The following is a 288,358-nucleotide window of genomic DNA, read 5'->3' on the forward strand; positions in this document are numbered from 1 at the left end:
AAAGTTGAGACTATGTTTTTTATACAAAAATATGGTAAGTTTTAGGGAATAATCAAAGTCACAGATAGAAGAAGGGAAAAGGGAACTATGGTAAGCTGCTTATAAGAAGTTGGGTTATCCCTAGGTGTGGTCTACATTTGTAATGCTGTCACCATGATGTCTTCCATTTGCAAATCTGTATGTTTCAGACACACTTGTGCAGACATCCCATATTGCTGTCATGCTTTTCCGTCATATGTCATAATGTGCACTGCATGTATCGCTGCTGCAGTATGACACACATTACCAAATGACACGTTGCCATTATTTACATAATAATCGTATGCTGTCATTACTGCATACATTACTCCATATCGGCAGGACGGCCACTCCTTCATTCTGCATGTGTGCAGACCTCTATGCACGTAGTGCAGCATAATATTGTTATATCCGTTACACTCTTGCCATATGTGTGACAGATAACTATTGCAGTTAGCATAATGTGAGTGGAGCACAATTGTTCCACTTGTGCTGTTTCTGTCTATACTTATTGGGGATGACAGCAACTCACAAGCTACATTATTCCCATTTTTATCACATAAGACAGTGAAGTCAGTCAAGTATGTTTATTTGCACATTATCCATGTGCATGTATTGCACACATTTGTGTATTGATATTTGCTGCCTTATGTCTTCTCAGCAATATGACATGTCCTTGATTTTGTAACTTCATTTTTGTGTCATGCTATCCCACTGTCACAAACACCTTGTGTGTGCCTTGTACTGGCAATTATTGTGCTCTATTGTTGTATAGTACTGTGACTGCTACAGATTAACATGTATCCCTTCACATATTGCATTGACATTCACTGATGTCTCAGTGAATATAAAGAGGTGATACTTTGCTTACCATTGTTCACGATTCCTTTTTTGTTCACATCTTGCTTATAACACCAGCCAATCTTTTTTAAACTAACCTATGTTAGGACATGTATATACTGCTTAGCATACATGTCAGTGTGTACACCTTTGTAGTACTTATGCAGCGATTTAAATGGATGTACATGTGTATGGCCATAATATGACTGACACTTATCCACCCTTGCAGAAGAGTTGGCATACTGTTTAAGGTGTTTACCTTATAGACTCAAGGTGCAGGGTTTGATTTTTACATGCAGTAATTGTCTAGACATCAAATGGCCCACATGGGCAGTTAACCTAGTACTGATCTATGAATATGTAACTTGTTAGATGCACTTATTCTAGTCTGTTGTGTTGTACTTTATAAACAAGACTGCCCTTTGATCAGTCCTACACATGTATGATGATATTTATATCAGTAACACTGATTGTGCCACGCATTATTTTATCTTTCCAAGGCAGTATATATGAGTATGTGATATTGTGTACCCATGTTATTTTCTGTTTAATTGTTTTACTTACTGTGTTGTTTGTGCCATTTGCACACATACATGTTTATAGCCATTCCCAATGCACTATACCCATGTGTCAGACATTGGCTATTTGCTTTAGCATCCCTTGTGAGGACTTGTAGTCCAACTTGATTGTGGACACTTGCATGTTCACTTGTGTCACCTTAGCTATGGTTGTTCTGCTTTATTCTGTGCCTACTTTCTCTTGCTGGCATTTCTTCACTACTGTGGGCATATGCTGCCCATCTCCCTTCGACCTTATAGCTTTGCCCTACTTGTTTCACAGGTACATGGTACATGTTATATGTATGTTTACCTGCCTGTTTTAATGTAGGTGTGCAGGCACAATATGACCTTGTGCCACCATGATGGGTATCATACACATGCAATGCATGTGTACACAAGGTGGTGGCAATTGAGTAGATTCCCTCAGGATTTATGCTGTACATTTGTGCTGTGGATTACCCAGATATTTCTATGCTTCCTGCCCATACACAGGCTTGCATTCCTTACCTTTCATCAATCATATGTGTATCACTATTTACTTAATATTCTATGTCAGTGGCATGGGTTTGTGTGGTGAGCCTTCTTTCAGTTTGGTTTATGTAATGCCATTGGCTGTCACACATCTGCACTGTATACCTGAGGACCCATATGTGTTGCTTTTGGCATGGGATGTGTCTTTTCTCCTGTGTTTGTGGTGTGTATACTTATTTATTTATTTATTTGTTTGTTTATTATACTTTTTCATTAATCTTTGTATGTTTGGCACTGTGTTTAGTTGTATACCTTTTGCATGCAGGAATGAAGGTCCTAGTCTACCATCGACTTGTCTACTCCACCATTTTCTGGACTACATTTAGCCATCCTTGCTGTTGCTTGGTTTATTTTTACACTGTTGATAGCCTAGAGGGTGAGTGGATTCAATATCAATTGTGTACTGCAATGAAAGGAATCCTCATTTAGTGTCCTCCAGCAAAGATCTACCATTGGTCAAAATCATTCTGTTATGACTGTCGCACAGTTTGCAACATCTCAGCAATGCCTTTTGCTTTTGCAGATATGTATTTTTGCATTACATCATGTCCAGTATGCATCCTACCCTTGTTTGTCATTTTTCCTTTGCCATATGTGGTCTTCATGTGTGCTGTCTGTGTACCTTACCTGTCCTATGTGTGTATTTCCCACCTTGGTCTTTTATGTCTTGTGATACTTGTATGTTTGCTCCTGCTCTTTTGCCTACTTCCTCATTCCATGTCTTATCCATCTCTTCTATTCTCCAAAAAACATGGGTCCTCTTACCACCCCAAAAATATTGTCCATGTCCCTCTGACTCTCTGTCTCTCTCTCTCTAACCTTCCTATTTCATCATACCTCTTGTGTGCACTTGTTTTTCAGCCTCAACCCACATCTGTTTTTCCATTAGCCTATTTCCTTGGCTACTAATGTTAGCCGTGGAAAAGTAGTCGTGGTTTCCCTTCTCATTATGTAATTAAATTTTTATTAGAAATTTCGTAGATTACTTCCAATTCTGTAAATTGTGAGTGGTGCATTTATATATGACCATCTACGGATTACAGCAATATCTGTAAGTGATCATGGATATTTGTCATTTTTTTCAAATATAACTGCTGTTGCACATTTGTCTTCTTGTATTACTTTTCACTTTAATGTAGCCTCTACTGGGCTTGTACAAATTCCATAGATATGCATTGGTGATGGACTTACATATATTACTTCATGAACAAATTTTCCTGGAATACATCTTGACATGACTGATTGTGATTGTGCCAACATCACTAGTTATGTCTGACTTGCACTGAGGTGTTCTCTATAGACTTGGGCACATTTGCATCTAACTAGGTTATCTACAATTTATGCTTGGAACTTGGTGGATTATACCAAGTTCTGCAATGGAATCCAACCACACTACAGTTTAATAAGTTATAACAACAGATGAGTGCTTCCGAACTTGTCAGAGCTTCATCGGCTCTGTCAGATTTTCATCAGATATGTACATATACACACACACACACACACACACATATATATATATATATATATATATATATATATATATATATATATATCATCCCCTATGGAGGAGCTTTTAGATAATACAAGATAAAGACTTGTATACAATTTTGATAATATGATTTACTTTCTGTAATCAGCTCTGTGGGAAATCAGAAAAAGAATATACTGAAAGGCATAGTAGTATCAAGGCTACATTAAGGTGCCTAACTGCACTGAAGGTTTTTAGTTCCTCACACTGTAAGACTGACTTTATTTATGCTTTGATGAACTTTATTAAACAAGGAGGGGGGAGTAGTAGGAGGAAATAAAAGGGGCAGACAGGTTTGGTCACCGTGCTCCTTTTGTATGCTTGATACTGGTTCAAAGTCAGAGAAGTACATTGGTGTAGTGCATTGTCTTGGCTGCTAGGTGGACAACAGTGCAGATTTGGTGTTGGGACCTAGCCAGGTTTATATAGCTTCTTGCCATATGTCGTTTGTCTGTAGTGTCTGACATTAGGTAAACTTAACGACAGATTACTCATTGTATAGCTGAGTAGCTCTGGCTTCTGTGGGCACAGTGGTCCATACTGTGTTTTTGCAAAGATTATTTCCTATGATGTTTCAAGGCTGAAATTGTCATTTCACACAGATGTGATTGTTTTTGGTATGTGTGGAGCTTTTCTGTTTTTGTATTACATTTTCTGTTCTTCAGCAAGTGGCAGGTTGTTTTCCTGTATAACATGGTATATTTCCCTGGCTATTATTAAGGGACCACAGTGTCAAGATTGGCTGGTGCTATTAGCTTCCTGCTGGGACTGAGTGCATCATCATTCCAATGTTAATTTGCATATAATATGACATTGGATAGGCAGATCATCAGAAGGGGGTTAGCTCACTACAGAGCCAGACGCTGCATATTGTTTCAGTTCACATCACTCTGTCTCTAGTACTGGTTTGCGCTCCTTGTCATATGTGGGGGTAGGATTCAAGTGCTGCTGAATTCTAGACTCACTGCATCATTAGTTTATTTCCCTATCAGTTAAATTAATTTTATAAAAGAAGAGAGGGGGAACATAGGCACAATCAGGATTTTATCACTAGTGGCCTCAGACACTGACAGTGGGTATTTTATTCTGGTAATACCAGGCAAGTTGACAGAAAACTCTGCTAAAAAAATAGAGAAGGGAGGTATATGGCATATAATTAAGCCATTATACTTTTCCCTACATTTCCTTTATCCTTTTCGAGCAGCTGAGCAGTTATACCATCTTTTTCATAAGTAGACCCCCAGTAATAACGCGAACAACAAGGGATAAGATTTATTATTTCTAACAATGTAATTGAAGAATAGTAATACATGTTTAGAAGCAAAAGGGAATAAAATCATGTTAAATATTTTGTGCACTTTTGTTTAACTACATGTAGTTTCATCTATCAATCTTTGATTAATTTGCAGTGATTTGTTTGCAACAAAAAACTTCTTTTTTTTAATTCCTTCTTTCTCTCTTTTCAAGGTTATGGCATTCCTAGTTGAACAAAAAAGGCCTTACAGGAAGGCAAAGCTTTGTAGACCAGTTCCTTTTTTTAAGAGCCAGTGAATGATGTTATGGTTGTGACTGTTAATTTCTCCAGAACTAAAAGGAGGTTAGCAAGGTGTCCAGAGTCATCCAGTTCATACGACATCAGCAGTGCAAAAAGGCCTCAGAGGAGAAATTGTGAAAGCTTGCAGGATACATCCACTGTACAGTCCCTCCACTTGTGGCAGAGATGGATCGTGCTGGGCCAGACCATCAAGGTAATCAAATTCAAGGGGGAATAACAGAGGAAAGTGTTACACAAGGTCAAATGGAAGAGGAATCAAGTCAGAGGGTTTAGAAGCAAGGTTGAAAGATGGTAGGGCTAGCTGCATTATTTGGTTATTTTGAAGAGCATTTCCCATCCCAATAGGCAAATACCACTGTGAGGGAGGCTGAGCCACTGAAAGTCGAGGTTACATCATTGCAAGTTACACATTCTGCAGTACCCATACCACCAACAGTAACCATCACAGTTTTGGGTCACTCAAATGTCCCAGTTTCTTCTAGATTAGTTTTAATGACACACATTCCCTCAGTAGTAAAAGAAAAACATTTTAAAAGGTGATTTTGCTGAGGTTCTTCATCAAATTGATCCTGAAGGGGTTCAGCATATTTTGAAAATTGATGGTGGAGGGGCTAAAGTTCTTTTGGCAGCTCTTACTGCTGTTGTTGTTGTTGTATCTTTCGACTTTTCCCGGTTAGGGGTCGCCACAGTGGAACTCTGATCCACTAATGATTGGCAGTAGATTTTTACATACCGAGTTGCCAGCCCTGACATACAACCTTCAACGAAGGTACACCCATTCACGCATGTCTCCACACAGAAGACGCTTTAGCTGAGAATCGAACAGGACGTCTTACTGTGAGGCGACAATGCTACCGCAGCACCACCGTTGGCAGTTCTTACTGCTATTGTCCATAAATAGTCTGGTAAGATAATGGTTCACAGCTGGGACAGCTGAATTTTGGTTTCATATATTTTATGGCAGCTTTGGTCAAAAAGGATTCTTCACAAGCTTTGCCACTACTGAGATATGTTTTACTATTATGGAAGTGTTTTGCTTTAGGGAAGGTTATTGTATGATTAGAAATTCAGAATGTTAAAACCTATCAACAAAGAATTAATCTGGAAAGAACAGCATTCACATACATGGCTGGCAGTGATGATTGGCAGGCCCAGACCAAGTGGCGTTGGGCAAAAACAGATGAAAACAGAGTTTGTTAGGTTTTCAACAAGAGTTTGTGTTCTTGGCCTTCCACTCAGTTTGTTTATCTTTGTGGATATCAATGAAAAAACATCCTATGATTAAATACTGGGCTAAGGAGGGGTAAGGGTCCTAATACGTCTGGAGGCAAAACAGAGGAACTGGCAATGATAAACCTGAATCCTTTACCGAAGGGTAATGTTCCCAGCAAAGTGGAAAGACAGGGCCAGGCTTTTCTGAGCTTTTAGCATAGGTGGTGTTACTCATTCCCCTGTCATGTTTAGCCTCTTTACCCACTTGTTACAATGCTACTCAGTGGTTTCAACAAAACAAGAGATATTGAGAAGATTTTTCCTTGGCATTTCTAATGAAATCATCGGCATCCCTATCATCTACACTATGTAGAATTTTAAATTCTGCTAAAGGTAAGGAATTTTTGGTTAAAAAAGCTTTTGTGTAAAGAGATCATCACAGACATAGTGATGGGCATTTTTGATGAGCCACCCTTTCTTTCCTTTGGGGTGTCCCCTCTGGGCAAGGTGTCCAAAAAGATGGACAGGTAGTTTTGTTTGATCCATCACCTATCCTTTGCATGAGGGAGCTCCATTAATGAAGGCATTGAGAAGGCTGAAACTGCAGTCCAGTGTGCTTTTCTTGATGATGTTATTAGGAGGTTTGTGGAGCCATGACTTGAGAAGTTAGCCATTGAGACAGCTTTCCAACTTTTGCCACTCTGGAAGGAAGATTGGCACCTATTAGAGATGATTTTGAGGCCAATTTCTTTTTCTACATTGCAATGTCAAACTGGGATGTTTTTGCCTTTACTTAGTTTGAGAAGTACAGCACAATCCTGAAAGAGTAGTGGCAGGAAAGGGCCCCACATCATCAGATGTTCACTACTTAGATGACTTCTTGATAGCTGGCTCTGGGTTTGAAGGGGCCAAAGAAGAATTAGACCTTTTCATTTTGCTGTGTCAGGACTTATGTGTTCCATTGCTGGGAGAAAATCTGTTGGGCCTGATAGTGTCCCTCATTTTTTGGGGGTTAGACATAGACTCAGAGCTTTCTTATCTTCAGCTGCCCCATGAGAAGCTTACAAAGATTAGTGTCAGAATAAAGAAATTTCTCATGTCCAGGAAGGTCAGGATCAAGGAAGGTGAGGAACTGCTGGCTCTCCTCATGTTTGCTTGCAAGGTCATATCTCCTTTTAGAGCTCTTACTAAAGCATTATAAAATCACCTTAAGGGTACAAAGCAGAAATGCCATTGGGTCAGGGTGACCACCAGGGTTAAATATGACCTTTTCATTTTGCTGTCCATTTATGGCAGACTTTGATTGGGTCTCTTTATAGCAAGGCAGGTGCATCACTTTTCAGGGTTTTTGTCTTTTTATGGATGTCTTACATGGTTTAGTAATGGGGACTTTTTGTGGGAACCATTGGTTTTCAGTCCTCTGGCCATACTCTTGGTATGCAGAAATCATGACAGATATCACCTTTCTTTAGCTAATGCACATATGGGTTTCTTCTGTGGGTGTTGTTATTAAAGGGCTGGCATGGTATTTAGGGACTCCAAGATCCTAGCAGTGTGGGTAACACTGTTTTGCAGACTATATCAGAGAGCTTTTTAATATCAGTAAACTTTTGTCCCTTTTGTTATGGCATGATATATCCATCGCAGATTATTCATTGAGGATCTGGGTCTGTAGCTCCAAGACAGATAAGTGTGGTAAGCATCAAGAAATTATTTTGGCCAACTGTTCTTTGTTTACCTTATGACCAGTATATTGTTTGCCCATTCTGAAGAACTTTTACCTTTTTCCCATTTCAAAGAAATCAGTGTTTAGCCTCCCTGGTGGCCATATAATTTTGACACAGGTACTTGGCAAAATGCTTGAGCCTTCCTACTATTGGATACTCATTACGCTTCTTTTGTATGGGCAGGGCTTCTGTCTTCTCTCATGAAGGGCAGTCTATTGAAGTTATTAACAGATCCAGGTACTGGTCTCTATCTTTAGTTCTGAGGTATGTTTGCTAATCAGGCATTTTCAAAAGCCCTGATAATTTTTTTTTTCATATATCTGTGGAAGATTTCAATTCTGGGCCACTCTTTTGTTAATCATGCAGCCACCAGGGCTAAGGTGCAGCCAAATGGTCTCATCTTGGGTTTGGAGCCTTTGCTTTTTGAAGTTGTGTGGAAAGGCTTATCAAGGTTTATTGCTGGTAAACTTTTCCCACAGTTTTGCTCAATGTTTAAAGGCTGCTGAATCAGGCTGACACTTGATTGTTGACACATGTTGATACCATTCCCCACTCAGGAATCATAGAAAAAACTCACTAAGCTAGACATCAACACTTATATTACTAGGTGTGTTTCAAGCTGGCTCACAGATAGAAGCCACAGTGTTAAAGTAGCTGACTCCAAGTCAAACTGCTGACCAGTCATGAGTGGAGTCCCACAGGGTTCTGTCTTGGGTCCTCTCCTGTTTGGTATCTAGTTCTCTGAAGTCCAGGCCAACACGAAGGGACTCTGGCTGACAAAGTTCACAGACAATCGCAAGTTGGGAGCTATTATTAACTCCCCAAGTAATGTTGACATCCTACAGAAAGGCCTCAATGAGACCTGTGACTGGTGTCAGAACCATGGGCTTAGGCTCAATGCCATGAACTGCCTTGCTCTGATCCACATCTCTGGTGACTGACTCAGAGAAGTCAACCATGTTGAGCAGGCATGATCTACCTTTCACAAAACAAAATTGAATGGGATCTAGAGTTTGGAGATTCCCTATGTCCTTGTTAATTAGGTCCATGATGATGCGCTCCATAGCTTTACATATCAGACTCATCAGGCTAATGGGGCAATAATTCCCAGGGTCTGTAGTTGCTCCCCCTTTATGGAGAGGGATGACTGTAGCAGTGCACCATTCGGTAGGGACAAAGTCTTAGGTGAGGCTGTGATTGAACAGGGTATGCAGATATGGTGCCAGTTCACTTTGTAGTTCATGTAGAACACATCCAGGGATATTGTCAGGTCCCATGTAAGCTGTATTCCTGGCCTTGGACAATTCAGCTTTAACCTGTGCTGCAGTAATGCTGGTTGCCTGGCATTCCTCCAATATTGTGATTGGTCCTTTAGGGGTCAAAGAGGGGTAAAGTTCATAGGTTCATAGGTTCATAGGTTGGTACTAGGCTATCAGCCCTAGGGCCTATATAAGCCTAGCCATAACAATTCCCTGGCTATTTCTTCCCACATTATTTACTTTCCTGGACCCCTGTCTAGCAGGGTGACTGACGTGATCCCTGGGGTGAATTTCCTTTCTCCCATCCAATTGTCAAGGTTCCTCTTGAAGAGGTCCAAAGAGGCACTCTGCTTGACGTGTATGGGCAATCTATTCCAGAGTCTGAGGAGTCTCTGGGTCAGGAACCTATCCCTCCAGCATGTTTTGTTTATTGTGATGACAAGGTTTAGATCCCTGGAGCGTGTAGCTCTGAGGGATTGGGATTTCTTTAAGTGTAGCATGTCCAACAGCTCTGGGTTTGACATGGCCTTGTATGTTAAGCAGAGATCGCCTCTGAGTAGGCGATATGCGACAGAGTATAGCTGGAGTTTTTTAAGGTGGTCAGTGTAGGGCATCTGCTTTAGGCCTGTGATTCTTTTAGTGAGGTATTTCTGAGGCCTTTCCAGTTGTTGCAGATGTCTTGAGAGGTACATACCAAATGGGGCGTTGTATTCTATAATGGGTCTAATGAGGGATGAGTACAGTGGGACAATGACCTCCTTCTTTCTGGATGAAAAGCCCTTCGTGATGAGGTGTGCCACATAGAAGGATTTCCTGACTGTTGTGGCGATGTGGTTATCGAAGGTGAGGCCACTGTCCACCTGTGTCCCTAAGTCTCTTATCACACTTTCTGTGTTTAGTGTACTGCCACCTGTATGGTAATTCATGGATACATGTTTTTTCCCAAAGGGGATAACAATACATTTCTCGGCATTGAGCTTGAGCCCATGGCTCTGGCACCAAGCATCTGTTTCTGTGAGGCCCTTTTGTAGAGTATCCACATCATTTGGGGATTCAGTAATGGCTCCCAGTTTGCAGTCATCTGCAAACTTTGTTAGCCAGAGTCCCTTAGTGTTGACCTGTACTTCAGAGAAGTAGATGCCAAACAAGAGTGGCCCCAGGACTGAACCCTGAGGAAATCCACTTGTCACTTGTCTGGAGCTGGATTTGGAGTCGGCTACTTTTACAGTGTGAGTTCTATCAGTAAGCCATTTAGCAACCCATTGGGTGACATAGGGATTAATGCCCAACTTAGTAAGTTTATCTGTGATTCCAGAGTGGGGGATGGTGTCAAAGGCCTTGGCAAGGTCTAGATAGGCTGTGTGGACCACCTTACCCTTGTCCATGGCTCTGGAGACTGATTCAAAGAAGTCAATCAGGTTCAGGAGACAAGATCGGCCCTTCACAAACCCAAACTGGGTGGGGTCCAGTGTTTGAAGGTTGCCAATGTCTTTGTTTATAAGTTCCATGATAATACGCTCCATGGCCTTGCAGATAAGGCTTGTCAGACTGATGGGACGGTAGTTTCGGGATCCAAGGTGGATCCCCCCTTGTGGATTGGGATAACTGTAGCTCTGCGCCACTCAGTGGGCACGAAACCTGAGGTGAGGCTATGATTAAACATGACACTTAGGTGAGGTGCCAGTTCATATTGTAGTTCATGTAGTACACAGCCCGGGATGTCATCTGGTCCCATGGATGCTGTATTCTTGGCTTTAGAGAGTGCGTTTTGTACCTGTGTGGCCGTTATTACTGGAATTTGGCAATCCTCCGGTATTGAGATGGGCCATTTAGGGGAGAGGGGGGTGAAGTTGGCACTGAATCGATCTGTCAGGATATTGGCAATATCCTTTGGATCAGTATATTTAATGCCATTCTGTTTTAGCTCAGAGCAGATCTGAGCATTGCTATTTAGATTCTTGACATAGTTATAGAATGCTTTGTGGTTGTCTTTGGAATCTTTGGCAATTTTATTTTCGTAACTAGCTTTGGAGGATTTTATGAGGCATCTCAGTTTCTTACTGAGGCTAGTAAGGGAGTTTTTTGCATCCTGGGATTTTCCTCTTTTCTGCAAAAAAACTCTAGATCCCATTCAATTTCGTATATGGCACTGAATATGTTGGCCAGTATGTTGGCAATATCTGTTGGCTCAGTATAGGAGGTACCATTGTGCAGTAACTCAGAGCAAACCTAGATATTTCTCTGGAGATTCTTGATATAACTGTAGAAGGCTTTGTTGATATTTTTAGTGTCTGCCGCAATTCTGCTTTCATAGCTGGCTTTAGTGGTTTTGATGTGGGATCTCAACTTTGTGTTGAGGCTAATAAGGAAGTTTTTCCAGTCTTGGGACTTCACCTTTTTTTGCAACAACTTCTTCCTTTTTTTGTAGAGTTTATTAATGGCAGGGGACCACCATATTGGCTTCCTTTTTTTTGGAGGAGAGCGTTTTGGTTCTGTTGGGTATGGCTAGTTCTGTGCATTTATGTATGTGCTCGTACAGTGCATTGGTGTATGATTCAGCAGTCATGCATCTATTTTCCATTGACATGGGTACTGTGACATTAGCCACTTCTGTTTTTAGGATCCCAATGTCAGCTTTGGAGAAGTTTTTCATGGTGGTTACCTTTGCAGGGGATGTGGGTGAGATGTGGGTTTCCATGGTGATTAGTTTGCAGTCAGATCTAACCAGGGAGGAATTGTCTATTGGTGTAGAGAAACAGTTGTCCATGTTAGTAATAACCAGGTTAAAGATGTTGCTTCCTCTAGTGGTGGTAAGAATGAGCTGGTCCAGGGCATTGAAAATGATGAATTCCAGGAAGCGTTGGGCCAGTGTATTGTTGCATGAGTAGTTTTCCCAGTTGATGGAGAGGTAGTTGAAGTCACCTATTATGAGAATGGTGGGATGAACCCTAATAGTTTCAAGGGTGCTAAGGAATGTGGAGTAAGAGTCTTGGGACATGGTTGGGGACCTATGACCTGAATAGCCATCTTACCCAATGTTAGTCGCACCTGAAGTATCTCAGATGTGTTATGCTGGGTTACTAGTCTGGAGGTGTGCATATCCTTTATGAATATAGAGACACCATCGCCTTTGGAGCTTCAGTCCATGTTCTGGGGCTGAAAGGTGTGGAATGAGTCATTGCCTGGTTGTGCAGGGATGCTTTCTGCTGCTTTAAACCAGGTCTCCATTACAGCACAAATGTCGATGTTTTCCATTTTGAGAAGTTCTTCAAGCAAGTGCATCTTGAGATTTAGACTTCTATCATTGAACAGCATGACCCTTAGAATGCATTTATTTATTGCTGTTACGTGGTAATTTGGTCTTTGGAACATCGCCTAAAAAAGCCACTATAGGGATGGCAAGAGCCTTAGCCAGTATCCAGAAACCTAGAGGTGGCAGATGCAGGCCATCTCTGGCAAAGCATCCAAGTCTGTCAATCATGTCATCCCAAGCAGACAGGTACTGGATCTCCTTAGAATGACACCAGAAATTTAGCCAATTGTTAAAGTCAATAATTTTCTGCTTGTACTGCGATATCATTCTGGGAGATGGCAGGATGCTGCTTAGGGATAGGGTCATACCTGCCTGGGCTACATAATCTGAGAGCTCCTCCTTGTCTCTTTTCATGTAGTCCAGGGAGGTGCATCTCAAGTCATTCACACCCGCATAAACAGTGACAGAGTCATACTTGTACTTGTTGTGGAGTGACCTGAGTGCGTGTGTTATGTGTCGGATTCTGGCACCTGATAGACAGCTGACTGTTACCTTCTCCTTATTCAACCTAATTTGTGGGACCTCAGTGTGCTTCTCTATCGAGTTACATATGATTAGTGTATTGGGAAAGCTGTTTTGCCTTAGGGGCTTAGGTTGAGGTGCACACTGTAGAGGTGAGCTATGTGTCTTGTGATTTGTGCTGTGTTGTGGTGGTTGAGTGTGTTTCTGCCTTGGAAGTCTCTGCTGTTTGGGTAGATTTCTATTGAGAGCCTCCACAAAGGTGGGTGTGTGGTTTGTGTTTTTATGTGAGAGCTGTTTTGGTGGGTGTTCTGGAGGGATACGTGTTGCATCTGGTATGGTGCAGGGGTTGACCTTCTCCTCTTCACCAGCTCTTCTGGTCTTGGCTTGAGAGTGCATGGCTTCCAGTTTGGATAGATAAGGGCATCTCTCACATCTGAGTGTTAGGGGAGGAAGAGGAGAGGGTTGTCTGTGTACATGAGGCGGTTGCTACACTGCCTCAGAATGCCCAAGTTCACCAGGTTAATAGGAGAAAGCACAGGGAACTGACCTTTAGACATGCCAGGAAGGATGGTCATTATTACTAAGTACTGGAGCTGTTTCCTTTTATATTCCTTTTACAGGAAAAATGTCACTCAAGGTGTCTGAGTCTGTACAGAGCACTACCAAACACTTGAGGAGAAACTAATACATAGACCCTGATAATTTAAGGATGAAGTATTTAGGCAGCTATTCTGAAGTTAGAAAGAAATTGAAAAGTACTTACGGCAAAATAAATAATTATCTTGTCAAGAATGAAGAAAAGAGGGGAGTCGCATGAATGGCTACTGCTGGCTACTACTAATGCTGGTCTCACTACAGCTTCACTCTGTTGGGATACAATACTCCTTTGCTTCTTCTATCATCAGAAGCAAAATGTTACCACCAATCCCAAGAAGAGAAGCAGGCCACAGCCTGTTTGGTGATCCACAGTCTTGTCCCAGATGATGCAAGGGTCTGCAGGCTTTTAGCATTTTTCTGGTAGATGCCTCGAGTAGCAACCAGACCAATCAGGTATGTTAAGCACAGACACTCACTCTCCAACCAGAAAGAGTCAGGAATCAATCCAGTCTGCTCCTACTCTCACCAGGATCAGAATATAAGCACAGATTCCAAGCTGTCAAGTATAAAGCAGTTATTAAGCTTTTTGGTGATCAGCAGCCTCCAGGAAATGATGTAACTGCACTCCTTCTCTCACCAGGAGAAAACAGAAGCACTAATAACAAGATGACTACTGAGTGGCAGAATGTGGTCTCTCCAATAGGACTTGCAATAGATGCTTAAAAGTAAGATAAAAAAATGGTTTATCCTAAACACTGCAGTGTGCATTAGAGTAGTTAGATGTGAAAGTAGGTAACTTAAGTTTTACCTGTCTAAAAAGTTAAGTTTTAGTGGAGAGTCACTATTTTTAAACCAGCAAGATAGATTGAAAGGGAGTGGTTACTTTTGTATTCTGGTACTATGGAATACAGTAGGATAAGATATTATGATGTCAATAAACCAGTAATTCTTTCCTGTGATGCTTCAAAATGTGGTCTTGGTGCAGTTATTCTATAAGAGGGCAGACCAGTAGCCTATGCATCTGGACGTCGTACACAAAGCGAAATGCAATATGCTCAAATTGAGAAAGAACTTTTGGCAATAGTATTTGCATGTTCATAGTTTCATGATTATATTTATGGTCGAACTATTCAGATTGAAACTGATCAACATACTCTAGTCACTATTTTAAAGAAGCCTATGCATTCAGTTCCAATGAGATTACAAAGAATGATGCTCAAACTGCAAAAATACAACTTCAAAATGTTTTTTACAAAAGGCAAACTTCTTTATCTCACTGATACCTTATCCAGATCTCCAAAAAATACAATGGAACAGCTTAATGCAGATAATTTTGAATGTGATGTCATGGAAGTATGTAATTTTTCTACCACAAGACTTGATGAGCTGAGAGACCATACAAAGACTGATCCAATTTTGCAAAAGCTCAACCACTTTATTAATCTTTGATGGCCATCAAAACAAATTAATCTACCCACCAGAAGTGCAAACTTATTTTCCTTACAGAGATGAGATGTTGATGAAAGATGGCATTATTTTCAAAGGTCCTAAAATTGTTGTTCCTGCTTCCTTACAACATGAATATATCCAGAATTTGCATTGTGATCACCCAGGTTACGAATCTACCAAAAGAAGGGTGAAAGGACTAGTATTTTGGCCTTCTCTAGCAAAAGATATTGATAAAGGACTTTCTTCTTGTCCAGTATGCAATAGTACCTCATTTGCAAAAAGAACTGCTAAGTCAGATTCCTGAACTACCTTGGTTAACAGTAGCAACTGACATATTTGAGTGGAACAATCAGCATTACTTAGTGTTTGAGATTGATTTGCTATTTAAACTAAAATCCAGTGCTGTTATCACCAAGTTGAAATGTCATTTCTCAGTCCATGGGAGTCCACAGAAACATATCTCTGACAATGGTACCCAATTTACCACTCAGTTGATTCAGAAATTTGCAAGAGAATGGGACTTTGTACATGTTACTAGTAGTCCATAATGGGACTTTGTACATGTTACTAGTAGTCCAGAATGCGACTTTGTACACGTTACTAGTAGTCCAGAATGCGACTTTGTACACGTTACTAGTAGTCCAGAATGGGACTTTGTACACGTTACTAGTAGTCCAGAATGGGACTTTGTACATGTTACCAGTAGTCCAGAATGGGACTTTGTACATGTTACTAGTAGTCCAGAATGGGACTTTGTACATGTTACTAGTAGTCCAGAATGGGACTTTGTACATGTTACTAGTAGTCCAGAATGGGACTTTGTACATGTTACTAGTAGTCCAGAATGGGACTTTGTACATGTTACTAGTAGTCCATAATGGGACTTTGTACGTTACTAGTAGTCCATAATGGGACTTTGTACATGTTACTAGTAGTCCATAATGGGACTTTGTACATGTTACTAGTAGTCCATAATGGGACTTTGTACATGTTACTAGTAGTCCATAATGGGACTTTGTACATGTTACTAGTAGTCCAGAATACCCACAGTCAAATGGATTAGCTGAACATGCAGTACAGAGTGCAAAACAATTACTAGAGAAGTCAAAGTGTGACAATACCAATGTCTTTTAGAATTTACTCAATCTCTGAAACATACCTTGTGATGATGTACTTGGCTCGCCTGCTCAGAGGCTTCTGTCAAGGCAGACTAGAACAACCTTGCCTATCAGTTCCAGTTTATTAAGGCATAAAGTTAAATACAACATAGCAATCAAAACCCAGCTATTCAGGAAGCGTTCTTTCCTGAAGTCCACCTATGATAAATTAAGCAGATTTCTTCATCTATTGAAAGAAGGAGAGACAGTGAGGATACAAACAGTTTAAGGTTTTGATGGGATTGGTCAAGTAACAGGTATATGTGCTGAGCTGAGAACCTACTTCGTAGAATCTGACGGAGTGGTGTGCAGGAGAAATTGCAGACATCTTCTTCCTGTACCAGAATCATTATCGCAGCATTGTTCCTGTGATACCAACTCTAGATCTCAAAGCAATCCAGACAATGTTCCTGTTGCAGAATGTTTCTTAACCCCTACTTCCATTCCTGATGATGTTCCTGATATCCCTAAAGCAGAGACAGTCCCAGTTGCTAGACCTAGTTCTAATTTCTATGTCACATGAATTGGTTGTATTTCCAGACCTAGTCTAAAATGCACAGCAAGCTGGACATAATTGTCCATATGTATTTGGTTTTGTATAATTGCATGTCAAAGAATTATTTGTATCAATTGCATGTCAATTAATGTTGTCAATAATGCATGACTCATTTCTCAAAGAGGGAGGATGTAGAATAGTGTGTGTGTTGCACCTTTAAGAAGCATTTCCAAGGACAGCACATGCATATAAATAGCAAGCACATGCTAGCTTCAGTGCCATTTTAAGAGTGAAGCAAGAGAGTGAGCATGTATGAGTGTGATAGCTAGTTGTTTATAAGTTTATCTAAGTTAAAGTTACTAAGCCTCAATCATGATGTGTTTGTACATAATAAAACTGCTTGAACAAAACCCACAGATGTTTGTCTGTTTTATCCTGACCAGATGAGTGATATTACCCATTTGTTACAATGCTACTCAGCGGTTTCAACAAAACAAGAGATATTGAGAGGATTTTCCTTGACATTTCCAATGAAATTATCAGCATCCCTATTATCTACACTATGTAGAAATCTAAATTCTGTTAAAGGTAAGGGATTTTTGGTTAAAAAGATTTTGTGTAAAGAGATCAGCACAGACATAGTGTTGGGCACTTTTGATGAGCCACCCTTTCTTTTCTTTGCGGTGTCCCCTCTGGGCATGGTGTCCAAAAAGATGGACAGGGAGTTTAGTTTGATACATCATCTATCCTTCCCATGAGGGATCTCCATTAATGAAAACATTCAGAAGGCTTAAGCTGCAGTCCAGTGTGCTTCTCTTGATGAAGTTATTAGGAGGTTTATGGAGCCATGATTTGGGAAGTTAGCCATTGAAACAGCTTTCCAACTTTTGCCAATCTGGAAGAAGGAAGACTGGCACCTATTAGAGATGGTTTTGAGGGCATTTTTTTCTATATTGCAATGTCAATTTGGTGTGTTTCGGCCTTTACCTGGTTTGAGAAGTACAGCAGAACCCTGAAATAGTAGTGGCAGGAAAGGGACATTCATCAAGCAGATGTTCACTACTTGGATAACTTCTTGAGAGCTGGTTCTGGGTTTGAAGGGGCCAAAGAAGAATTAGACCTTTTCATTCAGCTGTGTCAAGAGCTGTGTTCCATTGGTGGGAGAAAGGTGGTGGACCTGACAGTGTCCCTTATTTTTGGGGTTAGACATAGACTCAGAGTTTTATCTTCAGCTGCCCCATGAGAAGCTTAAAAGATTAGTTCCAGAATAAAGACGTTTCTCATGTCCAGAAAGGTCAGGATCAAGGAAGGTGTAGAACTGCTGGTTCTCCTCAACTTTGCTTGCAAGGTCATATCTTCTTTTAGGCCTCTTACTAGAGCATTAAAAAAACTCCTTAAGGGTAGAAAGCAGAAATGCCATTGGGTCAGGATGACCTCCAGGGTTAAAGATGATCTTTCTGTTTGCTATCAGTTTATGTCAGGCTTTCTGGCAAGGCAAGTGCATCACTTCTCAGGCTTTGTGTCTTTTTATGGATGTTTCACATGGTTTAGTAATGGGGACTTTTGTGGGAACCATTGGTTTTCAGTCCTCTGGCCAGACTCTTGGTCTGCAGAAATCACGAACGATATCAGTTTTCTTGAGCTAATGTACATCTGGGTTTCTTCTCTGCATGTTGTTATTAAAGGGCTCACATGGTGTTTAGAGACCCCAAGATCCTAGCAGTGTGGGTAGCACTATTTTGCAGACTATATTGAAGAGCTTTTTATATCTGCGGTGGTGCAGCAGTAGCGTTGTTGCCTCACAGCAAGAGGCTCTCCCGTTCGATTCTCGGTTGGAGTGTGGGGAGTGCCTTCTGTGTGGAGTCTGCATGTCCTCCCCACGGTTGAGTGGTGTTCCGAAAGACATGTGTGAATGGATGTGCCTTCGTTGAAGGTTGGGCGTCAAGCTGGCAACTCGGCACCGTACAAACCTACTGTCAATCATTAGCGGACCAGAGTTCTGCTGTGGTGACCCCTAACCAGGAAAAGCCAAAAGACAAACAACAGCAACAACATTGAAGAGCTTTTTATATCAGTAAACTTTTGTTTCCTTTGTTATGGCATGATGTATCCATCACAGAGTATTCATTGAGGTTCTGGATCTGTAGATCCAAGACAGATCAGTGTGGTAAGGATCAAGTAATTGTTTTGGCCAAGTTTTCTTTGTCTGCCGTATGACCAGTATATTGGTTGCCCATTCTACAGAACTTTTACCTTTTTCCCATTTCAAAGAACTCAGTGTTCAGCCTCCCTGGTGGCCATATAATTTTGACACAGGTACTTGACAAAATGCTTGAGTTGTTATTGAGAAGTCAAGGCCTTCTTACTAGGGGATACTCATTACGCTTGTCTCATGAAGGGAAGTCCATTGAAGTTATTAACAGATCCAGGCACTGGTGTCTATCTTCATTTCTGAGGTATGTTTGTTAATCAGGAATTTTCAAAGCCCTGCTAATTTCTTTTCTTTTTTTTTTTTTTTTTTTTACACATCTGTGGAAGATTTAAGTTCTGGGCCACTCTTTTGTGAATCGTGCAGCCATCAAGACTAAGGTGGAGCCAAATGGTCTCATCTTGGGTTTAGAGCCTTCGCTGGTTAAAGTTGTGCAGAAAGGCTTTTCAGGTTAATTGCTGGTAGATTTTCCCACAGTTTTACTCAATGTTTAAAAACTGCTGAATCAGGCTGCCATGTTGATTATCCATTTAAAAGGAAATTACACTGGTAGTATCACAAAAAGGAGGTTGTTGTCCAGTATTTTGTGTGAATTGTCCAGGGCAAATCCATGTTTCCTGACTGATACCTCATGCTCTAGATTATTTTGCAGCCAGACCATATCTCACTCAGCTCTGGAATCTTCAAGCAAGTTCATTAAACACTGAGTATTGTGGGTAGCTCCTAGGCTGGGATTTTCAGTCATTGAGTATTGGGAATGTATGGACAAGGACCCTTGTTAGTTTGAACTTGACTGGGTGCACTTGTCAGTCATTGACCTGTATGTGTTTAACTCTTTCCCACCGATGGAGTTCTGGAAGTTTGCACTACAACTTCCAATGGGTGGAGCCTAAGCTTTTTGAGAGAATCAAATTATGTCCTCACATTACAAACAAATATTCATATCTCTGGAACCATAGACATTACTAAAGAAGTGCAAATGGCAAACTCTTCCGCACAGACGATTTTGTAGTGGTAGTATTCTTTAGTTTCTTGGTGTTAACCTGAATTTTATACGTTACAGTATACATAAAGATTATCAGTTTGCAATAATTTGTAAACAACTTAAAATATCTCTACAACCATTCATGATACACACATACTATCGGAAGCATTTTCTTCATCCCATCTGAATGCTTTAATATGAAGCTAAGCAGTTCCATATATGCTACTTTCCAGTCAAGATATTTAGAAAAATTGACATGCATATCAGTATAGATAAATATTATAGGAACAACAATTAATATCTCTTTACCTGCACTAGACAAGAGGTCAGATAGCAATACAGTTCCATTTGTCATTGTGTAATTAAGATAAAATGTTTTAATACTTTCCATGTAGCATGGTTTGGAATTATTAATGTAAATATGAATCAATATTTGATGCCTAGAGGTGTAAGGAGAATATAACTGTAGAAACACCTGGAGGCATCACCCGGCTGTAATGAGTTAACTTGAACTTGTCTTTTTGTAAACAGCAAACATACAAACAAGCATCTTAGTGCAGTTTATTGATTTCTACAACTTTCCAGATGTTATATTTGTTTTATGCATCTTTAGAGTTCCATGGGGTCATTATTTCCATGTCTGGAGGACTAGTGGTGGGAATTCTAAATATTATTCAGTCAGGAAAGGGGGGCAGGCAATGCGCAGCCTGGTTGACAGGCATTAGCCAGGCCCTTCCCTTTTATTTCTAACCGACTTTGCTGAGCTAGTTTGGTTTATGTGAAGGACTTGAGTGAGCAATGCTATGTGCTGCTAAGTTACCTTGAGGAAGGTGTGGATCATCACTTGGGGGTCGAGCTGTTCAGGGATAAGGGGTGGCAAGTCACACTACCCAGCTATATCCTGTTTTGTTGGAAATTATATTACTGTGGCATGGTGAACAGAAGCAGAATTATTTATTTATTTATTTATTTGTCTTTATTTACTGGTAAAGTCCAACTGGATAACTCCCATTTTTTATCAGAGGCCCGGTTAGAAAAGCTCCATTTGTTTACATTGCCTTATACTTAGTTCCAGTCAAACACAGAATGGGTACATTTCTATTTACATTTATATGCAAACAGTAGTTACGTTTATGCATATGCATTCTAAAAATTTTACAAAGGTGGAAGTTATTTATTTATTTATTTGCATTTGTTAAGAGAAAGCACTTGTGCAACTTAGTCGACTGTACAGGCAGCAGTTATGTCTAAAAATTATTTTGTCATTTCAGTGAGAAGTTGAGAGTATTCTGTTTAAGGAGAGTATTTGGATATTATTGTAGCATGTACAGGACCAGGACTAGTTAAGAAGTTGTTTAAGCAGTAGTTTAAAACTACTGAGTTTGTCAGAGAGTTTTATTTGTCTGGAGATACTATTCCAGAGTTTTGCAATGCATTGGGAGTAGAGTGAGTCTCCTGCAACATCATGTGACTTACTTGTAAATAATAAGAATATGTTACTAGAACAGAGGCTCCTTGCTGGACAGTAGAGTAGTAATATGTTTTGTAGTGCAGAACATTTTTCTGAATAATGAATGAGTTTGTGTGCTCTAGTCAGTTGTGAATATGTTAGACAATTGTGCAGTTCAAGTCAGTTTAATTGCTGTAAACTAAGATAATGATGGGTCCTATGAGGGAGACTAGTAGCAAATTTAGCTATTTCTGATTTGATGAAAGTACAGTTTATGGCTTTATTGTGAATAACCATGGTTATATCGTGCATGGTGTATTCATTGGGGGAGTGGGGAGGGTGTGTGTCAGTAGCCTTGCAGTTATTTATACCCTCCAGCAGGTGGACGTGTGTCACTTTTGGTATGACGGTAGCTTCACCCCCCCCCCCCCCACCCACAGAATGTATCTCTATGCAGAGAGGGCATGTAGTGGGCGTCATCTAGTCTCCCTCCTTTTTATTTCAGCATTGCTTTGCTGGGCCAGTTTGGTTTATGTACAAGGCTTTAGCAAGTGGTGCTACATGATACTCAATTACCTCGGGGACGGTGATACTCAGCACATGGCTGGACAAGCTGACTGCGGGTAGGTCAGCCATACCACCAGGTTACGGACGTCCTCTTTTGTTGAAATTTATATTATTGTGGCATGGTGAATCAAACCAGAACTTGTTTGTTGATTTGATAAAAGTACAGTTCATGTTTTGACGCAAATAAACAAAGTTACACTGGCTATACTATGTATGGAATATTCACTGGTAGGATGCTTAGGAATTTAAATGTGCACTGGTACATGCCATGTACCTTAATGAATTCAGAGACAAATTATATTTCAATCTGAGAGCAGTCAGTTCCATTGGATGTATAATTTTTTTACTCTAGCTATGTAATTCCTTAAACGTTAATATAGCAGGTGCTATTTCAAAGAGACAGCGCAACATGTTAAAATAGGAGTCAGTATTAAGTACAGCAGCAGGCATTGTAAAGTAACATAGTTCGAAGTTCAAAACCTGAATCTGGGATGTACAGAAGTTTGTGGAGTGTGCATTTTTATTGGATAATTCAATTACATAAGTTAGCTTCTGTAGTGTTCTAAATGGGTTAAAACCAAAAAAAGGTCCTCAAAGCTCTGTGTCCACTTACTATGTTATTGTATAAGGATAAGATAAGCCTCCCCCTCGTAACCCTGCATAACTAATTTTGGTGGTTGTAAACAGATGATGGCATTTGTTGTGATTTTCTAAGATGAAAGCCAACAAAAAACAAGTAGAAATAACCCAAAACTAAGACACCAAATAAATAAACCTGATTAATTGGGTGTGTGAATCTATCTGATGAAGTATTTTATTTAATTGTGTATTTATGTATTTGTTTATTTGCTTCTTTGTTTTTTGGTATTAACTTAAGTGCTTTAGCCATGGTGACGTGAACCAGTACATATTTAAATTCCTAAGCATTCAAAATATATTTGTAGTTAAATAAGAATAAATGGAAGGCAACAAAATGATGATTATCTGCTCAGGCTTTACCATTGCTGACTGTATAACCTAAGCACATGGTAAAATTAGTTAACAAAACAGTACGTTTGGGTGCTGCTATTCAAGATTTGACCTAAAATCCAAATTAACTGAAAGAGGCAATACATAGTTACTTTCTGCAGAAGAAACATTTAATTCTACACTATTTCAAAAACCTGGGAAGGTGTTTCAAAATATAGAGTAAAATAAAAATAAACCATGAAAAAATACACTCCTGTATTTTGTATCTAGTGGAGAATGTTGCAAATAAGTTTTTAACCACTCGACTTCTGGTCTAGAAACAGAATAAATAATACAGTATACATTATTTGGGGTAGAAAGCTAAATTTCACTGATGTTGTCAGTTGAAAATGCCATCAAACATTGTCAAAGGCTTTCACAATGAGTAAATATAATTATGATTTTTATTGCTTTTTGAATAAAAAACAAAGTGCTCTTTTATGTTGTCCTGATTCATGTTTGCAAGTATGAAGTCATATTGATTAGTTCTTACTAAGTTTTGTAACACAAATAGCTGTATTCATGAAAGGTACATGGCATGTACATGGTGGTGTACATGTTGCAGTACCTTTCTCTGATTCAGCAACCATACCCTTACACAGTGTTGCGCGGTTTTCCAACATGAACATCTGCAGCACCGCTAAGGACCGGCTCCTTGGCCATGCTGCAGCATTCCAGGGGGAGAGGAATATGGCAATTAACCATGTGCTGTCTCCGTAGAACCACCACCAGGAAGGCATCTGCATGGCTGAGTCATTCAAGAAAGCCCTAAGCCATATAGATTAGCACAGCCATTGACACAGCATTGTGGTTGTTGACCATAGTTAACCACTGAAATGAACATGGTGGTGGGAAACTACTAGAGACCAAGGATTACTTTTAAAGTGCCATAATGACACCAACAGCAAATTTGGCAGCAGGGGTGGGGGATACACTGCACCACTATGGATTCATCTTTAAAGTGCCATACCAGTACTAACATTACTACTGAGACCAGAGGGTGGTGGGATGCATTGACCACCAGGGCCTTAATACATACATGCCATAATGTCACTAAAGTATTACATGTTTGGGGAACCACATGAGGGTAGTTAGAATAGATACAGGGGACTAGGGTGTGTGTGTGTGTGTGTGTGTGTGTGTGTGTGTGTGTGTGTGTGTGTGTGTGTGTGTGTGTGTGTGTGTGTGTGTGTGTGTGTGTGTGTGTGTGTGTGTGTGTCTCTTTAAACAGCAGATACTACTACTATGTGAAGGTCAACCATGATCTGTACATCTGCCATACCTCTCAACTGTCCAGATTTTCCTAGATTGTCCAGATTTTTTGCCTCATATTTTTGGTCTGTTCCTCAAAAAATATGTGCTTTTCTGACAAATAACTGAGATGATCTGAGGATTGAAGTCACTAAATAATGACATACCTGTGAGCTTCAGACTTCAAATCCTTCAAAAAAATTATGTTAACACAGATGTTATTAGTCTAGCAACTTTGTAAATTTATAAGAGCAAAATGTAAGCTCTGCCCCTATTTTTGGACCTTTGTCCACATAATTTGATAGGCTTTGTCCATATTTCTTGCACTAAGAGGTTGAGAGGGATGGCCATAATCTCTACATCACAGCAGTAACTGCAATTCAAGAAATATGCATATTAGCTGATAATAAGGTAATACCTTGTAACTGCTAGCATGCTTCTGAATTGCAAAGGGATATGTCACTGCAGAAGGACCTTTTTAGCATGAGCTGTACAACTGATGCCAAGACATTTAATGAATTCCCAGGTGTATCTTTTTCTTCAGCCCATCATTTTGTAATTAGAGTTTATGGTGAGAATTGGTCCATTAAGTGACGATATGGCAGATTTTAAAATAGCATGAGATCTGTCAGGTTTCTGCACTGCTTCTTTAAAATGAAAATTCTGAGGTTAAAAAATTAGCTCTGAGGTTAAAAAATTAGCTCTTCAGCTTCTTCTTCTTTGAACCATCACCAGGAAGAAGATGATGTACTCTAGTTAGGACCGTTTCTAATCCTGTAATCAGTGAAAGGAGCTTTCACAAAATTGTTCCCACCACCTGGACCAAGTTCTCAGAAGATTAGAGACTTTATAGATTATAAATTCTTCCATGTCAAATGTACTAATAGATAATAGATCATTCCAAGCAAAATTTTACAAACACCTGGAGTACTCCTCCAAAGCCTGTTGTTTATTAGATAAAGCCTAAGCCTTCTGTCATATAACTCTAACCAGCAACTTTTCTAATTGGCCTGACGCTTAATATAACAAATTATGTAAATATTACAAATAAAAACCAATTGCGCATGAAGATCTTCTACTCCTCCTTTTCTTTTCCTCCACTACCTCCATTCCCTCCTCTTCCTGCTCACTTGGTAAAACAGAACCCCTTTCCCTTTAATACCTGAATCATATGTTTCTGTTCTGAGAAGGGTGTTGTACTGGCATGTAAACAAAGCAGTTGTGCATGTTGAACACTGTATTATAACATAAAAACTTGATCTTATGTAGGCTGTAGTAATGCGATGTTGAACTATATAATGTGTTACTAGTAATCTAAATACCATACATTAGGTTTGCTATCAGATGTCCGAACGGCAGGCGATCAAACATGGGTTAGTCAAAAGGCAGTTTTCCAGAAGACAGAATGCTGAAACAGGTAACATTGAACACGATACAGGGAATGGGTAGTGTACTCCAATTATATGAGTTCGGCATTCTGAGCAGAGATTGCGGTAAAGGGAAGAACAGGGAATTAATCCATTTCCTCAATATAGTGCAATCTCAGAGCTGATATTTATAATTAGCAGGGGGTGTTGGCAGCACAGGCCCCCCACATGAGGGGAAGCAGGGGGGGGGTTGACCCCCCCTGCAAAATATTGAAGTAAATGTACCATTCACTGTAGAGTGTAACGGTATGATACGATGCATAGCATGGGTGAGTGACGTCACCTTCTGCTATATTGAATACATTGAACTACAGGTGTTGATGTATTTAGTTTCAATTTGGCTGCTCTATCGATGATCCATATTCGGCATTTCAGTCTGACATTTTGATCAGTCGACCAATGCAGTTTCAGACATACAATAGTAAACCACTCATTGTATTATGAGTCTGTAAATCATGTTAACTTTATAATTTTCTGTGTTTTTGCAACCAGATTTTGACAGAAAGGAGTCTCGGGGCAAGCCCATCTACCCATCTAACAAACACAACATATAAGTAAATAAATAAATAAATTTTAAAAGTGCCATTAAAAAACTTTACTGAAATTAAAACACTTGCCAATAAATTGGGCTTCCAAAAAAAAAGAAAAAAAGAAAAGAAAACAAGATGACATTTCCAAAAGGCACCCTAGTAGTGACTAGAAAATAACTTGCTTCAGAATTGAAAATTATTAAACTATCTTCTAACTAACAGAATGAGGAACCGAAAACTTTATTAACATAGTTCAAACATAGCTAAACAAGTAAGAGTATCACTGTGTGATGCTCTTGACAGGGTACAAGACAAGTCAGAACTTTTTTAAAGAACTCTTTTTAACAAAATAAAAATCAGTATTTAATGTAGCAACTAGATGGTCTGGATCGGGGTGTCATATAATATCGGCTGCTGGGCTGCAGTCCCCCAACTTTGTATTTCACTCATGTTATTTTCAGACATGATAAATTACAAATAAAAGAAAACAAATGGAAAATGGCATACTTACTTCAGTTTAGCTGCAGAACTTGATGTCAGTTGCTATCATGCATGCAAACAGTACTGAGTTCCATGGTTATGAAGAGTTGCTTGTTATTTGTTTTTTGGGCTGATACCTGCAAGCATCGCAGAGGACAGGAGTGTGTATTATTTTGGTAGAACACCTGTGTGGTCTCATACCATTTTTATTTAGATGGGAGCTGGCTGGAGACAGGTAGCAGCATGTGAGGTGAAGTGCTACATGTGTGGTACGAGTGATGACGGCGACACAGGCTGACACTAAGACAAAGATAGCAGAGCATAGTCAGCAGCTTTCTCCCCTCCATTTAGCATTCAGAGTTGGACAGAACAAAAGCAAGATGGAGAAGTAAAGGAATGACAGACTCAGCTGAAGCTAATTTAATGTTTTTACTAGCTGGCACTGCAGATTGCAAGGGAGGTCAAGGCATTTCTTTTTATTACTGAGTGCTACTTTCGACTGAGACCCAGTGAAAATTCAAGTTGTTATTATTAGTTCATCGTCATGCTGCCAGGCTGCCAGCCACCCATCGCAGTAAGCAGAATGGATGTTGTCCTGCTCGGTCTGTTTATTGGATGATAGCACTATCTTAGGAAAAATCCTAAAGCACCTTCTAGTTTTACGATTGTTTTCTAAGGGTATCTTGTCACCCTGTTAGGGTTGGGCACAGTCTTCTTTTCTTTGCTGGAATTCTTTTTGCACAGGTACATGTCCAAAAGGGAGAACTTTTTTTTTGTAATTATATGAAACTGAGACCAACATTTCAGACAATGTTGTTATACTAACATAAGCAACTTTTTAAATATGACTAATATGTACCAGCCCAGTAATAATTTAAATTTAATTTAAAATGTTCAATGTTGCTGAATTTGGATGTTTGTAGTGGGATTCTGATTCTTGAAAGACAGGTTATAATCATATTATTTCCATCTTATTTATTTACAGTTTGCATACTTACTTCTGGCTGAAGCTAGCAAACTGTGCTGCATTTATTTTCTGGGCCTATTTATTTATTAACATTAGTCATTCTTTTAGTCAGGTAAACTTTTAAAATGTGCAATGATATTGGATAGGGTGGGGTTGCCTGTAAGAAAAGTTGAGAGGGCACAGTTTTATGGACTGTGGGATAAGATATGCATTCCTAGGTCTTTTGTATTTAGTCATTCATTTGGTCTCATACAAGCATTGTAGGTATGCACAGTCATATAGGAGCTATAATTGAAGCTCACACCTGTCTGTGTGTTTGTGTAGAGGGCTTGGCTCTCAAATGTCCTCCTTTTGCCTAATATTTTCATTATGTTCTCATCATAAAATCAATGCATCTTTTTGTCAAATTGTTGTGGACTGCAGTGTTTTTCTGACAGACTTGCAAATTTCAGACATCATATCCTTTGGTAAATGTTTGCCCATGCTAAGTGAGTTATTTTCAGTAACAGCCTAAGTATATGCCACTGCCAGCAATATTTTAAAATGTGTTCCTGATTTTGGTGGTCTGTCTGTGATTTTTAATCTGGAGAAGTCACGGTTATCATGGATTGCAATCTATTCTTCTGAGGGCACTGAGCTGAAATGCAGTTCTAAACCTTTATTTATGTATTTATTCATTCATTCTCATGATGTCATACGACCATTGTTTGTAGATGTGCAGAATCATACAAGAGGCTATAATTGATGGTTGCACGTGTTTGCATCCCTACTGCGGTGGTGGTGCTGCGGTAGCGTTGTCTCCTCACAGTAAGACGTTGTCCTGTTCGATTCTCAGCTAAAGCATCTTCTGTAAGGAGATATGCATGAATGGGTGTACCTTCGTTGAAGGCTGTGCATCAGAGCTGTCAACTCGGTATGTAAAAACCTACTGCCAATCATTAGCAGACCGGAGTTCCGCTGTGGCGACCCCTAACCGGGAAAAGCCAAAAGACACAACAACAACGTGTGTGCATCCCTGCACGGATGGCATAGCATTCAACTGTCCCCTTTTGCCTCATATTTCCAGTATGTTTCTTATAAAATTGGTGCTTCTTTTGGCAAATTTATGTAGATTATTGTTTTCTAACGGACATGCAATTTTCAGACATCATATCCTTCAGGAAATGCCTGTTTCTGCTGACTTTTTAGGGTAGCAACTTTCTAAGTATAAACAAGCAATATTAAAAAATGTGTTCTTGATTTCCGTTGTTTTTCTGTGTTTCTTGAGTTAAAATCCTTAAAATGTGAGGGCATTAATACATTGCAATGTGTACTTCTGACAGCAGTGAGCTGGGATGAGTTTCTGGACCTGTATTTACCAATTCATCTGATGTCACACAACCATCATTGATATGCATAGTCATCAGATAATAAAGTAATTGTCTCCTATGTTTTGAGTTGTCTCTCTCATATGCAGAAATGCAGCTTAGTTTGGATCTTCTCACCGAAGAACTATATAAAAACATCAATAATGTAAACAGAACTGTTGTTTTATATTATTATATGATAATAGAACTGTAGCTTTAAGACAGTAGATAATTTTTTGTATTAGTCAGGCAACCAGTTATGTAATAAATGGTATGTAAGGGATGGCTGTAGTGAACCAGTACATATCTGTTGGTGGGAGACTGGGTGCCTGGAACAATAGTGCCGTGTGTTATGTGCTGTAACAATGAAGAATCACTCTGGACTGTTTTAGCATGGATATCCCCTGCGAGGGAATTCAGAGAGGATGGACTCTACAAGGCTTCTACTTCTGTGCATTGAACAACAAACACCTAAATATTGTAAACACTGAAATCTAATGACTAAAGCACAAAATTACAAATTTTTGGGGACATACCACCACCCAAACATATGTCAATGGTTGTACCAACCCAAAGGGAGAAATTTCTCAAAAGGAAAATCACTGCTGGTACATTATTAGAAATATTACCAACAGTGGTTGGTATATTGAAAACAATTTTCAGTAATCTGAGATTTAGGCAATTGAAACATAGCAAATTTCATCCATCTATAATGTAACCTTCTACAGATGAGCATCTATATGCTGCTGATTTTCATTGTTATTTTTTGCCAATGCAGAAAGATTTTAGAGGACTGTTTTGGAAGTAACTGTTGCCCTGTTTTTAGGGACTGTACAACCTGTGGGGAAATGTACACTACGTGGTTTGTTTGTTTGTTAGTTTGTTCAGAAAGTTTCTTTGGTGTATCTACAGTTGTCCATACCCTTATATAACCAAGGTTTTCAATCTCTGGATTTTCAGATAATTAATATATACATTTTACATATATTATGCGCATGTATTTTATATGTAATGTATGTATATCGACATGTGTATATGTGTGTATACTTCTACACAATGCATCTAATCCCTTAAGTGGTTAATATTGGATTTCTCAATCCATGCATCATCAATGGAAACTTATTGGCATTTAATTCAGTGAAGGGAACAGAATGGTAAATCCCTCCCGAACCCATGGTAAATCCTGCACTAGATCTTTAGTGAACTGAATAAACAAGATAGTGATGAACTTGCTACACTGCAGGACCTATGGTGAAGCTTGTTTTGCTGGGTAGTTGGCTTCACTGTACTGCAGATCAGTGAATAGTGATACAGTGCAATTGTGTGTGTGTGTGTGTGTGTATGTGTGTGCGTGTGTGTGTGTGTGTGTGTGTGTGTGTGTGTGTGTGTGTGTGTGTGTTTGAGAGAGAGAGAGAGAGAGAGACAAAGAGAGAGAGTGTGTGTGTGTGTGTGTGTGTGTGTGTGTGTGTGTGTGTGTGTGTGTGTGTGTGTGTGTGTGTGTGTTCTAAAGTGTATATATGTATTCTAAAGTCAGCATAACAAGCAAATGTCTGACAGCACAGAGGATTAAGGGTGTCTATTAATAAGCAGCTTTGGGTACCCAACAGGTGCAGGGTTTGACTCCTTCTAGTACTGTATGAATCTAAGTAATCTGTTTAACTAGATAGTGCTGCCAGGCTGCCCCTGAAAAGGGAAACCTTTATTCATATAAAGTTAATAAACATATTTAACACAGAAGACAGAGGTTAATTGGAAACATATTTTTTCTGTCTGTAATTAGTTGTAATACTGTAAAAATACCCTGCAGATTACTCTGTCAGAAATACTGAGTGATCAAATTGTTGTAACTAAGGAAATGATTTTTTTGAATTGTGATACAGAATAGGAATAATTCTGATGGCTGCCAAAAAAGCAATTACTTGAAAATGGAACTCCAAGTCTAAACCAATCATACTAGAAGTAGTGAATATTGCAACAAAGATAAAATAACTGGAATTGGAATCTTTAGAAATGTATAGGAGCAAATTATATAAAAAATGGCAATTGTGAGAACAATATATGCATAATAATAGTTTGGGGAGGAATGAGGTTTAAGGGAAGGCAGGAATTGAATAAGCTATGCAATGTTCAATTAATGATCACTGTAGATTATAAGTGATGTACAATGTTTGCAACTGAAAATATGACAATGTGGTTTATTTTCATTTGTATAAATGTATGATTGCCTATGTCATAAGTGGTAATTCATTAAAGATGTTTCTTGTTTAAAAAAAAGTCTACACACAGCTTCAGCAGCACAGTCTGTGAGAAGCACAAATAGATCTGCTTTCCTTTCATACTCTTTGGAGGAGAGGATGACTGGACTTCCAAAGGTGTGAATGACTTAAAATGAATGGCAGAAAAGGGGAGGAAATATGGACATTCTACAAAACATCTTGACAACCAAGTAAGTCTAGAAATACTGGAAACTGTAAATAGTGTGTCTGAGTTAAGCAGTGGATACTAGTTGCTTGTAGAAAGGCACAACAAAAAGTTAAGTAAAACTGCTATGTTCTATTCCTTATAATTTACTGCATAAAGCTGTGTGCTGAAGGAGAGATACATTTAAGAGGTTGTGCTGTATTTCAAGATTCACTGACTTCTGGAATGTTTCATAAAATGATAGATTTCACATGCAATATAGATCATCAGTTGGCAGAACACATACAGACTTCAACTGTTTTTGAAGAAACATCAAAAACCATCTAAAATAAACTCCTGGACTGCATGTTGACAGTATGCAGAAATGAAAAAAGAAAAAAAAAAAACAAGAAGTGCTGCAAGATATGTAGCAGTAATTGCAAATGAAACAACTGATCTTTCAGGGATATGACAGATTGCCATTATGTTCAACTACATTGCATATGATGAGGTACAGAAACAGTTTTGGGGATTTTTTGTACCACATGGACAGACTGCGGAGCATATTGCTGGTGTTATATGGGAACAGTTTCAAGATGTAGTGGGAAACCATAATGTGGAAGAAATTGTACAGAGTTACAATGTAGCATCTGTCATGAGTGAAACATGGAGTCCAGACAATTATAAGGCAGGACTTTAAATATTTAAATATTCTTACTGTATACATTGCTATGCCTACTAACTTAATCTTGTAATGCAAAGAGCCACATTACAAAATACCAACGCAAGTCTTGGTGGAATTCCAGCCTTTTTCTCATGATCGAATCAGCTTCAAGTTGGTTTGGATAATATAGTTAAATGGCGCTTGCCACAAGTATCTGGGAGAAGGTGAAATGTTGATATCTGGACTATAAATGCAGTGCATAAAAGCAACTTGGATTTACTGCTTGAATGTTTTGATTATTTGTACAAGTGTCCTACATCTCCATCTACATCTCCTACAGCAACAGCTGCACAAGAATCATGTGGATTAATTGAAAGTGCTCAAAAACAAACAAAAAAAAATTTTGGATGACTGTTTCCATGATATAATGCCCCATGTTGATGTTCTATGCTGATAACTTCAATTATCCTAGTACTGATACAACAAAAGCTGCCGTGGATGTATGCACATTCTTACATGCAGCAGACACTGTCAGATCAGATAGTGATAGAATAGCTAGAGAGGAATTACAGAGGAAATTCTAGCAAAGCTTGCATGAAGATCATTAGGATACCACCAGCTGAATCAGGCAGTGTCTGTTGCTGTAAAGGACATCTGTGATGTTATTCAGTGCCAGGATGCATCACAATTTTAGCAAACTGGCCATCTTCAGCCATTTCAGCTGTTACTACTTGGAAACTTTTAAAAAAAGATGAAAAGCACATCTCAGACAACCTATTCACAGCAACCACAGAAAGGTATCCATTCCTCTGAAGGATGAACATAGGAATGAAGTTGGAGTAGTCTACTGCCATCAAGACTTTGCACAAATTGGCAATGTTTTTGAGATCTTAAAATTCTTGGTTGACAATTCACTAACTACTGAATTTCCAGAGACTTTCACATTCTTGCTGTTGATTATAGTCTTCATACCAATGTCAACAGGTGAGGAAGAAAGTTGTTTCTGAACTATGAAGAGAATTAAAACATTTCTTCTAACTACTATGGGGCAGGAAAGACTGAATGCATTGGGCATGAGCTCTATAGAAAAGGAGTTCATAAGTTCATAGTTTATTACTAAGCTAATAAACACTAGGGCCTTTACAAGCCTAGCCACGCACTCCAAATCATATGGGTCCCTAGTATCATACAGGAGGAAATGTTAGTAGGCAGGATTTGTAGGGGAAGGTGTTAGTTAGGATAATACTTTCTTATTGACAGCCTCTGTCCATAAGAGACATGGGGGCTAGACAAGGGTAAATTTAAAACATCCCACCCAGTTGTGAAGATTTGTTTGAATAGGGTTAGGGATGAACTCTATTTTACATGGATGGGAAACCTATTCCATAGTGTGAGGATCCTTTGAGACATATATCTGTATCTACAGCACATTCTGTTTATGGCACAAACAAAGTTGACTCAGAGTATATACAACTTCAACCAGAGAGTTTTTGATTTATTTGCACAGAAGGACAAACAAATAATCTTTGTCTTTAAATAAGAAACCATAACAAAATCTCCAGAAGATCAGAGGCACTTGGACAGACTGCATCCTCTTTGTCATGGCAAGCTGCTCTGCATGATACAGTAGTGTGATGTATATCACAAGTGTATGGACTACGGCAGAATTTCAATACCTGGATTGTAGATGCAGTGTATGAAAATTAGACCTACTAAATGATTTATTCCAATGTCCTACATTGAACTGGCAATTGTACAAGAAGTATGTGGACTAAAGAAACTGCTTGAAGGCAAGGAGTTTAAGATTTTGACTTATTATATGATGGAAACCATCCACTGCGGTGTTTCTGATGCAACCAGCATTGTAAATGCATGTACACACAATGTCAGATCAAATATTTACAGAATTACAGAAGGGGAAGTAAAGACAGTGGCCATTTTGACAAAATGTAGTCAAGGGATATCAGGATAACAGCTGCAGTAGCTTGCATTGTGTATAGTTGCAAAAGAAGTATGGAATTGTGATAAAAGTCCATGCGGCATCATGATTCCAACAAACTGACAATTTCAACTGCTGCTGCTACCTAGAAATGACAATGAGTCATAAGACATAAGAATCAAAGAAACTGAGACAAAACTAAACGATTTCTAACCGAGAAATCTCATGTCCAGATGCAGTACCTACCTTCTAGTTAAAGGGTTTAAGACCTTTGCACAATGTTTTATCCCTGAGTAGAGATTATTTATATCTTCTTCTTCTTTTGGCTACTCCTATTAGGGGTCGCCACAGCGGATCATCTGTTTTCATTTCTTCCTGTCCTCTGCATCTTGCTCTGTCACACCAACCACCTGCATGTCCTCTCTCACCACATCCGTAAACCTTATCTTAGGCCCTCTTCTTTTCCTTTTACCTGGCAGCTTCATCCTTAGCATCTTTTTCCCAATATACTCAGCATCTCTCCTCAGCACATGTCCAAACCAATGTAATCGTGCCTCTCTGGTGTTGTCTCCAAACCTTCCAACCTGGGCTGACCCTCTAATATACTTATTCCTAATTCTGCCCATCATCGTCACACCCAGTGTAAATCTTAACATCTTTAAGTCTGCCACGTCCAGCTCTGACTCCTGCCTTTTTGTCAATGCCACTGTCTCCAACCCATATAATATAGCTGGTCTCACTACCCTCTTGTAGACCTTCCCTTTCACTCTTACTGGTATTTGTCTGCCACAAATCACTCCTGACACACTTCTCCACCCACTCCATCCTGCCTGTACTCTCTTCTTCACCTGTCTTCCGCATTCACCATTACTCTGAACTGTTGATCCCAAGTATTTAAACTCATCCACCTTCACCACCTCTACTCCCTGCATCCTCACCATTCCTCTATCCTCCCTCTCATTCACACACATATATTCTGTCATAGTCCTGCTGACCTTCATTCCTCTACTCTCTAGAGCATATCTCCACCACTCCAGGGTCTCCTCCACCTGTTCCCCACTCTCACTACAGATCACAATGTCATCTGCAAACATCATAGTCCACGGGGACTCCTGTCTGATCTCATCTGTCAAGCTGTCTATCACCATAGCAAATAAGAAAGGGATCAGAGCTGATCCTTGATGTAATCCCACCTCCACCTTAAACGCATCCATCACTCCCACTGCAGACCTCACAGCTGTCACACTACCCTCGTACATATTCTGTACCACTCTTACATACTTCTCTGACACTCCTGACTTCCTCATACAATACCACAACTCCTCTCTAGGCACCCTGTCATATGCTTTCTCTAAGTCCACAAAAACACAATGCAACTCCTTCTCACCTTCTCTGTACTCCTCCATCAACACTCTCAGAACAAACATCGCATCTGTAGTGCTCTTTCCTGGCATGAAACCATACTGCTGATCACTAATCATCACTTCCCTTCTTAACCTAGTTTCCACTACTCTTTCCCATAACTTCATGCTGTATCTGATCAGTTTAATCCCTCTGTAGTTACTACAGCTCTGCATATCACCCTTATTCTTAAAAATCGGTACCAAAACACTTTTTTTCCATTCCTCAGGCATCCTCTCACTTTCCAAGATTTCATTAAGCAATCTAGTTAAAAACTCCACTGCCATTTCACCTAAACACCTCCATGCTTCCACAGGTATGTCATCTGGACCAACAGCCTTTCCATTCTTCATCCTCTTCATAGCTATCCTTACTTCCTCCTTGCTAATCCACTGCACTTCATGATTCACTATCCGCACATCATCCAACCTTCTCTCCCTCTCATTCTCTTCATTCATCAGCTTCTCAAAGTACTCTTTCCATCTGCTCAACACACTCTCCTCACTTGTGAGTACATTTCCCTCATTATCCTCTATCACCTTTACCTGCTGCACATTTTCCTAGCTTGGTCCTTCTGTCTAGCCAATCGGTACAGGTCTTTTTCTCCCTCCTTAGTGTCCAACCTTTCATATAACTCTTCATACGCCTTATCCTTAGCCTTCGCCACCTCTCTCTTTGCCACGCACCTCATCTCTTTATACTCCTGTCTACTTTATTCATCTCTCTGACAATCCCACTTCTTCTTCACCAACCTCTTTCTCTGTATACTCTCCTGTACTTCCTCATTCCACCACCAGGTCTCCTTGTCCTCCTTCCTCTTTCCACCAAGCACCTTTCTAGCCATTTCCCTTACTAGCTCTGCTGTAGTTACCCAGCTATTCGGTAACTCTTCACTGGCACCCAGTGCCTGTCTTAACTCTTCCCTGAACTCCACCTCACAATTACCCTTTTTCAATTTCCACCATTTAATCCTTGGTGCTGGCCTCACACTCCTCCTCCTCTTCTTGATCACCAATGTCATCCTACAAACCACCACCCTATGCTGCCTAACTACACTTTCCCCTGCCACCACTTTATAGTCTCCAATCTCCTTCAGACTGGCCCTTCTACACAAGATATAATCCACCTGTGTGCATCTTCCTCCACTCTTTTATGTCACCCTATGCTCCTCCCTCTTGTTAAAATATGTATTCACCACAGCCATGTCCATCCTTTTCACAAAATCCACTACCATCTGACCTCCTGCATTCCTTTGCTTAACACCATACCTACCCATCACTTCCTCATCCCCTCTGTTCCCTTCAGCAACATGCCCATTGAAATCTGCTCCAATCACCACTCTCTCACCCTTGGGTACAGTCTTCGGGTTCCTATGAGCACAACGAAAGTGCATTATGTCGAATGCATTTTCGTCTACACATGTAGAGCGAACAGGCAAAACAGTGAATCGGCTGTTCAGCGAATTCTTTCCCTGGGAAAGAAGTCGCTTGACTGCTTCGTTGTTGTGCCATGTTCTGAAGTGTAGTGTGGTTCCTTGTCCAGTATAGCTCCTGAGTGTGATTGTGCAAGTTACTGACCTTAGGGTTAGGGTGCGGGTTAAGGTAAGTGCATATGTATGAAAGTGTTTACTGTTTTATATTTTGTGTTAAATGTATGGTTGAGTTACATGTGTATGTGTTTTCAGTTGTTTACTTTTGTTTTAGGGGCGTAGAATAAGGGTTAAGGTAAGTGTGTATGTGTTTGGAGCTGTTTATGTAAATGTGCGAGAGTTACTGACCTTAGGGTTAGGGTGCGGGTTAAGGTAAGTGCATATAGTTTAAAATGTTTACTGTTTTTTTTTTTTTCATTAAATGTATGTTTGGGTCATGTGCATATGTGTATTTAGTTGTTTACTGTTTTTTTTGGGAGGGGTATAATTAGGATCTGGTATGTGTGTATGTGTTTGGAAGTGTGTAATGTGTTTTTTTTTGGGGGGGTTGGAACAGCGATTTCTTTCCCTAGGAAAGAAATCGCTGTTCTTTGGATTCGACATTTTCAGCTTTTGCTGAAAATGTGTCGATGTAACATCGTTCGCTGTTTTAAGCATTCAATGTTGCAATATAGACCCACAGTCTTCACCACTTCATCCAATTATTTATATGCACATACCAAAAAGGCACCAACCTGGTTAACAGAAACATATTCTTCTTTAAGAGTGAACCAGCAAGCAAGCCAAAGTGCAATAGACCAATAACTTGAATTCCCATACTGTATCAATTATATACAGGAATTGGCATAGGCAGACTATATAATCAGTTAGAAAAAATTCAGTCATGACAATAGAATAAGGTAATTAGTCATATGGAGCAAATGATCATCTGTTAATCAAAGCCATAATGAGCAGCTGTCCAAAGAGATCATAATAGAGAACTGTCCAAAGGTGGCAGAATATTAAAATGACATGGTTAGATTAAAAAAAAAAAAAAGACATCATCCCACATCTGTAGATGATAGAAAGCTTACAAGTGTCTCAGACGCAGCCTACACTGAACAATTTACATTGGGGTGACTATGGAACAGTAGCAGATCTCTTTACAGCTGAGTCATGATACAGGACAAATTATTACCCCATGGATAAAATTCCAAAGGGGGAGGATATTCCCTGACGGTAGTCACCACTGATGTTTTGTTGTACTTATCCCATTGAGCTGCATACTTAGACTAGACAATTGTTACAACTTAACTTCTAAAACCCAGCCTTGGTGAAAGATATCTTACTTTTATGAATGAGTTAGAATTACACAGCTCATCACATGAGCACTGAAACCTGCAAATGGTTAAAATGCTATAGAAATGACATTTGATCTACGTAAATGTATAAAATATATCAGGAGAAATGTAACAGCACAAAATTATTAATCTGGGGCAAAAGGTAGGGAAGTTGGACAGGATGTTGTGCATAATATGTTTGTGAAAAAATGAAGGGTCAGCAATTAAATTAGAACAAAGCTTAGTAAGTAATAATTCAGAACACTAATGCCAATACTGAAACATTTCCTGACATCTACAAACTCCCTGTTTGGACTTACACCTTTGTGACTGACAGGCCCCAAACAACACTAAATCACTTGGACAGTGCATACCAAGATTATATATATGTATATGGGCCTCCTCAAAATAGATATTTTATATGCACAGGTTTGCATTTATTTGACTGTATAGTGTATACACATTTGAGATCATCAGATCTAAACACAAAGAAAGTTGTAAAGCATAAAGAAAACAAGCTTAAGAATACATCTTTTCTCAGATTAGCAGAAGTATTTTGGAAAGTAGTGAGGATGTAACTCAAACCAAAAATAGACAAAACTGGGAAGCAACAAAAAGTCCAAAAAACCCAAAGAATATTAAGAGTAAGACCAGAAGAAAAGGAAAGAAAATGAAACAGCCACAATTGTGATATCACTTATACAAAACTTCTGGGACAACCACATGTTGTTCAACATTTCATACATGACTGGTTAAGGATAGTAGAATTTAAGCCATAAGATAAACATCTAACGAAGTCAGCTAAAATACCCCACTACATGTGCAGTCTCACTGGTTTTCAAAGCCTGCAGAAAAAGTGGGAGAAATGGATAAGTACACATTCTGTAATATAGAATTATAAACAGCAGCACATAGTGCTGTGGTTGTGGGGATGAGGGTCTGTGTACTAAAAAAACACAAACATGTCAGAAGACTAATGCATTGGGAACAGGACAAGTAGGTGAGAAGCACTAGAAAAATGGACCACAAAGTATTGCTGAAAAATGAAGATCAGATACATGAAATCATCTAGTATCAACAGCTAAAGTGGAAGCAAGAAATGTTAATAAAGTAGTTGTCACGGTCCTAATAAAAACTACACAGACACCCACAGCCTTTTGACGACCTTTATTGTAACTGAAATGGAAGAATGAACATAAAACTTTATCGAAGCACACAAAATCAACTCATTGCAACAAATAAGATAACTAAACATAAGGGCATCATACCCACTCACCCTTGGATAAGCAGCATCCCCCACTTGCTCACTTATCATTGTAATCATAAAGGCAGCGTTCCCGCTCACCTTAATATCACCAATTCCATTTTTCCATTCCTAGTCATCCACCATCAAATATCATCACCTCAAATTCCAATTATCCTGCTGAGGGGGAACAGAAGAGGGTCAGGCCTGACCCTCTTCTCCGCCCATCAAACCATCACCAAATTTGATCGGACTGGGAGGGCAACAAGACCATACCAAAATGTGCTTACTCACACTAGTTTCCTCTTCAAAACCCCTAAGACCCATGCCCTATCCTTACCTCACTTCCTTTCTCAGATCCCAACTTAATTAACCCTTTCCTAGCTGCTCCCTACCTACAGAAACCTAAATAAACTATCTCCCTGCATCCCAACTCCCCCCACCCCTCCCACCTAAAGCTGTCCCGTGACAAATTTGTCTGTTACAAACTTCACTTGTCATGATATTAATAAAAACTACACAGACACCCACAGCCTTTTGACGACCTTTTTTGTAATGAAAATGGAATAATAAACATAAAACTTATTGAAACACACAAAATCAACTCATTACAACAAATAAGATAACTAAACATAAAGGTAGCGTACCTGCTCACCCTTGGAAAAGCAGCATCCCCCACTTGCTCACTTATCATTGTAATCATAAAGTCAGCATTCCTGCTCACCTTAATATCACCAATTCCATCCTTCCATTCCAAGTCGTCCACCATCAAATATCACCACCTCAAATTCCAATTATCTTGCTGAAGGGGAACAGAAGTGGGTCAGGCCTGAGCCTTTTCTCCGCCCACCAGCTTAAAAGGGCTGTTTCCTCTCAGACAATACCACTTTTCAGTAGATCCTCCATCATCAAACCCAGGTTAAGGTTAAATAAATCAAGCTTAAATTCATTGAGATGAACTCCATCCGATCTATACCATACAGGATCCATGCTGTCAAACTCCACATGCCATATATTATGCACCCCAATTTCTTTCAAATATTTAGCCAATGTAAAATTGACATACTTCTGAGCCCTCTCCCCCACCACAAAATTCCTTGCATCCCTCCACACCAACTGGGGAATAATCTCAAACCAAATTAAAACCAATGACAGATACATCCTTCTCAACACTAACACATCCTCACAAATGTGATAAACCAACTGCCTTTTTGGAACACTACCTAAATCATTCCCCCCCTAAATGCATCAACAAAATCTGCAGCTACCCCCATTAACTCTGTAACCCAGTAAATACCTGCAATATCCTGCTCCACATTAACTCTCTAACACCATGCCAGATGACCTTCAATCCAAAATGGTCCAGCCCCAAATTAATTCCGTTGCGTCTAATTGTCGCATGCCTAGCTGCCCAGTATAAGAAAGAATAACCCAAGATGATAATCCTTCTACTACCTAAAAAAATAAATAAATAAACTTTAAACAAAGCCTCACACAAAGCTACTTAATATAAGTTAAAAAGGCATTGGAAGACCACCTTCCCACCCTCTTGATTACTTCAACTGAACTTCCTTCCTTTGCTAAATCCGATGCCCTGCCCATCCTGAAAGAATGAGAAGAAAACTTATCCCCTTCTAAACCAACACTACAAATGCACACTGTATGGTGTTTCTTGTTGTAGTGTGTGTTCTACTGTAGGCCTCATCTGTGGGGTTGGAAGTTTCTCTGTATGGGGTCATTAGCCACTGCTCAATTGGATAAATACTATCACCTGTTGTGGGGAGGGGAACACATATGCTGTAATCATGCATAATGTTGACAGGGATGTTTTTAGCTTACATCATAGCTGCACTCCTGTATTTACACAGCAGTAGTTCCTCTGGTATTTTATCATGTTGGACTGCATCCCCCAGACCACTTTCCCTCCGTAAGGTAACATCATGGACATTCCCAGGTGTGTGTGTTGCAATGATATTTGTTATGCTGCCATCTGCTGTGCACCTACCTGACAGTTCAGGGCTAACCACCCCTTTCTGTTGCTGTATTTTTCTGCTTCTTGCTGTTGTTGATTTGAATTCAGAAATAATCCTACAATATTTTATGGAAAACACTCTGCTACTGGAAGGTATGGGGAGGTCTTAATAGTGATGTTGGTGCAGTCTATTGCATGAAGAACAAAAGAGAAGTTGGTCATGTTATAGAAATGGTGCATTATGTTTCACTGCTCCATAGCTGTATGTGTTCATCTGCCAGGAACTTGCAAGGATTTGAAGCAGCTGTCTGTGACACAAGTACTCCTGGACTCAGACAAACTTTTGTTTCAGGAGTTATGGGGATGCCAAATAATGCATGTACAGACATGTGTGGGGTGCACATGCTGCATACACCATGCACCAGCTGTCTGTCTAAGTGGTACCTGTCAATGACTTCTTGATGTGACAGTTGGTTAAGTTGTAGCCTGGTTCCCTGTCAAGCTGGCTGCCTTCTAGGATGAACAGCCAGATCCTTCTCCATGCCTTGCTGTACTGCAGCCTGTTGTAGTTCATTCACTGCATTACAATTATTATTACAATTAGAAAACTGAAGAGACTACAAACTCAAAGGCAGCACTTTGAAGTTTGCATACACCGGAGGATTATACCGAGGGGCTTGAGAGTTCTGAAGATGCCGACGACTAGGACATTGTTTCCTGAACTATTGTATAAGAGGCAACAATTGAAAATAGAGGTAAGCCTCAAGTATATGACTTTGCTCATTGAGTTTTTTTCTACCAGAGGAGGACTGTTTACGTAATGATAATAAAAATCACCAGAGGCTTTTATATGAATGTTTCCCTAGAGGAATAGTGCATGGAGCAATTGAGATGCTGCTAGAGAGTGTGTTGTTATTTGAGAAATGGCTGCTTATACAGAAGTGAAATAAACTGAAATGAGACATTGAAGATTTTCAGCTGGGCCATGTCTTCACATGGCCCAGAACAGACTTTTCTAATCGTAATAGTAATGACAATGTAAATAGACAAACTGGGTCTAGTGTGTCACAGCATTCTAATGCTGTAGGAGTGGGGAAGTTGCATAATTATAACAATGTGGTTGTTGTTAATGAATTTGAAGAGGTTAGGAATGGCCTTCCCACTGACATGGTGTATAGTGGCACTGGGGCAAGGATGAGTGAACCCTGTGCTGACATAAGTGGCTAACTGTGATGACAGAACAAGATGGTAATGTGAAGACTGGGACTGATAAGGATGCTAATGTGAATATTGTTGATAAACATGCAGAACTGGTTGTTAGGAGAAAGGTAACCAATAATATTGTTGACTCACAATCTGGTGAGTCATCTGGGAATGATGGTGGTACTATCCAGCGCCCTTTCCCCATCTCCGCTGTGTCCAGGGGAGGAGGGAGAATGAGATCGCTAAGCAGAGGCACGCATAAAAGGAAACGATTGGCCGAGTCTCAAACCAACCACAATCTCAAGAGAATGTGGGAGAGGACCATGACACATTAGTATATAATATCTCCTCTCGTGAATTAATGCTAAAAGAAGTAGGAGTCCTCTCAAAGGGGTTGACTTTTGTACCGACTTGCCCAGTGATCTTACAGATACTCTGGTGGATTTTAAATTATTTTTAAGGAATTTATGTCTTAAATTGGAGTTTAGGGACAATGTTGATATGCTCAGTAGTAAACGGTTTAAGAAACCCAGTGTTTATGTCCCAGGTGTTCCACCCTTAGTGGCTGCCTTTAGTAAATTAGTTGAGAACGATCTATACATGATGAAACTGAATGGTAAACAGTCTAGGACTAAAGGAAATTTAACCTTTGGACAGAGGAGAGCCCTGGCAGGGTTAAGGGATGATCCCTCCATAGTCATCACACCTGCTGACAAGGGAGGGAGTCTAGTAGTGATGGACTTTGAGTTTTATGATCAGCCAATGAAACGTATGTTGGGAAATGAGAAATTTTACTGTGCCATAGAGTATGACACAGTAAAGTCACATATATATATATAGGATATGTGAGATGTTGGAAGATCTTTTTAAGAGTCATATCATCACTGAAGAACTTTTTGAGTATTTGTTAGTCAGTGACCCTCTTATACCCGTGATTCAGGGCCTCCCTAAGATTCACAAGGATGGCAGGGCCCCTCCTATGAGGCCTATAGTTGCGGGTAGGGGCGGTCTACTGAATTGTTCTCCATTTATGTTGAGAGGTTTCTACGCCCGGTTGTAGATGCCAACATATACATATTAAAGGATACCAAGCAGTTTTTATTGGACTTATATGGGTGTATGAAGGCAATATCTGCTGATCTTCCCTTCTTAATGGTCACTATGGATGTTCACATGTTGTTTACTGTGATTCAGAATGAGGAAGGAGTCCAGAAGGTTCATTATTAATTGAAATGTAACACTGAGCTTAGCAGCTCCATTATCGACCTGTTGGTCTTGTTTTTGGAGGTTGTGTTAGAAAATAAGATATTTTGTTTTGACTACAGTGTTATTTGCAGAGGGATGGCGTGGCTATGGGAACATCTTGTGTCAATAGCTACGCCAACCTTTTCATGGCTGAGTGGGAGGTGGAATTTCTGTTTAAATTGGACAAGTTCTCCCCCCATGTCCTTTTCTACAGACATTTTGTAGATGACCTTTTCTTCATTTGGAAAGGCACTGTTCATGAACTGGTCTTGTTCTTTGACAAAGTCAATGGGCTGTCATCATATTTGAAGTTCAGTCATGAATTTTTGGATTAATGGATTTCGTTCCTTGATGTTTACATAGAGAGGATGGGGAACGGAATATTAAATACAGGGGTGTATAGGAAATCATGCCACCGGAATGCCCTTCTAAATAGGCATAGTATGCACCCGGGATATATTTTTAGGAATATTGTGAGGAGTCAAGTCATGAGGGTCTCTCATTACAACCCCTCACAGGAAGGTTTTGATACTGAACTAAATGACCTATGTAGTAAATTTAGGGCCAGAGCCTGTAGGAATGACGACATTGAGAAGGGTATGTCTGACCTTTCTGCTCTAAGAGTTGGCAGAGCTACCACTTCTTTTTCAGACTTAGTGGGTGCCAAGACTGAGAGAGTCTTTAGTCGAGCTCGATCAAGCTAGTAAGATCAGGATAAACCAGGATGTGAGGAGTATTAAAGATGTGATTAGATTACACTGGGAGGTACTAACAGTGGATGCCAGTATTAAAGAAGTCATAGGAGATGTACCGCAATTTGTCTATAAGAAAAAAACTGATTTTAAGAAACTACTATGTCATCCTATGCATAGGTATGGTGGACATGATACATTTGGGACTTTCCCTTGTAACCAATGCAATTTTTGTGGGAATATTGATTCTACTTCCCCCTTTATACACCCTACTAGTGGCATTAGATATGAATTTAAGGTTTTTGCCAATTGCATGTCAGAACATATTTATTTATTTACTGACATTTGTTAAACGGGTTAGTCCAACTGGGCTTGTGACCCATTTTCAGTGGATACCCGAGAAGAAAAGCTCCAGTGATACATTTCTAATACAAAGTATAATATTACACAAAAGTATTGAGGTGAGAAGCAATTTTACATTTTAACAAATAAATTTCTATTCCAAAGTATTATTACACAAGAATATTGAGGTGGGAGGCAATAATACAGAGCTAGAGTCTTACATTTGTTGAGTACATGCAAATAAATTAAAGGTCCAAGTATGGAGAAGGAGAAAAAATGAAAAACATGAAACAAAGTTTTATTGTGAGATAATGCAATAGGCTGAGAGTAAAACAAAGTATCTATATATTACTGCTATATGTGTGGAGTTATTCACATACCTTATGTGAGGTGTATAGGGGGACTAATTAGTTATGCAAATACCTTATGTGAGGTGTATAGGGGGACTAAGTAGGAATCTTAATAAGGGCAAGTGGGGGGGTGACTAAGTGGGGTCATTGCAAGGGTAGGTCCTGGAATTGAGAAAATATGTTTTTTTTAGTTCATTTTTAAAGTGGGAGGTATGTGAAATTGAATACAAGTCTAGAGGAAATCTATTCCATGCATGGGCGACTGAGTGTTTATAGAATAGTTTGCCAACAGACTTTGTAGGCTGGTAAATGTTAAGTAGTTGTTGATTAGTAGTGTGGAGGGTTCAGGATGGAGTGTAGATAGAGACTAAGGAGGAGAGAGATGGACAGAAGGAGGGTTTATAAAGGATAGAGTGAAGCATGTGAAATTGATAAAGTAGCAGTAGTTGGGGAAGTTCAAGCCATTGGAGATAGTTTAAAGCAATGCAGTGGTGTGAGTTGTATGGGGAGTTAGTAATGAATCTGGCTATTTTATGGTATGTTTGTTGAAGTTTGTTAAGAATGGTGACCTGAATGTTGGTAAGTACTGGGGTGGCATACAGAAGGGTAGGGAGGAGGAGGGCTTGTCCCAGGGTAAGTCTAGCATCAGGAGTCAGGAATTTTTTGTTTTGATAAAGTAGGCCTAATTTATGGTGTGTTCTTTTTATACATTGGTGTATGTGTAGGTTAAACTTTAGTTCATCATCGATGATGACCCCTAGGAGTTTTGTGTGGTTATCAGGTTGGATAGTTGTATTATTAGAAGATGTAATAACAAAGGAGCTTTTATGGTGAGAATGAGAACGGGAAAGGAAAAGTAGGAGTTTGGTCTTTTTGGGATTTAGGATCAGTAGGTTGTGAGAAAGCCATTGTTCTGTGGATAGTAGGGCTTGTTGGGTTAGGGAGTGTAGTTCAGAAATGTTATTAGAGATAGAGATACATGTGGAGTCATCGGCATATTGAATGAGAGAAGAATCTTTACAAGAGCAGAAAAGATCATTGGTGAAGATGTTAAACAAAAGGGGCCCTAAGATAGAGCCTTGAGGAACACCAGTAGAAATGGGAAGAAAGGGAGAGGAGGCCGAGTGCCATTTGACAGATTGTTATCTAGTAGATAGGTAACTATTGAACCAAGCAAGTGAGGAGGGAGATAGTTGTAGGCTAGCAAGTTTGGATAATAGTAGAGGATGAGAGACAGTATCAAAAGCTTTGGAGAGATCTAAGAAGAGACAGGAAATGAGTTTATTGTTGTCTAGGGCCTCGGCAATGGTGTGTATGAAGGAGAGGAGAGCTGTAGTGGTGCTATGGTGGGGACGAAATCTGTGCTGGGTAGGGGTAAGCAAATGGTGGCTAAGGAGGTGATTGAGAAGCTGAGAGTGGATACATTTTTCTAGTATCTTAGAGAGGGGGGACAAAATGGCAATGGGTCGGTAGTTTGAAGGTTCTGTGGAGTTTCCACCTTTATAAAGAGGGATAGTAAAGAAAGATTTCCAGAGGGTAGGGACAGTTGATTCAAGAATATATCTGTTTATTAGTATTAGGAGGTAATTTGTCAGTAGAAGGAGAGCATGGTTTTAGTTTGAGCAGTACAGATTTGATATAAGTAGTTGGAACAGGCTGAAAGGAAAACAAAGTTGAGTTAGACTAGGAGGGGTAGGTATAGAAGTACAGTTAGGACTGGTGGTTATGAGATTTTGGATGGAAGAGATAAAGTGTTTGTTTAAGAGGGTGGCAGTTTCTTGAGGGGAAGAGTTTGGGTATGGGGAGGGATTAGAGGGACTTCCAGGATAAGAATGTTGTTGAGAGGAGACCAAAATATCCAGGGATTGGATTTGTTATTAAGCTGGGCAGAACTGTAGTATGACTTTTTGTCATTAGTGTAGTCTGTATTGCATCTTGTACTGTATGCAGGGCATTCTATGTTGGCAAAGCGGACAGGAAGCTAAGGGATAGAGTAAGGGAACATCTTTACCAGATAAGGATTGGATCTATGGTCAATGCCTTGTCTGAACATGTTCAATGTACTGATGATACCCATATTTTCAGTTTCAGAGTCATTGAAGTGGTTCCCGTTAATCCTAGAGGTGGGAACATAAGGAACTGGACTGAGACACAAGAAGCAAAATGGATTATCAGATTGAGGGCAGATGTCCCCCCAGGACTCGATGATAAGACACCACTGAAGCCCTTCTTTAAGTCCAGAGGGCTTAGGTAGGATCCTTGATAGTTACATCTATAACTGCATATTTGGGTTCTGGGGAGATTATGGACAATCTTCTGAGGAGAACGTACTTGTAACTATCTGAAGGGACTATGTTGGGGGCAGTATGTAGATATTAGATCTATGTACATGTTTTTTCCTATATATATGTTTATGTACCTTCATTTATCATTATAACACATATGAGGTTCTATTCATATATATTTATTGTTATAAGGTTATATCTATAATTGTTATATGAAGTCATGATTTTATAATATTAGAAATTATATTTTTATATTTTTTTATATTCATACATTTGTATTTAAAATGTTTTTGTTAGCAGAGATGTTGTTACTTTATCAGTCTTAAATGTCATAATTGGTTTTGTTTTGGAGCTCTTTTTTCTTTATAACAGTGAACAGCTGATAGTATTTTTGTATGGTCTGAGGAAGCCCTAACTGGGTGAAAGTGCTTACCACTGTTCTCGTTTTTGAATAAACCCATTTGTTGTGGATATCATTGCTTTATTCCAGCATTGGATGATTTTACAGCTTTGCAGCCTTTGTTCGCTCCAGCACCTTTCTTTCTTTTTTATATTTATTATTGGATTGTCCGTGGTGCATGGGGCATTTACTCCCTGGGAGACTACGTTTCTTGGACTTATATTTATATCATTCATTTTATGCATCAAGGAAGGTACATTCCCTTCCAGTAGCAGAGTGTTTTCCATAAAATATTGTAGGATTATTTCTGAATTCAAATCAACAACAGCAAGTGCCGATGCTTTACTATTTTCTTGATAATTGCAAAGAAACAGGTTCCATTACTGTGACCTAAAAAAAGAACCGTATACTTGCATTTTAAACACTTTATCCAGGAATGTTTGAAGTATGTATACTAACTGGAGAAATTTTCAATATAATAAGCAGAAGATCATCTGCGTATATTTAAAATTTCTGTGCATTAATCCTGGAAAAAATATTAAAAATTATTACACAAAAGTTGTGGGGCTGGATTCCAAAACAAAAGTTGCAGACAGCACCGCGCATAGAAGGAAGACTTCAATGCACCAGCTGCGGACTCCATTAAAACACTCCAGAATCAGTTTGAGTAATTATCTATTCAGTGCAGGATAATTATGGAGTCTGTGCATGCCTACCAGATTCCAAAACCCAAAGTGCACACCCATCACAAGTTAAATATGGCAAAGTGCTTTGCTGACTACATTTCCAAAAACCCTTGGCAATACCATATTGCACCCAATGAAAGGATGTTACTTCCAATGGAAATCTGTGGAATCTGTAATCTTACTGACAAATAAAAACAGGATGCAAACACCAATGAAAGAAATACAACAAGTTATGGTAGTGCAGGCCATAAAGGAAGATATGGCAATGAGCCCCAGAAGGCAGCCAGTCAGATACTGAGCCAAATTACAACTAAGCTAACGGTCAATGAAAAAATAATTGACATGTACCACTTAGGCAGGTGGCTGGTGTAGGCTGTGCGTACCATGTGCACCCCACACATGTCTGTGTATACTTGTCTGAGCTTATGTATTCCAGCGCCTGGGACATTATAGCAGCATATGGGAGATGCTGTAGGAGTGTCACAGACAACTGCCAGTCACATCTGCTCACAATTCCTTGCAGCAATGTGTAGCAAAGTAGATCAATATATCTACTTCCTGTCTACAGTCATAGAGCATTGAAATGTCATGCACAATTCTACATCGCCAACTTCCCATGTTCTTGGTGTAACATTCTGTACAAACATTGCTAGAAAAAACCCACGGAACCTGAAGAAAGGTGCATAAATAGAAAATGGTGGCCATTGCTGAACTGTCAGCTGGTGTGCTCAACAGATGGCAGCATAACGAATATCATGGCAACACACCCTGATGTCAACGATGCTGCTATATGGAGGGAAACTGGCAAAATATCAGAGGGAATCCACTAGGTAAATACAGGAATACAGCTAGCATGTAAGCAGAATACACCCCATCAGTAGTATGCATGACAACATATGTTTTATTGCCCCCTACCAAAAGGTGACTTCAGTTATCCACTTGAGTCTTGGCTAATGACACCATATAGAATACTATCCAACCCTGCACAGGAGGCATACAATAGAGCACATGCTGCAACAAAAAACACCACTGAGAGTGTGTCTGGCATGCTGAAAGCCAGATTCTGATGTGTGGACACATCCAGAGATGCACTGCAATATACACCTGAAAAGGTGGCAAAGATGATTACTGTGTGCGCTATGCTTCACAGCATGTTAACAACCACAAACATGAACCCAAGCTATCTGAAGATGAAAAGTAACATCTGTAAGGTCAGGATCAGGAGGAGGTGGGGGGAGAAGAAGCAGGCGTGGATGATTGAGGATGTGACCACAAGACCTAGCTCAGGCAATATGGCAACATTTAGCATATACCTTGAATCAAGACAAATCACATGTACATAAGTACATAGACTAAACAGTGATGTTCATGTGCTGCACTACAACAGCAGCACAAATCGCATCTAATGGAAGTGACTCTCTAAATATATTGGGCATCATATATAACATAAATGTAACATATAATACTATGAAGATATACAAACCATTAATGAGAGGAACCATCAAACAGGGCCACTTGTGACATGGGTATGCATAAAGAGTCATAGTGGTGCATGTATGAATGGCAGACAACAAGCGAAATGATAATGTAAAGCCCATTCCTACCAGTTCACTATCAAATCATGCAAACATCAAAGCAAGTCATGACATATTGCATTACTGTCATTAATATCACTATTAACATATGTCAATGTAAACGAGGGAATAATTATTGAAAGGGAGTGTAGTCACTTAGTTCAGTGAAAATAATAGAGTCCCATGACATCAGACCTCACAACAATCACATACAGATGAAATTGTCGGTGGTACACACTCTGTTCATGAGTGCCACAGGGTCAGAATGACACTACAGGACACACATTGGATCAACTTTCAGTGTTACTCTAACACAGCCTAGGTCACACACTCTGGTGGCTCATGCTGTAGTCCTGGCTGCCCCTGCCATATCCAGAAAACATGCAGCCAATGTCGCTATACTGAGGAGCTTGATGTGGTGACACCAGCATATGGAGACACATTGTGGGAAGGAACATGACTGTGACTTAATTGGCTGGTCATGACTGCTGGGCTCTCAGTGGAATGGCCAACAATAGATGTGAGTGCACATTGCAGCAGAGACAGCGATGTCCAATGGACAATTGTGGATCTAATGAGAGGCAGCCTGCCTCTCCCATGCAATAATTGCCAAAGCACAGTCAGGGCACGTAACACTCCGTTCATCCAATCACATGTCTGTAGCACTGCCATAACCTGGCTTTCAATGGACCATGCCACATGTAACATACTGTCATGCTGTGCACACAATGCTGCCATGACCTTTTTGTGTCTGCACTCCTGATCTTCTTGCAACACACATAGCTAGAGTGCAACACAATTTCTGGCATGAGCAAGTGCACAGATGTCAGATCCATGATATCACTGTGAATATCCATTCACCTGTAGGAGTAGCAGGACATTCTCTGACAAGTGCCCATGCAACCAGCTACACACTAATCCTTACTGCACTGGGCAGTGTTGTAGAGAAGAGTCAATATCACCAACAAACTCAACATGAGACAGTGGTGCAGAGGCATTATCCTGTCCAACAGCTGATGTTCCCACATCATCAAAATATTTGGACATGTTTTCCTCCATGTCAGGGGCTGCAGTCTGATTCATAAGAAAATCATTATCTGGGCCAGACAATGTCACCAAATATATGTCCTGTGTGCCACAGGCCAATGCTAGCACAGCGAGGCATATTACATCTGACCTCAGGATCAAAAAATCTGGACAAAGCCTAAAATGATCGGAAGACAAATCGGGACAGAATTTAAATATTGCTCTTACAAACTTAGAAAGTTGAAAGAATGATAGGTTTTGCATTAGCATGAATTTTCTGAAGGATGTGGAGTCTTACACTCAAATGTTTGTCATTATTTAATGACTTCAATCCTCAGCTATTTTCCAGAAAGGTACAGAAGTTAGGAGGAACACACCAAAAATATGAGCCAAAAATCTGGCCATTCAGTGAAAATCTGTACAGTTGAGAGGTATGAGAGACAGACTAAAGTAGGAGGCAGGGATTGGATGTGCTACAAGAGGAGACAGAGGAAATAGGTCAGTTACACTGACACAAACTTCATGGTGTAACTCAGTACGAAGATATGGGACAACTATATGACTATAACATTAGAGAAGATAAGGACTTACCAGGAGGTCATGTCCAGGCATGGGTCACGGTACTTATATAACAGGGAGAAGAGATTTACATTTGCAACATATATGACATATGTGAGTAAGAGCAAAATAAGTCACACCTGACATATCTTCATGAAAATCCACCATCAGCGGTGAAGGTTAAAATGCACCAGTTGTAAGGAAACAAAGGTAACCAGACAGTACTAGTAAGCACATACCTGACCTCATTTCCCATTCCAACAGAGATATAGCACACAGTAGGTAATATACACAAATACTGGTTTTCTGAGGCTGATGTACAGATAGCAGTTGTCCTATGCAGGTTTAGAAGGACAAGTATTAATGGAGGGGACCAACAGGAGTTTCAAGACTGACAAGACTGACATGTAAGAAACAGAGAAAATTTCATACCAGTTACATCTTCCTTGTCTGGTGAGTTTTTTATCTGTCATAATGTGATCCTTTAGTAGAACAACAAACAAAGCACAACATGTGGGTATGCAACACAGTCATGAATGCAGGCAAAGGTACATGATGACCTATTGACCACATTCACAGGATGTACAGGCACTCATGTGACATGTGGTCCATATGTTGTGCAGCTGTACTTGTATATGGAAAACAGCAAAATGAATATCATGCATCACAATGCTGCAGCCTATAAATATAATGAAAAACCTTGTATGTCTGTAGCTGCACCTGCATGGCTCACGTGTCATGATGATGTATCTGTAGGTAACAATGGCAGGGATAGATCAACATTTCAGTGTACACCACTGTCATGACAGTCAGCAGAGGCAGTAACAGCTATTGGTCACGGTAACTGTATATGGAGACACACACTTGACATGTGTTGCTGATGTGCAGACATGCATGGAACTGTGCAATTGTATAAAGGCAACCTTACACATGTTGCAGGAAGTGTTATGAATGTACTGTATTTGTACAGTAACATGCCATTAGACTTGTATGCATTATCATCAGCATGTATGCTTCCACATTTGTGCCATAGTTCTGCTCCTGTAACACAAAAATAACACTACATGGATATCTATGAAAAAATTATATATAATGAAGTAGTGTATATACAAATGCTTAGAAAAGTAAGACATATATGTATATTCTGGAACACCTGTTGCTATACCTCCATTGGGTATACATCAATCACAACTGATGCTATGAAGAGACACCAGGAACACTACTATCTATCAGGGGGAGTCAGAGGCAGGCCACCAAGAGTGGCATTCCCTGATTTCTCACACTGGCATATATTGTTGGCAGTGTCTCCCACAGGCTTCCCAGGATATATTTTGACCCCTCACAGCATTTATCTTGTTGGTCAGGCCTGTTTACACTTCATTCCTCCATATAGCATTTCCCAACAATCCACGGAGACTGCATCTATGCTGTTGCAGAGCATCAGTGATGATATTGTTTTCTCATAGAGACAAATTGTCACCTCTACTTTGTTGTGTCATCTGGAAGAGAGTGATATGCACATGGTATATTTTATATGGGTGCTCACATATGGACATGATGATGTTGCAAGCATATGTCAATTGACCTGCTCAACACTCAAGTGCAATGGGAAGCTAGATTATGCAGGCCATCTCATGCATAGTATTGTTACATACATAAGAACATGAGTGATATGAAAACTTCTGTATACATAACACATAGAACAAAATTATCATTTGTGATATCTGCAGAGGTCATATGTGGGATTTGAACCATTGCAATGGAAATCACAACAATTACAACCGCACATACAATGTGCCACATGATCAGTAGGATATAAATGCACTTCACACGTTAACATGCACATCATAACATAGTGGTATGTGTAAACCAATAATGTTGGTTGGATGTCATACACAACTGCAGTCAGTGAACTATATCATACTATTGAAAGTTACTGTGAAAATACGGTATGTAACATGATACTGTAAATAAAACCTGTAGAAAATAAGCAGTCATAGTAACATGAACTGTTATGCAGGAATACCTACATATCAACACAATAAACAGTGAACAGGCAATGCCATCCCCATTGTGTGTGTATAGGATGAAATGCACTAACAATCACTGCTGTGTTACTATTATAAAAAACTATCTGTGCAGTAGTGATTATACAATTTACGTAAACCCTTGGAATGTCACATTATCTGTAGGCATAACAAAGACAGTACAGGGCACCCAGACGTAAACACAGATATATTTTAAATCTGGCACTATCTATAGTACATGTATAACTAACCATCAATGAATACCATATCAGTATATCAATACTGATATCAATGAAAATAATTAACATGCAATGTAAGGATACACTCATAATATGTCTTTTTCCGTAACTGTACCACAAAATGTACATGGTCACCAGCAGTACATACAGATGTATTGTCAGTGCACCTGTATGCATTGTACACTGGGGTTATCTGTACAAATGCATATGTGGAAGACTTGCTTGTCAGTAATGCAGATATACCCACCTGTATGCATATGGGTCAATCCTACACCCCCCACCAAAAAATGTCACAGATATTTTGTATGGCAGATGATTTTGCCAATGTGACTGTCAACATGTATAAATAGATTTATAAGAAGTAATAATAACATAGCTCTGTAATAATCCCAATATATCCCACCACAGTAATGCCAGCAGGTGTCACATTACCATTGAATATACCTGTAAGTCAAGTATACCTTAAAGTAAGACCAGCTATGTGCACGCAGCTTTTAAGTACCATTGCACCACACATAATTAATGCGGTTAATTATCATTCGAGATTTTGGAATCTCATTTGCACACATCCACTTAAGTTCTCAAAATTCTTTGCATTAGCCAATAGCTCAGCATAATGGGAAGGTGCTCCTTGCAACTACACAACAGGCATCATTAAATGGAACCATGTGTAGCACGTACCTGTTACTCTCCAATGATCTGATAAAATCTTGTAAGTTCCACTTTTAAAATGTAATTTTGATACATTTACTGCTCATACCATTTCTACCTGCAAATGGAGTGTGACCTCAGTGAGCAATTTTCTGACATCTTTTTTCCTGATCTGCATCAGTGCTATGGCTACTGCAAGGAGGCTTCACTGTGTCCAAGTGTCAAACTGGACCAAGGAAGAGATGACTCAGATACTCACTATCTATGCTGGACTTGAGCCTATAATGAGTCTCATAATACTCACTTTAACTGTACACTTCTATTGACATCACACCTATATATCTGTGACCCATCATCATCATCATCATCAAGCCCCTTTTTCCCATTTCCTTCATGGGGTTGGGATGTCATGCTAACTGTCACCATATCTCTTGATTCAGTGCCATACTCATGCCTTCTTTGACACTCATGCCTGACTCTTGCAGATCTTTGCTGGACACTATCATTTCCTCTTGCCTTCTTCCTGTCTGTCCCAAATCTTTTTCGCCAGATTGTCTTCTGCTTTTCTGCACATGTGCTCGAACTTCCATAATCTGTTCTTGTGGTTCTTTTTTAAAAGTGGATCTACTTTGGCTTTTGCACTGATGTCCTCATTTCTTCCTCTGTCCCACAGTGTGCATCCTACCACCCATCTCAGGCACTTAATTTCCATTACATCTAGCTTCCTCATCTGCTCTGCCTTTACTGCCCAGGTGTTTGTAGCATTCAGTGGTACTGATCCACCACTGCTTTGTATTCCTTACTTATTAGTATCTTTGGCATTCTTCTGTCATACACTGCATGTGATACTCTATGCTACTTGGCTGCAGCCCCTCTGATTTTAGCTTTGACCTCTACTTTCAGACTTCCCTTCTCCTCAACTATCCCTCCCAGATACTTGAAGCTATTAACTTGTTCCACTCTTTTCCCCTCTGTCTCAATTCTCAGCTTCTTCTGATTTCGTCAGTTTGCTGCCATAAACACTGTCTTATTTGTACTTAGTTTCATCCCATGTGCCTTCAGTTTTGCATTCATTTCCCCTGTCCTTTGCTGAAGGTCTTGCTCAGAATCTGCCTGTAATGCCACATTGTCTGCATACAGCAACTTTGTTGATCTGTTCTCTCTGACCAATTTGCTAATGTAATCCATCACCAGAATTAACACCAGTGGGCTCAGAGACATACCCTGATGCACACCCACTCTCACTGGAACAACTCTGTGAGACTGGAGTATTTGGGTGCTTGTACATAGCCTGTACTGATTACCAGTGTTTCAGGGACTTTGAACCACCACAAAGCTGCCCAGATCAGCTTTCTTGGGACCTTGTCTCATGCTTTCTCCAAGTCTAGAAATGCCCAATTGGATTGTTTCTTCATCTCTATCTTCTTCTCAACTATTTTTCCTTCTGAAAACATTCGGCCAGTTGTGCTGCATCCTGATCAGAATCCAAACTGCTCATCTCCCATCATACTTTTTGCTACTCAGCGAATTCATTTATCAGTCAGCCTTTCTAGAACTTTCATGCACTGTGACAGGAGTTTGATACTTCTATACTGCCTACAGTTGTGAATGTCCCATTTGTTCTTGTACACTGGCATGAGTATGCTTATTCTCCAGTCATTTGGTATATACTTTTCTCTCCGTATTGCTATGAGTATACTCAGAAGCCATTTCTCCTCTAGCTCACCTAGCATCTTTATCATACCTGCTGTGACCTCATCTGAGCCTGCTGCTTTCCCTAATTTCATTTTCTTTAGTGCTGTTCTTCTGTGGCGGGCTCCTGTTCATCTCTCAGCGTAGGCTGTGTATGGGGTAGTACAGCTTCTGTGGGGTTTTCTTCATTCAGAACCTGCTGGAAATATTCCTCCTATCTGCCTTTGATGTCCTGTGGATTGGTGAGTAGGTTGTTGCTGGTATCCCTTATGTCCTAAGTATTGCTTTTAGAGTCATTACTTAGCTGTTCTGTCACTAATCTCAATAAAGCAAGCTGAGTGTTCCTCCCCTATGCATGGGTTCAATTCCCATTGTGTTTTTTTTTTATTTAATAGTGCTTGTTATGTATATACTATTGAACATAAGACCAATGTTTGGTTGGCAACTTATACAGTGCATCATTTACATATCCAACATGGCTGTGTTTCACGGATGCCTATAGTGCCTAGGCTGCATATGACTATGCATTTCTCCATTATCTGCAATAGTCCAAGACCATCTCATATTATACTTCTGTATGTGTGAATACTAAGTCATGCAGACCTATATTATTCCCGTCTGCTTTAGAAAATGCACAACATTGTTAAATGTGTTTGCTGTATACATTAAAATGAAGGCACTACAGGTTGGCATGCCTACCAAATACTGGACTTTGTAAAACTTAATGTAACCCGGCTGTTACACATTTCAATCCTGTGTGAAGCATAAATGTCTATAGTGCTTAGGTGTTGGATGGGTGTGTATTCATCCGTTACTTGAAAGAATACAGACACTTCCAACAGTAGTTTGTTATTGGAAAAGGTAATGCACTGTTTCTTAGCTCAAACCAGTGGCGGCTGGTGACTTCAAATCAAAGGGGGGCTGCAGGGGACAGTTGAATGGGTGGGGCCAATGGTAGGGGGTGTGACCAACTAATAAGGGGTGGGGCTATGCTCAAAACCACAAAAACTGGGACTTTAAATACACTGCCCTGGGTGCCAAACCGACATTATGAGAGTCCAATCAAGACTAAATGAAGTGTAGAAGAAAAAAAAACACATTTCAATGAATTGGCTACATTACAGCTTCCTTAATATCTAGATGGAAACAAAAAGGTTGTGAGGCATGAAAAAATAAATTACTTTTAAAATATATTACTGGAATGCCAGTCAAAATCAAGTATAAAAAACAAGCAGATCTCAACCCAAACCACTTCTCCTTGCACTGAATTTCTAATTATAATTTATATTCAGCTTTATAAAAGTACCAAGTAACATGCTGAAAGTAGCAATCTCTGTGATACCCCCTCTTGTAAAAAAGTTTCTTATCCAAAAAAGACCTGCTGCCTGACAACTATCTACTTATTTCATGGGGTAAATGTGATCAAAGTAAAAAATGAACAAACAAGAATCAAACTCTAGATAAATTGCTTAAAGGATTACTGCACAGGTTATAGACCACACATGATAGATTGGCATTCTGTTTAGTTTATGGGTAAAGCCTGCAAATATGACTGCAATTCTCCAACAAATGTCATGAGCTTCTGAAAATACTGTAATCCTATCCTTTATTACAAATGCTGTCATATGCATTTCAATACCTAAGGCTTATATGTTATCTAGTTATGTAAATATTCTCTGCATGGCACTAAGAAAAGGCTTTCAATGTTGGCAATTCTTTAACAGTAAGCTTATTAATGCTTTCTTGCATCTTACAATCTCAGACAAGCTTACCTTATGGTCATTAAAGCATTGCTACTTAAACACAGAGCAGCAGACACTGCAACAACAACATGCATTTTCTGAATAATAAGAAACATAAATCAACAGTATAAAAATATGACAGAAAACCAGAACATTCTGCAAAATCAAGCACAGCTAAAAAGCCATTGGGTGTTTGGCAGATTGTGTTATTAGGACCAACTATTTTAATGATACAATGACTTCAGTCAAATAGAAATTGATTCTGGGCATGACACAATTTCTATGATTTTTAAGATGTACAGTATTATAGTCATTAAAATAAGTAGGAAATCCAATCTCCCCACCAACCCCAAGAGGAAAACTAAATTCCACAATTATTTATAGATTATTTGTCATTTACTGCTTTGTCTCATCTAACTAACTTCAGTTTCAGCTATTGAATTAGCGTTCACATAAGCAACCAAGCAGAGTCTTGCAAAACGCTATTATATCAGAGGAAATATTTGTTTAGCACTTGAAATGAACAACTTGTGCACCCAGCTAATCTGCTGAGATACTTGAGAAGCCTTTGAAGAGAATCGCTCAATAACCAAGTTTGATTTTTCGGATTTTTGATGTCCTAGTGGCAATAAGTACATTTTACATAGTTACTCAACATTCAACAAGCACATATATGGGATGTGGAGGGAAAGACTGCAATAGAAAGCACATAAACACACACAATCAAGTGTGGGTGGGACTTCACGGAGTGGTCTGTTTGCAGTTTGCAGTTTGGTGAGAACTTCTTAGGGCCTTTGTGTAGCTTAGCTGTCTGTTGCATCAAGATGCTGTAGGTTCTTTCCAGGGCATTTAGTAAGAAAATACTCCCGCAAGTGTACTTAAACCCAAAGTCTGGGTTAATGCTACACTGCAGGAAGCAGCTTGGGATAAATGCCAGTCTTTTGCTGCTGGGGAAAGAATGAGTAAAGGATCATAGATTCCTAGCTGTAAGCAGCTGTGTTGAGACCAGCATTATCTCCACTACCAGACTGATAGCACCTCCAGCTCTCTTAAGGCATTACTCCCCTTTTAGCCAATATCATTAAGCATATAGAACCATTGATTTGCACTTTCCAAATATATCTTTAGCCAGCTTGCTTGAAATAGGCATCCTGAGACAATGTAGCCATTATCTCATGTTTAATAGTCACCTACTGATTAAAGAAACTAACTTAACTGTGTGAGAGATGCAGAGCACATAGGGCAAGTTGGACTGTAGTTTACCAATCTTGCAATGTGGCCCTGCCCATTTTTTTTTTTTTTACTATGTTTCTGCGCAGTCATACCTGTGAGTTGTTGAACTGCAGTTACTCTATGCAATTCCAGCTAAAATGGTTTAGCTAGGCAGGTGATAGGGTTATAGTATGAACATAGTTGAGTGCCGCAGGTTTGAATTCCATGTACTCCAATTTGTGTTCAGTGCTCTTCCACTGTGTAAGGTATTGTGTGTGACACAGCAATAATGAATAGGCAGAATCTGTAATAGTATTCCATGTCAAGGCTATAAAATGCACTGCTCACTGCATTTCACACCGATTGTATACATACCTAGTCTGTGCCATTTATACATGCATTGTACCTCTTCCAAGTGAAGACAAGCGTTACAGGAATTGGGCATTTTACATCAAGCAGATGCACAAGCTAGAGGAATAGTGGAAAGAGAGAGGTATATGTTACACATTTGCACGTTATTTTATCTAGAATATATTACAACATTTATAAGTGCTATTTGGTTTGCAACTCCATGCATGTTACTATTAATGCAAGACTACCCAGATGCATCTGCAAGGTAATCGCAATTGTCACATGTTTCTTTTGCTTACCAGTATATATTTCATCAAAAAGTATACATTTGAGTTAACAGCAGGGCATATTTGCTGAGGGTGCTGTTTTTGATTGTACATCAAAACCCAGATGACAGACAGTTATGTGTAACTCTCCCAGTCCTTAATTGTGCTGTTACTGCTGTTTGCACAGTAGCTTGTGGCAAACTTGGTCCAATCGTGTTGCTCACTGATTGTTTTGTTGTCTACTTCCATGTTTATTTCTGACCTTTTTCTGTCATGTCTTGTGACATTTGTTATAAGTGTATACCTGCTGTTTTACCCTTCTCTTTCCCTGTCTTTTCCTTTAATTCTATTTGACAAAAAAAGTGCTATATTCCCACCAAAACAAAAAAATTGCCCATGCCCCTCTGAAAGTCCTTCTGTTTTTTTTTTTCTATTACAACAGACCATTTGTGTGTCCTTCTTCTTTACCCGTACCCCACATTTGCTTTTCTGTCTCCCTCTTTCCTTGGCTGTGTGAGTTACTTGTGTTCCCCACACATGTATAGCACCCATTGTTAGCCCTGATAAAGTGGCCACTTTTATTCATTTTATTTCATTAGAAATTTTATGGATATCATCGGATTCCATATTTTCTAGTAAATGTATTTTGTTAGTGCATGGCTTATGGAGACATCTGTAGTTGTTTCTGCCTTACTGGATGGATTACTACAGATATGTATTCCTTTAAATGTCCTGCAGCTTGCATTGGGGTTTTATAATTTCTGTAGCTTTCGTACTGCACATCATAATTTATGATTACCTTTTCTAGAATTGCAGATGTGCTGTGACTGCTAGGCAGAGTGCTGTCTGTTTTGTGCTGAGATATTCTAGGTTTATTGAGACATATTTGCATATCATGTGCTTATCTGCAACTTTTGCACAGATATTGGAAAAAATAAAGAAAGAATAATGCCATTTTTAATGGACAGTATTAATGAAAGGGAATGGTATATCTTTTAACTGTTGCTATTGAGATAAAGTAAGGAAAACTCTTAGTGGAAGAGAAGACAGAGGCCAGAAGGTAGAAAAAATATTAAGAGAGATAGTGTATAACAGAGATATGTGAAAGCAATGGCTAGGATATACTCAAAACTGGAGTCAAGTGAGATGCACAAGAGAAAGAGAGGGTTGAAAAGAAGGAATGTAGATGAAAGAATGAGGTTAGGGAGACAGATAAGAGGTATAAAGAGTAGAATGGGGGAAGTAACATAAAATTGGGGGGTTGTGGTGTAAACAAGGAATGATGGAAGGAAAGTAGGACATGTGGAAGGTGGAGTAAGGAAAAACAAAAGGAATGAGGGGAAGTAGGCTGTAAAAATAAGGGTCAGTATGTCAGTTAACCTATGAGGACACTGCAAGCAACGGAATTTTTATGGGAATTATATGTAATAAAAATTCACTTCATACTGTGACATGACTTTTTATCAAGTAAACACTACTTTAATTTTAATATTAAAAGTTATTATAGTTAGGTTCACATTGAAGTTCTACAGGGATGGAGTTCCAGAATTTAGCTACATGTACTGAGTACCGAGAGTCCTCATAACAGCTATGGGATTTAGAAGATCTAATTAAGGTGCAGAGACATAAACTCCCTTTTTGAATTGTATTTTGTAAGAAAATCTGTATGAGAAATGGACATTTAATGGGTTTGTTTAAGATAGCATGTACAATTTTAAGTTAGGAATAACTTAATATATTATGCTGTTTAAGCCATTTGGACTTGATGAAGGGCACTACAGTAGTATGATCCATTTGGCAGTTTTACCTTTTTACTGTACATCTTTTTATAGCTATTTAGTTGATTATTTGAAGATTTGAGAGAATGGGTGATTGATGTCTGTAGTCATCTTTGGGAACAGAAGAGATAGGATTGCTCTTAGTTGTGTATCTTTTGTTAGGTGGGTTACAGACTATCATTTTGTAAAAAAAACATGTTTCTAATTAGTTGTGGTGATGAAGTAGTTAATATGCTGGTGAGTTCAAATCTAATTACCCTGTTCAGAATAACTATATCCCAGGCTTCCCTAAAAATGAATTAGTAGGCTGATGAAACTAGCCTGGTGAATGAATAATTAAAGGAGTGAATCAATAAAAACAATTGTGTTATATATAGTAGTTTTAAGTTACATGCATTTCTTATGTTGCATGGAAAACTTAAATGGAATTAAAATCCTTAGATTGGGACATGGAGATGTTGAGCAAGCTTGTTTACATTAAGAAGAGTATATACAATTATCTCATGAAAGTTATAATCTGCCTACATCTTCACCATATAATAAGGGAAAATATGTGTTACTATTTATCTATATAAATTTGTTCCTATATTCTTCAGGTCCTACACTAGAAGAAAGTTATTTAATACATTTACAAATTGTGTTTCTCTTTATCTTCATCCTGACATGCAATTTTCTAAAAATGAAAACAAATAATAACACTGAGCATGTAATGAGAGAAGGTTTGTTGGCAGTATATCAGTTAGCAAACCTGCCAAATCAGATTATCTGAAGTAGCATAAATTCTGCATTACAAAGCATCTAAATATCTTTATTCGCAATTGTATAATCTCATATCTAGGAAATGCACTATTTATAGCATTCTAACAATACACCTTTGTTAGTGACTAATAGCTTGAGCAACAATTATTTGGTGGCAATATTAATTTCAGACGTGACTGATAGCCAGGATACTACAGGACTTTGCAGTCAAACCTCTCTATCAGTACCATTTTTTTAAGTCTGTAATGATAATGTTCTGTGAATTGTTTCACTCTGCTAATGGGCAACAACTTTAAAATAATTTCAGCAGCATTGCAGTGGTGTTTGTGCTATATTCCAGCTCAGTAACTTTGATTCTGATGACCTTACTTGTGTCATTGTAACAGTGCATGATTTCTCCTTAACCAGAAACTTAAGCTGAACATTGGGGTGAAGTCATTCTTTGTATCAGTCGACGTGGACCTTGTGGATTGTCAGGTGGTTTGATATCACTGGTAGAATCTGTCATTATAGTGGCATGCATCCTATGATTTTGTTATGATTTGGACAGATGTTTTTGTAATCACAGTGAAATCGTGAGTTTTTTTTTTCTCGAGTCTTGTATTGTAGGCTCTGTTTGTGCCATTCTTTTTTCTTATTTCACAAACTCAATTTATAAATGATAAATAAGAAAGTGTTCTTGCTTTTCTGTGTTTAAATGTTAGGAAGAGAGGAGATGTTCTTCATGTTTTACTGTTGCAGTCCTGGCTTGTGGGATCTCCTGCCATGAAAGCCCTTGGCTGGCCTGACTACCAGAGAAAAAAAATCCCCCTCCTCCAACAGCTGGTGGATGCCCTGACCAATGTCAGTATGCTTGGGTATAAAAGGAGCCAGCTGATGCCATGATTTTAGTCTTTTCTTGCCATTGGAGCTCGAAGCAGAGTTTCAGTTAGTGTGTCAGTTGGGCCACACCTGAGAAAAATCTTCAGAAAGCTAAGAATCCCATTGGGGAACCATATATACATTTTTTGACTCATATCAGTGAAGGTCAATAATTGTCTACGTTGTGGTAAACAGATTCCACACTGAGACTTCCATTCCTTTTTTGTCACCTGTTTAGGCCAGATCATGACAAGCCTAATTGCCATTTCTCTGCTAATTTCAACTCTAGGACTATTAGATATAGGGACGAGATTTTAGCTAGGCACCTTACCATAGCATTGGATTCCCAATGTCCAATGGCATCCTCTAGTCGATCTGTGGCTGAGTTCCCTAAGCATAAAAGAGAAAAGGAAAAATTCCCAGGCTTAGGGCCCGGACAACAATCACTCTCTGTCAGCTAGTTCTCCCAGGGTCATAATTGCTGAAGAAAGCAAGGCACTTTTACAGCTCCCTTCAGTGACCAAGGTGGTGGTGCAGACCTCTACCAAGACCCTTTCAGAGTCCGATATGTTGTCAGCTCCCTCAACTTCTGCACAAGCCTTAGGACTTAGTTCGTCGATCAGGTCTGTGGCCTCTCTGCAGGCCTCAGCTTCCAGTGAATGCAGTTTAGCCAGTGACGCCTCGTTGCAGCATCAGCCCATGCCAGCTGCACATTCCTCCAGTTGTTGACATACGTAGACACAAACTGAGAGCTACCCCAAAGATGGGTACATCTTCCATGACTATGCCTAGGCCTACCAGCTCCTACACACAGGATTATCAGCAGGATTTAGTTAGACTAGCTGAAGATTTAATTTCAGGTCTGTGGCCTCTCTGCAGGCCTCAGCTTCCAGTGAATGCACTTTAGCCAGTGACGCCTCGTTGCAGCATCAGCCCATGCCAGCTGCACATTCCTCCAGTTGCTGACATACGTAGACACAAACTGAGAGCTACCCCAAGATGGGTACATCTTCCATGACTATGCCTAGGCCTACCAGCTCCTATACACAGGATTATCAGCAGGATTTAGTTAGACTAGCTGAAGATTTAATTTCCCTGGTTAGATCCAGGCAACCCCCTATATATCCTAGTCCCAGGGAAAAGGAAAATGGAGCCTACTCCAGAAGTCCTTTCTGACTCTTTTGACCCTTTTGAATCAGCTGAAGATTCTGACCAGGAGGAATCTGTTTTTCATTTGGGACCCTCCTTGACTTCCTTTGAAGAGTCAGATTCTAAGGAAAACCTGGCTTCTGCTTCCCCTCGAAGAATTTTCCTTTGGGGAAATTCTTTATGCTATGAGAGAGCATTTCTAGTGGGAAGCCCAGAATTAATCACAGTCCAAGAATAGGACTAATGAATTTCTTAATCTGCCAGAGCACAAACCTCTGTACATTCTTCCTGTTTTAGAGGTTATAGATGATGTTTTCCTGGATTACTCTTTGAAAATGGACTTCCTCCAGCCTCTCAACAACCAGACAGGTTTTATGGGGTTCTGGACACTAATAAACATCCCTTCATAAACCCCTCTGCTGATCCAGTAGTTGTGACCCCAGCACCCAAAGACACAAGAGCTAGCTCCTCCAAAAACGTCTGCCCACAGATAAAGAGAGTAGGGCTCTTTTCAAGAAAGAAAGTGTTCCAGCTTTTCTGTGTTTAAATGTTAGGAAGAGAGAAGATGTTCTTCATTTTCACTGTTGCAGTCCTGACTTGTGGGATCTCCTGCCATGAAAGCCCTCGGCTGGCCTGACTAATAGAGAAAAAAATTCCCCTTCCTCCAACACAAAAATGTTTACACCTCAGTCACCTTAGCTATGAGAGCCTTTAACTGTCAGTTCTACATAAGTAAATACCAGCAGACCATTCTCGATCAATTGAATCAAAAAAATTGAAACTATTGAGAACAAAAATCATTCCAAAGAATTAATGAACCTATGTAACTCCAGCTCGCAAGTTGCTAGGCATTTTCTACACTGTGGCTATGATTCTATGGAAGTTTCTATCCAGGCTGCAACTACCGGTTTTATTATTAGAAGACATGCATAGCTAAGGGAACAATCCCCCTAAAAAAGTATTTCCTTTTTGGGCCCAAAGCTGAGGCTGTAACAAAGATAGAGGACAAAGCTAAATCTATGCAAACTATTAAAGACTCCCTCCAGGTTCAGCCTCCTACGTTTAGTAAAAGGTATCCCTCTAAACACTGGTCCTTTCCTTCACAATCCAAAACCAGGTAGAGAAAGTCACACAGGGAAAGGATACAAAGTCAACAACAAAGACCCAGGCAGTGGATTTCAGACACTTCCAGACAAGGGAGTTCTAGCCCACAGCCCCCTGGCAGAGAACAATGATTCATCCATGCCTTCTCTCTGACCTCCCTTCCCTCCTCTCCCTCACAATACTAGGATGAAGACTATTCCTTTTCAAAGAAAATTAGTCTGTCATCACTTCAGACAGGTAGGTTCTAAACATTATTTCAAATGGCTACAGACTCAGTTTCAAAGAACCACTAAAGAGCTCAGGCTATCCAGACATTCGCCCAAAGCAAAGGACAGAGGCCCTTTCTCAAGTACAGAATTTGTGCTCCCAGGGCTCAGTGGAACCAGTTCCAGAACATCAAAAAGAAGGGGTTTCTACTCCAGGCTATTCCTGGTTCCCAGGAAGTAAGGCTCTTGACATCCCATAGTAGGACTGTCTGCCCTCAATCAATTCCTTCTGATTCCAAAATTCAAAATGTTAACTCTTCAAAAGGTTTTATCCATGATATCCCCACAGGCCTTCATGGTCACCCTTGATCTAAAAGACACCTACTTGCACATTACCGTAGAGGAATCACACAGAATCTTCTTATGCTTCAGAGCAGGTGCCAGTCACTATCAATTTTGTGCTCTGCCTTTTGGCTTCTCTACCACTCCGAGGGTCTTCTCATAGTGCTTAGCTCCTGTAATCACATTTTGCAGAATCAAAGTAGTCTAAATTTACCCCTACCTGGACGATTGCCTCATATAGACCACAAGTCTTTCAAAACTCCACTTAGATTTGGTATTCACCCAGGATCTCTTGACCTCCCTGGGTTTCAACATAAATCATCACAAATCAAACACAGATCCTTCAACCAAGATTACTTTCCTGGGGGGCTTCTAGATTCCTCCATACAAAACCTATTCTTACCTCTGGACAAAGTCTCTTTCCTAACACACTACTTCCTAAAGATCATAGAGAGAGGATGCCTCACAGCAAGACAGAGTTCATCAGAGCATTGGGCTATATGGCATCCTGCATCCTCACAGTTCCCTTGGCTAGGCAACACATGAGGAAATTCCAGAGGTACATCAAAAGTGTGCAGTGCCTGCATGCACAGTCCATCTCAACCAGGATACAGCTGATTCCTTGCCTCAAGGAGGAATTTGCACAGTGGGCACAAACTTGTGTTCAGAACCAGGGCCTTCCTTTCAGGTTCACCCCCCCTCCAAGGGCAAACCCTCACCACAGATCCCTCAGAGACAGCCTGGGGAGACCACTTCAATCACTTCCAGACCCAGAAGATGTAGGAAAATCAGTTCAGAGAGAGACGCATAAACTTGAAAGAATTTATGGCAGTTCAAAAAGGATTGGTAGCATTTAGAAAAAATGAAAACCAAGAGTCCTGTTAGTAAAAACAGACAACAACACCACAGTCATGTGGTACATAAAGAACCAGAGGGGTACTCACTCCTACCCTCTCTGTCATCTAGCAATGCAAGTTTGGGGGACTGCTCACTCTCTGGGGTTACACACTTTGGCACAATACCTGTCAAAACATTCCAGTGGATCACCTCAGCAGAAACTTGATGGACCCCCATGAATGGCATCTGCATCAGGAAAAATTTCTCAGCATAGCCAAGAAATGGGGAGTTACCCATATAAACCTTTTCACCACCAGAGAAAATACTTAACTGAAAACAAATTCTGCTCCAGAACCATCCTACCCTAAGCCTGGAAGACAGATGCATTCTCTTTCCATTGGACTCACATTTTCATCTCCGCATTCCCCCCTTAGCTCTGCTCCCCCGAGTGATTCTAAAAATAAGGGAAGAGGGACCAAGGGCAATATTTATAGCCCCAGACTGGCTCAGACAACACTGATATACTCTGCTACTCAGCTTAACCAATGAGAAACCATGGCAGATACCTCAGAGAGTGGAGCTTCTGACTCAGGACAAGAGAAAGATTATGCATCCCAACCTGCAGACACTCAAACGTTTAGCATGGATAATTCCAAGGAATCCCAAATGAATCCTACCCTAAGTAAGCAGATTCAAGACATTCTTAAAGAGGCCAGAAGGCCCAGGACTAGGACATCTTACTCAGCTAAGTAGAGAAGATTTTCCATTTGGTGTAAAAAATAGGGCCACTATCCTCTCTTAGCCAAGATCCCTATCATCCTAGGTTATCTGGCTAATCTGGTTTTTCAAAGACTTATCTTATTCCTCCATTTTAATTCCTGCCTCTGCTATTTCAGCCCATATCCCTGTTCCACCTCCTTTCTCATTCATGTCCTTGTTAGGAAGTTTCTTAGCGGAGTGATTCAAATCAGACCACCCAGGAGACAACCACCTCCTTCATGAGACCTAATTTTTTTTTCTGGAAAAACTGATCCTCTCTCCTTTTGAACCAGTGGCTTCTGCTAACTTAACATTTTTAACTTCAAAATTGCCCTTTTGTTAGCAAACACTTATGCTAGATGTCTGTGAGTGGCAGACTCCCATGGTGGTGGAACTTTTCCTCATCTTCCTTCCAGACAGAGTCTCCCTCAGGACTAACCCTTCCTATATGCCCAAAGTGACGACAAACACCTCATTAAATTAAGCCATTCACCTGCCTACCTTCTTTCCCAATCCACAAAACCAGGGCAAAAGAATTATTCATTCCTTGGACTTATATAGGCAGCTCCATTACTATCTTGACAGAACTAAGACTTTGAGAAAATTAGACCAGCTGTTTGTGGCCTCTGCCACCAGTTCTGAAGGAAAACCAGTTTCCAAACAGACCATCTCCAAATGGATCTCCCACTGTATCTCCTTTTGTTACAGCTATCATGGTAAGAAGCCACCTGATGCAGTCAGGACTCACCCTACCAGGGCTGCTACTAACCCTGCTGACTTTTTTAAAAGGGGTCCCTACGAAGGACATTCTGGAAGCTGCTACCTGGTCATCCGTGCATACCTTCACCAAACACTACCACTTATCAGCTTTTTCCAAGTACAGAGCAGGATTTGCCACTGCCATTCTGCAGGGCATCCCGTCCTGTCCTTAATCTATCTTCCACCTTCCTTTTCAGCTTTGGGAATCATTTCACAAGTCAAGACTGCAACAGTAAAACATGAAGAACATAGAACAGTTGTGTGCACTTACCATGAATGTAGACATTCAAGTGTATTTACTGGTGCAGTCTTCTTTCCCTCCCTCCTTCCTTCTACCTTAACCTACAGGGTATGCTAGAACAAGGTTCTTCTCAAGCCAAAGGGTCCCTCCTCTTGTGCCTTCCCTTGCTTAGGTTCTCTGTCTAAGGGTCTTTATTTTAAGACCCATATTGGGGGGTCCTACCTTTGGGTGGGGAAAGAAAAAGCTGAAATCATGACATTGGCTGACTCCCTTTATACCCAAGCATACTGATGTCAGTCAGGGCATCTGCTAGTTGTTAGAGGAGGGAGATTTTTTCTCTGGTAGTCAGTCCAGCCAAGGGATCTCATGGCAGGAAATCCCCACAAGTCAGGACTGCAACAATAAATACACTCAAACATCTACATTTATAGTAAGTGTACACGACTGTACTTTATCAGACATTTTCTCAAAATACTTTTAGTAGCTTCATTTTTAATTGTTTTTTTAGTGTTTCATATTTATTGCTAAATTAGTCTTAGTGTTTGTTTTCTTGTCACTGCATATTTTACCCTGCATTTCATTTGTTTCTTTTAGTTATAGAATCGTTGATATGTATTGCATTTACTGTATCTATCTTATTATATTTTATAATGTACAAAAGCAGCGAAAAAAGCGGGTCCCAGCAGCTACAGAGAGCACGGAGACAAGCGAAAATAAATCCACTTCTTTATTCACGTACACGTAGACACGTAAAGCGCTTTTCGTCTCACTAATACTGAGACTTCCTCAGGCAAAAACTCAGACATAGTTCGCTCTATTTAACGGAGCTTAATTGCCAGTTAAAAATTCATTAATTAATTAATTGATGGCAAAGGATTCACTATAAGAAACTTCCACAAACTAATGCCCAACCTTTAACATCAGAAATGCATTAATTTAATCAATATTAAAAAACTGGAAACTACTAATAATTACCCCAACCACCGTTCCCTGAAAGCATAAAACACGTATATTACATGTTCCTCCAATATGTTAAAGTGTTATTTAATACTTAAAAAGGTTTTTTAAAACTAATGTAAACATGCATCCAAACTCATTACAACTTATACATAAGGTAGAGTTGATGTTTTGTGTTTTATATTTTATATTTTATATGCCCTCTACCCTCACTTCTCATGAATTCATCCCTAATAAATCTTTGGTTAATAAAGATAAAAACATAGCTGTGAAAATAGTTTAAAAGTATGTGAAGAATTAGTTAAGTTCTTGTTAAGCATATTTCCCACTTGTCAAACTTCCATAAAGATCACCAAACTACACTATACAACCACCATCTGAAGAACTTAAATATACAACTGTAAATGAACTCCTCGAAAATAAAATTCTTATCAATAAATAAAAATGAAAAATAATAAAAGATAAATATGAATATAAATTAATATAACCAAGGTGTTCATGAGGCACAATCAGAATATTTATATTTGTAATTATAGTTATTAAGCATGTGAAATACCAAGTCAATTATAAATATATATATATATATATATATATATATATATATATATATATATATATATATTGAATATAATCATCAAATACTATACAATGTTAAAACATACCTATATAAAACTATCTACCTGTCATCTTGACAAACTTTTTAATTTCAATATACACTTGATTGAATAAAATTCATTCAATCCTGGGTACTGGCAGGCCCTAGACCATATTTGCCACATTAATTCAAGTCTTTCTAGCATCAGAGAACTTGCCCCCCCCCCCCATCTCATCTACCCGAACGGAGTCTATAGCTCTGAATTTAAAGGAGTGTGTTGAAAGTTTAAAAATATGCTTGGCCAATGCACTGTCCTCTTTCAAGGTTCGGATGCTGTAGAGATGTTCATACACCCTTTCCTTGAATTTCAGGTTGGTCTTCCCGATATAAAATACAGGGCAGTTCTGACAACATATATTTTATAATGCTTTGGTCTTTAAGTACTCAGATAAATATATTGACTTAAAACTATTGAACGTCATAATTTACTCTACATGACAGAAAAATTCCATTTTTCTTTCTCTTTAATCATTACTGTTTCTTTGATAATAACTACACTAATCTTAGTATCAGATCAGGAAGGGATATCATAGAATGCCATTTCAAACAGTAACAGAAACCATTCTTTGAGAGTAAACTAATATTCTACTTATTTTACTTCTTTGTCTGCTTTTAAGGCCTGGTTAAAAATGCATACCAAGGAAGTCTTGTAAACACATACCAATTGCCACTTCACACATCAGACATTCTAGGAACGCTAAAAACGTTTTAGTCAATCTGATTCATATATTGAACTACTATGTGGTGAGGTTAGGCAGAAAAAAATGAGTATTTCACAGGATCATAGGATCATCAGAGGTAACTAGGCTAATGGTCCTGGGGCCCTTACAAGCCTAGCCAAGAATTTATCCCCAAAAAAAGAAACCTCAGTTAGCACCTGTCACCCCTGTCAATGAGGAACACAGGTGGAACCCCTGGGACAAATTTGTGGTTTCCCATCCACTCATTAAGGTTTTGTTGATTTCACATATTAGATTCAGACCTTTTGAGTGGATAATGGGTGAGAAGTTAGATTTATGGATATTGAGCATCTCTAGTAGGGCAGGGTCTGAGATTGCCTTCTAAGTGAGACACAGATCACCCCTGAGCAATCTGTACAATACTGAGTAGAGTGATAATGATTTGAGCCTGTCAACATAGGAGAGGTATTGGAGGCCATGGGTTCTCTTTGTGAGATATTTCTGTGGCCTTTCCATTTTGTGCAGATGTTTGGAGAGGTACATACCAAATGGGGCATTATACTCAATTACTGGTCTAATCAGGGTGGAGTATAGAGAAGTAATAAACTCTTTTTTTCTGGATGCAATCCCTTTACTTTATGAGATGAACAAGTAAAAGGCTTTTCTGACCACTGGCGCTACATGATGGTCGAATGTGAGATTGTTGTCAACCTGATTACCCAGGCCTCTCACCACAGGTTGTGTACTTAGGGGCTTGCCATTGGTGTGGTAATCAGTAGGGGCCATGTTTTTGATGAATGTATGATGATACATTTTTTTTGCATTTAACTTGAGGCCAAGACTTTGGCACCTGTCATTAGTTGCTGTGAGATCCTTCTTCATAGATCTTATTACCAGTAAGGCTTATATAAATAAACATACTTATTTCTGTTACTTTTAAAAGTTTCCTTTCAAGAAATGTATAAGAGAGCTACGACTTCAAAAAGTTGAAAATACAGTACCATTCAATGTCACCATCTGCTGTGGAATCTTTTTCTAGAAATGTTAAGCTAAAGGCTAAATTTCAAATAATTAAGTCTTTACAATGCCGTTTGCATGATAAACATAACAATGAAATACTGCCCCAAACTTTTTAATACTTGTTTATGCATCTTCATACTCATCTTTATTAGTAGTGAATAATAATCTTTTGTTAATTGGCATTGCTGCGTAAAAGTTATTTTACTTACCTTCTGTAGATAGTTGGCTAGGGTTTTATACATGCTTTTCTATAAGGTACAAAATTTAAAAAATGTTGTAACAGCTGTAATAATCACAGTCTTGTAGACATGTGTCCTTTCCTACTGTATCTTTGAAATGTTGTATTATACAATGAATATTCATATGTTATTAATATCTGTTACCAACCTCAGTCTTGAAACATATGCTTGTTTCTCAGTTTAAAACATGCAGTGGTGAAATGCAGTACCCAATGATGTTATCAAAAGAAAGCGTGTAGAAAAGACTGGGAGATAAAAGTCAGACCAAGCTAAGAAGGAATACTGAATGACTAAAAAAGAGACTAGGAGAACATCCACAGTAGCAAAGAACAACACATCAGAGAAATGGGATTGCAAGGCAAAACAAGAAAGATAAAAAAGACAGTGATACGGTCTGATGAAGTTATGGTTCATATAATCAAGCTGTTGGGTGAGTTACGGAAGAAATTGCTCTGAGGGTAGTCATAGCAGTAGAGAGAGAAAGGTGTATCCCAGATGACTTGGGAATAACCATTCTAGTGCTAGTGTATAGGAACAAGGGGAACATTCACAACACAGGGCAGTAGAGAGGTATCACACTCCAGTCATATAGCATGAAAGTGCTGTAGATGGTGACTGATAAACAAATATACAGAGTAGCAGAAAGTAAGATGGGAGATGAGCAGTTTCAGATTCAGAATAGGATGCAGCACAACTGACCTGATGTTTGCAGTGAGACAGATAGCGGAGAAGAAGCTAGAGATGAGGAAGGAGTCCAACTGGGCATTCCTAGACTTGGAGAGAGTACCACTTGGCATTCTCTTCAACCACAGCCTAAGTACTGGCTTTGTCCCAGCAGGGTAGAAAACAGCAACAGTAATTCTCTTGCACAAAGGGGGTCCATCAACTGACCCTGGGAATTATAGACCCATAAGCCTAACCAGCTTTATCCACAAGGCCATGAAGAGAATCTTCGTGGACCTTAACAAATACATGGGTGACCTTCAAACTCTTAATGCAACACAATTATTCTTCATTAAGGGTAGATCATGCTTATTAAACTTGGTGGACTTCTTTAAGAATGTCACCAAAGCCCTGGATGAATGTAAAACAGTACATATAGCCTATCCTGGCTTAGCTAAGGCTTTTGACACAATTCCCCTCTCAGGCATCATTGAGAAACTTTCCCAGCTAGGAGTGAACCCATATGTCACTAGTTGGGTAGCCAGCTGGCTCACCAAAAGAATACATACAGTCAAAGTTCAGGATTCCACCTCTAACAGCAGACCAGTTAACAGTGGCGTACCACAAGGATCTGTTATAGGCCCCTACTGTTTGGAATTTATTTCTCAAAAGCCCAGGTGAAAACAGATGACCTATGGCTTACCAAGTTTGCAGATGACTGCAAATTGGGTGCAATCATTGAGTCCCCCAACAATGTTGACATACTACAAAAAGGGCTTACACAGACAAATAATTGGTGCCAAAGTCACAGACTTAAACTAAACCCCCCAAAAATGCGTTATCATCCCTTTCGGCAAAGGGGAAGTACCTACAAATTACAATATTAACAGTATCCCCTTAGCTCAAACCCTGTAGTAAGAGATTTGGGAACACAGGTTAATAGCAATCTTAACTTTGATCACCATATGTCCACAGTAGTAAAGGAGGCCTTCTATGTTGCACATCTCATAAGTAAGGGCATTGCATCCAGAGCTAAGGATGTTATAACTCCCCTCTACTCATCCCTCATCAGACCACTAATAGAGTACAATGCTCCCTTCTATATGTACCTCACCAGACACCTGCAGCAGCTTGGGAGACCTCAGAGGTTTCTCACCAAGAAAATTCAGGGCCTTCAACACATAACCTACATGGAAAGACTGAAGGCCCTGTCACTGTACTCTGTATCTTATAGGCTGCTGAGAGGTGACTTCTGCCTGGCCTACAAAGCAGTCTCGGACCCTGCCCTAATGGAAATGCTGCACATCCACAAGTCAAATGGGACAAGATTTGCGTTCTCTAAGAATTTTAAACTAATAGGTGACATTAACAGGACATGCTGGAGAAACAGCTATGTCTCCCAGAGATTGCCACTCCTCTTGAACAAACTCCCAATTCACATAAAACAGAGCTCCTCAATGACCCTATTTAAGTGCAACTCAGACAACTGGATGGGAGACCATAAATTTACCCAGGGGGTGTCACCTATGTCCCACTTGGATAAGGGCAGTCGGTGCTGATCACAGACTTGCGCTGCAAATATAGACTATACAACTTGGTCAATAAGGGAACAAGGGTATAACATGGCTTGGCTTATAAAGGCTCTAGGGTCAGTAGACTAGTAACCTCCTATGAACCTATAAGGTCTCTAGAAAACTGATTTAGGCAGCCCTGAAGTCGTTCAAAGTCCTGAAAACAATGATACAGTTAGTGCAGGCTATGTAGAAGGAACTAACAACACAAGTTTGAACAGTGCTCAGGTACACAGAATGATTCCCAGTAGTAGGTGGAGGTGCATCAGGGTTTGGCTTTCAATCCACTGTTGTTCATACTGGTCCTACTGGAAATGGAGGGTACAGATCAATGAAGCATACCAACAATGTGGCATTACAAACAGACTCTGTACAAGACCTTCAACAAATGATATGATAATAGAGCGTAAAACTTAATGCACATGGAATGAATCTTAATAAGACATAGCTGTCAAGGCAGCAAATATGAGAAATCGGAATAATCTGAAATTAGGATAGAAGGAAAAATAGTGGAACAGGTTAACAACTTCAAGTACCTGGGAGTGGGTAGAAAAGATAATAGAAGTCTGAATGAGGCATTCCAAGCAAGAATCAGAGGGGCTACAGCCAAATAGTACAGACTGTGAGGGGCAGTGAGTGACAGAAGAATGCCAAAGAAGAGAAAAAGTAATGTGTACAAAACAGTGGTGTGACCCATACTGCTGCATGACACAGAAACCTGGGAAGTAAAAGCAGAGCATATGAGGAAACTAGATGTGATGGAGATGAAGTCCCTGAGATGGGTAGTAGGGTGTCCTGTGTGGGACAGATGAAGAAATGATGTCATCAGAGCAGAAACCAAAGAGCTCCAATTGCAGAAAAGCTCAAAGAGAACAGGATATGTTTGTTCAGGCACACATGTGGGAAAGCAGAAGAGGATTTGGAAGAAACAGGAAGAAGGCATGAGGAAATATGGATGTGTAGGGAAGTGGTGGCTAGACTGTGTGAGAGAAGACATATGACAACAGGGCATGATGTTGAGGAAGGTAGAAGAGTGGCACTGATTCAAGAGGTGGTGAAGGTCAATAAGACAAACTGACCAATTTAGAAAATGGGGAAAAGTGGGGGTAATGATGAAGATGATGATATCAGTTTAATACCCAAAATGGACCAATTGGTGTATGATACATATTGCCACTTTAGTATTAAATATGAATTATAATTTATGTATATCGATGTGGTAAGACAGCATCAAAATAATAAAAATGCCTTTTTTCATCCACTGAGACTTGCTCAGTGGTCTCCTTTCCCTTAAGCAATCAGCCCATTAATTCCTCTCATGAGGACACAAGACAAGCAGTCTGTACAGATAGGATGATAGCACTTTGGTCCATTCATTCCCTAGCTGAAGGTTCTAATCAGTCCACTCACTGCCCTTGAAGAGGTGATAGGCAGTAGGAAGTGGTCTAGCCTACTAGCCTTGGAGGACCCACCTGAATGTTGGAGTTCCTATTCTTGACTTTGTCTCACTGCAGCTTCACTAATGTTTCTGACTGTGATGCTCATACATACCATTGCATGCATGTGCAATCAGGTCCATCAGCAGGTCATGTTTTGAAGGCTGTAATTCCATGAGTGAAATACCCACTGCTCCTTTGAGGTGTCACCATAGTGGTAAGAACCACCTCCTGCTCTTACCTATAGATGTGCAAGACTGCAATGGTTGTTCACTGCCATCCTTGCTAATTAACTCCTACAGGTTCCCAATTTGTTAGTTGAACATGGGTCACCTGCACTATAAGCAGGGCTTCTGGCTACAATATTACCTATTTTAATAAATATTTGTTCAAGCATGTTTATAGAATGAGCCAGGATAGACCACACACAATGCCTTTAATGAAACTGGATAGGACCAACAGACAAAACAGTACTAAGCGCTTTCTCCCTTTACAATGTAGGGCATCTTCAGAGTAGAAGTGAACTGTTGTAACATTCAAATACTTATATCATAGATAGTACACACCTCCAATGTAATTACCCAATCACCCTTTTACATCTCATTGATGGCACTGAGAAGTATAAACATCTACTACGCCATACAGTTTTGAATAATAAATATTAAATATAAATAACAAATACAAATAACTGACCCATAATACCATAAAAAACCTTAAAAACAAACACACACACACACACATATATATATATATATATATATATATATATATATATATATATATAATTGTATATCTAAAAACAGCTTAGATAAAAAACAAAACAAAACATGCATGCTATAAAAACTCTAAACTTGCCAATGAAGTATTACCAAAACACAACTAATATAAACTGATATGAAGCTACTAAAGATAGCAAATGTGAGCCATTATCGCTATAGGGCCCATTCTAGAAATATAATTAATATTATTGTTAGAATAAATATAACTTACAAAACAATATAAAGTATGTATATTTGATTGCAAGATATATATATAAATAATCATAATAGTGTATACCTTCATGATTTTGAAAAACATTATATGTTAATGGACCTATATTTTAATATACTGGAAATTGAAATATGTTCATTAATGCCTGGAAATTTAAAGGCATCAAGTCTTAAGTGCCAAAGGCACTCTTTAACTTCCAGAAGTGTCTTTGCATCCCCACCCTTGTCATTGTAAGGAATTCTGTCAATGACAAAGAATATAAACTTTTTAAAATTAGTACATTCCAGGCTATGCATATAAAGTGCATTTGTAGTTTTTTTATTTCTTATGTCTCTAACATGTTCCAATATCCTCAGTCTCAATTTTCTAATAGTCTTACCTACATAGAAGATAGGACAACTAAGGCAAGTCGCTAGGTATATCACCATTTTTGTGTTGCAATTGCAAAACCCTGGACACCTTATAATCCTACCAAAATTGTTTCAGCTAGAGGTTCTAAGACTGAAGCTATGGCATCCTTCATCGATTACCACTGTAAAAGTGTGCTTAAGAACGTATCACATGTTCTCAGCGACTCATGGCATTGTTTAGAAATTATCAGAAACACACCAGTAGAGGGTGAATTTTTGATGGTGACCATCGATGTGGTCAGCCTATTTTCTATTATACCCAATGATATAGGACTAGAAATGTTCAACAACAGTTTGGACAGACATAGTTCCTTAAATACAGCTAAAAGAAATTTAATTGTTGAGTTGACTGAGATGGTATTAAACAATAATTTTGTTTTATTTGAATCAGAGTATTTTAAACAAATTACTGGCGTTGCGATGGGGGCTGTGTGTGCCCCATCCTACGCCAATTTAGTTTTGGTTGACTGGGAAACTAAAAGTATATTAACTACACCCTATCACCAGAAAATTGCACTATATGTGCGATTTCTGGATGACATATTAATTTTTTGGAAGGGCACAGTTGAAGAAATACATGAATTTATACATTACATGGAAGAAGGATCTACTTTTTTAAAATTTACCTACAAAATTCATGGGGATCAATGTGACTGTTTGGACATATCACTGATTAAAGATACTAAAAAAGGGAGTTTGATATCTAATATTCATCGCAAACAAACATTTTCTAACTCATTCCTGCATTTCAAGAGTTGTCATCCATTTTTTCAAAAGAAAAACATTATGAAAGGCCAAATGGTGAGGCTTTCTAGGCTTATTAGTGATGAGTACCTCTATGATGTGGAAATCACGAAGTTAATAAACATGTTTATAGAGAGAGGTTATCCATATGACATTCTTCATAATATTAAATGTGAGGTTAAGGAGAAAAGAAATACAGTTTATAAACCGATTCTTAATGGCGGTTTATTAAAGGATAGAGAAACCATTACATTGAACACCATGAGACATGTTATGGTGTTACCATTTAATGAGGACAGTGGTGATATTAAAAACATTATTGATGAGTCTTGGCGGACAGTACTCACTAATGATATTACCAAAATAGTGGGTAGCCAAGCAGTCTTTACATACAGTAGAGGGATGAATATAAAAGAAATAATGGAAAAAGCTTGAAAGCAAGATGTATATACTAATTCTAAGATGAATAAATGTGGATGTTGCAGTATTTGCAAATACATCAATAATGGTCCATATGTTACAGTACACAATTTTGGTAGGACTATATGGTGTCCAGGGCTTTGCAATTGCAACACAAAAATGGTGATATACCTAGCGACTTGCCTTAGTTGTCTTACCTTCTATGTAGGTAAGACTATTAGAAAATTGATACTGAGGATATTGGAACATGTTAGAGACATAAGAAATAAAAAAACTACAAATGCACTTTATATGCATAGCCTGGATTGTACTAATTTTAAAAAGTTTATATTCTTTGTCATTGACAGAATTCCTTACAATGACAAGGATGGGGATGCAAAGACACTTCTGGAAGTTAAGGAGTGCCTTTGGCAATTAAGACTTGATGCCTCTAAATTTCCTTGCATTAATGAACATATTTCAATTTCCAGTATATTAAAATATAGGTCCATTAACATATAATGTTTTTCAAAATCATGAAGGTATCAAAAATTTTTGTAAGGTACTAAAACTTTAAAATTCGAAAAAATGTTAAAATTTATTATAATTTATTATAACTATACACTATTATGATTATTTTTATATATATTACAATCAAATATACATACTTTATATTGTTTTGTAGGTTATATTTATTCTAACAATAATATTAATTGTATTTCTAGAATGGGCCCTATAGCGGTAATGGCTCACATTTGCTATCTTTAGTAGCTTCATATCAGTTTATATTAGTTGTGTTTTGATAATACTTCATTGGCAAGTTTAGAGTTTTTATAGCATGCATGTTTTGTTTTGTTTTTTATCTAAGCTGTTTTTAGATATACAATTATATATATATATATATATATATATATATATATATATATATATATACACGTGTGTGTTTGTTTTTAAGGTTTTTTATGGTATTATGGGTCAGTTATTTGTATTTGTTATTTATATTTAATATTTATTATTCAAAACAGTATGGCGTAGTAGATGTTTATACTTCTCAGTGCCATCAATGAGATGTAAAAGGGTGATTGGGTAATTACATTGGAGGCATGTACTATCTATGATATAAGTATTTGAATGTTACAACAGTTCACTTCTACTCTGAAGATGCCCTACATTGTAAAGGGAGAAAGCGCTTAGTACTGTTTTGTCTGTTGGTCCTATCCAGTTTCATTAAAGGCATTGTGTGCGGTCTATCCTGGCTCAGTTTATCTTTACTGGTTTACCACAACTTTGTTGTTTTCGTTTGATGTTTATAGAATGATTGCAAACCAAATATTAAATGCTTAGAAGTTGACTAAATGAAATGTTGCTAATATAAGAAGGACCCCCATTATTAATTTTGGGGATTGATCACAAAGAACATCAAAGCAACCATGCTGTTATAAAAGCACAATCAGAATTGAGCAATGAGGTCCAATAAGAATTAGCTATTACAAAAGAGTTAACATAAAGTGTATATATCTAGTCATCTGAGACATACACATGCAAAGCAGCTATAATTTCATGGACTGTCAGAGTGGAAAATGACTAGCTGCTGTTTGCTCTGAATTATGGCTTTGTGGTTTGTGTAAAGCAACTTAAAATAATCTGATGTTTGGCAAGTATTCTAGTGGAGCAAAGTTGAAATACATTTTCTGTTATCACAGTAAAGCACCTAAATTTTATAAAGAAGTGGCTATAACTGTTGGATGGAGGTTGGCATTGTCTGGATAAAAGTAACTGACCATTTTATTTTCTCAGTTTAAACAGTCAGTATTTGGCTTTGCAGGACTTGACTCCGATTGTGTGATATAAGATGGACTACTTAACTAGACAGGTATAGGTAATTACAATGGCTGGGGGTGTCTGTTGAAGAACATGACTAGCTGCTTTCTGTCTGCTCACTGGTTTGGCTCTGCAGGACTACTGTAATTTGTGTGAAAGAACTTGGAATACTTTAATATGTGAAAACTGGTTGTGTGGTGCAAAGGTAAAATATATTACACTGACATTCCCTTTTATCACAGTCTGATGTCTGAATTTATACAGACTCGTTGGTTCATAAGGTAGTACTAAGCTATCTGCCCTTGTGAGCCATTTTAAGTCTAGCCAAATTTCCCAACCAAAAGGTAAGAATCAAAATGTGTACCTTGTGTCTATGAGGTAAACACCTTAACTATTAGCAACAACAAAAAATACCACAACTGGTAACAGACCAGACCTCACAGGTGATATATTAAGAAGCCAGATTTAATAATAAATGTAAGCACTTGTGTTGTATACCATAAGAACTTCATCAGAACTGTAGAATGCTATTAAAAGATGGTATCCAATTACACTCCAGTAATATTCTCTCTTTCTCACTGCTGCCTCAGAGGTTTAAAATGCTTCTTTGCACTCCATTCCTAATACTACTTTTTGTACTGTTCCAGTAAATATTCCATGATTTTTGGCTACATCTGCTACTTAAAATCCACTTTGTAACTGGATACCATCTTTTAACAGCAATCTAGAGTTCTGATGAAGTCTTTATGGTATAGGGTGAAAGCACATAACTGAGATTATTAAATTTGGCTTCTTGATATTTTACCCATATGGTTTGTTTTTTTACCTGTCATGTCTTTTGTTCTTGGTTTCATTTTCAGTTAGTGCTCCTTGGTTTGGTTATACCTTAACCATTATGCCAAACCCAACCAGACAGTCAGTATCCAGACTATTACACACTTAACCAATAGCCAGGCAGTGACCAAAAGGGGGAATTAAACCCTGTACCTTAGGTCTATGAGGTAAACAGCTTAACCAGTATGCTAACCTTCCAAGTTGCTGTAAATCAAAATTAAACCCTGTACATTGAATTTGTGAGGTGAAGACCTTTACTAATATGTGAATCCTCCTCTATATGAAGTGGCTATAACTCTTTGGTGGGAATTGTCTGGATAAAAGCAACTGACAATGTTGTCAGTTTAAATAGTCATCTCTCAAAAATAACAAGGCATAAGCAGTGTGAAGACACAACACTACACCTACAAAAAGATAACAAATCTGGTTGATAATCAAAGTAAATAAAAACAACTATATACATAGTGCCATAAAACTCAGAATGTTCAAATATGGATCATAAAGCTGCTTATCTATAAATTAGAAAGGGAAAGGAAGAGTATAAGCTTGTTCTAAAAATTCTTATTATTTTGGTATGGCTCAGTCAACTCATATCTAGTAGTGAAAAAATGAAGTTCCATAAGTGCTTAAATTCCAATTTTTTACGAGGGCTGACAATTATTAATTTTTGAGAAGTTATGTACGTAACTGCCATCTTTCTGAAACCCTCCCAAGATAATTTGGAGCGGTCTATCCAGTGTTTGGTAATATAGAATTTAATCAAAAGGCATATAATAATCAGACTTTTACGTCTAAGGGGTGGCATACTGATCCTGGTAATATGGAGTAAAGCCATTTCCCAAGATAGTGTTGACTTGTGATAACCCATTTTATCTAGCCTAACCTTGAGGGAACACCATAAATTATGAGCATATTTGCAGTACCATAGTATATGTATAATATCTGCATGTGAGTGTGAGCAACAAGGGCATGAGGTGGAGATAGAAGCATTAAATTTATTTAGGTGGGTTGGGGTAAGGTAAAGGTAATTTATAATCATGAATTGGGTATAGGTAAATTTCTTGAAGGGGGAGTATTTAAGCGTAAGAGTTATCGATTCTTTCTTCTGTTGCAGAGATATATTGGATCCTTGTCTATTCCAATATTCAGCAAAGGTAACTTCATCTCCATAAAGGTATGAGGAGAATGCTTTATACGATATGGAGAGCATGTGTTTCTTGATATTTAAATTTAGAAGCAATTGAATGACTATATTGATCTCAGGTTACATATATCGTATCAACTTCTGGTTATTTTGGTTTTGTCTGTTGTTTTATATTAAAAATAACAAGGCATAAAAATGTGTTAGAGAGCATCCAGACCTTCAGAGGTACTGGAGGCCTGGCATCCCCAGTCGTCAAGGACTGTCTAAGCGGATTTTGGCAGAGAAAAGTAGAGTGCTCTGCCTTGAACCTACCTCGTCTAAAATCATCCCTAGTCAAGGTCAGCGTAGCTTGTGCAAAGGAATGGGGTGAGGATAGTGTCATTATTTCTTTACTTTCCTCCAGATCTCATAGGTCACTACATAATTGTTGGGCTGGGAATGCTAAGAGCAATATTTTTTTAATTTTCCTCACAAACCTCAGTGGTGTGCACAAGGGAGAATTGTACTGCCACTGTATAGAAGCAGTATACTGTCCTGGAGTAACAAGTTGGCAATATTATTATGATCGTTAGTTTTCTTTTCACTTTCCTCACAATCAGACATCAGATACCTATACAGATGGCTATCTTTGAGGGGAGGGTAAGGAAGCCTACTGTTTATATATGTCTGACAACATCGGGTTGAAATGGGTTATGTTCCTTTTTTTTTTTTTTCTAGTTTTTTAACAGTCTGATATCAGATCTGCAGGCAATGGCTGACTTTTAGGGGTATGAGAGGGTGTGGGGAGGCTTGCGATAGATAATGATACTCTGTTAAAGGCATTGACCGAGGCGCTAGAGAGAAGAATTGTTCGTGTTTTAAAGTTATTTTAGTGCAATAAATTGCGTTTTGGATTTACTGGCTGAGTTGTTTTTGAACTGTTTCTTTTCAATAGTGGTTGTTCATTATCGATATCTATCTGTCTATCTATGTATCAATGTGTATATGTGTGTCAGCAGCAACTTGAAATATATGACTGTGGCCATTTGTACCTTAATTTTTATCCCAATCTAGCATCAGAGATAATCTTTCAACAGGTGACTTTTTTGAGAATGGTAAGGAGGCAAGCACTCTTCACATATATGATTTTTGTATCCCCATAAGCATTTGTATTCTCAGTTTATTGTGAACTGTTGTTTTGTCAGCTTTGAGCATTAAGCCTCAGGCAGAAGTTATTTCTAGCTTGAAATAAAAAAAGTAAGACTTAATTTCTTTTCCTAACCATTATTTTTGTTCAGGCCATCATTGGATTAAAAGGTTGGGGTAAAGCTCAAAAAATACATCTCAGAGCATTAATAAACCCAAGACACCTGGATTAATAAAGTTATTTGCTCCACATTTATTACAGTGTAGTCTTGGTAATTTGGGATATTTTAATAGGATGGAGGAAAAACCAACACTGAATTACTTTTCTTTATCATGATTTTGTTCAATCAATTTTAGGATGAAAATGTCTAAAAATAAGAGTAAAATGTAACTCAGACTATCTAGAACCTTCATGCCTTCTGGTGACCTAGCAGTGCTCAGTCCCTTACATAATGCAATTAATTTCTCCATAGTTTTTAGAATACAGTATTGTCTATGTAGGATATATTGAATGAGTGAATGAATGAATGAATGAATGAATGAATGAATGAATGAATGAATGAATGTGGGAAGAAAACTGAAGAATAAAAGAAATCATAAGAAAAAGTAATCTGGATGGATTGTATAGGCCAGGAGCACTTGTGTTGTTTGGGGTGGGAAGTGGGCAGTGCATGAGAAAGGGCACCGAGCCCTTTACCTAGGCTGCCAGTTCACCTAAGGCTAGCCCTATTCACATAGTCTTACCACTCTTAAGGCCACAGTTTACCAACCAGTTCAATGCCTCTGTTGCGACAACTTCACTTGTAGGTCAGTTGTCATATGGCAGGTATCGAACCTGCCTGCAGCATGAGTGTTGACATACAGGAGGAGCTGCAAGTCCCTGAAACTGTGTGACAGTGCACTACCACCTGTGTGATTGATGTGAGAATGTACTCATCATGGGTGACAAATTTGTCATGCATACATTTTTATGCCCAAACAATAGAGGAGTATGTCAGAGGTCTTCTGCAACAATACACAATCTAGATATTTAAAACACTGATAACTTTGTGTCATGCCCATTTTCAATGGGACAACTTATAAAACACACTACAGTGCACGTCTGCAGTTAGTGGCCACCCCCCCCACACTTCTCACAATGTATAGCCTACAATACTACTTTCCACATAGAGGTGGGCTATGGCAATGCCACAACAGCCCAATGACTTCAGTGGATTACACCACTGATTTGGATTGTTAGACTGGCATCCACAATCAATTCAAATTGACTAGCATTGCAAGCCTAATTCCCAGTTTGGGAATGGGTGTAGGAATCTACCACTCCTCATTAACATATACAGCTTGTAGACCTTTTTTCACAAAATGCATCATGGTCTAACCATTTGGAGTAGAATATTACATCAACTGCAAAATGTTATGGAATCCCACAGATAGCGTAATACAGGTATAATGGTAGCCTAATATCTATGCCAAATATTCAACTTTACTCTGAGTGTCCATTTAAGAAAGTCAATAGTTATTAATGTCAGAAAACTGGGGCATGAGAAAATCTGTATTATTTGTAGAAACCTTCCACTCCTGGCACTTATATCATTTAAGAGTAGAAGAAGTTGAAGATTACTCTTTAATCGTTAGTTTTCTAAAGAAAAAGGTAACATCCCACATATACCATGAATACGATCCTATTAGTAATTACCTTTACAACATTATTCTTTTCTACTATTTTTGTCATCCTGAGGGAGCTGCCATGGCCACTGTAGATAGAACTATTATATGCTACTGTCTGACCTAAGGCCTCATAACCTGTCTTTTATACATTATTTGTTATAAGAAAAAAATCATCCATCTGCTGCCTATATACTTCTTTCTTCTCCTCTATTTACCTGATTTTAGGTGTCACAAATGCCTCCGACATGCTCCACTTCAAGTTCTTGGCAAAACAAATATTACAAAGACGAAAAGAAAATGTTGCTTCAAAAATGATAAGCATAAGTGCACTGGTGTTCAGCAAAGAATGCCCATGTCCACTACTCTTTATATAAAATGTCAGCCTTTTCAACAAGATTAAGGGAACGACCCAGTATCGTCCAAAATATTATATACCCATACCCTACAAAGAATCACTGTCAACAAGAAGATACTCCTCCAAAACACAAAATCATGGGTAACCAGTCTTTGTTAGCCAGACTCATTTTTCATACTAGTCTGTTTCTATAGCTACCAGTTTACTGTCAAAGTGAGCATATCCAACCCATTTCCACTTATTGTTCCACTCTTCCTGCTTATTAAATGTTTCTCTTAAAATCTTTCCACCATTTTTCTTAAATAATGCAGTCATTCTATGAACAACACTGATCCCACGCCTTATCCTTGTCAAAAGCCATAACGCCATTACTTCCTTATCTTCATACTGTCTACAAATTAGAAAAAAACAGCTTCAGTGTCCAACTTGTTTCTCAAAAACACCCATGCTGTGTGGTTACCCACTCTAATATTGCAAAAATAAATAGTAATTTACAAAACTAGGCATGCCTGTCTGGTACCCAATTGATAGAACAAGGTGACCTAAATTGTCATGTATCATCTCCATGCCTCTCTCAACTATACTGAAAAATGTATATTTCCCAGGCCATGCCACAGTGTCATAAGGCATAACCAGCAAAGGCCTGCCTTTCTAAAAGAATAATGATAGATTCTTTCAGAATGCTAGATTTTCCTTTTTAAAAATGCCGATAACATTAAGCAAGCAATTATGTCTACATCTGTCCTTTACCAAACAATCATTAATTTATAATCTTTTCTTAGCAAGTATATTAACTCCCCAACTTTTAGAAACCTGCTACATTATTTTTTGATACATTCAAGACTTCTGTTTGAGTTTCTGTCTCACATCACTGTTCCTCCTGCTAACCTAACATTTTTACAGTTTGTCAATAATAACATAAAATAACCATGTGAAAGTCATACGTTAAACCAGTTGTGCATGGATTGTTTTCTCCCTGTTTTCCTCTGGCTTCTGCTTTAATTTTCTTTATTGTAATTTATTTGTTGTTCTTCAAGAACATGTTATGCTCCAGCCATTCTCTTGGCCTGCATCACTGTTCAAGTAACTATGTCAATCATGTAATTACTTACTGCAGGAATCATGTACCTGACCCTTACAATCACAAATTATTAACTCACTTTAAAGCAAGACCTGATACCAAAGTATAAAAAAAATATCATTTCACCACTCAAAATTATGTTGCTACAGAATTAGCATCCCTAGCTTTGTGTGCAAAAAGCTACCACTGGTATTCATAAAAAAAAAATCATCTCTATCAAATATAGGCGTAGACTCCTTCAAAACATTTCATCATAGAAATGACCCAATACATGTCATCAGAGAATAAGACAAATTCCAGCTCCATTTAAATACAACAAAAATTGAAAACAAAAACACTGCCTTGTACATTCTGCTGTGTATAATCATGCATTCAAATGAAGCAGTAATGTCCTGCAAATGTAGGCCATCAAAGCAGGGTCATGGGTCATTATTGGATGTGCAGTAACTTGTGAATCTCACTGAGTGACTCTTCAGAGAAATTTTGAGAGTTACATATCAACCAAATCCCAGCAGTGGGAGCAGGGTCTGCTCTGCACTTTTGCTTATTGCAGCTGACCCTGGCTAGGTTACAATATGGTGGCAGGCCATGGTAATGACGAAGACTAAACAATGGATATCATTCCATAATATGATTTACCAGCAGATAATTGACCACACCTGTGCAGATCATGACATAATAAAGAGCCTGGTGGACATATATAACCTACATACTGAATCTAGAAGAATGCGTGGTGTACCTGTCCCTCTGGAATTATCAGTAACCAACTGGGAACACAGCAGGTATATTGCAGACATCTACTTCATGAATACTTAAGACATTTCTTAACATTAGGCTTATGCTTTGGAAAAGTAAGATGGTTCCTTAGGACAGCGGAGGAGACAGCCACCATTATCTCTGGAAGTTGATGAGAAGGAAGACCCACAATCCCTCCCCATATCAGGCATACTTGTCAATTGTCCAGATTTTAACAGAATGTCCTGATGTTTCCTCATATTTTCGGTCTGCTCTTCATATTTTTTTTCTGGCAATCCACTAAGGATTAAAGTCACTAAATGATGACATACATTTGAGTTTCAGATTTTATATCCTTTGATAAATGCATGCTAACACAAATCCTTTTATTTGAGTAACTATCTTAGTTTATTTAAAATGTGTCCCTATTTTAGGCCTTTCTCCCTCCCCCACCATTATTTTAGGCTGTGTCTAGATCTAATGTGCTAAGAGAATGATAGATATGCTCTGAGGTACTGGGGTGCCATAGAATGAATGTATGTAGCAAAAATAGTCCCACTTGATCCATACTGACAGATGTTTGAACACAGAAAGAGCTACCATTCCCTGAGTGCCAGGTGGTCTACAATGCACAGGGGATGATTTACAATGTGTTTACACAATATCCTGGCACTTCCTATAAATCACACATTTAGCTCATCTGACCTGTATTTTCACAAGCAATGAGATGACCTCCCACAGGGCTACTTGGCTCATAAGTGCAGGATCATTATGCAAAAAAATAAATGTTTAGTGATACAGAAACTATTCGTGTAGTCATTACACTCACCCAAACATCTCATTTTGAGATGATGGATATCCATTGAAACCCTGGATCATGACTCTTTTGTGCAATTCTAAAACTGTGTCTGAAATGCACACATCACCACTCATGAGGAGACCTATGATGTTATTGAATGTCTCTTTAATGCACTGAAAGCATGCTTATCCTGACTTTTCGTATCTGCTAGGGCACTGTAGAATTCTTCTCCTGACATTGTAAGCAAGCTTGCTGTTGTACATCATGCTACCCAGTACAATCATGTGGAAACAAACTGGTCAGTCTCCATGATGTGGGTTTCCTAGGACTTGCCCCACACACCACAGCAGCAGAATCAGGAGAAGACAGTGAAATGGATTAGGATAATGCATGTGCAGCTAGACTCCCCCAGGTCGAGTTGATAGCAGGCGATGGTGGGACAGGCAAAGTGGTGAAATTTGGTTGACAGCTGTGTGCCATGGCTGTTATAAAGTGACAAAAGACAAAATATGATGCATGCAGTTTTCCCATTACGCTACTCTGATCAGCTTATAGACTAGTCATACTATGCATCTGACATAATCTCCATACAATACATGATACAGGGTGCTATGAAGCCATATTACCATTATTTCCAACATGGCAGGGAGCAGAATAGTACAAAACTTTCACAGACTGGGTGAGATAGAGGGGGTGCACACACACAGACACACACACACACACACACACACACACACACACACACACACACACACACACACACACACACACACACACACACACACACACACACACACACACATGCACACGGATACACCTGGTTGGGAGGAATACATCATGAGAGTGAAGGTGGGGACCACAGAGGCCTAGATGTGGGGATATCCAAGTGAACAGACATTGTATGTAGGTGAGGGCTGCTAGGATTTTTAACTTCCTGTAACATGGATGAGGTACCACAGTGTGAAAGGGACCTGGATGTAATTTGCTGGCAAAGGTGGCCAAAGCGCATAACCTACTGTGACAGCATGCCTTGGGTGTGGATGCAGTGCTGCGGTGAGGGTTATCAGTATTTGTGATCTCCTGTGGCAGGGATGATGTGCTACTACATGACCTGGACCTAGATGTAGTGTGCTGGTGAGGGTTGCCAGTGTTTGTAACCTCATTTGTTAAGAGGTGGAATTCCACTACTTGACCTGGACCTGGGTACTCATCCTCGGGTATAGCCACAACAAGGCATACCAGGACTTCTGACAGCTTCTGATGATAACGCTTTAATTGCACCCTGTAAAGCTGCTAGTATACACCCAAAGAAACTGATACTTTGCCCTACCCATGTACAAAGCTAGCAGTGATGCTACCCATGATGGCACTTGCAATCATTTTAATTGAAAAGTGCATGCCACTAGAGCCCACCTTGTGCCCAATATGCCATCACCTGGAGCCTATGAAGGCCACAGTGGTGCATGTCAGCACCTTTATGAATGTTATGTAGCATTCTTACCAGATCCAGTGCAGACTGCATAGCAACTGACTGTGGCTGGATAACATTCACATATATCTGTTGATTCACCCTATTGCTATCTGCATCTCAGTGACCAAATGAGAGGTATGATATAAATCACGTGACCCTACAGGCATTACATACATTATGTCCACATCAGGAGTGTACAGTAGGGAACTTACCTGTAACTCGGGGGTGGGGGGCATGTATGATGATGTCATTCATGTTTTTATTCCATTTTTGTTGATACCGAGTGCTTACCCTATACTGTACCTCCACCATATGTGGAAGATGCTTCGTCACCCTGGAGGAGGGAGAGAATTCATTGAGACATCTGCCCCCAAGTACTTTGACATCATCATTGCCAGATGCACTTCTGTCAATTACATTTGCTGTTTCTGTAGCTTCAGGCATTTCTGTATCATTCCCTCCAGTTCTGATACCTGTAAATGCAGAACATACTGGTGAAATGAGAGTGTCTGTGCAGCAAATGAGGTAGTACTTAACTTCAGTGGCAGCAAGATGTTATTGCAGGCCTGAGGGGCTTATGAAAACAACATGAATCCTGCAAACTTGTTTTCCAATTATCCTCTTCCTATGTGCGCTCCATCCATTGTTGATCTAACTTCATTTGTGAATAACAAATCATTTCTCTGCACTGCTTAATGCTTGGCTCTCACCCCAAAATTGCTCCCTCCTTCTTTTCCCATACCCTGTTTTCCCTTTACTCGGCTGCCATATCCCTCACACCTAAAAAACTATTATCCCACCTTTCTATCCCTCATCTTATAATCTGTCATGTGTGCTGTCTGGCTCCCTGTGTATATTGTCTTCACCCTTTTTTTACTCTCTTATGCACCGTTGTGGGTGGTGGTAGCCACGTGGGTGCCCACCCATTAGAAAGTACACATTTACTGTTTTTTTATTTCTTTTTCAGTTTTTTGAGTCACTGTGATGCAAAACATGCTACAAGGCACACTTCAGTCAAATCCCATTTCTGATTAATGCACTTGCTCTGCTCCACACAGCTGAGTGGTTTAATGTGAAATCAGCATTGCTTGGTGTGTCACAGGTGAATACTGAGGACTGTTTGGCAATACACTCAGCCTCACTGTTGCATCCATAATTGTTTCTGAGGTACTGCACTTTACAACCAATTCAGATGCACATGACGCAGTTGCACAGTGTGTCTTTATGAATCCCAGACACAGTCAACAAAAAAGACACAGTTATAAGAGCCATGTGAGTCCTTACATAAATTTAACTTTATAATTATTGGAAAACTAAGCCGAGAAGCATAATGTAACACTCTGGACAACATTGTAGTAAACATCATGGTAGATTATCTTAATAAAATCTCAGCAATAATATTGTAAGATAAACTCACCAAATGATAAAAAGTTCCAGGATGCACGAAAAAATACTAGTAACCAAAAGTAATGCACCCAGTAGCCATCAAGGAAAACTCCACTTTATTTGAATCAAACACCAGCAAAATCCATTGTAAGATAAAACATCGGAGCAGAATAATGTCTTGAATCTGGACTGAATTCTTTATGGAAAAAATAGCACTTTTATAAGGTAACATAAATGAATTATTTTATTTATTTTTTATTTGGCATTTGTTGACCGGGAGTGCCTGACTGAGCAAAAGCCCTTTTTCAGAGGAGAAAAGCTTCACATTATCACTATTGTTTAACAGGATACAGATAGTCATGTAAACTACATAAAGAGAGTAGGATACAGTAAGTAACACAGTAAGTGGCAGTAGGCCTATGAGCTCTTGACAAAAGTAGTACAGTGAGAAGAAGCAATATGCATGATATTATAAGACAAGCTATGTCACAAAATAGCTGTTAGAAACCGTAGATCAGTTACTTGCATATTTACACAAAATCAGCATTAAATACAAAATAAACAAAAACAGTTAAGCAGATAGAGAGATTTTTATGTGATACTTAGTACAGAGCCAGCATCAAAAACAGTTGCAGTAGAGCTGACAATGAGCAGCATTAGTGCAGTACATGTAAGCCCTGTTTGTGTTCTTGGCAATTAGCTATGAGTAGCAGTTACAAGTCAAGGTATTGAGAAGATATTGTTTTTGAATTCATGTGTGGTTGTTATTTTACTGATGCCAGGGAGTAAGTTATTCCAATTTTGGGCAGCTATATAAATTTTAGCCATTTTTTGGGGCGGCTTAATGATTTCAAGGAGGTAGGTGAGAGCTCCTGAGGGATCTAGCTGGAGTATGGCGGTTCACCAGGGAGTCGATACTAGGGCAGGCAGTGGGTTTGTAGAGAATGGAATGAATGGTAGATAGTTGAGTGTTGAAGTTGATGGGGTAATTCAAGCCAGTTTAAGTGAGAGATAGAGGGAGACAGTGATGTGATTTTGGGGATTGGTTAGAAGCAAAGCATGCAACTTTGTCATAGGTGCTTTCATGTTTGGCTTGTAGAGATGACTGTAGATTAGTTAAGATTTGTGAGCCATAAAGGTGGCTGGGGAGAAGGTAAGCAATAGCAAGTGTTACTCTAGAATCTTTTGTGAGGAATGTTTTATTTCTGTAAAGTAGTCCAAGTTGTAAGTGGCTTTTCTTAATGAAATGGTGAACATGGAGGTCAAATTTAAGTTGGTTATCAATGATGGCCCCTAGGAGTTTTGTACAGAATTCCAATTTGATTGTGGCGTTGTTAGACGAGATGATAGAGAAGGAGGTTTTAGAGTGGGATAGAGATTTGGGTAGGAATAGCAGAAGTTTGGTCTTTTTGGGATAGAGAATGAGTTGACTGTTAGTGAGCCAGGTTTCAATGGAGCTGAAGGAATTTGGGGTGAGATTGAATAGATCAGAGATAGTATCAGCAGTTAAGATGATGGTAGCAGGTTCAGGCACCTAGGCAGCGAGATATTTCCCCTGTGGTACATTTGACTGGGGACAAATGGCTGAAATTACATTCAGCTGCAGAGAAATATGGCTGTTTGCAAATTCCCTGTGGGCAAAGAGAAGAATGTGTTGCCATACCTACAACTTCAATAACCAAATGCACAGGGGGAAAACAATGTCCATGGTCCCCAAGGGAACATAAGACAGCAGGCAACATGTCAGGCATAAGCAGCAGGCTGGCCAGAGGACATGTCAGTGGCAGTAAAAATGCAGTGCACAATGGGCAATGCCTTTATAATCAGTGTGTGTGGACCACTACCCTCTTCACAGTGTCTAGGGAACATTACCTAAAATGCATACTGGAGCATAAATGTGACTACAGAACCAGGCAGGATTTTCTGCATGCTGTAGCACACTTCTACATGACTTAGTCACACAAGTATGTACTATACACTAAGCACAACAATCATTACTTCTTCTGCCGCCATGCATTTGGTTATTAAAGCTGTGGGCATGGAAGTATGTGCTTCTCTTTGCCCACAGGGAATTTACAAACAGCCACATTTCTCTGCAGCTGAATGTCACTTCAGCCATGTGTCCCCAGCCAAAATGTACCACAGAGAAATGTCTCGCTGCCTAGGCGCCTGAACCTGATGGTAGCATATTGTATAAGAGTAGAAAGGGGACAGGATGTAGAGAAGTGAAGGGTTAGTGAAGATGTTGAAGAGCAGGTGGCCAAGGATAGATCCCTGTGGGACTCCCATTTGGATGGGTAGGAAGGAAGATAAAGTGTACAACCATTTTACAGACTATTATCAGTTGGAGAGGTAGTTGGAGAACCAGGAGATGGTTAAGGTAGAGAGGTTAAGGTCAGCAAGTTTGGAGAGAAGAATTGAGTGACAGACAGTGTCAGAGGCATTAGAGAGGTCAAGGAAGAGGCAGGAGACCAATGTGTTGTTATTTCTGGAGAGGGAGAGGGAGATGGAGATGGATATTAGGCTGTAGATGTCTGTGGCTGAGTCAAAATCCATGTTGGGTAGGGGTCACTAAGGCTTTGATTAGCAGATGGTCCATAATTTATTTATTTATTTATTTATTATTTATTTGCAGTTGGATTACCAGGATAGTCCATTGTGCCAAAAAGAACCCGTTTTCAATGGAGTCCTGGGGAGAAAAGCTCCAAAATCAGGCAAATTAGGTACTTACAAGATTACTACTAAAATTATACAAAGTAAAAAGATAAAACATTAACGTCAAAATTTACAAGCATTCAAAACAATACAATACAATGAAGGTAAACATGATTAGATAGTCATGATATATTACAATATGGAGTGGTTTTTCAGTAGGCACATAAGATTTGTTAGGTAAAGTGAGGTAATCTTATGTTTAAGAGGGGTGAGAGCAAGAGCATTCCCATTGGGATTTTAGATGTGTATGAAGAGATTTTTTGAACATGTGCTGGTTGGAGGTGGTGCGTATGGATGGTGGGAGTGAGTTCCAAAGGCGGGCTAGGTTAAAGGATAGTAGATGTTTGCCTGGGGGATGGGAAGGGTTATGAACTTCTAGTAGGTTTTGATTGTTAGATCTTAAGATTCTGTTTGGTAAGTGCATTTTAAAGACTGAAGACAGGGAGGGACAAAGAGAGGGGCTGAGAATGAGCTTATGAGCTAAAGTCAGTTGTATATAAGTGAGGTGATTGGGTAGTTCAAGCCAATTTAGTTTTAGGAGAGAGGAACAGTGATGGGTGGATGATCTGTGGCTGTTAGCGAATTTGGCGATTTTATTATAGCAGGAAGCAAGCTGTTTTTTTTGAGAGGTCTGCAGATTAGTTAACAATGGAGCTCCATAGAGGAGGGAGGGGATAAGAAAGGAGGAAGCGAGAGTGATTTTGGAGGAGCTTGTAAGGAACTGATTCTGCCGGTAGAGCATACCTAGTTTTTGATGTTTTTTTTTAATATTCAGTTGTAGATGGGAATTGAATTTGAACCGACTGTCAATTTGTTCACCAAGTAACTTGGTTTCAGACACCAGTTCCAAGGGTGTGTTATCTTGGCTTGTGATAGAGAAGGTGTTTGTGTCGAAGTAAGTGTATTTAGAAGGGGTAGATACCATTAGCTTTGTTGTGGAGGCATTGAGGGCTAAGTGATTTATTTTCATCCAATGTTCTGTGATTGAAAAAGCTTCTTGAGTAAGTTTTTGAAGCAGGGAGGAAGAGGTGGCAGAGCAGATAATGGTAGAATTGTCTGCATATTGGATGATGTTAGCGAGTGGAATGGATTTGTGGAAATCATTTATAAATATATTAAACAGAAGGGGACCAAGAATTGATCCTTGGGGAACTCCAGTGGGGGTATTAAGGAAAGAGGAAGTGGCCTTTTTCCATTTAATGGCTTGGTATCTATTAGATAAATAGCTGGAGAACCAATTTATGGTGGAGGGAGAGAGGTTAAGTTCTGAAAGTTTGGTTAAGAGCAGGCTGTGTGATATAGTATCGAAGGCCTTAGAGAGGTCAAGTAGTAAGGTAGAGACAGTGTGGCCTGAGTCGCGAGCTATATTAACAGTCTCAAGGAAGGACAGGAGGGCTGTCATAGTGCTATGGTTTGGCCTAAAACCATGTTGTGTAGGTGTTAGAAGGTTATTATCTAAGAGATGTGGTAAGAGTTGGATTTGGATACATTTTTCTAGAAGTTTGGAAATGGGGGACAGGATAGCAATAGGACGGAAGTTGTTGACATTACAATTGCTGCTTCCTTTATGCAGGGGGATGATGAAAGCTTTCTTCCAGAGTTCGGGCACTGTGCATTAATTGATGGAGCGGTTGATTAGGATGCTAATAGGATAGGCGATTGCTTCTGCAGCTATACTTAGGAAGTAGGAGGGAATGTTATCAGGAGCGTTAGTACATGGCTTTAGTTTCTGAAGGAGTTTCTTTATAGTGGAAGTGGGTATAGGTTTTAAAGAGAAAAGAGTAGAGAGGGGAGAGAGAGAGTGTGAGGATGATGTGGGTGATGTGGGGGTTAGAGAAGTGGATGAGGAGGAAGAGGGAAAGTAGGTAGATGAGAATGTGGGGGAAGAGGTAATGAGGGAAGGGATGTTTGTGGTAGAGGGTGGGGGTGAATTACATGTAGAGGTGGAGCATGAGAAGGAGGAGGTGAGTTTGCTAATAGATTCGATGAAAAAGGAGTTGAACTGTATGGCTAAATCTGTGTCAGAGGTATTTGGGTCCGAGTTTGGGGTGTGTGGTTTGCTGGGGTTAAGGAGGGTAGAGATCCCCTTCCAGAATCTTTGAGGATTAGTTTTATTATTGTTTTGGAGTGTATAGAAGTGTTGTTTTCTGTCAGAGATTATAAGCTTTTTTACTTTGTTACGTAGGTTTTTATAAGCAATGTGGAGTTCTTGGGTCTTATTTCTCAGATAGAGTCCCCATGCTTTGTTTCTAAGGAGCATGGTTGATAGTGTGGTTTTGGTTAGCCAGGGGGCAGAATTAGTTTTATTCTTTTAGTTCTCAGAGGGGCTTGGGAGTCAAGTATATCTAAGAATGTTCGGTTAAAGTGGGCAACTGCATCATCTAATGGTAGTATCCTTAGATTGTTCCAGTTAATTGCTTTTAAAGATTGTAAGAAGGTTGATGGGTTAAAGTTTTTGTCATTGCGGGTGGTGATGTAGTTATGGGTGCGGTAGGAAATGCATGGGAGTCGGTGGGTGAAGATAGGCATATGATCACTAAGAGGGTCAGGAAGAATACCACTATCAGAATAATAGTGGGGATGTGACCCTAGAATCCAGTCAAGAATGGTGCCAGAAGAGGGTTTTTTTGATGGGTGTGTTATAGAGTTGATTAGCTGTGAAAAGTTATATAGGTTGATATTAAGAGGGTTGGCTGGAGACTGGATGGAGGCCCAGTTGATATTAACATCACCTAGGATTATGGTTTCGTTGCTGATGTTATTAGAGAGCCATGAGAGGATATTTTCAAGTGTGGAAATATTATCCCCTGGGGGGATATAGAGGGATGCTAGACATATGTGTTTGTGCTTGTTAACCTGTAGGAGAGTGAGGAGTAGTTTGGCGTTATTAAATTTAGGAATAGGTTTGTTGTAAGGAGTAATTAGCAAGGAAGAAGAATATAAGAGAGCTACTCCACCACCTTTTTTCTGGGTCCTGTCTTTTCTAATGATAGAATAGCTGGGTGGAGTTATTTCAGAGTCTTTTATAGATGGTTTTAGCCATGTTTCTGAAGTGGATAGGATGTCGGGATTGTTATGCTTGAGCCATGCATGGAGGGTAGGGACTTTATTGACTATACTTTGTGAGTTTAGAGAAGTAAATATTAAAGGTTTGTGAGCAGAAGAGGAGGGACCTGGGTTGGGATGGATATCTCCGGATAAAAGATTGGTAATGAGATGGAAGACTGGGTTAGAGAGGTAGTTAAGAAGAATATGAAAGGGACTTGGATATGTTGTGTAGGTAAATGGATTTTTATTTGCTATGGGAATATGGTTCTTCTGTGAGAAGAACACTTTGAATGAGAAGGTTAGGAGCTGAGTAATAGGATATAGATGGGGAGAGATATGATGGTGTGAGTGTGAGTGAGTGGGGTTCAGATGGTTTGTTGTATGATAAAGTAGTGAATGATTGGAAGTGCAGGGTTGGGTAAGGTAATAAAGATATATCAGTTTATGAGATAGTAATAGTAATATAGTGAAGGATGAAGGTTTTAAAGGCATCTTAAAGAGGATTGTGTGGTGTTAAGGTATTGTAGTTGACTGATATATGTACTATGTTTGCTGTATAGATAGCCTGGAAGGTAGTGTGGGGTGTTGAGTTTGGGGTGTTGAAGCTGGATGGATTGAATTATGTGGGTGGGAGTGTTGAATTAAAGTGTGATAATTTGGAGTAACTGTAGGTGTGGTAATAGCTAGGTAATAGGCCAGTAGGGGGAGTGTCTAAGTGTTGGAGGTTGATTGGTGTAGGGAGGAAGTAGGTGTGGTTCCAAGAGGGATATAGCTAGAGGTGCTGGGGGCGGGTGAGATTTGGGGGCAGGGTAGGGGAGCGGAGTGAGCCCGAAGGGCGAACGGAGCGGGAAGACACCAGGAGAGGATCGAGAGCCAATCAGTGGAGCATAGGTTACAGGAGAGTAAGTAGTAGCAGGGTAAATAAGGAATTCTATATGTAATATGGATGGGAAAGTAGGAATGAAGATATTGGCAGAGTAAAAGCAAGAAATAAGTGAGGAAAAAGTAGTGACAATGGGGAGGGGACGCCCTCTAGTGGTCAATGCAGAGAATGCACTAGGCCAACTAGGTAGGTCTAGGGGCTGAGTATGATAAAATAAGGAAGAGCTGGTGAAACCCAGGGAAGAGATGGGAGAGAAGTGGATGGGAGAAAAAGAGAAGTGTCTAGGCTGCTGGCTGTCCTGGCAGGGAGATAGCTTTCAAAACTAACAAACAGAGTTAGAAGCAGTGGAGGCCCAAGTAGTATCACACACACATACTTTCTTAGTATCCTCTGGGAGACTCTGTTCCAATGTCCAAAGTGGGGATTTGAGGCAGCAGAGCAGTATATTGCCTAAGCAAAATGTATGGATGAGGTAGGTGACCTTAGTCCAATAAATGTGTCCACCCAGGCAAGGTCCCAAGGGAAAACAGGGCAAAACAACTGGAGACAGGAGGAAAGATAAGTAAGAGTTAGTAACAGAGTAACAGAGACACACTGCAATACTTAAAATTGGTACTAAGCAAGTAAAATAATATGCTAAAAGTATAATCAAACTGTAATACAAAGAGTAATGCTATGTTCAGAATACAACTGACTCAGTTAAACTGGGTTTAAAACATTTAAAGCCCAGCGGAGCTACTCGCAGACAAGTGCACAACTGGCTAAGTCAATAACTAGTAAAACTGTTCCAAGCAATATAGAAGAGAGTAGTGTCGTCTGGAGATAATAATTCACTCCGAAGACACTAAGTCAAATCAGAAAATCTATTGCAAAATACAAGGTAAAACTAAGCAGATTTCAAACTATTAATACTGCAGAAAGCAGAATAACATTGTGATCATAGAGCACCATACGGTAGCGACTGGCAAGGCAATGAGAAGCTAGCACAGACACGTGCAGTTGGCGTATTACACCAGCGTTTGTTAGGGCTAAAGCGAGGTGCAAACAGCTACAGAACAGTTCAAGAAGTAACCAAGAACAGTTCCCTTTGACTAATTGTCGCAAACACGTTTTCCTAGTATCTTAGATGGGAAGATAATACAGCTAAGGGGCGGTAGTTAGCAAAGTCAGATGTGTTACCACCTTTGTGAATGGGTATAATAAAGAACTGTTTCCATAGTGAAGGAACAGTGGATTCAGATAGAGGCCAGTTAAAAAGGATGGATATTGGGTAAGCAATGGAGTTGGCAGCATGTCTCAGAAAGAGAGGAGGTAGGTTGTCCACCAAAGGAGAGCAATGTTTGAGTTTTCAGAAGAGGTGCTTGATGTAGTTTGTAGATACAGGTTTGAGTGAAAAGGAGTTATAATTGGGACTGGGGAGTGGGGTGGTATTGTTAGAGGAGTTAGCAGTGGTGATAAGTTTACTAATTGTGTCAATAAAGTAGGTGTTTAGTAAGTTTGTGGTATTAAGAGGAGTGTTATCTGGACAGGGGTTGTGAATCTTGGGTTTTCTGGGTGGAGGATATGATTGATAATATTCCAGAATTGTTGGGGGTTATTTTGGTAAGATGTTTGTGGTTTAAGGTAACACTTAGTTTTTGTCAAGGTAGACATGCTTTTTGCAGAGGTTGCAAAGTTCTCTGTAGGTTTGTAGGTAGGTGGGGGATTTGGTCTTCATCCAGAGTTTTTAGGCTTTGTCCCTTTTGTGCATGAGAATTCTAGTGGCCTGGGAAAGCCATGGGGAGCAGTTTGATTTTACTCTTACTTTTCGTAGTGGGGCCAGTGAGTTGAGTATGTTCAGAAATACAGAACTAAATTTAAATACTACTTAATCTAGGGAAAGGTGAGATAGGAAAGACCAGTTAATAGAAGAGAGCCTGTTATTGAAAACATCATGTAGCATTCCCTAATTTTATGAGGTCTTTGGAGGTGGGGGGAGTAGCTCTACACTCAAATTGGGGAATGGTCACTGATGGAGCCAGGTAGAGTTTTTGGGAAGTGGTAGAGGTCGGGACTGGAGACTATTATCCAGTCAAAGATAGAGGATGAGTTGGTAGGCTTGTTAAGGTGAGTGGGGATAGTGATGAGTTGAGTAAAACCATGCAGATTAATGAAAAAGCACGGTGATTTGGATGATAGGGGTAACCAATTAATGTTAACGTCACCTAGGAGTGTGTGTGTGTGTGTGTGTGTGTGTGTGTGTGTGTGTGTGTGTGTGTGTGTGTGTGTGTGTGTGTGTGTGTGTGTCTGAGTGTGTGACTGTATATATTTGCATATGCATTGCATTTGAATTACTTAATATATTAAAACAGTTTAAATGATCATACGCACGTACAAGGTTTGTTTATAACAGATCAAACAATAGATGCCTACATATATTTCAGTTGTTTTATTTATTATTTATTTTTTCAAAGCAGTCTGGCTTGCAAAACAGGTCTTAGAATACATTTCTGTACATGTAATGTCCAGTGAAAGGTATTTATTTATTTTTCTATGATGCGTTACTACTAATTATAACACTGATATAGCATTGCTTGCTTACTTCAGGAAATGCATTTCTTGGAACTGACATTCTGATACTTCTGTGGCTAAAGCTAGAAATTATTCTGAGCATCAGGTATGGGGTGTTGATGGGTGTGGGAATAGCCATGTCCTGGAAGAAGCTGTTTTCACAAGAATTCAGTACACGCACATACTAGATGATGTATGTAATTCTTTTTTGGAAAAAAAGAAGAATTGATGCCAAGAACTTCAAAATAGCTTTCTAAAAAGATCACAACACTCAGATGAGACCCAGTTAGCAAACTAAAAGTCACATTTGGCCGTATCACATATTAACATGAAACACCCTGTATCAGTTAAATTGCATTTTAATTTATGTGTGTGTATATTTCTTTGGGTAATTTGCTTTATTTCTAGCTTAGGAAAACCAAAGGTTAATATCAGTCTTGCTATTTAGGGTGAAAAAACTGGAACTTTATTTCACACAGCCATATGAAAAAATGTTTTTAGGCTGTGCAATAGTATCACAGGTATAATGATATTAACCTACAAATATAAAGCACAATTGATTCGTAGCTACTATTAAAAAGTAAAAGAAAACTTTGCAAGAATGCAAAATGAAACTATAAGTCTTTCCATGACTTGAGAATTCATTTTATAAAGACAGCAATAACTTTAACAATATGTGTGATAATTAGTTTGGGAAAGTCATCAAAGGACTTTAATCTATCTTTTGTTTCTTAAGTAGCTTATCCAACTTCCCTGTTCAAGTCAGATAGTGAACATTGTCATACTGAATTGCAAAAAAATATTAATTGATTAAAAGCAGCTTTAAAAATAATAAAGGTGGATAACAGTAACAGTTTAAGCAGAAAACAGAAATTGATTTATGTCTTGCAATATATAGAATAAACCTTCCCAAATGAAATGAGAGGTAGATAAAAAGAAGTTGCAGTCTAGGTAATAGAATCTTTTAAGGGCAGCATTTATTTAAAGATACTTAAATTAAAGTAAATACTAACCACCATGGAAGCCACCAAAACGTTTTTAAATCTAATCCCAATATGTAGACCCTGCAGCTTATTGGTAAGAATAGCTTTATGACAAATAAAACTGGTACAGATCAGATAGGAAGTGGCAAAGATGAGGGCCAGGACAGATGAGAGAAAAAGGGGTAATCAATATCAGTCTGCTATTCACATTCACTAACAGTTATGGTCACATTGCACGTCGGAGCACAGGCAGGTATATGCAGAGGCCTACTCAATTGTGCCTCAATGTCTTATAACATTAGGTTTTAGTGATCCTCAATGCAGGCCACTGGCCTTCACCTGGCACCATGTGACAGTGATAGCAGTCAACACAGCCCCAAATGGAAATTGCCAACCTTTTGTCTTTTTCTTCTTAGTTGGCACTCTTTTGTCTCTAAAGCCAGTTAGAGGAAAACTGGATAAATGTTCTCCAAGATTATCAGCAAAAAAAAGGTTTATTTTAAAAGATGTTTTCTTTTTTGTCTGCTTTTGTTAATATTTACATACTAGACTTCCAAAATAAAATGTTGCAAAGTTACATTTCTTTAAAACGAAAACATAAAAGCCATCAGAGGAAAGTTTACAAACCAATGATCTGAAGTAGTTTGTGGGTTTCGGATCTGATATGGATCTGAGCCGGCAGCTTTCCAAGCTAAGATCCGAGCTCCAAGCTCCTCCACCTTACCCATACTACACTGCAACCTCCTTCCAGCCCTCAGATCTCATTTGCTGCAGCTTCGCCAAGACATGATCTCTGAGCTCCAGGCAGGTAGAGTAGGGTTTTCCTTCTTTAACTGTGCAAAAGTTAGTTTAGTGTGTGTGGGTTGCATTTACCTTCCCTTTCTTCCTCCCCCACGGGTTTTCCGTTCAAAAAAAAAAAAAGTAGAAAAATTTTGTGTTGTTTAGATAGTGTAGGCTTCCCTTTCCTGCCTTTGCTGTGTGTGTTTTAGGTAGGGCTTTAGTAAGCCTTATTTGTTGCTGTGGGGGTTGAGATGTCAGACCCTCAAAAGCCGACTTTCTCCAAATGCACAGAGAGTGGCCATAGGTTGACTACGGCTGATGGACACACTCTGTGCATCATGTGTTTGGGGGTTCCCCACCTTTCTTCAGGATGCAAAATTTGTGCAGCCTTTAATCCATGGGCCCTGCAGGATCGCAGGGCCATGTTAAATTTGGCTGGGCTTCTCCCTGCAGAAACCGCTTCTTCTTCTTTCTCTATGGCCATGGCTGTGGCTGTATCAGTGTCAGGTCCTCCTCCCCTGTCCAGGACTCACACTCCCATTTCTAAACAGGGTGACAAAGAGGCCAGGAAGGAGAAGCATAGAGAGAGAGAGATATAGAAAAAGAGAGCGAGAGAGAGAGAGAGACAAAGATAGGGGTCGTAAGAGACCAGTGGATCCGTCTGACCTTTTGAGTCCTCCTGTTAAAGTGGTCACTACCATAGACAAGTCTCCTAAGCAGTCTTCCCCTCAGCTCTGTTCCCCTAGATTTTCTCCGGAGCTGAAGGAGGAGGTTTGGCCTGTTTCGAGGTCGTCCTCACATCAGCCCTGTTGGTTGGTGTCGGTGGCGTCCTCCAGATTGACAAGAAGCCTCTCGGACGCTGACATGGACCAGATGATGAGAAGGTTTATACAGACTCAGTTACAGATGGGAGTGTTGCTGGGTCACCCTCCCGCCGTGAGCAGGGAATTCAGCTCCGATGTTTGCCCTGATAGCTCCTTCTCTGACCCATCCCCAGGTTTCGAAGTCCCTGGATCTGAGGATCCCCACAGTAAGCGGGTCAGCACTGATTGTTCCTCCAACCTTGAAGCCGGCCATGCCCTCAAGTTTGTTGAATCCTATGTCAGATCTGAGCTCTCGGAGCCGTGATTTGGGTGCTGGATTGGGGGGGGGAGTGAGTGTGTCATCGGCTCCATTATCATCGGCACATACCATTCCTCTGGGTCTATCTGTTCCAGATTTGGCTCCAATCCCTTCGTTGGATCCAAGGGGCATGGTTACTTGTCCTGCTAGTTTCAGAGAAGCCAGTTCCCCTTTGGCCTTCGACGTTGTGGAGAGGGTTCTCTCAGAAGGATTGAAACCCCTTACTCTTTCCTTGGAGTCCATCCCTGCTCCCTCGCTGCTGAGTGTGTCTTCTGTCACTCCATCCTCCCAGGGACAGCCTGTGTCTGATATGCCCCAGACGGTACCCCTTGAGGAATATGAAGCTGTTTTCAAGCCCTCCCTGGAGAGCCCCCCGAGGAGGTTCCTCACGAATGCAAGTGCAAGAGGAGGCACATGGACTCCCCCGAGTCCCTCACAAAGGATACCGACTTGGAGGAAGGGGAAGGCTCCCCCAGGTCACCTCCCGAAGATGTCTCATTTGAAGACATAATGGAAATCCTCCATCAGAGGGGAGGTTGGTTCGACCAAAAGCCTTCCTCGGACGAGTCGGTATTCCTGAAGGAGTTTGATGCAGGCCCATCTGCCTCTTAGGTGTCACCCCGGCTGATCCTCTGGTGGACCTCATTACCACCAGAGCTTGGAAGGAGCTAGATACTATAGAACCTATACCTAAATGGCCAGACAAGATTTTAAGCCCTCCTACAGACAAGCCTGCATTTAGTAAGGGTTCCCCAGTTGATGCCATGGTGGTGGCGGCAGCCACTAAAAAGGAACTGGAGCAGGAGAGTTCTTCGGTCCATCCCCCAGACAAGGAGTTTAGGGCAATAGGTCAACTCGGAAAGCAGACGTAGGCTTCAGCTACCTTTGCTATAAGGGCACTGAACATGGCCCATGTAATCAGACGTCAGCACGACCTCATGAAAGAGTATGCTGAGTCTCCCCCAGAGAGACCAAGGATAAACGCTCATTCTCAGCATGTATGGCCACTCTTAAGTTGGTGACTAACACATCCATGCGCCTACTCTCTCATGCCACCGAGGGAGCCGCTAGGGCGGCCAGGTCCAGCATTGCCATAAGGCGTCACGCTTGATTCCGGCTTTGCAATTTTTCAGAACCTTTCAAGGTGTCCTTCTTGAATGCCCCTTTTGATGGTTTGACCCTGTTCGGGAAGACAGTCTGAGATATGTTAGTTCAGAGTGAGAAGGATGAGAAGATGCTGTTGGCCATTGGGATCCGCATCGCTAACCCTCAAAGGTCCTTTTCCAGGAATCAGTGAGGGCAAAAGAAGTTATGGTTCTGGAAGTTTCAGCATTCCTTGGACACACTGGAATCCTTTTCCCCTAGAGGCAGAGGGGGATAAGGTGGATGCCGGTCCAGAGGCAGGTGGATACCAAAGAATTTTGGGTCATAGGAACTGTTCTCGGATCAACCCGCACAGTAGTCCTGAGAGGTTGTCTGACTGCTCCACTCTGAAGGCAGTCGGGGGGTGATTTTCAAAGCACCTAACTTAATGGGAGTCCATAACGTCAGACTGCTGGGTGCTTCGGATAGTATCCAGAGGTTATTCCATTCCCTTTCTAACCAGTCTCTTACCGCCAAAGCACCTCCCAGACATTCCACCCACTCAAAGGGAGGTGGCAGCTTTGGAAATAGAAAAACTGCTAAACAAAAAAGCAATCATGCCAGTCCCCCCAGACCAGTCTGGATCAGGCATCTATTCCAGGTTCTTTTTGGTGCCAAAAAAGAGGGGACTTGAGGCCGATTCTCGACCTATCCACGTTGAACCTGTCTGTTGCCAAAGAGAAGTTCCAGACGGTCACGTTACAATCCATCCGCCGTTCTTGCAGGAGGAAGATTGGATGTGCTCTGTAGACCTCAAGGATGCATACTACCACATTAGGAGGTTTCTCCGCTTTCGGCAGGGAGCCAATCACTACCAGTTCAGGGTCCTACCCTTTGGTCTCACCGCTGCCCCCAGGGTGTTTATCAAGGTCATGGCAGTTGCAGAGGCCCACTTGAGACTTCAGGGCATTCAGGTCTTTCCGTACCTGGACGATTGACTCTTCACCACGCCCTCCAGGCATCGACTTGTTCAAGCCAGAAATTCTTTCCTTCAGCTTTCAAATCTACTGGGTATCATGATAAACCTTGCAAAGTCCTCTCTTTAGCCCGTTCAGATTCTGGAATTCATAGGGGTAAGAATAGATTCTCTCCAGGCCAAGGTATTTTTGACTCCAGACAGACTTCGGAACCTGACCCTCCATGTATTGGCACTTCTTCAGACTTCTTCACCCCCAGCAGAACTAATTATGAGGGCCTTAGGGTCCATGGCAGCAGCTATAAATCTGGTTCCTTGCGCATGTCTGTACATGAGAGTGTTACAGTGGCTGTTACAAGTTCAGTGGGCTCTGTTATACCAGCCCTTATATTACCCAATTCCTCTAAGAAAGGTGTGCAAAACTTCCATCATCTGCTGGCTTCAATCCCGGGATCTTCAGGAAAGATGCCCCTTTATTGTGACCCTGCCCCAAGCCACAGTGACCAAGGATGCCTCCTGTCTAGGGTGGGGGAGGCACTGCTCGGGCAGGACTGTCCAAGGCACGTGGTCTCCGAGTGAGATCGTGCTGCTTATCAATGTTCTAGAGATGAGGGCGGTCCTTTTTGCGTTGCAGGCCCTTCATGCTTCTCTTCCTCTGGGAACGATTGCAATTCAGTCAGACAAAATGTCAGTGGTCTGGTATATGAACAAACAGGGGGGAACCAGGTCCCACCCACTTTGTCGAGAGGCCATTAGACTGTGGGAATGAGCGATCTCCACCAACCGTTTTTTTGATAGCGACGCACATTTCGGGTCGGTGCAACATTTTGGTGGACAAACTGAGCAGGACTATCCTTTTACCCTACGAGTGGTCTCTGAACCCTTGTGTAGCAGAACAGATCTTCCGCAAGTGAGATCAGCCTTGCTGTGATCTCTTCGCATCACCGTCCATCGCCAAATGCAGCGAGTTTTTCACTCTGATTTCCCCTTGGGGGGAAGCCCCCAGAGATGCTCTTGTCCATGCTTGGCCACCTGGTCTTCTTTATGAGCAACCCCTGCTACCTCTAATGACAAAATTCTTGCAGAAAGTTTGTCGGTTGGGGAGCAGGATTATCCTCATAGCCCCATTCTGGCCTTGTCAGGTTTGGTTCCCTTGCCTACGGTCTCATCTAGTAGCTCCGCCCTGGATATTAGATTCCATTCCGGATCTCATTTGTCATCCCTCCGGAATTTTTCCCCCGAATCTGGACAGCCTCAAGCTTATTGCTTGGTTGCTCCAGTTCCACTAATTGCCAGGGCTCCCAGACTCTCTCCTCCTGTTGAGTTCATTCTGGTGACGGCGCATAAGTCATCCACCTGAAAGATGTACCATAGTAAATGGAAGCGTTTTTCCATTTGGGCTTCTCAGAGAGATGTGGATCCATTTACTGCCCCAGTTCCAGCGGTATTAGAATTTTTGTCTTAGATTTTCCAGCAGGGGGCCAGCTGTTCCAATTGCTAAGGTCCATCTGGAGGCTATATCCCATTTTCATGTAGGAGAAAATTCAGGTTCACTAGCTGCTTTGAGGATTTGCAAGACTTTCACCAAAGGCACCTTTTTGCTGAGACCTCTGATCAGGCAGCCTTCCCCTCCGTGGGATTTGACCTTGGTTCTTCAGGCCTTAGTTGTGCCTCCATTTGAACCTGCAGCATCACTTGATTTAAAATTCTTGTCATGGAAGACAGCCTTCCTGGTGGCTATCACCTCGGCTAGGAGAGCATCTGAATTTCAAGCCTTGTGTATGAAACTCCCATACTTAATTTTTCATAAGGATAGGGTTTCTCTAAGGACGAATCCTTCTTTCCTCCCTAAAGTTGCTTCGGAGTCAAATATCAATCAGTCTATAAATCTCCCAGTTTTTTTCCCTAATTTTCAAAACAAAGGGGAATACAAACTTCATTTGCTGGATGTTCACAGATAGTTAAGCTATTATTTACATAGGACTAAACCCTTTCGTAAGTCTGATCAGTTATTTGTTTCCTTTGCCAAGTCCTTTTTGGGGAACCAGTTTCTAAGGTAACTATTGCTAGATGGATTTCACTTTGTATACTGCAAGGGTACAAGGATCATGGATTACCAGAACCAGATGGGTTTCATGCTCATTCTACTCGTTCTATGGCTACTTTTGCTGCTTTCTGGTCCAGAGTTTCTCTGGATGACATTTTTTCAGTGGCTACCTGGGCTTCCTCTCACACTTGTATTACTCATTATAAGTTGGACATAGTATCTAGAGGAAGGGCTTCTTTTGGTTCTGCAGTGCTCCGGAATATCCTTCCATAAGGGCCTCCCAAGGATTTTGGTAGCTGGGGACTCTGTCCCACAGGTTGATGATCAAATGAAGTTAACTACCTCAGATAAAGAAGTTATGTACTCACCATAACGTTCCATCTGAGTAGTTAGACTTCATTTGTCATCAACCTTCCCTCCCTTCTTCCCCATGACCTTAGTGGTTTGTGATAGTCCTTGTACTCAGACTTACTGGGTATTGCAAGCTTAGTCTGTGTGATCAGGTCAGGTTATGCCTTTTGGGTTGATGTGTGTCACATTTTGGGTGGCAAACTCGATCTGAGGGTTGGAAGGAGGTTGCAATGTAGTATAGGTGAGGGGGAGGTGCTTGGAGCTCGGATCTTAGCTTGGAAAGCTGCCGGCTCAGATCCATATCGGATCCAAAACCCACAGGTTGATGACAAATGAAGTCTAACTACTCAGATGGAATGTTATGGTGAGTACATAATTTCTTTTTTTGAAAAGCAAATATGCAAAACTAGGACTGCACAAAAGTGGGCAATTTCACATTTTATCAATAGTAAAGGAGTGCCACATATATTTCTAGAAAGTGCATTTAAGTCTCTGATATTTAAACACCTGAAACTGAGCATAACACCTTTTATTCCCTTGTACAACAGCCTCCATATTAATATATTAAGTCTTGCTGTAGGGTAACTACCTCCATAATTTCAAAAGGACATTACTACCAAATCAACTCCATTTTTAGTAGGATCCTAGCCCCAAAAATATTTTTTTCCAAAGTATTAGCATTTCAGCAAATTCCTTTAATGAATTGCTGATTTTAGTAATGCATAATTTGAAATATATCTTAGCAAATCTCATTTGACCTAAATACAAAAACTTTTTCCCAGGTTTAAAATCAATTTTGAACTAATACGTATGCAGCTGTTAAAAAAATAAATGATGCTAATATACTCACCAGGCTTCAAAAATGTTGGTAAGACATTTAAATACAAATATTTTGTCATTTAAGTCAGACATAGAATCTCACATTTATCAGTGAAGAATCCTTTCCTTTATTTTTTAAATGTGAGTGCAAATATAAATAAAGGTGGCAGCACAATATTCAATATGGGATCTTATAGCCGACTTATATACAGGCTGGGGGCACCGATGTCATGTGATCCCAGCTAGATACACAGCATTAACAGGGCTCTAAAATAATGTAACGCATCCTAATAACCATGTTCATATTCCCGTCAGACTTTAAATAATTATAAAATACTATTCCCAATCCCATTGCCTTATCCTGTATAATAGCATGCAGTTATTCAGGAAACATAGACAATCTGGATTGTTCATACCATAGTGTAATACCTTACAGTTCTTGTCACTGAATGCTATGTTTTTCTGCTGCTCTGATGGTATCTATAAACTTCTGCAACTCAGATTGATATCTTATATTTGGCACAGTTGTTCTTATATTTTTATTGCCAGCAGACTTATTCACCCATATGTTTCTTTGTTAGGGCAATTCAGACATAAATATGATAAAGAAGACAGATCCAAAAACCAGGCAAGTGTGATTCCAAATTGCGCAGGCTTCACTTCTGAAAAGGAGTTAAAAGTTCTCACTCTGCTACTGCTACCCTGTAGTCAGTGTGTTAGCCATTTTATACCTATTCATATTTATTAACTGAATAATTCTTATAACTTCAAAACATGGAACAACTTCAAAGGGTCTAGCTAAATCTGGATAGATCATATCTGCTGACAGTTCAAATTTATTGTATCCATACATTTATGGAGATACATTTTTAGAATAGTCAGGCAAGAGCAGCTCTTCCCAAAACCATGTTAATAAATATCCAATCGGTTTATGGTTTCCTTAGGCAATGATTCTCAAGCAATCTTCTCAAAACACTTTCTTATAAAGCTCATCAAGCTTAGCTTACTGGAAAATAATGATCTATACATGTACTAGCAAAACTTTTGGTATAGATATCGCTATGGTCTTCTTCCATACTTCTAGAATAACTAGCAGAAGGTGTTCTTTGAAAAAGATTTATAGGACTTGATAACAAATGCCTTGAAGATTTTGTCAGAAGAAAAACATTTAAACCATCAAGTCTGCCAGCTGAACTAGCTTTAATCCTTAAGTACTTTTAATGTCTCTGTAGATAAAATCAATGGACATTCATCGTGGGGAATACCTCCTGCTGCTACTGACCATGCTATGCTGTTGCCATTATACAAATTAAACTTATCTACAGATATATTAACTACTTTACTGTGATCTTAAATTATACTGTGAGCAGCATTACGTTTTAGTCCAGACTGGCCATCCTTACTATATCCACTCATATGCAGGACTATCGTTGTACTATACTAATATGAGCTCATACCTGCTGTTAGCCACTCTCACTCTATACCTTAGAGTAAGCTTCACGTTCTGTTAATGTAGTGAGTATTTTCATTATCACTTTACTGTACTAATACGAGCTGATTATATACTCTTAGCCACTCTCACTCTATACCTTAGAGTAACCTTCATGTTCTGTTAATGTAGTGAGTATTTTCATTATCATGTTACTGTACTAATACGAGCTGATTATATGCTCTTAGCCACTCTCACTCTATACCTTAGAGTAACCTTCATGTTCTGTTAATGTAGTGAGTATTTTCATTATCATTTTACTGTACTAATACGAGCTGATTATATGCTCTTAGCCACTCTCACTCTATACCTTAGAGTAACCTTCATGTTTTGTTAATGTGGTAAGTATTTTCATTATCATTTTACTGTACTAATACGAGCTGATTATATACTCTTAGCCACTCTCACTCTATACCTTAGAGTAACCTTCATGTTCTGTTAATGTAGTAAGTATTTTCATTATCATTTTACTGTACTAATACGAGCTGATTATATGCTCTTAGCCACTCTCACTCTATACCTTAGAGTAACCTTCATGTTCTGTTAATGTAGTGAGTATTTTCATTATCATTTTACTGTACTAATACGAGCTGATTATATACTCTTAGCCACTCTCACTCTATACCTTAGAGTAACCTTCATGTTCTGTTAATGTAGTGAGTATTTTCATTATCATTTTACTGTACTAATACGAGCTGATTATATGCTCTTAGCCACTCTCACTCTATACCTTAGAGTAACCTTCATGTTCTGTTAATGTAGTGAGTATTTTCATTATCATTTTACTGTACTAATACGAGCTGATTATATACTCTTAGCCACTCACACTCTATACCTTAGAGTAACCTTCATGTTCTGTTAATGTAGTGAGTATTTTCATTATCATTTTACTGTACTAGTACGAGCTGATTATATGCTTTTAACCACTCTCACTCTATACCTTAGAGTAACTTTCTTGTTCTGTTAATGTAGTGAGTATTTTCATTATCATTTTACTGTACTATTACGAGCTGATTATATACTCTTAGCCACTCTCACTCTATACCTTAGAGTAACCTTCATGTTCTGTTAATGTAGTGAGTATTTTAATTATCATTTTACTGTACTAATACGAGCTGATTATATGCTCTTAGCCACTCTCACTTTATACCTTAGAGTAACCTTCATGTTCTGTTAATGTAGTGAGTATTTTCATTATCATTTTACTGTACTAATATGAGCTGATTATATACTCTTAGCCACTCTCACTCTATACCTTAGAGTAACCTTCATGTTCTGTTAATGTAGTGAGTATTTTCATTAACATTTTACTGTACTAATACGAGCTGATTATATACTCTTAGCCACTCTCACTCTATACCTTAGAGTAACCTTCATGTTCTGTTAATGTAGTGAGTATTTTCATTATCATTTTACTGTACTAATACGAGCTGATTATATGCTCTTAGCCACTCTCACTCTATACCTTAGAGTAACCTTCATGTTCTGTTAATGTAGTGAGTATTTTCATTATCATTTTACTGTACTAATATGAGCTGATTATATGCTCTTAGCCACTCTCACTCTATACCTTAGGGTAACCTTCATGTTCTGTTAATGTAGTGAGTATTTTCATTATCATTTTACTGTACTAATACGAGCTGATTATATGCTCTTAGCCACTCTCACTCTATACCTTAGAGTAACCTTCATGTTCTGTTAATGTAGTGAGTATTTTCATTATCATTTTACTGTACTAATACGAGCTGATTATATACTCTTAGCCACTCTCACTCTATACCTTAGAGTAACCTTCATGTTCTGTTAATGTAGTGAGTATTTTCATTATCATTTTACTGTACTAGTACGAGCTGATTATATGCTCTTAGCCACTCTCACTCTATACCTTAGAGTAACTTTCTTGTTCTGTTAATGTAGTGAGTATTTTCATTATCATTTTACTGTACTATTATGAGCTGATTATATACTCTTAGCCACTCTCACTCTATACCTTAGAGTAACCTTCATGTTCTGTTAATGTAGTGAGTATTTTCATTATCATTTTACTGTACTAATACGAGCTGATTATATGCTCTTAGCCACTCTCACTCTATACCTTAGAGTAACCTTCATGTTCTGTTAATGTAGTGAGTATTTTCATTATCATTTTACTGTACTAATACGAGCTGATTATATACTCTTAGCCACTCTCACTCTATACCTTAGAGTAACCTTCATGTTCTGTTAATGTAGTGAGTATTTTCATTAACATTTTACTGTACTAATACGAGCTGATTATATACTCTTGGCCACTCTCACTCTATACCTTAGAGTAACCTTCATGTTCTGTTAATGTAGTGAGTATTTTCATTATCATTTTACTGCACTAATACGAGCTGATTATATGCTCTTAGCCACTCTCACTCTATACCTTAGAGTAACCTTCATGTTCTGTTAATGTAGTGAGTATTTTCATTATCATTTTACTGTACTAATACGAGCTGATTATATGCTCTTAGCCACTCTCACTCTATACCTTAGAGTAACCTTCATGTTCTGTTAATGTAGTGAGTATTTTCATTATCATTTTACTGTACTAATACGAGCTGATTATATACTCTTAGCCACTCTCACTCTATACCTTAGAGTAACCTTCATGTTCTGTTAATGTAGTGAGTATTTTCATTATCATTTTACTGTACTAATACGAGCTGATTATATGCTCTTAGCCACTCTCACTCTATACCTTAGAGTAACCTTCATGTTCTGTTAATGCAGTGAGTATTTTCATTATCATTTTACTGTACTAATACGAGCTGATTATATGCTCTTAGCCACACTCACTCTATACCTTAGAGTAACCTTCATGTTCTGTTAATGTAGTGAGTATTTTCATTATCATTTTACTGTACTAATACGAGCTGATTATATGCTCTTAGCCACTCTCACTCTATACCTTAGAGTAACCTTCATGATCTGTTAATGTAGTGAGTATTTTCATTATCATTTTACTGTACTAATACAAGCTGATTATATACTCTTAGCCACTCTCACTCTATACCTTAGAGTAACCTTCATGTTCTGTTAATGTAGTGAGTATTTTCATTATCATTTTACTGTACTAATATGAGCTGATTATATACTCTTAGCCACTCTCACTCTATACCTTAGAGTAACCTTAATGTTCTGTTAATGTAGTGAGTATTTTCATTATCATTTTACTGTACTAATACGAGCTGATTATATGCTCTTAGCCACTCTCACTCTATACCTTAGAGTAACCTTCATGTTCTGTTAATGTAGTGAGTATTTTCATTATCACTTTACTGTACTAGTACGAGCTGATTATATGCTCTTAGCCACTCTCACTCTATACCTTTGAGTAACCTTCATGTTCTGTTAATGTGGTAAGTATTTTCATTATCATTTTACTGTACTAGTACGAGCTGATTATATGCTCTTAGCCACTCTCACTCTATACCCTAGAGTAACTTTCATGTTTTGTTAATGTTGTGAGTATTTTGATTATCACTTTACTGTACTAATATGAGCTGATTATATGCTCTTAGCCACTCTCACTCTATACCTTAGAGTAACTTTCATGTTCTGTTAATGTAGTGAGTATTTTCATTATGACTTTACTGTACTAATACGAGCTGATTATTTACTCTTAGCCACTCTCACTCTATACCTTAGAGTAACCTTCATGTTCTGTTAATGTAGTGAGTATTTTCGTTATCATTTTGCTGTACTAATACGAGCTGATTGTATACTCTTAGCCACTCTCACTCTGTACCTTAGAGTAACCTTCATGTTCTGTTAATGTAGTGAGTATTTTCATTATCATTTTACTGTACTAATACGAGCTGATTATATGCTCTTAGCCACTCTCACTCTATACCTTAGAGTAATCTTCATGTTCTGTTAATGTAGTGAGTATTTTCATTATCATTTTACTGTACTAATACGAGCTGATTATATGCTCTTAGCCACTCTCACTCTATACCTTAGAGTAACTTTCATGTTCTGTTAATGTGGTAAGTATTTTCATTATCATTTTACTGTACTAATACGAGCTGATTATATACTCTTAGCCACTCTCACTCTATACCTTAGAGTAACCTTCATGTTCTGTTAATGTAGTGAGTATTTTCATTATCATTTTACTGTACTAGTACGAGCTGATTATATACTCTTAGCCACTCTCACTCTATACCTTAGAGTAACCTTCATGTTCTGTTAATGTAGTGAGTATTTTCATTATCACTTTACTGTACTAATACGAGCTGATTATATACTCTTAGCCACTCTCACTCTATACCTTAGAGTAACCTTCATGTTCTGTTAATGTAGTGAGTATTTTCATTATCATTTTACTGTACTAATACGAGCTGATTATGTACTCTTAGCCACTCTCACTCTATACCTTAGAGTAACCTTCATGTTCTGTTAATGTAGTGAGTATTTTCATTATCATTTTACTGTACTAGTACAAGCTGATTATATACTCTTAGCCACTCTCACTCTATACCTTAGAGTAACCTTCATGTTCTGTTAATGTAGTGAGTATTTTCATTATCACTTTACTGTACTAATACGAGCTGATTATATACTCTTAGCCACTCTCACTCTATACCTTAGAGTAACTTTCTTGTTCTGTTAATGTGGTAAGTATTCTAACTGGGACTTTTAAAATAATTACCACTGATGTTTATTTTTTTCTATATCTGTAAATCTGTAGTCTACCAAGTTTGGTTCATTTTTTGTTTTGATTTTACAATACTGTATGAAACATAGTTGTCAATCAACTCATTAATGAAATTACGAAAAAAAAAAAATCCCAACCATTCCTCATTAAATACTAAAATTAGATTGATAGAATTTCTTACTAATATCTTCAACTTCACAGAACTTAGTTTTAGGAGTTATAACCTTCTCAATACACACTGGTGATCTGAACCATATAATTCATGCTCTATAACACTTTTAACTTTATTCTATATCCACTCCACATCTAAAACGTTACATGAACTTGTTGAATTGTTCACTGTCTGTGAATAATTATACCTAATGCAGAATAAATAATATATGTCTGCTGTTTGATACTATATTCCCAAATTTATATGGGTACATTAAAGACCCCCAAAGTCATATTATACCCACTAGAAAAACTTTCCCCAAGAACCTTACTAAACCTGTTATTTGCTTATTCTGATTGTGCACTTTGTAGAAAAGGGAAACATTTTTTGTTACCGTTATTGATATTTACAGCCAGAACTTTCTATTCTTATTAAGTACTAGAAAGGAAAATGCAAATGGGAACTAACATCTATAAAATCATGACGACCATTCCTAATCTCTTTATAACTATGATGTCCCTTAAATTCTGGTAATGCTAGAATAACTATTATGCCATAATCTTCACCCACTCTTTTTGCCACTAAGTCCTTAAAGTTATTATTCAAACTTATTGCATTGGTCATTAAAAGTACACTGCAAAATCCAGTAGCACAACTATTTTCTTTAACTTTTTTTTTGCATTTAAAAAAGCTCAGACTAACTTTGGTAACTTAGATCCAAGAAGCCTATTTCCTGGTGACTTAAATGACTATTATCTATTGTAACACCTTTAGGTTTCACTTCTAGTTCCTCCCAGATAAAATTACAGTAAGAGAATTTATTAAACACGCCCTTCTTAATATGTTTGTGAAATTTCTAGCAGCACTTTTATAGGGGGAATCCAGAGATACATCACAAATGCTTTGTTTTAAATTCCTTGTTTTTACTGAAAGAAAATTTTCAATATCTGATAAAGAGATTAAGAAAGATTAGGAAAGTTTTTGTCCTGACAGCATTGTTCCACTTATTATTATCACAAAATCATATTACTTAGTCCATTACTTAGTCCATTCAAAAATTCTTTATAATGACCATTTAATATCACCTGTCTTACAACTATTAATACAAGTCATAGTGGTGATTTCTATATTTATTTTTGGTAATACATTCTTAATTCCTCTCAATAGTTAATTATCTATAATTAAAATCTGGGGCCAGATTCTAAAAAAAGTTGCTCTCAGTGTAAGTCTGCATTGATTCTAAAAGACTTGCTCACAGTGTAAGTTACTTCAGTGCAAGGCCTATCTATAAATAGACTTAAACCAGGGCCCAAAAGACCTGCTCTCTCTGTACATGGTTACTTACACCGAGACCAAGTCTTTTGGAATCAGGCCTTTGGAGTTTATTGTCTAATACTAAAGCTGTAAGTAAAGTAGTGTCATTCATTTTACGATCCTGGTCAAACAATGAGGTGGCTCACTGTATCTTATGTTTATCTTCCAAAACTCACTCCATCGCATGCCTACTTCTTCTGAAAGTTTTGAATGTCACTGTCATTACTCACATTTATACCACTCCGTGTTCTTGTATTACTTTTACCTGGGTTGTTTAACTGTTTAATTTCTGCTGCATTACTCATGCTCTTCTGTAGGCTTGTTATAGGTTTCCAAACACCCTGTTTTGTTGCCGTATCTCTGAATCAAATGCCATGATGGTTTTACCCTTACTCAGAAAATAGTTTTACATGCTTGGCAAACAATTATTTATGTAAATTATTTATGTAAAACATTACATTTTTCAGTAGATAGGTAAACTAAAATTGTCTCAATTTATTAAGCAAATCAGACATGTAGGAATACATTAAGTTACATGTAAAAATGCTGACAGTTACCAAGTTTATTTAATTATACCTTTTAAACAAAATGCAGGGGCATAACTTCAGATGTGAAAAAAAATGTGCAGACATTCAGTATACAGGTTATGATCTTGTGAAACTAGGTAGGAGAGTGTTCATACCATCACTAGAAGTTTAATTTTACCTGCAACCAAAACGTGATTAATTAGTATGGTAATATGAAAGTGCTAAACACTTATGGGGTTCATTTATTGTATGGTTCAACTTAGCAATGGAAATGAAAAAGAAAAAAAAAAAGAAAAACCCTGTGGGGCCAACAGTTTTTCATATGTCAGGGGCATGACAAAGGCAAAGGTTGTACAGCAGTATTATAAAATTTTTGATATAATATGTGGGATGTTCTTCCCTATCTACAGGTTGAGACAAGACTGTGGCTATGCCTTCTTCAGAAGTATCTGCACATATAAGGACTGCTTGGAAAAATCTGGAGACATAAATGTTAGTTCTGAACACAGCATACATTTTAAATGCCTTAAATCTTGTTGCTTCAACCAGCCACTTTATTTTGAATGGAGCCTAACTCTCATTCAGGACTGTCAGTGGGCAAGAAATGGTAAAATATATACAAATAGGAACACATTCATAAAAATATCCCCTCTGCCAAAAATGCCTTAACTTGTTCCTTGCTTTTTGGAGTGCACCCCTTTTGCACTGCTCTTTTTCAGACTGAATTTTTGTTGTCCCTCAGTCTGCTATGTAGTTCAAATAGTAGACTTTTGCCATAACTAACTTGCATTTAGCAAGATTAGCAATAAACCCATTCAGCTGCAACAAATGTAGAATGGCTTAAACTTTAGGAGGGTGGCTTTCCTAGTCTGCATAGAAGATTCACATTATGTAGGTTGGCAGCTATATATCCATTATTTTTTTGAAAGTCCACTGTAACTACTCATATTCTTCGCACTGAGGACGCTCCTTTGATAGAGGGCTTACAAGCTATACCCCCAACCTTTTCCATAAGCTGACAACCCAGTGCACAGTGAGCACATATTGCTCCCTAACCACGAACTGGTCTCAACATTGAAGTGCAAGTCATATCTGCCTTCAAAGACTGAAACTAACTATCTCCCCAACCTTTTCCATAAGCTGACAACCCAGTGCATGGTGCGGACATATTGCTCTCTTACCAAGAACTGGTCCCAACACTCAAGTGCAAGTCAAATCCGCCTCCAAAGACTGAAACTAAGTATGCAGATAGCTAATGTTAATATCTAATGGATGTATAAGTACGCCACCTGTATTTTATTAATACTACTTGTATTATCAGGCCTGCTCTTTTCTCCCACCTCACCTACTCCTGACTGTTAATTCTCCTGTTTTAAATAAATCCTTGACATCATTTATCTCGCTTCAGATTGTCAGTATTGCTATATTGACTCCTAAATTACTGTTTCTTTCTTTCCTAAAACCCCTGACATAACCATAGTATTTTCCTTCCTTCCCAATGAACTGAAGTTCTCCACTTCTAAAAAACAAAGAATAAATAAGAAAGGACCGTTTTCTATTAGATTTTAGCTTGCCTGTTTGCCTTTCAATCAGGCTGTAATTGGTCCCTGAAACTGGATTGCACTGGCTGGTTGTTTTTCTAGTACTATCCTCCGTCCCAGGTGTAGCCCCCCCTCCCCCCAGAGTACCTTCATCCGGACCTAGGTAATATCAGTTCCCTGTACCCCAGGGCACCATTTTTGAAGGTCCACTGTACCTACCTGCCTTCCTCTCACTGAGCGTGTTCCTTTGATAGCGTGCTCACCAGGTAAATAGAACAGCTACTATATTTTATCCTCTTTTTGTTTCTTCCAGACTCCAAGTGTTGTTTTTACAGCATACGCTTGTTTTGTTATCTAGACTGTATTAAACATATTCTATATTACTGATGTTAATGGTCTGAAACTCAGAAACACAGAATTGTTTCTTACTTTTCTCTTCAAACTGTTTTTGTTCTGTTACTTTGTGTTTACGGTATATAGAAAAACCTGCTGTTTAAATTCTGTTTTGTAGCTGTTTTAAGAATGCTGTAATATACCATAAAATTGGTTTTCGTCTGTAACATTGTATGCATTTAAGAGACTATAAGATACCATAAAAGTAATTTTTCGGCTGTAACATTGTATGCATTTAAGAGACTGTAGACTGGAACAAAGTATGCACTCTAAAGTGAACCGTGAATGCAATGATAGCATCTCTAGAAATGTTTATACTGCAGAGAAGTGTTAGACTGATTTCTTTAGCCTCTAGGGTTTAAAGGGAGCTATTGCTATACTGTTTTTTTATATCATTTTTGTGGTTTTAGCCTCTAGCATTTTAAACCTAGCTGTCGCTATGCTGTTCTTGTATATCTTGTAGTCCTACATGCTTGCCTATAAACTGGTTCAGTTTAAATTGCTATTAACAGGGTTTAGTTTATACTAATACCATATTAAGCTACTATAATTAGTAATTAACTGGGCTATATTTGACATTTTACTGTAGGGAAAAGTGTCCATATTTTAATGTTAGCGTGATGCCTGATTGTTTTTTCCTCATTATCTCCTTCCTGCATGCCGTTATAATAATTCTATGTCTTGTCTTCCCTCCCTACCAACTAACTATCTCCCCAACCTTTTCCATAAGCTGACAACCCAGTGCATGGTGCAGACATATTGCTCCCTAACCAAGAACCGGTCCCAACACCCAAGTGCAAGTCAAATCTGCCTGCATAGACTGAAACTAAGTATGCAGATACCTAATGCTAGTATCTAATGGATATATAAGTACACCACCTGTATTTCATTAATACTACTTGTATTATCAGGATATCCTACCCATTGTGAGCATGTTATCACTAATGCCAGCCTCCATTTTTCAGGCCTGCTCTTTTCTCCCACCTCACCTACTCCTGACTGTTAATTATGCTGTTTCAAATAAATCATTGGCATCAACTATATCAATCTAGATTGTCAGTATTGCTATACTGACTCCTAAATTACTGTTTGTTTCTTTCCTAAAACCCCTGACATAACTATAGTATTTTCCCCTCCTTCCCAGTGAACTGAAGCTCCCCAATTCTAAAGAAAAAAGAATAAATAAGAAAGGAATGTTTTCTTTTAGATTCTAGCTTGCCTATTTGCCTTTCAATCTGGCTGTAATTCTCCCTGAAACTAGATTGTACTGGCTGATTGTTATTCTAGTACTATACTTTGTCCCTGGTGTAGCCCTGCTCTGTTCCCCCTCGCTATGCTCCGGATCACTCTGCTCCCCCCCATATCATTACCTTTATACCTAACCACAACTTCCACCCACCCTCCACCTCCTCCCCTTCCTGTATCCAAGCTAATGCCCACAGCCTACTCTTAACTTACATTACCTCACCACAGCCTATTTTTACTACACCTGTGTTAATACTTCTCATCCCACTACTTTCTACAACCCTCATCACAGCCTATTTTATACCCCTGTTTCAATACTTCTCATCCCATAACTGTCTACAACCCCTTCCCAAACTCTCAACCCACTCACTCTCATCAAACTATCATCACTCAACTATAAGCCCTTTCCCCCTCCCCAAACATGCCATAGGTTCACAGGTTCATAGATAGGTACTGGGCTATCGACCCTGGGCCATATATAAGCCTTGACAAAAAGGTTCTCTGGCTTTCACCACCCAAGAAAATTATTTTCCTGTGCCCCTGTCGAGCAGTGCTGTAGAAGTGATCCCTGGGGTGAATTTTCTATTTCCCATCCAATCGTCAAGATTTTTATTAAAGAGGGCCAATGAGGAGCTTTGCTTGACATAAATAGGTAGTTTGTTCCAAAGTATGGGAAGTCTCTGGGACAGGAATCTATCCCTCCAGCATGTTCTGTTTATTGTGGTGACAAGGTTTAGGTCCCTGGAGTGTGTGGTTCAGAGAGATTGGTATTTCTTTAAGTGTAGCATGTCCAACAGCTCTGGGTTTGACACAGCTTTGTATGTTAGACAGAGATCACCTCTGAGTAGGCGATATGCGATGGAGTAGAGCTGCAGTTTTTTGAGATGGTCTGTGTATGGCATCTGTGTGAGGCCAGTAATCCTCGTAGTGAGGTATTTCTGTGGGCTTTTCAATTGTTGTAGGCGTCTTGTGAGATACATGCAAAACAGGGAATTGTACTCTATAATTGGTCAGATGAGGGATGAGTAGAGAGGAACAATTGCCTCCTTTTTTTCTAGAGGAGAACCCTTTAGTGATGAGGTGTGCCATGTAGAAGGATTTCCTGACTACTGTGGCAATGTGGTTATCAAAGGAGAGACTACTGTCCAGATTTAACCATTTGTGTCCTACTTTTACTTCCACTGCTTCTTCTACTTATGATCACATCACCTCTCACACTCTTAAAACCTATCCATGAAGCACCCACCTACCCTCAGTCAAACAGCTTTTCTTTCCCTCAGCAACTCATAGTTATCTGAGCATCTATCTTTCCAGTGAATACACTATTCCGTAAAATAAAAATTCCTCCTTCCAACCTTCTTACATCTAAGTATAAGACAAAATACTTTCACAACTACCCACAATAAATGAAACCTGACTTTTTCCCAAGGTCCCTGCTCTTATCAGGTGACATACATCCAAACCATGGTCCTACTACTAACTCTACCACACCACAAAATACCACCCCCAATTCTAATCAACCATCTATGTCCAATAAGCAAATGTCCTTCTATTCTATCAATACTCAAAGTATCCTTAACAAACTAAGCCAATTTCATGCATGGGTATCTCTCTCTTCATACCCAGACATTATCTCCATTACTGAAACTTGGCTTAAACCCCAAAACCTAGATAAGGACATTCTCCCGTCTGGCTACAACATACTTCACCTAGCCTGCTTAGAGAAAAAAGATGGTGGTGTTGCCATAGTCTACTCAAATAACCTAACTCTCTCTCATCCTAAGAAACCAGTTCTCCCCTTTACTCCTGCTGAAATACTGATAACTAGCCTCAAACCAAACAACTATACTACTATCATAGTAGTAGCCATATATATTCCTCCAGGGGACAACATTCCCCTACTGGTAAATATACTCTCATATCTCTCCCTACACTTCCCTAATGAAACTATACTGCTTGGGGACATAAACATTAATTGGTAGAACCTAAATTATCCAGACTGTCCACATCACATCAATCTTCATGGATTGATACAATTAATATCTACATCTACCCATGCTAATAACTCTCATTCCTCAAGCTACTTGATAGATTGGATACTTGTTTCTATTCCCAGCAAATACCATAATCCAGACACTCTACCAGACTCCCTGAGTGATCATTCACCTATAAAAGTGCTTCGATAAACAACCCATCTCTCTAAACCACATTGGATTATCACCTGCTGCAAACTTTCCAATTTTAACCCTGACATGTTTAGAATCTGTCTCTCTAGAGTTAACTGGAATTTCCTTACACAGCTCCCACTAGATGATGCAGTAAGTGCCTTCAATTCAACATTACTTATCATAAAATCTCTAGCTCTATCCAGAAAAGTTCAGATAAAAGCAGACATTTCACCCTGACTATCTAAAAACACCCATTCCCTTATGAAAACCACAGAGAGGGGATGGAAAATATGGGTACAACCTAAACTTCCATCTGACTTGCAAAAGTACAAAGAACTTAGAAATCAAACCAAAAAACTCATCAACAACGACAAAAAAGATTTCTATTACAATCTCCAAAAAACATTCAAATCTGATCCAGAAAATTCTGGAATGCTATAAAACAGATACTACATCCAGGCAACCCAACTTCAAATCCATGCCCTGACAAGTCACCTGAAGAGAATGCCAATATTTTCAACCCCTATTTTATCAAATCAATTTCCAAATAATTTTACCTCAATCTCTCAAACAACACTTCTAACCTCCCTATACCCCCTCAACCACTAACTCAGCCAACTCCTTCTCTCGCAAACATGTTCCCACTAAGTATATCAAAACTCTAGTCTCAAAGCTCAAACCATGCTCTGTATCTGCTGACAACATCCCTTCATATTTTCTCCAGATTGCTGCACACTCCCTTGCTATGCCTGTATCTATCCTAATAAATCACTCCATCTCTGAGTCTAAAGTTTCATCTATCTGGAAACAATTTTACACTCTTCCTATTCATAAAGGAGGTAACTCTACAGAAATCTCTAATTTCAGACCTATTGCTATCCTCTCCCCTCTCTCTAAAGTCCTTGAGAAATGTATACACAAACAAGTTATGCATTATCTCGTACAGGAAAAACTGCTCACTCCTATACAGCATGATTTTCGTCCCAAGCATGGTACAATCATAGGTCTACTATCCTTTCTCAACACTATAACCCTAGCCAAAGATGATCATAAACTCATATCCTGCCTATTCCTTGACATATCAAAGGCTTTTGACACTGTATTTCACTCTCTGCTACTTAACAAACTTGCAGACCTAAACTTCTCCCCTGATACAGTTGCATGGTTCTCTAGCTATCTCTCTGATAGGCAGTATTCAGTGAGATGGGACTCTGCACTATCTACCCTTCTTTCAATAAGAACAGATGCCTCTCAAGGATCCATTCTTGGACCTCTACTATTTAATAGCTTCACCAGCTCACTTCACTCCTCTTGTCCTTAATCTAATATTGTCCAATATGCAGATGACTCCAGAGTCATCACTTTTGCTAATTCTCCCCAGAACTTCTAACAAATACCCAGACATCCTTTAACTCAGTAGAGATGTGGCTCACTAATAACCAGCATCCTCAACCCAAAGAAAACAAAATCAATACTCCTTCAACCTAAATTTGCAAACTACATTAAATGTTCCTTCTCCATAAGGTCCCTAAACAATACTCCTAAAGAAGTTGAAACTAGCACAAAACTGCTTGGCATTGTCATTGATGACCAACTAAAATTTGATCTACACATTAAAAACGGTATCAGAAAACCCACCAAAAGCTAGGACTCCTGTATAGAAATAACAAATTCCTCACCACTGAAGCTAGGATTTCTCTTACCTATGCCTACCTTCTACCTTGCTTAACTTACTGTTCCCAAATACTAACAAATATGAACTCCTCCCCTCTAATTAGAATCAACTTATCACAAGATAGCTAGATTTGCAGCTCAACAAACATATAAATCTCATCACTATCTCTCCCTAAAATACCTGAACTGGCTTGAAGTACCTCACCTATTTCTACAATTTCAACTCCAAATCATACACTCCATTCTATATTAGCCTGATTTCTGCCCAGGTCTATCCCTCCTCATCTCCCACTATTCCCCCACTAGACTTCTCTGTAGTGCAACCCAAGACCTATTAAATGTTTATAAACCTAAATGTAAGACAGGGTTCAACTTATACAGCTACCACCCCTCTATTGCGTGGAACGAACTCCCACTAGAAATAAGGAACCTTACTCACCCCAAACAATTTAAGTTAGCCACCAAAGACTACTTCAAAAGACATTGGACCTGCCATTGTATGCACCCTCCCTGACCACTACCTGCCTTTATAGTACTGTCTAACTAACTCATAATACAAAGACATGCATCTGAAGTGTTTCTCCACGGGCCTCTGCTGAAAACTGCCTTTGTTCCAAGTCGGACTTTTCCGGTTAACAAATGTTAAATAAATAAATAAATAAAATAACACTTAGCATGAACAATTTGCAACCTATGTTTCTTAGCTATACTCTGCTCACTGGACCCTGACTAGCAAACTTTTTATTAAACTTCCTAAGTTTTTGCTATACTCTGCTTACTGATCCTTATATTAACAAATGTATTTAAACTGTAACATATTACTTACTATACTTTTATTGTCATTATCCTTTTGTTTATAGTATTGTTTAATCTGTCATCAATGTTATGTAATCTGCAACTACTTAAACACCTCTATTGCTATGTTAATTGCATTGTATAACTTTGGAGCTTTTCTCCCCGGGCCTCCACTAAAAAAGGGCTTGAGCTCGGTCAGACACTCCCGGTCAACATATGTAAAATAAATAAATAAATGAATAATTATTGGGTATAGAAACTTTATCCTTCATTCTGTAGAGTGTGGCAGGTGCCCTGTGGAGAAATGAAGGCAGGACTGTGTAGTAAAAGGGCTCATCTGGTGTGGAAAACATAATTTTTTGTAGATTCCGTGGCTTCTGGAATTTGACTATAACCTTTGGTTAAGCCCAAAGTGAACAGAAGCATATCCTTGCTTGATTTTTCAATCAGTTCACCCACTCAAAGCATAGGATAGGAATCAACATTAGATATGCTATTTAATTTTTTAGATCAATGTCAATTGTAAAATCTTTTTGACCTATCAGGCTTGGGTACAAATACAATAGTACTATAACTTTCATGTTGGAATTCTTCTCTGACTCCAATTTTAAGCATTTTCTATGCCTTTTACTTAACTTCATGGAGGTGGAACTGCTGTATTTGGTTAAGTTTCAAATTTACTCTCTCACTTGATATGGTTTCTATGTTGAATTAAACTGGTTTTGCCAAGCAAATCTGAAAATATGCCCTTATTCATGAATGCAGATTTATTGGCTTCATATATCCAAGACATTGATTATATTTCCCCCACTTTGACTTTAGAATGCTGTGCTGGAATATAAACATTTTCTGCCAATATGTTTATGGCAGAAACTTCAGTTTCTACTCAGTGCTATGTGGTAGAACTTTTCTGGCTTGTTTTCCCTTGCTTTTGCAGTCTTATAATTTACTTCACATTCTTTTTTTCTACAATGTCATACTTTTGCCAACTTCATTACAAGTATCTGCTCTCTGTCTTTTGCTACCCTGTACAGCAAGTCAGTTTTTAGTTCCAAATATGAGAATAAAGTGGGGCCGTTCTGCTTCTCTGGTTGCCTTCTACTCTTGCTATATCCCTCTAGCTCTACTTCGTGCATTACCTTCTCATTGAGCCTTCTTGGAATAGACATAACTTATCTGCAGGCCTGCCAAGTCACCATTATTCTCATCAGTAATCTGACGTTAAATGGAAGCAGTTGCCTTTTCTCACATAAATACCAGTGTAGGCTTTCCACTTCATCAAATCATTCTCTACAAAAGGCAGCTTGTGAAAGTCATTTTCCAATACCAGGGGTACTAGGCGTTTCCATCTCTTCATTCAGCAATTATCCTACTTGCTTTGCCCACAGAGTTACACTTTTGCTTGTGAGTGCTTCTTTGCTTTGGCATAGCAGGGAGATGCCTAAGACTATGTTCATTTTCCCCTTTACATTTTCATTTATTGTATTCTTAACTATGTGCTCTTGCATGTACGATTTCACAGTGATCTCTTTTATTACATTAACTACGGGTCTCTTTCTGCAAGACACAACTTTCTTGTCAGGCTCTTCACCAACCTCTTTTATTACTTTAATTCCTGGGATCCTTTTGGTAAGAGTCAATATCAGGCCCAAACAAAGCCAACTGTGGGTAAATCCAACATTACCCACACCCAGCCGTGGGTTATTGCTATTATACAGTGGTGTTAGTTTTGTGTTCTGTTATGTTTGTGTTGTTGTTATTTAGGTTTTTGTTTGCTTTACTTTGTATTCTTCCACTTTTTGTGAAATAAAATACTCCACACTTTTACTTCGTGTTTATTGTTTATTTGTCTTTTAATTTATATAACGTGGTTCTCAGTATTTATTGTACATGCAAAATGAGTTTAAAGCAGTAGAACAGCTGCAGTGTGGATCATGATGCAGGGTTTACATCGCTTTTGAATAATAAAGTAGATTAGGAAGCTGAGTAGTTAATGGCTGTTTACTGAATGCATGTTAGGTATTTGTTTTATTTTTAAAGTACAGTAAAACAATAAAATACAGTTTCCAGTTGTAGAATGGTTTTGTGTGTTTTACTATAATAATATAATATAATAAAATACTTCCAGATTTTTTCCCTGCATCTTGCTCATGCACACTACACAAAATAATAACAGCTATTCATATACTTCGGGTTTGAGTTATGGTACTGAACCAAGTTCCTAAATTAATGAACTGTCATTTGCAATGCTGCTGGAAAATGGTACTGTTTTGCAAGTATACTAGTAGCGACAAGGAAAACATTTTGAGTTTTGTAGGAACTGGATAAACTTTTTTTGTGACGATGAAACAAATGCTAACAAACTCGAGAAGTAAATGTTCATGTCTATATAAATAACCAGGGAAGGATGTCACTCATCCATACCAAATACACCGTTCTAACTCACTGAAGGTTTTTGGAAAAAACGTTTAAAAGTTAATGTTCTTAAGTGTTAAATTAAGAGCTCACCATACAAATAATAAGTGCCAACACAAAGCAAGACATTAATCTTCATTAAGCACAACTGTTGGACCAGTAACATGAATGAACAAGGGTCTCCAAGCAAACAAAAGGGATCGTTACACTGCCTCCAATGGCTGCAGTTGCACTATAATGCTCCTGGCCAAAAAAAATGAGAATTCTTTCAACACAAACTAATAGACTTAAAAACTCCATGTAAAAACACCATGGAAAAATGAAGCCCGCAAGTTCGCGATGTGCATGAACATCATTCTTGTTACCAATGCACACCTCAAATTAACAAGCAAAGAACCAATTTAAAGTGGTACGTCTACCCCATACAACCGAATCTCACATTCTTGTTACCAATACACGCCTCAAATTAACAAGCAAAGAACCAATTTAAAGTGTTACGTCTACCCCATACAACCGAATCTCACATTCTTGTTACCAATACACGCCTCAAATTAAAAAGCAAAGAATCAATTTAAAGTGTTACGTCTACCCCATACAACCAAATCTCACATTCTTGTTACCAATACACGCCTCAAATTAAAAAGCAAAGAACCAATTTAAAGTGTTACGTCTACCCCATACAACCAAATCTCACATTCTTGTTACCAATACACACCTCAAATTAAAAAGCAAAGAACCAATTTAAAGTGTTACGTCTACCCCATACAACCAAATCTCACATTCTTGTTACCAATACACCCCTCAAATTAAAAGCAAAGAACCAATTTAAAGTGTTACGTCTACCCCATACAACCAAATCTCACATTCTTGTTACCAATACACCCCTCAAATTAAAAAGCAAAGAACCAATTTAAAGTGTTACGTCTACCCCATACAACCAAATCTCACATTCTTGTTACCAATACACCCCTCAAATTAAAAAGCAAAGAACCAATTTAAAGTGTTACGTCTACCCCATACAACCAAATCTCACATTCTTGTTACCAATACACGCCTCAAATTAACAAGCAAAAAACCAATTTAAAGTGGTACGTCTACCCCATACAACCAAATCTCACATTCTTGTTACCAATACACGCCTCAAATTATAAAGCAAAGAACCAATTTAAAGTGTTACATCTACTCCATACAACCAAATCTCACATTCTTGTTACCAATACACCCCTCAAATTAAAAAGCAAAGAACCAATTTAAAGTGGTACGTCTACCCCATACAACCGAATCTCACATTCTTGTTACCAATACACCCCTCAAATTAAAAAGCAAAGAACCAATTTAAAGTGTTACGTCTACCCCATACAACCAAATCTCACATTCTTGTTACCAATACACACCTCAAATTAAAAAGCAAAGAACCAATTTAAAGTGTTACGTCTACCCCATACAACCAAATCTCACATTCTTGTTACCAATACACCCCTCAAATTAACAAGCAAAGAACCAATTTAAAGTGTTACGTCTACCCCATACAACCGAATCTCACATTCTTGTTACCAATACACCCCTCAAATTAAAAAGCAAAGAACCAATTTAAAGTGTTACATCTACCCCATACAACCAAATCTCACATTCTTTCCATTACTGAAGATGTGCCTTCAGAACTCAGTCAAGGCAACTCGCTCTATGGCCCTACACAGCTCAAACCAAATGGAGAATACAGGACCAAGCATTATTCAGTCTGGGAGCAGTATTAACTAAATGTTGTTTATTGTTTTCACTTTGAGTCTTTAGTTTAGCTGAAGTCGCCACTAATTCCTTAGCGGATGGAGTTCTTACTTAGGTTACTTTAGATTAACAATGTGAACGCTTATTGGATTGGCCAGTCAGAGTGCACGTTTCTCATTTTTGCCGAGATGACATTGTATAATAAATAACAGATAACATTCAAATATTTAAAGATCAGCTTCTTTTATTGGTAACTAGTAAGATTTTTTTTGTTATTTTTGACTAACTGCTGGCAGCAGTAACATAAACAGGGAAAAAGGGCATCTTGGGGCAGGAAAATGAATGTGTGCATATTTGTATTTCTGTGTGTTTGTGTGTGTGTGTGTGTCTGTGTGTGTGTGTGTGTGTGTGAGTGTGTGTGTGTGTGTGTGTGTGTGTGTGTGTGTGTGTGTGTGTGTGTGTGTGTGTGTGTGTGTGTGTGTGTGTGTGCATAAGTGCGTGCATATATGTATGTGTGTTGGGGTGTATGCATGTATGTGTCTTTTTATCCTGCAATCCCATTCTGTGAAGTACCTTTTCCTTCATAGTGACCATTCCTTACCATGACAGGCTCTAGCTACTCCATATTTCAGAACAGAATAAATATGGTTTTGCAGAATGAATGAGTAAACTAAGCATTAATTAAAAATTAAAATTAAAAGTAATACATACACATTAAATCCTAGTCAAACTACAATCTCTTCCACTGTGCAGAAAACTGTAACTTAAAAAACTAAAATCTCATACTGTATTCTTAAACAGTTAAACACATCACAGCTACATTTAAAAGTTTCATTTAAACATTTATAAAATATTTATAAAATATTTATAAAATAAATATGTGTGAAAATATTCTCCTAATCTACATAAAATGCACACAGAACCTTGATGAGAATAATCCCCACACCAGAAAGAAATTCCACCCAACAAGGAAAAGAACTTAACCTCTACCAATAAAAGTATTACTTAAAAAAAAAAACAATAGAAACTGAAAAGAAATATAAAATTCTCATCCCCTAAATGAACAAAGAATTACTCCAGGCCATAATGTGTAGAAGTTATCATGAAATCGAAACTGAAACTTGTCAAATGTCACAAAAAGCAAACCTACAATTCAAAACATAGTAGTTATACATTTATATAAAAAATGATTATTAATACTTTTACTGAGATAATGCTCCTCATAAAAGAGCTGAATATAATACATGAAAAAAAAAATATGCGCACTAAGACCACTATTCAGTCATTCACACAAATGCACTAAGGCTATCCATAATGTTCGTTGATGAGCGTAGCTGAGTTGCAATTCACAGAGGCCATCTGCACAAATGCGCAATGATCTCAAATATGCTTATACAAATGCACAAATAAAAAAAATAAAAATAATAAAATGGAAATAAGGAATGATGTAAATCTTTATTTGCTAATGAAGCATGTTTTATATCATTTGCGATTCCCAACCAAATTTTTCAGCTTTTCCACACTGATTACACATGTGCTATATAAAGAGAAAACTCACCAAATCTCTGAGAGTTGCAGTCAGTGAAAATGTTTTCATTTGCTGTTAACTTTGCTATTTTCAAGTCTGAGTTGCTTGTCTTTGGGGTCGAAACCTCTTGTACCCAGTGGTGCTTACCAGTGACGAATATGAAAATATAAGCAAATGATAACTCATTATAGCTTTGACAATAAGAACATCCTTGATAGGTTCAGAGTGGACAGGGATACTATAAGGGTATTAGTGGGTATGCCTGTTTATTTATTGCAAATTACTTTTGCTGATTGTATTTGCATATCCATGTAACACTACTATTATAACAATAACCTACAATGTGGGTGTGGTATATGGAAGGTTTACTCATGGCTGGTGTGGTGTAATCATGAGGGTAAAGCCCGAGTGATTAAATAAAGCCATCTGTGGGAAAACTTTCAATATACCACATCACTGAGTTGATTACTGCTATTATACAATGACATTATTTAAGAGAAAAATTACTTACTTTTCTTAAATAATTTCTTTGTATAACACCACTGTGGTGTCCTTCCACTTTTTTCAGTATCTTGGGGCTTTCTTGATATACTGCACATGTGCACGCTTATGCAGTACATCAGTGCTTCGTAACAGACGCAATGGACAAAGGAAGATCTTCATTGCTTTTTTTTGTTTTGATTTTAATTAAAATAAATAAATAAATAAAGTGTGGAATCTAGACCACTGACAGGTGCAAGAGAGACTGGACTGAGAAAGTACAAGGAAATTCAGGTAAGTTTCTTTAGTTTTACAGAACGTATCTTATTTTCCTTGTATTTTCTCTATCCTGTCCTCTCGTATATCCGTACTGTCTGGATTTCATTTTTATTGAAAAACTGTAGCATATATTAATGGAAAAACATCCAGGTGACCAGACATTTTTCATTGGTATATGCTCAGATTTACAATGGGCACGATGGTTAGGCTGACCAAACAGTGTGGTATTTTTGAATGTTAATGGCCAGTCATTGTATAATAGCATATAACCATAAGCCATTTGCCAAGCTCTGGACTATAAATAATAAACTAAGAGTACTATGAGCTGAGGAATCCAGCAAACATCGGAAATGCAACTCCCTGGAAGTAACCTGCCTTCTAGCCTGAATAATTCCAAACTCATGTCTAACTCCACATAAATACCTCCCACCAGACCTAATCTGCCATAAGACTCCAAAGTAAATTATACATAGCTGTGTGTACCAAAATATATAAATAGTTATGTACATATGCATGCACACACACACACACACACACACACACACACACACACATATATATATATATATATATATATATATATATATATATATATATATATATATATAAAGAGAGAGAGAGATACCTATCAATCTCTCCTTCTCTCTCTCTCTACATATATATATATATATATATATATATATCGATATGATTATATCTGTTACTGTCAACAGCTTACTTAATTAAAGAAAAATGCATCAAGGACACATTTCAATGACAACTTGAACTATTGACAATTATCTGATCACAAAAAGAAACCAGCATCACAGAATACCAAAATATGCCATGCAATTTTAAATGAAATCCACAGAGTATTATTTGGTACATGTGCAAACAACCACAAAAAAAATCTAGTTACTATTTCCACTAGTGCAATTTTTATGTGAGGGGCTTTGCTTCGTCGTACACCACAGCTGCAACATAGGCCTTTACCCCCACATCCTCTTATTTAAATATATTAACCCCACTGTTACACAACAGCAACAAAGTGAAACACATACTGTAATGCTATGGTCAAAATAAGTGAGTCAATTATAACACAACAAAATAAAAGTAGTACTCAATGAATCATGAAGAAAAATCTGGCCTCTAACAAAGCATTCACGCATATATCCATGAGTGTGTTTTTCACTCTTTCTCTCTCTCTCTCACTGTATAAATATATATATACATACACATCTTTCTCTATATGTATTTATAGACACACACAGATAGACGTCTGTGTGTGTGTGTGTGTGTGTGTGTGTGTGTGTGTGTGTGTGTGTATGTGTGCGCGCACGCGCGCGCGCGTGTGTGTGTGTGCATGTTTGTGTGTGTGTGTGTGTGTGTGTGTGTGTGTGTGTGCGTGTGCGTGCGCGTGCGCGCGTGTGTGTATATGTGTGCATGTGTGTGTGTGTGTGTGTGTGTGTGTGTGTGTGTGTGTGTGTGTGTGTGTGAGCTTTCTTGTTTAGTTATAAGTTTACGGAAAGTTTCTGTCTAAACTGAGGTGCATGATTAGGGTCATGGGCAGAGGCAGGGTTAGGGATAGATTACCATATACCTTACCTTAGGAAAAAACTTTTCTGCAAAACTACCACTATTCAGACAAATTATGTTTGAATGTGTGGTGAGGTTTAGGGGATCAAATCACAAAATATTTGTTCCTTTTGTCATTTTTTTTTCTTTGTGAAATATATATTTTTTAATGTTTGATTTTTGAAATTCTGGCATTGATCACTTGAGTGATGCTGCTTGTGTATTTCAATAAATAAACATATACTTAATAAAAATATAGCCCCTACTTCCCAATCCCACACCTGTTACGCACCTTTTCACTGGCAGCAAAAACAAAACAACTTACTAAAAACAAAATCATGACTGCTAAACAAGCAAACCCAACATCACTAAAACCATATCCATATTCATCAGCCAGTTAAAGAAAAAAGTTTATAACTAATGAGGCATATTCATAAATGATAAAAGAAATATACATAGTTTTACTTCATGGGAAAACAAGTACATAAGAAATTAAAACCTGCAAATAATCCAGAAATATGCAAAAAATAATTCAATAATGGATTAATAGAGTTGCTAGGGATGTATAATATCTTGTTTTGCATTTTTACAGAATTGACTGTATAACCCACAGGATGGGAGTCATAGCATTCATTTTTGATTAGGTTTCTGCATGAGGAAACTGAGCTAATCAGACGTTTTGGCTTTTATACTACAATGGCATTTATGCTTTAGTAGTCTATGGTGCTAGAATCCTTTGTGATCAGATGATTTTCACAAGTTCTATTTGTGGAGGGTCCAGCACAACAGGTTGACATCAGCAGGAAACCTATGACTGACAATGATTGCAGTATGCAAATGGCAAGGTCTGATGATGCAGCGGTACTGTGTTCCTACAGGAAGAATGGTTATGTTCATCTACCATTACAGAGTCCAGTGCAGATGTACAGACTCAGCTCACAGGCACAGCAGGACTTGACGGACATTCTGTGCCTTTGAAACCATCAGGGTGGTCCACCCATGTTCCTAGCATGTACAGAACCTGCAATTTACACCACCTTAGACATGGCCATGCACATCACAGGGGTTAGACACAAAGAGATTAAGCACTACTGTGACTCTAGGATTATACATGATAAGACTAGGATTCTTGGCATCAGTCAGTGGATTTGCAAGTCAGTGATCCAGGCATCAGATGGCTGTTACCACAGCATTATGGTGATGGTGATTGTGCTCCATGGTTTGCAGGATGATGTGCACTAACCGCAGAGTAACATGAAGTTTAGTAACAAGGAATGAATACACAATGCTGCTGATGGCAGAAAATGTTACCTCCATAGGGACATGTGAAACACATTACAACTACCATCTGGTTGGTCTCAACAGACCAGGCTTTCCTTAGATGTGGCAGGGTCTAGATATGGGGCGGTCAGCCACCCACCATCCTAAGTCAGACTACACAGATTGTTGTTGAAAGAGCATCACTGTTAGCTGTGCGCATCCATCCTTCATTACTGTTGTTGACCAGCTCACTGGCAATGGCATTCTTCAGGCTTAACACATGATATGCCATGTCAAGGTTAATGCTCAAAGACCCCTAGAGCTACCCCTTCCTTTCATTAGATCTATTTGAGCCATGACATCTGAAGCCAACACTACAGAGACTGCTGACACACACATCAGATATTTTGCTTCTTACCTTCTTGACATGTACAGCCAGTGGGAAGTATCCCTTCTGGACAATAAACACATGCTCCACTACACTTCATATTTCTTCATGGGCTGCTGTACAGACTATTTCCTACATAGTCTGCAGCTGCAGAATGGGGTATTCATCCATGGCTATAGCGTATATCTGGGATTACCTACAATATCTATATGCTCCTTGCATGGTACCTATATGTACAGACCTGTATATCTGTCCAGCATGTGCACCTACTAACAAGATGATCCCAGGAGAAGTCCCTTTCCAGGAACCTTTAGTGTAGGTTGGGTGTGTGCCAAGGGTGGGAAGCATTTCAACTACCTGAGTAATGCACAGGCACATTATAAGTAATACCCTGGAAATTAAAGACCGGCTGTCAGTTCAAGGAGTGGAAACCATCCTTGCTGATATATTGCATGCCCTCTGGAGCAGGTTGGTCTTGATGCCAATGTGCATGCAATCAGTGGCTGCCGGATCTCTGGAAAATGGCTATATTGAAAGTACCTGAATGGTACAAGTTCTGTCCGCTACAGTCCTGGTGAACCATATATGCTCCACACAGTGTAAGATAATGCTGAGGAAATGAATTAGTATTTCTGAGGGTGGTACTGGTGCTATCCCTAACATGTTTCCAGTAGGTTACTGAAAGTTTTCTATAGCTCAGACAAGTAAGGCTGCACATTCCTTTGTATTCAAAATAAAGTACATACCACACATCCTTTTTCCATTCTGCTTGTGGACAACAGAGTTCAGCAATGTCCATTACAGTCTTCCTGCCCAAAATGGTCTGCAAGCTGATGGTATCCCAGGTGCAGTAGGAGGCAGCACCAGGGATACTTTCTCTGATGGTGGTTGTTATCACCTGCTGCATAACATCATTCCCTTCATGTAAACCTCAAATGTCAGTGTAAAAGACAGGTACCACAGCACAGCACAGCATTCCTATTTTATACTTTCCTGAGTTGGTCCTCCAGTTTAGATTTCATCATTTGCATACAGCAGCTGCCTCCTTTGCATCAGGTTCCTTATTTCCATGACATTATGTAGTTATTAGCATGTCCTGCATAGCATGCTATTTTGCTGCTTGCTCAGCTACATTATATGAAGCATAGAATAGCCTGTCCCACTCACATTTCTGTTTTACAATATGCTAGGCATCCACAAATCCTCACCATACTATCACCACCTGTCACAGATTCTATCCCGTTTGTTTACCATACCACAGAACAAGCAGCACAGGGTATTATAAATGCATCATGCAGAACTCTCACGTGTGTGTATTTATGAATTCATCTAAGTTGATTGATGACTTTATGTTCGATAGATGAAAATCAGATAATTGAAGGGGCTGACAAGATAGTTGTAATAGCAGGGATAGGAAATGTTCCTTTTACCCCCTGCTGCGGGATCTAGGACTTCGTATCCACAAAAAGCACAGCTTTCTGGTTGCATGTCCTAGGTTAATGTGTCAGAACATACAAGCATATTTAAATGTTGGTATATATTTTTTTAGATTGTTTTACAATAATCGGTGCTGTAGCATTCTGAAGACAAATATTCTTATACATGCACACACACAAATGCGCATACACACACACACACAAACACACACACACACATACACACACACACACACACACACACACGCACGCACGCACGCACGCACACACACACACACACGCACACATACTGTATTTCAGACAAAGATATACATACATATTAATGTATGTTATAAGAAACTGGATGCAGACAAGAATCGTTCAGACATGTAAAATAAAAGTTATTGCTGGGAAATTGATTAATACTAGTCTGTACAGATATACAGTGATAGGTGGAATTCTATCTTTGAAAAAAATCACCACTTTGTGGCCAACTAAATAAGAAAATAAAGCTTTGCACAGTATAAATCAAATGTTAAAAGGATTGTTTCTCTTTTTTCTTAGCCAAACTGGCTGACCAACAGTCTAATGAGACAATTCCACCACTACTCACGGTTCTCTTGCCTGGTTTAATTAATCAGTAACACTACTTTCTCTTTTGGTAACAGACCAAACAGAAAATAAAGTTAAAACCACAAAAAAAGTTTACCATCTCTGTCTCTCTACCTGTCTTTCTCTCCTTGTAGCACCAAGAACAGATGACAAAAATTTGTTGTCTCCATTTATTGCAGTGGCAGAAAAAGGTAACAAAAGAGTTCTTACCTCATTCAAGCCTATAGCACATTTTCTGTATACTTGCAGTTAACACTCATAGCTCCTTATGGCACCCAGACCTTTCATGGATCTGACTTTTTAACCAAGTGACTTACCTTATATATATATAGATATAGATATATATACACACACACACACATATATATATATATATATATATATATATATATATATATATATATATATATATATATATAAATGGGTCTACTTCATAAGATCAACAGACCATTTGATCGACATTCATTTGGTCGACAGCTCATTTGGTCGACAACCAGTATTCAAGGCACTTAACAGGGATTTGCTCCCCTCCCCAATGTTGTGCAACCCTGGAGTTGATATATATATATATATATAGTTGGGGGGGGCACAGTTCCCCACATTGGGGGGGGGCGGGGCAAAGCCCCCCACCTATTACCGTTTAAAACATGAAAATACAACAAAAACTACACATTTTAAATGAAAATAGGTGGGGGCTTTGCACCCCACACCTCCCAATGTGGAGGGCTGTGCCCCCCACACCCCCCCTAACTCTATATATGGGGAGGGGGCAAATCCCAGGTTTTTGCCTTGAATACTGATTGTCAACCAAATGAGCTGTCGACCAAATGAATGTCGATCAAATGGTCTGTTGATCTTATGAAGTAGACCCATATATACACACACACACACATATATATATATATATATATATATATATATATATATATATATATATATATACACACACACACACACACACACACACACACACACACACACACAAGTTATAGGTTTACCATCAAAATTTAGATTGTCACTGACGAGAAGGTGAAAGGCTGTTTTCAAGTTTTTGTAATGCTGATCCGGAAAATGTTCTATTCCAAATTAGAGAAAGTTAGTGTGCATTCGCTAATGTAGAACTGACATTCTGATAACAGATCTCACTACAGTGGGGATTAGGAAATGTACCCTTTTTTCACTGTAGTGTGTTCTCGGAGTTGGAATATATAATATGCTGGGGGTATGGGGAGTGCATATGTGCTTGACCCCAAAATGTTACTGGTGACACAGACCTTCAACATTGGAACTTCCGGTGGTCAAATGTTTATTCTGTCTTATCATTTCCAAAATGTTGGTAATTCGTTATTACCAATTTCGGGAAAACTGGCTTGATCAAAAGGTAGAAAATTATTTTGATTTTCCACATTTTGATAGTAAACCATCTATATTGTTATTGATCAAGCCCACCTATCCCAACACCACCTCCAAGCCAAACTAAAATGAGATGCACTTTCCACCTTTTGTTGCTTTTACTTTATTGCACAAACCACATGTATTACAAACCTTTGACTTTCACAGAATGCAGGAAAGGTTGATTTTAGAAATTAGATTCTGCCTTTACTGAAGTAAACTCATCCCATTGGTATGAGAGTCTGATAATGCTTTGAAATGTTTCCAGATTAATGCTCAGACTTAAATGACAGAACTGAAATAGTTCACACAGGTTCAGTAAACCACATTTCTCTTTGGCCTCATTTCCAGTCTCATTTGTACTGAGTGTACGGGCAAGCATTGTCTTTGTCTTTGGCCTTACTTCATAGGTTCACATGAGATTATTAGGCTAACTGCAGTCCTTGCTAGCCTAGTCAATAGAATCCAATTTTACCCAATAAATGTCCCCTAGGGCAAGAGGATGGCATGGGTTTGTGCCTATGCCTCGTGTATCTTACAAATTTCCCCTATCCATAAGGACATAGGGACTATTGCAGGTGTGAATTTGTGATTCCTCATCCATTGATTTAAACTGCGTTTCAAGAGGGCCAAGGAAGGGCTGTGCTTAATGTGAATAGGAAGCCTGTTCCAAAGGAGGGGCAATCTCTGAGACACATATCTGTCTCTCTAACATGCTTTGAGTTGCTGACTATGGTTAGGTCCCTAGATCAAGTGACCCTCATGCTGTTTCACTTGTGGATGTGTATTAGCTCCATCAGGGCTGGATTTGTGAGTGCCTTGTTCATAGGTTCATAGGTGTTTACTAGGCTAATGACCACAAGGGCCTTTTTAAGACTAGTTATGCATCCCAAATCTCAGACAAGTTCTTATATCTTTGATATGTGTAAGCAGGGGCTTGGGAGATGAAACATTTACAAGCAGGAGCCTGGGAGGTGAATGATTTGCAGATTGCCTGTGTCCATTAGAAACATACAGTAGGTGCCAAACCAGAGATAAATTTCCTGCTCCCCGTCCAATTGTCCAAGTTGCACTTAAATTGGGTTAGGGAGAAACTCTGCTTCACATGGAGGCGAGCCTTTTCCAGAGACGGGATAATATCTGGGATATATACCTGTCTCTCCAGCAGGTCCTATTTATATCACAGGCAAGATTTACATCCTTAGAATGGGTAATTCTGGTGCTGTTTATTTTGCAGGTATGCAGGAGGTACATCAGAGTGGAGTCTGACAATGTCCTGTATGTCAGGCATAGATCTCCCCTCAAAAGCCTGTAGGAGACAGAATACAGGGATAGAGCCTTGAGACAGTCTGCATAGGACATTTTACTCAAGCCCTATATTCTTTTAGTGAGGAACCTCTGTGGACATGCCTGGTTAGGTACATACCAAAGGGGCATTGTACTGAATGATAGGTCTGTTGAATGCTAAATATAGTGGAACAATGAAATCCTTGGATTTAGGTGCCATAACTTTGTTTATAAGCTCCTCACTACTGTATACATGTGATGGCCAAAGGTTAGACTACTATCTATGTGGGTCCCTAAGTCCCTGACTAGTGGATCAATTCTAAGGGATGTGTTGTCAATATGATAGTTACCAGGGGTAGATAACTTCCCAAAGGATACTATTATGCACTTCTTGGCATTTAGTTTTAGTCCATGTAGGCCAGGCATAGGTCTACCCTTAATAGTCAGTAGCAGACAGAGTAAAGGGATAGGGCTTTTAGTCTAGCTACATAGGACATATTGTTTACATCTTGAATTTTCATTGTGAGGAAACTCTGAGGTCACTCCAACTGCCTTAAGTGCCTAGACAAGTATATGCCAAATGGCATATTGGACTAGGTTGTTGTTCTAATGAGTGCTGAGTATAGAGGGACTATAATTTCCTTGGATTTGGATTGCATACCTTTACTTATAAGTTGTTCACATAGAATGGCTTCCCTCAGCACTGTGGACACATGGCGGTCAAAGTTCAGGCTACTGTCTATCTGTGTACCTAGATCTCTTACCTCTGAGTCTACTGTTAGGGGTGTGCTATTGATGTTATAATTTACATAGGTATTTGACTTCCCCAAGGGTATGATAGTGTGCTTTTTCATATTTAGTTTTAGACCATGGTTCTGGCAAGAAAAATTTGACTCATCTAGTCCCTCCTGAACAATATCTACACCACTGGGGAATTTAATGATTGCATCCAGCTTGCAATCATTGGCAAACTTTGTAATCCACAGGCCTTCCACATTAGCCGTGACTTCAGAGAAGTATATTCTAAACTGGAGTGGTACCAGTAACTGTTCTCTTGCTTGATCTGGATTCACCCACTTTAACCACAATTGCCCTGTCTGTGAGCTAAATAGCTATCCATCTGGTGACGTAGGGATTTGTACCCAGTTTTGTAAGTTTATTTATAATACCTGAGTGGGGAATTGTGTCAAATGATTTGGCCATGCCCTGTCATCTTTAAGTTGGATGGCCTTCTGGTACTCAGTTATGACTCCGTCTGTGTTCTTCTCTCTCTCTTTAGGTCTATGAAGTTCCAGTCTTGGGCAGCACTGTGTCTGTTCTTTGGATTCTTCTTGCACTGGCAATTGCTTAGGTATCAGGCTCCAGCCAATGCAGATCCTGTGGTCCATGACCACACTTATGTTCTTCTGTAATTCCTCTGCAGTGAAAGGCAAATATCTCTGCTTTTTTTCTATTTTCTATTCTCTTTTACACAAAGGGAACTTCTCTTACTGTTGGCTTCAGCACTTTGTCTCAAACTGCAGGCCATCTTATTGCAGGACAGATCTTCTGAATCTTTCTGGCTCCACCTATAGACCATTCTTTCAGAGATGTCTTGAGGTCTTCTAATTCCACTATACATCTCTCTCTGTCTCTGTCTATCTCTCTCTCTGTCACACACACACACACACACACACACACACACACACACACACACACACACACACACACTGGATATAAAAAGTGTACACACCCATGTTAAAATCCCATTTTTTGTGATATAAAAAATGAGACCACAATAAATCATTTCAAAACTTTTCTCACCTGTAATGCGACCTATAACCTGTACAATACAATTGAAAAACAAACAAATCTGTTAGGGGAAAAATATAAAAAATAAAAAACGTACAATAAGCTGGTTTCATAAGTGTGCACACCCTTAAACTAATACTTTGTTCAAGCACCTTTTGATTTAATTACAGCATTCAGTCTTCTTTGGTATGACTCTATCAGCATGGCACATCTTGACTTGGCAATATTTGCGCACTCTTCCTTGCAAAAGTGCTCCAAATCTGTCAGATTGCAAGGGCATCTCTTGTGCACAGCCCTCTTCAGGTCACCCCAGAAAATTTCTATTGGATTTAGGTCTGGGCTCTGGCTGGGCCATTCAAAAACTTTAATTTTCTTCTGGTGAAGCCATTCTTTTATTGATCAGGATGTATGGTTTGGGTCATTGTCATGTTGAAAGGTGAAATTCCTCTTAATCTTCAGCTTTCTAGCAGATGCATGAAGATTTTGGGCCAAAAGTGACTAGTATTTGGAACTGTTCATAATTCCCTCCACCTTGACTAAAGCCCCAGTTCCAGCTGAAGAAAAGCAACCCCAAAGCATGATACCGCCACCACCATGCTTCACCATGGGGATGGTGTTCTTTTGGTGATGCGAAGTGTTGTTTTTGCGCCAAACGTACTGTTTGGAATTGTGGCCAAAAAGCTCAGCCTTGGACTCAACAGACTATATAACACATTTTCCCAAATGCTTTTGTGAGTCTTGATGTATTGTTTTGCAAACTTTAGCCAGGCCTAGATGTTTTTCTATGCAAGAAAAGGTTTCTGTCTTGCAACTCTACCCCATAGTCCAAACATATGGAGTACTTGCCAGAAATTCCTACAGCTCCTTCAGCATTGCTGTAGGTCTCTTGGTAGCCTCCCTGACCAGTTTTTGTCTTGTCTCTTCATCAATTTTGGAGGGATGTCCAGTTCTTTGCAATGTCACTGTTGTCCCATATTTTCTCCACTTTCTGATGACTGTCTTCACTGTGTTCCATGGTATATCCAATGCTGTGGTAATTTTTTTGTACCCTTCTCCTGACTGATACCTTTCAACAATGAGATCCCTTTGATGCCTTATAAGCACTCTGTGAACCATGGCTTTTTCTGTAACAGGCAACTGAGTAAATATCAGGAAAATCCTACTAGGACAGGTGAACGTTGGGGTTAATAAAAATCTGTTTAATTGATGGCAGGTGTGTACCAAAGAAGACTGAATGTTGTAATTAAGTCAAAAGGTGCACTGAAATGCAAAGTTGTTTACTAGCACCCACCTCTCCAGTAGTTACAGATTTCTTTAATTAGAATTATTCAGACGCCTTTTACTTCCACAGAGATTGTGCATATTGACTGGTAGTGGAGGATTGTAATGACAGTGGTTTGAGTGGCCTTATATAGTTGAAATGTTCTGAAATGAGTAACATTGTCATTATTGGTTGATATGTTTTGTTTCACTGATGACTGGAAAAATGATCAAAACTACAAATTTAAAATGCACAAACAGATGCTCCTGCATGTGAAACACACACACACACACACACACACACACACACACACACACACACACACAAACATACACTTGCCAAAGTGGTACTGTATTAAACAAATAATATAATTTAATACAATCAGGAAGGTCAATCAAGAACACATGCATGTATACGTGGTCCTAAAAGTGTGTGCAGGGGCCCATGGTTTAAAAACAACCAAAAGGTACAGTTAATCTACCACTAGCCAGATGAATTTTCTCTGAATGTAAGTTTCAATCTGGTTTCAATGAATGTGAGTTTCAAGGGCACAGGCGTTTGCTGTTGTTAATGCTAAGTCTGTTTTCATATTGTTTTGTTTAGCAAATGATTATCAGTATTTGTGCTATAAAATTTTATATAAAAGTTTTAAATTAAATCCAAATTTCTGTAATTATTGTAGAAGCAAATAAGAAATCAGTATGCACCCTGACAAGTTTGAAAATTGTTTTGTTAAGTGGAGAAATTAAGGCAGGTAAGTTGACACTGGAATAGCTGCTGGCTGGGAACGCAGGGGGGGCAGATCTATTAACTTGCCTAGAGCCCCTTTTCACCATGACCTGGTTCTGTGCATGTGTTTGTCTCTGTATGTGTATATAGCATTTACATCTATAAATTCTTCTTTAATAAGTTCCTGAACTGGATTTGATCAAATGGTCATTATAACTACAGTGAGGTTAATTTCAGTGACAGCTGTCTTTTAAAGTACAGTCTAACCACGTGTTATCAGTGATATGTTTTGATCCATTTAAAAAATAAGTCCCTCATCTTTGCAGCTCAAATATGTAAAGACACATTAATGAATTTTATGGTGAATATTCTGAAAGTTTAAATGCGTCACCACCCCCACAAGCATGAGCTGTTCATATACTTCATAGAAACTTGCACAACTTCAGAGAAAAAATAAATATGTGATTTTACAGGAAAACTATGCATCCATTTAATTTCAGGGGAGCATCTACATATCAGGGAGTGCAGGAATTAGCCCAATCCCAGGCAAAAATTAATTAGAATATGGGAAATTAGTCATATGGACATTTTTTTGCTAATTTATGTGTTTAATTTGTCAAAATTGGCTGGTTGGTTTTATAATTTTACATACATCACAGATATGTCTTTCATTATGGTCAACTTGCTTATATGGAGCTCATAAGTCAGGGAATTGATTTTTTATATGCACCTGTTTACTTTCCAAATGACATCTACTCAGTTTTTGTACTAGTCATATTAATGAGCTGAATTAATATCATACATTTGATTGTCAATTTTATTATCTAGTCACTTTCAAGGAACTTGGTTGCCTTAACCACTTCTTAATATTTTGATGTTTTTAATTAATACACACACACATACACACACACACACACACACACACACACACACACACACACACACACACACACACACACACACACACACAAACACACTCTGAAGACCGACCACTTGGCTACCATGGTGAACTTTGCCACTTTCACTTGGAGTTGGTATATTTAGTTAGGGGGGTGTGGGGGGTTTAATTTACTTAGTTTTTTATTGTTTTTGTGGTATAGTCAAGTGCTTATTTACCTGAAGTTCTTTATCAGTGATTCAGGTCTTTGCTGAAATGCAGCTTCAGTTAACTCATCTTGGTCTTCGGGGATTCAGGTAAGTGGTATTTTGTTCATTAGAATGAGACATATATATATATATATATATATATATATATATATATAGATATAAAATATATACATATATAGATATATATATATGTATATATATATATATATATATATATATATATATATATATATATATAAAATATATACATATATATATATATATATATATATATATATATATAGGAACCTGTCAGATTGATGAAACCACACTTCCCCGATGACCAGATCACTGAGACCACATCGCCAACGGAAGAGATCACCGGCAATGGTGAGTAGTGTGGAAAGGGATGTATTCCCATTTCCACAATGTGGTGCGATCTCTGAGTTGGTATATTTAAAGAAGAGAGGTGTGGGGGTGCAGCCCCCCACATTGGGGGTGCAGGGTGGCTTGCCACCCTGGTTTACACCTGTTACTTTTTGTTTTCTAGTTGTATTGCGGAAATGGGAATACATTCCATTACCTAATATTTATACTTACTGTTGTCGGGGATGTGTGGTGTTGGGGATGTAGTCTCGGTAATTTGGTCATAAGGAAAGTGTGGTTTCATGGATCTGATATGGATCCATATATATATATATATATATATATATATATATATATATATATATGCACCCTCACACTCCCTGTTAATTATATATACCATATCTGTCTAAATACTGTTAACCAAAAAACTCTCACAAACAATGTAAAAATAATAAAATATTTTCCAGGTTGTTAATAAAATAGTTCATCTTAATCAATCTTCAGTTCTGTTATTATCTATAAAAAATAATTCAAATTAGGTGGTTTCTTTGCAGTCAGGTTCAATGGCTGAAATATTTCCATCCTGTCTTATCAAAGTTTTCACCTCTCATTAATGACTTAACTTGTTCAACGACATGAAATAAAAATCTCTGAAAATTCAGATACTGCATAGAATGTGCAGTGCATAGTACATCTCCTTTCTTTTGACTGAATAAATTTGTCCCTAAATTCGCTGTTGGACTTCCCACTGCTCCTCACTCCATAAAAGCTAGAATAGGAGTGAAAGCAGCTAAGTATAAGCAATTCCAGTATCCTTTCTGAGTAGTTCAAGCTTTCCAGTCCTATGACGTTTTTTTTTCTTTTTTTGATTTCCTTTTTTTTTTGTTTGAAATAAGAATGTTTTATACCTTTACAAGTTGAGTCAAGTGGTTTGCTTGAAGACTACAATACCTCATTGCAATCAATAATGAGTTGGATCTATGAAGTATAAAATGATTCAATGAGCCAAATGAAGTAGCAAGGCATGCCCTTTTAAATTATGTGGACTAGAATATTCTTTCCTGATTTTGGTAGGTACACTATGATCACAGACGATGATGTCTAACTTGTCCATAGATGCTTAACAATAGTGTCTTATTTAAGATCTGATCATTTATTTTGTAATCATAGTTTATATCTGTTTTGCCATGTCATAATGTTACATTTACTGATATTACAGATGAGGTATTACTTGTGCTCCAGGTATATATATTTTTGCAGACCATCTTGGAGAACTCATAATTTTTACTGACATAATTGTTTTGTAACTTGTAGTCATGAACATATTTAATTATCCATATCCCATTTCCTACTTTTTATCTGAAAAAAACATAATAAAATGAAGTAGCCTCACTTAAGTCTTAAGGAACACAAATAGTAACACCTGTTGAGATAGATGGGTGGCTCCTTACCTTGACTTGTGCCCTCTTCTAGCCATTGAATTATATATGATTTTATGGTTTAATGCTTTCTATTTGTCAGTTCCTCCCTTATGTGGGATAGTGTCAATTGTTTTGTGCCAGAGCAAGGTAACTAGCATTCACTGTTCATCTTTCAAGGGGCTTCTAGTGCCCTTTCAAGTAATGCATTGAGGATTTAAAAGGCAAGATCACACTTAGCAAACCCATTATGAATTTCAATGGTCTCTGACTAAAAACTGGTTATACAGATAAGTCCATTGGACACACAGTCCTTTCCCAGGGGAACTGCCTGGATAAGAGAGTAGTTCAAAGTCACAGTAGGCAAATAAAGGCAGTAAGGATCAAACACAAGGTAGTTACTGCACATTGCTCCAGCAGCGAATAGTTTTAAAACTGCATCAGACTGACTAAAGAGCAAAATACTTTTGTCCAGTCCAATAAGAATGGAGTAAGAAAATGAACAGGTACCTCACAACAGCCAACTGAGCTAATGTGTATGGATCATTATAAGAATAAAATGACCAGCTTAGTTCCCCTAAAAAATCCAGGTATACCTAACTTTATTAACTATAAAACAGACAGACTGCATGCATAAATGTTTTCATTTCTCCCTCAATTCATCAGGTTATTCATTAATTATGTGCAGTATCTATATTTGCATTATTAAAATGATTAATTAAAAATATGAAATATTTACAGTCATGCAACCAATGTAACTTCTCATGCTGTTGGCACTAGGGGTAGTGTTACACGTCAAGCATCATTCTGGAACATTATTTCTAAATTAGACATTTTTTTGAACAGTGGCACGCTAATTTGCTGGATATAGTCAGCAGAAGTTCTCTTCCATCACCACTGGTGTGTGATAATTAAAAAACAGTGACAAATAGTTGGCACTGACAGCCACAATGAAACATTAAGTGCCTTGCAGTTAACTCATTTTTATATGAGAAGGGAAAAGGAAGACTCACTATTGACAACAGCATTTACATGAGAGTGGCGGTACATGTGTCTTTCATATTTATTCTAGTCAGAAATAAATGCATTAAATTAACAGATGTGTATTCATATTGACTCCAGTCACAAGCAAAAGCATTAAAAGATGATGTTAGTGGAATCTCCCAGATTATGTTATGATATTGTTAAGAAGATGATCCGGCCTCAAGGGACTCCCTTTCATGACATTAGCATGGCTGACCAGCACCAGACAACTGAAAATTAATAGCACATAATGTAGAGGGGCTGAAAATGAGCCATTCTCTCATCATCTTTTATCTAGCAGGTAAATTAAAGCAGGAATAGGGGTATGAATCTCCCTTGCACAGAGGTTAGAGTTGATTTACTTGTGTCCAGTTAAGAGAGTTACATTAATGGTAGAGCTGAATGGCAGGCAGTGGAAGGCTAGACAATCAGCTGTCATGTTCCTGTGAAAGTATTATCCCAAAAAGAATTACTGGAAATATTTATCCGAATGTCCGGTATTTGTGAACTATACTCATCCACTGACAAAAAGTCATTTTGCTAATATGTGACCTTTGCTATACATCAGTGTTATCAAGAAATCCAACATAATCAGGAGCAGAAGTAGCACTTCACAATCCGTACAGGCCACATAATTAGCTAATAACAGTGCCAGTGAAAATTAAACCTCCCCATCCACCTTAGGAAATGATAGTTCCTAAATCTCTGGAATGATGACACCTACAATAAAAGAGAAGAACAATGGCAATTTCTCAAAGCATCAGTAAAGTTTTTTTTGTCCTGACTACCAGGATTATTAAATTAGAACCATGTTACTCAGTTATGGCAGTCATTAATCCAACCTTGCACTTTTCAAACTGGAAACACCAGGTGCTAAATAATTTGCATTACCTGTTACTTCATATGACTAAAGAGAAGATCCATTAATAATCCACTAATGATCTATTAATGATCCTCATTTTATAATCCTTGAATTAGATCCTGCTGTGTCCTCATACAAACTGTGCTACTTCAGCCAAGAAATGGTGCTACCTTAGCCAAGTCCCATAACTAGACAACATACCTCTCAACTGTCCAGATTTCCACAGAATCTCTAAATTTTAACTTCATATATTTGCTGTATTCCTCATAAAATTTGTGGTTTTCTGGCAAATCATTGAGGACTGAAGTCACAAAATAATGACAGACATTTGAGTTTCAGAATTCATATTCTTCAGGAAAAATGCATTGCACAACACTTTTTATTCTAGCAACTTTTTAAGTTTATAAGAAAAATATTTAAAAATTGTCCCTATTTTTGAGCTTCTGTTCCCCCATTATTTGTTTACTTGTCCAAATTTCTTGTGCTAAGAGGTTGAGAGTTATGTTAGACCATGACTCTAAATCATTAATGAAAAGAGTCACTAATGCCCAGCAAGCTCCCCTAGTTATCAAACGAATAAAATGAATGGAACCTTTACATTCCTTATGCACCTGTCATGGTTATACCTGATTGGGCTGAAGAGGGGAACATTGTAATGCATATAGTTCATAAGATACACCTTTTTTTTCTAAGCTGACAGGGCCTTAGATAATAAATAGAAAAGTTTGGGAATCTTGTATTAGGCAGTTCACCAATTAAATGTGTAGGGGAGGTTTTGTTCTCCTGTAATACGTTGTTTAAATTGTTATATTTTAGGTAAATTTCATTACTGGAATTTGACATTCAGATATATGCATAACAATGTTCTTCATTTCAGTCACTGATACTAGAACTAACCATAACCTCTGTAAACAGAGGTTTCTGAAAATGCCTTACTGAATATCAGCTAATTGGTCCTTTAAGTGATCCAATACATGGAACTCTTTTGTCATCTCTTATAAACTAAGCTAAAAGACTCTTGGAAAATCATCATACCAATGCTTTACTACATTAGCAGTAGGAGGATAATTCACAAGAAGCTACCTAGTAGAATATATCTAATCAGAAATGCTTCCAGTTTAAAAAAAAATCCAATTTATGTGTGTTTCCATAGCTATGTCATTGTTCAGGTGTCATTAATTCAATCACAGCCCAAATGACTTCTCTCCTAGAGATAATCATCCCAAATAACTCATATGAATGAGACTTAAGACTGTATATTTGTATGTGCGGGTGTGTGTGTGTGTGTGTGTGTGTGTGTGTGTGTGTGTGTGTGTGTGTGTGTGTGTGTGTGTGTTTGAAACTGAGCATGGTCTAATCATGAGGGCAAAGCCCGAGTGATTAATTAAAGCCAACTGTGGGTGAATCTTCAATATACCACAACCACAGAGTCGGTTATTGCTATTATACAATGACATTATTTAAGAAGAAAAAAAACGTACTTTTCTTAAATAATGTTTTTGTATAATGGCGCATTACTGTTCTGCCGGTGGTGGTATACTGCTTCCTTGTGTTGATGTACTGCGCATGTATATGGGACTTGCGTTCCCATGCATACCAAGTACATCAATGCTTTGAAACAGAAGCAACAGAGAAAAGAAAGTCTCCATTGCTCCATTTTTTTTGTTTTTTTTTTTATTAATAAAAAAGTTTTGGACACTTTATACCAATGGAAAAAAAAAAAAGTTCGGGCAACCGGACCTTTTTTGTTGGTATATTGTGGGATTTTTAATGAGCACACTGGCCAATCAGCATGCATATTTTGTAATATTAATGGGGGGGGGGGTCATTAGTGTTTTTGTATCTGTTTCTTTTGTTTGTGGAACCAATGTGACTAAATCTTACATCTCCAGTGGCAATCATATTTTCTGTTGTTTTCTGTCACACTATGCCAGATTTCTGATGAGAGAATAGTTCCTAACATTTAGAATAGAAGGGCTGTCTAGTGCTTCACAATCATCTTCTTCCATCCAAACAAAACTGACATTATCTATTTTTACAAGGCTACTATGGCTAACAAAAAATGACTGACTTTCTCTATACATTCCTAAGCTGTAGTAACATTTATAGCAGGTTGTGATTGATAAAATGTTAAAGACTCACATCAAATACCTGAAAGTACTTCAAATGGCAGTCAGTGCATGAATTTATGAGGTCCTCCTGTAAGACCCAATTGATTTAGCACTGCCCAAAATGTGACTTGACTCAAGACATGTCGATAATGGAGATGTCTGATAATGACATTCGGAATAGCAGGTGCATTTTATAAAATCTACATATTCATTCATTTATTTCCTTTTATTTTGCAAAAGGATTATTTAATAGACATGGGAAAATAAAGTAAGAGGAACTCAAAATTATTTACTGCATATTTTGTCTATCCTTCCTGTTCAAATGCCTAAGGGTATAGTAATCTTGCAACACAATAAATGTATTACATGACATGAGTCACGCACTTTTGATAAGAAAGTTGCATGTCGCCTGGCCTGCCAGTTAAGACTACAAAATGGGTCTAATTGCATAAATGTGAATTGCTTAAGAAATCTTTAAATGAAACTCCCACTTCAATAACTCCTGCTAGCGTTTTTACTAACTACAAAGATATAACAAACATCTTCTGAAAAACAGAAAGAAAAGCATTTACACAAGAAAGAGGCTTAATTTACATTTGGATGACTTTGCATATAAAAAGAAAGTCTGGCTTTATAAGAAAACATATAATTTATAATTTGTGGTAATACAATTTTCTAATTAATTATTTCTTAACCAGGTATGGACACTTTTCAACCATGACCAAGGGAACAAGGTCAAAGATAAATATATCATAAGCATGGGCAATTTAATATAGCCAGTTAGTTGGTATGTTTTTTAAAATAAGAAACTTCTTTATTAAGCCATTATTTACAACATAGGCAATCATACATTTATATAAATGAAAACAAACCACACCAACACAATCCTAGTTACAAGCATTTTTCATCACAAACCATACTGACACACTCCCAGTTGCAAACATTATACATCACTTATAATCTACCCAATCATTGTCAGTCAAACATTGCATAGCTCATTTAAGTCCTGCCTTCTTACAAACCTTATTCCTCCCCTTTATGTATTGTTCCTACAAGTCCCATTTTTTCCTATATAGTTTTCCCCTACTTTTTCTAAAGATCTCATTTCCAGTTGCTTTATCTCTGTTGCTACATTCAATGTTTCTAATGTAGTTGGTTTCGATTTTGATTTCCATTTTCTAGTAATTGTTTTTTTGGCAGCCACCATAATTAGACACAGCAAGGCCTTACCATGTCTAGGCAATTCTGATTCTCTCTCAAAGCTCAGAAAAATCATCTCCTTCATCACACCAATCCACCCTTCCAGCATCTCTGACAGTGCATGTCGAAGGGGAATCCTTAAAGTCTGCCAACCCACTGCACTCCCAAAAATATGGTCCCAAGTATCTTGTTCTTCACACCTCCAATATTTGTTGTCTACCTGAGGAAAAATTATCTGGGGTCTTCTTGTGGTATAAAAATATGTATGTAAATATTTCCAAGCAAAAATCCTACATCTTCTAGATTTTGTTACATATTTGGGAATTTGGGAGACATACATATATTGTGAATTGCATATCCAATATCTCTTCCCAGTCCTTTCTAACTTCCTCTGATTGAGTCTTATAGTTATCATGCAATATTTTATATGCTCTACTAATTATTCCTTTTTTAATGGCAGCTTCTGTTATAGATTCTGCTAAACACTATAACAGTGCTGGTCTTTTGTTTAGGACCCCCTATGTCTTTCTCTTTGCTATGCTCTGATAATCACTCCTTGATAGGGAAGACAATCTCTAACCTGCATTCCAAATAAATTCTTGGCCTCTTCCTATTTTAATACCTTTCCTTCTCTAGTTATTTGCTCCCAGTACCTTGGTTCCTTTGCCAGTTTTCTGCAATAAATTCCAACCTCCTCTTATCTGTTGTCTATATCCCTAATTGCAACTATCCCTATTGGCAGAATCTCCTTTCTCCATTCCCTTGTTGGCTTAGTTCCTACAATATTTTCTGCTACTTTATGGATATAATATTATGTATGATTATTGTTATTTTCCTTAAAGGCCTACATCCAAAATCCCAGTGTCTCCTTGTTTCTTCAGCTTCCCATCTGTTTCAATAGCATCCCTTTCCACTTTGAATTATAGTTTTCTGCTTGTGCTATGTATAGGAGCCCTAACTGGGTAGCTCTGAAATACCCCTTCAAATTGGGTAATCCCAATCCGCCCTGTTCTATTTGAAGAATTAACTATCCCACTTGACTCTTGCAATCTTCCCCTCTCAGATAAAGTGTTTCAGCTCTTTATTAATTGCTATCTACATCTCCTCTGGTTGATAAAAATATGCCTGACCTGTGTATAAAACTAAAGGGACTAAAAACATTTTGACTGCTTGTATCTTGCTATCAGTATCCATATAACAGAGTTTACATTTTTTCAGTTTTTATATTTTTTTAGTCTTTTCCTGCATATCCTTAGCTGCCACACCAGAATCATTTTTATTCCATACAACAACAACTCCTAAATATTTAATTTTATCATGTCCTCATAAATATGGGTATTGCTGAATCAATTTGTGTGTGGGTACATAATTTACTGCTGTTGCTTTTGTTTTAGCTTCATTCATTTTGTATACCAAAAAAGATTTGAAACTGTCTCAAAATGCTCCTCAACACTGTAATATCTCTTTCTGGTTTTGTCGGGTATAAAATGTTTGAGAAGTGGGAGGAAGCTGGGATGCTTGAAGAAAATGCATGCACATTTGTTGAGAACATGCAAAAATCCACGTACAGAGAAAACAAGTAAACCAGGAGCTGTAAAAGTGGTTGAACAAAGATGTTGAATATGTAAATGGATTCATTTATTTCCATCAATAACCACTGTTTCTAAGGTTGACATTTTATTTATCCATTTAATTTATTGCTTTGTTAACTGGGTAAGAGAGGGTCTCTTCAAGGACCCTTTTCAGCTATGACCCCAGTCATAACTTCAGTGGTTAATGCAATATACATGGACTCTTCAAAGTAATCTATGTGTTTTTGGAAGATGCAGATGGGGAGGGATACAAACTCAATAAACGCAATGAATAGTCATAAGGATCAAATCCCAGAGGTGTTTTACAGTGACCTTACCACTGAACCACCATGCTACTATTAGTACTACTACCGAGCCACCATGCTACTATCAGTACTAACACCGAGCCACCATGTTACTATTAGTATAACAGTCAAGCTAAATGTAAAACAAAAAGGTGTTCAAGCCTACAAATGTTATCTGGTACTGGCAATCTCAAGAAGATGTACACAAGAGCCTCAGAAGAAGTGAAGGAAGAGAAAGAGAATTATTTTACTAGGAAAACAAACTGTTGTTTAATAATGGGTTGGAAAAAACTCCGATATGGCTAAACATAATTCAGTTTATGTGGTTCTATTTGTGACAAGTGACAAGAAAATGAAGCACTAATTGCTGCTGAGTTTAAACATTGTTAGACAAAATCAAAGGCTTCCATGCTTAGGGTCATACTGTAAGATGTGACCATAGGTTTACTGCATAGTGATGCCATGTGGCAGATAGAGCACCTGCATGTTGTTCTAGAAAAAATGTTATTATTTATTTTATTTTATTTTATTTTACATTTGTTTACCAGGAAAGTCTGACTGGACACATGTCCTTTTTCAGTGGAGGGCCAGGGAGACAGAACAAAAAAAATAATAGTAATAAAACAAGTGTACAAGGATCAAATAGAACAGTGAGCTGCATACTACATTGTCTAATTTTATACATACTTGAGGAAGTAGAAACTCATAGAAATGTTTATACTTACATACATGAGAAAGTTAGAAACTCAGGGAGATAAGGTTTGATGCATAGTATAAGCAAATTTTACATTGATAAAGAACAATATGCATTCAGGCTTCAAATGAGCAATCCATATTTACAAAGTAAATAACATTATAATATTATAAAATAATGAGCAAGCCATAGTTTGAAAGGTATATTCATCATTTGCAGGTTTATAATTGGAGACATTGAGTAAACAGAGGTATTTCTGCCTATTATAAGAATTAATACTGAGAGTTATTGCTAGGCGAGTAACATCTAGAGTGTACTGTGGATAGTGTGAGGCTAGAAAGCCCTATAGGTTAGATTGAGGAAACGTTGAGACTAGAGCTGGAGAGGTGGCTGTAAAGATAGGTAGGTAGCTGTTAATTAGGGGTAGAGTAAGGACACAGCCATTTGCTTAAGATGTGTTTTTAAACCTGTTTTGAATAGAGCTACAGATGCTGTGGAAGTAATGTTTACTGGTAGTTCATTCCAGAATTTTCCTATGTAATTTGCAACGAGGGAATCGCCTGCTTGATTTTTGGGTATATAGGTTTTTATATGGTGTTTGTTGGTGGAGCGGAGTGGTCTATTGGTGGCGTAGGGCTGAAAAAGTGATTGTAGGGCTGGTGTCTTCTCAGGATAAGAGAGGATTTTATGGGCCATTGTTAGTTGTATGTAGTGCAGGAGTTGGAAGAGTTCTAACGAGTTGAGTTGAGATCTAGCTGGTAAATTTGTAGCATACCTGGCAATTTTATTATAACAGGTTTTGAGTTTTTGTAACTCAGATTTTTTTAACATTAGTGAGTATGGAGGCTGCATGGCATACAATAGGCTTGGGATTAAGTGGGTTTGGGCTATGGTCATTTTGGTATTTTTGGTGAAGTAGCATTTCTTGCTATATAGGGTTTCAAGTTTTTTGTGCACTTTTTTACTGTCTGGGAATGTGAATATCATATTTAACTTTACAGTTCATGTCTACTCCTAAAAGTTTAGTGTGGGGGGATGGGGTTATGATGGTGCTGTTAAGTGAGGTAATATTAAATGTGTTAGTGGGGAGGGTAGCTTTATTGGGATAGAAGAACATAAGTTTGCTTTTTTAGGGTTTACCATTAAATGAGCATTTGTGAGCCAGGACTTAATGTCATGAAAGGCTTTTTGTGTTAGATTCTGAAGTTCTAATAGAGAGGGTGCAGAACAAGTCACCGTTGAGTTGTCTGCATATTGGCTGAGCGAAGCATTAGGGGTTGATAAGTGGAGGTTATTTGTAAATATAGAGACTAGAAGTGGGCCTAAGATAGAGCCTTGGGGTGCTTTTAGGGTTACTGGTAAAAGGGGTGATAAGGTCTGTTGCCATGAGACTGCTTGCTGGTGTCCAGTGAGGTAATCTTGGAACCAGGCAAGGGTGAAATTAGAAAAATTTAGATCAGCGAGGACATTTAGAAGTTTAGTATGTGAGACCATATCAAAGGCAAGGTCAAGAAAGATAGAAGAAACATAGTTATTTTTGTTCCTGTGATAGTTGACAGTGTTAGTAAATGACATTAGTGCAGTTGATGTGCTATGGAATGGTCTAAAGACATGGTGGGTATTTTTTAGGAGTTTGTTAGTAAGTAGATAGTCAGTAACCTGCATGTAAATTACTCTTTCTAGAATTATTGATAGTGGTGATAATATTGCAATTGTACAATAGTTATTAAAATCTGTTGACGAGCCACCTTTATGTAGGGAAATGATGTATGAGGTTTTCCAAATGGGAGGGACCTGATGTTCAGCTATGGATCTGTTGATTAGAATTGATATAGGGTATGCTATACCTTCTCTTGTTAGCTATAGGTATTCAGTGGGTAGGCTGTCTGCAGCTAGGGTGGTGTTTTTTTAATTTTTTCAGCAGTTTTTTGACAGTGTCAGTGGATACGGCTTGCATGGTGAAGCTGGATGTAATGTTTGGAGTGGGGATGGAATGTTTGATAGGTGAGGGGGGGTTTGATTTTTTGATAGTGATAAGATTGTTTCAGTAAAATATTTATTAAATTGAGTGGCGATATTGTCTGAGTTGTTAGCAGTGGCAGGGGGATGTACCAGTTTTGCCTGGTAGAAGGATATTGTTTATAGTAGACCAGAATTTTTGTGGGGTTTTATGGTGCTTAACTTGAATTTCTGTGTAGTAATTGACTTTGTCTATTCTAATTTGCTTGTTTGCTTTCTTTCTAAGTTCTTGATACGTTTGTAAGGAGATTTGGGACCTAGATGTTTCCAGGTTGACCAGGCCTTATCTCTAGTTCTAAGAAGTAATAATGTTTCCTTTTTAGCCATGGGGCATAGTTAGATGTGACATGTATATATCTTTGGGAGCTTGAGAGTTTAGTATGGAAAGGAAAGTGGATATAGTTCAGTGATTCCTGTAGGGGTAGCTGTTTCAATTGTACCCAATTACAGTGTTTAAGTATCTCTATAAGTCTGTTGGGGTTAAGTTGTTTTTTTATTTTTTATTTGTAGTAGAATGACTTTTTTAGTTAGATTTGTTCTTTTCCTGACTAAGTATGGGTCTAGTGATCACTGAAAGTATCTGGCAGACAACCGGAGTGGGGGTAGAGGGCTGGCCTATTTGTTAATATTCAGTCTAGAGCGGAATGTTTGTTAGATGACTTATTAACCTTAGTGGGTGATTGGATAAGTTGAGCAAAGCCATGTAGGTTAATACAGTTTTTGAGGTGCTGAGAATTGAAATCTAACCAGTCTATATTGTGGTTACCCATAATTAGTGTTTCCTGAGGTAAGATTTTGTTATACCAATGTAATATATCATCTGGATATTATCCCCTGGTGGCATGTAGATACCTAATAGATATATATATATATATATATATATATATATATATATATATATATATATATATATGTGTGTGTGTGTGTGTGTGTGTGTGTGTGTGTGTTTGTGTTTATTGGGGTTAATATTCAGTTTGAAAAATATTATTTCTGCATCATTTTGGAGGTCTAAAGTGTTTTCCACTAGTGTTTCTATTGAGAGGTAATTTTTAAAGGGTAGGGCTACACCACCACCTCTTTTATTTATTCTGTCTGAATGTATGATGTTATAACTTGGTGGAAGAATTTCATTACTATTGGTTTTAAGATTTAGCCAGGTTTCAGTGAGTAGTACAATGTCAGGATAGTAAAGGGAGATTAACATGGAGGCCATGAATTTTATTTTTTATGTTTCTGGGTCTATATTATAATCGCAAAAGTTTAATAATTCGAATGCATAAACATTGAACTGTATGCATCGGACTATTAAATGATTGGACACCTATAAAAATAATTTTAGGACCAAAAAAAAAAAAAAACTAACGAGTGTAGGCAGGGGGGTAAGCACCCCTGCACCTCCCACACCCCCGCTACTTAACTATACCAACTCCAATATCGCACTACAGTGTAGAAAAGGGAAATCTTCACTTCTTGCACCATACTCCATTAAAGTGCGATCTCAGAGTTGGAATATTTAAATACCGGGGGGTGTGGGTGATGCATGGGCGCTTTCCCCCCTGCCTAAACACCCTTTACTTTTTTTTTTTTTTTTTTACAGGGTCTATTAGAATTTCGATGTTTAATGTTTCGATCACTAAAGTTTGATATTTAGTGATTCGAAGTATTAAACCTTCGAGATTCTAATATAGACCCATGCTTCTTATATTCATGTTCATAGGTTTATAGATGTGTACAAGGCTAATGGCCATGGAGCCTTTACAAGCCTAGCCCAGAGGATTACCCTGGCATGGTGTCACCTGAACTTAGTTCCCAGTGCCTCTGCCGAGTAGAGCTACTGCAGTGAACCCTGGGGTGAATTTTCTATTTCCCATCCACTCATCAAGATTTCTCTTGAAGAGGGCCAGTGAGGTGCTATATTTGACATGTATAGGAAGTCTATTCCGTAGCTTAGGCAGTCTCTGGGTTATGAACTTGTCCCTCCAGCTTGTTCTGCTGATTGTGGTAATGAGGTTGAGGTCTCTGGCGTGTGTAGTGTGGAGGGACTGGGATTTCTTTACATTTAGCATTTCTAACAGAGCTGGGTCAGACATGGCTTTGTAAGTCAAGCAGAGATTGTCTCTGAGTAGGCGATATGAGACAGAGAATAGTTGGAGTTTTTGAGTCTGTCCATATAGGACAAGTGTTTAAAGCCTAGGATCTTCTTTGTGAGGTACTTTTGCGGCCTCTCCAGTTGTTGCAGGTGTGTAGTGAGGTACATGCCAAATGGGAACTGTACTTGATGATTGGCCTAATGAGGGAAGAGTAGAGGGAGACAATGACCTCTTTCATTCTGGATGCAAAACTCTTAGTAGTGAGATGTGCCACATAGAAGGACTTTCTGACCACAGTGGCAATGTGTAGGTGGTCAAAAGAGAGGCTGCTGTCAACCTGTGTTCCCAGATCTCTTATAACTCCTTCTGTGTTCAGTGGACTAACATTGATGTGGTAATTCATGGAACCAGGTTTTTCTCAAAGGGGATGATGACGTATTTTTTGGCATTGAGTTTAAGGCCATGGTTCTGACACCAGTCATTGGTCTCAGTGAGGCCTTTCTGTAGGATGTCAACATCACTTGGGGAGTTATTAGCTCCCAACTTGCAGTATTAGGATATATGCTTTATGCTTACTAGGAGTGATTGATGCCTGATTAGTGTTTAAGTGTGTGCCAGGAAGTGAGACTAAATTTGAGGGTTTGCAGGCTGGGCCAAGATTTGGATGAATGTCCCCACTAAGGGCTAGCTTTAATATTAATTGGACCATATATTTCAAGAATTTGTTGACAATTTTGTTATATTTCAGGGAGATACTAGGTGTATTAGGATAATGAGGAAGTGAGAGTTTCGCTTGGTTTAAGGTTGGGTTATTGAAGATGGAGCTATATATGGGGCTATTAACTGGGTTGGCTTGTAGGGGATGGGTGTCAGAGGTTGAGTGGGGGGGTTGAAAAGAATTGAATGACAGGAAGTGTTGTTGGCTGCTACTATTAATAGGCTTAGAGAGTCAACCAGTAAGAGTATCTGGTTTACTGATTTAGTAGAGAGTTGGTAGGCATTGGTTCTGTTTGTTTTTGGGAGGGTTTTTAATGATGGCCATTTTAGGATTGGTTTATGGCTAGTTAGGTTTGTTGACTGTATTTATACAGAGAGGAGGTGGAGGATCTAAGGTTGTGAGGATTCTCTGACTAGTGTTAGAAGGAAGTGGAAGCTAGTGAAAGAGAGAGAATGGGGAGGAGTAGTATGGGGAGGAGTAATTCGATTGGGGTGGGATGGGAAGAGTGGCTATGTAACTATAAAGGTAGGGAAAGCAGGGGTGGGTGGGAAAGGGGGTAGGGTAGAGGAGCGGAGTGAAGCCTGAACATAGAGAGGACGGAACAGAGTGAGTTGGAACCCAGAACCCAAGAAAACAAGAATCAGAGAAATTCCCTTCAGGTAAGAGAGATGATATAAGCTGTAATACCCCTAATGGTTAACAACAAGTAGAATGCTTTGATATTTGCTGGGGAAAAATAACTGGTTGGGGTATTGTCTTTGGTTGTCTATGAGGGAAGTGGGAGAGCCTAGTTCAAACCAAAAATGACTGAAAAGCCACACAGCTGTCGTCCCTAGTCAGGTGTGCAGCAACACTCCAGTTAACAAACCACAGCTACTATATTAAGTGTAGGAGATATAAACACGCTATAGGTAGTGAAATACAAGTTCCTTTTCTTGAGGGATGTTTTCTGGTGGCACTATTCAGATTCCGGACCATTGTTGCTTTATGTTAGGAGCATGTTAAACCACCACAGGTACGGGGACTGTTCAAAGGAGTGCCACGGACTGTGTGAAATTTCCTTTTATTGAAGGGTGTTTTCTGGTGGCACTATTCCAATTCCCAACATTTATTGCTTGTTATTAGGTGCCCATTAAACTACCGCAGGTATGGGGACTGTTCAAAGGAGTGGCAGGGACTGTGTGAAAGTTCCTTTTTTTGAGGGGTGTCTTCTGGTGGCACTATTCCGATTCACAACATTTATTGCTTGGTTTTAGGAGCCCATTAAACTACTGCAGGTATGGGGACTGTTCAAATGAGTGGCAGGGACTGTGAGAAAGCTCCTTTTCTTGAGGGATGTTTTCTGGTGGCACTAATCAGATTCCCAACCTTTACTGCTTGTTGCTAGGAGCATGTTAAACCACCGCAGGTACGGGGACAGTTCAAGGGAATGGCAGGGGACTGTGATAAGTTTTAGACACTCACATATCGGGGACGTGCAGCTTTTGTGGCAATTTAAAAATTAACATAAAAAATAAGAAAGAGAAAATGGCTTGTATTAAAGGTGTGGACATTAGAGTGAAGTCCTTTAATGAATGAATGGGTAAAGAATTAGATGAAATATGGAAACATTATGAAATTATTCAGATGCAAAGATACAAAGACTGTTTTTCTGTCATAACTGCAGATATATGTCTTGTTTAGCTGCATAGGAAAAAAGTTTCAAAGAATTATTGAATCTCAGGGGTACAAGTACGTCAAGCACAGCATCTGTATCCTACTTGTAGGACTCCTTGCATGACCAATGGCATCACAGGAGAACTATCATAGATGAGTAGGACAGAATGTTGAATCAAATCAGTAGAGTTAGGTTTAAGCAAAGACATGGTCAGTGAATAAGTGAATACAGATGAAATGGTATGGGGCAAAGAATAGCTATACGTAAAACTTGATACAAACCATCTATTGAGAGTAACAGTCCAAGTTAGGTCATCAGTTTTATTCTAGGCAATGAAAAAGATGGTAATGAATTGTATTTGCTTGACCAAATTAAACATGAACATGCTTCAGTAAGGTAAGTCAGGATAGTGAGAAATGCAGATAAATGGGCACATTTATGTTACTTGATGATGCCAGCTGTAAATTATCATCTAAATACACATAGCTTCCAACAAGCTATTGTATCACATTTTAGTAAGCATGCCTGTATCTATGTATATGGGGAGAGGCTCTTACAGATTCTAACACTTAAATCAATCTTCACTGTGATCAAAATGTACATTACTACCAATTTCACTTACACAAGTTGCACAATGTCTGTAATACCTCCTTTCTGTCCACTCATTGTTATTCTTTGTACCTCAAGTTCCACACAGGCAAAATAAGGCTCCCATCTTATTCAGAGGGTAAATATGATGCAAAAGGTATTATAAAAGCACTGGTATTGAGGCAATAACTATGAAGTCCAGATTAACAATCCAGAAAAATCACATAGTCCATATAATGCGCAAATAATTTTATTAAAAATTCGAAAAAGTTAAATTAGCATCTCAAAGAACAAATATAAGCAAAGAAAGGCATAAATAAAATATTTTTATTCAGATTATTCACATTTGAAAGAAATCACTGATTATGTGAAGCTGAAATTCCAAACTAATTTTAAACAATTGCTTTTCTCTTCATGTGCGGCATAAGATATTCATCCAAGATGGAATCACTGCAAAAAAAAAAAAAAAAGTCATTCACGGTTTCCAGCTGACTCTGAGTAATTAATTGATAATCTCTCTGAAACAAGCAATACGCTATATCATTTAGCAGTGAAGAGAAATACAAGTAGTGATTGTTAATCCTAGAGCAAAAGCTGGTTTAAAAAGTTAACTTCCTAATAGTACTTATTGTATAAACCTGCTATAATAGACAGTCAGTTTCCCACCATTTCTCCAGCCAGCCTGATTGACATGGGCATCCTGAGGCAATGTAGTAATTGCCTTATGTATACTGACAATCACTTTCTCCTAAAACAAACAAATATTGCAATTAAGAGATGTAATTACACTATGAAATTGGAATCAATCCTCTCATGTAACAACAAACCAGATATTAAACAGGTTGTCAGCATACACACTCACTCTCTTACATAACAGAAGGTCATGACACATAAACCCACATATGAGGAGCTACTCACTAGAACCCTATCAAAGAATTGGAGACCTTCCAAGTGCAAACTACTTACACACACTGGAATGCAAATAGAAACCACTACGCATAATAACGCACATTTGTTTATTTATTTTATTTTACATTTGTTGACCGGGAAAGTCCGACTGGACACAGATCCTTTTTCAGCAGAAGCCCAGGGAGAAAAGCTCCAAAACACAAAGTCCATACATTCCAGGCAAGGATTTATACTAAATGGTTATAATCATACCATAAACTTACAGAAAGGTCAAAAAACACCAACATTGTCCATGCAAGACATATTCAGTATCTAAAAGTAACACCTATAATCATCTCATAGTTATATAGTAATGTGCTAAATAAGTAGTTCTAGATATAGTAATTTCTGTGTAGAATTATGCTATGGAACCGAATACATAGTATTGTGCCAGGTTGGAAGCAGGAACTAACCTGGGGAGTAGCATGGGCAAAGCCAGTTATCTATATAGCGAGTACCAGTGTCTCTGCAAATAAGTCCCTAAGGCAAAACACCTCAAAACCTAATGTCTTTCTCATAGGTGACTCCATAGTGAGGCACCCAGATGTCCCCTTCACTAGGCTGGACAAGCAGAAGGTCACGGTTAGCTCTCTGTCAGGAGCCAGGAGCCATCCTAACATACATGCACTGAAGTCACTCAACAACAAGTACCTTTATGACACTGTCGTATTCCATTTTGGAGTGAATGATGTGAGATGTACCTCTCTGGACTATCTGTCAGCTTGGGACACCATAGTTGACAGACTACACTACTTTCCCAGAGGGTCTGTGACTGCCTCCTCAAGGCTTTCAGATACTGGCAATGGCTCTTGCCTTTCCCATAGTACCTTTTTTTTAGGCAATGTCAAAACAACAAAATTTCTAACATAACAAAATCCACTCAAGACAAATTCAGTGTTATGCTGCTTAATGCTAGGAGCCTAAACAGGAAACTACACTTCCTAGAAGTACTCCTCACCTTAGAAGATGCTAACATTTGTGTAGTCAATGAGACTTGGTTCAAGGCCGCAGGGAACACTCCGGCCATGCAAGGCTACAATGCTTTCTATATGTTCAGACCTCAAAAATGAGTGTGAAAGAACCAAAAGGAGGAGGTATATCCATCTACATTAAACCTAATTACACCTGAAGATTAATTAAACAATATGACTCTCTTGAGCTACTCCATGTCCAGCTAACTATAGGAAAAATACCCTACCACATCATTGTTAGCTATAGGTCCCACACCATGAACGAAGAGAAGCATACTGCCTACTTGGACTATGCACTGTACAGCCAAACACCTTGGTCGACAGACCTTGATACTTTGCCATAGATGGTCTTCTTCTGTCACCCCTGAGATTTTAGTTACTGGCTAAGGCTGTTGCCACCCTCATAGTTCCATTTTTAGGCAATGTCACAAGAACAAAATTTCTGAAGTAAACATACACTCTAAAAACAACCTCAAGGTTATACTGCTAAATGCTAGGAGTCTAAACCAGAAACTGCACTCACTGAAAGCAGTCCTCCCCTTGGAAGATTCTGACATTTCTGTAGTCACTAAGACCTGGTTTAGGGCTGCGAAGAGCACCCCAACTATACCAGGTTACATTTCCTTCTACACATTCAGACCACAAACTGAAGGCACAAGAACTAAAGGAGGTGATGTATCCATATTCATTAAAGGTAAATACACCTCTAGTTTGGTTAAACAGCATGATTCCCTTGAATTACTTCAGGTGCAATTGACTGTAGGTAAGACCCCCTGTCCAGGTAATTGCCATCTATAGGACCCACTCCATGAATCAGGACATCCACTCAGCCTACATGGATCTACTTGAGTCAGTCAAGATACAACCAAACACCGTGGTTTTGGGTGACTTTAATTATCCATCCATAGACTGGGTAAATTATATGTGTGCTAACTTACTTGCCCAAAGGTTTCTGGACTTCATTAACTCCAATGACTTGGACCAGCTGGTTGATACACTCACAAGGGGCTCAAGCATCCTGGATCTGGTGCTCACCAGCATGGGGGACTGCTGCACTATGCCCAGTGTGTGGCCATCCCTGGTGAGACCTGACCACAAATCAGTCTTGCTAAAAGCAACTGCAACACAAGACCCCCCCCCCCCAGCAACAACTAGACTAAAATACTTCTCCTAGGCCAATTACATCCTCTTACATGACAGCATAAATAACTTCACAGCCTCTCCCCCACTGATGGAACAGACACCTATGCTGAGTTATACACCAATGCTTTATACGAGCACCTGTACGATTGTATTAACTCTGCTGTACCTGATAGAACCAAAGCAAGATCTTCAACAAAAAACCAACCTACCAGGTGGACAACTGCCATTAATAGGCTGTACAATAGGACTAAGAAATTGCTGTCTAAGAGTAGGAAGGAATGGTCTCAAAACTGGAAGCACTCCCTCCTCAACTTAAAAAAGCAAATAAGACTCCTAATGAAGTCCTCCAAAGCTAACTACGAATCCAAATTAGCTTTCCTAACTAAGGATAACTACAAGGCGTTCTTATATCATAAATATGCTCCTAAATGTGATGTTTTAACTGTTTCTCTGTTTGTCTATATAATAAAAATGACAGTGGTTGCAAAAGGCAAAATAAACACAGGTATAAGATAATTTAAATGTATAATGACTAATACATAACTATAAGGCCTGTCCAACAAAAATGTATTTACACTGTGAGCAATGTCCACATTTAAGCATGCCATTATTAATTCTATTAGAAAAAAGTATGTCATTTGTATAAGATGTCATTTCAAACGTTTCTTTTTAGTTGAAGTGCCTCTCATATTTGAATTGTGGATTTGCACCTAAAATTGGATAAATAAGATTGTCATCAATAATCACCTTCCAATTCTCAGTTATAACCGTCTTTACTTCCTTACTCCAAGGACCATGTTTAAAAATCATGGTGTGTTTAAAGGTGGACGATTTTTCTTTAGTAACACAGTCAAGAGTGTCTTCCTCAATACCTTTACCCAACAGGGGAACAAAACTGACTTTATGTTTTTTTACAAACTTCATTCTTAATGTCCTTTAACATATCCAAAGGATACCCTGTATGTAAAAACATGTGTTTATCAATTTCTACATGAGCTTATCAATTTCTACATAAAATTGTACATCATCCAATATAATTCTAGAGGCACGTACCATCTGTCTCTTAACTAAACTTTTCTTCTGTGATATAGGGTGATTGTTATTAAAATGTAGAAATGTATACCAGTAGGTTGGTTTTTTGTACAAAGCAGAAACAAATTTTTGTCCAACCCTGTCCTTAGTCAAGGTTATGTCCAAATAATTGATGGACTCAAGGGAATATGAGAATGTGAATTTTGAAAAAACTATTAGAAGTATTCAAACATTCTACAAAATTCTCAAGATCCAGAATGCTACCTTTCCATCAAGTATATGTTTATCCATATTATTTATTTATCATTTATTTTACCAGGATAAGTCCAACTGGACATCATGTGCCCTTTTTCAGTGGAGTCCTGGGGAGAAAAGCTCCAAAGAAATAACAGTGTACATACATGCTTTAGATAACAATAAAACTGGCATACAAGATAAGAGAAACAATGAAGTACAAAAACAATTATGTAGAACAATAAGATACTCAGGAGTAGTGCCATTATTTACAATATATACAAAAAGTACATTTCAGGTGAGAGTATAGTGTATGCATTAAAGGCTTCAATGGGTCACTTACATATGGAAAAGTGGGTCTTCAAGGGGGGGGTCTTTGCAGTTTAAGAGAGGGTTAGTATTGAGGTGTAATTTAAGAAGGCCTTTGAAGGTGCCTGTGTGACTTTGTAGCCTGATTTCAGGTGGGAGGGTGTTCCATGCTTTGGCAACATCATGGGAGAATAAGGCCTCCCTAGAACTGTTATTGCATGGATTAACTTCAGTCAGGTTTTTGATACATGAACGTAGCTCCCTTTTAGGGTTGTGAAAGTTTAGCATATCGGCAAGGGCAGGGCACTTCCCCGGATGGAAGAGAATTTGATTGGCTATGATCAGTTGGTGGTAGCATAGGAGGTCTGGAAATTCTAACCAGTGCAGTTTAGTTAGGGATAGGCAATGGTGGGAATGTGATCTATTATTGGCAGTTAACCTAGCTATTTTATTGTAATGTGTAAAAGAGTTTGTTCAGGTTGGATTTGTTAATATTGGTGAGAACTGGAGAGGCGTAAAGTAGTGTTGATAAGAGATGAGCTCTGGCTATTGTTGTTCTAGTCTTAGGGGTTAGGAATAGTTTGCAATGATATAGGCAACCTAGTTTTTTATGGACTTTAGAGATAGTTTGGGATATGTGCTTATTGTATTAAAGTTGATGATCAATAGTGATGCCTAAGAGATTAGCCTCAGTTACTGGAGTGATGAGGGTGCCATTGGTAGACGTGATGGTAAAGGTGGCATTGCAGTTTGGTTGGGTGGAATAGTATTAGCTGTGTTTTTCTGGGGTTTAGTATTAGTTGGCAGTTGTTTAGCCAGTTCTCTACCTCAGTGAAGGATTATTGGGCTTTACTTTGAAGTAATTGGATGTTTGTTGCTGAGCAGATTAGGGTAGTGTCATCTGCATACTGGACAATGTTGGCTTTAGTGGTAGCTAGGTGGAGACTATTTGTAAACATGTTGAGGAGAAGGGGGCCAAGGATTGAACCTTGTGGGACACCACATGGGACAGGGAGTGGGGTGGATAGGGAGTTGCCCCATTTGACAGATTGTGACTGGTTGTTTAGGTAACTGTTAAACCATTGTAGAGTGGGGTCATCAAGGTTGAGTTCTGCTAGGCAGGTGAGGAGTTTGTTATGGGAAACTATATCAAATACCTTGGATAGGTCTAAGAAGGTGGCAGGGACCAGCTTTCCTTGGTTCCTGTGTGAGTTTATGGCATTGGAAAAGTTAATTAGGGCAGTATTGGTGCTATGGGAAGGTCTGAAACCATGTTGGGTTTTAGTTAGAAGGTTGTTGATAAGCAGGTGGGTAAGGAGTTCGTGGTAGATACATTTTTCTAGAATTTTTGAGAGAGGTGATAGGATTGCAATGGGACGGTAGTTGTAGAGGTCAGTAGATGGACCTCCCTTGTGGAGGGGGATGATATATGAGGTTTTCCATAATGAAGGAATAGTATGCAGGGCGATAGATCTGTTAATAAGTAGGGAGACGGGGTAGGCGATGGCCTTGGATGCAATTTGTAGCTATTTAGATGGAAGACGTTAGACATTAGAGGTATCAGAATGGATTTAATATTTACAACTATACAGACAGAGTTATTTCTGAAGAATATTTCTCACTTTTTTCTAAAGGGTTTAAATTTGTTCCTGCTAAGACTCCAGATATAGTGGAAGTATTACTTGATATTCACCTGTTTACTAGGAAAATTAATTTTCGATTGCTGTTTCCTAAAAACAATATTGGTAATATTCAACATAAATCTATGGCCTTGAGAAAAAATAGTGTGTTCAACCCTCCCTTGCACCCTTTGGTAGCTAGTTTTGAAAATGTGGTTAAACAAGAGTTGTACCAACTTTGGGCTAATAACAAAAAGTTCTACTTTAATTTTAGTTCTAAAGAGAAAGAACTACTTTTTTCTTTAAAACATGACAGAAGTATCCGCATAATGACCCCAGACAAGGGAGGGGGGGTTCGTAATTTTTAACAGTGAAGACTGTAAAAGTCTTATTCAAGGTATTTTGTTTCAGGAGGAAAGCTATTTGCAGGTATCCAAGAATCAGATTAATATTTCCTACCGGCGTATTGGTGGGTTTTTGGAAGAATATTTACTAGAACAAAGGATCAGTCAGGAAGTTTACTCTTTTCTATTAAATAATTTTCCCAAGGTACCAAGTATATTTGGCATCCCTAAGATCCACAAAGATGTTTTGTCACCCCCATTTAGGCCTATTGTGGCAGCAGGGGGGTCTAAAACACACAATTTGGCAGTCTTTGTGGATCAGATGGTTAAGCATGTAGTTGAGAGTATGCCACATCTTGTGAAAGATTCTTGGGACTTTCTGGGACAGATTAAGCAAGATTTATGGAATCCTGATCTGATTTTTTTGACAATAGATGTACAAAATTTATTCTCCTGTATTCATAGAGAGGACGTTTTGTACTATTTGGAAAAAATGCTGTTTGATCATTATAGTTTATCTCCAGAGCGTGTTCAGCTTGTTTGTGAAATTACGGCCTTGATTTTAGATAACCACTATATTTTTTTGAAGGGCAATATTTCCAACAAACCAAAGGAGTTGCTATGGGGGCAGCATGTGCCCCCATTTATGCAAACCTTGTTTTATTAGGGTGGGAGAAAGAGTTTATTTTTGAAAGTAGGTTTCATTTGGATATTTTGTTTTACAGCAGGTACCTGGCTGATATTTTTATTTTATGGAGGGGTACCAAGCAAAGCATTTCTGGTTTCACTGAATATCTAAATGGCACTACCCATTATTTGAAATTTACCTGTGAGTGTAATGAGAAAGAAATTCACTATCTTGATACCACCATCATTAAAGATGTGTGTTGTTTTAGATCCAAGGTGTATAGAAAGAAAACTTTTTGTAATTCCTACCTCCATTTCCAAAGTCACCACCCACTATACCAGAAAAAAGGTATTGTCATGGGACAGGCAATCATAATTTTTAGAATGACTTCCCATCTTGAGGACGTCATTAAGGAATTCAGTGACCTGAGGAACATGTTTCTGGAGAGAGGTTATCCACTAGAATTTGTAGAGGGTATTTTACAAAAGGTTTTGAGAGAGTGGGGTTCTAAATATGAACCTCTACTAGGCAAAGGTCTTTTTAAAACCAAAAATTGTGAAACAACAGAGTCCTACCCATAACGTCTCCCAGGCATATGTGGTACAATACAGTACACATTATAATGACATCAGAAATATACTTTGTAAGAATTGGAACATGTTTAGGGGTGACCCTAATATTTTACAAGCAGTGGGTGAACAGCCTATTTTTTGTACTAAAGTGGGCCGCAACTTGAAACTTATCTTGGAGGGTAACATGAACAATAGTAGTGAAAAAATGAATGAATTCACCAAAGCCTGTGGTTGTTGTACACAGTGTAGATATATACTATTGGCTGCTAGTTTGAAACTTGATAATATCAACCAGGGCACAGTGTTTTTCAAAACAGGTAACTGTCAGACTAGCAAAATAGTTTATCTGGCAAAGTGTAATTCCTGCCCAGAGTTTTATGTTGGGAAAACTGGGAGGGCTCTTAGGTCCAGGATATAGCAACACTTATACGACATTAAGAATTCAATAGAAACCAATGCCTTATTTAGGCATAGTAAAATATGAGTTAATTTCTCTGTATTTAAGTTTGGGATATTAGATACGATTGAAATAAACCCCAGGGGTGGCAACTGGAAAAACATTTTAAACAATAGGGAACTGATGTGGCAGCTTCATTTGGCAGCTAATCTGTGTCCAGGATTAAATAATGTTATATCTATCTTGCCTGCTTTAAAAGAAAGAGTGGAAAGGGTTTAATTTTAACATAATTTCTTTACAGAAATGTATTTTATTGTATTTTTAGTGTTTATAGTGTATGCCTTTAAGGTAATAATTTATTCAAGAGATCTTTTGTTTGACTGGTGGGATTCCTCACCTATCCTGTGACAGTGTAATATATTTAAATCCACATGACTGTTTGTATATTGTTCTGAGGAAGTCAATTTTACTTTGATGAAAGCGCTTAACCTGAAAAATAAACTTGTGTGTATTAGTCCTACTGGTAAATTTGTGGTTTTTAGTTTTTACTTTCACCAGTTTGCTACAATTCTTTGGTTTTAATCAAAACTAAACTGAGATCTATAATTGTGAGACTTTTCTCCACACAGGATAAAGAACTTATTCTTAAAAATGCCTGGACAAACTCACCAATCAAATATAATGATGCACTAATCAGATTTGACAATGACTATTCTGCAAAAATGTTTTCCAAAAGAAAAGAATTTTTGCCAGTAATAAAAATCCTAAAGAAGAAATAACTGAAAACCCACCTTTTGTTTCCAGCAAGACTTAGAGTACTCCTATCAGAAGGAACAAAAATATTTGAAACAGTGGACTTGGCAATAAAATACCTCACCAGTAATAACATCTTAACACAAGAAGAGTCTATGGACTGGTCAAATAGTACTCCAAAAACAAATGCAGAAGTAAATAACTGGAAGACTGTAGAACAAAAGAAGAAAAAACTAAAAGACAAATCTGTTGTGATATATATTTAAATGTCTTAATTAATGCTACAAGAGCATCAAGAATATATCCTGGTAAAGAACTCATTCAAACAACCGGTACATTCTTCTTGTATAGTTACTCGTTTAAGTATATCTGAATTAAATATAAAGTAAACAAATTTCTTAAAATCATTACAGTCTATGTAAACATAATATTATAATATGCTTAGATTACTTTATATACTTAACTTTACTTGGTACTGATATTTACTTCATAATATATATAAAATAACATTTAACATATGTCATAAGATCAAAACAAACTTTAAACATATAGGCCTCTCATTTTGGAGACTTTCTCTAACACAGAAACAATGCACTAACATTTCTGACTTTTAAATCCTTCAAACTGTGTCATTATCATACTATCAGTTTTTATTTCCCTATAATCATCTAATGGTTACTTTTATATTCATTAGTCAAAACATATAAATCTCCACTTAATATGCATCTCACTGATTAAGTATAGAACAACAAATATAAATGCCATTCTGTAGGTCTCCAGTAACACGGGAACACATAACAAATCTATTAAATTAATAAATTAATAGAATTATCAAAATTATTTAGATAGCATTCTTGAAAAGAGATTTATTCTAGATGCATTGTTGCAAAATCAAATGCCTCAAACTGATGTGAATGTTTCTTGAAGTGATTAATCAATACTTTATATTCATTCTTGTTTAATATACTACAAGCTCATCAAACAGATAGTTTCACACATAAATTATACACTTGCGAACATTACTCTTCAGCAGCACATGCTTTACCTTCACTATAAAAGAGAAATCCCCAATTTTCTTCCCACCTCATCCTCGAGATGTTAGCCTGAATCACACAGCTACAGTCGCACAGAAATACATCAAATCTCCACTGCGACCACTTTCAGCTTATGTGTGTTGACCTCTGAACGTTTATAATCACAGCATCAAGGGAAAGTGAAGTTAACTTCAAACACATACTCTTCCCCTAGAGTGGCACTACTATTAGTCATTTACACATCTCTAATAAATATTTAGTACCTCAGCGATCCAAACATTCATTCATTCATTCATTCATTCATTCATTCATTCATATTATAGAAAATATTAAACAATAAACTAATCAAATTGTTATATATTTTGGATTGTTATTCTTTCATGTTTTAAATTCATTGGAATATAAATTAATGTAACTATTTCCCTTCCCATACCTTTCGTTAGAGCTTATCACCATGAATATCAACTGAAGAGAAGTGCTTCCATTCTGTTTTGATACTCAAAGCCTTAAATGTAAATATTTTTAAATAAATTACTCATTTAAAGTGCTGAAGCTCTCTCAGTGGTTCAGCAGTATACCGTGAGAATTGCTTGGTTTGCGATTCTGCTTAACAGATGTGGGGTACTTGTGCTGTACACAACGATCGCTGCCTGGTATGCCCTGTTTTTTTTTTGTTTTTTTTTGGGGGGGGGGGGGTTTGTGGTTTTGCATATAAGAAGAAGGATTTGGTATATGACAAAATATTCAAAGTGAAGGTTGACCTTTTCAAAATCAAAGCATAATGCTGATTATAGAGAAGACTGGCAGATTGATATTGGTGTGTCCCCTGCTGCTGTTTGCGCTGTCCATGAAGGGCCAAGGGAATCTAGGGAGCCAAGTGGTTTCTGTGGCTAGTGCAAAGAAACGATTGATTGGGTACTTAAAACTCAAAATACATTAGGGACCCGGTCGTTTAGAGATTTGTGTCTCCACCAGATGCACAATAGCAAGCTCCGCCCCAAACCCCACCTCTCACGTAGCATCAAGGCCACATCATTATGCACTCCCAACTAATTACTCATTCTCTCTTCTTGACAACATTAATACTCATAACGTCCCGAAGGTGGAAATTCCGGCAAGTTACACGTTGTTAATACTATGCACATAAATATAGAATATACCAAAATTACATCTTAAACCACTTTATTTTCTATATAGAATGACACTGTTCAATTGGTAACCTCAAAAGAATAAAAGTATTGGACTGCAGTCATAACCCTCAGAGAAAATCACTTTATTGTTACTGTTTGCCATCCTAAAATGTTACTAAAGAAATATAAATGAACAGCAACATCGTATCCTTACCTTTCTTTGACAATGTCATACACATTGTGAGCAATCAGTCACTCCAGACCCACTTAGTCTCGCCATGATTATCAGCTAGATCACCAAGTTTTTACAATCAGAAAAGCAAAACATTATTTTACTCGATTCGAAAAGGCCATTTACATTCTAAGTAATGGAAAATTTATTAAAAAAAAAAAATACAGCAGACACACTCTACCCCAGTTTTATGGATAGGAAGGAAAGGGAAACAATTTTTTTTAAGGTAAACGTGATGAAACCATGGGGGCTCACAGTTAAAGATGCTTCTTGATCCCGTGGACAAGCAAGGCAGCTATCAGGAAACATACATACTCTGCACTTATTGAAATATCGATAAATAACAATGATGACATATATGAATCTACAAAATACATGTTCGGTGCCCTTGTTAGTGCAATCATTCTTAAGGTATTACAGCAGTTGTTACTATTATTTTGTATTCTGATTGTGTAAAATATTGTATTACTGGACAGCTTAGTGCAGAGACGTCACAGTAGGCGAGTGTTATTGAGCAGTAACAAAGCAGAGATATTTCCTGACAAACCTTACAAATTTCAACTTGTGAAACCAAACAGGGCTACTTCCTCAAAAACTATATAAGTATCTCACTTCTGAAATACACTCAGTTATTACTGTTATCTTACTACAGCAGTGGTTTACTGGAAGGAGCTGTTCTGGACAAAGACAGGTTACACAATAATAAAAAGATTAGAGGTGCCTTTTAGATTCAACCTGTTTTTGCATTGTTGAAATGCCATTGTACTGTAATACTTATATATTACATTATTTAATTATTGCTATTATTATAACAGATTGTTCTGTATAGGAGCTGTTTCTGACAAACAAAGCTTGTAAAATATTACAGATTAAATGTGAAGACAGTTTCCTCAGAACTGAAATACATTGAAGGACCGATACAAAGTCAATTATACTTGATTTAGTGATCTGAATTTTGAAGTGATGTTATTGAGGGAGGCATACAAATAATTGTGATATCCTATTGTACAAATTAGTAACCTGACAGTACGTACCTAAATTTATATTATATGCCCTAGGACCTATACATTTTTAAACTTCAACATAAAGATACATATAGAAGCTGCCTAGCGCTTGCTTGCTGTACATACCTAAAGTAAATATGGTTGAATCCTTTATTATTCTAAGTCACTATTGGGGATCTTTGTAGAGTCATTGTTTTCTTCATTATATGGTAACCATCAGAATACTACAAATATTACAATGCTTCAAAACATAAAGTAAGCATGTACCACACACACATTTTTATATACATATGAGTAAAATATGAATAGATTATATTACAAATTAACAGAATGTATATAGACATTTTTATTTGCATATTTTCTGTTGAATGCAATCTTTTATTCCTTGCAAAGAACCTCTTGTTAGTAAGAACTACTTTATCAAGATACTCAGGACCTAAGAAACTACTTTAAGAAACATTGTAAAATTGCTTATTGAATATATACAGTGCTGTTACTACTTCAGAAATGATCTTATCAACACAGAGAAATATAACATCGAAATTAATTCTGAAATAAAAATAGAAGACATATGGCACAAAGATATTATGAAACAAGATAGTGTGAAATTGGAAAGATTATAATATATTTAAACTCGTTTATATTACATCATCAAAATTTTACTGCATCGAAGCAATAAATGTCGAACACAATTGATCGATGCAGTAAAATATCAAACGAGGATAAAAAAACAAAAAACAACAAAAAAAAAAAACCTAAAGGGCATAGGCAGGGGGGCAAGCCCTCCTGCACCCCCCATACCCCCCACTACTTAAATATACCAACACCAAGACCGCACTACATTGAGGTAAACGGAAATCTCCCCCTACAAAGATTTCCGTTTACCTGGCCGATATTCTTTGCTTTCGATATCGTCGTGCTGATAATATCAGACTCAATATTGTCAGCTTGTGACGAAATAATATAGACCCATTTAAACAGCATATGTGTATGTGTGTGTGTGTGTGTGTGTGTGTATGTGTATGTATGTGTGTATGTATATGTATGTATATCTATGTGTGCATATGTCTGTCTGTATACATATATATAGATATATATATATGTATATATATATATATATATATATATATATATATAGATATATATATATATATATATATATATATATATATAGCTATATATATGTATATATGTATATATGGATCTAGGACGTTTGCTCGAGTGAGCAAACAACCAAAACCCAAACAGCCGGGCATGCTTATGTGACAGTGCTTTTCACCGAAGAAGCACTTTCATGTAAGCATGCCTGTTGCTGAGGCTATACTATGGTGTGGGTAAGGGAAATTTCCCCTTTCCCCCACTGTAGTGCGGTCTCGGAGGGAGAATATTAAAGTGGGGGTGAGGGGGCATTTAAAATGTAAATGTAGTGTTTTATTTTTTTTTGTAACATGCTTTAACGAAAGTACTTTTTTGATAAAAGCGCTTTCATTAAATTGTGTTCGGTTATAATGGATTCGGATGTTTGCTCACTCGAGCAAACATCCTAGATCCGTATATATATATATATATATATATATATATATATATATATATATATGTGTGTGTGTGTGTGTGTATGTGTGTGTGTATGTATACAAATATATATTTATGTGTATATTAAGGATTGATGCTTCCTGCTCTTAATGGTTTCTTACTTTTTTGAAGAAAAATTTTACTTATTAACAACTGACCTGTTAAAATAAGTCCTTGAAAACAGTTTTAAGAAATAATGTATATAGTTTGTTGAATATTCCCAAGGTTATTGTTGATTTTGAAATGTTTTTATTTTTATAATCAAATATGAACAGAAATGTTACAGTAAAATCTAACATGAAATACTTAATACTTTGATAAAAGTATTATTCAGTATAGAAATCCTCAACTGTTTCATCTAAGAATTCAACATGAAAGGAGAACAACTATAAAAAATCAAAATGTTTTGTAAATTATCATATTGTTTTGAATAACATTAAATGTAAAGTCTTGCCTTTGATTTATGTCTGGAAACAAGTACTAATTAATACTCCTGATATGAAGAAGTAACAGAGATACACTAGCCACATAATCATTTTTAGATTACATATTCCATGATAATAATCAATATGTGGCATATATAAAAAATGAACCTAATCCTGGCATATTAAGCATCTTGTAATATTTGGATACATAAATATCAATACACTTACTGATACATATATACATATATTTACTAGCTGATTGTATTATTTCCATAAAACCTATAATTACTGTCACATAAAGTTATGAGGTTTAGAGAGATTGATTTAAACAATTCACAGACTTAGAAGGTTTGCTTGGGTAGTTCAACTAATCAAGCATAGAGGTATTTTACCTCATAGGGATAGGAAATGGGTTTTATATCTGAAAATTACATATTTAACAGTTTATTTATTTATTTTTTGCATCAGTTTGGTGTCTATCAGAAATGTACAGCATTTGCACCTAAAAAAACATTAATATCATATTTTTCAAATACTACCAAGAGTCAAAAATATATTCATATACTGTTATACAAAATCCATCTTAATAGTAAAACATGAAGTGTTTATCTATAAATGTTAATGGTATGAACAATAGTAACAAAAGGAGGAGTCTATTCAAATATGTAAATCTAGACAAGCCACAATTACTATTCCTAGAATAGACACATCTACTAGATGAAGACATAAAAAGCTTAACTATAAATAATTGCTCACAATATAAACAAAAAAAGAGGAGTAGCTATACTACTTCGTAATACAACTATACCACCCAGAATAATTAACATTCATCAAGACACATCTGGTATGTTTTGTCTGGTGTCTATAGAATTAAATAGAAAAATATACACCTTGATCAATTTATATTGGATACCAGGACTAGGACTTGGAACAGCTAAACATCATTTTGAAGACATAATACATTTATCTAAAGGTAGCCTAATAATAGCGGATGACTTTAATTCTATAACAGATGATTAAGATACAGATTCAAAAACCACAAAGAAAGCAGCCTATATCAAAGGCGCTTTTAAAGTTTATAGATACAGCATGTATAAAACATATAAACGATTATGCAGATCCAGTTTCAATAATTTACTCATTTTACTCATTTAGACACAAGACTAATTCTAGAATAGATAGGATATATCTATATAATGATGTAATAACAAAAACTGATGAAATTAAAATTATAAATTGCTCCTAATCGGATCATAATGCTCTAGTCTTTGAAATAGAACTTACACCTACATACACAAAACCCATCACAAGAATACCCTCTTATATCACAAACCCTACAGACTTAAAAAAATTATTTGAAAAAGAAGTTAAAACTTTCCTTGAACTGAACACTACAGAGGGCATTTCAGAAATATATATTTGGGACTCACTAAAAGCATTTATATATGGGAACATACTATGTTGGTACACCAATAAAAGGAAAATATGGAATAAAAATATGCTAGAACTGCAAAATAAAGCTCACAAACTGAAGTTAAAATTTCAAAAAGGAGACAATGATCTAGTACAAGAACTAATATAAATCAATAACAAATATGCAGAAATACTACATCATAAGATTATGATTAATTTAGAAAAAATTAAATTAAATTCCTATTCCACAAACCCAGCACACCAGAGACAATTAGCCAACAGAACAAAAAAAAATAATCAAATCCAGGCAAATAAAAGAATTATATATTCCTAATACTAAGAAAAAAGATACAGATCTAAATGAAATTTTAGAAGCCTTTAGACTGCAATATAACTCTGATAATTCCACAAATCTCCAGGAAGCACCCACCAAAGATATAAATAATTATCTTGAAAATAAAATTTCCACTAGACTAACACAAGAACAAATAGAAATTATAAATAAATCAATTACCATGATGGAACTGAAATCACAAATTAAAAAGCTTAAGGCAAATAAAGCACTTGGCCCTGATAATATGTTGCCAGAAATGTACAAATTAATACCCAATCAAGCTATATCTTTATTCTTAAAAGTATATACCATAGTTAAAACAAGATATAAATATACCACCCTCCTCAAGTACTCATTGATATCCCCAGTAATTAAAATAGGCAAAGGTGAGAAACAATGCTCATCATACAGACCAATAACCTTATTAAACATAGAGTATAAAATGTACATGGCAATATACGCAGACAGGATCAAACACTTTCTCCCCACATTAATTCACAAAGACCAGACAGGATTTATTAAAGGAAGAAACACATATGATAATCTTAAAAGAATACTATCAATAATTGATTATAGTAAACATACAATCTCAGATTTAAACATGATCTCCCTAGACATTAACAAAGCCTTTGATTCGGTTAACTGGAATTTCCTTGCATTAGTATTAAAAGAATATAAATTCCCCACAACGTTTAACACACTTATCCAGTCATTATATAAAGACTTTATTGCATATGTCAAAATAGGATCACATAGATCAGGGCCTATATAAATAAAAAAAAGAAACTAAGCAAGGTTGACCCTTATCACCACTGCTATTTGCATTACTTATAGAATCATTTGCAAACCAGATTAGATCAGATAACAATATTAAAGGCATATATATTAATAAAACATTACGTCTTAAATTACAACTCTTTGCTAATGACATTCTTCTAACCATCTCAGACACTAACACATCTTTACAAGCTTTATTTAGTGATGTAAATAATTTTCAAAGTGTCTTAGGTTTACAGTTTAATGAAAACAAAACAAAAATCATGCTATGCAATACTAAAAAGAATATTTAAACAAAAAAATATAAATACTTACCAGTAGATAACAAAATAGAGTACTTAGGTATAAGTCTACTTGAAGATTTAATTGGCTCACTTATATACAACTATACAAAATTACTGGATAAAATAGATCAGACAATATCTAACTGGAACAAATATATGTTTACAGTGGGAGACAGACTGTATCTTATTAAATCAATCATTTTTCCTAAGATACTATATCTAATGCAAAGTTTTTCACTACCACCTCCCAAGTATATCATTCAAAGATATAACAAACTAATACTGAACTTTTCATGGTCCCCAAGCAAACCCAGAATTGCTTTGAATAGACATTTACCAAATTGGGAGGATGGTGAAATTAATTTACCAGACATGGACACATGCATTATATCCTCTGTTATTAAAAATATAACTTTATGGTCAGATACCCACTACTTTCCTATTTGGAAACAAATACATGAACAGATTTATATAGAAACTACTCACAACCATTTACAATACCATTTAACTATCATACCATCACCTCTAGTCTGGATGATAAGGGACCACTTTGTAGGGAAGAATAAAAGTAACAAATTGCCATCAAAATATATAAATATTACATTAACAACTTTTAAAACATACATAAACAAAGTCCCAAATATAAATTCATGTTTTTTTTTTTTTTTTTTTTTTTACTTTTCCCATAGCCTTTTCTTTGATACATCCCAAATTCAGAAAATGAAGTCACTTAACAAAAAGCTCAATAAGCTATTGGCACCAACTGACAGAACAAGGAAAAACATTAACTAATGAACAAATAATTAGCAAATATAATATAAACAACAATTCATGGCTGCTTCTGCAAAATTTAAGACAATACCTTATAAACAAAACTGACAATGTTCCAAAATTCATTGAATATTTTATTATAATCACAACTCAACCTTATCAAGGTTGGTTACTTGTCTAATATTTATAAAATTATTAAAAAAAAACTAAAGTCTACTCTGTAAGCACTTACTGGGACTATTTCACACAGATAATCACCCTCCTACTGAGGAAGAAAAAAAGACTATCTTAAAATCCTCAAAACAGTCAACGTTATCATTATATTGGCAACTATTCAACTGGAGATATTTACACAGAAATATTTATACTTCTCACAAATTAGCTAAAATATTTGATAGCGAGGATCAATGCTGGAGATGTCAGACTAAAACAAGAGCTGACTGACAATATGTATTTTATGAATGTAAATGTCTCACTTTGCATTGGAATAACATTAATTATTTTCCAGATTGTATTCGATGATAATTACCAACTAACAAAGTCAATGATTCTATTTAATTCTCCCATCCCAGACTGTGTACCTAAAAATGACTTTAAAATCTTATGGACTTTGATGGCAGTAGCTCGCAAAATCATCACCATTCACTGGAAAAGTGCGACTTCCCCCACTTTCAAGGAATTTAAAAACATATTTTTAACAGTTGGACATATGGATTTATCCACACTGAAAAATAGAAATAACAGACCTACATCATTTTATAACTCTTGGATAAAAATCCTGGAAATATTTGAGAAAATGGACAAAGATATATAAACTAATATATCATTTTTCAAAATGTGTTTAAAAGTATTTGTTTTCTTCTGAATAGACACCAATGTATATAGTTATATATAGTTTTGTATTGTATTGGATATAAAATTGTATATATGTTATCTATTATGTATTCATAAAATGTTTAACAAAATATGATATTCAAAAATAAAAAAAAAATTTTAAAGTGAAAAAAGAATAACGTTTGTAGAAAAAGTGAAGTCTGTTTTGCTCCCCTGTTGGGTAAAGGTTTATGACATTAGAACATTAAATGAGAACAATGCCCTCTACAAACGTACACTTTCTTGTTAAAACCATAAAATGTTCTTAATCTTTGTGCTGGAAGAGATTTTCCAAATGCAAGGGGTGGACCTTAGGAGTTAAAACTTGAGCAGTGTGAATTAAAATGGCAACTTAGATTCCCAGGCAATAAGCTGCCAGGTTTAAATAAAGCTATTTCTGTTTGTAGTATTCTAAAGATGTGAGTCTCAAGACTTTAGACTGCAATATAACTCTGATAATTCCACAAATCTCCAGGAAGCACCCACCAAAGATATAAATAATTATCTTGAAAATAAAATTTCCACTAGACTAACACAAGAACAAATAGAAATTATAAATAAATCAATTACCATGATGGAACTGAAATCACAAATTAAAAAGCTTAAGGCAAATAAAGCACTTGGCCCTGATAATATGTTGCCAGAAATGTACAAATTAATACCCAATCAAGCTATATCTTTATTCTTAAAAGTATATACCATAGTTAAAACAAGATATAAATATACCACCCTCCTCGAAGTACTCATTGATATCCCCAGTAATTAAAATAGGCAAAGGTGAGAAACAATGCTCATCATACAGACCAATAACCTTATTAAACATAGAGTATAAAATGTACATGGCAATATACGCAGACAGGATCAAACACTTTCTCCCCACATTAATTCACAAAGACCAGACAGGATTTATTAAAGGAAGAAACACATATGATAATCTTAAAAGAATACTATCAATAATTGATTATAGTAAACATACAATCTCAGATTTAAACATGATCTCCCTAGACATTAACAAAGCCTTTGATTCGGTTAACTGGAATTTCCTTGCATTAGTATTAAAAGAATATAAATTCCCCACAACGTTTAACACACTTATCCAGTCATTATATAAAGACTTTATTGCATATGTCAAAATAGGATCACATAGATCAGGGCCTATATAAATAAAAAAAAGAAACTAAGCAAGGTTGACCCTTATCACCACTGCTATTTGCATTACTTATAGAATCATTTGCAAACCAGATTAGATCAGATAACAATATTAAAGGCATATATATTAATAAAACATTACGTCTTAAATTACAACTCTTTGCTAATGACATTCTTCTAACCATCTCAGACACTAACACATCTTTACAAGCTTTATTTAGTGATGTAAATAATTTTCAAAGTGTCTTAGGTTTACAGTTTAATGAAAACAAAACAAAAATCATGCTATGCAATACTAAAAAGAATATTTAAACAAAAAAATATAAATACTTACCAGTAGATAACAAAATAGAGTACTTAGGTATAAGTCTACTTGAAGATTTAATTGGCTCACTTATATACAACTATACAAAATTACTGGATAAAATAGATCAGACAATATCTAACTGGAACAAATATATGTTTACAGTGGGAGACAGACTGTATCTTATTAAATCAATCATTTTTCCTAAGATACTATATCTAATGCAAAGTTTTTCACTACCACCTCCCAAGTATATCATTCAAAGATATAACAAACTAATACTGAACTTTTCATGGTCCCCAAGCAAACCCAGAATTGCTTTGAATAGACATTTACCAAATTGGGAGGATGGTGAAATTAATTTACCAGACATGGACACATGCATTATATCCTCTGTTATTAAAAATATAACTTTATGGTCAGATACCCACTACTTTCCTATTTGGAAACAAATACATGAACAGATTTATATAGAAACTACTCACAACCATTTACAATACCATTTAACTATCATACCATCACCTCTAGTCTGGATGATAAGGGACCACTTTGTAGGGAAGAATAAAAGTAACAAATTGCCATCAAAATATATAAATATTACATTAACAACTTTTAAAACATACATAAACAAAGTCCCAAATATAAATTCATGTTTTTTTTTTTTTTTTTTTTTTTTACTTTTCCCATAGCCTTTTCTTTGATACATCCCAAATTCAGAAAATGAAGTCACTTAACAAAAAGCTCAATAAGCTATTGGCACCAACTGACAGAACAAGGAAAAACATTAACTAATGAACAAATAATTAGCAAATATAATATAAACAACAATTCATGGCTGCTTCTGCAAAATTTAAGACAATACCTTATAAACAAGGTATCAGTTGCTAGTGTCCTCTCCAGCTCAACTGGTGAACCTGGGAATATTGAGGCAATGTTACAATTGCCTCATGTACACAGACAATCCTCTCCTTCTCCCACAAAACACAAATACATGCGAGAGATGCAACTATACGGCCAAACTGGAGGCTGAGCTCTCTCAACATAGGACTGGCAAGACCAGACAGGAGGAGAAGGCAACCACACACAATACATACCCAGTCACACATGGTACCATCACAACTTCAAATCATACACATACTCACACAAAGACATACTCGGAGGCTCTGGTCAAAAATTTACCAAAACAGCAGAGGCCACCAAAGCAGACACCCAAACAACTACCACCTCACGACCCAACACATGCAACACATAGACCACACAGTCAGAGTGTCAAACAGTCACAGCCCTTAAGGCCAAACAAAATGCCAGACACACTTGTCATTGGTGATTCCATAGTCAGACACACTGACGTCCGCTCACCAGACTGAGTAAGGAGAAGGTCACAGTAAGCTGCCTGTCGGGCGCTAGAATCCGCCACATAACGCAAGCACTCAGGTCTCTCAACAGCAGGTACAAGTACGACTCAGTCATTGTCCACGCTGGTGTCAACGACCTGAGACGTACCTCCTTGGACTACATGAAAAGGGACGTCGAGGAGCTCTCTGATTATGTAGCCCAGGCAGGTATGACCCTGACCTTGAGCAGTATCCTACCTTCACCTAGAATGATGCCACAATACAGTGATAAGATGATCAGCTTTAATAATTGGCTTAAATTCTGGTGTCATTCAAAGGGATCCAATGTCTGTCTGCCTGGGATGACATGCTGGACAAGCCACGCTGCTCAAGGGATGGCTTGCACCTGTCACCCTGGGCTTCGGATATTGGCAAAGGCTCTTGCCACCCCATAGTGCCTTTTTTAGGCAAGGCTCAAATTCTAAACCTACCACCCTAGAACACCAAAAAGGAAAAAAACTAAGGGTAATGCTGCTCAATGCCAGAAGTCTCAATCTCAAGATGCACTTTTCGAGGCCCTTCTCAATATGGAGAACATCGATGTCTGTGCTGTGACAGAAACCTGGTTCAAGGCTCCTGAGAGCACCCCAGCACTAACAGGTTTCACCTCATATCATACGTTCCGGCCCCAAAATCCGGACAACACCAAGAAAGGAGGGGGGGTGTCCATATTCATAAAGGACACCCACACCTCAAGGTTGGTGGCAACGCACGATGCATCTGAGACCATCCAGGTGCAATCAACCATAGGCAAGACTGCTCTGCAATTTGTAGCATGTTACAGGCCACCCTCTCAAACTCAGGAACCTCACATGGCCTTCCTGAAAACATTGGAGGGATAAATGTATCTCCAAACACCATCATACTAGGTGACTTCAACTACCCTAATATAGACTGGGAACACTACTCAAGCCCGAACACTCTAACCCAAAGATTCCTGGAGTTCATAAACTCAAATGCCATGGAACAACTAGTCACCATCCCCACAAGAGGTGAAAACATACTTGATCTCATCATCACGAACATGGGATCAAAATGTTCAACACCGAAAGTATACCCCCCACTGGTGAGATCAGATCATAAACTAATCTCGCTGGAGGTCCTCATCCCGCCCCCACCTGAAACACAAAAGACCACAGTGAAAAACTTCTCAAAAGCCGATTTCACACTTCTAAAAACTAGTGTGGTCTCCTTTAAGGCCCCTGAGCCAGTGGTAAACATTACTCAAACCGCTGAATCACTTACAAATGCCTTCTACCAGCACCTACAGGACTGCATGGATCAGGCAATCCCAAACAAAACTAAGACTCTCTGTACCAAAGGCAAGCGTCCAGTCTGGTGGACCCCAGCCATAAACAAGCTCTACAACAAAAGGAGGAAGCTACTACAAGATAGAGCAAAATCCTTGAAAGGTAAGACACCTTTGATCATTATAAGTAAAAACTAAGAGCTCTCATAAAATCATCCAAGGCAAATTTTGAGAGAAAAATCGCCAAGGACTCTAAAGACAATCATAAGGCCTTCTTTAGCTATGTTAGAAACCTAGGAGGAAACTCCCAGATATGCTCAGAATTAGTTCAAAATGATGTGAAAATTACTGAACCTACACACATTGCTAACATACTGGCTGACAGGTTCAGTGCAAACTTCTCCCCCCTCCCCAAAGGAGAGATATCTATTCCAGAGGATTGTAGCCCCAAACATCTCCAACGCCCAGGTGAGAACTGCCCTCACTAAGGCAAAAACACAGCATCCATGGGACGGATGGTGTCCCCGGCTGTGTGCTTCATGAACTCAACGAGGAATTAAACCCACAGTTAGGACAGCTGTTTAATCTTAGCCTCACCTCAGGATACGTACCCAAGGAGTGGCGCACGGCGACTGTGGTCCCACTTCATTAGTCGGTGCCTCCACAGACCCTGGAAATTACCGCCCCATTAGCTTGACAAGCCTTATCTGCAAAGCCATGGAGAGGATCATAATGGAACTCATAAATAAAGACATAGGGAACTTGCAGACTTTGGATCCAACCCAGTTTGGCTTTGTCAAAGGCAGATCCTGCCTCTTAAACTTGGTTGACTTTTTCGAGACAGTCACCAAGGCCATTGATGAGGAAAGGCAGTCCATACAGCCTACCTCGACCTGGCAAAGGCCTTCGACACAATACCCCACTCAGGTATCATCGAAAAACTCATCAGCTTGAATGTAAACCCATACATCACAAGATGGGTTGCAAACTGGCTAAGCGACAGAACCCACAGGGTCAGAGTTGCTGGAGCCATGTCAGACTCAAAGCCTGTCACAAGTGGTGTCCCACAGGGCTCAGTCCTGGGTCCACTCTTGTTCGGCATCTACTTTTCTGAAGTACAAGCAAACACAGGAGGGTTATGGCTGACAAAGTTTGCAGATGACTGCAAACTGGGCCATAGTCGAAAACACATCTGACACAGATATCCTCCAGAAGGGCCTCACAGAAACGGATAACTGGTGCCAGAGCCATGGCCTGAAGTTAAACGCCAAAAATGCATAGTCATACCCTTCGGGAAAAACAAGGTTACCCCTAGCTACCATATAGGTGACAATCCACTGAGCACAGAAAAGTCATCAGGGATCTGGGGACCCAAGTTGACAGTAGTCTTTCGTTTGACACTCATGTTGCTAAAGTAGTTAGGAAAACCTTCTATATCGCCCACCTGATCATGAAGGGATTCACATCTAGATCAAGGGAGGTCATCGTCCCCTGTACTCATCACTCATTAGACCTATGATTGAGTACAATGCCCGTTCGAATGTATCTGACCAGACACCTGATGCAGCTTGAAAGGCCCCAAAAGTTCCTCACCAAAAGGATAAAGGGTCTCAAAAATATGTCTTATGCTGCCCGACTGAAAGAACTCCAGCTTTATTCAGTCTCATACCGCTTGCTCAGAGGTGACCTGTGCCTGACATATAAGGCCATGTCAAACCCAGATTTGATGAATATGCCTCACCGCAAAAGAGCTAGATCCCTCAGAACCACAAGCGCGGGAGACTTAAACCTTGACACGGTTATAAATCGAACGTGCTGGAGGGACAGATTCATCACCCAGAGACTCCCTATGCTGTGGAACAAAATCCCAGTACATGTGAGGCAGAGCACCTCGCTGGCCTTGTTCAAGAGGAATCTTGACCAATGGATGGGAGATCGCAGATATACCCCAGGGATTACTTCAGTGTCACTGCTTGACAGAGGCACAGAAAAATGATAGGCATAGTTTTTATTCAAACTAAAGGGGTGGCGAAAGCCACATAACTATGGGCTAGGCTTATAAATGCCCTTGGGCAGATAGCCTAGTATGAACCTATGAACCTATGTTCCAAAATTCATTGAATATTTTATTATAATCACAACTCAACCTTATCAAGGTTGGTTACTTGTCTAATATTTATAAAATTATTAAAAAAAAACTAAAGTCTACTCTGTAAGCACTTACTGGGACTATTTCACACAGATAATCACCCTCCTACTGAGGAAGAAAAAAAGACTATCTTAAAATCCTCAAAACAGTCAACGTTATCATTATATTGGCAACTATTCAACTGGAGATATTTACACAGAAATATTTATACTTCTCACAAATTAGCTAAAATATTTGATAGCGAGGATCAATGCTGGAGATGTCAGACTAAAACACGAGCTGACTGACAACATGTATTTTATGAATGTAAATGTCTCACTTTGCATTGGAATAACATTAATTATTTTCCAGATTGTATTCGATGATAATTACCAACTAACAAAGTCAATGATTCTATTTAATTCTCCCATCCCAGACTGTGTACCTAAAAATGACTTTAAAATCTTATGGACTTTGATGGCAGTAGCTCGCAAAATCATCACCATTCACTGGAAAAGTGCGACTTCCCCCACTTTCAAGGAATTTAAAAACATATTTTTAACAGTTGGACATATGGATTTATCCACACTGAAAAATAGAAATAACAGACCTACATCATTTTATAACTCTTGGATAAAAATCCTGGAAATATTTGAGAAAATGGACAAAGATATATAAACTAATATATCATTTTTCAAAATGTGTTTAAAAGTATTTATTGTTTTCTTCTGAATAGACACCAATGTATATAGTTATATATAGTTTTGTATTGTATTGGATATAAAATTGTATATATGTTATCTATTATGTATTCATAAAATGTTTAACAAAATATGATATTCAAAAATAAAAAAAAAATTTTTAAGTGAAAAAAGAATAACGTTTGTATAAAAAGTGAAGTCTGTTTTGCTCCCCTGTTGGGTAAAGGTTTATGACATTAGAACATTAAATGAGAACAATGCCCTCTACAAACGTACACTTTCTTGTTAAAACCATAAAATGTTCTTAATCTTTGTGCTGGAAGAGATTTTCCAAATGCAAGGGGTGGACCTTAGGAGTTAAAACTTGAGCAGTGTGAATTAAAATGGCAACTTAGATTCCCAGGCAATAAGCTGCCAGGTTTAAATAAAGCTATTTCTGCTTGTAGTATTCTAAAGATGTGAGTCTCAAGACTGTGAAAATTAAATTTTATGCATTTTTTCTGTTTACAAGCATAACACTTTAATATTAATTGTAGTATGTTTTATTTATTGCATGCTTCATTTTAACTATATTGCTTAAATTGATGTGTTACTGTGATTTGTTGTATAGTGTCACATGTTCAGTGTATTTTATTATTTAAATCAGTGATTTTTAATGGTCCAAATGTTCTGATTAAGGTTCAATTAGTAAGAACAAAAGTACTTAATGTTTGGTGGATTATTTAGGTATTAAAAGTGTTGCATACTATATCCATCCTTTGTTTCTGTGATTTTATGCTACTGTCTAGTTTAGTCTTTATGTTATAATTTTGTTCCAGCATGTGCCAACACAACCCTGAGGTTTTCTGGCTCTAAGTTTGGTTTCCTTTGGGCATTCTGCTTTGCTGCTGGTTATTTATAGCCTAAGAACTGTCTTTGTCCCAGTAGAGTGGAGAACAGCAACAGTAATCCCCTTTCACAAAGGGCACCCATCAACCAACCCTGGGAACTGTAGAAATATAAGCCTATCCAGCCTCATCTGCAAGGCCATGGAAAGAATCATCATGGATCTTATCTTATCACAAGGATGTAGGAGCCCTTCAAACTCTTGATCCAACTATACTACCTATCTTGACCTAGCCAAGGCTTTTGACACATTCCTCATTCAGGCATCATTGGGAAACTTTTCCAGATGGGGATCAACCCTTACATCACTAGAAGGGTAGCCAATACTGGATTGGCAGCCAATTGGCCCAGCAACAAAACACATACACTGTCAAAGTTGTTGACTCCATCTCTACCACCTCTACCTTTAGACCAGTCACCAGTGGTGTACCACAAGGATCTGTTCTGGGCCCTTTACTGTTTGTAATCTATTTATCAGAAGTCCAGGCTAAAATAGATAGCTTGTGGCTTACCAAGTTCACTTATTGAAAATTGGGTGCAATCATTGAATCCTGCAGTGATGTTAACTTATTACAGAAGGGGCTAACACAGTCAAACACCTGGTCTCAAAATCATGGACTAAAACTAAGTGCAAAAAATGTGTATTACTATCCCCTTTGGCTAAGAGGAATTCCTTGGTAATTACAATATTGACAGCATCCTGTAAGCTCAAACACAGTGGTGTGAGACTTGGGAACACAACTTGATAGCAGTCTAAACTGCGATCACCATGTTTCCACAATGGTAAGGAAAGCCTTCTATGTTGTGCATCTCACAAGTAAGGGTATCACATCCAGGTCAAAGGATGTTATAACTTCACTGTACTCGACCCTCATCAGACCACTAATAGAGTACAATGCCCCCTTTTGTATGTACCTCACCAGACACCTGCAGCAGCTGGAGAGACCACAGAGGTTTCTAACCTAGAAAATTCAGGGCCTCCAAACCATGATTGCTGTGGATAGACTGAAAGCCCTGCCGCTGTACACTGTATCTTACAGGCTGCTGATAGGTGACTTGTACGTGGCCTACAGAGCAGTCTCTGACCCTGCCCTAATAGTAATGCTGCACATCTGAAAATCAAATAGGACAAGAGTCACTCACTCCAGTGATCTTAACCTAGCCAGTGACATTAACAGAACATGCTGGAAAGGCAAATATATCTCCCAGAGATTGCCACTCCTCTGGAATAGACTTAAAATTCATGTAAAGCAGAGCAGCTCACTGACCCTATTCAAAAGCGACCAGGACAAGTGGATGGGAATCCACAAATTCACCTCAGGTTTGCACCCATGTCCCTCATGGATGGGGGTAATCTGTCCTGATCATAGACTCACTCAAACACCCATCTAACCAAAGTCAGTTAGGGTAACTCAAGTATAACATGGCAAGGCATGTAAGGGTAACTTGGGTATAGCATGCCTAGGTTTGTAAAGGCTCTTGGATTGTTAGCCTAGTAAACTCCTATGAACTTATGAACCTATGAGTAATACAAATCATAACTGTTCTGTACTTTTTCCTTAATGCATAATCGCTTAGAAAAAAAACATTCACATCAAAATTTTCCTCCTTTTTTCATAAAGCATCAAACAGAGAAAGTGTAAGGGGATGGGAAAAAAGATGAGGGAAAGGAAGTATAAAACAAATAGGACAGGTTATCAGAACAATGAAGACATTTTAATGCAGAAAGGGATAAAATGACAGCCCAATTTTTGAAACATAAGTGGTTTGCATGCAATAAATAGCTTTCCGGTTTCATGTAGAGATTTGTAGCTACAATGTTCATTCTAATTAAGAAAAACATAAAAACTATTTTGCTTTCAAGAAAAAGTACCAAATGATATGCATGTGAAAGAGATTGAAAGGTTTGGGATGGAACAATGTATCTATATTTATTTTCCTTACTAAGTATAAAATGCTTCACCAAATATGAATTAACTTAATTCTAACACTAATACTATTTTTCAGCATATGACATGGTTTCTTTTATTTCCTCTTGAGCTACTTTTATTGCACAAAAGTGCCTTAAAGGGCAAATATAGCACTTAAGAAATATTAAAACAATTACTAGATAAAGCTCCCCATTATTTCTTATATTTCTCCTTATAAATTATTTGCACTTCACATTTTAGCAAAGCTCATTTCAACCCTTTCATCCTGTAATATTCAGAAATATGTAATGCAAAGAACAAAAACTGCATTGTCTTGATTGCTCTACAGTATTATCTACTTAAGCATCTATTGTCTTCTTGACACCGTGTTTGATCTCTTTGATACCTGTCTTTTCTAGACAAATTGCCAGGTTTTATTCCACATGTATCTGATTAAACTGAAGCTCTTTTATGTTAAACAGATGTTTCCTTTTCCTTCATATTCAGAAATTATTTTTGATATTATGCAATGAAAATCTTTGTATAATGAAACAGTATAGATCATCATTGTTCCTATTTATGTACTACTCATAATTTAGCTTATGCTTTTTAATTTTTCTTAATATAACATCTTCCTACCCATTTGCTTTGCTTATATTTGTATTCCATTATCTTATGTTCTACATTTTTATTCAGCTATTGCTGTTTTCTTTTCCTTTATTGCTTTAAAAGTTCTTCCGAAAAGTAAGTATAGCAATAAGGCAATATGATTAATTGTACCTGGGCAACCTTTTTATCTGCAAATACCAGGAACCAACACAAAGCCCAATATCTGATCACAAACCCAGACTGAAGGAAAGATGATCACAGTTGGTGTAGGGTATAAAAATGTTTATTAGTGCAACCACATATATAGAAACAATAAACTGAGCACTTTTGTCTGCCTGCAACCTTGTCTTCTTCAGAATTAAACCCATAAATACAAAGAAGCTTTTAAATACTCCTCGCAGCAAGCTCCATGGTACAAAGCTACCTATTAAAAATTTTTTGTTCACTAAACCAATAAGAGATCAGTTTTTTTTTCTTTTGCAAAATGAACCAATAAAAACTTGTTCTATACTTAAATTAAACAATGAGCTCCAAGCCCTAAACCAAAAGAATAATACTGGTTCATTTTGTAAACTATGGTCTTTAAACACATATAGGATATATACAAAGGAATTTGACTTTTTAATATGTCTAAACACTTAACTTCATGTAAGTAAGCTGTTTCCACCCAAAGTGAAACAGCACCCAGTTAAATACCAAGTTTTTCTTTGAGAACCAATGAAATACAAGTCCTCAAAAAGCAAATCAACTTGCAACTGTGTAATTAGCCACCAATAAAATCCCTGTTTTCCTTACTATATAAACCTTTTAGTTGTCAAAAAATAAAGCTAAAAGATCCCATACCATTCAAAAAATAAAAATATTTGATATGTTTCAACATGGAATAGGTAATAGAAACCAAGTGCTCATTGCAATAACTTTAAACATATGGTACCACGGTGTTTCTACTATAACTGGTGATTCTTAAATTTGGTCTCACTTTACCCCAATCAAAACACAGATCCTGGACTCAAGACCCACTAAAACTTTGTTCCTTCCATTGTCAAATGAAATATCTCATAGCTGTACCACAGCCAATGAAGTTTGAGCATTTTTAAACTGTGTTTTCAACTATGTTAACTAACAAAGTTGAACAGTTTTCTTCAATATTAAAAACAACTAATCATCATGTAAGTAAGACCAATATCATATAAAAAATATTTTAGTGGCTTTGAAACATGAAATCAGTGAAAAGGACCAAGGATCGTCTTTCTTTCATTCTGGGTTCATAATTAGCTATTCACCTTTTTATCTGGTTTAATGTAAAACATTTATCTTATTTATGGTTTAATGGGAAAATTAAATGTTCTCAAATTATAATTTCATCAACTCTGTCTCCAGTTTTGTAGCTTTATAAAACTTAAGCCATGCAAATAATTTATGGCAAGTTATGCCATTAATACCCGCGTTCATTTGTATTTACTTGTTTGATATGTAGAGTCTTATTTTATAATACCATTGACTTTCCTAGTTTATCCAAACAGTTTTAATATACTTCATCGCAAACAGCAGTATGCCCCTAGTATTCCTTCATTTGTCTTTTAATCACTCCTTAGTTTTATTCTGTTTATTCTCTACACACTTGCCTTTAATCTTTCTTGTGTTCAATATAATGCCATTCCTTCCTTTCTTCAATGATCAAGAAATTACTAAAATTAGCTAGCACTTTTTCTGATCTTCTGCTTAAGAAAAAAAAAAATACCTGTTTTAAATCCTCTTTACTATTTAAGATACTTCATATTTTTATTACATATAAATGCAATATCCACCAATAGAAGAAAACAAAACCACTTTAGTAAAAAAAAAAAAGCATTTTCACAACTATGGACTCTCCTTACTAACAGAATAAGTTATAGTGAATATAACGGAATATAACGGAAATAAAAAAGTACAGTCTATCTTTTGCATGAAATATTTGCACTCAGAAGTTTTCATTAATGGCCATGGAATGTATCCTTGTCCAATTATGATCTAACTTAAATATATTTTAAAATCTCTGATTATCCTCAGCTAAATACTTTCTTAAAACTATATCCTTTTGCTTCTTATCAACTTCTGTTTTGACAACCTTCTTATTTAGCTCAAATTATATTTGGCAGATTTATTTTTTCGCATTTTGACTCCCCTTTTCAACCTTTCACAACATCACTTTTCACATATCTCCCTAGGAAGGGAATGCATTTTTCTGCTTATCTTTCCAGACCAGATATCAAAATGTACAAAATGACAGTATCTTGCTGCCTTCATCTCAAGAATACTTTCTTCAAAATATAATCATCCTAAATATACAGAACTTCACTGCACTCCAAGAACATGTGAAGCTTTCTTTGCTTATGCTCCCCTTGTTACTGGCATCACCCCAAACAAATCTGCCAAGCCCAATTGAAAACATCTAGTATTCTGAACAATATAAGTGCATAAATTGATCACAAACAGTCAGGAGGCTAATATGCCTCAAATATCTAAGGCTCTCCTTCCACCAGTCTCTTAAAAAGACCTCATTTTCCAACATACCCTACCTTACATATAGCACTTATATCATATGTTCATGCTCCTTAAAGGACAGGGTCCAACAAAGTGCCCTGGTTTTACTACTCTTCATTTTATTTTAATTTTTGAAAGCTTTCAATGTTTCTAATAATTTAACAAGAATGGACCCTGATCCTAAGTCAAGATACAATTAAATTTTATTTAATCAGTACTGTGTCTGTCTTTGATGTTTGCTAAGAGTGCTCTTCTCAGCACTAACATGATGCTTTTAGCTCAATCACATTGCCTAATGCAGGTAAGCCAGCACCTCACCACATTTAAAAAAGTTCCTAGTTACAATTGTAATCTGCTTAAACATCATCTGCTTACTCAACGGTATACCAAATCTGGCAGAGTAAAGTTGCCTTGACAAAACTGTCTCTTTTTTTCATTCTCCTTTACTCATCAAAAGAAATCCTTCCTCATTAATTTCCCCATTATCCCTTTACTGTTCTCACACAAAAGAAATACCTGCTATCCTATTCTCAGGGTTATTCTGAACTGACATATTGTACAAAAAATTGATAAACTCTCTCTTTCCCCTGATCTTTCTATATATTTTCTCATTGCCTCTTCTTTTTCCTGTACAGCCAAAACTCATCTCTTGCCCTCTGCCTATTTTTCTTAAGGAGTCTCTCTAGATGTGCTTCTTGCTCTCCTTGCTCCCCTCTTTAAGCTCATTATTGGCTGTGGCCACTTGGACATATAACTGGAAATCAGGCATCCCCCACCCTCCTTGCTTCACAACAAATCTCCGTGTATTGCTCCCAGTTCTAGCACCTTTCCCTCACCAAATATATCTATCACAACAGGCCTGGATGGTTTGAATCCAACTGTTGGAAAATTATAGTGGCGAATGTCTAACATAAATGTCTAAAACAAATATCTAAAATAACACAGTACTTTTTAGGAAGGATCAACATTTATTATTTATTTATTTGTTTGTTTGTCTGTCTTTGTTAACTAGAAAAATCTGAGTGGGCACAGCAAAATATCAGTGGAGGCCTGGGGAGAAAAATTCCAGCAAGATTACATTTACGTTGACAATTACAATTTCAAAATGTAGATGTTTATTACAAATATATATATTAAGCTGTATTTACAACAATGACTTATATGAAGTGTATATTTATAGAAGTTTAACACAGTATAGATGGAATTTTAGTAAAACACTGAATTGTTGCAGCCTTTCCAAAATTGATATTTTAGAATTACAGTGTCTTACAACTTTTATATGGAGAAAGTTATTAGAATGTTCTGGAGGTGTCCTGCTGAAGGAAAGAGTATGAAATAAAGTATTGGAAACCAAGTAGAAGTGATATAGGGTTAAATGTAAGAGATTATGGGTTAAAAATGTTTGTAGAAGATAATTATATTAGAAAGGTGGTGTGAAAAAAAGGTTAAATGAGAAAAGATATACTATTTTAGACGTATATAGAGAAAGTGTGTTATTTCAACTCAGAAGGGAAGAAGAAAAAGTGATGATTTGGAAGGAGTATGCACTTAAAAATATGAAAAATCTCAACCTGTTTATGAGACAAAAATAGCTCAGCTGAAGATGTATTAGACTGAAAATTTAAAGGTCCTTGATTCAATTTTGGGTTTTAAAACAGAAGCCTTTCCCTGGCTTTGAAGCTCAGGAATTAGTGCAATGGTCCTGTAACCCAGGGATCATGAGTTCAGATCTCAACAGACATAAAATGCAAGGTCTGAGTCTTACCTTTGAAAGTGAAATTGGCTAAGTTTAAAATGGTCCCCACGGCAGGTAGCCTAGTCCTCATCTATGAACGAGCATGTCCAAAACTTATTAAGATATTGTTTAAGCAATGTTTTAAAGCATAGATGTTTTTCAGTAATTTTATTTTTGGGGGGGTGGATTTCAGAACTTGTAGGTATAGTAAGAGTACAGTGAGGTTCCTACTGAATCGACTAATTTATTTCTTGGAAAGTAGGGTATTTTTTTAGTGCTGGACATTTTTCTGGATAATGAATAAGTATACAGCAATAGTTGTGAGAATGCTGGGTAGTTGTTTAGCTTAAGTCAGTTTAGTTGCTTTAAGGCATGACAGTGATGAGGTCTATGTGTGATGTTGGAAGTAAAGTTAGCTCCCTTGTTATTACAGAAGGTTACCTGATTTTAAGTGTGCTGTTTAAGTTTATCAGGAGTGGGAAATAATATAAGAAGGCTGTACGTAAGTAAGGCAAGGCTTGATTTTTCCTTAGAGTGTTATTATGGCATTATTTGTCCTTGTAGATAAAACTGATCTTCTGATGTTTCCTTTTAATTGTTTGTAGCATATGCAGGTTGAGTTTGAGATTGTCATCGTTTATAATGCCCAGTAACTTGGTATAGGTTATTCGTTGACATTATAATGAGAGATTGGTTTTGATTTATGTTAGTGTTTAGAAGTAAAGAGCATCAGTTTGTTCTTGGGGGGGGGGGGGACTGAGGAGCAAGTTTTAATTGTTGAGCAAGGTTTCAACAGAGCAGTTTGAGCTTTGGATGAGTTCTTGCAGTTTGGATATTGTTGGGGCTGCTCCTATTAAAGTTGACTTGTTCATAGACTGATAGGTGATTACTAGGCTAATAGCCACAAGAGCCTTTATAAGCCTAGCCAAGCATGCCAAATATCTGACAAGTTTTTCTACCCTTGAGAAGTGTAAATAGGGGCTTAAACTTGTATTGTAAGTTGTTGGAGTATCAGACTATGCTAGCAAGGTGTGTAGCAATTATAAAAATTGTTGAAGATAAGGGGTACTGGTATATAACTTTGTGGGACTCTTATGGCAGTTGGTTGAAAGGATTTGTAATTATCTTGCCATTTAACAGCTTATCACCACCCAGATAGGTAAACGAGTAGCCATGAAAGGAAGGATTGTGCGAGACCAGCAGAAGCGAGTTATGTAAGTAGTGTTGGTGTGATAGTGTCAAATGTTTTAGATAAATATAAGAACATGGTGGGTACTAATTTACCTCATTCGTGTGCTACTTTATACTGTTGGTGATATTTAGGAGAACCGTGGTTTTGCTATGCGAGTTTTGGAGAGAAGTTTATCTGAGTTTAGATACTGAATAACTTTTGCATGGATGCACTTCTTTAAGAATTTTGACAGAGAGGAGAGGGTTGTAACGTGTCTGCAGTTTTTAAACTCTGTACAAGTCCTGTCTCTGTGTAATGGTATAATATATGATTTTTTCCAAATGTATGGGATGTATTTTTCATATATCAACTTGTTTATCGGTATGGAGACAGGGAAGACTAGAGCCTCACCTGCCATTTTAAGTAGTCAGCAGCTGAAGAGGTTGGTTTTAGGGGAAATAGGAGCTTTCTAATGGAAGAGGTTGGCACTGAGCTGTAATCTAATAGCTGTGAATGGTCATGACAGGGTAACAGTAGTAAGATGGAAGCAGAAGTATTATTGTTTATGAGAGACAGTATTGTCAGTATAAATAAGGAGATGAACTGTGTAGGACTGAATTAAAAGTATTATTAGTTAAGAGGGAAGAAGTACCAGCTTCGTCATGCTGTAATATTTTATTTAGTGCTGACCAGAAATGTTTTGGGTTGTTTAGATGTTTGTGTTGGAAGTTGATATAGTAGGTTTGTTTATCATGCTTGATGTGGTGGTATTTTGTGAGGTTTCTAGGTATCTAAATAGTTGAGATATGTGCTGTGTTCCATTGTTGTGCCACTCTTTCCAGGCTCTGTATCTTTGTAACATAAGTTTATTTGTTTCTGTGCTAACCATTGTGCAAGGTTGGATTTGACCTTTTTGGTATGTACTGGGACTAGATTATTGTGAGTTTTTAGAAAAATGTTATTGAAATATATGACAACAGTAACTGGGGCATATATTTTAGTATTTTCTATTGCATTGGGTTAAAATGCCGATGACGATGTCTCTGTTGAAACTGGTTGCATTATTCATCTGGTTGTAAATGACTGTATATTCCTACCTATAATAACTTCTAACTGCATAAGTTGGCAGATGATCACTTATGTTGTCTGGTAGGCATCCAGCAATCATCAGTTTGTTTGGATTGCCAGTAAGGATCTAGACACTGTTTATTATGTTTATGCAGGGGGGCAAGCCTCGCTGCAACTCCCGTGTGGGGGGGCTCCACCCCTCACACCCCCCCATACATTAAATATACCAACTCCAAGGTCACACTACAGTGGGGGAAAGAGGTAATTTCCTAACCAAACTGTAGTGCGACCTTGGAGTTGGTATATGTAATGTACGGGGGGGTGTGAGGGGTGGGGCTCCCCACACGGGAGTTGCAGGGAGGCTTGCCCCCCTGCATACACATAATAAACAGTGTCTAGATCCTTATTGGCAATCCAAACAAACTGATGATTGCTGGATGCCTACCAGACAACATAAGTGATCATCTGCCAACTTATGCAGTTAGAAGTTATTATAGGTAGGAATATACAGTCATTTACAACCAGATGAATAATGCAACCAGTTTCAACAGAGACTTCGTCATCGGCACTTTAACCCAATGCAATAGAAAATACTAAAATATATGCCCCAATTACTGTTGTCATATACTTCAATAACATTTTTCTAAAAACTCACAATAATCTAGTCCCAGTACATACCAAAAAGGTCAAATCCAACCTTGCACAATGGTTAGCAAAGGAAACAAATAAACTTATGTTACAAAGATACAGAGCCTGGAAAGAGTGGCACAAAAATGGAACACAGCACATATCTCAACTATTTAGATACCTAGAAACCTCACAAAATACCCCCCTGCATAAACGTAGTAAAAACTCTGTGGGATGTTATTTCTAGTTGCTTTATAGTTTTCAATGATTTGGGATTCGATGTTATGAGTTTTCGACAATTTGAGTTTTCGATGATTTGGTCTCAATGTTTTGCAATTCGATGAAATGATAATTCAATGATATAAAGTGGAACCATTTATCTATATCTATGTAAATAGATAGATGCAAATGAAGATATAGATATAGATGCAGATATAGAAATATTTGGTCTAAAGAAAATGTGTAGAAATCATGTACATTTTGTGAAGCAAATATCATCACATGAAATTTGAGCAAAGATGTTAGAATTATGTTTTCTTAAGTGGCAAAGCTCCCTGATATTCACACTCTGGGGACTTCAGCACTTGGCACCATCTCACTTAATGTAGTCAACTCCAAGGTTACTACAGTTTGAGGAAAAGATGATATCGCTGATGCAGTACTGCCTAAAATTTTGTATAAGTGTGAACAATTACCCACTTACCACTTGGACTACTAGCATTATATAGCTGTCTGACAATGTACTGTCCTATCCACAAAAACCTTAACAACAAAATATGTTGCATTCTTTCGTTATTACTGTCAGAGCCATGGGTGCAATTCTTAAATCCTGCATCACTGTCACGGAATTGTGTGATGAATGTGACTTGAATCACAGTGCTGCATCAAATTGTTCTACCCTTGGGTAAACTAAGATGGCCCATAAAACCCTTCAAAAGCATCATCCCCCTCCATTTTCTCATCTCTACTACTCCACCCCAAAATCAACAATCTGAATCTCTTTCTTCCCTGCTCAGCCTGTGTTTTTCTTCTCCCTTTTCCTACTTCATGTCTTCATTCCTCTTCTCTAGCCTAAAGCATTCTGGGACCATCCTCTTCTGCTTTCACCAAACTAAACCATTTTTCATCTTCTTCTCTCCACTTGACTAACACATCTCCATCTTTCTGTCCTGCCTGGGTAGCAGTTAATGAAGCAATTGTTAAGTAATTTTAGCTGCATCTTAATTGGTTAGACATGTCTTATGCAGCCTGTTAAACTCATGTAATTATTCACTGCTGTAATGAAGCAGCAGTATGAGTGAAATGAATAACTACAGACCTATTGCTTTACTCTTCCCCCTGGCCAAAATCCTAGAAAAATGCATCCATACCCAGATACTAAACTATCTCCTAGACAGCAACATCATGTCACCTACTCTGCATGGTTTCAGACCTGCCCATAGTACCATTACAGCCCTCCTCTGCTTCACAGACACAGTAAACTGTCTCAAAAATGAAGACCTGCAGGGGTCAACTCTTTTTTTGGATATGTCCAAAGCATTTGACACAGTCTCACACCAAATCCTGCTAAACAAACTAAACCAGTATCACCTATCAAATACCACTCTTACCTGGTTCCAAAGCTACTTAACTGACAGGTACCAAGCTGTGAAATGGGAAAATTCTCTCTCTCCTTAGCTGCCCATAACTATAGGAGTCCCACAGGGTTCTATCTTAGGACCACTGCTATTCACAATCTTCACAAATGACCTCCATACCTCCACACAGCATGCATCTATCAAGTATGTAGATGACACTACCTTAATCTGTGCTGCACAAAACATTCCCACCCTCCTGCAAACAACTCAACTAGCATTCTCTGACGTTGAAAACTACCTTACCAAATTCCAACTTATCCTCAATCCAAAGAAAACTCAGCTTATGATTATAACCAGTTCTAACAAAAACACTGATATCAGTCAATTCACTATCTACTCGACAAATGCTACTCCAATCGCTCCAGTGGCACAGGCTAAGCTATTGGGAATAACCATAGACCCCCACCTAAAATTTGATAGTCATCTCAACTTAACTATTAAAAAAGTACATGCCAGACTGGGATCACTCTACCGTATCAAACCATGTCTTACCAACAACACAAGATCAGCCACTGCTCGCTCCCAGCTTTTATCCGCCCTACTCTATGCATCTCTCATTCTGACTAATCTCAACAAAACTGAACTAAGCAAAATGGAACCCTGCTGTAACATAATTGCCTGCTTTGCTGCAAATTGCTCATATAGAACTCATCACTGTACTGCTTTGAGACAGCTCCATTGGCTTGAACTGCCCAATCTCCTAACCTACAATAAGCTCTGCCTCTGTCATTCGATCTATTACCTCCCCAATAAGAGTCCTGCCCTCAGAAACCTAGTACAACATCACTCAGCCAAAAGGCCTCTTAGATCATCAAGCAAACTACTACTAGAAGTTACCAACAGCTACAATAGCTTTGGAGATGCACTATATAGTAGTTCAGTGGCTAAAAAATAGATCTTTGTCCCCACTAGCATTCAAAACACATCATCCAAAGCCTCCTTTAAAGACCTCATCAGGCAACATCTCAAGCAAAGTTGGCAGTGCCATGATTGCTCCCCAGGCTAGTGAAAGCGGATAAGGTACACATACTAAACCTAGAGTACTTGATAATAGTTTTCAGTCTTACTCACAAACACTGGCTAATCTATAAAGTATGTACTGTACCTGTGTACTATGTATGTATTCTACCTATGTTCCAAATTTCATCTGTACACCAAAAATCTATTAATTACCTTTATTTTTAAATTAATATTTTATTTGTTTGTTCGCTCCACTGTAACTGTTGATGTGCTGCATACCACTGTAAAAACATGTCTTTTGTAATTTGTGTGTATACTGATCATGTCTAAATAACTAAATATATTTGTAGTTTTTCTATGTGGTGCTTTTCTCCCCAGGCCTCTGCTGAAAAAGGGCCTTTTCGTCTCAGACACCCCCGGTTAACAAATGTAAAATAAAATAAAATAAAATAAATAAATACATATTATTGTAAACTACTTAATCATTCTACTCTGTAACCCAGCTGTTACATTTGTGCTATCTGTTCTGTGTTGTGGTAATAACACTGTTTTAGAGCTTGCAATATTTAGTCACTGTTGGCCTTCATCACTTTTTGGAGTTTTTCTCACCAGACCTCTATTGAAAAGGGTCTCTGCCCAATCAGAACTTCTCAGTAAATAAATGTAAGGAAATAAATAAATAAATACATACATATAAGGCATATGAGTTTCAGAAACTAAATGTTTTATTATTATTACTAAAGGTAAAAAACTTGTGGCAAATGCACACCCCTGCCTTAGGTTATGATAAATACTTTTCATACCTAGATACAATTTAAGCTTTATAATACCTGATTCTCAAGACTTTCACCCACCTCAGTCTGAGTCAGGTTATTTTTAGTTCAAACTTATCAACAGTAACTGAGAATTAACTAGTATAATTTCTTATTTACACACTGTCGCAATGTTTCCCATGAGAGATTACTGATAACTGTCCAGTTTTAATACTCATTTTCTCTGTTTACAATACACAACTGCCATCAATCAGATTACTAATATGATAGCAAGCTCTCAGTTACTGAACACTCTTCCAAAGAGATAATTATCTTGTTATTGTATAATAGTGGATTGAATGCAGTCTCCCTGATAAAAGGGTGTATATCAGCAGTCACACTGGTACTGTGAAAATGCCCTTCACTAATAAAATAAAAATCAGCCACAAGCTTTTACAAATGAGTACATGAAAAATATCCACTTTTATTTTTTAAAAGAAAACTCTTTACCTTTAAAATAGCTGATTACTTACAAGACAGTATTGCAATAGCAAGTAGAAAAGTAAGAAAAAATATATTGTGTGTAGAGAATGATAACAGATAGAAAAAAAAAACTATAAATGCCCTTGTTGCTGTTATTTCCAGTAACTTATTATAGCTGATTAAATCCTCAGGATGAAAATTAAGTCCAGCTGAACTCCTAGGTTTATCTTTCCCCACGAGCTAAAATTACCAAAATCCAGACTACAAACAGAAATACAATAATAGCAGCAGCTGTGCTTCAGGACTAATGAGGTTAACATTGTTACACTAGTGAATGTACTCCGAATGTCAGTCAATAATGTCTGATCATATACTGCTTTGCATACCAGGCCTTGTGTCATAAAGAGACAGAAGAATACTTTGCCAAATCATCCTATAGAATGCAGTAGGGAGGCAGAGTATACCAAGTAGACCAGTGAAACTGAGGAACTCTGAGAATGCGGAATAAGGATCAGGACAAATGATAGGGCACAGAGCAAAAAGTATACACATATAACAAAGAATGCCAGTAAGTTATAAGCAAAAGCACTCTGATGTGTAAATCCAACTGTTTGCTACCAGCCAGTTGCTTGTTTCTCAGAATATCATTACTGGATGGGTGCTGGCATCTTGTAATGGACTGTACACTCTGAGAAGAATAAGAAATGCTTTTTTCAGTTTCTCTCTGCTCTTTGTATAGTTTCAGAGAACATATATCTATATATATATATATATATATATATATATATATATACATACATATATATATATATATATATGTATGCGTATATGTATATATATATATATATATATATATATATATATATATATATATATATATATATATATATATATATATATATATATATATATAATATACAAATATATATATATATAATACAAAGATATATATATATATATATATACAAATATATATATATATATATATATGTGTGTGTGTGTGTGTCTGTATATATATATATATATATATATATATATATATATATATATATATATCACACACACACACACACACACACACACACACACACACACACACATATGTTTGTGGTTTCGTTTATGTTGTTTTGGTCATGTCAGATTTGGTAATGTAGGATTTCAGTCTTTTCAGGTAGACCTATATAATATATACATATAGTTTGGGAGACTTGGGGGTTTTCTCCACAAGAAAGGGTGCAGGGGGCTTGCTTCCCTTCTAGAAAACAAAAAAACAAAAAAAAAAAAAACAAAGGATGTGCAATCTTGGAAGTGTTGCAGTTTTGAGTAGTTGTCTCCCAAAGTTCTAAATATGTGGTAACTCACAGTAAGCTCTATTGAAGTACACTTTGCATGTGCACAGTGGCTATAGAGAACAAGTATTGGTATTTAGAAAATAAAGGTATTGGTATTTATAAAATACCAGGAATACAACATGATAAAGTATACATAGCCACTCATTTCCAGTTTTGGAGGGTCTCTAGAAACATTCCAAGAACAGAAAGCTGTTGATCGTAACTTTAGTCTTGTAGCTTCATTTGTAGTTGTGTGAAGATTATGTATTATTACAAGATTATAGCATTGTTTATAGAATATACTGCCTTTCTATTACTATAAGTAGAATTACATGTAAAGTTTTTTGTTTTTTTTTGTATTTTGAACCCAATCTGGACAATGTTGTAGCTTCTATAAATGTGGCAGAACTGTTATCTGCTGCAGGATTTGAGCCTTATTTAGTCATTTACTACAGCATTTTTGGTAAATTTCTTCATGGTCTAATACCTCAGTCTGTGGTAGGGTTGTAGTACTGGCAGTATTGTGAATTCTGCACCAGGGTTTGTGCTTAAGTACTTTTTTGTAGATGAATATACATGCTTAAAGTTGTATTACAGTGCTTGTTTTTACCCTGTTCATTGAGGCTGCCCCACCCTCCACTTGCTAGCCACAAGACTTGAGCTCCAGTTGTGTCTCTGACTTCTACCACTTATGGTAATCTAATTTCCAAAGTCCCAACCTCCCATCTTTCATTGTTATTGTCTGATGCATGATTCATTTAAGTAATTTCCCACTTACTGTTTCCCATATATCCATAATACTGAGTGTCCACCCACTTAATAAAATTTTTAAGCATGAGAAAAGGCTCCACAGTTGCAGGCAAAATATCAAGAGCTAAAGCATTAATGAATATTACTAAGCTTTACTTCTCTAGTTCTTTATATGTGTAAAAAAGTGGGCACTTCAATCTTCCAACAAGGTTTGTTTTACGTTTAGGAACAAGCTAGCAAGTACGGCTGGTGCTCGGCAACCAAGCTTATGTGACCAATACAAAAAATAAAGCCAGCACCTCGAATGGTTCCAATGAATAAGATTTATTGCACCAAAACTAGACCGGTTTCAGCTGTTAAGCTTTCATCAGTAGAAACTACTGATGAAAGCTTAACAGCTGAAACCGGTCTAGTTTTGGTGCAATAAATCTTATTCATTGGAACCATTCGAGGTGCTGGCTTTATTTTTTGTATTGGTCACATAAGGTTTGTTTTACCTATTGAAACATCCATTATTAAAACTTTTCTACTGACCACTCTTATTAAATAATCTGATTTTATCACTGTATTCATTTTGTTAAAGATGGATCTTAAGAAACACATAAGGCAAAAGCACTTACTTTTAAACACTGGTAACTCTGTTGTTTAGGTTAAATTAATTAAGTTGTTAAAACATTTGGATATATTTAAAAATGATGCCTTATTAAGGCAGGGCAGATTCCAGATGACAAGTCTTAGAACCTAATTGGTCACTAATCTATAAAATTCAAATCATGTTGAACTAACATCACCAATTACATGATACATCTTTCATGCTATCAGAAGCTTGTCCAATGGGCCCCTTTAAAGTGGCTATAAAACTCAAGCTCTTTGACTCATATTAGAAAAAGCCATTTTCACTGCCACTGCACTTATCCATTTTTGAATAAAGCCTTTTTTTAAAGACCTGCATCTTATTCTTCTGAAAGGAGAGGATGATATAACTGAAGGAAGACTTGATATTTTGATTTGGAGTACTGCAGGCAAGAAGCTTTTGGGAGTAAAATGACACTTGTGGCTGCTCACATTTAATTAAGTGATTCCTAGAAACTCTGATATCCCCACTCTAGGGCAGTAATCAAGGTGCCTGAATTCTCACCACTAGCAATAGAGATGAATGTTCACTTGGAATACAAATGGATACATTCAGTATTTACAGATGCAGACCTCTCTCCATAAAGGACAAATTCCCATCAAGCACACAAGGAACACAGTTAGCCTGGGGTTTGGATTTCTTGATATCTGTCTCCCTTAAGGGCCCCCAGTAATGCTTCCCACTAGTACATCTATAGGGTTAAGTCCTCAGCTGAGCCTCCAAGCCAAGTCCTCCAGGACCCTCTCTGTGAAACTAGTGCTTTGTGTCCCTAATCCAAGTAGTTGACACACACACACACACACACACACACACACACACACACACACACACACACACACACACACACACACACACAGACACACACACACACACTCATGCACGCACGCACACACACACACACACACACACACACACACACACACACACACACATACACACACACACACACACACACACACACACTTGGAATAAGCTGGCACAGATTTACCCGCTGTTCCCCCTTCTGCCCAGACTATAAGGTAGTTATGACTGCCACCAGACACTACAAAGCCAGCTACCTAAGGCTCTTGCAAGAGTACTGAATTATATTGAGTGAAATTAATATTAATACAAATGGTAATAGTGACCAAACAGCCAGGCTTCAGGAGTGGCTACAGTGTCATCAATGGATATAAGTACTATCAAAGGTTAAAATATTTCCTAAAGAACCAACCACACTGGAAAGTTTAAATACATTTAATATTAAATAATAAACACTACCAACGTGGCCCAAAGGTCTAACTTGAGAACAATAAAAACGTAAAATAAACCCAATGAGACCATCATGGCTGAAGTTTCCAGTTTAATAAAAAGACGAGTGCTTTCACGTAGACAAACTATGCTTCATCAGATTCTTAAAACAAGTATCACTTTACAAACATATATAGTAAAATCTAAGCACTCACTTTAAACAATTAATCAATTAGCAGTAAATTAAATAATTTAAAAGAAGTCAAACATTATTCCTCTTAAAGCAACGGGCATCAAGTTCTGGTTTAACACATACATTCTTATTACGTCTTGGATAGATGAGTTTTTGCATTCTTAAAATCCACCTAAGCTCAACCCGTTCTAAATAATTATTGTTATCTCCTCCTCTTATATTTGATACAACTGGTTGTAAGACTCTAAAACTAAAACTATGTGTGGTAAACTCCATAATATGTCTGACTTTGGCATTTAATGTGCTTTTATTCCTAAGATCATATAAATGTTGATATACCCTATCCCTAAGATGTTTCAGAGTCTTACCCACATAGAAACAGTTGCAGTCATTGCAATTAGCTAAATATGCTAAGTTTGTTGTATTACAGGAGGCATAGAACTAGGTTTGAACTCAAAATTTAAAGTGGGGTGATTATAATGCTAAGTCTTACATATTGCATCACATATCCTAAATTTCGTGCGCGGAAACGTACCCAGTTTATGTCCCTGAATTAATTGCTGTCGCTTTTCTCTACATAATAAACATTTTAAATTCGGATTGCTCCTGTAGGTAAACCCAGGTACATCACCTATAAGCTTAGCTGTATCTCTATTGGCTATTAAAAGAATGCCAGCTCTTTTTGATTATGCCGCACACCTTGCTATTATCATTGACATATTTTGTAACAAAATAAACCCTACCATCATTATACTGTTTATTTGATCCTCTAGGGGATGTACCCTCTTCAGAAATAAAATCTCCTGCATTATTAAAAACTTCATCCTTTATTTTGCAGAAGTTAGGTCACTTGTAGCCCCTGTCCAAAAACAGCTGTTCCAAGGTATCCACTTCACTCTCATAGGTTCATAGGTTCATAGCTAGGTACTAGGCTATTGGTCCAAGGTCCTAAGTAAGCCTAGCCAACAAGGTTCACTGGCTTACAACACCCAAGAAAGTTAATTTCCTGCGCCCCTGTCAAGCAAAGCCACAGAAGTGACACCGGGGGTATATTTCCTATTTCCCATCCACTCATCAAGAGGAACTTTGCTTGACATAGATGGGTAGCTTGTTCCAGAGTATAGGAAGTCTCTGGGACAGGAATCTATCCCTCCAGCATGTCCTGTTTATTGTGGTGACAAGGTTTAGATCCCTAGAGCGTGTAGCTCAGAGGGATTGGGATTTCTTTAGGTGTAGCATGTCCAACAGCTCTGGGTTTAACATAGCTTTATATGTTAGGCAGAGATCTCCTCAGAGTAGGTGATATGCTATAGAGTAAAGCTGGAGTTTTTTGAAGATGGTCAGTGTAGGGTATCTGTTTGAGGCCAGTAATCCATACAGATTATTTTTACCCTATTTAATTGACCTCTTATAATGTTAGGAAACACATGCCCAGGGTGCATATTGCTGTAGTCTAACAGACTATTTTGCCAACATGATTTACGAAATAAGCCAGTAGTAATATTCACTGCTACATTTTTACGTATTGATACATCCAAAAAAATTTACCATCTCAAAAGAATATGTCACAGTAAACCTGAAGAAGTGCATAGTCAATTCCAAATATACTATAAACTCAGATAAAAGGCACGGCTCCCCATCCCAAAGAAAAAAATGTTGTCCACAAAGCATCTATATAGCTTTATATGTGAACTAAGATCATTTTTAAACAAATGCTGCATTTCCCAGTAATAGACAACTAAAGTATACCATACAAATTTGCACACAGGGTGCCCATTGCGACACCCCATTGCTGCAAATAGATCTTACTATCATGCATAAACACATTGTTGGACAAAATCAAGTCCAACAACATGCTTATCAGGATCACTTCATCATTCCCCATGTCGCTCATATCATTTGAAACCTCCCTTATGGCCTCTATATCATAAGTATTATGAATTGAGGTAAACAAACTTTGCACATCTAAGGTAACCATTAAGCAATCACTTAAATCAAATTTCACCCCATATTCATTCAAGTCATTCAAAAAATGTGTAGTGTCTTTTAATATGATGGGTATTCTCCTAACCAATGGCCCCAACTTACTTTCCACATAAATAAAAATGGGCTCTGTGGCCCAACCACCACCATCAACAATCAGTCTCAAAGGGGGTTGTTGTAAGGACTTATGAACTTTAGCATAAAACATCCTATGATCCCCTATATCAAGGGCTTACCTAAAGAAAGAATAAAGTCTTTCAGCACGTTGGTTAGACATAAGCAAATCATGTAAGGTGTCCTTAATACTTCTTATAATAACCTCATATTTTGAAAGACATAAAAGCTTATAGGTGCTAGCTTCACTCAAAATTTTACACATGGCCTGGTCATAGTCCTGTCTATCCATAAGGACTATCACCACCTCCCTTGTCTGCAGGTCTAATAATTAACATTGCATTATTCTGTAATAAAATATAAAGCTTGTTTCTCACTTGAACTCAAATTATAAAAAGTACCTATACTATAGAAACTTTCATAAACTTCCCTCTCACAAGCTCTAATAAATGAATCAATATTATTTAAATTGTTTAATTAATTATATAATTATTTAAATTATTAAAATTATTTAGAACGGGTTGAGCTTTGGTGGATTTTAAGAATGCAAGCAAACATCTATCCAAGACTTAATAATAATGTATGTGTTAAACCAGAACTTGATGCCCGTCGCTTTAAGAGGAATAATGTTTGAATTGTTTTAAATTGTTATTTAATTTACTGCTAACTGATTAATTGTTTAAACTGAGTGCTTGGATTTTACTATATATAAATGTTTTTGAAGTGATACTTGTTTTAAGGATCTGATGAAGCGTATTTTGTCTACATGAAAACGCTTGCCTTTTTATTAAACTGGAAACTTCAGCCATGGTGGTCTCATTGGATTTATTTTACATTTTTATTGTTCTCAAGTTAGACCTTTGGGCCACATTGGTAGTGTTTTTTATTTGTTTGGTTGTTTTTCTATATCAACGCTGCCACATTGCCAAGAATGCTTCTATAGAGCTTGATTATAATCCGGTTAATGACAGCATGTGATCGAGATGGGAGAATATGTTTTTACAATGAGAGAATCCTCTCTTGGCTATGAACTTTGAGGGGTGCCCTGAAGGAATGGTACAAAGTAAGACTGAGAGTTTTCAGCATTTTTCTGCTGTGGTAAGAGATCTTGAGAATGATCTTTACAAACTAAAATGTTATGTATGGCAATGGCAACATTTAAAAGCATGCTTGCACTTTCATGTTAAGCCGAGAGGGATGAGAGTGCTGTGCATGCCAACATATGGAGATACTCACCCTGAGCTGCTAAGGAAATGGCAACAATTAAATCTCGAACTATAATTATATGAGGCTTATTATTGACTACTTTAAACCTTTAGAGAATGAATTCGTGGAGAAAGTGCAACAACAGCATTGTGACATTGTTGATCATATTAAGGGTGAACTGTATGCTAATGTATTGGATAATGTTACATGAATGTGTCCTTGTACGAGAATAAACTGCAGCAAACCAAGCAACTCAAGCTGCAGAGGGACTTTAATGACTTTAGCTCTGGGAATGTTTTTACCTGGCTGAAGGCTACTAATGTCTCTATGCATTTTGAACAAAGTGTGGTTCCCTAGAATCCTTTGGGCTCTGTGTCACCAAGCACTACAGTATTACCATCTACAGATGATAGCAGTAAGAGTTCGGAAGTTCAGCAGAGTGACAACCTTTCACAACCAATTGTGTCTCAGCATTCAATGAAATCAGGCTCCACCCCTCCACCTAACCAGCAAGCGATGAATACAATCTCTACAGGAGCGAGGCCAAAACAACTTGCTCCATATACTTTGGACCATTTTTTACCGTTACTGGTAAAACAGCGGCTGTCTCAACAACCACGATGAATGAGTCGGGGTCGGCGAAATAGGAAGTATTCAGAAGAGAGATTTGTTCACAACAGAAGAATGAGACAATATATAACTTAGCTATAAATCTCTCGGATTATGTACTTACTGAAGCAGAGACTGCTCTTTTGAATAAAGGTCAAACCTTTATACCTTCCACGAATAATAATGTGAGTGATCTGTTAACTGACCTGAGACTTTTTGGTCACAATGTTGTTTTAAGATTGTTTTTTAAAAATAATTTACAACAGGGGGGTAATACATTTAGAAGAAAAAGTTATTTTACTCCTGCTTTACTAGTTCATATTGATTTCTTTATTAGAGCTTGTGAGAGGGATGTTTATGAAAGTTTCTATAGTAAACATAGAGGTACTTTTTATAATTTGAGTTGAAGTAAGAAACAAGGTTTATATTCTTTACAGAATAATGCAATGTTAATCATTAGACCTGCAGACAAGGGAGGGGCGATAGTCCTTATGAATAGAGAGGACTATGATCAGGCCATGTGTAAAATGTTGAGTGAAGCTAGCACCTATAAGCTTTTATGTCGTTCACAATATGAGGTTATTATAAGAAATATTAAGGACACTATGTATGATTTGCTTATGTGTAGCCAACTTGCTCAAAGACTTTTTTTCTTTCTTTAGTGTGGAACATCCTATGATCCCCTATATCAAGGGCTTACCTAACAACCCCCTTTGAAACCGATTCTTGATGGTGGTGGTTGGGCCAAAGAGCCCATTTCTATTTATGTGGAAAGTAAGTTGGGGGTCATTGGTTAAGAGAATACCCATAGTATTAAAAGACACTACTCATTTTTTTGAAAGACTTAAATGAATATGGGGTGAAATTTGATTTAAGTGATTGCTTAATGGTTACCTTAGATGTGCAAAGTTTGTTTACCTCAATTCCTAATACTTATGATATAGAGGCCATAAGGGAGGTTTTGAATGATATGAGCGACATGGGGAATGATGAAGTGATCCTGATATGCACGTTGTTGGACTTGATTTTGTCCAACAATGTGTATATGTATGATAGTAAGATCTATTTGCAGCAATGGGGTGTCACAATGGGCACTCCGTGTGCAAATTTGTATGCTAATTTAGCTGTCTATTACTGGGAAATGCAACATTTGTTTAAGAATGATCTTAATTCACATATAAAGTGATATAGATGCTTTTTGGATGACATTTTTTTGCTTTGGGATGGGGAGCCTTCCCTTTTATATGAGTTTATAGCATATTTGTAATCGACTATGCACTTCTTAAGGTTTACTGTGACATATTCTTTTAAGCTGGTAGATTTTTTGGATGTATCAATATGTAAAGATGTAGCAGGGAATATTACTACTGGCTTATTTTGTAAATCATGTTGGTGAAATAGTCTATTAGACTACAGCAATATGCACCCTAGGCATGTGTTTGCTAACATTATAAGAGGTCAATTAAATAGGGAAAAGATAATCTGTATGGATAAAACTGATATGGAGAGTGAAGTGAATACCTTGGAACAGCTGTTTTTGGACAGGGGCTACAAGGGACCTAAATTCTGCAAAATAAAAGATGAAGTTTTTAATAATGCAGGAGATTTTATTTCTGAAGTGGGTACATCCTCTAGAGGATCAAATAAACAGTAAAAGGATGGTAGGATTTATTTTGTTACAAAATATGACAATGATAATAGTAAGGTGTGACATAATCAAAAAGAATTGGAATTTTTTAATAGCAGATAGAGATACAACTAAGCTTATAGGTGATGTACCTAGGTTTATCTACAGGAGCAATCAGAATTTGAAACATTTATTATGTAGAGAAAAACAACAGGGATTAATTCAGGGACATAAACTGAGTATGTTCCCTTGCACAGAATGTAGGATATGTGATGTAATATGTAAGTCTCAACATTATAATCAACCCACTTTGAATTTTGAGTTTGAACCTAGGTTCTATGCCTCCTGTAATACAACAAACTTAGTATATTTAGCTAATTGCAATGATTGCAACTGTTTCTATGTGGGTAAGACATTGAAACTTCTTAGGGATAAGGTATATCAACATTTATATGATGTTAGGAATAAAAACAGATTAAATGCCATAGCCAAACATATTATGGAATTTACCACATATAGTTTTAATTTTAGAGTCTTACAACTAGTTGTATCAAATATAAGAGGAGGAGATAACAATAATTATTTAGAACGGGTTGAGCTTAGGTGGATTTTAAGAATGCAAGCACAAATCTATCCAGGACTTAATAATAATGTATGTGTTAAACCAGAATGTGATGCCCGTCGCTTTCAGAGGAATAATGTTTGACTTGTTTTAAATTGCTATTTAATTTACTGCTAATTGATTAATTGTTTAAAATTGAGTGCTTGGATTTTACTATATATATGTTTGCGAAGTGATACTTGTTTTAAGGATCTGATGAAGCGTAGTTTGTCTACGTGAAAGTGCTTGTCTTTTTATTAAACTGGAAACTTCTGCCATTGTGGTCTCATTGGGTTTATTTTACATTTAATAATAAATAATAAAACAAACATGAAAATACAAAATATCTATTTACAGTAAACACCAAAGTTTCAATCACAGGAAATATTAAAAATAACAGTTGGAAAGATTCATAAAGTTACAGAATAACAATACTTAACTATTCTCACTATATTTTCTTGACTGATCTAGAGAATTACTGTTCCTACTTAAATAATCGAGCAAAGCAAGATGAAGTATTTGAGTGATCCTTCTATGTCAAGTTCCAAGAAACAGACTGCCCTGAGACTTCTATCTCACCTAATATTAAAACAGTATTTCCTTACAGAATGACATCACATAAGTTTGGTCATCTGACTTCTGGTTTCCATGCAACCCCCCCCCCATTGCTAGAAATTCCCAGAGTTTAGTACCTACATGTCAATAATACACACACAACAGCATTGCTCACATCTGGTGCAGCTTCTGGAAGTTATAAAATAATTATTTATTTATTTATTTCCAGTTTGATAACCGGGGAAGTCCACTGGGCTCGAAAGTCCATTTTCAATGGAGGCCCGGGGAGAAAAGCTCCATGATAATACAATGAAATAATACATTGCACACAAAAACACAAGCATACATTGATGATAATACATTGTACACAAAAACACAGCAGAAAGACTGTAAACTAATACATTATACACAAAAACACTCTGAGTTCTAATAGCACAATATTTTAACAATTTTTCAAAAATGAAGTACATTAGGCAGTATACATGAGAAAATCTTGTTTTTATGCAACTGTAATGTTAAGTGAAGTAGGAAAGAAAAAGGAAAATATAGAACGAATTTGAATGCAAGAGCAGGAAAGCATAGGAGAACCGAAGGAGAAGCAAAAAGTTTAAAGGAGAAGAGAGGTCAGGAGGAAGATAGCAGAAGAACAGATAGAGTAGTGTTCATTTTATGATAGAGTCCAGAAGAACACCTTAAGAAAAAAGGCAAAAAGATTCAAATGTGAGACTAAGCATACAAGTGGGCAGAGGGATGAGAGCACTTAAAGGAAGTAAAGGGTTTAGTCATGGAGGGGGGAGGAGATAAGAGGAAGAGGGAGGGGAGCTAAGGACTGAGTCTGAAGAAGGGGAACCAGGGGGGGAAGAAAGGAACTAGGATGAAATAAGATCTAGGTAGGAAGTATACAATTACATTTCCAATTTTGGGAAAGGTGAGAATGGAGAAGAGATTTGAACTGTTCATAGCTTGTAGTGACTCTTAGGAGGGAAGGAAGCGAGTTCCATTTTTTTGCTGTAGTGTAAGAAAGTAGGAGTTGGCCAGGGGGTCGTTTGGGTTTGTATACTGAAATAAGATTTTGGTGGCTAGATCTTAGGGGCCTTGGAGGAGTATATATGGTCAAGCTATTGGATAATGCAGGGCAAGCAGTGGGGTTAAAAATTAGTTTGTGTGCAGTAGTAAGTTGGAGGAAATCGAGTTGATTAGGGAGTTCTAGCCATTGGAGACTACGGAGGCAGATGCAATGGTGTGTAGAATGGGTGGAGTTAGTAGCGAATTTGGCAATTTTATAGTAGCAACTTTCAAGTTTTGAGGAGATAGAAGTGGTGAGATTAGATAGAATAGGGGCACCATACAGTATTACAAATTTACAACAATTTATTACAAATTTCTTCTCCTCATACAGAGACTTACAATGTATACTTCTTACAGACATTTTGTCACTGGTTTCATTCAAAACTGTGAGATAACATCTTTATGGCCTAGAAGCAATAATTTAATTTCTTACTATTTTCCAAAATTAGCTTGAGCTGAGCTTAACCTCTTCTCTACCAGTATTCTCTGTTAACACACACACACACACACACGCACGCACACACACACACACACACACACACACACACACACAAACACACACACACACACACACACATATATATATATATATATATATATATATTTATATATATATATATATATATATATATATATATATATATATATACATGTATATATACCATATTTCCCTCAAAATAAGACCAGGTCTTATTCTTTTTCCCCTGCCAAAATACGCATTAGGGCTTATTATCAGAGGATGCCTTATTTACCCTCCCAGTTCAACAATCTACATTTATTCAGTTATTCCTGTGAAAAAATCGATATTTATTCATGTTCGCAAGTTGACATTTATTCATGTACACAAATCAACATTTATTCATGTATACAAATTGACATTTATCTGGTACTTTTCCATTATTGGGCAGTAGTTCTAGGTAACACATTAACAGTTCTGTGAGAATTCTGCATAAACAGTGCAACAAACATTTCAACTTCAGAATATCTACACTTTGTCTTTCACAGTGCAATATTTCATGCTTAACAGAAAGTGCAGAAAAATCTCAATACATGTGTATTGAAGGAGGGGAATAAAACATGTGAATAACTGCCACTTTTTGAGTGGTGATGCTTTCTTTATTCCTTACCCAAACAGTAAAAGAAGAAGGATGGAAAGTCATAAAAATGAAGTCTGGGAACTAGTGGCCTTACTTTGTAATTGCCCCTTGATAATGAAATGTTACCTTAATACAATAAAGTCAAAAAACTGACAAGAGCTTGCTTGTAGCTGAAAGCAGAAGCAATCCATTCTGTTGCCCCGATAATGGAAAAGTTATTCAAATACAGTCATGTCATCTTCTTCTGGAACATTATCATAAGTCTCCAACCCCCGAATTCCAGCCTGAATTTCTTGCAACTCCATTTCCTGTAGATCCATTGTCCCAATCTGTCATGCCTAGCAATAGAGCTCTCCTTAAATGAGAACTGCTTGTCCATGTAGCCTGCTTGTAGTGCATTGACAACACAGCTGTCAGTGATTTTATCCCATGAATTCTTCACCCAAGTTATGACCTCTTGCAGGCTAGGCTTCACAAAGTTTCCACGCTGATTTCTCTCCATTCTATTTTCAATGTAGTCATTGAGTTCCATGCGCAAATGCTCCTTGAATGGCTTGTTTATTGCAATATCAAGAGTCTGGAGGTAGGCAGTCATTTATGCGGAAATCATTATTTGATTTATTCTTCTCTGTGCAAGGAAGTTCTTCATGTCTGTAGCATGGTGAGTGCTGGCTGAATCCCAGACTAGCAGACTTCTTTTGCCACCTTGCAAAACAAGTGGCAGCATTACATCGACCCACATTCTTATAACTGCTTGTGTGCACTAGGCTTTTTCCATTTCAAGAATGTAAATGCCTGAAACACATTCAATCTTATCTTTCTTGCCCTTACTAATGATTAGAGGTGGGGTTTTCTTTCCATCTAGATGAATTGCCAAAATACAAGTAACACGTGCACTCTTGTAACCAGTGGAGGGAAAGTAGATTGATGAAGCACCCTTCTGATCAATTGTTGTTTGAGATCCTTGGCCCATAAACACTGCAGTTTCATCCATAGCAATTATGTTGGAGAGTTGGTATTTAGAAAAGTCAATGCCATCAACAAAGGACTTGAATGCAAGTGCATGTTTAATAACTTCAGTATCTTCCAGCTTGAACAGTGTTGTCAATATTTTTAGAGACAGTTCATATCACTGAATGAAGCCATCCAGCCAATGTTGTGATGCTTTGAATTCTTCTGGGGATATTTCTAACTGTGGTGCCATTGCAAGGGCAAATGCTTGAATATCAGCCCTGCGCAAAACTAAAGCCTTTGCTCTCCTGTTAGCAATCCATTCACAGATGATGTCTTCCAGCTCAGGAAATAATGGTTGCTGATTTGATCCACACTCGCACTTCTTAGCATTTCCCTCGTCGGCCTGTTGACTGAGGTTATCGTACACTGCTCGCCATTTTAGGACCATTCGGAGATCCAATGTCTTCTCTTTGCAGGAAGCCATCAGATTCTTTCCCCAGGTGTCCTCCATGATTCCTTTCTTGTACTCGACAAAATATCTCTTTCTTTTTGCACTCATCTTGGTTGGGGGGGTAATTAAAGACTTACGAGACAGGAGTGGCAACACAAAATGGTGACGGTTAAGAAGACACAACCACATCCGTTCGTTATCAAGTGTGCACGTTTTACATGCATTGTCTGTGCTTTGACCAAAGTACACTTGCCAGTGTTTATGGGCCAAGGATCTCAACTGTCAAGTGTGAGTGAGGATTAGGGTTACAGTAATAATCATGGAGGACTCCTGGGAAAATAATCTTATGACTTTCTGCAAAGAGAAGAAGTTGGGTGTCCTAATGCTCCAAAAATGGCAAGCAGAGTACGATAACCTCAGTCAACAACAGGTGTCAATAATATTATTCTTTTATAATTCAACATGTCCATCATGTGTTGTTGACGATCTTAACTGAGGCTTATTTTTGGGGTATGGCTTATATCATGACCGCCCTGGAAACCATGCTAGGCCTTATTCTTTGGTTAGGTCTTATTTATGGAGAAATACGGTATATATATATATATATATATATATATATATATATATATATATATATATATTTAATTCAGTTACAGTACAGTCAGCACCCACTGTTGGTACAAATTTAAACACAAGCAACTTTACATATCTATTTTCAACAAGCATCTGTATAAATTTGTTTGATATTCAAATAACATTTAATTCTTCACTAAATTCCAGCTAGCTGTGCTGGCATATGTTACACATCCACTGCCCTACTTTTCCTAGCATAGCAGGCAATACCTCACATTGTTCATTCCAAGGGCATCTTTGTGAGCTCATATAATCTAAAAGGAGTCACAAAGCCTGACCTCTCTCTAGTGGTGGGAGTCAAGGGCACCTGCTAGTAGCTCTTGGTCATATCAATAGTGGTCAGATACTTAGCCGCACACAGCTGTTCTAAGGCTTCATCTGTCCTAGGCATGGAGTAAGCATCTGACTATGTGTGACCATTTAGTTTCCTGTAGTCCACACAGAACCTTGTGCTGCCAGCTTTCTTTGGTACCAGCACCACTGGGGAAGTCCAGGGACTGCTGGACTCCTGGATTACCCCCAGTTCCAACATTTCATACATCTCTTCCCTCAGAGTCTGACTCACTCAGGCACCCTGTAAGGGGCTACTTAATAGGTCTTTGGGGTCCTGTATCCACATGGCACTGCACCAAGTGGATGCACCCAGGTTTCCCAGTGAATATGCCCCCAAACTCCTGTAACACTGCATAAATTTCTCAAACCTGGGTAGGGGATAGCTGCTGGGACATTGCTACCCCTTCCACTGAGGTGTCAGTCTGAGCCTCACCGAGATCAAGTCATCAGATCTCCCTTAGACTCCTCCTGCCATCCACTGCAAATACTCAGCATCAGGGCCTTCCTATCATGGCAAGGTTTCATCATGTTAACATCTTCCCAAACTGCCTGCAGCTTATTGTGTTTAACAGGAATGAGAACAATCACCTGCTGTCCTACAGCATACTCTCAGGCTGAAGCATTCCTGGCATACCAGACCCTTTTCTGCTGTTTGGATCCTGCCAAGTTCTCCTGGGCCAAGCCCATGAGCTCCATAAGCCTTGTCCTGAAGTTTAGGACATATACCACAACAGACTCCTTGTGGGATTCACACTCACTCTCCCAATCATCATGAATCAAATTTAAAGGCCCTCTCACCCTAAGCCCATACAGCAACTCAAAGGGTGAAAAACTTGTGGATTCCTGGGGTACCTCTCTGTATGCAAACAGCAGATGAGGCAAATATTTGTCACACTCTCTCTTAAACTGGTCTGCAAATGCCTGTAGCATGGTCTTTAGTGTAGAGTTTAACCTCTCCACAAGACCATTATTTTGCAGATGGTAGGGGGTGAGCTTTGGGTGCTCCACCCAACAGTGCTTCCAGAGACAAGCCAGCAAGTCTGACATGAAATTATCACCTCTGTTAGTCAGTATTTTTCATAGAAAACCTACCCTGCTGATAATCTCTAACAAAGCATTTGCCACATTATCTGCCTCAGTGGAGGACAGAGCCACTGCCTTAGGGTATTTAGTAGCATAATCTGCTTACACCAGGATATACTTCTTCCCTGTGGAACTTGGGGTACTCAGAGGCCCCACAATATCCATACCTACCCTCTGAAACAGCTCTTCAGTCACAGGCAAAGGCATCAAAGGAGTTTTGACCTTGTCTCCTGCCTTGCCTACTTTTTGGCACTGCTCACAGGTCCTGCAGTACCCTGTTATATCCTTGTAATCCCAGGCCAATAAAAATTCTGCATAATACACCTCTTGGTAAGCTTTATGCCCATATGACTTGTAAAAGGAATGACATGGACTATGGCTAGAAGTGCCAGACAGTAGGCTCTAGGCACTACCAACTGCTGTATTACCTAACCCTATAGCCCTCGTGCAGGGGTCTACTCTATACACTAACCCTTTGTTCCAGTATACATATTCCCCCTTATCTGTCAGAATAAGGTGCCTTCTTAGTCACCTCCCTCAAGCCTTGTAATGTAGGGTCTGAGAGCTGAGCCCGTCCCACTATCTTTGTGACTCTTCCCAGCTTCCTTTCTACAGGCAATCTGGTATCCTGTGAGAGCAGTGTCTCACTGTCAGTCTGGGTACCACTACTCACCTCTGCCCTTGTAGCCACTCTGTCCAAGGGAACATCAGTACCTACCAGCAGCTGTGGCTCACCTTCAGGCTCACTGCTACAAGGTAGCTCCCTCCCTGAAATAGCCACCTCACCAGCCTTGGCTTCAGGTGTGATGTCTGTCTGAGTCTCCCCCAGGCTACCAGACCCACATTCCTGACTCCAAGCTTGACTGCAAGTAACTGCATGCACACAAGATACTGCATTATCAAAATCATTCCCTATCAGGATATGTGCAGTGATATCCTGAAACACACGTACTTGCTTGCTTCCTTTTCCACTCTCCCAGTCAAGGTGAACTCTGGCTAAAAGGATTTGGAATGGGGTCCCTCCTAAAGCTCTGATTGGAGTGGACTGCCCAAGCAAGTTATGTTCCTCTTTAACCACTGCAGGCTTCACAGTGGTTATGTCAGAGGCTGTGTCTGTCTTTAGCAGTGGCTTGTTTTCCACCCATTAAGATTGGATATAACCTCTTGTGATAGTTTTATTAATCCTGTTGTCTCCAGACAACTTGCCACTAGCAAACTCTTATTTCCACTTGCTGGCTCCCCCACCTTTTGTTCCTCGTGGACATTCGTATGATACATGGCCCCACTGGTTACATTTAAAACATTTAACCCTTGATCTTGGACATGTATCTGAGCTAATGGCTTCCCCTATTACTGGTGGACTCTGATGGGGTGTTTTAGGCTGCCCACTATGGGTTCCCTCATATCCATGTGCAGCACTGGGTAACCCCTTCATGTGCAGTGATACCCTGCTTGCTAAGTAGAGATCCTCCTTTTTCCCCAGCTCATCTTCAGAGTTACACTTTCGGTTTGCCAACCAGATTCTCATGTTCTCAGGCAAAGTGCTAAGGATTTGTTCCCTCACCAAAAGGTCTGTCAGCCCTTCACAAGTGGTGGCCTGACACCCACTCACTCACCTATGAAAATAAGTGTTTAACTCAACAATATAATCGCACACACTTTCATCTGCCTTGTGTCTATGCTCACAAAACTTTTTTTTCTGTATGCTTCAGGTGTTAAAACATTCAAGTAAACATTTCTTTACCTTTTCATAGTTTATACAATCAATATCAGAATATTTAGAAACAGCAGTTATGGCTTTACCATGGAGTAAGGGGGTCAGGAACCATACCCAGCACCCTTGGTCAACATTATACTGTTTACATAGTCTATAAAATATATGAATAAAACTATCAAAATGATCACCCTCTGTAAACTGCGGAAGAAACTGACTGACCTTTATTGCTTCTGCCTTTGGTTATTCCCTTCTCAGTTACCTCCATGACCCTGGGGAAGGGTCAGAATCTCCCTCTCATGTTGATGCTGCTTCTCATCTTCTTTGGCCTCTAAATGCTGCAGTCTCTCTGCTGATTCTAATTCCAAACATTTTTCCTTTAGTTTAAGTCTCTTTAACTCCAGATGGATTTTTAAACCCCCTGAGGAAAAAGTGAAGTATCCTGTTTCTGAGAGCTGCAAATTCCCATCACTAGACTGTTTATCCTCCTGGTTGCTGGTCTGAGCTATGTCTAAGGCTGATATAATTTCCTGTTTAGTCAGGTTGGCATGCAGCAGTCGTTGGCTTCACACACCTTGGCCAACTAGTCTTTGTCAGTTTGCCATAATCCTCTACTGACATCTTTGCCTGTTTTCCCTGACTAAACTAAACTAAACTAACTAACAAATATATAAATAAATAAATAAAACTGTTGTGAAATGAAAGTCTGAATGTTTAACTTGTGGCTGCTGACAGGACACAGCTTTTGTGACAGCTGCCTACAGGCTACAGACGTTCAATTAATATGCACACCACTGCTCACCAGTATGTGATGTCCCCACTCTGGGCCAGTACTTTCTGAATCCTCTCCTGTGTCAGTGGTGAGGATTCAGGCTCCTTGATTACTGGCCCAGAGTTGGGATGTCACAGAAGCTTTCATCAGTCAGAAGTGTGAAGATAAGCAATCATGCAGGGATCTTATATGTATCGTTAAAAAGAATAAGGCGGAATACAAAATGAAGGTAGATAACTCTTTGAAGGATAAACACAGTTGTCTTCATGTATATTAGTACTAAAGGCAATATCCAGAAAAAGACTACCTATTCTAACACCAAAGCCAGAGCAAATATCCTAGCTGACGCATTTAGCTCAAATCCCCCCTCCCTCGGTTTACTCCCCAGTGTCCCTTACTTTGACTATTTTAACACTACTGATCCCATTATCACAGTGAATGAGATCCTGGACAGTTTTACTAAAACTAAAACATAGCTCCATGAGGCTGAGCAAGATATCAGACTGCCTTGTTGTTAGCACAATGTAGATTATTGATGAACCCCTCTTAAGCTTCTTTTTAGTCTCAGAGGTATTCAAAGGTCATGTGCCTATGACCCGAAGAACAACATCTGTGATCCTTTGCATAACAGTGTTGTTTTAACTAATCCTAGAAATGATTGTTTTATTAGCCTTACTAGTAATATCTGTAAAATCATGGGGCAGCTCTTAGTCAGTTGCATTAATAGTGAGTTGGTAATTTACAAATGTTCAGCCCAAGTTAGCATGGTTTTATAAATGCGAGATCTAGCTCATTTATTATTTATTATTTATTTTAATTAGTTTACATTTGTTAACTGGGAAATTCTGACTGGACCAGGTCCATTTTCAGCGGAGGCCCAGGGAGAAAAGCTCCAGCATCAAGTTATACAAATACAGTACATCCAGCATAATACACAAAACAGGTTACATCATGTATGCTGAGCATAGTAATATAACAAGAAATTAATAAAAACACTCCAGGTAAAAGAAGATATAGAACATAGGTAAAAGACAATGTCAGTTACAGTACATCCAGCATAATACACAAAACAGGTTTTATCATATATGCTGAGCATAGTAATATAACAAGAAGTTAATAAAACACTCCAGGTAAAGGAAGATATAGAACATGGGTAAAAAGACAATGTCAGTTATACATTGGTAAGAGAAGAAAATTTATCAAGTAAGATTCAATAGTTAAAAGTACCCTGTCAGATGACCAAGCCTACAGGGGATCAGAGATCCAGCATGTGATCAGAGAGTAGTAGTATGGATAGGGTTATGTGACACAAGGGCATAACCAGGTACTAAGAAGGTGTGATTTGAGGGAGTTTTTGAATATGGATGTGGAGGGGGCAGTGGACACGGATAGGGGAAGAGAGTTCCAATTTCTGGCAACGGTGTGGGAGTAGAGTGCTTTCCCTGCATTATTGTTAGCCTTGGTGATGGAGAGAAGAGATTTTTCACTGGATCTTAGGTACCGGTTTGCAGTATTGACAGTATGTAGGTTGGATAATGAGGGGTTTTTTTTCAGGATTTTCGAAAATATTGTAGGCTGTGCCCAGCTGGTGATAGTTAAGTAGCTGTGGTAGCTCAAGCCATTTTAGTTTTTTTAATGAGATTTTTCACTGGATCTTAGGTATCGGTTTGTAGTATAGATAGTAAGTAGGTTGAATAATGAGAGTTTTTTTTCAGGATATTTGAGAATATTGTAGGCTGTGCCCAGCTGGTGATAGTTAAGTAGCTGTGGTAGCTCAAGCCATTTTAGTTCTTTTAGTGCAGCACAGTGATGGGTTCTATACGTTGAGTTAGTAGCAAACTTGGCTATTTTATTATAGCATGATTCTAGTTTGTGTAGGTCACATTCTCTGATTTGGGTAAAGATTGGTGTTGCGTATAACAGAGTTGAAAGGATGTGGCTTTGTGCAAGAGTGACTCTTGCTTTTTGTGAGAGAAAGGACCTATGCCTGTATAGGGAGCCTAGTTTTTTGTGTACTAGTTTTATGGTATGTGAGATGTGAACATCAAAGTGGAGATTATTGTCTAGTTCAATGCCCAGAAGTTTGGTGTGGTTAGAAGGGAAGATGGTGGTGCCGTCCTTAGATGTTATGGTAAAGGAGAGGGTTTTTTTATCTATTAGGGGTAAATAGTAGCAGTTTTGTCTTTTTTGGATTTAGAATTAGTTGGATACCTGATATCCATTTTTCTACTGAGTTAAAGGTATCTTGAGTGAGTGTATGTAGGGTGGTGGGAGATGAGGCGGAGCAGATCAGGGTTGAATCATCCACATATTGTATGAGTGTGGCATGTTGTGTAGAGCATTTGAGGTTATTTGTGAAAATAGAGAACAATAGTAGGCCCAGTATAGAGCCCTGTGGGACTCCTATGATGGTTGGAAGTTGTGTAGACAGAGTTCCTTTCCACTGGACTGATTGTTGCCTGTCAGATAGGTAGCTTCTGAACCAGGCTATAGTAGAGGAGTTGAAGGATAATGATGTTAGTGAGTCCAGTAGAATGGAGTGGGAGACCATATCAAATGCTTTTGAGAGGTCTAGAAAAATGGCTGATACATATTTGTTATCATTCCTGTGAAGGTTTATATGATTAGTGAAGGATAGAAGGGCTGTGGTAGTGCTGTGATGTGGACGGAAACCATGTTGTGTGGTAGATAGTAGATTGTGTGTGTTAAGAAATGTCATCACTTCAAGTGGATGCATTTCTCAAGAATTTTGGATAAGGGGTAAAGGATGGCAATAGGTCGGTATTTGGAGAATTCGTAAGAATTACCTCTTTTATGGAGAGGAATAATTTGAGATACTTTCCAGAGTTTGGGTATGTTGGATTCTAGTATGGAGCAGCTGATAAGGATGGAGACAGGATATGATAGGGAGTCAATAGCCATTTTTAGGTATGCAGCAGGTATGTTACCAGCTGCCAGTGTGGTTGGCTTTAGTTTTAGGAGGAGTTTTTTGATAGTTGAGGTGGACACTGGTAATTGGCTGAAAGAGGGGGTGGTGTGGGATAGGTTAGGTTGTGATTGAGGTAGACTGTTTTTGGTTATTTGACTGGACAGGGCTAAGATGGATTTAGTAAAATGGTTATTAAATTGAGAAGCTATGTTCGGTGCCAGAGTTGTGGTTTTGCCTGGCTTTAGTAGGGAGTTAATGGCATGCCAGAATTTTTGTGAATTATTTGAATATTTCCTTTGGGCGCTAAGAAAATAGTTTTGTTTGTTTATTTTGGATTCAGCCTTGGCTTTGTTTCTAAGCTGTTGATAGTATTGCCTGGAGCTAGGGGTTTTGTCAGTTTTCCAGATTTTCCAAGCTGTATCTCTAGCTTTTAGCAAGGCTCTGGTGTCCCTATTTAGCCAGGGTGCGTAGTTGGCTTTAACTCTGATCTTTCTGCTGGGAGCTAGACTGTTAAGGATGTTAGAGAAGGTAGTATTGAAGTAGTCTACTGCCTGGTCTAACCCAAGTGTCCATAGTGGTTCAAAGTTGCAGTGTCTTAGGACAGTATTTAGGTATCATGGGGTAAGGTTACGGTCATCTCGTACAAATTTGTAGACTACTGGTTTGGGGTGATTGGAGTGTTTGTGGAGTAGGAAGGTGGGGAGATGATCACTTAGGTCGTCTGGGAGACAGCCTACTGTATAGTTTTGTTTGGGATAGTTGGTTAGTGTCCAGTCCAGTATGGATTCTCTCTTTGTTTTCTCATCTATTCTAGTTGGTTCTTCAATTAGTTGAAATAACCCATATAGATTGATATGAGTAGAGGGGCTGCTGGAGTTACAGGCTGCCCAGTCAGTGTTAAGGTCTCCTAGTAGGATTGTTTCCTGACATAGATTGTCCTTTGTCCAGTGTAGGATGTCTTCTATTATGAGTGAGTTGTTACCTGGAGGTATGTACCAGCATATTATATTGATCTTCTTGGTGTTTTATATGGATAGGACAGAAAATATGACTTCATCATTTTGAAAAGTGGGTGGTGTGATGTGCAGGAGCTGGAGGTTAAGGGTGTTTTTAAAGAGAATGGCTATTCCTCCTCCTTTCCTGTTTGTTTTATCATAACTAAGCGTATTATACCCTCGGGGGAGAAAGTCTTCATCTTGGATACTGGGTTTAAGCCAGGTCTCTGTAATGGAGAGTGTATCAGGGTTGTAGTGGACTATGAATGCATGTAGGTCTGTTAGCTTGTTGGTAATACTTCTTATGTTGAGATTGAGGATTAGCAGGTCAGATGTTTGTCTGGCTGAGAGGGAACTTGGATTTGGGTGAATGGCACCAGAGGTTAGTAGAATTTGTAGGAGTGTCAGTAGGTGTTTAATATTAATTGTTTGCGAGCTTGGTCTATGAGTTTTTCTTAGTGTGGTGAGATGGTGTCATTTTTGTTAGTAAGTAATATGTAGTTGTAAGATTTATGATTGTAGGGCAGATGTAGATGTGTGAGTAGGTTTGAGAGGGTGGGCTAGTGTGGGTAGTGTGATAGGAGTAGTTGTGCAGTGCTAGGTCTGTTTGTAAGGAAGTTAGAAAGATTAGCAATAGTAGAGCTAGTGATATGGATGTAAGTGTGGGTAACATGATACTACTTTGGGTGAGTAGTACAACTAGGATTCCTGGTTGGTTGTGTGTGAGGGTAGAGGTGTGTTGTCTGGGAATGTGTTGTTGGGAGTGGGCTCAGTGTGGGATTTAATTGGATTGGAGGGTGGGGGAGGTAGGATGAGTGGATTGGGCTAGTTGTTAGGGAATTAGGGGTTGGACTATTGGTCAGGTGATTAGCGGTTAGAAGAAAAGTAGAAGTAGTGGGGCAGGTGGGAATAGGGGACAGGGAGGGGAGCGAAGCAAGCCCGAGTGCAGCGAGAGCGAACGAAGCGGGCTAACACTGACTCCAAGTGTTTCTTTAGGCTTTGGTAAGTATGTAGTGTTAGCTTAAATGGTTATATGTTAAACTGAAATTTTAACTGTAATTTAAACTGTATGTTTGCACTATGGTATAGACTATGTTATGGGCACAGAGTATAATTTTCTGACATTCTTAAAAGGATATAGAATTAAAGCTGGGGTTAGTTACAGATGAAACAGGAGAGGAAATGAAATGCTATTTTATAAATTTGAGTATTTCTCAAAAGAAAATTGACTTTAGTTTGGGGGGGGGGGTGCACTAACTGGAGAGCAATATACTGCTGTTTATTCCTGGTGATGTACTCATCAGTACAGAGGTTTGATTAAGGAAATATACAGCAGAAATGTACTAATACACTCACTAACATTTGTTTAAGTTAATGCAGGTAAGGTATTTTACTGTCTAGACACTTGGAAGTTAAGCACCTACATTAGTGTTTAGTCTCTTTAGTTGCAGGACAAGTGTTTGTGGATGTCCAGTGCTCAAGAGAGACATTTGAAATTTCCACTGCTTGATATGGGGGGCAGAGACCTGCTTGACCTGAAGGATGGTTTGGATTACTAAAAGAAAAATATAAGAAAAATGTAAGAGAGCATTAGGTTAAGGTGGCCCATATTGTGTGACCAGTCAGATTGGACTTTTGTTTAGCAATAGTCAATAACAAAAACATCAGGTAATGGTTATTCCTGCTTCATCACCTGATAATATAAAATCTTTTCTTATGGCAACATACAAAAATAAAATGTAAATATATAAAGCAGTTCTATACTAAATTAAGGAATATACACTTTCAATATATTTAAAAACTAGTCAATGCAGTTAGACAGAGCAGTGAAATGCAACATGTGAAATAGCCCTTCTGGCTCTATAACAGTAAACAAGGAAAACAGAACATATCTAGGTGCATATGTGACAGCAGTTCAGTAAGCAGGATTATCTAAAGGCATCCTACAGTGTTAAAAAATAACAGAAACAGATAGTATAAGCTGTTGTACTAAAGAATTATGAATTAAACCACAATGTACAGCATACCTTGAATGCAAAAACTTACAGTAGGATGATTACACACCAGGGGAGACAAACAGTTGCTGTGGGATTTGAAACAAAAAAACAAAATGGCACACTGGTTTTAAACTACCTCAGGCTATCCAATACAGAACAAGAGCTGGAGGAGGGAGGGGTAAAGACTACAGGGAAGGAGAAGGCTAGCCAATGGTTAAATGAACTCTGCAGACACTCACCGAGAAGTGCAAAAGGAAAACCACTCAGTGAACCTTAAGAAAAGGTATGCTACTTTGCACAGTCACTCTACTTTATACTATAAAATCAAGGCAAGTGTAGACATTATTTAATTTTACCCTGACATTCTTATCTAATTTTACCCTGACATTCTTAAAAGGATACAGAATTAAAGCTGGGGTTAGGTACAGATGAAATGTGACTTTTTCCAGGGTATTACAGATGATGTTTATGATGGGTGTACCGCCCGTGCTGCTCGTCTCAACCTTGTTAAAGCATTTCATATGCTTCTTCTTGCAAGTGCTGCTGATAATCTTGTCAGTTTAATTATCATTCCTATATTACTGGCTGGATTGTTAAATGGGTCTGTGATTACATGATTGTACACTCATAGTGAAAGGTGGTAGCACCTTCTTATCTAATAATTACTGAAGTCCCTCAGAGTTCTTTGCAGGAACTCATCTTTAGTATTAACTTCCGCAAAGTGCCAACAAATGTCCAGCATTTTGGTTTGATCACATTTGCAGATGTCTGCAAATTGGGTCCCATTACTTATTCCCCCACAGACTCTTATATTCCCCAAGATGGGCTAGATAGGGTCAACGCCTAGCATTCTGACAGTGGTCTTAGACAATGCAAAAGATGTAGTATGCTTATGGTCAATATAATCATTAGAATCCAGGCACTTTGATCACAATGAACTGTCCTTTGATCTTCAACTATCAGTTGGAGCAAGAAAATCATTTTTTATCGCCTAGTTATTTATCAAAGGTAAATCCTGAAGATCCACAGATGTCACAGTCGCTCGATATGTCTCTATTATTAGAATAATCATTGAGTGTAATGTTTTGATTGGTACTTGTCTTATGAAGCATGTATCCCAGCTTGAAAGACATCATTGTTTTCTAACCAAGGGACGGAAAGGGCTAGATCTGAACCTATCCAGATAGAATAAAGCCTTTTTCACTTTTTCATCTCATACTTCCACAAGGAAATATCTGTCATTCTTCATTGGCTTTGAAAGTCCCTGTTTTTCTCCACCTCAAAAACACTGGCAATATTAGGAACATTTGCTTCCAAAAAAAAAATGCAACTTGCATGTAACATAAGTAGTGAGGAAGAGTTTCATCAGTTAAAGAATTCCATACCCATGGAGCAAGCTTCTTTTGCATGCCAATATCTGATAACTAGATTGGTTTATATAAATTTACCGCTGGGATTAGAAGAATGGTTCTTGTCAGGAAGGGAGTAAACCTACCAGTGATACTTCTTAGAGTGCATGGTTACATTCATAGATGAGTACTAGTCAGGAAGCTTGAAATGTAAGGACCCATGGAGGTTAGAATGTGTATGGTTGTTCAAACCTCCTGCCTAATACCAATCTATGAACCTATATATATAAGTAATGGGGTATCGGGGGTGAAGCCTGCTACATGGGCTGATAGGAGGATTGCTTCCGTGCTACATGCTTATTTTAATTTTTCCTGTTAACTGGTACTTGCTCAGAACATAGATAATACCATTATGTATTGATGCCCTTCTTGTCTTCCACTTTTTGTGCATTATCACAACACTCAGAATAGCATGAGTTTGTGCCCTTCTGGGGCAATGTAGCTGCAGGAGCCATATATTACAAAATTCAGAAACATTTACTTCAGATAAGCCTCATTAAGTATGAAAAAGCACCTGAGCATAAAATTGTGCCAAAAATGTGAGCAGCATACATACTAAATTCATATCTACAAATTCAGTTGGACAATAGCTGAATACTACTTGCTGATATTTGCAGATATAAGTTCATTCTGTGACTGGCTAAGTTCTCAGTTACTACATTGTCAATGATATGTGCCAATCAGCTGATTAATTTGACTGTTGAATTAACCATGTACTGTATGAGTTCCAGCACAGTTCTAGTGTGATGGGATAATCAATTGTGGAGTACCACTGTCTCACTTGTAAGTTGCTTTGCTGTATATATTGTGGTCAGGAGCTATGGTTTGTCATTAGTAAAATATGTGATTTGGTACACAGTGGTTATTTCTGCAATATGAAACTAAAGATTGGCTGCATTCTACTGCATAACACTGTGTTATGTGTCACATACTGAGGTACTCCATGTGCCTTTTACAGTTTGTAGGTTGGAAAGAGTCAAGTTGCAAATAACATTTACAGTTACAAAACTGTAGTCCACCTGTATGCCCTGAAGGAACATGGTCAAATTTTAGTGGGCGAAGGAATGGTGGGTCCTTCTGGGAGCAGAGTAAACAACTGTGGCAAAGCTTACTGTTGCAGGTCAGTGCACTCAGTAGCCTTGGCGAGAATCTCCTGCAGTACCAATGCAGGGTCATTGACATGACTGACCATACCAGTAAAAATGTATGGGGCAGCAGTGTAGCATGAGATGCCATCGCTGGATTTTGACCACCTACTAGGCAGCTAACAGAGGGTGAGGCTATTTTTGTATCCTTCTCTGGAAAGGATGTTTCCAGAATCATTATTTGCTGTACAGTGGGAGGGGTGCCTGAGGTGATAGATCCCCCAAGATGATCAACCTGCTCAGTTTTATTCTACAACTGTTCCTTTTTCAGGTGTTTTGTGCTCAGTGTTTCCTTTCTAGGCACCCAGAGCTGTAGGATGGTCATGCGACTATCACAGACAGAACTGTATAGCTCACATTACTCTTGACTTTGCACTACACACAGCTTTATCCATGTTCACCTGGGATTGCACCTATAAGTTGCTGTTAATGTTTACTTTGTTTCACAGGTCAGGTAACACCGTTGCCCATGATAAAGATGTTCCTTTCAGTGTTCCGGACTCAGGCCATAATGATTCATAGATTCATAGGTACTTACTTGGCTATTGATCTGTGAGGATCTTCAGAATTCTAGCCATTCATTCCCAAAAGGTTAATTAGCCCAAGTATTATTAAGTACAATTAACCCAGAACCCTCTGTATGTTAAACCAATGCCCTTTCTATTTTAAGTACAAGTAACTGGAGCTGAGCAGAGATTTACATGTGACAGAATCCATAAGATACAAGGCTATTAATCCAGGGATGAACTTCTGTTTTGAAATCCATTTATTCAGGTTACACTTGGATATTGTAAGAGACATACTTTGCTTTACACGGAAAGGAAGATGATTCCACTGAGGTGGTATTCTCATTAAAACATATTTATCCTGGCAGCAAGTTCTACGTAAGTTGCAGAAGAGATTAAAATCTCTTGAGTGGGTGCTTCTGCAATTATTGGACTTGTTGATATTGATTAGGTCTGAAAGGATGGGGTCAGTAGAGGCTCTGTAAACATGGCAGAGATCACCCCTCAGTAGTGTCTTCAATACTTAGAAATGGGACAAGACATTGAGCTAGTCAGTGCAGCTTTTGTGGTTTATGTCGTTAAGTCGTTCAAGTTCTTCCAGGTACTTCAACAGGTACATACCAAAGGGGACACTATACTCAATGACTGTTCTAACTATGGCTGAATACAGTGGCATAATTACCTCCCTAGACCTGGATGCCATACCCTTACTAATAAGCTATGCAATGAAAAATTATTTTCTTTACAACGGTAGATATTTGATGATCAAAGTACTGCTCATAGTCAACATGAGTTCCTAGGTCCCTAACTAGTGCTGGATAAGTTTTCAAGGTGCATAATTGATGTGATAGTTGCAGGTGACATTATGCTTGCCAAAGGATACTAGCATTCATTTTTGGCATTTAGTTTTAAGTCATGGTTTTGACATCAACTAGTTATTTGGAAGAGGCCCTCCTGAAGGATCTTGGTATCCTCTGAAGAGTTTATGATGTCACCAGGTTTTCAGTCATCTGAAAACATTATCAGCCATAAGACCTTAACATTAGCTTTAAGCCTTGAGAAGTTAACCCCAAAGAGGAGTGACCAGAGTACCAAACCCTAAGGTGCACTACTAGTGACACATTTTTGGGTGGAGGTAAAACCCCACACCCTAATTGATTGGTTTCTGTTTGTTAGCCAGTTTACTATCCGATGAGTTACACAGAGATTTTCATGTAGCTCTGTTAGTTTATCAACTACACCTGAGTGAGGGATTGTGGCAAACACTTTGCAAAGTCTAGATATGCAGTGTATATAGATCTTCTCTCATACATTGTTTCAGTAACCTTCTCAAAGAAGTCAACCAGATTGGGTAGGCAGGATCTACCCTTGACAAAACCAAACTGTATCTAGTAGAGAGTTTATAGGCAGCCTATGTCCCTATTTATTAATTCCATAATGATCTTTTCCATAGCCTTTCAAATGAAACTGGTCAGTTTTATTGGTCTATAACTGTCTGTGCCTACTGATGCCCTGCCTATGAACAGGGGGATTACTGTAGCAGTCCTCCATTCATCTGGCATAAACCCCATTTGCAGGCTATTAAATAGCCTCCGTAGTGACTCTAAGAGGTCCTGTTTCAGGCTGACCAGTAAACAGACAGTTATTTTATCTGTCCACAAAGAAGCAGTGTTCTTAACTTTGGGTAGTGCTTTGAGGACTTGTTCCTGGTAGATTTGAGTGTGGTGTAGAAGCAGATGCTAGTATGTGTTTAAGGACTATGGAGGAAGTGAGAGAAGCTGGAGCTAAATGTATCCATTAGTATATAGGTTATGTTCCCTGGATGAGAGTATGAAATATTGTTTATTATCTGCACAGCTTTAAGCATTATTCCTGAAGTTACTCAGAGTTGAAGAAGGCTTTATAGTTGTCTTTTTTATGGGTAGCTAATTTTACCTTGTAAATTGTCTTTGGTTGATTTGATCAGGTGCCAGAGATCCCTGTTAAGTTTAGCAAGAGTGTTTTGAGCATTTGGAGAGTTACATTTATTTTTACACACAACAAGCTTTTTCGTTTTATTATACAGCCTGTTTATAGTTGGGGTTCATCACAGGGACTTATTTTTGAATCTGGCATTATATTAATTTAAGAGGGTTAGAGATGCTCCTATGCAACTATTTCCATTTGCATAGAATGTGGCAATGATGGATTTTGCATTTTGTAGATAGGTCATTTGGGTGTAAAGGAGTGCTGAATTTAGTCAGGTCATCATTCAGTTTTAATAGATTTGCTTTAGTATAATCTGTGAATACCAAGTTAGCGGAGGATGTTTCTGGCTTCAGTATTATGGTAAGTGTCACCGATTTATGGTCCACTTTGACTAAAGAAGAGGTTCCAACTGGTAGGGAATATTATTGGTGACAACCATGAGCAGGATTTTGTCTCCCCTAGCTGGTTCAGCAAGTTTATGTATATGAAGTCCAGAAACCTCTAGGCACACATATTGGGGGATGTATAATTCTCCCGGTTAATGGAAGGATACTTGGAATCACCTAGGAGAATTGTGTTTGGCTGAATGCTTAGGGATTCCAGACTACGCTGGTAGGAAGTATGGGTCAATGGGGACACGTAGGTGGTCTTATAGTTAAATACGATGTGGTATGTGGTTTTGTTAATTTTAAGTTGAACGTAAGGAAGTTTCAGGTAGCTATCTTGTCTAATGAGTCTGGAGGTAAATTTTTGTTTTGCAAATATAGACACTCTGCTGTCATTAGGGTCTTTATGTAGTATGATGGGCCTTAATGTGTGGTAGGCATTGAAACTTTGCACTGATGGGGTACTCTCAATAGTCATGAATAGGGTTTCTGTGGCAATGTATATATCAATGCCTTCCATGGAATAAAGTGACAGTTAAAACTGGACTCCTAGCACACCAAGCAGTAGTAATATCTTAATGTAATCCAATCTTTTTTTTGAAGGCTGACTTTACCTAAAAAAGGAACTACGGTCACTTCTCAAATGTATTCCAATACTACTCATATCATGGTGTTGGTCATAAAAGTGTTAGCACACTGCAATGACAATAATACTATGAAAGATGTGCCAAGAACTGATGGCAGAAGGCTCTAGTTCCTCTGTGGAGAATGCATCTGCAATCGCTGCATCACTACACTGTGTATCTCCAACATGGAAGATATGGGATTAGATGTCAGAAGTGCATCAAATATTGGTGTACCTGACATCCAGCCATAACACTGAGTTGCAGTCTAGGTCAATCTCTGCACCAGACTACAGAAGTGCCGGGACCAATGGATATAAATGATCATATGGGGAGGGCTGCCTTTCAACCTTAGTCTGCTACTCGGCATGCATGCTGATGAGCACTTTTGTGAGTTCATGAACATCACAGTGCTTCTTGTCACCTATAAAGCCTCTGTCAGCTCCACCCTTGGAATGATGTCAGACAGCATCACATCTGCCAACCATGGTGGGGATAGATAATTATTTATTTTTTTTTTTTTGAAAATCTTTTTATTTTATTATCTTATAGACAAACAATAATGGCAAGATCACAGGTAAATGTAGCTCATGTATCTATAGATATTGCGAAAGCCAAGGCAGTGTAATTGCATCTGTGACTGAAAGCCTTGTCACATTACAGTGTAGTCAGTTTCTGAAGTATCATCCATCACAGCCCCTACCCATTTACAGCATGGGACACAATGCCGCATAACACTATAAAGGCTGTCATCTGCTTTGAATGAACTTTACATTTTTGAGTCAGTGAGGTCATTCTATATTCTGGCACTTCACAATGGTCCCATGGGGAACATCATATAGATCACCATCTGAATGGACAGATAAAATCAGCAAGAAAGAGTGAATAGTGTTGTAGGAACTAAATTTATTCTCAAGTCTTGGTGAGCACCTTCATGTGGAGGGCTCTGTTTTTACAAAATCACACCAAGATGACACTGATATAGAGATTGTAATTTCTATATCATGAAGAGAGATGGGTAAAAACTAAAAAAGACAGCTGGGTGCACAGGTCCCAGGATAAAACAAAAAGTGCCCAGACCTGGTGTATGCATTGGTGCCAGGACTGGAAAAAAACAGAGGTGTAGAATCTTCAAGACACAGAAAAATTCCTACAACAGAGTTAAGCTGTGCTCGGTGGGAGGATGGCTCCCCTGTGGTACAAGAAATTAGTAATCTACAAAAACACAAAAAGTGACAGGCCAATAAAGAGTCATAAAGACTGGACTATTGAGGATAAGAAAGGATTTACATATTGTTACTATTATGCAAGAAGCCTAGAATTTCAAAATAGAAGATATTCTGAAAGAATAACAGAAAAATGACAAGTTTCAAATAAGACATTGTGTTCCTTAATACAACAGATCCATGAAAATCATTACATAAATGAAGAAACTTTGGGCCACATGGAAAAAAAGAAGTGACAGTGGAAGTGCAAAAATATCAATAACAAAACCCAGAGATTTTTGAAAGTTATAAAAGAGAATCATGGACATGAGAAAGAAAAAGAGACCTTATATGGCACAATATTTATGCAAAGGAAAAAGCCAAGCTAATAAAAAAGCCACTTCAAATATATTTGAAGAGAAATACAGGCAAAGGCCTGCAGGAAAGGCCATTCTACACTATTGTCTGGCAAAGACCTTGATGGTAACCAACACATAGTTCAGAAAGAGAGACACTCACAAGATCACATACAAGAGTGGCCATCATGCAACTCAGGTAGACTTCCTTCTAGTAAGGAAAAGGCAGTGAGGTAGAATAAGTGATTATAATGTCATCCCCAATGAAATAGTCAGTCCACAGCATAAACCACTGGTTGTCAAAATCAGCTGCAAGTCATGGTCAAGGAAGGCTGTAAGGTCAACAGAAACCAAGCTGAAGACCTGAAAGTTGACTGTAGAGAAAACACATTAGTTAAAGGAATTACTCAGGGCTCTAACACCTCAAGAAGAAGAGGAAATAGGTAGAGCTGATAAATGGCAGCACCTCAGAACAGCATACATGAGGACTAAAGAATAGATATACAGCTGAACTGGGTATGGAAATAAGGTACATAAGGAAAGTTGGTGGTGGGATGCAGAAGTCCAGGAAGACATAAAAAAAAGGAGTGCAGGAAAAAGTGGGAGATCAAAAAGAGTGACCAGGCTAGGAAGGAATACTTGTTGGCTAACAAAGAAGCTGATAAAGGAGTTGCAATAGCAAAGAACAAGGCATCAGAGACACTGTACCAGCTTCTGGAAAGTAAGTCAATAGATGGTACAAAGAAACTATATCAGGTTGCAAGGTAAAGACAAAAAGAAAAAGAAGATAGACATCGTTCATAAGGGATGCCAGCAACAACATGCTCACCAGTCCACAGAACATCAAACGCAAATGGAAGGAGTACTTCCAATAGCTTCTGAATGAAGAAAACCCCACGGAAGCTGTACTGCCTCAGACACAGTTCACAAAAAGAGAAAAGGAAGATCCTACCATAGAAGAAGTAAGAAGAGCACTAAGGAAAATGAAGCCAGGGAAAGCAGCAGCGTCAGATGATGTTACATCAGATATGATAAAGATGCTAGGTGTGATAGGGAAAAAATGACCCTGAGGGTACTCAGCAGCGTAGAAAGAAAAGCGTATCCCAGATGACTGGAGAATAAGCACACTTGTGCCAGTGTTCAAGAACAAAGGGGTCATTCACAACTGTGGGCAGTACAGAGGTATCAAACTCCTATCACACTGCATGAAAGTTCTGGAGAAAGTAATTGATAAATGAATATGCATAGTAGTAGTAAGTAAGATGGGAGATGAGCAGTTTGGATTCAGATCAAGATGCAGCACAAGTGGACTGATGTTTGCAGTGAGACAGTTGAGAAGATGCTAGAGATGAGGAAAGAGTCCAACTGGCCATTCCAAGACTTTGGAGAAAACACATGGCAAGGTTACAAGAAAACTAATTGGGCAGTCCTGTAGTGGTTCAAAGTCACAGAAACATTGGTAGAATTATTGCAAGCTATGTACAAGGATCCAATTCTCAAGTATTATAAGTATTTGGTCTCGCAGAGGAGTTTCCATTGGGAGTGGGTGTGCATCAGGATTCAGCTCTGTGCCCACTGTTGTTCATACTGCTGATGGACTACATTAGCAAACAGGTTGCAGGGGACAGATCAACAAAGCTGCTGTATGCAAATGATGTGGAATTGCAGGCAGACTCTTAGCAAGAACTTCAGCAAAGGATATGGGAATGGATTGCAAAACTGAAGGCATATGGGATGAAACTGAGTACAGATCAGACGTTTGTAATGGCAGCAAATGACGGAGTTAGGAAGAGGATGAGAATCAAGACATTAACACACACCCTGTTAAGCATTATTGCTTGATTGGATATCCTCCTCCCACACTGATGAAGTGCAGCTTATAAAAAATCTCTGGTGTGTCCCATTCCCTTTACTCTACATGAGTGCCATACCATTTTGTGGGTATTCTTCCTGACACCTGTGCAAATTATGATAACAGGTCAACATGACACTTTTCTACTTGGGTTTTTACGTGGTAATATATGATGCACAGTGTGAACAAAACATGCACTGCAACTAGCACTCACTGGTTTTAGCATGACATCTGCTATGATGCAACATAATTTTGCTCTGTGTGTGTCTACCATTTGTTCTTTTATCATGATACATAGACTTGCACCAGACATTTTCCTCTTTGCACTAAACTGTACAGTGTTGTTTGACAGTACACCAGAGAGCCCAATCAAGATGGATGATTAGGATCAGAGCTCAGGTCAAAGAGTTTGGAAAAAGTAATTAATCAACCAGTTTCAGTTGAAAAAAAAAAAAAAACAACAAGAAAAGTCAGTATGGAGGAGAAAAAGAAAAGAAAAGGGAGCAACAACCGGTAGAGTTTTAAACAACTCCACAGTAGTAACAGTTTTGTAAACTGTCCCAGCAGCTGAAGATATAGGTATAATGAGAGAAGCAATAGGCAATCAACATAGAGAAGTGAATAAGCTGAAAGAAACAATCCAGGACATGGATATCAGAGGTGCAGGAACACAGCAGAAGGCTGACAGAAATAGAAAAAAAGAAGGCCACAGGGGCAAACAGGAAAACCGAATGACCTAGAAAACAGATCCAGAAGAGGCAACATAAGGATAATAGAGTATCAGAGATACTGGAATTGCTGGAAGCAGGATTTAGTTACCCAGATTACAGCAAAGGATAACAGAAAGATTCCACATAGTCAGTAGAATGGGAGATGTAAGGAGAGGACAGCTGAGACACGCATGCCTGTGCAACTATAAATCTGAAGAAGAAATTATGAGACAGTCTTGAACACTTAAACTGATACCCATTAATGGTATATTCATAAAAGTGATGGAGACGTATTCTGGTTCACTGTATAAAAACTAAGGAAAGGGACTGCTGCCTTGTTGGGTCCACTGATGCAGCTACCCTGCTATCTTAGCTGTAATATGGGAGTGAAACAGAGATGGGTTCCTTACAGAGGGAGAGGCACTAGCTTTTTTATGGAGATTAGACACAGTGGAAGTTGGAACAATAGACACAGAGAAATAAATTTAACTATCCCAACAGAAATGGATAGGCAAACTTATGAAGGCCCAGACAGGAAATGGAATTACATCGTGGAGAACATCTCAGATAGGTGCACCTGTGGGAAAAAGAACTAAAGCGGAAGGGCAAAGAGACTGATGTCAACAAGATAAGCAAGGCAGACAGGAAACAGCATGAAAAACAGAGGAAATATGAGAGGAATGCACAAACAAATTCAGTAAGAAGATCAAGTAGCTGGTCAAAGCAGAAATATGGCAGAAGAGGAGAGACCAATAGCAACTGCATCTGAAGCAGTGATGGAGATGCAGGAAGTAGAAGAAAAACATACCATCAAAGATGAGACTCTGCCAACTGAAGACTCGGGATTCAGGGCTTGAAAAGACTGAGCTGTTCAAAGGAAGATGGAAGAAAAGCAACATGGAACTGGGGCAGGAAAATCAGACTAAAGGAGGAAGCCAAGAGGAAGGAAGTCATCAAGAGCTGAACAGATGATCATACAGGGAGAGATGAGGGAAGAAATGCGAGGCAGTGTAACAGGTAAAAAATGAGTGAATGTAATCAGCAAACTCCATTGTATGCAAGCATTGCGTCACAACTACATGTCAAAGGAAATGAGAAACTGTAGTCAAGGGGTAAATGAGACTAAGAAGGGGTAATGGGATCTGTGACCATTCGGCAGTATTCACATGAAAGACTTGCTTTTTTTTCCCACTGTGCTCTGGCTGTAACAGAAACGTACTGGGTAAAAGGTTGGGAGTGTAAACTGGCAAGATGATGTTTTTCCTGTGAAACACCATATTTTATAATGTTTGCATTTTCAAATAAATGTAAGCTTTCTCAGTGAAACAGTGCATACAAGTGTTGTGGTATACCTGAATGAAAAATGGGAGACGCTGGGAAAGGAATGATTATGGAAACACCAGTCTAGCTTTGACTGCAGTGTGTTAAAGAAAAATGAAATGCAAAGCATGGAACTGTCACAAAAAAAGAGCAAACGGAAAGAAAACAAACAAATAATGGCAATGGGGAAGGGTAGAAACAAACAGGAGCAAACAGCACATAGGAAGTCATCACAGAGAAGTGAAAGCAATAAGGAAAGGGCCAAGTCAAACTGAGAAAAAGGACACGAGCCCAGAAGCACTCAAATTGTGGACCGGAGGGTGACAAATCCAGCTGTACATGAGGTGAATACCCCAGAGAGAAGAGCCATTCAAAGGTAGCAATGACGGGGAGGAGGGGGTACAAAACCTATGAGGATGGAAAGGAATGAACATAGACTGAATGTGATAACTTGGAACATAGCGAGGGTTTTGCACTCCATCAAAGGATAAAAAAGTACACACCCAAATGATTAGGTGATGTGGTACTGCTCCAAGAGATCAAATTAAAGATAGAAGAGGGAGGGAAGATTATGAGCCAACAGTACCCCAAGGGAGAAACAGACAGTAAAGCAAGGGGAGGGGAGAGTTCTCTGTTTTCAGAAAGGGATTACATGTAGTGACTGAAAAAGCACACAAAAGTGAGGAGAGGTGATGGATCATTGGGCAAGGCAGAATAAGTGGGAAGGAGACGAATAAGAGGGAACCTGTATACCTTGGACCAGGAGACAAGGACACAGAGGACTTGTACAGCAGTTTTTTTTTTTTAAATGGAGTCAAAAAGGGATGGAAAGGGACTCATTGGAGGGGACTTCAATGTCACACTGTATCCCAATAATGACAGGCTGTTTGCCAAATAGAGTAAACTATAAAGATGAAAAGGGACTTAGAAAGGAACATGAAAGAAGGATAATGGGAGTATATGCGGAGTGAAAGACACCTGAAAATAAGTAGTGGAAATTTACCAGAAACTGCTTCACTTAAGTCAATGGACTGGACAGGATACTGGTGAAAGAGGAAACTCTAAAAATGGTGGAGGAGACAAAAGTGCACACTACATACATATCAGACCATGTAGTGGTAGAAATGCCAATAAGGACAGAGAAGGAACAAGATGGTTGAGCTACAAGTAGAAAGATCAAGAAAGGAAGCAACTATAACAAAAATAAATAAAGAAGACATTAGAGAATAACATTAAAGGCAAGACAAAACTGGGGAAACTCTAGTGGGATGAAATGAAAGCTGCACTTAGGAGAAAAATCACGAGAGGATGGGTGGAAAAGATGGAAATGAGTAGGAAGTAAAACTACAAGGAGAACTAAGCAGGAACACGATACAATGAAACTATGGAAATGGTACAGACAGAAAAGCACTGAGGACACAGGAAACAGTAATACAAATTGCATTATAAGGAAAGATAACAACTGTAATGGAACTAGAGTAATGGAACTGGAAGAACTACTGGTGGATAACTCGGGAAGAGCAATGCGAACGTTAAGCAGGAAAGTATAAAAAGGAAGAGATGATAGAGATGTACCACGTATTAGGAGAAAACAGGGAGAGATCATAAAGGAGGACAGCAGGGTTAGAAAAGCCATTAGGAAGTACAACCAACAAATATTCCAGGAATGGGATAAGGAAAAGGATGTCCTTTGGGATGTCAGAGATGGAGGAGCTCGGTTCCAAGTGAAAGGAATGCAGATAGACAGAAGCTGAATGTAAAATCATGATGAAGATCATAGAGGCAGTAATGACAATGCAAGATAGAACAATATGGGGGCCCAAATAGATACCCAGTAGAATTTTACAAATGGGTTGGAGAGACAATATGGGTAGTTTTGAAAGAGCAGCATGAAATGCTAAGTGAATCAGGGGAAATATCAGACACAATGAAAAGAGCCTGTGTGGTATCAATTGCAAAAGAGAGGGGAGACACGATGAACATTGGGGATTACAGACCAATCTCCTTAATAAACACAGACATCAAGGTGATAGCAAAAGCACTTGCAAGGATACCGTATGAGATTCTGCTGAGAATAATATAGGATGGGGTGAATGTTTCTGTGAAAGGAATATGGAAAGAAGTTAATTAGTGGGCCCAAACAGAGTTTATGGATAAATATGAGATGAGCAAAAGGGGGTGGTCTTTGTGGCCCACAAAATGTCTTTGACACAGTCACATGGGAATTCCTCTGAAAGACACTAGAAAAAAGACAAATGGGAGAAAATGTTATAGGACTGATAAAGGCAATTTACAGAGTTTAAACAGAGGTATTGGTAAATGGAGGAGTTTCCAAGGCACTAAAAGTAAGGAGGGGGATGAGATAGAGGTGCCCTTTCTCCCATATCCTTCACACTAGTCATAGAAGGGTTAGCAAATGAAGTGACAAAAAAGCACAAGTGAGAGAAGAACAGGAGTACAAGCAGGGTTTGAAATGTGTGTAGGTGATGTTAGAGAATGATGAGGTAAGCATAGAGGGAACCATACCTTCCATCCTCTTAGTGCAAGGCATCTGGACAAAGCCTAAAATAATGAGGGGACAACAGCCCCAAAACAGGAACAGATGTTAAATATCGCTCGTATAAACTTAGAAAGTTGTTAGAGAAACACAAATGTATGTCATTATTTAGTGATTTCAGTCCTCAAAGATTTCCAGCAAATCACAAATTTTATGAGACAAGGACCAGAAATATGAGATAAAAATCTGGATGGTTGGGAGATATGGAGGAAATAATGCAGGTTTTGCAAAGTTTAGAAGGACTACATGCAACCAGAAAAAGTCAGTGGTGGTCAGGCCAGGAGAAGGAAAACAAAAGGGAGGAATCGGACACATTCAGGAGAAATAATACCCCAAATATCTGGGAGTAAAGCTAGGCCACATATATAATGATGCAATATGAAAGTATTTGGTAAATGGCATAGATAAAATACTGGGGATAATGGACAGGGGAGGACACACAATATACACAGTTAAGAAGAATCAATGAGACCAGAATGTTGATTTGCCCATTTATAACACATGTACTACGAAACCTGCCAGTGGACACAGTCCTAACTGCTAAAATTATACAAACACTTGGAGGGGCGGGTAAAGAAAAGGAAAGGGGGACGAGTTTCAAAAAACAAAGACTGAGTTGTAAAAAAGGGAGTTGGGGTCTGCCATGCATACCCATGCAAGCCTCAGCATATAACCTACTTAGGTGGATAGATAGTAAGGGGGAGACCAAAATTCAAAAGGAGAAAGGGCAAATAGGGCAGTGGGAAAATATAAAAGAATGAATGAGAAGGTACTAAATATATGTGAAAGGAACAGACCTATGGGAAGGAGGAGGATGGGGCACTTTCACAGGTAATATTCAAGTAGAAAAATTGGATAAGAGGAGAATGGGTGTTACGTAAGGAAGGGTCAGGGGGATGGGCAATATTTAAAAACTCAACAGAAATTAATACAGGAATTTGGACTGTCACAAAATAAATGGTGGGAATGCACAAAACTGAAAGATAAATGCCTGGAACAGAGGGTGCAGGGGGAAACTCAGGAAAGGAAATGACAAGAGAAAAGGAAAAGAACAGTCCCATAGGAGAAATAGGAAAAAGAGGGAAGGGTAAAGGCGGAATGTCTTATGAAGAACTGAGGAGGTAATGGCATGAAACCACAAATAAAGAGAGAAAGAAAGGCTGAGAAAAGAAAGAAGGATGGCAGACCAGGGCATCTGAATGGTTAAAAGTCTGCAAAATAACATCAGCCATACAGAAAATGTGTGGTGTGAGAGATCAGATATTGAGAGTGTTGCGTAGATGGCATGTCACACTGAAAAAGAAAAGTATATAAGGAGAGATCAAAAATATACTCAAGATGCTAGAGATGCATGAGAGAAGAGCCAAGCATGAAGCATCCTGGGAGTTAACCTGCACGCAAAAGGTCTGGACAAAGGTTCTGGATGTCTGCATTATGATATATGGAAAAGAGGGACAAAACTCCTGGAAATTTTGCAAGTGAGATACAGGGAATGAATGGGGAGATGGCAAGAAAAAGAAAAACAAACATGGTTAATAAGGACTAATGACAACAGAGGTGACAACAGTAACAGCCAGAAACTGGAAAATAAGGGGCAATTGCCAGGAAAGGGAGCTGGACAGGAGATTTCAAGACATAGTAAGGAGAAGTATAAACCAGAAGAATGTGGCAGGGGTGGAAAAGGGAAGAATGGAAGGAGGTAATAAGTTACTATCAGTCAAAAAGGGGGATGGGGTGTGAATGTACCTGGAAAAGTAACAAAAAACAGAACACCACTTGTGTAAAATAAAGATTGCAGTGCTCACGAGGAAAAGTAAAAAAAAATGTTCTGTGCTGCTTTGTCAAGGGGAAATGGGGCACAGTCTTAAGCATCCTCTAGGTAATTGCTGCCATTATCATATCTGACAAAGCCAGCTGTGCTGCAGGTGTCTTGAGTGTTACTGACCATCAGACTATACTCACGTTAGGCAGTGTGCACACAGACATATACATAGATGGATAGAGAGATATATAGATGGAAGGATAGATGCATAGATAGATAGATAGACAGATGATTATACTAATATTGATGGTGAATACTGTAATAATACTCCAGTTTAGGTAGTAAAAATTTGAAATATACCTCAACCCCCTCCAAATGCATGTTCAGCAGTAGCATGGGTCTGTTCATAGACACCATTTCACTAGTGTACATAGACTGGTCATAAGAGCCATGGCTTAAGGGAGTACCCTACATTACCTGCAACATGTAAATCTTTTTTTTTTTTTAATTGTGAGGTGTTTCTACATATTAGGTGTACGTACTGTTAGGGCTAGCCACTCAGTGGTGAAAACCTTGACTTATGTGATTTAGTCATATTGGTTACTATTGATGTGACACTCCATATCAAGATGGGAAAAAGGGGATGATGATGGCCACTGCATTAATAGGCAGTATGCGTCTTCCATTTACTAAATGGATACCCCTCTGGAAATCTCTATACTGGAATTGGCAGATGTTGTCATATATATTATATGTTGGCATCATACATACAGTCTTCATACAGAACAAACACATTATTTATCAGGCTGTCCACGCTGCAGACCAAGTGGCAGATCCCACTGAAGTAAACATCCAAAGCAGCACAACATGGGATGGCCTACCTACTGCTCAGATTCTATCTGAACATACTCCATGGTGTTTGCATTACAAGTCTGTTTGCTGACTTTAAATTACTTGTTTTTGAATATGGCAGGTGCTTCTGCAGTGACTGCAAACATGAGTAATGGTGCTATAAACAAAATTATAAAATGAACGGCTAAAATGACCCCTTTGTGTTTGACAAACCATGTCTAGTGAGTAAGCAGTTGACCTTAATATGTATAATTTCATAATGCAGTTGATGGTGTTTACATTACAAATGTGTCTGCTGACCTTAATTTACTTGCATATTTTTATGGCAAGTGCCACTACAGTAACTATAAACATGAATACTGCTGCTATAAACAAAATTATAAAATGAGTACTTAAGATGAAGTCATTTTATTGGACAAAGCATATCCCATGAGTAAGCAGTTGTCCCTAATATGCATTCTTTCAACCTAGTACTTAAGTACAAAATAGCAACAACAACAATAATAATAACAATAAATCATTACTCTTTTTGAAAGAACTACGTAATTTATCAGTTCTTAAAGGCATAACATATAATCCATCACAAACATTGCTGTTATTATGAATAAAAAAAAAAGTTGTGCCCATCCGAAAAAGTAAAACTTCGCCAGATCAATCCATCCATAACCCCTTTTCCTATTTTTGCACATGGGGTTAGGGTGTCACTCCAACTGTGACAATCATCTAGATCCAAGGTTGTCCCCATTGGGTGGCTAGCCCTGCCACAAATGTTCATCCACATCATGCACTCGCATGCACACCCACACGTATGGTCAATTTTTAAGTGTCCAATCCACCTACTGCATGTCATTGGAATGTGGGAGGAAACTGGAATACCCAGAGAAAACCCATGCAAACACAGCAGTTGCATGCAGACTCTATACAGAAGGCACCCCAAGCAGAACTGAACTGGATAATCTCTTGCTGTGAGGTGACAGTGCTATCCACTACAGCACTGTGTTGTCCCAACTTAACAAATAACTTGATGAAATATTGCTCCAGAATTAAAACTATTTCTTAAGCAAGTAAAAAATGTGAATAATTAGACAATGTTCTTAAGAGCTGTTTTCTATTTGCTTTTCTCTCCACTCAGAGTCTACAAGCCATTAACCCCTCCCTTTGTTGGCTCACCACCTATAGACTCCTCAGCACAAGGGTGACAGTCAGTCAGTGGGGTCATCATCCTGGCAGCCATGGAGGAGTTTGCATCTTTGTGTGCTTCTGTGTCTTTCTCTCATTGAGAAACATATTACCCTCATCCTAGCTGTTTGAGTCCTCCCCCCAAATGAGCCCTACCATGATGAGGGTCATCCTTATTTCAGGATTGGATCCTAATTGTACCAAGCTTGGGGAGCCACAATACAACTCTCACCCCTGTTAGTATATTATTATGGGATCCATACAGATGCTTGACTGCATCTTTCACCAAATCCCAATTTGGTGATAATACTTGCGCAAAAGTGCTGTTCACCGAAGCAGCACTTTCGCATAAGTATGCTTGTTGTTCCGGTCGTACTACGGTGCGGTAAGGGAAAATTCCCTTTTACCCACTGTAGTGTGACCTCAGAGTGAGAATATTAAAGTGGGGGTGGTGTGGGGGCCTTGCCCCCCACATCGGAGTGTACAGGGGGGCTTGCCCCCCTGCATTCAAGTAGATTTTTTGTGTTATTTTAACATACTTTAAAAAAAGCGCTTTTTTGATGAAAGCGCTTTCATTAAATTATGTTCTGTGGTAATAGATTCAGGCTTTTGATCTTTCGATCAAACGTCCTAGATCCATTATTACATATAAAAACAAAAAAGCAGGCAACGTGTCAGCTAAATCCACAAAGACGAACCACCACTTAGAAGTATAAAATGATCGCAAGCTTTATTCCAAAAATAAAACTGTATTAAAATGTTAGCGCTTTCATTTAAATGAATATTAAACTTCTTCAGACATCATTTTAAATTTTTCCCTCCATTTTAAATACATTTCCTTATAGTGACATAATTTCCTCTTAATCAAGTAACATTTCATTTAAAGTTATATTCAGTTTTTAAAAAACACAACAATGCTGCCCCATTCATGCATATAAAACCTTATTCAACTCTAAATTCATTACAAATTATCTATTTATTTCCTTTGTGAAACACATTTACTTTATCTTACTTCTTTTTAACGCATTAAGCTTCAAGATTGGAGTTATAGAACTCTATTCATTGATTTCTGGCCAGCTGTCTGCTTGTAACCTTACTTGCCATTCAAGCTCTCTATGACCTATGTCTCTTTTGATTCTGACTTCAAGAGATTCCATCCCATCGGCATGTGCGAAATACATTGATTTTGAATTAAAACACATTCTGAGAAATGAAGAGCAAATATGTAAGGATTCTTGGTCCTTCTTACAACATATGAATAGCATAGAATATAACAAGGAAGACATATTGGTCGCTATTGATGTATGTGACTTGTATACAGTCATTCCGCAGGATATTGGAGTTCAATGGACTAATGAGATGTTACATACAAATGACATACCCCAGGATAAAGCCAATTTATTAGTAGAGATGCTTGAATTAGTTTTGAACAACAACTATGTTGTGTTTAATGGTAACTACTATTTCCAAAATAGAGGTATCGCAATGGGATCACCATGTGGGGGAGCATATGCGAATATCATCATTGCATATTGGGAAAGGAAATATGTGTTTAATACTGAATTCCATAAATATCTTAAATCTTAGTTCAGATTCCAGGACGATATAAGTATAATTTGGAAAGGGCCTAGAAGCATCCTAGAAGAATTTCTGGAGTATATTAATGGAACAACAACCTTTTTGAAATTCACATGGAAAGTTAGGCTTGATTTCATGGAATACTTAGATATTAAACTCATAAAAGACAACACAGAGGACAGATATATAGCACAGATATACAGGAAGGAAACTTATTCATATAGTTTATTGCACTATAACAGTTCCCATCCAGCACACTAAAAAAGATCTGTGATAAAAGGGCAGGTAGTTAGAGCTGCCCGGATGATAACAAAAGAACAAGACTTCATTGAAGAATCCATCAATCTACGGTCTGTTTTGTGCTAGGGCACACCCAAGTGAATACATTGATGAAATCATAGAAGATCTCAGAATCAAAAGAGACATAGGTCATTTTAAACCCACTTTACATAAGGAAAACATTTTAAATGAAATGAGGACACATGATATAGAAGAAACAATAATAGATAATTCTGATTCACACAGAATACAAGATGTAGTTGAGAGAAACAATAATAAGTTCTCAGAAGCACTGATTATAACATAAAGTGAAGACTTCAGACTACTTAAATGGATTTTTGAAAAAAACTGGACCATATTAAATGAAGAAGAGTTTGTAAACATATTAGGTGTAAAGCCATATATTGTTAACAGGAGAGGGAAAATTTTAAAAGAATTAATCCAGTATAAAGAGAATTATAGTGAAAGTGTCCTGCATGGCATGAGGAGGTGTGGTGCATGTAAATGGTGCCACAAAATAGAAATTATTAATGAATTTATTATAAGAAACAAAAAATATATGATAAAAGGAAAGTACAGTTGTGAATCTAAGGCAGTGGTATATTTAAGTAAGTGCAAATTATGTTTAGCTTTTTACATAGGAAAGGAGAGAAAACTCTCCCAACGTGTATATGAACATGAATATGCCATTAGAAAAATTAATTTATCTAATGCCTTGGCAAAGCATGTAAAAGACCATCCAGGGCACCAATTTAGCTACATCATTATTGACAATGTAGTAACAGATGATAAAAAAGCATGGGGCTTGTTATTAGAATTGAGAGAGCTTGAATGGCAACTAAGGTTACAGGCAGACAGCTGGCCAGGAATCAATGAACGGAGTTCTGTAAGTCCAATCTTGAGGCTTAGTGCGTTAAAAAGAAGTAATATAAAATAAATGTGTTTCACAAAGGAAATAAATAGATAGATCATTTGTAATGAATTTAGAGTTGAATAAGGTTTTATATGCATGCATGGGGCAGCATTGTTGTGTTTTTTTTTTTAAACTGAATATTGCTTTAAATGAAATGTTACTTGTTTAAGAGGAAATTATGTCACTATAAGGAAATGTATTTAAAATGGAGGAAAAATTTTAAAATGATGTCTGAAGAAGTTTAATATTCATTTAAACGAAAGCGCTAACATTTTAATACAGTTTTATTTTTGGAATAAAGCTTGCGATCATTTTATACTTCTAAGTGGTGGTTCATCTTTGTGGATTTAGCTGACATACTGCCTGCTTTTTTGTTTTTGTAAGTTTATCAACGCAGTTTGTGGTTTTTATTCAGTCCATTATTACATATGAAGGCTATGATGGCATTTCCATTTTTCATCCTGTTCTCTACCTCATTAACTGATATGGAAACATGCATCACTCTGAGGGCCTACTATGCCCCCCCCTTGCATATGCATATCTCCTCACATGCTCAGTGAGAGCTACAATAACCAACTTGCTAGAACCAAGCCCATTTGCCCAGTCTCTCACTGCCTTTCTGATGCTCAGAAGCCTTTGCTTGATGGAAGTGAGTGCAGAAATCTGGAACCAGTGCAGAAAACTGGTTGGGAAGGTGGTATAATGACTAGGCTGTTTACCTTACAATCTCAAAGTATAAGGTTTGATTCTCACCTTTGAAAAAGAAATTGGCTAGGCTTAGAATGGTCCACAAGGCAGCCAGCTTAGTACTAACATATGAACTCCTTATCCTCAGTATGAGTAGGCCAGCATCCACCATTCAATCCTACTGCTAACAAAAATACAACTTAAAACCTTTAAAGTTTGAATATATTATCCATGAGAGGAGTTGCATAGATCTGAAATAACTATAATCTTAAATAAAAGTACTGCTATTAGTGACACATTCTAATGCTAGTGTAATCAGCATGTTTTTTATAAACAGTCTTTACTGTTTTACATTTACACATACTGCAGTGCCAGTGTATATGAACTACACATGCAACAGAAAAGCTCAGATTTTCCTCACAACAGTGACTAGTAAATGTTTCCAACATAAAGTGCTGTAGAACATGTTGTGGATGCAGGCCACTTATGCTGATGCTTGAAAATAGTTAAGCTTCATCACAGTAACTCAATCAGTTATTGCTCTACTGTATATCCCATGTCTTTTCAATGCATGAAACGACAGCAGGCATGCAGTGAAAGTATTAACTGTGACTGCATTCCAAATTGGCTAGGACCAGTAGGCCAACAAGGAGTTTCAAGGCAGTCTGATACCTGGGAGTTGTTTCTCCTTTCAACTAGGAAACCGTGGTGGTAGCCTATCCAAAAGGAGAAACAACTGTTCTTGGGGTAAAACAGGTCCCTAACTGTGCAGAGATTTCTTGTTGGCCCAATAAAAGAGACAACCACATGGAATGTGATGGGGAGGGTATTTCCTTGGTTCAGTTCCCCAGACAAGAGTCGGTTTTCTTTTCCTTCTCATGTGTTCCTTCATGTAAGGATAAGCACACATGCAGCAGCAGCACTATCCCACATGTGTGCCACTATTAGCTGGCATCCCCTAGTCCTCTGCTGTCTGAGACTAGCTCCACCTGTATATCAGAACTGGTACTGCAGGCATTTGAACTCTGCAGTAGATAGTGTCTAGTGGCATTTTGTAAGCCCACAAGTAGAGCTGTTTCTGTGCAGTAGTAGCCCAAAGACATTGATGGGACTATAGTATGTTGAAGATTCTGTTTTTATTCAATGCAAATTTAAAATTTCAAAATGTTGTTGTTGTGTAGGAAACCATGTTTATGTTTTGAAATGAAGAGTGAGGCTCTAGGATAACTAATCTACCAATGCAGCTCCTGGTGCCTATGTTTGTGTGGAGTTACTGCATAACTCATTTCATAATTCTGCAGATGACTGTTTTTAGTATTTATTTTAGTTTTCTAAAACACATGCCTTACTCATATGAAAATAACTCTGGTATTGCATCACTATTGCACACTAAATAGATATGTAGTGAGCAAGACGTGTTTACAAAAAATTACATCATGCAGGTAAACATCATTATAGTTTTACAGTGCTACGAGTCACAACATTAATCACCTCTCTCATTAAAAAAATGTTATTAAATCATTTAACTACAAGACAAGAAAATGTTTACCATGTGCATTGTGCATGTAAACTTGACATTATCTTTCAAAAAGACTACTTTTCTGCCTACATACAGGTTTATATGATTCACAAATATTACAGCAAATCTTTTTTTTTTTTTTTGAAAACTTGAATTTTATTATATTATTCACATTTTACAAACAGTGTATGGTGGACATAACAATATGTGCTGATAATTAGTCCCTGAATCATAAACTGCCCCTCTCTTTTCCACCTGCTATCCCTTCATAATTTACACATAGGGCAATAGTCCAAAACAAACAGTTGCATTGTTCTTAATTCATTTTGTGATCTATAACTTTTATAAAAAATTCTACTTGTTTATTCGTGTACATACCTTATAACCTCTCAGAGCAAAAAATCTGGATAAAGCCATGAATAAAAGTGGGACAAAGGACCGAAATAGGGACAATTTTTAAATATTGCTCTTACAAAATTAGAAAGTTGATAGAATAACAGATTTTGTATTAGCATGGATTTTCTGAAGGATATGAATTCCGAAACTCAAACATCTGTCATTATTTGCTAACTTCATTCTGTAATGATTTACCACTAATTTGCCAGGAAAACACAATTTTATGAAAATGGACCAAAAATGTGAGACCAAAATCTGGACATTCTGCTTAAATCTGCACAGTTGAGAGGTACATTTCAAGTAACTCTGTTTCTTTTCCTATGTCCACCACCCTATTAATATCTATGGGTTCTGGAACTTTAGGATGAAGGGGAGGAGCGAGAGCCCCCTCCCACTTTACATGAAATCCTGAAGTGTGCCCTCGGCTCCAGGATCATCTATTTTATTTAAAAAAAATGGAAGTGAGCAGCTGCTACTAACTTCAGTGTGTGTGCAAGAATAACTGGGACTTTTCACCTATGCATGTGTACAAATGTGTGCCAGTGCATGCATGCAGGTGTGTGAGTATGTGCACCTCAGTATGTACATGTAAATGCGACTGTGCATGTACGTGCACCTGATTATGCATTGCTGTTGGATGTCAGGATCCAGAATAGTGCATGTGAGATAGCAGCAGCAATGAGGAAAGTATTTTATTTTCGTGTTAGCTGTGATCAGACAGACATTTTTGGCAGTATTTATAGATTTGCGTGGAGCAATTTGCAATACTTTAATGTCTGACAACTTGTACATGGCCATCAGACCTCATGACTATCATGGCTGGATGTGGGCTAGGAGTACCTCTCCACTGTCCTTGATTTTGACTCAAACATTTGTTCTTAACTATATATATATATATATATATATATATATATATATATATATATATACGATCAAAACCACTCTAAGGATTAACGTGCCTGCTATGAATGAGTCCAAAAGATAAGTAAAAATAATTCTCATGCAGGCACGAAAACAGCCGGTCACCTCCAAATCAATGCAGTATCTCCGTAACCAAAAAATGCTTATAGAATCCAAGAATAACGATAATCCAACTGAGTATATCAGAATACAGGTTTTAATTCTGGAACCAGTGAGCGCTTTCACCTGAAGGCTTTTTCAAACTTCAACGCACACTCACAAACATTACACATTTAAATACAGTGTAAAAACATCTGATAGGTCAGCACATTAAAGCGTGACTATTGTATAGAATGACACTCACTAAATATATACATATTGCAAACCAACTGCAAATGTAAAAAACACATATATCTGTATCAAAATATGATACGATGATGTATATATAAAACGTCTATAATATATACTAATTAAAAATGCTTTTAAATACTTTTAAATACAAATATATATATTTTTTAAACTATTTAAAAATGTTTAAAAATGCTTAAATTGACCTCATGTAAAACACAAAGCTGTTCAATAATAACTAAATCATAAACAACCTAAACTAATACATAAGTCAAGAGACCTTGACAAAATACATATAATCAAGGTCCGAATGGATGCAGACACATAAGAAAATATAAATTAGCACTTAATCAACTATAATGGTCAGAACACATAACTAACCTATAAGATGTAATAAAACAAAAACACATATAATCAAGTGAGTTTCATAGTGAATGTCATTCTATACAATAGTCACGCTTTAATGTGCTGACCTATCAGATGTTTTTACACTGTATTTAAATGTGTAATGTTTGTGAGTGTGCGTTGAAGTTTGAAAAAGCCTTCAGGTGAAAGCGCTCACTGGTTCCAGAATTAAAACCTGTATTCTGATATACTCAGTTGGATTATCGTTATTCTTGGATTCTATAAGCATTTTTTGGTTACGGAGATACTGCATTGATTTGGAGGTGACCGGCTGTTTTCGTGCCTGCATGAGAATTATTTTTACTTATATATATATATATATATATATATATATATATATATATATATATATGTATACATCTACAGTGGATATAAAAAGTGTACACACCCCTGTTAAAATGCCAGGATTTTGTGATATAAAAAAATCAGACCACAATAAATCATTTCAAAACTTTTCCCAGTGTTAATGTGACCTATAATCTGCACAATTCAATTGAAAAACAAACAAATCTGTTAGGGAAAAAAATATAAAAAAATAAAAATGTATAATAAGCTGGTTGCATAAGTGTGCACACCCTTAAACTAATACTTTGTTGGGCGTGCATACCCTTAAAATAATACTGTGTTGAAGCACCTTTTGATTTAATTATAGCATCCAGTCTTCTTGGGTACACACCTGCCATCAACTTGAGAGACTCTTATTAACCCCAAATAAAGTTCAGTTGTCCTAATAGGATTTTCCTCACCTTTACTCAGTTGCCTGCTACAGCAAAAGCCGTGGTTCGCAGAGAGATTACAAAGCATCAAAGGGATCTCATTGTTGAAAGGTATCAGTCAGGAGAAGGGTACAAAAAAATTTCCACAGCATATACCATAAAACACAGTGAAGACAGTCATCAAAAAGTGTATATATATATATATATATATATATATATATATATATATATATATATATATATATATGATTTACTATTAAAAGGTTGAAATTAAGAATGAAATCCATTCAGTTGTTCGACGCACATGAGTGATGTCATGCATATTAATTAGCTTAGGATATTGAATGTCATACTAATGAATGTGAAGTCGGTATTATTCAACTTCCTTCTTCACCTGCTTGTGGGGGCAAGCCCCCCCTGCACCACCCTGTGGGAGGCTGTGCCCCCACACTCACTGCAAACTTTATATTCCAACAACGAGATCACAATACAATGAGGAAAAGGATTAATTTTGCGTTCCACACTGTACTGTGATCTCTATTCATTACACCGACCATGTATTTGCAAATACGCAGTGGCATTTGCTGTACAGGACACTCCGAGATGTGGAGATCAGCAAAATGGGAATCAGCCAACTGATGGTCTGGTCGACATTCCCGATTTCACAGATCTTTCATTCTCCATTTTAATGGTAAACCATATGCATATACATATATATATATATATATATATATATATATATATATATATATATATGTGTGTGTGTGTGTGTGTGTGTGTGTGTGTGTATATATATATATATATATATATATATATATATATATATTTGTTCTGTCCCTCCATGTTCTGAGTAAAATTGATAATTTAGAGAAAAAATGTGGTGGATAACAACCAATAAATAATGATAATAATTCGAGTTACAAACTTTGTTTAGAAAATGCATGTTATTTCACATTTTCTTGTTCTGTCAACTCCTCATGTTAATTGTGCTAACATTTTAAAAAGTCTGCATGAGTATTTTTAGATTTGTCTTCAATTCTTTCTGGAGGCAAGAGGTTGAAAGCTATAGGGTTGGGGTTGGCTGGGTGAAAGTAACTCAACCTCTTGATATGTGCTCAGTTTTGCTGTCTGGATTTGCAGGACTCATGCATTTATGAGATGTAAGATGGACTACTTAATAAGACACCTAAAATGGTCACAGTTATTATAACTGGTGTGGCTGTCCATGGAGGAAAATGAAGAGCTGCCTGCTGTTGTTTGCATATCATTCTGCCTTTGCAGGACTAGAGTGATTTATGTGAAGCACCACTGAATATTTTTTTGTGTGGCTATGAATGGTTTGTTTGAAACAAAGGTGAAATTAATTACATGGCCACTTTCTTATCAAAATATAACAACTGAATTGTACATAGATGTAGCTCTAATTACATGGTTGAGGTTGCTGGATGAAAGTAACTTGGCCTCTTGTTAATTGCTCAGTTTACAGTCATTTCTCAAAAAAAGTGATGAATTCGTAACAAAATGTCCAGACCCTCAGAATTTTGGGGTGGGGGCAGGTGGCTCCACATACAATGGCTGTATAAGTGGATTTTGACATGGACTTAGTAGTGGCCTCTACACTGCTCCCCACCTAGTCAGAGGTTTACACAGAATATGGTCAATGTAGCTTCTGTTGGGATCTGGGAATGCTATAATTATTTCTTTAACTTTCCTTTCAGAACTCAGGGGTTACAATTTTGTGTTGCACTGGGGTCAATATGATCATTATTTCTTTAGCTTGCACCATAGACTTCAGAGGGCCAAACAGAGGGGCAATAAGCTTGCACAGCAGCAGTGTTCTATTCAGATGTAAGTTGGAAGCAATATTGTAACTTTTACTTTCATTTTCCTCATGGGGGCTATCTTTTAGGGAAGGGTAAAGAAGCAGTCTGTTTATATGTCTGACAGCAAATATGTTTTGTCCAAGTATGGCATCAGGGGAGTACACAGAAGATGGCTGTCTTTTGCAGGTAGGAGTGAGGAGGCATGCAGAAAACGACAGCACTGACTTGAAAAACATGACTGTGGCCATTTGTCCCTTAATTTTCATCCCAATTTAATGCCAGATGAGAGCACAAACAAAGTGACTCTCTCTTTTAAAGTGTCATAGGGAGGCAGTTATTATTTCCAGATATAATTTATGTATCATTGCAAGCATTTGCCCTCTATGTTTATTGTGTATTGCTATGTGTCTGACTTTGATCATTAAGCCTTGGATACAACTCATTTCTTGCTTGAAATAAAAAAGAACACTTAAATTTTTCCCTTACATATGATTTTTTTTCAGGCCATCATTGAATCGCAAGATTGGGAAAAAAGCTTTAAAATGCATCTCAGAGTATCTCTAACCAGCATGGCTTCTGGTGTCTACTGACCCCTAGATCCCTAGTTTAGTTTAATTATTATAGTGTAGTCTTGGTCGGTTAGGATGTGTTGAAAGGAGTCACAGAAAACCAAACTTGTAAAGCTAGACTGGATTTCTTCCATTAAACATGAGTTCTGCTCAAGAAAGCATCGGACGAAAAAGCTGTTTAAAAACTGAAATGCATCCCACAGCATTTAGACCTCCATGGAGTTTGAGGGCTGCCCAGCTTAATACACATTTCCAATGCAATATTATACTGTAGTCTTGGTCAGTTAGGAGTGCTGAAAGGATACTGGAAAAACAAAGCTGAAGAGTAAGGCTAAAAATCTTTCTTTGATTATGGCTTTTCTTCAGCTAATCATTGGATGAAAGGGTTATTTAAACAAAAACTATCTCCTTGCGAATTCCAGATCCCCAGCTTAATGCATCTGTTTCCTTCACAATTATCAGAGTGATAAACATGTTGAATAAATGAATAACTGCAGAAAAACTAAAGAATAAGACAGCCTGAGACAAGAGAAGAAAAAAAGTAGTCTGGATAGTGTTGAGTATGCCAGGATGAGTTTTAGAAGTGTGTGTGTTTTTTGGGGGCATGAAGCATTTCTGCTAGGGCACTAGTTTACCTAAGGCTAGCCCTGCTTTGAGAGGTATGCTCATATCTTGAGATTCTGTTATCAATTTCCCTAAAAGATGTTACACTGTACAAAACAAAACAAAATGAAAGTGGAGTGCTCTGAAAGTCTCACATTATTTTTACTTAGGGTAGAAATATTTTCATTCGATGTTAGGGTGGAATTCAGACAAGAATGAATGACATTTGCGAATTGACTGATTGCATCTAAAGTAAATGTGTACATTGTCATTTCTCCTCAGAATAAAATAAAGTTATCAAAACATAAATATATATAATGACCTAAAAGGAGTATTTGTATCTGTCTAAAAGTGATAATTTCGTTCTCTGTATATGTTGAGGCATAAAAAAATGACCTTTAAAATTTAGTATTGGTTTTTGTTTTCATTAATGAAGCTGCTCCTTTGCCTTGAGGATAGAAGTTCAGACCAATGAAATTTTATACTATGCCAGTAACATTCACTGAAGATTTCATGAGTAAGTGTTGAACCACTTTGGCTGTATAGGCCTTTACATTCAAACAGCAAAAATAGGAACAGTGAGTATTTAGTGGATAGACTGGATGAAAATGTTCAGGAGTTAATGGATTGCTTACTGTAAACTTTGAAAAATTCACTCCTACTCAGTACTGGTTTGTGCCAGGTAGAACATTTAGATCATGCAATACTAGCAGTAATGTACAGAGCTAAAAGGTATATATGTTTTCTGTGGGTTTTTTTTTTGGGGGGGGTGGAGGGTTGATGTTAGTTACTTTTCATCCCTTAACGTTTTTTTGACTGTGGTGTAGCATAGCAATTAACATTATTACCTCACAGTACTTGGTTTTCAAATTAAGTTCTCAGCTGGCAAACTTTCTATGGAGAGCTTGTAAATCCTGCCTGTAAGTGGGTATATGTCAGATATACCAGTTTCTTTGTATATCCTAAGACATGCCATAGAAGAATTGATCCTTCTCCCAGCTGTCTATAGTTGTGCATGTGTGTGTGTGTGTGTGTGTGTGTGTGTGTGTGTGTGTGTGTGTGCGTGTGCATGTGCGTGTGTGTGTGTGTGTGTGTGTGTGTGTGTGTGTGTGTGTGTGTGTGTGATCTGTGTAAACGTCCCATGATAAAATTACATTCATTATATGACTCCTACCTGATCAGACAAAAAAAATCAATGTCCACAGCTGAGTTTCAACAATTATCAAGTACAAAAAAGAGATAAAAATGCCATCAATATGGTGGTATTAGTGCTAACCAACATTTACCCCATATCCTTGCCATCTTGTATTTGTAGAAATAGCCACTGTCTTGTGCATAATCAGTTACTCTAATGCATGCATCTAGCAAGGAAGGGGTTCTCCCATGATGACATGTATAACAGGTCCTAGGGGGATTACCCAGGCTCCCATTTTAGTCATTTTTTCATTGCCCAAACAGAACAAACCACAGAAATTAATGACTCACTGATACAATGACGAAGGCTTAGGACTCTCGAAAAGGTTTCCTGATGTCGAGCAATTATCACAATATTGTGTTTTTGTCTCTCTACTCCAGTATCTTTGAAAGATTAGCATTGCCGTGGTTTTGCTGAGATCACAGCACTAAAACTGTTATTAATTTTATAAATGGCATCATGTTAAACTGTGATAATGCATTGTTTTTTGCAGCTGCATTTTTAATGATCCAAAGCTGGTCCTCTTTCCATAAGCCAAGGTGTTTACCTACAAATTTGCATTATATGTCATCGCTGAAGCACTAGAAGGACTGAAAACAAATAGTGCAAATTTGGGTTGCAAAGTCTGTGAGTGTGTGTGTGTGTGTGTGTGTGTGTGTGTGTGTGTGTGTGTGTGTGTGTGTGTGTGTGTGTGTAATATGTTCTTTTAGTCAAACTCAGAGGCCAGCATTAATTGTCCTCAGCATGTTAGAGCATGTCAAACAAAGCAGGAGTATGGACTCCGTGGCTTCTGTCTATTCCTGGCTATAGTCCTGACAGCCCACTTTTTACTTTTCTTATGAATTTGGTAATAGCCAAGCTATCTTCATCATATCCAAATTCACAGTTTAAAGTGTACAGTGGGCTGACTATAACGAGAAGATAAAGCCATAGAGTCCATGCTATGCAACATTTACAATTGCTGCTCAACACTGTGTAGCTTAAGTATTGCAGTGCCAAATACTATGCAGAAGCCAGTGTTTAATGGTGTCAGTCAGTCCCCCCTCCATGTAATCATCCAGATTCCTAGCACTTGAGTTGTCCGTGTGAACAGTATACTCAATGACCATGCATTCAGGAGAAAGTATGTATTCCATTCACACTTGGAATAGGTCGAAGGAAGGCAGTAACTTTATAATTTTCACATTAAATTTCTATGGAATTATTCTGAATGCAGCTCCAGTTGATAGCATGCAAAATGAAGATCATGCGTATGCTTCCTCTTTGTCATAGTAAAAAAATGCCCTTTTCAGGTAACTAAATGCTTTCTGGACCTCCACCCCCTTCCAGTCTTCACATCTTCTAGCACTTCTGTTAATATCCACAGAGCACACCCAAAACATTAACCCAACCCTCCCGTTTCCCCAGTTTTACAGCAAATCTTAATGTAAAAACTTGCTTTTTAATGTAGCAATATAACTAGTTGTCTGTATATGCATGTATATCAATAAAATGTATATGTGTGCAAATATTTAAGGTTGACACATTGGTACAGTAATTGCAAACAGCACTAATTTTTGACCTGACTATGTAATCTGCCTTAATAAATTACAGCACTTTACTTACACTCATTAATCCTACCTGGACCACACCACAAATAAAAAGGACAGGTGTTAAGTCATGATATGTCATAACATTCATAAGGCACACCATAACATTGGTGAGTATAGGTGTACAAAGACATGCTGAAATATATTCTCTAGCAGTTGCTTGTGCTTTTCCTTCCGCTTTCCCTTTCACTGAGCTGATGTCCTTGAAAGCATAGTACTCCTGCCTTGGGTGAGAAACTGAGAAACACTTCAAAAATTAAGTATTTACCTAGCCAGAAGCATTTACTTAGCAGCTTACATTTAATTAGCAACTATGCTCATTCAAAAATGGACACACAAGATGTATGTTGGAGTATGAAAATCTGAGGGGAGGTCAGAGGGGCATGGACAAGTTTTTTTGTGGGAATAGGCCCCATTTGTATATATTTTTAAGAATAACAGGAAAGGTAAAGATAGGGAAAGATGAGGACAAGGCCATTACAGCAGGTCAAGCCATATATAACAGATATCACAACACATGACAGACAAAGGCTGGAAAACAAACCAGTAAAGACAGGTCAGTTACACAGATGGAACAATGCACAACATGGGCAATGAAAAGTTGTCAAACAGGGTGGGGATGCTTACCAGCCATGATGAAATGCAGAAAAAATATCTATCTATGCACTATCACATTATGACATGTTACACATTATAACAGTGTTACCTGGATGTGTATAACCAATGATTGATGTGTGTTGTAGGGAAATGAATAGAGATCACAGCACTGAACAAATAATCACATATCCAAGTAGTGTTTCAGCAGTGCAAGTATAAGGCAAGCAGCATCACAGATGAGTAAGTGCAGATCCTGGAATGATAGATAATTCTAGCAAAGGGCAGAAAAACTCTCTGACCATGCATGTGAAAGGCAGACAACCAAGTAAACTGTCAAAATGCAATACTGCAGCAAAGCAACAAACTAAATGCTACATACAACTAGGTTTCCACAACACAAACAAACATGTAATGCAGTGCATATATGTGACACACATATGCCATGTCAAAGGCAGCACACAGGTGTAGGTGTATATGCATGACTGTCAATGGCCTATCTGGAACTTACATGAAAGCAATGTCAATCCACATACACACACCAATGACATGTAAGAATAATATATGTTCACAAATCTTACAGTCCAGCTATATAAAACATATCAGGTTGTGCACATGAATTTCAACAACGTACAATGGCAAACACACAACTATAATGAGAAAAAGCATGTATTGCAAGCATTAACCAGTAACTTGTGTGCATATGTCCTGCATCTGTATATTGGCCATGAATGTGGCACATGTTGACCTTGTAAACAAACTACTAAATGACAATGGATAATAATTGCAGCAAAAACAAACATATCTGCAAAACATATTACATACCTATATAGGTGAAAAGGAGGGGGAAAACCTGGGCCCACATCAAGGAAGACATCTTTAAAGCTGGACAACAAGGTAAGGTTGTATACTGCATAGGGTGGTCTTGATCCCAACCCAAAATACATTTTAGCAAACATTGAATACATGTCACATGGGCAAAGTGCACTGCTGATGTGAATAAAAATGGCCATGTATAAATCTCACATACACAGTATTGTGCAATCATGTAACATCAACAGGCATAGGTAAGCAAGCTAAGAATTGGAATCACCTACACATACACTGCCATGCCAGTGTGGAATAAATAACTGCAGTTATATGTCATGGACCCTGTTCATTACTGAACAGATGACAGTCCTGTGAGCAACATTAAAGCAAGCACATCAGTGTTAAGTCAGTGAATGTTCACATGTCAAGGATACAATAGTGTTTCATTATGGATCAGATTATGTGCACAGACATGTACATACATCATTTAATGTATACACCATTTGCCAAAAGGTGTGAATTTATGTGAATAATGTATGGGTGTGTATATGTAATACAGTCCAAGCATGGCATACTGTACTGTTACTGAATAAATTATCATTATCACAGTGCATACATGAATGCTAAAACTGGTAGTCTATGTAGTCTGTAAAGGAGGACTGCCCATATGTATAACATACATTTATATGAACCAACATGCCACACAACATGACATCATGCCAGCAGGACAGCATGACAACTGACACCCAAAACACATGGGCAAGGGCATTTCCTTCTGTTCCACATACATGATATGGCAATACAAAAATCTTAACCATATCACTGTGGTAGTACTGGACTATGGCCATCATGTGTTGTCTGTGAGTTTCTTTCACTAACACATGTTTACAGTGTAATTGGTGCAGCAGTAGCTGCATGTTAACTGCCACAATGCATGAACAGCTGAATGTGGAAAGAAAGTGTAATGTGTTAATGTGTGTCATGCACACATTGAAACATAATTAAATGTCACATGATGATATCTGCATTGTATGTTTGCAGTGTAACACATATGGCAAACAGCATGGTGGCAGCATTATATAATTGTAACACATAGACAGTGCTTATGTACCTGAGGGATTGCCCTGATGGGAATAAACATCGCAAATGATTTCTTGGGCTATAATCACTGAATGAGTTACCCATAGCACCTGCCATATCCTGAAAAAAATTCCCCATCATGTCCCTCATCTGTGTACAAAACATATCAGTCAACATCTCCCAGATCTGCTCCCGATAATTGTCTCTCTGTTTCTCCTGGCATCATCTCCTCCAGTATGCATCAAGGATGATTCCACATGCAGGTCCAGCTTCCTCATCATCATCCTCATCATTGTCATCGTCATCTGAGAACTCCAGCAGTGGCATGGCATGCATGTGAAAGGCTCATTGTCTGTCTGATTGGTGATCATCCACAGGTCATATGCTCTGTCAAGATTAATCACAGCACGTCAGAAAAAAAAAACATATGCATACTTGATAACACCTGTCTGCATAGCATACCCACTGTGTCACAATGAACAGGCAGAAAACAGTCATCATGAAATGGTAAAACACATTCTGACCATAGTCCACTGTACCACCATATGCAATGTATGTCAGTAGTCAAAATCATGACAATGAAAAGCAAATGTCTATCAGGCAACACATTCCAATGAAGATCATAGCTGACATTAAACCAAAACTGATATGCACATCTGCAATCTACAATACCTTAAAATAACATCCCATCCACATATGAGTTCTGCATATCAGAATATGAGCACACACTGATGGTCTCTAAAACACAGTTCAAGACTTGCTGGTAGTGGGTGGCGGGTAGTAGATGGCTCCTCAATTTACACAACACCTTCTCTATGTCATTATCTATACTTACAGACATCTCAATAACAGAATGTGTCCGGGACACTGTATCTATCACAGAATGTGAGCAGTTCGGATTTGTAAAAGGCAGATCATGTCTCCTAAACCTGATAGACTTCTTTGAAGCGGTCACCAAAACCGTAGATAAGGGTAAGGTGGTTCACACAGCCTATCTAGATCTCACCAAGGCTTTCGACACCATCTCCCACTCTGGAATTATAGATAAACTCACTAAACTAGGTATAAATCCCTATGTCACAAGATGGATTGCCAACTGGCTCACTGACAGAATCCACACTGTGAAAGTAGCAGACTCTAAATCCATCTTCAGACCAGTGACAAGTGGATTACCACAGGGTTCAGTCCTAGGTTCTCTCCTGTTTGATATCTACTTCTCTGAAGTACAGGATAACACAGAAGGTCTTTGGCTAACAAAGTTTGCAGATGAGTGCAAACTAGGAGCCATAATCAAAACTCCTAACGATGTGGACATCCTACAAAAGGGCCTCACTGAGGCAGATGCCTGGTGTCAAAGCCATGGCCTCAAGCTCAATGCCAAAAAGTGCATTGTCATCCCTTTTGGTAAAAACTCTGTACCCATGAACTACCATAGGCGGTAGTCTACTTAGCACGAAAAGTGTGATAAGAGACCTTGGGACACAGGTGGACAGTAGTCTCTCCTTTGATAATCACATTGCCGCAGTAGTCAGGAAATCCTTCTACATGGCACACCTCATCACAAAAGGTTTCTCATCCAGGAAAAAAGGTCATTGTTCCCCTCTACTCATCACTCATTAGACCCATTATAGAGTATAACGCCCCTTTTGGTATGTACCTCACAACACATCTACAACAACTGGAAAGGCCGCAGAAATATCTCACAAGACATCTACAACAACTAGAAGGGCCACAGAAATACCTCACAAAGAGGATCACCGGCCTCAAACAGATGCCCTACGCAGACCATCTCAAAAAAACTCCAGCTTTACTCTGTCGCATATCGCCTAATCAGAGGCAATCTCTGTCTAACATACAGAGCTATGTCAAACCCAGAGCTGGTGGACATGCTCCACATAAAGAAATCCCAATCCCTCCGAGCTACACACTCTAGGGACCTAAACCTTGTCACCACAATAAACTGAACATGCTGGAGGGATAGATTCCTGTCCCAGAGACTTCCCATACTCCGGAACAAACTATCTGTCTATATCAAACAAAGCTCCTCATTAGCACTCTTCAAGAAAAATCTTGATGATTGGATGGGAGATTCACCCCGGGGATCACTTCTGTAGCTCTACTTGACAGGGGCACAGGAAAATTATTTTCATTGGTGGCAAAAGCCAGGGTGCCATTTGGCTAGGCTTATATATGCCCTAGGCCCAATAGCCTAGTACCTACCTATGAAACTATGAACCTATTAAGATGAAATGGCACAACAATTAGCAAGTAGCACATTTAAAATCAACAGATTTACTGGCAGTGGATGGCTCCTCAATTTACACAACACCTTCTCTATGTCATTATCTATACTTACAGACATCTCCAATAACAGAACGTGTCTGGGACACTGTATCTATCACAGAATGTGAGCAGCTTAATCAAGGCCATGCAATGGCATGCATAACACAACTTAGTGGGAATAATGTTATGATCTCAACAGTTGTTTATTTTCCAGCATTAAATCAGGCAAGCATATACAAAGCACACGCACATAACATATCCTGACAATTGAAGGGAAGCATGTCCTGACACTGGCTCATGCAACATTCCCATAACTGTAATTTGACAAAAGGAAAGTTTGAAAATGAAAATGTAACATCAGCATTGTGACTTGCACTGTTTAATGACTACCTCGGTAAAATGTCCTACTGAGTGTCTGACAGGATATCAGTATTTCCATTATTTTCCCTTTGCATGTGTTCCCTGAGCATGTCTGTGTGTGAATGCAAAATGTAAAATGTAGTCCATGTTTCTGAGCATGTAATGAGTCATATGAACAACAGGCAAAGTGAGATAGCTGCTGTTTCTTTCAGTTTTACCTGCATCATAGGTAGATGAAAAGGTAATTGGGCACTTGCTAGCATTACTTTCTTGGGGAATAATAGCTCATTATAGACCTATGTTAACATCACTCATTATCAGATGTATCTGTTTAAATTGATGCATTTATGTAAAATATGTGCCTTATGAAAAATGCTTGTAATTTAATGGAATAGTGTGTGTGATTTGGGTCTATATTACAAACTTGAAGTTACTGAACTTCGAATATGATATGGTCGACACCATAACATCAAAGTTCAGTAACATTGAATTTGTAATAAAAAAATAAAAAAATGAAATGAATAAAAACTAATTGCTGCAAGCAGGGGGCAAGCCCCCCCCCTGCACCCCCACACCCCCCGCTACTTAAATATACCAACTCTGAGATCGTGCTACAGTGTAGGAAATGGAAATTTCCTGTTTCCGCACTGTAGTGCACTGAAGTGTCATCTCAGAGTTGGTATATTTAAGTAGCGGGGGGTGTGGGGATGCTGGGGGATTTGCCCCCCTGCCTACACCATTTAGTGCTTTTTTTTTATTGTTTTAATTTTTTTTCAGAACATTCGATGTTTTAACAGCTCGATCACTAAAGGGTGACCTTTAGTGATTCAAACTGTTAAATATTCGGTGTTCCAATATAGACCCATGTGATTCACCTGTATGCATACAGGTAATGACATATGCATCGAGGACATGCAGTAATTTTCAATATACACTTGTACAAACAGGTGTAAGTAGCAAAACAGAACAGCATATGAAGATGGATTTACATATTTTCTGTATATTTGAGGGTGAATCCATCCAGTCTAGGAGTAGTTATAGAAAACTACGGATTTTGATATCATCCACATGTTGCACTGTAGTATGCATTCCTTTTGCTGTTATGGATATTTACTCATTAATGACTCTTAAAACAAGTATTAGAACTACTGGGTCAGTACAAAATGGATCCAGACTATCTGTGGCCTGCTTACAGATCCTGAGGTTTTCTGACACTTTCCATAGGTACCCACCTCTGATGTGGATGGCATTCACTGCTCACTTACAATTGTATTCATGTAAGGCTATTGTGTATAAAGTGTCACATGACAGATTGTTTTACACTAGTTGTATCTTTAGGCTGCAGTTGATTACAGCTACAGCCATCACACATTCATGTTGTACAGATTTGTTTGTGTAGTATGTTAATACTGCAATGCATGCAGACTGTGATTCCCGTATCATAATGCTGTTGCGTTTAGATCTTCATTCTACAGACATCCATTGCAAAGGGTTTAAATCCCACAGACAGCCTCTATGAATATCACAAGTTATGTTGCTTTTCCAAGTGCTATGTTTGTAGGCATTGTTGTATGGTTTCATACATTGCATTACTATATGTTACCAATATTATTTAATAGAATTTGGCATTGCACAGGAATGTATAGTGTTTACAGTGGTATAAGCTGTCTACATAAACATCTCCATAACTGGGCCTCCACATCAATCTGAACATCTGCATATCACTGTCTTTCAGATGGCAAACAAACCTAGGGGCAACAATTTCTTGCCATAGGAGAACAAGATTATAATAGATGGTCTGTGAGAACATAGACAGAGACTCCTTGGACAGGCAGGGAATACATTATGGAAGAATGAAGTCTGGACTGATCTCACCAACATTATTCATGTGGTGGGAGGTCACAATAGATCCCGTGAGGCCTGTCACCAATGCTGCTCTAACATGATCATCCTTTCAGTAAACAGGATACAACAGTATGAGAGATCAAGGGATGTCACAGGTGGTGGCCCACCATTGACCCCCCCCCCAATGAAATCACAGTATTTCTTGAATCACAACATATGGCACGTAGGGAGAGCCACATATCCAGGGTTGGATAGCAGGCGTCACATGTATATATATATATATATATATATATATATATATATATATATATATATATATATATATATTACTTTGTATAACATTGATGCCTGTAGAGTAAACCATCACATATTGCTGTTGTATGCATATTCATGTATTGTCATTTTTATTTTTCAGCAGCAGAATTGCATCATGCGCATGGATCCACGTAATGTAATGATGATCAACATAATCCCAGAGGGCAGTGAGTGTCTGTGGTTGATGTTCCTGATTGGTCTTGTTGCCATTCAAGGCATTTAACAGAAAAAGGCTGCAACAAGAATACAGACCCTTACCTCATCTAGGACAGGACTGTGGATCACCAAACAGGCTATGGCCTGTTTCTCATCTTGGAATTGATGCTAATGTTTTTGCTTTTGGTGAGAGAATAAGCAAAGGTGCATTGTATCCCAGCAGAGTGAAGCTGTGGTGAGACCAGCACTAGTAGTAGCCAAGCAGTATCCATTCACATAACTCCCCTCTTTTCATCATTCTTGACAAGCTAATTCTTTTTTTTCAGTAAGTACTGCCTGATTTGTTTCTAACTTCTTCAGAATATTTGCCTAAATACTTCATCCACAAACCATCAGGGTCTACTTATTAGTTTCTCCTCAAGTGTTTGTCAGTGCTCTGTAGAGATGCAGACACCTTGAGTGGCATCGTTCCTGTAAAATCACAATACAAATGTCACCAATACCTAGTTGCACATAGGACTAGTTTGCAGTGACAATCACTGACCCCAGAGTTGCAAAGCAGTTACTCCTGCCATTGCTTTATATTCTCACTCCAACCTCCAACTGTCTAATCAATAAAAAATGGATCTGTTGACATGGATATGAACTTTCCCACTATTTCTGTTCCCAGCTTGGTGGATATGGGCATCCTGAGGCAATGCAGACATTGCCTCATGCTTACTGACACCCAGTTTATTCTCATTCAAACAAACTGAGATGGTATGTGAGAGATGTATTTACACAATGTCACCGGAGGCAAAGCTGTCAGATAAAAGTACTTGTAATGTCATTAAGATTGGCAATAGTGCACCCACTGCACCCATCACACACAATTCAAACCAGCCACATAGACTGACATATGCTGAGGAACTTAAATGTGCATGTCTTTCAGCGTTTCCCGGTGAGGGGTCACCCCAGCGGAACTCCAGAACTTAAATGTAACCTTCCTAAACCCCAAAGACCTCCTAGAAGAAGTACACATAACAAATACCCTCAGCAGCCCAGAAGGCATTCTTTCAAAACCACACCAACATCAACACATACAGCCACACCTCATAGAGCTTCTACTTCTAAGCACACAAGGCAAGCCACCACACAATCCAACATTCTGGTCATCAGAGACTCCATTGTGAGATTCAGTAATGCGTTTCTCACAAGGCTGGGTAAGGCAAGCATTTTGGTCAGTTACTTATCATGTTCTAGGATCTGCCACATTACGCATGCACTCAGATCATCAGACCACAACTACCAGTATGACTCAGTCATACTCCATGTAGGCATAAATGACCTGAGACATACTTCTCTAGACTATATCAAGAGAGACATCATGGAGCTCTCAGAATGCTTATCCCAGGCTGGTATGAGCCTAGCACTGAGCAGCATTTAACCTTCTCCAAGGATGATGCCACAATGTGAACAAAAGATGACTGACTTTAATAATTGACTTAGTTTCTGGTGTCATTCTAAGGAGGTGCAATATTTGTCAGCATGGAAGAAGATGGTCAACAGACCCCGTTGCTTTGCCAGGGATGGTCTGCACTTCCCCCTCTAGGCTTTCGAATATTAACTAAAACATTGTCTTCCACTATGGGTGCCTTTTTTAGGCAATGCCAAATTGAAAGTACTTATAACAGTAGGAACAAATATATTTGTAAATATTTGTAAATACTTGTTTATATTTTATAGTTCTCTTTGTGGATTCCTATATTTTTAGTGTGGATTTTCATTTATTGTATCTCTAAATGCCTTGTTTTATCTGTATTACTGTCCTACTATATTACTGTCAATTTGTTGTTCATGAATATTGTCTTTATGGAGCATTTCTCCCCAGGACTCCATTGAAAACGAGTTCTTTTTGGCCCAATTGAACCATCCTGGTAAACCAACTGCAAATAAATAAATAAAGAAATAACATAGCAAATCAAAACCAAGAAAATCTAATGGTATTGCTCAATGATAGGAGTCTAAACAAAAAGAAAACTCCAGTAACTAGAAGCGGTCTTCATAGGTTCATAGGTGTGTACTAGGCTAATGGCCCTGGAGCCTATATAAGCCAAGCCCAAGAAGATTCCCTGGCGTCTTCACCCTAGAGAATGCTAATGTCTGTGCCGTCACTGAGATATGGTTTAAAGCCACTGACAGCACACCAACAATGCAAGGTTATAATGCCTTCTGCAAATTTAGACCAGCTCCAACACAGATAGGGACTAAAGGTGGAGGTGCCTCGATTTACATAAAAAATAAATATAATGCACTTCAGCTTCTCCATGTTCAAATCACCATGGGCAAAATCCAATACCACTTCTGTGCAAGCTATAAGTCCCCATCTATAATCCAGGAAACCCATACCATGTCTTTTGGCTTCTCCTAGTTAGGGGTTGCCACAGTGGAACTCTGGTCCACTAATGATTGGCAGCGGATTTTTACAGTGCCAAGGTGCCAGCCCGACACCCAACCGTTCATGCACACATCTACCTACATGTCTTTAAATGTCACTCGACCATGGGGAGGACATGCAGACTCCACACAGAAGGCGCTGCAGCTGAGAATTGAACCAGAGAACCACTTGCTGTGAGGTGACAATGCTAACCGCTGCACCACTGCGGCCTCAAGCTTATTAGAAACACTGACCATCCAACCCAATACCGTATTAATGGGTGACTTTAATTACCTCCCCCTATTAACTGAGAATCCTATATGACACCAAATTAACAGGTACAGAGATTCCTGGATTTTGTAAACAGAAACTCCCTGGACCAGATTGTAAATACACCAACCAGGGGTGCAACCGTACTGGATCTGGTCCTCATAATATGGGAAAGTGCTGCACCCCCCCCCCCCCAGTGTAATGTCTTCTCTGGTAAGGTCAGATCACAAAATGGTTTCCTTTAAAGTAAAAATAAATCCTGGAACCCCAGCCAACCCTGGAATATTCAGGAATTACTCTAAGGCTAACTTCCTGTTATTAAGTGATAACCTGGCAAAAATTCAAGCCCCAATAAACACTGAGAGCACTGCTGCCTATGTAGAACTGTTCACAGAAACCCCATACAATCATGTTAATAGCTGCAAAGAGGCAGCTGTACCCACCAGGAAGAGTACAGAACTAACTTAGAAAGCACACCACTTTGGTAGAATCACAAAATCAATAGACTGTATAACAGAAGGAAGAAAATCCTGGCAAAAATTAGGAGGTGCAGCACCCAGCAGGATAAAAGCAGTCTCATCAAACTAAACAAACAACTCAGAGGACAAATAAAGTCTACCAAAGCCAAATTTGAGATTAATTTGGCCTCCCAGGCCAAGGACAACCATAAGGAATTCTTTAGCTATGTCTGCAAAGTCAAAGGCAATACACAATTGTGTGCAGATCTTATTCTAAATGGAGCCACCTAAACTAAAGCCAACAGATATAACAAGCCTACTGAACAACAAATTCAACTCCAACTTTATCCCTGTCTTCTCCTCAACCATCCCTCAGAAAATATCATCAAATATAACTCCCCTTGCTATCAATAGGGAACGGGTTCTTAATGCTCTGTCTAAGGCCAAGAACACTTCATCAATGGGCACAGACAATATCCCAGGATGCCTTCTAAATAGCATGAAACATTATCTATTAGGCCGTCTGGAATTGTTATTTAACTGTGGCCTCCAAATAGACTTCATGCCTCATGAAGGGAGAACAGCAACAGTCATCCCTCTGCACAAAGATGGGCCATCTACAGACCAATAACTCTCACTAGTCACATATGAAAAGCCATGGAAAGAATTATCATGGAAATGGTCAACAATGACATAAGAAACCTCCTGACTCTGAACTCAACTTAATTTGGTTTCATCAAGAGCAGGTCATACCTACTCAATGTGGTGGACTTCTTTGAGAAGGTCACCAAAACAATGGAAGAGGATAAAATGGTTCAAACTGCCTTCCTTGACCTGGCCAAGGCATTTGATACAACATTTGACACAATACCCCATTTGGGCATTGCTGTCAAACTCAGGAGGTTAGGTACACAACCTTATGTCACACGTTGGATAGCCAATTAGCTCACAGACATTACCAGTAAGTTAGAATTGGGAGTGCACCTCTACAAAGAAGCCAGTCACAAGTAGAGGCACTCAGAGATTGGTGCTGGGATCGCTCTTTTTTGGCATTTACTTTTCTGTAGTCAAGACCAATGTCAATGGCCTCTAGCTGACTAAATCTGCAGATGATTGCAAATTAGAATCTGTCATTGAACCGCCCACTGACATACATGTTCTCCAGGATTGACTGACACAGACCAACAACTGGTGCCAGAGCCACAGATTATAACTAAATACCAAGAAGTACATACTAGTATCCTTTGGGAAGTCATCCAGCTCTGGTAACTATCATATTGACAACACACCCCTAAGAGCTGGCCCAGTAGTGAGGGACTTGGGAACACACATAGACAGTAATCTAGCCTTTGACCATCATGTGTCTACAGTAGTGAGGAAATCATTCTATGTTGCATAACTTATTAACAAACGTATGTCATCTAGGTCCAAGGAAGTCATTGTTCCACTGCATTTAGCATTCATAGGACCTAATACTGAGTAAAATGTCCCCTTTGGTATGTACCTAACCAGGCATATCAACAGATAGAACATCCACAGAGGTTCCTCACTAAAAGAATACAGAGCATAAGTAACATGTCCTATGCAGACTGCCTCAAGGCCCTATCCTTATATTCTGTCTCCTACAGGCTGTTGAGAGGAGATCTATGCCTGGCATACAAGGCATTGTCAGACCTCACTCAGATGGACCTCCTCCATATCTGTAAAACAAACAGCACCAGAATTACCCATTCTAAAGACTTAAACCTTGCCTGTGATATAAATAGGACTTGCTAGAGAGACAGGTATGTATCCCAGACAGTATTCCTTCTCTGGAACAGGATCGCCATTCATGTGAAATAGAATTCCTCCCTAATCCAATTCTAGTGTAACTTGGACAATTGGATGAGGAACAGGAAATTCATCCCTGGTTTGGCACCTATGTCTCTAATGGACACACAGAGCCTGTAAATGGTTCATCCCTCAGGCTCCTGCTTGGAAATGTTGCATCTCCCAAGCCCCTGCTTACACTTATCAAGGGTACCAGAACTTGTCAAAGATTTGAGATGCATGGTGAGGCTTAAAAAGGCCCTTGTGGATGTTAGCCTAGCAAAAACCTATCAATCTATGAACCTATGTATAACTGGTTTACTATTGAAATTTTGAATCAGCTTCAGTCGACCATTTAAAATGTTGATCCAAAATGCTGAATTCAAAATTGTGAACAGTAAACCAAAGCGAAAATTAATACATCAACCACCGTGGTTCGAAGTTTTTGACATAGCAGGAGGTGACGTCACTCACCTCCTGCTATGCACATTAACATACCATTGAACTCTACAGTCAACAGTACGTTAATTCTACTATTTTGCAGGGGGGCTACACCCCTCTGCATCCCCCATGTGTCGGGCTGTGCCCCCCCCACACCCCCTGCACATTAACTATACCAACTCAAAACTAGCACTACAGTGAGGAAATGGGCTAATTCCCTGTTCCTAGAGAAAAAACAATAACTGGTTGTAACAAGGCTAAAAACAAAGCAAGCGCTTTCATGGATACACTGCTTCTTTAGACTACAATCAAACAAACAGCATCACATTTAAGTACTAAAACAATTTAATTAATTATGACATCATGCAATTAAGACATAACCTATTTAAAGGAACAATGTATAACAACTCTTAAAAACAATAAAATCAATACTTCAGTGACTTGGCCTTGAGAAAGGATTTAAGTGAAATTACGCCAGCATGGAATCGCAAAATCCGTTCTTTTTCAACTAGTTTAGTAATATTTTTAAAATCTCCCCCTCTCTTCTTGGCAGCTACAATCTGAAGTACTAAAAATTTAAATGTGTGGTCCATGCCTTCCTTCATGTTATGCATAGCTAGTGCACTGTTTTCTTTCATATTCCTGATGTCCCTAAAATGTTCTAATATCCTGTCCTTAAGGCAACAATTCATTTAACACAACAGCTAAAATAAATAACATTTCAAGTCCTACAGTCAGCATAAATATTGGGATCAATCTTAAAACCCAGACTGGGACGTGTAAAAGATCCACTCGTGTGTATGTATCTGCACGCCATACAATTTCTGCATGCATAAGTACCTATTCTCTCTGACCTGGGCGACTTAATTAAATCAGCAGTTCTATAACACAAATGGCTTTTCAAGGACCTATTATTGCGAAAAGTAAAGTTTGTTTTTTCACCTATCACCCCTTTAAGCCCTTCAGCTGTAGACAAAATATCCCAGTTCTTATTTATTACCTCACATAGGTTCATAGGTTCATAGGTTCATACTAGGCTATCTGCCCTAGGGCATTTATAAGCCTAGCCAGAATGTGTTTGGCTTTCGCCACCCATTTTAAATTTATTTTGCTATGCCCTTTTTTGAGGTTAGTATACTGTGGCTCTGTCTAACAGTGACACAGAAGTGATACCCGGGGTAAACCTATGATCTCCCATCCACTCATCAAGATTCCTCTTGAATAGAGTCAATGAGGGACTCTGCCTAACCTGGACTGGGATTTTATTCCAGAGTGAAGGGAGCCTCTGGGTTATGAATCTGTCCCTCCAGCATGTCCTATTTATTTCAGTGCTGAGGTTCAAGTCTCTCGAGCGTAGCTCGATGGGATTTGGATTTTCTGAGGTGCAGCATGTCCATTAATTCCGGGTTGGACATGGCTTTATACGTCAGGCACAGATCGCCTCTGAACAGGCGGTATGCCACTGAGTAGAACTGGAGTTTCTTTAACCAGGCAGCATATGGCATCTGTTTGAGCCCTTTGATCCTCTTGGTGAGGTACTTTTGGGGTCTTTCCAGTTGCTGCAGGTGTCTGGTAAGGTACATCCCAAAAGGGGCATTGTACTAAATTATGGGCCTGATGAGGGATGAGTAAAGAGGCACGATGACCTCCCCTGATCTAGATGTGAATCCCTTCATGATTAGGTGGGCTATATAAAATGTTTTTCTAACCACTTTGGCCACGTGGTTGTCAAATGAGAGATTGCTATCAACTTGGGTCCCCAGGTCCCTAATTACTTCTTCTGTACTTAATGGATTACCACCTATGTGGTAATTTGTGGGCACTTTGTTTTTGCCAAAGGGGATGACTATACACTTTTTGGCATTTAGCTTGAGGCCATGGCTCTGGCACCAGTTGTCTGTTTCTATGAGGCCCTTTTGGAGGATGCTTGTGTCGGCTGGAGAGTCGATTATGGCCCAGTTTGCAGTCATCTGCGAACTTGGTCAGCCACAGTCCTTCCGTGTTGGCCTGTACCTCCGAGAAATATATACCGAACAAGAGAGGTCCCAGGACTGAGCCTTGTGGGACACCACTTGTAACTGGTTTGGAGTCTGACATGGCTCCAGCAATTCTAACCATGTGGGTTCTGTCCTTGAGCCAGTTTGCAATCCATCTAGTGACATAGGGGTTTATATTTAAGCTGGTGAGCTTATCTATAATGCCCAAGTGGGGTATTGTATCGAAGGCTTTTGCGAGGTCCAGGTAGGCTGTGTGGACCACCTTCCCCTCGTCAATGACCTTGGTGACTGTTTCAAAGAAATCAACCAGGTTTAAGAGGCAGGATCTGCCCTTAACAAAGCTGAACTGGGTAGGATCCAGTGTCTGTAGGTCCCCAATATCTTTATTTATGAGGTCTATGATGATCCTTTCCATAGCTTTGCAGACCAAGCTAGTCAGGCTTATGGGGCGATAGTTTCCAGGATCCATTGAGGCACCACCTTTATGGAGTGGGACCACTGTTGCTGTACGCCACTCTTTGGGCACATATCCTGTAGTAAGGCTGAGATTGAACAGTAGTTTTATGTTTGGGTTTAGCTCTTCTTGGAGTTCATGTAGGACGCAGCCCGGGATACCATCTGGTCCCATTGATGCTGTGTTTTTTGCTTTGGAGAGGGTGGCTCTTAACCTGAGCATCTGAGATGTCAGGGGGCAGCACTCTGCTGGGATAGATATTTGCCCTTTTGGTGGGGAGGGGGGGGAGTTTGCACTGAACCTGTCAGCTAGGATGTTGGTAATGTCTGTGGGTTCAGTGTATTTTTTGTCATTTTGGACTAATTCTGAGCATATCTGGGAATTACCACCCAGGTTCCTAACATAACTAAAGAAAGCCTTGTGATTATCCCTAGTGTCCTGTGCAATTTTTCTCTCGAAGCTGGCCTTAGACAATTTTATGAGTGCCTGTAGTTTTTTGCTAATACTGATCAGTGATGACTTCCCTTTTTGGGATTTTGCTCTATCATTTAGTAGCTTCCTCCTTCTATTGTATAGTTTGTTTATGGCTGGGGTCCACCAGACAGGATGTCTGCCTTTGGAGGATTGGGTCTTGGTTTTATCTGGGATCGCATGAACCATGCATTCCTGAAGGTGTTCATAGAATGCGTTTATAAAGGATTCTGCGGTCTGGGCTGTATTTTCCACAGGCCCGGGGGCTTTGAAGGATTCCACCTCAGTTTTGAGGAGTGTGAAATTTGTTTTAGAGAAGTTTTTCACTGTGGTTTTCTGGGCAGGGGGTGGGGTCGGGATGTGAATATCCAGTGAGATTAGTTTATGGTCTGATCTTACCAGTTGTTCTTCCTCACTGGCTTCCTATATAGACTAGCCCTAATAGAGTCTAACCAATGCTTGCTGACTTTAACATCAAGAAAATTTATTTCATTAAGAGAATACTTATGTGTAAACCTTAGAAAACTCATAGTCTTATTCAAATATACGATAAAATTGGTAAAAGCTTGTTCAGAACCCTGCCACAAGAAAATAATTTTATCCACAAATCTTATATACCAGCCAATGGATCCACTAAACAGTTCACTAGAAAGTATAAACTCATGTTCGCATTTGACCAAAGAAAGGTTGGTGTAGCTATTGGCACATGCGGTGCCCATAGCCACGCCAACCTTCTGTAGATAACGTGTTCCCAAAAACAAAGACATTATTATCCAATACAATGTCAAGCAATGCACAAATCAAACACACTTTAGTATTCTCCATCCCCTTGTCACAAAGCAACTCTCTCACCTTCTCTACACCCCATTAATTGGGGATAACAGTAAACAACGACTCAATATCTAGAGTCACAAAATAGCAACCATGCTCAACATCTCTCCATTTAGAGCTCAGCATATTCAAAAAGGTCTTAGTATCGTTCAAAACTGTTAAACAACTATTCAAAATTGGATGTAAATTTTTCTTGATATATATGGAAAGGGGTTCTGTAGCCCATCCTTTACTAGAAACAATAGGGCGCATCGGCGGATTGCTCAAGTCCTTGTTTATTTTTGGAAACCCATACACTATGGGTATCACAGGATGTTCAACAGAAAAATAATTAAAGATGGACTCAGATATCATACCAGTGATCAAAAGGTCAAATACTAAAAAGGATACTCTATCTATAATCCCTTTGACCATATTAATGGGCATGCATTTGTATGTATTATGGTCATCAAGTAAGATCAACATCTATTCGATGTACAATTCCTTATCTAATAGCACTATATCCCCTCCTTTATCTGCGGGTTGTATCTCAATAGAAGGTAGTTGTTTCAACTCTTGTAGTGCCTGATATTCATGATAGGACATGTTAAAAAACTGAGGTTTAACATTACTAACAAACACTTCCCTTATCTGTTTGTCACAGATTTCTACAAAGGAATCTATAATAGCATTATTTGGTGGAATATACAGACTAGGCTTTTTAAACAGGCATTGGGCAGTCATATCTTTCTCAAACATGGCTTTCAAAGTTAAAGTTCTGGCAAACAGTCTCAAATCTTTCAGCCCTTCAACTAAATCAGCTTTCTGAGCTGGAACAAAGCTCATTCCTTTGTTAAGCAATGACAATTTCATATCTGTAAGCACATATGATGAGATATTAAAGACTAAACCTGTTTGAGTCTCTTGCCGTTCTTGTAGTGCTCGTCTGTACTGTGCATTCTCCTCATTTTCCCATTCCTGGTGCGACTTCTGGAGGGACCCCTTATCGGTAGTGGATTGTGGAGTAAAAAACATTCTATATTGTTCGCCACTGATGTAATTCCATTGCTGGTAGCCTTCAGCACTGGTTGTAACAGTTTTGATTCTTTTTGCCTAACCACCTGACCATCTAGTGGTTGCAAATTTGTAATACTATGGTCTTCACCTCTAGTTTGGCTTAAAACAATGTTGTTCTTCATTCTAGCATCTGCAGCCTGTCCAAACACTCTTCCATTCATCTCAGCTGTTACTTCAGGTTGAATGGATGATGTCAAGCTCACTCAACCAATCACATCAGCCGCTCCTGCAATACTGGCAGCTGTGGAACCTCTGGCAATTTCACGTTGTGAAAAATTGACATTGGATCTCTCCCTGGCCCAAGAAAAAACATTCCCAGTCTTAAAATCATTTAAATCCCTCTGGAGCTTGCATGTTTTAGTAGCTAAAAGCCTTTTTTCATACATCTGAATACTGTCATATAGCACATTCATCTTGTTGCCTAGTACATCAGATGCATATGTGTCATAAAACTCATATTGATATCATTCAGCAAATCATGCTCTTGCAGTAGAAAAAAGTCTATTAATAGCTTCATGTAACTCCCTGTTTCTCACTGAAGCACAACCTCCCTGCACAATGTCAAGCCCAAATTATCAACCTACACTATCCATTCACTGTAGTGTAGTCGATCAATTTTGGGTCTACATTCTGCTGACTTGGAAATTGCAAGTTGACCACATACCAGTCGACCAATACAGTTTCCAAGTTTTGATAGTAAACCCTATAATGACTTGTAGGCATACACTTGCAGTATGTACATACATAACAGTGCAACCAACATGTGTAATGTTGTCTGCATTAATGTTTACAGGTCGACGTACTTCTGCATAGGAGCAGGAAATGTCAGATGAGCGTCTCCATACAGTGTTACTGTGACAACAGCCTGTTGATGCCTCAGCCTCATGTCATGCCATTGCTGTTTACAATCATACTGATATTTCCCTAACATTGTAAAATACAAGTACATCCCCTAGGGGCACAAGCCATGAAGATGGAAGTAGTCACAGACCAGGTGTGCTACCACAACATCTTCATAAGTTGCAGCAATGTGCAGCTGACCTGTGTTGCATGACATTAATATGGCTTTATTTCTACACATGGATATCTGGTACCAAATGTCACATAAGTATAAGCAGCCCCTGTTAATGTGTCATATATGTCATCATGTCACTATTCCATTGCCTGCACTCATGACTGTGGTGTCTTTCTCTTTACCACTGCGGGATCTGCACTACAACACACAAACTCACATCGGAAGGCTGTCGGTGGTATGCTATTACCTTTCCTACATGTCATTCCTGCTGTTGTCTTCCATTAATACTGTGTCTTTCTGCTCACTCATAGGACAGACTCCATCAGCATCTAGTGCACAGACAAGTTGTATGCCTGTATGAAACTTCCTGTATGCTTTAACTCTGTTGGAATGGTCCATACTGGCAATGATGTGATTAATAATGCAATGCTTATGACTTTGTTATTTCAGTTGCATTTCATCCCTCTCCTCCTGGGCCATCTTCCCATGAGGAATTGTCAGGTGCATATTGATAGGTTCATAGGAGATTACTAGACTAATGGCTTGAAAACCCTTACAAGCCTAGCCAATATAACCTGATTTTACCCAATACTTGACCACTAAGGGTAAAGGTATGGCAAGGATTTGTGCCTATGCATTGAGTATCTTACAGATTGCCCTGTCCATAATGGACATAGGCATTACCCCAGGTGTGAATTTGCAATTCTCCATCCACTAATCCAAACTGCATTTGAAGAGGGCCAGGGAGGGGCTCTGGTTAATGGGAATAGTAGGCCTGTTCTAAAGAGCAATCTCTGAGACACATATCTGTCTCTTCAGCATGTATTGTTTGAGTTGCTGACTAAGTTTACATCCCTAGATCAGTTGACCCTTGTGCTGTTTGACTTGCAGATATTTAGCAGCTCCAACAGGGTTCGACTCATGAGTGTCTTGTAGGTCAGGCATAGGTCACTCCTTAATAGTCAGTAGAAGACAGAGTAAAGGAATAGGGATTTTAGTCTATCCACATAGGACATGTTGTTTACACCATGTATTTTCTTTGTGAGGAACATCTGACGTCACTCCAGCTGCTGTAAGTGCCTAGTCAAGTACATGCCAGATGGCACATTGCACTTGATTATTGGTCTAATGAGGGCTGAGTATAGCAGGACTATAATTTCTTTGGATATGGATGCTATATCTTTACTTATAAGTTGTGCCTCGTAGACTGACTTCCTCACCACTGTGGACACATAGTTCAGGCTACTATCTGTCTGTGTACCTAGATGTCTTACCTCTGAATCTACTCTTAGGGGTGTGCTATTGATGTTGCAATTTGCAGGGGCATCTGACCTCTCAAAGGGTATGATAATGCATTTTTTCACACTTAGTTTTAGGCCATGGTTCTTGCGCCAATAATTTTTTCTGATCTAGACCCTTGTGAAGGATATCATCATTGGAGGGTTCAGTGATTGCCCCCTGGTTGCATTCATCGGCAAACTTTGTCATCCAGAGGTTTGCCACATTAGCCTTGACTTCAGAAAAGTATACTACAAACAAGAGTGGTCATAGCCCTGATCCCTGTGGTACACCACTATTAACTGACATATTGCTGGATCTGCATTCACCCACTTTAACCACATATCATGGTTGTATCCATCACATATGTCAGGTATGTTGGATATGTAAAACACTGTCAACTCTCTGTTATATAGATTCCGTGATCCATAGACAGGCAAGACCTCATGGTATGTCATTATTATCTGTATCACTGCAGTGAGATATATGTGTCATATGTCTTTAATGATACCCAGCATGTGATGTAAGTACTTTGTCATGATCTGCTTCATCTGTTCTTCATTTAGCTCATCAACTGCCTTTATCCTCTGTTAACCCATCCACTGATCCCAGTGTAGAATCTGATATCTCTCAGTATGGTAGCAATGCCTCTGGCACACAAGACATTGGCATGGTGATACGGTCCGGACAGGTTGGTAACAGTCATGTGGATCATGGGATAATAGGATCATAGCAAGTTACTAGGCTAATGGCCCTAGGGCCCTTGCAAGCCTAACCAAGTTCTACCCTTATTCAACAAACACCTCCAATTGACCCTGTCCATGAGGGACACCAGTGGAACCCCAGGGTGAATTTACAGTTACCCGTCCAATCGTCCACATTGTGTTTGAAGAGGGCCAATAAGGTGCTCTGTTTGACATGACGTGGGAATCCATTCCAAAGGTGTGGTAACCTCTGGGAGGCAAATGTGTCTCTCCAGCAGGTTCTATTAATAACATGTACCATGTTAAGGTCTTTGCAGCGAGTAACTCGTGTACCATTTGACTTGTGGATATGCAGCATTTCCAATAAAGTAGGGTCAAAGATTGCCTTATATGCACAACAAATATTGCCTCTAAATAGTCTATAGGTAAGTGATAGGGTAGCTGCTCTTGCAGGCTATTTTAAGCCTTCCAAAGGTGAGAATCAAATCTTTACCTCGTGTCTGTAAGGTAAATGCCTTAACCAGTTTACCAGCCCCCAACTCTGTAGCCTTAGTTGTTGAGGAAAATTGTCCAGCTATTCTGACAATGAGAGAACGTCAGATGGTGGACAGGATGAGACCTGTGGTAAACAGACTCATGTTAAGGCTGCTGCTAATGTTGACAGTTCCCCACAACACACTGATACTGATAGATACAGTAGATATAGGCATGCAGCTGATATGCATGGGCATGTGTCAGAGGGTGTCTGCCTACTCCTACAGGCAAATGAATGTCCTCAGCAATGTTATGGATTGGACAGCCATGCCTTTGCTATTGGCACAGACATGATGCACACCAGGTGGGTGTGTTACAAGAAGGACAGGAGTGTAAACACAGTGGAGTTATGGCATCACTGACGGCACATAATGAAAGTATGTTGTCTGTGGTACATGCTATAGAATTCCAGCCATGACAGTACAACTGCAGTGCCATAGTACAAGCAGGATTATACATATCCTGATTGTGCTTGGCCAATTGCCACATGGGAGAGGCAGACCCCCTCCCCTCAGCAGAGCAAACCTTGCCCATTGGGCATTAATGTCTATTCTCCAATATGAACACACCTACTCTGCTGGCCCGTCTGATGTGGGCCCAGCAGTCACAATCAGACTGCCAAGTCATGGTCATGCTCCTTCCTAAACTGTATCTTTACATGCTAACTTCACCCTTTAAGTCTTCTCTTTGGAGTAACCTGGGACAAGTGTTTCCATACATGGTAGGGACAGACCAGTCTACAGTGTGAACCATCAGCATGGACATCCTAGACTACATTAAAGTAATGCTGAGAATTGACCCCCTCTGTTCAGTTGCTGTGCAGAACTCTGACAATGTCATCTGTCTGTGTCTGTGTTCGCTGATAAGTCTGATGCCATGGGAGTACGACATTTTACTAACCATAGCTGAATCCAATATTGCATTATTTTAGTCATACTTTGCAGAGATTTTTGCGATATTTGTGATATTTGCTTGTGATATTGAAACCAGTCTTTTATTGTGTCCTGAGTTGTTTTCCTGTTTGCATCTTTTTATAGTAGACAAATAGGAATGTGTTTCACAGACGTGTGTCCATTATTGTCTGCCATGCACAGATAAATCAATATTAGTTTGTATGAATACCTGTGACAGTTGTGCCTGAGTGGAAGATCACTGTTATGATAGATTTGTATATGTTTGTACTGTTATATGTTATGATTATGTTATGTCTGAGGCTCAGTGTGTATAGATTTGTATTTGTTCATACTGTTATATGTTATGATTATGCTGTTATGTCTGAGGCTTAGTGTGTACCCCTACTGGATAATTGCCATTAGATGCAATCTGTGCTGCTGTGGTGGGGCAACAATTGAACATCAGTGTTTAATGTGTGTACCCCTGTATGTGTGGCTTGTCATGACTCAAAGTTGTGTGTCAGAAGCTGGGATTTTGCCTGGCCAGCACTTGCGGTCACACCTACTTTGCCCATGCTTGTATTTCCTGTCCCCTATGTCTTTCTGCCCCTCCTCTGACAGCTGTGGGATGTCATCTTCAGACATCTGGGGTTCTTGGGGTAGTTCACCCACACCTGCAGCTGGGAGACCACCTTGTGCTGTCGTTAGCATATTGTGTAGCATGGCACATACTGCTGTCTTCTCAGGTGTACATTGATGTGCAACCCCTGGATGTGTCCAGACATCTGAATCTGGCTTTCAGTATGCTGGACACATACTCAAGGGTATGTTGTGTTGTTGCATGTGTTCTATTCTAGGCCTCTTCTGCAGGGTTTGATGGTTCTCTGTACTGGGTCATTAGCCATGGCTCAAGTGGATAACCACTGTCACCTGTTGAGGGAAGTAAACACACATGTTGTCTTCATGGATACTGTTGGGAGGATTGCCCATAGCTTCCATCCTAGCTGTGCTTCTGTACTTACTCAGGTATGTCACCTTGCTGGGATATAACCCTCAAACCACTTTCCTTCCATATGACAGTATCATGGACACTTCCAGAATGTGTTGTCATGAGGATTGTTATGCTGCCATCTGCTACACACATGAACTGCCATTTCTGCATTAACCAACCCTTTCTGTGAACTCATTACATAATCCTAATTAACATGTAACACTAGTTTTATGTATTTGTATATCTGTGCGGAGCTTTTCTCCCCAGGCCTCTATTGAAAATGGATATATATCCAGCTAGACTAGCCCGGTTAACAAATGTAAAATAAAAAATAAAATAAAAGTAACACCTCCAGGTGCATCTGCAGTTACCTCCTACAGATGCCGCTAGGGTGTCAAATATTGCTTGTTCATATTTGCATCAATAATTCCAAAACCACCTATGTACAAGGTTTTAAAAAATTTCATCTTAAAGTTTACACTCAACTGCATTAATAATTGACCTGTGTCTAGTGCAGGTACATAGATATGAATTGTTTGTATGATATTAATTTATGCAAATATAATTTTCACATTTTTCTAAATATCTCAATAACCAATTAACACAAAAAGAACTCCTTAGCCTCCTATAAAAACTCTCAAATAGATTAATAAAATGCTGTTGACAGTATCTGTGTAACTTGAGTGTTTGTTGAGATATTGTAAACTGTTTACAAAATATTACAAACATAATTATTACATTTACTGTGAATATAAAATTCAGTTTAAGACCTAGCACCTAAAGGATACTACCACTATAAAATAGTTTATGCTGAAGAGTTTGCCATTTATACTTCTTTCATAACCCCTATGGTTCCAGAGATAAGAACATTTGGTTGAAATGTGAGGACATACTTTGGTTCTGTCAAATGGCTTAGGCTCCGCCCATTGGAAGTTACAGTGCAGACTTCCTGAGCTCCATTGGAGTGAATGAGATTATGTATCTATCTGTTCCTGGATGAAGTGCGGTCTTGACAGGGATGTGGGTACATCCTATTGCATCAAGTACATGTGGGAAGTTTTCATGGTTATAGAATTGATGCATGAGAGTTCTCCACTCCATGGGGTGGATGGAAAGTGAATGCAGTCATCCACCTTGCTGCACATTGATGCTATGAATTTTGACAGGATATGACTGGCAGCTGTCAGTGGCACTCCTACAGCACCCCATTTGTCTTTGGAATGTCCCAGATGCAAATACATCCAGGATGAGAGAGAGTTTCTGTCTATACACACTGAGCAGAGTGGATGAGAGGTGTGGACTCCAACTCTTAGCTGAGATATATAAGTATCCTTTTTTTTTCGATTATTTATACAGTTTATTATTTCTAGCAATTTATATATAGCACTTTTATTGTAATCTGCACGGGTAACTGATTTGTTTGCAGTTAAAGCATTCTGCATCTTTACAAATCTTTATCTGTTTAAAAACTTTCATTTTGTGGCTTTCTCTAGTGCTTTGTAGGCAAATAGCTTTAGTGTCAACACCCACCCTCCCTGTTGGTGTCTAGTGTTATACTTGGTGGCTTTGCAGTTGCCCGCCCCTACTGTAAATCTGATCTGGGACACTCCCAGTCTAGTGTCATTAGCTCATTCTACCTAATACAGAGAAACCATTTGATAAAGCCTTCTGTTTCTCCTTTTTCCCTTTAAAAAAAAACTTTTTGCCTGAATTTCCTTATGTTTTGACTGTGTTTCTCAAACATTTTGGAAATATAGAGTATATTTTAGAGCATTTATTATAACTGTAATTGCCTTAATATTGCTACAACTAAAGTGCTCTGGGTTGCACTGCATCTGAAGTGTTTGTGCATTTTAGCTGCTTTTCTGTATATATAGACTTCTCTGTATATGTAGACTAGCTACTTATTCTGCTGTATTACTGCCACTTAAATCGTTTTTCAGTTGTGCACATGCCTTGCTTCATTTAAAAAGTTTTAAATTGCTAATTTTGTACAGTTTTAATTGCATTTACTGTTTAGGACTACACACTTAAGTGTGTTAGACTTTTCTGTGTTTATTTACTGTATTATTGCATTGTTTAGCCTGTTTCAACAAAAAAAAAAAATATATATATATATATATATATATATATATATATATATATATATATATATATATACTATCTTGTTTGCTCATTTCCCACCTTTTCTAGCTAGTCCATATCCCAGGCCTTGCTTGTCTCAGGACTTTATTTTCTGTGCTCAGAGCTATCCAGACCTTGCTGTGGCAGAGGGAAGTCCTACTGCCTACCAGTGGGACTGGTGAGCATTGTACTGCCTATCTAACGCTAGAGGAGTGGTTTCCAGCTCTGAAATTGTAATTTTATTAGCCTTTTTGGACTGATTTCTATCCCTTTCAACTTTCTGGCTTAAAAACATGTGTGTTTGCACATTTTTCACATCGTGCAGCACTACGAGGCTAAAGTTAAACTATTCCAGGTGTCAGAAATTCTGCTCTTCAAATTTTCCCTTAAAACTAGCTGGTTTCTCAGTAGTAGCACTAAAATCTGAACCCCTGTGACTAGCACTTGCTCTAGAACCAGCTGTAAAGCACTAGGAAGCCTGAACATGATACAAGCACTCAGCTATCCTTGTAAATAAGGAGACATTAATCATAGGCACTAAACAGCCTACAATTGCAAAGTACCTTGCAAAGGTAAGGGAAAACAGCTCTTAAACCTTACAAAAAAGCACCTAAACAGGCATGTCCAAGAGTCAGCTTCCGGTGGTTTCTCCTGTCCACCTGGTGAATCTGGGCATACTGGGGCAATGCGGCAACTGCCTCATGTACACAGACAATCCTCTCCTCCTACCACCCAACACTACAACCTGAAAATGATGCACTTACATAGCCAAACGGGAAGCAAAGCTCTCTCCGGTCAAGACTGTGCTAGACAGTCAAGAGGAGAAGGTTAACACCTGCATTACACCTCTAGCAACTCATAGCCCTTCAAAACCCACACCATCAACTCCCACACATAGCAACACTAAACCCACATATGTGGAGGCCCTTAACATTAACCTGCCCAAGCAACAAGGACCTCCGAAGCCGAAACGCAAACAAACACCAGTCACAACCAAAGTGACACATAGCTCACAACACCAGTGTGCCACCCAACAACAGCCCCTAAGGCAAGACAATGTACCCAACACTTTAGTCATAGGTGATTCTATAGTCAGGCACACTGATGTCCCACTCATCAGGCTGAACAAGGAGAAAATTACAGTCAGCTGCCTGTCGGGTGCCAGGATCCGCCACATAACGCATGCACTCAAGTCACTCCACAACAAGTACAAATACGACTTTGTCATTGTCCATGCTGGAGTAAATGACTTGAGACGTACCTCCCTGGACTACATGAAAAGAGACATGGAAGAGCTCTTGGATCATGTGACCCAGGCAGGTATGACCCTAGCCCTGAGTAGCATCCTGCCTTCACCCAGAATGATACCACAGTATAAGGACAAAATGATTGACTTCAACAATTGGCTAAGCTTCTGGTGTTATTCAAAGGGGATCCAGTATTTGTCTGCCTGGGAAGACATGATCGACAAACCACGATGCTTTGCCAGAGATGGTCTGCACCTGTCACCTCTGGGATTCCGGTTACTGGCTAAAGCTCTTGCCACCCCTATAGTGCCTTTTTTAGGCAAGGTTCAAAGGATAAAACCACCACCTTAACAGATACAAGCATGCAAAATCTGAAAGTAATGCTACTCAATGCTAGAAGTCTAAACCTCAAAATGCACTCTCTCAAGGCACTCCTAAAAATGGAGAACATCGATATCTGTGCAGTGACTGAGACCTGGTTCAAGGCTCCAGAGAGCACCCCTGCAATACCAGGCTACAATTCTTACCACACTTTTCGGCCACAAAAACAAGACCAAAACACTAAAGGTGGAGGAGTGTCCATATTCACCAAGGATATTCACACCTCCGGGCTAGTTGCCCAACACAAAGCCTCTGAAATTCTCCAGGTGCAATGAACACTAGGTAAGACTGCAATCCAAATTGTAGCTTGCTACAGATCCCCCACCATACCCCAAGATTCTCACTACACCTTCCTAAGCATACTGGAAAATATTAAGATACAACCAAACACCCTAATACTAGGTGATTTCAACTACCCTGCCATTAATTGAACTACTCGGGTACCAACTCCTTTTCCCAACGGTTCTTGGAATTCATAAATTCCAACGCCCTGGATCAACTAATCCATTGTCCCACCAGGGGCTCCAATATCCTAGACCTGGTCATTACCAGCATGGGAGATAGATGCTCCATGCCAGTGGTCACCCCCATCATTGGTCAGGTCTGACCATAAGCAAATCACCCTTGACATCCACATCCCACCCTCACCCTCACCCCCCCCCCTGTAAGGAAACCTCCTTAAAAAACTTCTCCAAAGCCAACTTCATGCTACTGAAGTCAGAAGTGACAAACTTCACAAGACCCACGCAGACAGGATCTAGAAGTTCGACTGCAGAATCCTACAATAAGGCACTGTATGAGCACATCCACTCGTGCATGAATCGTGCCATCCCAAATAGAACCAAGATGCTCTTCTCCAAAAAAAAGGAAGCCAATCTGGTGGTCCCCTGCTATAAACAAATTATGCAACAAAAGGAAGAAACTGTTGCAGAAAAGAGGAAAATCCTAGGATGCAAAAAACTCCCTCACCAGCCTCAGTAAGAAGCTGAGATCGCGCATAAAATCCTCAAAAGCTAGTTATGAAAATAAAATTGCCAAAGATTCCAAAGACAACCACAAGGCATTCTATAGTTATGTCAAGAATCTAAATGGCAATGCTCAGATCTGCTCTGAACTACAACAGAATGGCATTAAATATACTGATCCCAAGGATATTGCCAATATCCTGGCAGATCGATTTAGTGCCAACTTCACTCCCCTCTGACCCCCTAAAGGGCCCATCTCAATACCAAAAGATTGCCAAATTCCGATAATCACAGCCACACAGGTAGAAACAGCACTCTCCAAAGCATCCATTGGACCAGATGACATCCCAGGCTGTGTACTACATGAACTACAAAATGAACTGGCACCCCACTTAAGTGTCATGTTTAATCATAGCCTCACCTCAGGCTTCATGCCCACTGAGTGGCGCACAGCTACAGTTATCCCTCTCCACAAGGGAGAATCCACCTTGGATCCCGGGAACTACCGTCCCATCAGTCTGACAAGCCTGATCTGCAAGGGCATGGAATGCATTATCATGGAACTTATAAACAAAGACATTGGAAACCTCCAGACATTGGACCCCACCCAGTTTGGGTTTGTGAAGGGCCAATCTTGTCTCCTGAATCTGATTGACTTCTTCAAATCGGTTTCCAGAGCTGTGGACAAGGGTAAGGAGGTCCACACAGCCTATTTGGACCTCACCAAGGCCTTTGACACCATCCCCCACTCTGGAATCATAGATAAACTTGCTAAGCTGGGCATAAATCCCTACATCACTCGATGGGTTGCCAACTGGCTTACTGACAGAACCCAGACTGTAAATGTAGCCAACTCCAAATCCAGCTCCAGACAAGTGACAAGTGGAGTATCTCAGGGTTCAGTCCTGGGACCACTCTTGTTTGGTGTCTACTTCTCTGAAGTACAGGCCAACATTAAGAGACTCTGGCTAACAAACTTTGCAGATGACTGCAAACTAGGAGCCATTATTGAATCCCCAAATGATGTGGATATTCTACAAAAGGGTCTTACAGAAACAGATGCCTGGTGCCAGAGCCGTGGGCTCAAGCTTAATGCCAAGAAATGTATAGTCATCCCCTTTGGAAAAAAACATGTACCCATGAACTACCACATAGGTGGCAGGACACTAAACATCGAAAGTGTGATGAGAGACTTAGGGACACAAGTGGACAGTGGTCTCACTTTCGATAACCACATTGCCACAACAGTCAGGAAATCCTTCTACGTGGCACACCTCATCACTAAAGGCTTTTCATCCAGAAAAAAGGAGGTCACTGTCCCACTGTACTCATCCCTCATTAGACCCATTATAGAGTATAATACCCCATTTGGTATGTACCTCACAAGACATCTGCAACAGCTGGAAAGGCCACAGAAATACCTCACTAAAAGAATCACAGGCCTAAAGCAGATGCCATTTGCTGACCATCTAAAAAAACTCCAGCTATACTCTGTGGCATATCGTCTACTCAGAGGCGATCTCTGCTTAACATACAAGGCCATGTCAGACCCCGAGCTGTTGGACATGCTCCACTTAAAGAAATCCCAATCCCTCAGAGCCAAACGCTCCAGCCAGGGATCTAAACCTTATCATCACAATGAACAAAACATGCTGGAGGGATAGGTTCCTGACCCAGAGACTCCCCATACTCTGGAATAAACTGCCCATACATGTCAAGCAGAGCACCTCATTGGCCCTCTTCAAAAGGAACAATGATGATTGGATGGGAGATAGGAAATTCACCCCGGGGATCATGTCATTCACCCTGCTAGACAGGGGCACAGAGAATTAAATATTGTGGGAAAAAATTTCCAGGGAATTGTTATGGCTAGGCTTGCATAGGCCTTAGGGCCGATAGCCTAGTACCAACCTATGAACCTATGAACCTATGAACTTCGGTTTCAAGAGGGATAGGGTTGCCTGACAATGTCCGCACAGACATGTATGGGGCACACATGTTGCAGACAACCTGCACCAGTTGTTTGTCTAGGCAGTACCTGTCAATTATTTGTTGATCTGATGGTTGATTTAGTTGCAGCCTTGCTCTTACTCTAGCTGGCTGCCTTGTAGGCCACATCCTCCTCCATGGCTTGCAGTACTGAAGCCTCTTGAAGTTCATTCATTACAAGTAACAGGTTTTTTTTTTTTTGGGCAATATTATTACGTATTCAGTCATGTTCTGTAGTAATAGCTTCCATTCCCTGTGATGCAATATAACATATGCCAAGGATTTTGGTGTTGCAGTTTGTCACATTTAAGTTGCATTTGGTGCACAGGATGTGTTTAAAAATCCAACAAGCATGTGCAGAATCTGTAATTATCCAACTAAATAGTTAAGCACTTGGACTGCTTGCAGCATGTCTTCTGAAATCACATCTGCAGCAGGTGCACTGACGTACTCCTTTGACATGCTGGTCTGTCTAGAAATATCTTCTTGAATCCAGCCCATAATAAATTATTGAATGATATACATGAAACTCTCCAGCTTTAATAATAAAGGCAAATTTTTGTTAATCTGTGGAGAATATATTTTCAAAAAAGGCAGAAAATTCTTATTTACATAAAAGATGTATATCAGACAATGAAAGACAAAACAGAAAGAATGCCTTACAGGTTTACACATCTATGTTTATGTCTATAGGATGGAGAGCTTACTTGTGGAAAAGTTGAACTCCCAAAACATTACCATGTATATGTGATGAGGGAATTCAAGAATGTCATTAGTTTTAGTTTAAAGTAATGCTAGTTGGGGTGTGATTGGTTTTTTGGAGAAATAAGCTTGATATCAATATCATAAACAGATCATAAAAATAATAATTACAACTATGCTAAATAACAAGGCTGCATTAAATGTTTAAAAATATAATCCTGTTAGACCTATACTAGCATGCAACTGATATGCAGGAAGCTGACGCCATTACATTCTGCTGTAATTTCCATCACTTTGTCATTTCAGAGTAGATGATATTTGGTAGTACATTGTTTAAATCCTTAATTGCAAATCAAAAACAGATGTTCTCATGTAGCATGATAGAATGGAAATATCAGCCAACCATTGAGGCACACTGGGTGTAAGGAACTAGAGCATTTCCTCCTCATTTTGGGACTCACATCTCCTGAGCACAGCACCTTATTGACCCATTCATTCCCCCCTCTGGGGCAAGAACCATCACATTCATTCTCTGACCAGGACAGGAGCTCTGTAGCCCACACATTCCTATGCTTAGACAAGAGCCATATCTGCTTATTTGTCTTCCTTCAAGGGCAAGGATATTGTCTCTCCACCCACCCATGCTCAACAAATTACATATCAAAACCTCCAGTTATTGCCTTTGGAATTCTCACACACCTTTTCTTTCTAGGCCCTTCTTCACCCTTACTATCTGTGAAAGGTCTTTCTCTAAATCTACTCCAGCCTATTTGAGGAACTCACTCTCAGATTCTATCAAACAAACTGAAAAAGTACACCATTCAGGAAGTCTATTCATCTAACCTGCTAAAAGAAAACAAAGGTAAATGCTTCAGGGATACCAGCTAGATCACTTCTGTATCTCTCCCCTCTCCCCTTACTTCCACTTCCCAATTATTATGTATTTTATACCCCAATCTTCATATTCCTCCTTCTATTACTTTGACCTCTGTCTCTAGCTCCACACTATCAACGTAGTATACTAGGGAAAGGTACAAGCTAAGGGCCTAAATCTTACAGGTCTGTTCTTTTGTTTTATTTTCAGGTAACTCTCTGCATTAAAACCTCTACAACTATCTTCCCTCTATCCACTGGAATAAATTACCTTTAACAATCAGATCTATAACAAAGCCCACACATTTAAAATTGCCCTAATAAGTCCAATTTACAAATACCTGGACTTGCTCCTGTACACAACCACCATGAATTTAATCACCTGACCCCCTTTGCATACAGCCCCTTCTCAATTCATACTTAATTCTAGCCCCAGAACTATAACTCCTAATACCTTTTTTCACTAAATTTCTCCACTACTCATATTTACCTCCCATTTAGCTTACTATCCTTTCTCTGTTTCACTTGATTCTAACTACTACAGCTCTCCTCCCTTATTTATAAATTTTAAAATAATCTCTAATTTTCCCTCTTTTACCCATAGACCCCCCCTTTCTTTCTCTTTACCTTTTTCTATCACCTGCTCTCTCTATCAGTTTCCCCTCTGCTTCTGATGACTGATGTACATGCTGTTGCCTGTAAGAACTAAGATTTGATATACAGTACTTTCTGTCCTTTTATCTTAAAC

The sequence above is a fragment of the Protopterus annectens genome, chromosome 1.part0 (genome assembly GCF_019279795.1).
Source record: "Protopterus annectens isolate FY-2018-M chromosome 1.part0, PAN1.0, whole genome shotgun sequence".
In the NCBI taxonomy this organism is placed as follows: domain Eukaryota; kingdom Metazoa; phylum Chordata; order Ceratodontiformes; family Protopteridae; genus Protopterus; species Protopterus annectens.